The sequence below is a fragment of the Temnothorax americanus genome, unplaced genomic scaffold (assembly GCF_048541705.1).
Source record: "Temnothorax americanus isolate GAGA-0224 unplaced genomic scaffold, ASM4854170v1 Scaffold53, whole genome shotgun sequence".
Lineage (NCBI taxonomy): Eukaryota > Metazoa > Arthropoda > Insecta > Hymenoptera > Formicidae > Temnothorax > Temnothorax americanus.
Window position 1 is genome coordinate 1 of NW_027509688.1, and position 257,500 is coordinate 257,500.

General features: G+C 38.4%; 15 protein-coding genes and 1 long non-coding RNA gene across 37 annotated transcripts; 11 read left to right on the top strand and 5 right to left on the bottom strand.

The window, feature by feature from the left end:
- Window positions 1-10,679: 10,679 nt before the first annotated feature.
- Window positions 10,680-13,382, top strand: Rcc1 (Regulator of chromosome condensation 1). 2 transcript variants are annotated; one of them, XM_077419219.1, is made up of 6 exons: window positions 10,680-10,814; window positions 10,925-11,008; window positions 11,271-11,650; window positions 11,747-12,113; window positions 12,191-12,463; window positions 12,554-13,298. In XM_077419219.1, coding segments are annotated over exons 1-6 (1,296 nt in total). In that variant the 5' UTR covers window positions 10,680-10,813; the 3' UTR covers window positions 12,745-13,298. The 2 variants fall into 2 exon arrangements, with proteins under 2 accessions (XP_077275345.1, XP_077275346.1); XM_077419220.1 differs by having other exon boundaries at window positions 10,728-10,814; window positions 12,191-12,475; window positions 12,554-13,382.
- Window positions 13,383-13,807: 425 nt separating this feature from the next.
- Tim10 (translocase of inner membrane 10) lies at window positions 13,808-15,005 on the bottom strand. 2 transcript variants are annotated; one of them, XM_077419225.1, is made up of 2 exons: window positions 14,791-15,005; window positions 13,808-14,452 (listed from the first exon to the last, which is right to left on the bottom strand). In XM_077419225.1, exon 2 carries the CDS (start codon window positions 14,260-14,262, stop codon window positions 13,987-13,989), a length of 276 nt encoding a protein of 91 aa, XP_077275351.1. In that variant the 5' UTR covers window positions 14,263-14,452; window positions 14,791-15,005; the 3' UTR covers window positions 13,808-13,986. The 2 variants fall into 2 exon arrangements, with proteins under 2 accessions (XP_077275351.1, XP_077275352.1); XM_077419226.1 differs by having other exon boundaries at window positions 14,707-15,005.
- Window positions 15,006-15,345: 340 nt separating this feature from the next.
- LOC143904492 (p53 and DNA damage-regulated protein 1) lies at window positions 15,346-18,973 on the top strand. 4 transcript variants are annotated; one of them, XM_077419221.1, is made up of 3 exons: window positions 15,346-15,447; window positions 18,297-18,525; window positions 18,611-18,973. In XM_077419221.1, the coding sequence occupies exons 1-3, from the start codon at window positions 15,418-15,420 to the stop codon at window positions 18,778-18,780; spliced, it is 429 nt and encodes a 142-aa protein (XP_077275347.1). In that variant the 5' UTR covers window positions 15,346-15,417; the 3' UTR covers window positions 18,781-18,973. The 4 variants fall into 4 exon arrangements, 3 of the variants coding, with proteins under 3 accessions (XP_077275347.1, XP_077275348.1, XP_077275349.1); XM_077419222.1 differs by lacking the exon at window positions 15,346-15,447 and adding an exon at window positions 16,302-16,450; XM_077419223.1 differs by lacking the exon at window positions 15,346-15,447 and adding an exon at window positions 17,915-18,055.
- Window positions 18,974-20,110: 1,137 nt separating this feature from the next.
- On the bottom strand, window positions 20,111-23,081 carry LOC143904494 (decapping nuclease dom-3-like). Of its 2 annotated transcripts, XM_077419224.1 has the most exons (4): window positions 22,903-23,081; window positions 22,451-22,615; window positions 21,933-22,296; window positions 20,111-21,856 (listed from the first exon to the last, which is right to left on the bottom strand). In XM_077419224.1, the coding sequence occupies exons 1-3, from the start codon at window positions 22,913-22,915 to the stop codon at window positions 22,151-22,153; spliced, it is 324 nt and encodes a 107-aa protein (XP_077275350.1). In that variant the 5' UTR covers window positions 22,916-23,081; the 3' UTR covers window positions 20,111-21,856; window positions 21,933-22,150. The 2 variants fall into 2 exon arrangements, 1 of the variants encoding a protein (XP_077275350.1); XR_013258926.1 differs by lacking the exon at window positions 22,903-23,081 and having other exon boundaries at window positions 22,455-22,856.
- A 48,888-nt stretch (window positions 23,082-71,969) lies between these two features.
- Window positions 71,970-76,842, bottom strand: LOC143904525 (calcium and integrin-binding family member 2). 2 transcript variants are annotated; one of them, XM_077419280.1, is made up of 4 exons: window positions 76,180-76,842; window positions 75,991-76,099; window positions 75,474-75,645; window positions 71,970-75,014 (listed from the first exon to the last, which is right to left on the bottom strand). In XM_077419280.1, exons 1-4 carry the CDS (start codon window positions 76,263-76,265, stop codon window positions 74,797-74,799), a joined length of 585 nt encoding a protein of 194 aa, XP_077275406.1. In that variant the 5' UTR covers window positions 76,266-76,842; the 3' UTR covers window positions 71,970-74,796. The 2 variants fall into 2 exon arrangements, with proteins under 2 accessions (XP_077275406.1, XP_077275405.1); XM_077419279.1 differs by having other exon boundaries at window positions 71,971-75,014; window positions 75,991-76,111.
- Window positions 76,843-76,971: 129 nt separating this feature from the next.
- Mst (misato mitochondrial distribution and morphology regulator) lies at window positions 76,972-80,065 on the bottom strand. The gene is made up of 5 exons (XM_077419274.1): window positions 79,845-80,065; window positions 79,673-79,753; window positions 78,184-78,624; window positions 77,292-78,096; window positions 76,972-77,218 (listed from the first exon to the last, which is right to left on the bottom strand). The coding sequence occupies exons 1-5, from the start codon at window positions 79,920-79,922 to the stop codon at window positions 77,010-77,012; spliced, it is 1,614 nt and encodes a 537-aa protein (XP_077275400.1). The 5' UTR covers window positions 79,923-80,065; the 3' UTR covers window positions 76,972-77,009.
- Window positions 80,066-80,248: 183 nt separating this feature from the next.
- On the top strand, window positions 80,249-87,427 carry LOC143904524 (decapping and exoribonuclease protein-like). 3 transcript variants are annotated; one of them, XM_077419278.1, is made up of 5 exons: window positions 80,249-80,656; window positions 80,789-81,004; window positions 81,876-81,965; window positions 82,092-82,453; window positions 82,531-87,427. In XM_077419278.1, exons 3-5 carry the CDS (start codon window positions 81,908-81,910, stop codon window positions 82,795-82,797), a joined length of 687 nt encoding a protein of 228 aa, XP_077275404.1. In that variant the 5' UTR covers window positions 80,249-80,656; window positions 80,789-81,004; window positions 81,876-81,907; the 3' UTR covers window positions 82,798-87,427. The 3 variants fall into 3 exon arrangements, with proteins under 3 accessions (XP_077275404.1, XP_077275403.1, XP_077275402.1); XM_077419277.1 differs by having other exon boundaries at window positions 81,742-81,965; window positions 82,531-87,426; XM_077419276.1 differs by having other exon boundaries at window positions 80,249-81,004; window positions 81,742-81,965; window positions 82,531-87,416.
- Window positions 86,656-94,449, top strand: LOC143904507 (heat shock protein 83). Its single transcript, XM_077419241.1, is given in 6 exon segments — window positions 86,656-86,670; window positions 87,369-87,749; window positions 87,752-88,666; window positions 88,669-88,973; window positions 93,811-93,880; window positions 93,883-94,449. Coding segments are annotated over 6 exon segments (1,899 nt in total). The 3' UTR covers window positions 94,096-94,449.
- Window positions 94,450-96,596: 2,147 nt separating this feature from the next.
- Window positions 96,597-97,992, top strand: LOC143904526 (alpha-ketoglutarate dehydrogenase component 4). 2 transcript variants are annotated; one of them, XM_077419281.1, is made up of 4 exons: window positions 96,597-96,755; window positions 96,893-96,950; window positions 97,057-97,232; window positions 97,870-97,992. In XM_077419281.1, the coding sequence occupies exons 1-4, from the start codon at window positions 96,732-96,734 to the stop codon at window positions 97,885-97,887; spliced, it is 276 nt and encodes a 91-aa protein (XP_077275407.1). In that variant the 5' UTR covers window positions 96,597-96,731; the 3' UTR covers window positions 97,888-97,992. The 2 variants fall into 2 exon arrangements, with proteins under 2 accessions (XP_077275407.1, XP_077275408.1); XM_077419282.1 differs by having other exon boundaries at window positions 96,598-96,755; window positions 97,060-97,232.
- Window positions 97,915-107,261, top strand: Ric-3 (RIC3 acetylcholine receptor chaperone). 3 transcript variants are annotated; one of them, XM_077419263.1, is made up of 9 exons: window positions 97,915-98,053; window positions 98,527-99,043; window positions 99,320-99,673; window positions 100,313-100,581; window positions 100,655-100,841; window positions 101,162-101,301; window positions 102,467-102,627; window positions 102,724-102,910; window positions 105,477-107,261. In XM_077419263.1, exons 2-9 carry the CDS (start codon window positions 98,896-98,898, stop codon window positions 106,011-106,013), a joined length of 1,983 nt encoding a protein of 660 aa, XP_077275389.1. In that variant the 5' UTR covers window positions 97,915-98,053; window positions 98,527-98,895; the 3' UTR covers window positions 106,014-107,261. The 3 variants fall into 3 exon arrangements, with proteins under 3 accessions (XP_077275389.1, XP_077275390.1, XP_077275392.1); XM_077419264.1 differs by lacking the exons at window positions 97,915-98,053; window positions 101,162-101,301 and adding an exon at window positions 101,645-101,697 and having other exon boundaries at window positions 98,143-99,043; XM_077419266.1 differs by lacking the exons at window positions 97,915-98,053; window positions 99,320-99,673 and having other exon boundaries at window positions 98,143-99,043.
- Window positions 107,262-108,006: 745 nt separating this feature from the next.
- On the top strand, window positions 108,007-111,890 carry LOC143904521 (mitochondrial inner membrane protease subunit 2). Of its 5 annotated transcripts, none has more exons than XM_077419267.1 (7): window positions 108,969-109,168; window positions 109,238-109,325; window positions 109,397-109,622; window positions 109,695-109,993; window positions 110,440-111,197; window positions 111,273-111,507; window positions 111,589-111,890. In XM_077419267.1, the coding sequence occupies exons 1-7, from the start codon at window positions 109,110-109,112 to the stop codon at window positions 111,766-111,768; spliced, it is 1,845 nt and encodes a 614-aa protein (XP_077275393.1). In that variant the 5' UTR covers window positions 108,969-109,109; the 3' UTR covers window positions 111,769-111,890. The 5 variants fall into 5 exon arrangements, with proteins under 5 accessions (XP_077275397.1, XP_077275395.1, XP_077275396.1 ...); XM_077419268.1 differs by having other exon boundaries at window positions 109,710-109,993; XM_077419271.1 differs by lacking the exons at window positions 109,397-109,622; window positions 109,695-109,993; window positions 110,440-111,197; window positions 111,273-111,507; window positions 111,589-111,890 and adding exons at window positions 108,007-108,127; window positions 108,407-108,493; window positions 108,573-108,808 and having other exon boundaries at window positions 108,950-109,168; window positions 109,238-109,329.
- A 228-nt stretch (window positions 111,891-112,118) lies between these two features.
- Window positions 112,119-121,128, top strand: LOC143904522 (sodium-coupled monocarboxylate transporter 1). 2 transcript variants are annotated; one of them, XM_077419273.1, is made up of 9 exons: window positions 112,119-112,512; window positions 112,923-113,180; window positions 113,976-114,321; window positions 116,017-116,171; window positions 116,950-117,090; window positions 117,414-117,522; window positions 118,184-118,405; window positions 118,638-119,152; window positions 119,524-121,128. In XM_077419273.1, the coding sequence occupies exons 2-9, from the start codon at window positions 112,960-112,962 to the stop codon at window positions 119,615-119,617; spliced, it is 1,803 nt and encodes a 600-aa protein (XP_077275399.1). In that variant the 5' UTR covers window positions 112,119-112,512; window positions 112,923-112,959; the 3' UTR covers window positions 119,618-121,128. The 2 variants fall into 2 exon arrangements, with proteins under 2 accessions (XP_077275399.1, XP_077275398.1); XM_077419272.1 differs by having other exon boundaries at window positions 112,950-113,180.
- A 6,979-nt stretch (window positions 121,129-128,107) lies between these two features.
- Window positions 128,108-192,210, top strand: LOC143904517 (uncharacterized). Of its 2 annotated transcripts, none has more exons than XM_077419262.1 (4): window positions 128,108-128,306; window positions 171,594-172,041; window positions 186,351-186,505; window positions 191,279-192,210. In XM_077419262.1, the coding sequence occupies exons 2-4, from the start codon at window positions 171,819-171,821 to the stop codon at window positions 192,071-192,073; spliced, it is 1,173 nt and encodes a 390-aa protein (XP_077275388.1). In that variant the 5' UTR covers window positions 128,108-128,306; window positions 171,594-171,818; the 3' UTR covers window positions 192,074-192,210. The 2 variants fall into 2 exon arrangements, with proteins under 2 accessions (XP_077275388.1, XP_077275387.1); XM_077419261.1 differs by lacking the exon at window positions 128,108-128,306 and adding an exon at window positions 180,570-180,677 and having other exon boundaries at window positions 171,686-172,041.
- Window positions 192,211-211,632: 19,422 nt separating this feature from the next.
- Otd2 (homeotic protein ocelliless) lies at window positions 211,633-237,183 on the top strand. 4 transcript variants are annotated; one of them, XM_077419259.1, is made up of 7 exons: window positions 211,633-212,516; window positions 228,311-228,632; window positions 229,391-229,542; window positions 232,096-232,280; window positions 232,600-232,717; window positions 232,908-233,108; window positions 233,342-237,183. In XM_077419259.1, the coding sequence occupies exons 2-7, from the start codon at window positions 228,398-228,400 to the stop codon at window positions 233,441-233,443; spliced, it is 993 nt and encodes a 330-aa protein (XP_077275385.1). In that variant the 5' UTR covers window positions 211,633-212,516; window positions 228,311-228,397; the 3' UTR covers window positions 233,444-237,183. The 4 variants fall into 4 exon arrangements, with proteins under 4 accessions (XP_077275385.1, XP_077275384.1, XP_077275382.1 ...); XM_077419258.1 differs by having other exon boundaries at window positions 211,634-212,516; window positions 228,315-228,647; XM_077419256.1 differs by having other exon boundaries at window positions 211,635-212,516; window positions 228,311-228,647.
- A 12,369-nt stretch (window positions 237,184-249,552) lies between these two features.
- On the top strand, window positions 249,553-251,154 carry LOC143904501 (ciliary microtubule associated protein 1B). Its single transcript, XM_077419232.1, has 4 exons — window positions 249,553-250,075; window positions 250,311-250,505; window positions 250,571-250,724; window positions 250,800-251,154. The coding sequence occupies exons 1-4, from the start codon at window positions 249,988-249,990 to the stop codon at window positions 251,044-251,046; spliced, it is 684 nt and encodes a 227-aa protein (XP_077275358.1). The 5' UTR covers window positions 249,553-249,987; the 3' UTR covers window positions 251,047-251,154.
- Window positions 251,155-251,356: 202 nt separating this feature from the next.
- Window positions 251,357-254,168, bottom strand: LOC143904500 (uncharacterized). The gene is made up of 5 exons (XR_013258929.1): window positions 252,865-254,168; window positions 252,246-252,411; window positions 251,912-252,030; window positions 251,689-251,797; window positions 251,357-251,495 (listed from the first exon to the last, which is right to left on the bottom strand). It is a non-coding gene; the product is annotated as an uncharacterized LOC143904500 (long non-coding RNA).
- Window positions 254,169-257,500: the final 3,332 nt, after the last annotated feature.

A 257,500-nucleotide genomic window follows, 5' to 3' on the forward strand; every position in this document is an offset into this window, starting at 1 on the left:
GGACCGTGGACCCCTCTTCCACTTGCGCGAATATTTCCGCGGGAGACGCTCGCGCCCGTGAAACTGATCGATCGGCCGATACTCGATTTCACGCGATTACGATCGCGATGGAAAAATCGCACGAGGACGATGTACGGACCAGTCGGCTGGATGGCGAGAGGGAAAAACAAACGGAGGAAGCTGCGCGGCGATAGTCTCGCCGTCGACTGGCGCGCGCTTCCGCGTATGGCGCGTATTCCGACCCCTCTGATAACCGGCAACTCTCGGGCAACCCTACCGCACGCCCGGCCTCCGTGCCTCTCCCCTCCCCTCCCGCCGTATCGTGGCTGGAGCCGAACCCTCCTCGCGGTCATCCTCCTCCACGCGCGCTAATTCGCGCTTCGCTTCCGCGAATCGCGACCGCCGCGCGCGCGCCCGTTTTGCCGAACGATAACAAATTTTCCGAGAACTCAGCTAGATTTTCCGCTTTTCCGTGAGCACACTCTCTTTGGCGCGGGAAATGACCTGAAATGAGCATCAATGGAATTTTTTACCGACGAAGAGAGTAAAGTTTATCAAACAATCGGGCAACGTTACGCGCAGCTTCTCTCGCTGTCGGATTTTTTCTCGTATTTTAGCGCGTTATACGTTGTTCCTACACTAAATATTCGTATAATTTTTGAATATCTGTTTAATATGTTTCTTTGTCGTTCACATATATCATAGCGGATTGAGTCGAAATATATGTTAATACATGAGTGAGTTTTCGGAAGATTTATCCAAAAATTTAACCCGTTTTGATTTCGATGCTTATGCAAGTGACGAAACAACAGAAAATTGCGCTTATTCCCGATAATGGAAAATTGCGCGAGAAAATTAGTAAAACATATTATTCCTCTTATATTCGCCGCATTAAATGTAACCGTAATTGATATATGAAACGTTAATAAATTAATTTTTAAATTTTTTAATTTTAATAAGTAAAATATATTAAACTGAAATATAATTAGCAAAATTTACGTCATAGAACTAATTATTGTTTGTAGAAACAATACAAAATCTCTGAGATTTTTATGAAAAAACGTCAAAAGGCATTTAACGGTTATTTTTACGACGTAAATTTTGCTAATTACATTTCAGTTTCAGCTTGATGTTCTATTTATTAAAATTAAAAATTAAAAGAATTAATTAGAAAAGAAAATCTTGTTATTTGTATTCCCGTTCGTGAAAAATCTTACTTGATAATAATTTAAAAAATCATAGATGCTTCGACATTATATATATAATATAATAACAATATTCTCATCTTCACAGCTATAAATGAGCAATCTAACGGAAATCTAATATCTTAATTAAACGGTGAATTAATTACCTAATCATAATTGCACATCTACCCATAAAAAGATCACACTCACTAAAGGTACATAGTACATATGTATATACATACGTTGCGACGCGCGTAAGCGTGCGCGGTTTTCAATCGTTGAAACTTTCCGTCGTGAATCTTGGCAACTTCACGCGACTCTTCGCGTTGAGTCGCCTGAGCGGCCTGAGTCGCGAGTGGGAAATGAGCTACCCGAGAAAACGTCGTATATTCGCCATTCGGTAGAATGAGGCACGATCGACAACTCGCGTCCTCGCGTTGTTCAATTCGCGATTGTGACGAGCAATTACGCGGTCGGTTGCATAAATTCTGAGCTGTTTTTACCTGAAAAGGAGAGCCGCCCGCACGCCGTTACGTGGTCGTCTGCCATATTCACTATTCGCTCCGTGCGTTTCAGCGCCATCTACCGCTACCGCTATGCAATAAAAGTGGAAACAACGATGAGATATGATATATGTTTATTATTATATGTTGATTATTACCAAAGCTTCTTGTGCAATAGATGCAGTGTATTTTTGCTTCTTCATAAAAAAAACTTTTTCGTAAAAAAAAAATTTTTTTTGTTTTTTTGAATGTGTTTAGAGTGTTCTAAAACGTCAAAAAATTACAGTTTTAAAAAATGTCTGTATGTATGTATGTGTCATGTGTGTGTGTGTGTATGTGCCAAATTTACCGAAATTTCTATACTCCAGAACTAATCAACCAAATCTTAACGAATTATATATGAAATAGGGGTAGAAAAAACTGAAGAATATAATAGAATTAATAAAAATTGCTAATATAATTAAGGGGTTCTTTTTTAATAAAATTTTGAATTTGCAGAAATGTTTGTTTATGCTTTAATTTCCGCAAATTTGGAGATATCGATCTATTTCTAATTTTATTATATTTTTCAGTCTTTTCTACCCCTATTTCATATATAATTCTTTAAGATTTGGTTGATTAGTTCTGGAGTTATAGAAATTTCGGTAAATTTTCTCTAACTTCCGCAAATATTGAGATATCGGGCTTCTTTATAGTTTTTAAGAGTGCAAGTAGAACCCTTTGCTCACAAAGCTTCCTCTATGAGGAAGCCAAAAAAATAAATACTAATAATTATACATTAAATAAAATAAGCTTCCTGTAATAATAAGGAAGCAATGTGCAAGTTTGTAACTTGCACTCTTTTTTACATTTTACTGTTAATAATTTCGGTAAGTAAAATTGCTATACGCGCATAATCTATGATTGTTACTATATAATTGGAGGTTGACTGCACAGCGGTACTTATGTCACTTTAATTACTGGAACTCCTATTTTTTATATCAGAAGACAATAAATAATAACTACTGCTAATTAAATATTGCTTTAAAAAATGTCAGTAATAAAAAGTAAAAATGACGCAACAACTACGACGACCCATTTTTAATAATAATACGTCTCGTTGAATAGGAAAATATTCCACCCTGAGTTCACTATTCTCACCCGAGCGCTTTCGTAGCTCGCGCTATCCCCTCCAACCAAACGCACAGAGCGAATAACTGACGCTAAATTTGCAACAATCACGTGACGTTCTCTTGCCGCCAAAATGCGTGTGTCCAAAGAACGTAATAATTAAATAGCGTAATTGGGAAAAATTATGTACAAATGACAAAATCAGCGAGATAACGATGAAAATAACGAAAATGAAAGATTACGGCAATTAAATTTGCGATCGAATGGAATGAATAAACATTTGTCTCGAAATTTTCGGATATCCCGCCAGATTCCATTGACTCTCTACGTATTTGAAATTTCTTTATCCGAAATTTCTTAATCTCTCGAGTCCTGTAAAAATATATGAAAATAACATTTATTCGAAAGCATATTTTGACGAAAATATGTTTGAAAGCGTTGCTTAATCGAATGGCACGCACAAATGTTGGTCCACGTACGCGACCGCTTATTTAGTGAAAAATGTATGCCAGCGTAAATTACGACATGATTCTTAGGGCTGCGTTCCGATATTCACTGCAAAGTGCATATAAACATACACTATAGATTTTCAGTACTGACAGTGAATATCGGAACGCATCAACTTTTGTCGTTTTAGACTGATATTTATATAATGTGTCATATGACAAATTTTTTAAGCGTATCAAGAGACACGGTAGTGTCTCGCGCCAAGTACACGCGGAGCGAGACCGACCCGTGACTCTTTTACGCGACGCGACGAGTTGCGAGTACCCGAGATGTTGAGATCTCGATAACGAGTGAACGAATCAAGTTCTAAGTAGGCTTGATCGATAGCTTGGGGTCCAATTAGGGGGGGGTTTCTCTCATAATATTCCGCTACGTGCCCTACGAGCGGAGATATTGCGACGCAAAGTCCAAATGCGAAAATTTATTTTTAAGATACTCCTCCTAACGCCGACGTTATATGATGACGTCATAATCAGAAACGTTACTTTCACTTTTTCGACGCTGGCGGCGCAGGTATCGCCAGTTTCGATATCGCGCGCGTATTTCGAAATTAGGTCGATAGACTTATCGGTCAGGAGGAAGATTTCTATTTAGGTAAATTAGGTATATATATAATAAATATTGAGTCAATGGAAAAGAAGGTTCTCTACGCTTGGCAGAAAGTGCCGTTAGGGAATTTTTAAGTCGATTCTTATGAATCAAACTTGAATTTGATGTCATGTATCCCAGGTTGCCGATGACGAGGTCCAGATAGTGCGCTTTATAGTTTTCGGTGTCCAGGTGTAATAATACGTTGAATTCGATGTCTACGTGTCCCAGGTTGCCGATGACGAGGTCCACATAGTGCGCTCCGTAGTTTTCGGTGTCTACGTGTATTAATACCTTGAATTCGATGTCCACGTGTCCCAGGTTGCCGATAACGAGGTCCACATAGTGCGCTTCATAGTTTTCGGTGTCCAGGTGTAATAATACGTTGAATGCGATGTCTACGTGTCCCAGGTTGCCGATGACGAGGTCCACACAGTGCGCTCCGTAGTTTTCGGTGTCTACGTGTATTAATACCTTGAATTCGATGTTCACGTATCCCAGGTTGCCGATGACAAGGTCCAGATAGTACGCTTCATAGTTTTCGGTGTCCAGGTGTAATAATACGTTGAATTCGATGTCTACGTGTCTCAGGTTGCCGATGACAAGGTCCACACAGTGCGCTCCGTAGTTTTCGGTGTCTACGTGTATTAATACCTTGAATTTGATGTCTAGGTGTCCTAGGTTGCCAAAGACGAGGTCCACATAGTGCGCTTCGTAGTTTTTGGTGTCTAGGTGTATTAATAACTATAAATCTGAATGGGTGCGTTCAGCCGATACTCCGCTAGCCTAGCAATCGTGAGCAGTCGCTCGTTTCTGCCCGTTTCCTCTCTTTTTAATCCAGTAGGTTAAAAGAGAGGAAACGAGCGAAAACGAGCGACTGTTCACAATTGCTAGGCTAGCAAAGTATCGGCTGAACGTACCTAATGTAGGACACGTAGATATCGAATTCAAAGTATTAATACATGTAGACACCGAAAACTACGAAGCGCACTATGTGGACCTCGTCATCGGCAACTTGGAACACGTGGCCATCGAATTCAAGGTATTAATACACCTGGACACCGAAAGCTATAGAGCGCGCTATGTGGACCTCGTCATCGGCAACCTGGGACACCTAAATATTAAATTCAAGCTTGATTCATAACAATCGACTTAAAATTTCCCTAGCGGCAGAATGAAAATTATGTCATGACATAATAAAAATCGCTCAATTAAAATTATGTATAGACATAATAAAAGTTGGACAAAAATTATGTCTAGACATAATAAAATTTGGATGAATTAAAATTATGTCTGACGTAAAAATAACCTCGAAAAAAACAAAGTGGTAGTATTATACCTCCAAATAGCTTTATCCTGTACATACTGTTTATACAATGCGTAATATACTACAAAAGGCGTGATATCCGCACAAAATTACCTTTTTAAAAAAAGGTAAAAAAAGGCGCCAAGTACACGTATAGTAGTGTATATGTTGTTACCTAACAAAAAAAGAAAGTGGTAGTATTATACTTCGAAAAAATCTAAGTAACAAGTGGTAGATCTTTATATCTCGAAAAATCTCGAAAAAATCTAAGCAGTAGTATCTTTATTTCCGAAAAATTATAACCCAAGTGATACACGTCACAAAATTATGTTACCTTATCAAAAAGAAGAGTCGCGCTTCAAGTGATCTATTACAATTACAAAAAAGAAATGATATCTCTTTAAATTAGAGCGCCAATTACAGAAGAACATGTATATTGCCTCAAAAAATAATTGTTGCACTACTTTGAAAAATCTTTACATTGTGTAAATTAGAAAAGAATGTATAATAACAATTTTATAAGATTAAAAAATTTTATTTAAATTTAACAAGGGAATACAAGATATTTAAATACAAAGTTATTTACATGTGTATTTTTTAATGGCCACAAATAATTACAGAGGTAACAGTACAAAATAAAAATATTTTATTAAAATACATAAATTTTTCTTGTAAAAAAACTTGGCGCTGCTAGACCTCGAAATTTTAAATAAATAAGGACAACAATAAATAAAAATAATTCAGAGAAGAATGCGATGGGAGTAATATTAAATGATTATCAGCGTGGATGTGGGAGTGAGTGATATGGGTGTGCGTGACTACGCGGACGGCGGATAATGCGGCTTATAATTAAGTATAGAATAAGTTTATTTATTTATTTAAAATTTCGAGGTCTAGCAGCGCCAAGTTTTTTTACAAGAAAAATTTATGTATTTTAATAAAATATTTTTATTTTGTACTGTTACCTCTGTAATTATTTGTGGCCATTAAAAAATACACATGTAAATAACTTTGTATTTAAATATCTTGTATTCCCTTGTTAAATTTAAATAAAATTTTTTAATCTTATAAAATTGTTATTATACATTCTTTTCTAATTTACACAATGTAAAGATTTTTCAAAGTAGTGCAACAATTATTTTTTGAGGCAATATACATGTTCTTTCTGTAATTGGCGCTCTAATTTAAAGAGATATCATTTCTTTTTTGTAATTGTAATAGATCACTTGAAGCGCGACTCTTCTTTTTGATAAGGTAACATAATTTTGTGACGTGTATCACTTGGGTTATAATTTTTCGGAAATAAAATACTACTGCTTAGATTTTTTCGAGATTTTTCGAAATAGAAAGATGTACCACTTGTTACTTAGATTTTTTCGAGGTATAATACTACCACTTTCTTTTTTTTTAGTATTGATTAACTACAAAATAGAAAATTTCTATAGAGACTCGATCGAGACTTTTTCTGTTTTGTAACCCATCAACACGCTTGAAAAATTTGTCGTATGACAAATGAAATATTAGCCTAGCAGGCCAGTATTCATAGTTGGATCTTATTTCAAGACCGTCTTAAGTAATATCTTAAGATGCTAAAATAGTCATTTCATGGGCTGGTTGGAGTCTTAAGACTGCCTTTGACCAAACTTAAGACAATCTTAAATATAAGAACGGAGTATAAAATCATATTTACTTCGCCAATCAAATAATAACAAGTAGAAATAATACTAATCGACTCTATTGGCCATTAATCGTCAAGACAATACGACCATGATTTGGTTCGATTATCGTCAGGACGCACTTTTAACCAAGGATTTGGTTCTTATAAATTGATGTAATCTTTGATACTTAATTTATATATAAGCATCTTATTTAAATAATTAAATTTATTGCGAAAAATATTACGTCAACCAGGATTCGAACCTGGAACTTCCCTCATTCCGTGAAGGGTGTCGTACCAATTCGACCACTGAGGCATGTGCATATGGTAATATTTAGTATTTATTAAATATAAGATCTGACTATATGAATACCGGCCCTAGACATTTACGATAATCGAATCGCGAATAAGGTCTAGCGAATGCGAAAATATGTTCACTCCAGCAAGAAATGACCCGTCAAATCGACGTCTATATCGACGTCTGTAAACGTCTAATTAGACGTCGGGTCATTTCTCGCTGGGACAGCTGTGAAATCGAATGAATTTTTGGTAAATATCCCGTTTATAGGGAACCCACTTCCGATGACCTTGAATTTGACATATATTGTCAAGGACACTCTCCCGAGTAACATGCAAGTGATTTTAGTTGGGGGTCGCTTTTTATTAGAAAGTTATAAACAAAAAAAGTTTGGAAAATATAGCAGCTATTTATTTGAGTATTAGAAGGCATAAACGACTAATATTACGTTTTTTTTTCTAAAGCAAAGAATACTTTATTTTGCGAGAAAGTCGCTGCTTTACCAAAACACAACATTTAAAGCAGTAAATTGTTGATAAATTGAAGTCTTTTTGTTAAAGCAGAGAATACTTAAAGCGCGTCATATCTAACTTCTTTTTGTTAATAACTTTTTAAGGTTGTTCATGCAGTACTTGCAAGTCAAATAGGCAACTATTCTTATTAGTGATAAATAAGTGTGATTTTTGTCCGTAGAAATGAGCATATAATTAGATTTATTATTTATGACATCTTTAATGTTATATTACGACCTCTACGTAATTAAAATATTGAGACAAAAGTCACATCTTTTACTAGAGTTGTGAGCTGTGTGAATATATGTAGAACAGCAGCGCGGCAACGAATAAATGATGCTTGTTAAAATTATTTGGACATTTTATAACCTCATTGTATTGAAACTTGTATTTATTCAGTATTGAAGAGCTTGTGATGCAACCTAATTTTTTAATTCTTTTCAGAAATGGACGAATATTTTTATTTCACCCTTTGCTTTATTCAGCGTCCAGAACATATATGGTAAACGAATGTTTTGAGATATGCGCTATACTTACTCATCAGCTGACACATGCGACGTTGCGAAGCTGCCGCTAAATGCCGCTCGAGTCCAGCCGTCATCAGTTATCAGTTCCGTGTTGTCGATTTAGTCAATCGAAAATTACGTTTTATTAATATATATATGGTACGGTCAATGAACTCGGGCTTTCATCCAGTATCTTGCAAAATGTTTATTGCATCGTTTCGTCATCAGTTTTTGGTTCGTTTATCTAATTTTGAAGTATTGCAATTTTTGCAGCATTAAGCGCTTTAACCTCGTTTTTCGGATAAGGGGTCCCCGCACCGCGTTAAATTGGTAAAGTTTACGGACATATATCTCCGGAACCAAACGGTGAAAAAATCCGAAATTTTACAGACACACGCGAAAAACGTTAATCTTTCATTTCATATTCAATTTTCCGGGCTAAGTATATGTATGTACATATGACCTAAATGCATGAACCACCTGCTTAATCAAAAGCGACCCCCGACTAAAATCACTTACATGTTACTCGGGAGGGTGTGTCCTTGACAATATATGTCAAATTCAAGGTAATCGGAAGTGAGTCCCCTAAACGGGATATTTACTAAATTTTTTATTTGCTTGTCGTTGTTGATCGTCAATCACCGTCATGACAGCACGCATGTCCAAAATCAGGACTTAAAGACATTTTTACGTCTTTAAGATGTCTTATGTCCCAATTTTGAACATGGTGCTGTCTAGACGTAAACATGAGAAGAGAGAAAAAACGGCGGTCCGCATCTTAAAAATCCTCCTAAGATTCACGATATTAAGTTATTAATCCGTCTGCCGGAAAACGTTAGTCCGGCAACCGTCAGGGATATTAAACCGCGGAATTCAAAAGTTTCCTAACGCACGCAGTCGGTTTTATGAAACCGCGTTGTAGTATTTGCGGAAACGGGCGGCCGCCTTCGTTTATTAATTTACCGCGCGGGAAGTTATAAAATATTATAATCATTATCCCGGGAATGTAACACGTTTCTTTACGAGCAAACTTATATACAAGCTCGTGTAAAACACAATCATCGAAGGACTGCTGTTAAGCTCGATTTAGAGCCAGCTCCGATAAAATATACAAGTCCGTAAAAGTTGTAAAGAATCAGAGAATGTGCGAATTTTATTTCTCTCCGACAGAAATAACGGAAGAGATAATTAAGTAGCTGTAAACAAACGTACCTAGACAACACGCATGTCCAAAATCGAATCTTCCCAGGTAGCAAACACAAGTCATTTTGACGTCAAATTTTGGTCCTTTACTGACCACTCCTGACGTTACTAACTAGCGGCATAATGACGTTAAAATGACGCTCTAATGTCACAGACAATTGACGTCATCGCGGATACGTTATTTTGACGTCATTTTCTGACGTCTTATTGACGGCAAAAATAGGTCCATTACGACATATATACCGGTTTCTAGAAATGTTTTTTATGAAATTAAAATTTTAAAATGTCTACTTGATAAACGTTTATAAAAAAATATTCTTTTTTTATCTAAGAAAAAAAATTTTTTTAACTGATGTTTCGTTACAAGCCATGTGCGTATAGCCGCTCTCAAAGCGGTCACCCCCATCCTAGTACAGTACCGCGCCCGAGTCGCTTGACTTCGATGATCCAGTGGACAGTGACGATCTTCTCACCCTAATGCTTCTTTATTAACTGTATTTGTCTATAACAAATACGTACATCTTTAAAGTGTTCAAAAATCTTGTAATGATAATCTTCTTGATAGCTATAACACTGCATGAAATATTTATCATAAAACTATAATCACACGCAACTACACCCACTTATACCATAAATTCGCCACTTCAATCATAAAGTTGCGAAACAAACATATTGTAGTTAATTTTGTGGTTTTTATTTTATTATTACTTTATTATACAATATTAAGAAGTAAAAATAGTTATATTACAAAAAGACCTTATTTGGACGACTTTAAGACGTCTTTAAAATGACGTCTTTTCCTGATTTGAGACATTGTGTTCACACACACTGGGTACATATTGCACGAGAAATCTGCTTTTCAATCTCTTTTTAGGCTGCGGTCCACTTGACGCTACAAATGCTTTGGAGCGTCCTTCTCCTTCTTTCTTCATTGAAAGAAAAGAAAAGAGGAATTCTTCGAAGCATTTGTAGCGTCAAGTGGACCGCAGCCTAAATGCGTTATACTTTCATAAAATTTTTAATTTTCAATTTTATTTTCTTCTCATTTGTGATAAAAAATCGTTTGGATTAATCTCAAGTGCGCTATGAGAGGTGTCGCGCTTTTTGGCGCGCTGAACGCAGCTACAAGAGGCGATCGAGCGGCAAAACCAATCGGTTTCTCAATAGAAGGGGTTGATCGCCGCGCGGTTTTGCCGTTTTCCATAGCGTGTCCGTCCGGTTCTCCATGCGCGCGAGCCGTATTCAAATCCACCAATGAAAATCGGCCGCAACGATTGAACGGCCAGCTGTTGGCGCCGTGCGCGCCGCTCCTTGCTCCTTGTCGTACTTGGTAACTTGGCGAGTTGCGCAACAGTCGCGAGGCTTGGAGCACCGTAACTTTTGGCGCCAACGCAACGAGAAACGGCATATATTCGCGATCCACGAGAAATAGCAGCAGGAGTGAGTACGCGGATAGACGCCGACGTTAAATGCACTCGCCGTGACGCGGGTGATAGTCATGATAAGCGTTTTACGAGCACGATTGCGAACCTAACCTGAAAATGTTGCAGTGCCACCACGGAGATCCAGGAAGCGGACAGCCGAGGACCCCACGCAAGCGGATAAGGCGCCGAAGCAGATCAAGAAGAAGCAAGGTACGACCTGGCGATTTTTCTATTCCGAAAATACTCCTTTTTTTCCCCGAGCGTCGGGTCGGTATTTAATATCGTAACCCTCGCGGTCTCGAACGTTTCATGCGAATATGAAGATATAGCTTTTCTCAATCTGCCTTGCATTCGAATGTCAAATTAAGAACGTACTCGAAAAGTCTTTTTCAAAACAGATGAATTGATATATAAGTCGCTCCTATCAGGAGTCCATCGGTACAGTTCAATTTTATATAAATTTCTCTTACAGGATTGAGCGTAAAACCCGATTTGCGGTCGCTTTCGATTGGCGGCGTTATGCTCGTATTCGGACAAGGCGATTTTGGACAGCTTGGCCTGGGAGAAGATGTCACTGAGAAAATGCGTCCAGCAGCCATATCTGATTATACAGACATTGTAGCTGTAGCTGCTGGTGCTATGCATAATGTATGCTTGAGAAAAACGGGAGAGGTACTGACTTTTGGATGCAATGACGAAGGAGCGCTAGGACGAGACACTACCAAGGAAGGATCTGAGACGGTACCAGGTGTGGTTGAATTACCCGGTAAAGCCATTCAGGTGACGGCAGGAGATTCACATACCGCCGCATTGTTAGAAGGTGGCCGAGTATTCGCATGGGGCACATTTAGGGTATATCTCTTCTATCTCCACTTATCTATATAATCGTCACTTGTTTACAAATATAAGAGAAAATTTCATTTATATGATAAATTGATTTGTAAATAGGATACGCACGGTTCTATGGGACTAACGTTGAAAGGAAATGAGCGATTCCCCATAGAAATGTTACCTAACGTAAAAATCGTCAAAATAGCATCGGGTAATGACCATTTAGTGTTACTTAGTGAAATCGGACGTGTATATACCTGCGGACGCGGTGAACAAGGACAATTAGGACGAGTAGCTGCACGCACAGCAAGTAGAAATACACGACAAGGAATAGGTCTGCTACTGACTCCCGGCGTAGTTGAATTCAAAATCAGGAAGAAGTTATATTTTGACGATATATGGGCGGGAAATTTCTGCACTTTTGCTAAGGAACACGAGAAGGGAGACATATATGTGTTTGGTCTAAACAATTTCTATCAAATTGGTAAGAGATATTTATAAAGATCGCATGCTTTTCAATTTTAAGTTCTTTTTTTACATATTTGTTGGAAAATGTTTTAGGTTTGAAGGGCAACGATATTCATTTTCATCCACAAATATCGAAAACCTTTAGCGGCAAAGTATGGAGACATATCAGCAGTGGAGAACATCATACCATAGCCCTGGATAATGCAGGCCAAGTCTTTGTGATGGGTCGCAAGGAATACGGTCGCCTCGGGCTTGGACCTAATTGCCCAGACGCGGAAGAACTTACGTTAGTTCCTGCTCTAAGTTCTACTAAATGCATTGATATAGGCGCGGGTAGCAGAGAATCTTTTGCAGTCACAGATTCTGGTAACGTAAAATGTGAATGTAGTATAACGTTAACTATGCCTGAAAATAATTAATCGATCGATATATAAGAATCTATTTTTTATATAATAGGTGATTTGTATTCGTGGGGTGCGGGAACGAATGGTAATCTTGGAACGGGAGATGTAATAGATGTCGAGGAACCAGTATTAGTTAAGGGAAAGCAGTTGGAGGGTAAGACAGTGGTGCGAGTCAGCGGTGGTGGCCAGCACACTTTGGCTTTGGCAACAATTCGTCCAGTGAAAGATAAAACTGCTGGTTAATATTAAATATTATATTTCAAGACATTCTATATGTTATATGAATTTAGACAAGACCGAGAAAAATTATTATTTCTTAACATTCATGATGTTACCTTGCCAAACTGAATTGTGAAAAATCTTCCATTAAGTTTTCAATTTTGTTCAGGATCCATTTCCTTCAAATTTGTACATACTCTATCACATTGTCATAAATTCATTCATTATGCTTACAATAATTAATATATTGTGTTCTTATTGTGTTGTTAGCATTACTACTTATTATTATATATGTATCGCCAGAACAGACATTTTTCTACTTACAAAGGTTTGTGTATAAAAGTATACATGGAAAAAATACTTTACACGGACAAAAAATTATATTTTGAATAATCACAATAAAAATTGTTGAATGTGAAATAAGTATGATACTTTAGCCTAATTCTTGTGCCATTTAAATTTAATAATTTAGGTAATGTACACATCATTATTTGCATTTGAAGTTGTATAAAATCTTGAAGGATAAATTATGTACATGTGTTAATCCCATATAAAAGCTGTATATATAAACAAGCATCTATTTCTTCAAAAGCTTTATAAATAAACATCTCTTTCTTCAAGATAAGTTTTTAACTAGCTTATAAACTAAACTTTGATAAAACTCAACATAATAATATTTAATATGTCAAGGAAAGGCTATGTTAGGCTACGGTCACATGGACTGATATTTTCCGCGTAACGCGTATCGCGTAACTAATCAGACATTCCGCGTTTTCTATTACGCGGAATTGAATGTCCTTACTTCGCATGGGCCATTTTTTTCCGCGTAACGCGTATCGCGTAACCAATAAATTACGACGTTTGACATTTCTGTTGGAACATTCTAAAAGAATCAATGATATGATTGGTTACGCGATACGCGTTACGCGGAAAAAATGGCTCATGTGAACTAAGGACATTCAATTCCGCTTAACAGAAAACGCAGAATGTCTCTGATTGGTTACGCGATACGTGTTTTGCGGAAAATATCAGTCCATGTGACCGCAGCCTTACAATTAAATGTTTGAGAAAATAAAAAATAAAAATGAACATGTCATAACATTCAGTTTATTCACCAATTTTAATACAGAATGATACTACGGCTTATCATTAATTTTAATTCAGGTTACAAGGCCTTGGTAAACTGTGTCGTAACTGAAGAGAAATTGAAGACATTTTGTAACAGATAAGTCGAGATCTTATCAAATGCAACTAATGGTAATAGATTTAACTCATCTTTGGTTGCTCTGCGATTTTTGCTTCTTGCATCGAAATCTGTGTGAGTTTCTTACCGATACGTTCATGAATATCTAAGTATTTAGCGATACAACGATCTAGACATATTGATTCTCCTTTGCCTAGTTCAGCCTCAGTATATTTTGGTGCTATGCACTTCCTGTGGCACGCGGATGTCATGCGGTTATACATATCCGACATCATTTCTATTTCCAAGTCCTGCACCAACTTCAATTTATCGTCGTCCAATTGTGGTAACGCCGTCATTCTTCCAACTTTTTGTACTCTACAGTTGCGTTTTCCTCTCTTAAGAACCTTTTAATCCTTAATAACAAGTTAATCTACAACATTGGTGTCGCGCAATCGTTGTCTGGCTTTCATAATCTCATATCTCCTGGCATTGATGCTTCTCTTGGACAGCACAAATGCGTAAATTCCTACGACAGTGGCTACGGACCTGTAAAACGTAAATTTATCATTCTACACTAAAACGCATATAAAAATGATTTTTTTTTTTAGAGCAGCAAGCGCGAAATCTGAAATCTTCAAACTATATGAATGTAAAAAATATAAATGTTCGAAATCGTATCCTCGACACGATAATCATTGCAGTTTAATTTTTAGGTTAATGTGATGTGCGAAAATCAGATGCGAGAAAATCTGCGGAAATTCTTTTCAAGATACTATGCACACCTACCATCCAATTCCTACCTTCGCCCAAATCGGCAAAGCCATGTTTTTATTTAATCGATACGATATCCCATTTATACAAGGTAAAAAGATTCATGTAAGTACCTGAACGTGTACGCACACCATGCGACTGATGCGACCGCCGGCAATAATTTCTAACCTCTCTCGACAAATCTCATGTCACAATATCGCGCTATATTTATCTTATTTATGGCAAATACTTGTTCGCGACACCCTTTGAGTTTATTGTCAAAATGTGTCAAAAAATAAGCTATCTTGACAAAAATTGTCAGATTTGTATACAGATGTCTATAGACATCTCAGACATCTGTGGTTTTTAGCGACCTTTCTTGTTTCAAGCTCACGAATATTTCAAAAAACGCGCTTTGGACGATTTAGGCTGCATCCCCATGAGAAAGCAATAGCTATGGCAATATGGATGCGTTCAGCCGATACTCCGCTAGCCTAGCAATCGTGAGCAGTCGCTCGTTTTCGCTCGTTTCCTCTCCTTTTAATCCATTGGAACAAAGGAGAGAAAACGAGCGAAAACGAGCGACTGCTCACGATTGCTAGGCTAGCGGAGTATCGGCTGAACGCAGCCATTAGCAGCCACGGATAGCAAAGGCGATTTTTGGCGATCGTTTGGTATGGTTTGGTTCATATACCAAAGTTGCTATCCGTGGCTGCTATTGGTTCTGGTGCAGTTTGGTACCCTTTGGTTGTACCAGAATCATGCCAAAAATTGCCTCGAGGGCACTCAAGGTATGTATTAAGGTGCGAATTCATGGGACGCTCGTTTCAGCGTATCGCGAAATCACATGATTTCGCGCTGATGCTAGCGTCAAGCAAAGAAAGCTGGATTTTCTCAGCTAAGGCCGGTTTTCACACGCAATGATTGGTGGCGCCAGGTCGCGCCAGTCGACTAATGCCAGTAAAAATGCAAGTGTAAACACTTGATGCAAACTGGCGCTAGTAATGTGGCGTTTACTGGCGGTTATTGGCCAAAGCATATAACCTCAAAATTTGAGGTTATATGGTTGTTGTCATTTACTGTGTGTTTAATAAATGTAAAATATTTTCCATATTATACGCCAATCACTGTGTAAACACTTGTGAGTTTGCCAGTTGATTCTGGCGCCAATGAATGCCAGTCAGTTGGCGCCACTAATCATTGCGTGTGAAAACCGGCCTTTAGCGTCAAAGCCAAAGCAGCGCGAAGACGCCGAAATTTTGACGCTGTTTTCCTTTTCATGAATTTCAATTGACGCCGACGTCACGTGTGGTCATGCGACCTTCTTGCCGCTGAAAATGAGCGTCGAGCGTCAGCATGAAAAGGCACCTTTATGTATGTAGAGCTAGCGGCACACGGGGTCCGTTCCGTTTCACGCATGATGCGCGCATTGTCTATAGTAAACGTTACGTATGCTATAGATAAATCCGCGCATATGCGTGAAACGGAACGGACCCACGGACTACACGGAGTATGTATGTTTTCCAGGTTTTCCTGCTTTTCACTGCCCATATATTCCAAAACTCACTCTAGGTAACTTAAAATCTATAGTTTACGTATAGCATTTTAGTTAACTAGAGTGAGTTTTGGAACATGACCCTGAATTCCCTATATACTGCGTACGCAGACGCACTCTGATTGCTCCTGGAAAACCCAAATATAACCTAATTGTAAATTGACGCGCGACTCGCGAGTCGCGAGTGAGAAAATCGCAGCAGATCGCAACGATAACGCGTCGAAGAGAGATAAGCAAAGGTAAATTTTGCTGTCGACGTATTATCTCGATAATATAAAATTTCGAGCGTCTGCGAGTAATACGCGTCGGATCTGCATACTGTTTTGAGGCACATTATTTTGTCTTTTCTTGTGCTCTTACAAAACTTTTTATCGGCAATACAAAGTACAGAGCAACGCGCGTGTTGCTCATCGCTCGCAGTGTCATTCCAGACGTTTCAAAACGCAATGTTACGTGTGACCTAAAAAGGCGAAATATGGACTGGGAAGGCAGGACATTGTAAGGATTCCGTACAGATTTCGACGCGAGAGCGAGTGAAGAGAAGAACGTGTGCCAATAATACAAGACAACGCGACGTTTAACGTAGGAAAAGATGTTTCTACAACAGTGGATGCATATACGACATAACATCGACATACCATGGAAGACCTTTGTCAGGGAGTCACCTGGTATACAGGACAAATCTCCAGAGAGGTGCATTCATCAGTTGGCTTTCCAGGGAAACGAAGCAAAGGCTGCCTACGAAGAAATTGTTCACCAAATTAGTAATAGCAATACTCCACCGGCAAGACTGAGGCATTTAAGATCAAGAATCACTGGTAGCCAAGGTAACTCGGGCACGAATTCTGTTTCTATTGTACAATCAAAGATGATTACACTTTCTGATGACATTCTGGCAAAAGTCACGATCAACACGTTATTAAAAGCAGTGGAGCAAAAAGACTTGAAGTTCTTGCAAAAACATATAACGACAGAAAATGTGAATGTGTCGGATGACTTTGGTTGGACTCCATTAATGTCCGCCGCTTATTGCGGTCATTTGGAGATTGTGCAATTCTTGTTGAATCTCGGGGCTAACAAAAGAACTAGGGATAAGTCTGGTCTCACCGCAGCCCAGTTAGCTTTAAAAAGAAATTATTTGAGTATAGTCGCCTTGCTGAAGAAGAAGTCTGACTCGATAAGCTGTATCGATCGGTTGTCCGCAAATATAAATCCAAATGCAAATAATATAAATGCTTTATCAGCGAGATCAATGCCTATAGAATCTTCGATGGAGCACAATAAAGACAATGTTATAGAAGAGAAAACACGACTTAAGCAGAATGCGGCGTTTTACTGCGAAATCTGTAAGACAACTTTTCAAGAAACGACGCTGCAGAAACACGAAAGTTCTACCCTACACATCTTCAACACAAAGCCGAAACTAAAAAACGCAATGTATGGAATATCGAGACAAAATAAAGGATACAGGATGCTTTTGAATACAGGATGGGATGAAGAGGCTGGTCTCGGTCCTTCTGGGAAAGGAATAAAATATCCAATTAAAACGTGTTTGAAAATGGATCGCAAAGGATTGGGACAGTTGCCTGAAAATGAATATAAGATTATTCATTTTAAATCGGGCGATACAACTGCCGTTAACAACTCTAAAGTACCCAAGCAGAAACCTTTGAAAAAAAGAGACAGAGAAAGGTTACTTCACAGAGAGGCCAGGAAAGAAAGAGCACTGCGTATAGCGTTATCCTAAAATAAATATAAAATAATTCTAGAAATTCAAATGTGATATTTATTTCAAAATTGAACGCAATGAAAATAACTTTTACTGTTTTTATATACTTACGCTTGTAAGTTTATACTCTATCTTTCTTTATTATAAAACAACGTATATATTAATACCGTTTTCTATATTTTTCAATAATGTTACTAATGCAATTTTTTATCTCTAATTATGTTAATAAAATTCTGAAAAATACACAGTTTATTTCACTAAAATACAACAGAAAAATGCGAGCCTTTTGTGAACCATATATAAGGTATATGTATCTATAAATAAGAAATAATACATAAATTTTTACTTTGTTACAGATGGCAAATGAGCATCAAAAGTTATTGCAACATTTAGAAACAGTTGAAAATAAAGCTAGCGAAATTCTCACTGATCGTGAGGCAATAATCGCTCTAGATAAGAGAAGAAACGATAATCGTGTTGGAATGAGAACACTTCAAAAACAGGGGCATCAAAAAATATGGATAACAGTGGGACCATTGCTCTTAAAGATGCCATCTAAAGCAGCTGAAGAACTGCTTGAAAAAGGTAATTTGAAACAAGAGCAGGACGAGATATTCATAAAGTATTCTATAATTTTTGTGTTCTATATTACGGTTGTATTATGTTACAGATCAGAGAGAATGTGATACTGCCATTAATAAGCTAAGGAGCGACTTAAGGATAAAAGTTAATGAATTACGTGATTTAGAGTTGACTCCACCAGTACCTGGATTAATGTTAAAACCTATGTCTCACAAAGAGATGGATGCAATCGGACAAATTTTAGGTCGAACTGTCTAATATTTAATAAAGTTTCTTTATTCAGAAGTATCAAGTAGAATGAGAGTAAATATATGAACGTCATGAACTTAAAATATTTAAATATTTAAGTTTAATTACTTAAGTTTAATTCTAAACTTTTGAATATAATGCAAAATAATTACCATTATATCTAAAAAAATTATTATTCTTTTATTTATTATCCTATATAAATTTATTTTCAAACTAATAAGTTATTCGTCATTTCAGAAAATGAGTAAAATAATTTTTTTTTCCAAGATTTTCAATTTTATGATTCACTTATTATTAGATCAACATATATTATATTAATCTACGTTGATGTGATATAATATTACTTAATATTAATTAATTAATATTAATATTAATATTTTAATAAATGTCACAGTTATAAACAAAAAATTAAAAAGCTTAAAAAAAGTCATAATATATCAAATACGTTGTGCGTTAATGTCTAACGCATTGTCTAACATTTCTCTTACACTTGTATATGTGTGATATCTTTTTCTATATGAAAAATATTTAAAATTCTCTGTTCACTGGGCACGCCTGAGTTCCTCTGCTTTATCAACAAACCACGGCTTTAAGAAGACATACATTTTGTTATCGGGAGCTTCATCGTAAATTATAAAATTCTTTGCTTTTTGAACAGTAATCCTAGCGATTTTGAGTGATTGCAACAATGATTCAACCTAGAACGCATCAAATTTTATTGCACCCATGAATGAGGTGATATATGTTTATAGAAACTTATTTGAAAATTTTCCTTATGACATAACATCTCCCGACGGCAAACTGTTAACGGTCGATTCCTAAAACTAAATTTGATCAGATTCGATGTTGCTGAACAATAATAATTTTGTTACCTTAACAAAATCAATATATAATCTTCTTTAAAATTACTATATTAATATTTGGATCAAATTGTTCTGCAGTAATTTTTAACGCTATTGGCGATGGTACAAATTTGTTTATTTTTGCATAGTTATTATGTTATTCGCAAAATTCATTAAATTTATTTTATTGATATATTCTAATTTCCGTTTGAAGATCATTAGCTCTCTCGGGGGGACTCTTAAAATAAATTTTATGACTGACTAACATACAATTAATCGGTAATTAAGCTATCAAGTAATAGCTATTATTATTTTGGCAATCTGAATAGAATTATTAATTCTACATAATTAAAAAAAAAGATTAAATTAGGAACAATTAAGAGATTAGTTAAGAAATAACAAATAAAGATAGTAAAATTCTTATTGATCGCAAGGAAATAATCGCTCTAAATAAGAGAAGAAACGATAATCGTGTTAAAAACAGGTGCATTAAAAAATATGGATAACAGTGTGAAATCGCCGTCTATAAAAGATGCCATCTAAAGCTGAAGAACTGCTTGAAAAAGGTAATTTCACAAGTCTGGACAAGAAATTTATTTATATTCCGTAATTTCTATATATATATTCTGTAATTTTATATTCTGTAATTTTCTATATTATTGTTGTTACATCATAGTTGTGTTCTGTGTTGTTGTTATTATTGTTATGTTACAGATCAGAGAGAATGTAATATTGCCATTAATAAGCTAAAGAGCGACTTACAGATAAAAATAAATGCATTACGTGATTTAATTAGAGTTAACTCCACCAGTACCTGGATTATAATGTTCTAATCCATGTCGCGCAAAGAAATGGATGTAATCGGACAATATTTAGGTCAAAGTGTCTAATATTTAATAAAACTCCTTCGTTCAGAAATATAATTAGAATGAGAGTAAATATATATAAGCTTAAAATATTTAAGTTTAATTACAATTAAGTTTAAAATTCTATACAAAACTTTTGAATATAATGTAAAATTATTACATTTCTCAACAAAAAAATGTACAAGACTGAGAATAATCGTTCACCTATTTTTTTTGGACGCTGAATATGCGATTCTGTTCACCACTTACTGTTTATTACTGCTCTATCACGTCACAATTTTGAGAAATTTGCAGTTAAGTTGCAAAAAAAGGGCAATTTTATTATAAGATTTGATATCCGCCAAAAGACTACGATTATTGTCGGTCTTGTGCTCGAAACAAAGTAACTTTTTGTTGAACAGTGTTATCAGTATATCTAAAAAATTATTATCTCTTCTTTCATCATTCCACATGCATCTATCTCAAAATAACCAATAAGTCCTATTCGTCATTTCAAAAAATGAAAACTAAAAATAATTTGTTTTTCTTTTTAAGGTTTTCAATTTTGCAATTCACTTACAATTAGATCAACGTATACTATATTAATCTACGTTGATATGATTATATTATAAATGCCAGTTACAAACAAATTAAAAACTTAAAAGAAAAAGTTATAATTTGTGCGTTAATGTACGCATCGTCTAACACGTCCCTACCGGAAATTTCCATCAAAAACAATCAAATGCGAATCATTTTATCCATATTTTTGCGATTTAATAAGCATGTATCTGATGATATATCCCAGAAATTCAGATCAAAATGTCATATGTTTATATACGCAATATATCCGCTTATGCAAGTTAAAAACTTATCAAACTTTATCGTAATTTATTAGCATATATACGCTTGTCTGTATATACGGATATCAAATTTGTACGTATTTAAAAGCACAGAAAATATATTGTACGTATGTATTTGCAATTTCCAATAAAATTTGTATCCGCATTTGTACGCGTCTACATTTCATATTCGCTTAAATCTGTAGATACGAATAGATACGGACAAGTTTTTTTTATACGCATTTGTTAGAAATTTCCGGTAGGCATCTCTTACACTTGTATATGTGTACTCTTTCTATTATATGAAAAATATCTAAAAGTCTGTTTGGTGGTCACGCCTGTATTTCTCTGATTCAGCAATACTAAACCACCGCTTTAAAAAGAGATACATTTCGTTATTAGGATGAGTTATTATACTTTAGTAAACTTTAGCTTTCCCTTGGGTGGCTGCCGCAATTTATATATTAATGCATTTATTATAATCTTCAGTAACATAGTTTTTGATGGACTTAAGCACCGTAGTCAAGTACGCTTTGCATAGTTCCACCTCACAGGGAGGCTGCAATAATTTCACATTAATACTACGTCCTTAAACTTTGTTATACAAGTTTTTTAACATAATTATTTATTTATACCTTTGAGAGCCTTAACAGATCAGCCATAGAATGTTCCTTTATCTCTTTCACTGTGTTAGTTGCGTCCCTAAATCCAACTACAATTCTGTTTGTATTCGCCAAGAAATTCGTACTCCAACATTTTATTACAGTGGAACGTGTGCAACCCAAGTGTTTCCTTGGCATAAAAAGCGTCTTCAATCCGAACGATTCAAAAGGTTTGCCAATAAGTGTATCCGTTATAGGTTGTTGTGAAGAAATATAGCATCTATTTTTGCACCGTATAATAATGAAACATTGCTAAAGTTTGCTTTAAACATACAGTGAAATTCTCCACGTTCATTAAGCGGTACTGATGATGAACCTGGTTCATGTAACGGATGATCTAATAAAAAAAAAAAAAATATGTATAATTTAAATAAATTAATTATATGAATACAACAAGTAATCTATTATTTTGTTTGCTAAATATATACATATATATCTAAAGTAAAAAACAAATGATCAAATTTTCATATACGTATTTTAATATGAAATACTTGCTACTATGTATTGCTGAAATTTATTTGTTCCTGTAGAAATTTGTTTGTCTGACACTGTTGCATTGTCTTGACCACGTTCTCTTTCATCTGGACGAAATTCCCATAAATATATTGTACCACGATATTTACTAGCACAAATAATCCATTCGTCATTTTTTGCATCTGGCCAACACATCAGTTTTGTTATTACCCCACGAGAACAAATAAAATCGATGTCCAATTTAATTAATGTTATCTCTGATTATATAAAAATAATTACGAATATATTTATGAATTATTATTACGAGTATATTTTATATATTGATAATATAAATTAAAATAGCAAAAATAACTTTTTTGTGTATAACGTGTATAAAATATATGCTATCTACATATAGAAAATTTTGCAGAATACATTATATATTTAAATAATATATATACATAAATAAATAATTGATTTATCAACGTACCAACGTTCTTCATCCTGTTCTGATAATGGCCTCGCAATTCGATGAAAATTAACGCTAATCCACTTTAATATATTTTCTAATATGATATATAGAGGTTATATGTTCGCAATGTAAGATTAAAGGCTGCGGTCCACTTGACGTTAAGTACAAATGCTTTGAAGCGTTCTTCTTCTCCTTCTTTCTTCATTAAAAGAAAGGAGAGGAGAAATACTTGGAAGCATTTGTAGCGTCAAGTGGACCGCAGACTAAGTAAAGCGTAATCTGTTTATAATATATATGTATAAATTATATATATACACATATGATATACATTAATGTATATCATAATATAATGTGTCAATGTTTGTACATATAAATTATAATGAATAGATATTCTAAGAAAATATTCTGGTCTGCTCTCTTTGCCTTTCCATCAATGCTCCAATAATTTGACTTGCGAGCGTATTATTTATATCTGTTTTGTTGACATGAAACTGATGGGTTCGCGCGTTTGAATACACGTGTTCATAAACATGCCCGGAAATTGTAATCGCTCGTTCGCTGCTTCAACACCTATTCTATACATAGTATTACATATAATCGTATTTCACCGACAATGATACTTCCAACTTGGAACAGCATTTCAGTTTCCTCGAAAATGTGTGATTTTTATTTTGTTTTCTACGAATGGAATCGATTTCCTCGACCTTACGGAAAATGAAAAAGAAAGAGACGAACGATTCAGAGATAGATTTAGTCATTTATTAATTACGAAAATTAATATTAATTATTAAATTTAAACGAAAAATTATGTATATTTTTGTGGTATTTTTTATTATCCATTATATGATTATAGGAATATATGATATATCATTAAAAGACATGTCTCATGTCAAATATGAAAAATGTATTTCTCTTAAATCGCTTGTATTGATTTAAGCAGCAAGCATTATTAAATCACGAAAGAAGAAAATTAAGTATTATTTGCACCGATCTTTCTGAATATTTATTGAGACATTTCAAGTTCGTGAAAACTTGTTAAAAAAAATAATGACGACGATTACGTATTTATTAAAATTACCAACAATCCAGCAACTGTAGATTTTTTTGGAACGAGATATTAATAATATATATAACAGAATATATACAATATATAACAAAATAGCCGATCTTTGGTAATATGATTTTTTGATAAAATAACGAGTGTGAACGAATATAGAATCTGCAATTACTGACAAAGTGATATCGAAAATTTTCTGAACTCAGTCTATAAAAAATTTTAGATTTATTCTCTATTACAACTGGAGAGTCTCTCCATCCCCTTGGAAATAGGGTCCCCCCTTAAGATTTCATACAGCGACCCCAGCCATGCTTCAGCACGCATGGCTGGAGGGCTTCAGCCAAGCTTCAAACGTTCTCTATATTTCTTTTTTGTAGCGTGTCAACCACTGCGATTCGACCTCGATCTATCTATTATACCGCGTCCCGAAACCGCCATGCCCTGATAAAACTCGGCAAATCGGCCACCGAGATTCTCAAAATGCTTTGTCAACTTTTTGGTGACGAATTAAGCTGTAGACCGTACACGGTATTTTGAAAGGTAATCGCGTTTAAAAAAGGCTAAATATCGATCGAAGACGACGAGCACACCGAGTGGTCGCGCATCAGTACAAATCCCCGAAAATTGTTGGAAAAATTCGAGGTTTAAAGTATGACTAAAGCGTTAGAATCGTTGTATCAAAATACAAGAGGACTACTTCGAAGAAAATGGATATCAATTGTAAATAAGGCAAATCCCAAATTTTCGATACTACCTTATATAGCGAATAGCTTTCTAAATTACGGCAAAAATACAAGAAGAGGAAGGCTAGGCAGATATAAAAGTATAATTTATGTCTTTCCGAGCGAAAGATAAATGCCTCTGAATCAATATTGATACAGTAAAAAGTAAGATGAGGATTTTACATTAACATTAAGTGAATGCGTTTTATAAATAAAAACTCCCATCAGCAAACTTGTTCTAGCACCATAATATGCTGCCCTCTGTAGTTGGTACAATGGTTCGAAACTTTCACTGATACAGTAGAGAGGCAGAGAATGAGAGAATTACATATACATTTTCATATGCAAATGATTATTCTTATTTGATTCAAAATTATTGTATTCCTATAAATGTTTATTAGCTTTATAATACCTATAATAATACATTTTTCGAATTTGACTTTGAGAAATTTTTCAGAATGATAAAAATCACAAAAATGAAAAATCTTCCGAATAAATTAACCAGAGATAGCTATTTAACTGTTAATATTAATTTTTGCTGCAATTTATTATTTTATTTTAATCTGTCAGATCTATCTGCAAAATTTTAATCCCATTTCAGGAAAGAGAAAAGAAAGGAACATTATATATTTTATTTGATTAAACGCATTACAGAATTAATGTAATAAAAGACCTTTCTGCGGCGAATAATTATCAGCATTAATTATCGCGTAAAAATAGGGGTGATCAGAAAGAGGAAAAATCGATTGCCGGCGTTTTTCGCGCTTTTGGACATTCTGTATTTTGCAGAGAATCAAGAGGTTTTTTCGCGGTATTGTTTCAATTTCTATATACAATTTAAACAAAGCCAGTAGTTTTTCCTGCAACATCACGCCGGACGTGTTCGTTCCTGTGGTCGCATATACATATGTATAATTGGTAAACATATCCTGGCTTCTTTATTGTGGGAACCATCGTCGTCACGCACCGTGTCGGCACACAAATGTAACGTTTCATAGGCACAGCGTGTGTTTAATGAAACAACTCGTTCCTTTCTCGAGTCGTGCCTTCGTTGCGTTAGTGCTGTACATGAATCTTTGCACTTTGGCAAAAAGTTTAACGGCGTTGTAATAAATCATCAATCTGTCTATATCACGAGACTGCCACAGAAATCGCGCTCATATATCTACAATAATAATAATAATAATACAATAAGAAATAGAAATAATATTAATAATGCTATATTTGCAGTTACGAGAAAATATAATATTTAAGAAAAATGCTTTGAAGCTAATAAAATTGTATCAAAAATAAAACTTGACTTACGCAGCAAAATCGAAAAGCGTCCGAAAATCGCCGCGGCGTTCGTCGTTATAATTTTAATCGCGGGTCGTTCGGCGAATTTAAAATCGTTTCCCTCCAGCAAAAAAATATCGCTTTACTTTAAGTCTCGAAAGACTCAAAATTGGGACAGCCCCGTCTCGTTTGCGAGACGGTTCTGGCGTGATATCGTAAACTTTCTCCAAAGCGATTATCATAACTGCAGAAATTGTCTTCGGCCCGCGCGTGATGACCGCGTGATGTAGGTGCGTCTCTGAAAAGAGAGCCCTCCTCCGCTTCTCCTCCTCCTTTCGACAGGCCGGTCACGAGCAGGCCGACACTAACAACAATTACAAATGCCCAGCTCGTAGTTGCGCGAGAGCGCGCGAGGGGAATACAGAGAGCCGTATACAAGCTAGACGACATTCGCATTCGCGCGTCGCGATTTGCGGGACCACGGCGAAGTGTCGCTTACCTCTTTATGGATCCGTGTTTGCCCGGGTAAACTCCTTCATATCCAGAACACTCGGCCCATTGTTAGAGGGGCCCAACCGGCTGCTAAAAGTTGCCCGACAATACCCGTGGCCGTGAGTCCTTTCCCTATTCGAGAACGTGGGAGAGGAGAATGAATTTCGGGGATGTACGTACGCTGCTTTATTCGTCGTCGCAACCATGATTATATCGACGTACAAATTACCATCGAATCACATCGCCCGCTGAAGACTCTGTTAACGTTTATCGCAAACTAAAATCTTCCCTTTTTTCCCGACTGCCATGCACCTTTGTTGCCCCCGATAGGTCGATGTATCCGCGACGACGGACGTCCAGGACACGTCGCGTCGGGTGTAACAGTCGACCGGCGCTTCATTTTCGCTGAAGCGTAGAAACATATAAAGGGAAGATAGCCGGAGTTGATATGGCGAGGAGCTTAACTCCGGTAACCTAGCTTTATGATGTCGAATAAAACTCATACAGCTAGATAACCAAAGAGAATGTCCGCGCCAAGATCCTCTTGAGCACCAGGACGAGATCCAGGACTATCGCGATGACTCGGGGACATGATGACTTGACCCTTTGATAAGAAAGATACCGGAATAAGTCTGTTACTATATCTTCAGACTTAAAGTATTGCGCTGAATTCAGGTAGATAACCAAAGGGAATGTCCGCGCCAAGATCCTCTTGAGCACTTAGGATGAGGTCTTCGATCTGATGATTTGAGGACGTGATGACTTGACCCTTTGATAAGAAAAATACCAGAAAAAGTCTGATTGTTAATATATTTTCAGACTTTTAAGTTTGTTTAGTATTTTATTATTGCGCTGAATTCCCTTGCATTCCCACAAAATGCTCCAAACATTAATTTTTGGACTATAATTTTAAACTAAAGAAAGATAAATACAATTCGCAATATTCTCGCAGTACAAGTATTACGATAAAAAAATTTTCTGCTTCGCTAAGAAGTATATAACTCCACAAATCGTTCCTTTCTCTGATAATTTTTTAATAATACTACATGATAAGAATATCAATATAAATCACGTATATAAGACGCGAGCCGGGTCGAGAGTTTCTCCTTTCCCAGTCGGAGGGGGTTCGCGGTGATACCCCCCGCTTTCCTCCGTGATCCAACGCGGCTGTCGTATCTGCCACCTGAAACAGATACAGAGAGAAATCGTAAATCGCTTTACAACAGTCGTCCCTTTGTTGTGCGTAATCGGATTGATCGATAGCCGCACGGTGGGGGGCTGAAAAGTGAAACAGCAGTTGACATTTCAGAGTGAAAGTCGCGTAACTCGGGCCCGCGGATACATACATAATGTCGATGACTGAACATATACACCTGAAAACTCTTGTAAAAGGCACCCGGCGTCGAGAGAGAAAGAGAGAGAGAGAGAGAGAGAGAGAGAGAAAGAGAGAAAAAGAGAGAGAGAGAGAGAGAGAGAGAGAGAGAGAGAGAGAGAGAGAGAGAGAACCGACCTTTTCTCGGCGTGAGACGCCTAACAAAAAAAAAGAGAGAAAAACGAACGTTACGTGCGATGAAAGCGACTCGTTAAAGCTCGATTCGATATCCGCCCGCGGTGGAAACTTATCGCCCAACCGCTATAATTATCGCGCGCCGATCTCGAGTCCTTTTCAGACAATCCTGATTGTGAGACTATCCGATTAGAACAGCATTAAGCGCGTTAATCAGTTATTTTATCAATGAAGATACCATTATTGCGCCATGTGCTAGGCCGCGTTACGCGTTCCGTTGCGTCATAATCGCTCACGCGACCGCGCCACCGCGCCGACACGTCACTGAGACTTCGCGGATTTAATGAGATTCCTCATATTCTCCTCCGGCAATTGATTCGCGGAACGACGTAAGACGCGTCTTTCCGCGTTTTATATGGACACGGGATCGCCGATGTATCTTTAAAGATCGTGAACACACCGTAACCGATTCCATCCGCGTTCGCTTCCTAACCGATCCCAGACAGCACCATGTCCAAAATCTAAACATAAGACGTCTTAAAGATGTCTTAAAGAGGTCTTATGTCTCGAATTTGGACATGCGTGCTGTCTGGGATTATCACTTAAACGGACGATTTGCAAGCACGTGTTGCGAAGCGTAATTACAAATAGCAGGCGCGATTTATGCGCGATATTATGCGCGTAGTGTCCGTTCGAGAACTATATCGCGATATATCGGCTTTTTATTCTCTCTCCGCGGCGCGGAGATATTATCCGCATGCTCTTTCCGTTACGCACGTTGCCGATATTAAAGGCCTCGCACGCTTTTCATTCGGAGACCCCGAGAACCGGCGTGGCGCGGCGGTCGTGTGCAGACCGGTACGAAGTTTCGTAAGAACCTCGGAGAACTGTGTTCGGAGAAAGTTATGATCTTACCATATCGCCCGGGTGTCTGGATTCGATTTTATTTTCAAACCGCTCCCTCGCCTCTCCACCTTCTCGTTCTCTTCCTCTCTTTCTCCTTTCCTCGATCTTTATCTCGGCAGAAACTTTCTGCTCTTAAAATAAATCTCTGCTTTCAAAAAGAAACCGGAGCCGGTCGCCGCTTTATCACGAAGTCATTCGTGGCCCTCTTTTTTTTATATAAATTATACGTCGCCCCGGTTATCGTTAACAAACGCGCTTATCACAGTCGCGATATTACGTGCAATCTCGTGCGCTCGGTGACTAAAATGGATGAAAGCGCGATCACCACGAGGGGTATTATAGATCGCCCAGATACATCCTGAGGACGTCTCTGGATGTACTGAGGATGACCTGAGGGCTAAGTACGTTCGCAGTTGCGATGTAACTCGCGAACGAGGCAAGACAAGTTCTCGAGAACTCTGACTGAGGAGAAATTACGGTGACACCGTAAACCGTCGCTCTCGCGGCAGAATCGGAACCGTACACGTGTCGAGTCAGGTTCAGTGACACACACCGGTGCCGGTGCGGTGGCTCGACGAAGTGTCCGACGAGATTCACCCGGACCCTCCGCGCCTCGGGTGCGGCGGTACTTTGCGCTCGGTTGAGAACAGCTTAATTTCATTATCACGCAATCACAACGCCACAAAATGTCAAGGCCGATCCCGAATGGTCGCGACGAATCGGCGCTCTCCCGCCGCTGGATCTCGGACGCGAATAAATTCGACGATTTCGGCTGCCTTCCCCCCGAACGTGATTTTCGATTCTGTCGCGAATTCCCTTATCCGACTTCTTCGTCAAATCAGACGTCGCGCGTAGCTTACGGCGAACACATATTGCATGTATCTAGCCGATGATAACCGAGCGGTCTTCGATTTTTTGCCCACACCGTTGTTGCAACTCCACTATTCGCCGCCTCTATTATCGCACCTTTCGAGAGTATTATTCTCGCGACGATAAATAACCGGCAGTATGGCACACGCGCCGAGACGAAGACACGCGCGTTTGCTGATAAGACCGCGGCCAAGTTGTTTGCGAGATCAATGAACGACCGCGGGATTGTCGCTAATTTGATATGCGATCGAAGCGTGTCGATCCGCGGAATTCAAGGACAAGTTTCCCGATATCGGTAACAAGGACTTTAGAATTTTTTTTCCCGATCGACGAGCGATCCCTACCGCTATCACGACGTGTATAATTCTATAAACTGGGGCTAATCTCCGATATCAATGATATCGTGGCCGAATTAGATAAAAAAATTCACGGTACATCCGTGAATGTCGAAGAATACCGGCGTCGCAGATCGGAGGCAACGATTGAAACCGGAAAGTTTGAAACGCATTAAATGCCAAATTAAATGCCTTTTTTTAAACTGAATTATTTATGCGACAGTATTAGCATATGTTAATAATTAACATGTTGAAAGAAGCAAGCGTAATAAATGACAGATCGATTATTGAAACTCTATAAGTTATAAAATACTTGCGAGACACTCTTATGAATATTTAGGTACATATTTGAGGTGAATTATACATAAGTTTCGTATAAATAAATATAAACAATCCTTTTTCCACCTGAACACGTGACTTTTTAAATCATCCGATCTCAACTAAAATAAAAAAAATCAAGAACTACCGCTTATCGAAATAAATTTATAATATTATCTAATATTTGCTTCGATAATTTGATCTCGTTACGTGATTTCGATCTTCGCAATGACTTTCCGACTCGAGATGGCTTTAGAGTCCTCGCAGTGACGTCCTCGCTTTGCCGATCTAATTAACGGCTACGCCGTTCGGCTCAGCAGTTATAAAGTCTCCAGGCAATACGGCCTGTTGACCGTACCTGTTATCTCGTTTCGTAATGTAGCGGTTTCGCGCGACGCAAGTATCCGAAAAATCGCATGATCTCCTCGATCGAGGTTCTTCTGGCGATCGGTATATCCTCGGTGTTTCGTGACGGCCGATAAATTTCAATTCTATAACGAGCCCGGTTTTTCAATGTGATTTTCAATCGTTTACGTAAACACACTGTGCGAATACTCGAGAGAGCCGTCGCTTCGCTACGTAGGGACTATCATTATCACTGCGACTACACGCTTATCGAGCTCTCGATTTAATTTCCCCGCCGCCTCGCGCAGACTCGTGCGCGCGATGTAAAGTGTAAGAAAGAAAAGCAAAAAACGCACCCAAGTGTAAGAAAAATTATTCTTCTGTGAAAATTCTATCTATGTACCTTCTATGAAAATGATTTTGAAAGATAATTTTAAACATTTAAATAATTAAGTAAAATAATTAAATGAAATGTTCTTAAATAAAGAAATTATAAAGCTAACTAAATAATATAAATTTTGCTTAAAACTGTAAAATGTAATCCAAATTTATATCCAAATTTGCATATCTTCTTAGAGTTATAATTAAAATAAAAATTTTAAATTAATTTATATAACATAAATAATAATTTATAGATTGATTAAATTACAATTTCTATATAAATATAAACATTTAAAAAAAAAACTTTATTCCAAACTTTGTTTGTTATTAGCTAACAGATTTTTTTAAAATTATTTAATCATTAAATGTAAAAAAATGTGAAACAATTAAAATGGAAAATCGGACATGTTCGAAATAGATTTGTATTCTTGTATTCTTATCGATGTTTCGCGAAGAGTCTCGAAACTGATTAAAAAATAATCTTTCGATGCATAAATATTTACACGTCATCGATTGAGCCGAGACGGGAACATTTGCGATAAATTATTCGTAATTCTCGCTATGTTTTTGTAAAGCGATAATAAAACCGACAAGACATTTTTAACGTTTGAATTATCGCTGAATGCTGCGATATTTTTAATTTCAAATTGCATGAAATGAGACCGCCTCCTAACGAGATAAAGTGCATGTATATCAATTAAATGATAATAGATACATAAATAGACAAGACTGCTATTATGACAATTTGCAAAATCCAAATGAATAAATATCGATTTTCTACTAAAAAATTTCTCAAATTGACTGAAACCCCGCGGATTTTGCGGCAGGCATTCTCGAAATAATTTTGCGTTAATTGGCTTTGGTCTAGATCCGTTTCCGCCGGTGCGTCGATCTTTGAACGAAAATTTGCGGAACGCCGTACATATACGTATGCAGAATACCGGGCAGATGCGGCGTGTTTGCATTTTGCTTCTCGGACGCTCGGTTCGCTCTACCGTGCCGATCTCGGACGTGTTCGCCGACGCAATGAAGATCGCACGCGATATAGGCTTCCGGCGCGTGGCAATGATACCGGTTGCGGTGTTCGGCAAACGTGCATGGCCACGCAGAAGCGACTTCTCGTCCGATGTCGGGCTGGCTATCGCCAGGCAAGAATGCCCAAAAACCCAATTTCAGAAATGAAAAAACAAAGGAAAGTTACCATTATCAATAAATACGCCTACAATAAATCCCAGATAGCACCATGTCCAAAATCGGGACTTAAGACGTCATTAAGACGTCTTTTAGACATCATATTATAAGACGTCTTAAAGATATCTTTAAGATATCTCTTTGGACATGCGTGCTGTCTGGAATGTAAGACAATTAAATTATACACCTAAAAGGGGAAAAGTATATATATATATCTCTTTGAAGACTAAGTGATCCAAAGGAAGGAAATCTGACGGGGCTTTTGTGCCGATGTCGGTCGAGAACGGTCCGTCGTTGATGTTGCGTGCAAATTTGTGCATAATACGCACGTGTACCTCAACGCGGACCGGTGGCGCGCGTTACACGGTGTAAACGGATAATCAATGATGTTGAAGCTCTTCCAACGTGAGATACAACGCTGTGAATTATCGTAGATACTCGATACTCCTAATACGGTTGTGTCTTATCGATGCGAGCAAACGTGCTGTACTTACTTTCAGATAGTACGCAAGGTTCGTAAGAGATATTTAAAATTGCACGTTAAAATTCGTACAGGACATATTTATCTTCAAGGAGAAATTCACTTTCAGAATTGATGAAGGGACGAACGTTGCAGAAAGTTTTACAGAACTTTTTTTGTCCGTAATAGCTGATATCACAAATAACAGTTCTGCATGCTTTTATTTATGAACATATTACTGAATCGGAGATAATTTAGTTTCTTTAAAGAATTACGTGCTTGGGTGACTGTGTGTGGAAGGTATTTGCTATATTTATATTTTATCAGACAAGTTAAATAAATTATATATAATAAAATATACTAGATATGTAATATGTATGGATGATTTATCGTGCGCGTCAGTGCGTGGCGAATTTTTGCAAAATGTATATTGAAATAAAGCCACGTCGTTCGCGAGAAGGTATTATATACTTATTAATTCAAATAAGCAATTTCTTTCCTTTCTGATCTTGTTTAAGAAGTGAGCAAATTATGTTACAGATTCAGACTAACAAATAAGATCGAGCCGAGCGAAATATAACAACAAGAAATTTATTTCATCGTTTAATTAATGTTGTTTAATTATATTTGACCAAAAAATGGGACCAAAATATTCTATTTATAAAGAAAGGTCACATTTTGGTCTCTGTGTCAAATCTTTAGCACGAGATTTCACTTTGAGAGGAAATACAGATAGTCAAGCGAGGATCTTGTTACGAGTTTCCAAATTCTTGAAAATTCAAAATTTGCATATCGTGCAGTTTTTCTCATATACACTCGTCGCGTGGAAAAGAATCCAGTTGAACGAAATATCAACGATCTCGTGCGAAATAGCTAAACTTGATTACGAGCCAGACGAGGCGGACGAAAAATAATGTGACGGAGATCGTCGAGCGACAAGGAGGAGACTTGCTTGAGTTACACCGGCGCGCGGCGCAGCAACGAGAACGCTCACGCGGCTCCGGCTTTTCCACGGCAGGTGTGTGTGCGTAACTTGTTGCTAAGAGGCCCGCGGAAATTCGCACGCGAAACGGTGCGAATCGCCGACGATGAGGATGTGCGCACGGACGATGCGAATGCGGAACCAGCGATCAGTCTTTGGGAAAGATAAAATAAAACGTACGAAAATTAAAGAAATTATAAAGAACGCGTTGCCCCCCAAAAAATTGCGAAAGCTCGGATTAGTAATATTAGACGTTACGTTAATGATAATTAACGGTAGATAATAAAAAGGTTCTTTTGAGATAATGCGAGCAGATTTTTCGCAATGCCAACTTCTCATTAATATCTAACGCGAGAACGTAAGTTGATTAATAAAGCTTCCTTGACTGTCGCATAATCGATTACGTCATTAGAAATTAATGGTTTCGATATTACGCACTTGACATCGCGTTATTCTCTACCTTCGTTGAAAAGACTTCTTCAACGTTTCTTTGCTAAAATAATACGTAAAATTATTTCACCCACCGATAACCGTGTCAAGCTCGGATGCCTGTTGTTTCTTTTATAGATTCCTTTTGTAAGCGGAAGCTATTTCTCTTTCGTAATTTATTCTAAACATTTATTAAACGATAATTCGAATTCACTCGAAAGTGCATGAATGCGAAAAAATAATTATTTAGTATAGAAAACGAAAATTGAAATGGTGTTTCTTTAATAGAATCTAAAGATTAGGAAGAGGATTAGAAATTTTTCTCGATCTTAGCCACGTAAAGCGTTCTCGTAATAATTGACCTATTCGAATTCATCGAGATAATTAGACGACCAAAGTGTCTGAGACGATTCAACCTTGAAGAAGTTCTCTGATATCTTGTCGCATCGGAGGTACGCGAACTTATATCCTCGTGCTTTCTCATTTCTTATCTCATTTCCGTTCCATTACGTCCGTTGCGTCATTATTTGACGCATCCTCTTTAAACATGGATGCTAATTTTTAATGCGAATATCATCATCTCCTGACTGGATGTAAACCGAGAATTTCAAGTTCAGCGTATTCCATAAATAATTCTTAATAAATATCGAGTATGCATGTTCACGAAAAAAAAATGCTAGTAATTCAGAAGGAAATTTTAGAGAGTATTATATATTTAAACAAAGAATGTATTTTTAAGTAAAGAAAATAATATGCTCCAATAATGAGCTTTAATTTTAAATTACGCACATAATTACCGATTTATGAATGTATATGTAATATATGAACACAAAAATCCTCGTGTTAATGCTGATTAATCGTGTGTATAATTTGATAATTCGACGAGTAGAAAACAAATGTGCTGTGCTCGCGACGTTGATTGTAAAACTGTTGGAAAGTTCGAGATTTGTCTCGATAAAAGCAATGTAACGTTATAAATTTGTTATATGATTTGAAAATTTTGAAGAAAGCGAGTCCTGCTTGGGTTTAGAACATTGTATTTAATACGACGTCGATTGTTCGACGGTTAAATCTTGAATGTAAATAAAGTTCTTGGCAAGAGGTCAGCTATTAGGCACGAAATCAAGGCATTCCACGCTTCGGTACCCTCAAAACTATTTATTTCAACTAATGTATCTCTCGTGTCGACCGGTATGTGAGCCGCTTACATCGAGAATGATATATAAGTCCGGTTCTGAAACACTACGAATCTCCATAAAACGATGCGGGTAGAAGAACGCGCGTGCATTTATATCGATTCTCAGGTAGGACGAAAATTGGAGAGACATTAGCTCTATATCGTTCTTAAAATAAGCGGCTAGTAAAAAAAAAAGGCTAAATATTAATAAAACTAATCTTTTACTGCTTTGTAATCTTGAAAAAAGATCTATCAGGCATTACTGATTATCTCAGGTCATTGAAATAAGTAATCAGAGAATTCTTATCTACGGACGAGTGTATCAACAGCGTTTCAAATTGCAATCCCAAAATGTGCTTGGTTACGTATTCATCGTACGATCATCGACGGAAGATATAGCTCTATGCAAAAGTCGCGTTCGGAGAAACCTGAAATTTTTAATTGTGGAAATCGTTTCTAATTTCTTTATTCTCTCATTCGTAATTTTTTTCTTCGGTACTAGAACATCATCGTTTCTGACGCGCAACGTATCAATGAGTTTTTGCATTTACAGTAGATATGGGTTATCATAATTACGACACTTGGCCACGGAAAATTTGTTAATTTATTACTACTTGATTTTCTGATTCTTAGTTAATTATTGGGAGCGCTGAAAAATTATTAGAGCAGTTGCCGGGTTCGATTTTCAGACTTGCCGTTTCTCATATAGGACACTAAGAATTTCGAATATGAAAATATTTCACTCTGGTACGAACAAAGCGTACAAGGACGTTATAATCTCAATGTAATAGAGGTAAACAAGTCGTGATACTGTATTATATCCAATCGTCCTTTGGGGAGAAAAGAAATCTATATATAAATTATAATAACTATAAATAATTTTAAACAGCTGAGTATTCCTTCAGAATAGATATTGGCTAACGGTCATTTCTCTCCATCAAAATTGCAATTCTCATGAAATCAGTTTGAAATCTTTGACCCACGTGGTTCTGATGCAATAAAACAAAGTTAATTATCATAATTTAATATAAATTTTGCAAAAATTCGCTATGCATGATAATAGTTTAATCACCTATTGTACATATAATGTATATTTTATTATTTCTCATTTTTCTTTAACTCATTTTGATATGGAACTCGATTCTTGAATTCAATTGTAAGAAAAACGTATGCGCAAATTCCGTTCTTACAGAAAAATTGCAACTTAAGATTGGCTATCGCATGGTTAATTAATTTGTAGATTTTTCATAAGAACGAAATTTGCGCACATTTATCTTGCGAATGAATTCAAGAATCGAGTCCCTGGTAGGTACTTTTCACGTACAGTCATCCGAGCACGCAATTTTTTAAACAAACTGATTAATCCTCGCTTCAGTAATATACGCTTCAGTGCGTATTTTTATTAACAGTCTAAGATATCATGAGCAAAAATGCTTCTTTTAAATACCTGATTCTTTCTTAATACCGGCGCAGCCGTTAGATTATTAATAATAATAAATGTTGAATATTTCTTTTCTATATCCTGCAATTTTAAAAGTTTCTAAAATTATATATATTTTCGCTCGCATATATTATATATCGAAATGACTTTGCGGTTTCGCGCTATGAGAATGTTCCCTCGACCTTGGAAAACTAATTGGCTTTGTAATCTCCAAACATTCGAAAATCCTTTCCCTTCTGAAGAACAAAGAAGAACAGATCGATAATTTGTAATTTAAATTCATATTTATTTCAACTAACCCTACTCCCGATCGATCTGCATCCCCGCGCGGACTTTTTACTCGAGTATATATACGAAATAAAATCGATGATTTTTTCAAGTTGGAGCGTTGAGTTTCGAGCGGAGTTTCTACACCGCGCGTTCTCCAAACTGCGCATTATTACCGCGAGTCTACTACTCTCACGTGGAGAACTATACCTATTTTCGGAAATAGTTTACCTGGTTTCGAAAACGGAGAATTTCCCAAAATTTAGTCCTTCACTGTCTCCGTCGTACCAAGGACACACAGAGACCGAGAAAGAGAGAAAGAGAGAGGGAAAACACCTGGCACGATACCAGATGAGACAACTACCGCACTCACTGTACAACTGACGATGGACTGTCTGGCATCTTAGCCGACGCACCTTTTGCGCCCCACCATCATTTTGATCCCCCTACGTCGTAGTGTTCCTCGGCTCTCTGCAATTCCCCCAACATATGTGTAACCGGCGAGCAAGACCGAGAGTGCCGATTGGCCCGTTCAAATCCATATTGTGACGTCAGCGAGTCAAACCGTCGCAACGTTACGCCGAGACGAACAAGAGAGAGAGAGAGAGAAAGAGTAGAGTGGTGAGGAGAGAGGTAGGGGCAGGGAGAGGGAGGGAGAGAAAGAGAGAGAGAGAGAGAGAGAGAGAGAGAGAGAGAGAAAGAGAGAGAGAGAGAGAGAGAGAGAGAGAGAGAGAGAGAGAGAAAGAGAGGACCGGTTCGCCATCCTCATTTCCCTCGGTGAACCACGTCTCATACCCTGTCTTTCTACCTACATTTTCTACCGGTCGTCCGTCCGTTCGCCGTTCATCGGTCCGTCTCGGTTCCATTCGGATCTGCCTTGGGATCCCATTGCGAGTTTCCCTTCCATCACCCGGTAGATCCGTTCTTAAACGAAGCGTCGGAAGTCTCCCCTTCCTTACTCTTCGTTTCTCTCTCTCTCTCTCTCCCTCTCCTTCTTTTTCCCGCCTGCGCGTCGATCTCTCGTTCTCGCATCTACTACAACTTCTCGCCGGTTTCCGTGCCGGTCTCCCGGTCCCGCTCTTCGACGTCCTTCGCTTTATTCTCGCGTCTTGCTCTTTGAGGATAATCGGTCCGATCTTCCTCTTCTTTTTCTTTTTTTGGTTTTTAATTGAACCACGATTCGCAAGTTCATCCGCGGCGAGTGCCGATGGACGGCGACGTCGACGAACGTCCCCGCGGTCGAGCTCCTTCGCGAGCCTGCGAGGCCTTCTTCTTGTCCTCGGGCTTGTTCTTTGCGGTGCCTTCGGACACCGTTCGCTTCCTCCGCTATCTTGACGCTATTTTGAACCTGCGATCCAATCCCTTTTACTCCTGCAATCTAATCCCGCGAATGTTTATCTTTATATTGCACCGACGTGTCTCCCGAATGATCTTTTTTTTCGATGATGTATAATTCTCATATAAACAGGTTTTAATGCGACCTGATGCCAATTTTAAGTGCCTTTTTGGTCGAGGTGGATCTTTGTAATCTGAAACATAGTTTGTTGTAATAGTAAATTTATATGATTAAATCGATAATTGATTTAACAATAATGCTAATAAACATCTTTTAATAAATCTTTGCAAATAATTTATTGTCACTCCTGGCTCTCTCTCTCTCTCTCTCTCTCTCTCTCTCTCTCTCTCTCTGGAATAGGTAAATATTTAATAAATAAGAAAGTATTTCATATAAACTTTAATAAAATTTTTTAAATAACTCAAAATCTTATTTTTGTCTCTCTCTCTCTCTCTCTCTCTCTCTCTCGCTCTCTCTCTCTTGTCTCTTTTTTTATTCATTATATTATGTAGATGAAAATATTCTTTAAATTTTAAAACGAATCCTGTTGAATTTTTTTTAACTATAGATTGCACAAATCTTACTTTACAATTTGAAGATGCATTATTTCACTTAATATATCAATTATAAATTGGTAATGTGTATAACCAAGTATTTAGTTATTTTATATCCATTTTTAAACAATAATTTTGAGATAGACTTTTTAGAGATAGTTTTTTATAAAATTGGGGGGAAAGCATGTCGTTTAAAATCGATAAACGGTTTTTTAATTTTTATTGTATATATTTTTTTGAACTTTTGTTGCATACACTTTAAACTGTTAAATTTTTATTGTGTAAACTTTTAAATTTACATTTTATATTTACATAACGTATTTTTTTACTTTATAAGTATTTATGGAATTTTATCCTTTCAGAATCGACAAATATTGTAAATGTGTAACGGCATTAGGCAATTAATGTGTATTCTTTTTACAAAGAATATATATTTCTTCTTTAGTTCGTCCTCAATATTTTTCATACAAATTTCATACAAATTTATACTTGCTTTGCGATAAATATATATGTATATGCAGTCTTAGCATTTCGAGGCCAACTATTATTCATGATTTAAGTTACATTCAAGATACTATGGCGTTTACTGTTACCAACAATTAAAATGCGTTTTCAGGGACAAACTCTTAGTACATGTGCCAATTTTGATCCAAATTATCTTTCATAAATGAGCGGATGAAGTATCTCGTTCTCAATTTTATCTAATCGGCTGGTCTAATATAAATCAAACAATTTTTACAACTTGAAAGAATTTATCCTAAAAATATAGTTTGCTGATTACAATATATAATTACAGATTCAAATGTTTGAAGAATTTTACGTTAGACGATTGTAACGTATTATACCGAGTCTATAATAATTTGATACAGGACCGCAAAGGGTTAACATTCGTACGTGAGTGTTGCGAATGCGCTATAAAAGACACAAACTCGTTTTGTGTGTATGTACATGAGGACTGAATTAAAAAATTGACTGACGAGAAAAACTATCACTTTTTGAATAGAGTTTAAAATCTTGGTTATTTGATTAATTACTTTTTTTTTAATTAATTACAATTATATTAGGACTAATTGTAATTGAAAATTTATATCGATATTATATCAGAAAAGATTTTTTGTTAGACTTTTTATATCTTTGAAGATACTCAATATGATATTTTTATGAAACATCCTGTTTGACCATGTTGCAATCACTCATTGAAGCTATTCAGCTATTCAGAAGGTCCTGTGTTGAATTAATCATTTACGATGTGGACAATCGGATGCCAATTCTATTCTTTATATATTATTTGTCTCTCATTTCCTCTTAAACATAAAGTTATTTAATTCATAACATTTTTTATAGCTTTTGTTTTTCGAAAACTGACATTGCATTGTGTCTCTCATTAGAGCCAGTTATAAAATTCTGAACTTTGTTATACATTTTCTCAAAAACTGATCAATAAAAAAATCTAAAAAAATTTATATATTAATATTTGGAAATAAGTTTATGTTTTAAATTTGATGCAATTCTTAATATAATTTATTTTCGTTTAATTTTCTTAAATATAGGTCAACATTTTTTCATTTTATGCCTATCTCGATGCCTATTTAATAAAATAGTGACGTTAATTTTAAATATTAAATTTTCTTAAAAACTTTTACTTATTTTTGTAGATATAAAAAATGTAAGGTCTAATAAGAGAAAAACATTACGTAGGAAAATTAGTAAAAACATTTGTGAACATCATATTAAAATTTTTAGCAAAATTAGATGAATGGTTTTTGAGATCTAATGGCATTGTCTTTAAAATAGATTATTAAAAACAGATTAGAGAAAAATGCGATTAAAATTTAAGTAGTAGCAGGTGTAGTATAAATAACGAACCAGTCCCTAAAGTTACCTAGTATAATTGTAAGTTTTTCTGTGATTCCCTGCTGGTTCTCATTGTTAAATTTTCAGTCCCAACCTTGTTTAGCACTTGTACATACTTGCTTCGGCAGAACATATACTAAAATTTAAGTTATTAAAAAAATTTTTAAATTTTTCTTTACCCTTAGTCAGCCTTTTGTAAGCCATAAACTTTTTTTCCAGTATAATCATCCTTCAAAGCCGCTTTTTCTTTCTTAAGACGAATTCTTTCATGACAAGCTGTGCACGTTCGGTTTTTGAAACGCAGATATAGTTATCTTGCTACAGAAATAGTTGGCATTTCTATCAACTTATTCCCAAAATGTCCATTATCTGCAAATAAGATTTGTTATCTTAATTGAAAATACATGTTGCTACGTACCTAAGCAGAGCAAGGGGTCATGATGACGTTAAAATTACGTTAAACTGGCTTTAAAATTTTGATAATTATTTTGGAGGCATTTTAATGTTATTTTGACGTCATCATGACCTCTTGTTTTGCTTGATAAGCTGCAGTTTCAACAATGCGTGGCGTCGCTATAGAATATTTTCGGCGCTGTTTTCCAATTCAAATTTTTATTCGTATTTTGTATAAAACTTGCGAAAGAGACGCAGCGTTCTAGCAATTCTTCCGTGCTTAAGTTCTTATTAATTCAATTTTGCTAAAGCAACTTCAGTATATTTTTTATAGCAGCAGTGATTTATAATGATATTGCTTCATTCTGGAGCATTCGTTCGTTGCTAAAAACATCAAGAGTCAAATTCTTATGCACCAATAATACTGTGGAATTTATATGATAAAAAGTGGTTAAAACACATTCTAATTACAAGATCTTAATAAAAGGTTTGCTTATCAATTATTGCCGCTGTAAATCTATCTTTGCCGTCAATACTTTTCTTAATTTTTTTTTGCAATCATGGAGTCTTTTATGGATATGTCTTATGCATTCTTTTTTCATTATTGTATATAACTGTAAAGTGCACTATTGATTAAGTATATCTCTGAACGTTTTATAATCACTAATGTAATTAAGATATTTAACGTGTTGCTTAAATTGCTATAATCGTGAATTTTTATCAGATTAATATACAATTTTATACATGTATAGAAATGTTACACTTTTTCAAAAAAATGCGAAAAAAATTTTGTAACATTTTAATTTTTGTTAATATACCTAATGAAAAATTAGCAAAGAATCTTTCTTGCGATATTACCTTCATTATTCGTATTTTATTGAAGCTTAGGAACATCGACAAGAAGGCTCATTTTCTTGCGAAATTTATCTTGTGTTAATTTTGCTTCCTCATAGAAGAAGCTTTGTTTTCGTAAAAAAAAATTTTTTTTTGTTTTTCTGAATGTGTTTAGACTGTTCTAAAACGTCGAAAAATTGCAGTTTTAAAAAATGTCTGTATGTATGTATGTGTGTGTGTGTATGTATGTATGAATGTGCCAAATTTACCGAAATTTCTATAACTCCAGAACTAATCAACCAAATCTTAACGAATTATATATGAAATAGGGGTAGAAAAAACTGAAGAATATAATAAAATTAATAAAAATTGCTAATAATCAAGGGGTTCTTTTTTAATAAAATTTTTGAATTTGCAGAAATGTTTGTTTATGCTTTAATTTCCGCAAATTTGGAGATATCGATCTATTTCTAATTTTATTATATTTTTCAGTCTTTTCTACCCTTATTTCATATATAATTCGTTAAGATTTGGTTGATTAATTCTGGAGTTATAGAAATTTCGGTAAATTTGCTCTAACTTCCGCAAATATTGAGAAATTGCACATTGCTTCTTTACAGTTTTTAAGTGTGCAAGTAGAACCCTTTGCTCACAAAGCTTCCTCTATGAGGAAGCCAAAAATATAAATACTAATAATTATACATTAATAAATAAAATAAAAGCTTCCTCAAGAACCTTTATAAGCGAAATAAAATAGGAGCAATGGTAGCGAGCTGTAATAATGAGGAAGCAATGTGCAAGTTTGTAATTTGCACCCTTTTTTTTCGATTTTCGGTAACTATAGTCTATTATTTTTCATTACTTTCTACTGTACTTTTAGTCGATATGAAATATGCAAAGAGCACTTGAAAAAGACGAATATAAGCATAAAAAAACTAACAAATCGAATCTGTATGTTTCTGAACTCCTTATCTTTTCCTGTACATATTTTATATTATTTTCATTCGTGAAATTGTTACACAGATGTAACAACGCATTTCAAAAGCATTTGTTCTTCATAAATTGTATATTTTTTCGTCTATAATATCATAGCTAAGAGTAGCAAAAAATTGATCACTCCTAATTCTGAATTTGTAATTGTAGATTATATTTAATTTATTATACAAGGTTTTTCGTACAAACTTCAGTAGAATGTTCTATAAGCAGAAATAAGAAAAAAATGTTATATAAACATTATTATATAAACACAAGTCCCAAAATGTTTTATTAGAAAGTTATTGCAAAAGTTTGAATTTCATATCGAAGAAATATAATGGTCTTGCCATAGATAAGTGACACGCCGATGATGTTTATCTTATTCGCTTCTTCTAGTCGTGTTTACAATTTGAAATGTTTAAAGGTGATCATAAAAACTTTGTATGTATACTATTAACAAGCAGTAGGTACCTTGTAAAACTTATTTCAAAATGCTGCGAGTTTTCACAAACGAAAAATATACGAATATTCATTATGCCTATACGATTTGTGTGCAGAGAATAATGCAACGGCTTCTGTTAGAGAATATTAACGATTCTCTAATAGAAGAGTGCCGCATCACACAATCTTTAGTCCTTTATCAATGTTTATTTGCCATTACGCTTAACGAGTTCAAAAATTCCTAAGGTGCATAGCTTGTATTGAGAGCAAGCGGCAGTTTGAAATGTAAACTTAAGTGAAATTGTATTTCATATTTTTTCTATAACTGTCTAATAAAGCATTTTCAGACCTATGTTTCTTCTTATTTCTGATCATAGAACAAACTACTAAAGTTTGTACGGAAAACCTGGGATACACCCTGTATAATTTATACATATAAATTCAAGATTGGAAGATTAATGCTTGACCTCGCTACTATATATATATTCAATATGAATATATTATTCTTGTCCAAAACCTTCCGCTCTAACTCTCGAATCATCAGTAGCGTTTTTTCTCTTATCCGTCTTTATTTTTCCTCTTTCATCGGCTCTTCACTGTTATTTTATCAGTCCTTGATGCCTCGTCGCGCGCGCCTTCCTCTTCCTCAGAGAGAAGAGAGGAGAGAGAGCTCGAACTTTCACAATTTTCTTACGTTAGGCGACTCTTCTCTCTCCCGATCTATCGCTCGTCCATCGATGATCATCGATTTACCTCCTGATCGCCTTTTTTATCTCGCAGTCCCATTATTTCTCCTTCTGCCGGCTGTCTCTCCCGATTCTCCCGGCTCCTCGGCCCCTTACACCCTCGCCACCCCGTTAGCCCAATCTCTCTCCTCGTACTCTTTTCTCCTCTCTACGGCGATCGATCTGAGTTTTTCTCTCCTTCCAATACGTCGTCCGTATCCATTCTTTCCTCCTCGTTTGCTTACACAGGTCGCCCACCCCCTCCCCCCTCTGTCTCTCTCACTTTCGCTCTCGCTCTTGCTCTCTTTCTCTTCAGATCGAACTTGATCCTCCTCCGGTTGCCGGTTGCCGGCCAGGAGGATTGCCCACAAGAGGTTCACCGCCGTTGCTGCCGCCGTTGCCGGCGCGGCCACCGCCGCCACCGCCGCCGCCGCCGCTATACGGAGGGAGAGTGGTTCGCCAGGTATATACGAGGGAGACACAAAAAGGAAAAAAAGAACACATTCCAACGGCTATAGCTGGTCCATAACGATTCCCATGCGTTGAGCGTGCAACGAACAACCAATGACCCCTCTTACCGATCTCTCGCGCCTTCGCTCTCTCCCTCGTTTCACTCTCCTTTCTCCTCTCTCGTCAGCGCGCTCTCGCTCTCCACCGAATCTCTCTCCCCGACTCTCTCCGTCGCGCTCGCTCTTACGCGGGCTCTCGCACGGGCTCCACAGTGTATCCGCACAGCCTCTCCGCGCGCCTTCTCTCGCCCGCTCCTTTTCTCCTTCTCCCTCTCGTGTCTCGCCCGCCTCGCCCCGTCTCGCTCTCGCACACGAGTCTCATATGTATATACTGGGTGATCGAGGTGAAGACTCGACCTCGTATGTACCTAGATAGACACGACTCTCTCGACGAAGATCTACCGACGTCACGATCCCGTCGACGGATCTCGGCGCTCGGCGTTCTCTCAAGACGCTTTCAAGACGCGTCGATACATCGAGATGAATCTCTCTCTGTCTTTCTCGATGGGGAATCCCGGGGTGAATGAATTTTCGACATGGCTCTCGCATCATGATCGAAGGTACGAGAAGCATGCGCGCGCGCGCGCACGCGCGCACGCGTACGTATTAAGAAATGCAAATTTCTCTCTGCTGCTGAATGATCTCTCTGCAGACGCGCGCGCCATTGCGGCGCTCTGGTTCCTCGAAAAGGACATCGTTGCAGCGAGAGGTTCGGGATCTTCGCGCGTTCCCCCCCTCCCTCTTTATGTCCGCGACCCTTGCCAAATGCACCAAGCCGTTCAACCCGTCCGTCGTTCCGGCGTACCTTGCGTGGGAATTTCTGCCGTGTATTCAACGGCCGCGAGAGAGAGAAACTTTTACCTCCTTTGGCGAACGAAATTCCGCGCGATTGTATCGCGCTCGAACATTGATTTCTGGATTTCTCTCTCCTCTGCCCGCGCGCGCGGCAGAGAATTCGGAACGCGAAATGAATTCGCTCGCGCATGCAGCTCTGCCGGACTCTCTGCTCGTCGGATAATAATCAGCCGCGGTGCAATATGTTGCGGAATGTAATTGCGACTCGGCGAGCGCGATACTTTGACCCGGATGCATCGCTCTGACCGCAGAGAAAGAGAGAGAGAGAAAGAGAGAGAAAAATTGCGACACGCGACTCTCCACGTCCGCACGCTTCTCGCTCATTAATCGGCGGACTGTGCGTGACGCGGAAAGCAATCTGCGTTACTAAACTCGGAACGGCTCGTTGAAAACCGCGGGGTCTCACACCCGGCTTTCCGGACTACTCCTCCGCGAAGGAGTCTCCGGCAGAGAAATTCCTATCCTCTATCTCTCGCAGCGAGAGAGTACGCGGGGTACGAATGGTAAAAGCCGTGTCGTATCTTCCATTACAACGGCGTTCCCTCCCCGGGCGATTACATATTCCGCGGATATCGCGGTAGTCACTATATTACCGTTCGCGGCAAAAAATATAAGCATCCGCCGTGGCCTCTCGACTGGCGTTTAACGTAAATTTTCGCCGTATGCGGCTTCTATCGCGCTGCGGGCTTCGTTAATTTCGTCGGTGGGACACCTCCGCCGTGCGAATACGCTGCCTATACGTTGGCAGCATGGAAATTGACGGCGTTGCTTTGAATACGAATGGTTTTTCGAACAAAGCGACGCCGTAATAATGTTTGAGCGACCGCTTTCCTCCGACGGGATGGATTCGAGAGAAAAAGGAAACCCCTCGGGTTGGGAAGCTCGGGCTCTACTCTTCTCTCCGGCCGTCAGGTGCATCTCGCCGCGTATATTATCCTGATTTATTTTCATATTTACCTTGACATCCAGACGTTTTTTCCTCAGACTTTGTGGGAAAGGCGGTGCCGCATGATGGAAGGCACGCCGCAGAGTCGGCAGAGTGCACAAGCATAATTTCAACGTGGGTAGAGTTCACGATGAAAGTGCAATCTGCGCGCGATGATCGACGCGCCACGAGCTCTCGTCCGGCGATCTGAATCGAGTTGTTGGGACAGATTCTTGATCTTCTGAAATATCATCGGTGGATAGATTTTGTGCGGACAGAACACGTTCTTCAGCTCTGGAACAAAAACGAATTTTCATTTATATTACAATCATAAATATATGTATAATCTCTAAATCTTATGGAGTGGTTTCGCTATACTAATATATTCGAGTGATTGCGATAGTCACTCCAAAAAAGAGGGATTATTGCTTTAATTTGAACAAATGCGGGCACTTACAAGGTATAGGAATGAATTTTTCGAACGCTCAAATTAGAGTGGCTACTCTATAATACCGGGGTGATATGATCTCGCTCTAAAACTATAGTAAATCACAATTTAATAAATATCGACACAATTTAATAAATATCGGAAATCACAATTTGATAAATGGCTCTAATAGAATAAAATTTTTTATTTGAAATTGTAGAGTGACATATATATAAAATTCTCATATGGACTCATATGGACACTGATCTATTGCACTCGAAAAGAGTGCGATAAATCCTAAAATAGAGTGCGATTTCACTCCAACTTATAGAGCGCGATTTTACTCTTTCTTAGAGCGGCGAATCACTCGAAGTGCACAGGCTCAATTTTCACTTTTCGTTACACTTGCATTTCACTCTTTTTGAGTGATATTTCATTCTTCAACTTTTAGAGAATAATTAAATTCATAATCAATTTAATAATATATATATAATGATGCTTTTAAGTACCTTTAGAAAAAAAAACTAAAAGATTTATTGCGAAAAGTATCATTCCAGCTAGAATTCGAACCTGGACTCGGAATTTGGATCTCGAATCCTTACTATTCAGATCGAGCGTTTTTACGAAAGTAGCGTTAAAACAATAAAAGTAAAAAATAAAAATCAGAATTTACTTTTTCATTGCAGATAATGTTTGATTTCTGCACTGGAAATACGAAAGCGATTTTTTAGCGGCGAAGCCGCGAGGTGTGAAAATACACAACTGTGTTGCATACTTCGAGGTATTGCCCGTTCTTCCCCATGTAGTATCCGATTTCCTTTCTGCACACGATAATTAATTTTAACGATTTAAGATTATATCCACCCGGTAATCTTATACGTCGTCGGGACCATAGGATACGTTTCGTGACCTTGCGCATCAGGCACGCTATTCTGTTTCTTCAGTCCTGAAAATCACCGAACAAAAATTATATTATTATTAATCTTTCGCCATTAAACACAATCGCGCTGCTGCAGGTGAGTTCTTCTATATAAAGAAGAAAGATTATCGCGGGATGATAAACTTACTACCTCTCTAGGATAGGCGCGAACACAATGAATCTCTCAGATGTAATCGAGAAGTTATACGAATTGCACGCGGTAGTTTCGGCGAAATAGGAACGTGAGAAAATAGAATATATCGCGGTCGCGCGACTTCGATCTATTCGCAGGCGCGGTCTTTAATTCGATTCGATTGCTCCTTCGAGAGGAATCGCGGCGCCGCGGCGGGATCCAAGTTTGGCGCTGTTTGCGCAAGATTACGTCTTCGATACGCAACGTAATTTTGTTCTTCCGTTGTCCGACTCAATGGCCGTAAACGATGATTAAGTATCGACGATTCGCCTTACGCGGCGTGTAATCCGCCTTCGTCTTGCGCCGATGTGAACAGAAGACAGATTTCGCCGAGAGCCTGCCCGATTAGAGCCGCAACATGCACGGTCAAATATTGTAAAAATAAAACGTAACAAATGAGAAATAAAACATAATGCGTTATTAATATAAAATTAGATATTAAAATATAAAAATAGATAAACAACGAAGACTTCTCTCTCTCTCTCTTTTTCAGATAATCTTGAAGCAAAAAATTAAATGAGCTGAAAAGTATTGTTTCACGTGATTCGATTTATTATAAATTATAATTAAAGAATTATCGGCACCTCGGATATTTTAATTAAAAAGAGAGCGAATTTAGATTAGTCAAGGAAATCATCGTGGAGCCTAAGTGGGGAATTCCGAGAGATACCGAAGTGTCCGATTCCTGTTTTGTTTTTTAATTTCAATATATCGTCGTGCTTCTCAGTCTTCGGGCCGAGCGAGGAACCGCGGACGGAGCCGCGTCGCCGTCCGAACCTTGCGAAACAAAGTCTCGATCGCGCGACCTGTTCCCGGAATGTTATTGCTAACGTTCAGGCGGTACGTGACACTTACGTGAATGAAATTTCGCATGCGTATCGGGGGCTCTCCTGGCGCGGCGGGAGAACGAGGCAGGACCCCGAAGGTCGCGCAGCCGACGTCGCTGCCTTCATGAGTCACGCGAAAAATTTGCTCGCGCGGAATATACACGCGGGCCGTCGCGTCGTTCCACCTTCTTTCTCTCATTTCTTCTCTTTTTCTCGTCGTTCGCTTTTCACACGATGACGGCGATCGTGTGCGCGAAGAGCATGTCGCTAAAACATTCGGAGTTTTGAGGAGTTTGCGCAATGTCGCGACGCGGCGACGTGGCCAAGTAACGAAGACAGAGTCCGAAGTTTCGAGGCGCCATAATCGAATTGCGCCTGTCATAATTAAATTAATTGATTCTCGGCCTCGGACACACGGACGGCGTTAAAATTTTCTCAATTTGTAATTAGCGATTTAATCCTCCTTGACCGTTTCATCCCGCGAGGATGAATGTTAAGGTCGTCTCTCTCGCGTGTCTCGATAGCGAAAACGCTGCCCCTGTATTATTAATTTCGCGTTCGTGAACCTCCGCCGTGTTATTCCGCTAATTCGTCCGAATTGCCAATTACACGTGCCCGCGTAATACGTGCGTTATACGGCGCGCGAGAGATTGCACTAATAGCCGGGTGAGATTAATTTGGCGTAGATTATCGGCCGAATTGCCCGGCTTTGTTGAACTGGGCGTCTCGAGAAAATTCCGCGTTTCACCGCGTAGATTCACACACACGCACATATACTTGAATTTCGTTCAAAAACGTTTTCGATTAGCTGTCAAAGATGATATACTTTTGGTCTTTATTCTATTTCGGTTTTAATGCTTCTCCAATAATTCAGTGTCCATCATAAAAAAAAATTCTTTTGAAGAGATTTTCTATTTTCTCAAAGAATATTTCTTCTATAGATTTTCTTGACTAGCTTATTTGAGCAATTTGCTACAGGTATTGAATTTAGCCGGCACAGTCAGAGAGCGTGAACCGACGCCCTTCTACTTCCGCCGGATGTACGTCGTCCTTGCTTCGCAGTTCTCCCGTTTTCCTTGTACGTATCTAATTTTTTTTTCATTATTATTTCATGTAGCCTTCTGCTCGATCAACACACACTATCTATCTCGCGTCTTGTACCTTGCGTCTGCGCGTGTATAACAAGTATATATGGCACACGAGACACTCGTCGACCTCGTTCTGTTTTTGATATTTCAGGAATATTCGAGAAAAATTTCACTGGGTCAGATTTGATTCTGCGAAACCTGTGCTCTTCTTAAAAACTCTCCTCACCCCCCCCCCCCAAAAATAACACTATCATTAAACATTTATGACTATCACAGACACATAGATATACATTCACACCGATTATAAAAATAATATTTATGACAATAAAAACAAACAAAGTTTTCCTTTTAATCGAATTGTCCACTGATTTGGTCAATCTTGTATGATGGATTTGTATTCCGTGGTAAAATTGCATAAACTCGAAAATATAGAAGAGATAACTGAAATATAAAAACTGTAGTAACTTGGAATTAATGTGAATTATATATATGCACAATATATATCCATCATCTGAATTATTATGTTAATTATACAGGATGTGCCATTTTAAATGCTCCAGGCAAATATCTCGAAAAATATGGAAGATACGGAAAAACGTTTCAGACAAAAGTTGTTTGCTTTGAAGGGGGACACGTGATTTCGATGTGAGTCATGTCGTAGATGACGTACTTAGATATTTTGTTTTCAAGAAATTTTAAAGGCGACTAATTTCAATCAAGATTATCGAAAAGTGAATATTTTACTAGATATTTTATATTTTACATAAAAAATAGCTGACAAAATTTTAAATATCAGGAAATTCATAAAAAAGAACTTTATTATAGTATTTTGAAAACTTCTCAATAAGATCTATAACTTATTTTATCTTAAGGAAAAAATCGAATTTTATTTAAGAAATTAGTCGCTTTTAAAATTTCTTGAAAACGACATCTACAACATGACTCACATCGGAATTATGTATCCCCCTTCAAACCAAACAACTTTTGTCTGAAAAGTTTTTCCGCATATCTTTCATATATTTTTCGAGATATTTACCTGTGGGACATTTAAAATGGCACACCCTGTATGTTAAACATGTTATTATTTATGTTAAATACGTGCATTATATTTGAGTATATATATATCTATAAGTTTTTAAATTAAAAATGACAGAGATTAAGAAATCTCACCTATGCACGAAAATTATTCGCGTTAAATTGATATTTTACGTTCGATATCATTTTTCATATATTCATTCGATATTCATACGATATATTCGAACCGAATTACGCTGAAGGCGATGCCGTGATTTGCGCAGTAGAAACGCGTAGCGCGGAAGAAAGTAACTTGCGTAGATGTGACGATGTGAATCGATTAAGCGCACAATTTGCTAATGTAGAAATAATAGCAGAAAGCGCTAAGTCCCATCGTGGATAAATGGATATAATGTAATACCTTCCATTTCGCGATAAGTTTGCAGTTTCTTTTCCTCAGCGCCTTCAAGAACCAAAATCAAGAAATATGTCGCCATTTTTTCTGCTTAATTGGTAAGTTCGATGTATTCTATAAATACAAACGTAATATCTGTAATCACTGATAAAAATTATCTTTGTAAAAATAATTAGTGATGGGATTAAGTAACGTACAAGTCAGTTCAAATATGTTTCGACGTAGTTTCGAACTCTCTATAATTGAAAAATAAAAGCAGTATTTTCAAATAGACTATCTGTGAGTCCTTTTTTTTTCTAAAAAAAAAGGAATGTTAAATCGATACTCGCATCTCTCGAAGTCTTCTCGAAAGTCTCGAATTGCTTTGTTGGCTCTTTTCCGCGATGCTGATTGATTCTGTTGCTGCGCTATAGCATATTTTGACAGTTGTGTGTAATATTAAAGCTAAATAGCGCGCGCGAAACGCGCGTCTGTGATGTCTAGTACTTCAAAAAACAAGCGTATTACTGTCAAGCGTGAGCTCGAACCTGGATCAAATAGATTTGAATCTTTTATGAATATTTTACTAGAAATTTTACGTTCCTTCAAATTAAAACGTTTGTACAAAGTGATAATTATCTTAATATATTATTTTCTAATAATTATAAATATTAGAGCATTATATATATATATATATATATATATATATATAATAGTTGAAATATATTAAATATAACAAATATTATTTACATACATTACATTTTTTAAACAAATAACTTTATTTTTTAGAGTTTGAGTACTACTTGTAAAAGATTCAATTTTTTACGATAGAAACTACTTACAAGTACACTTCAAATCCTGCAGATACTCATTCTAAAATTCAAAACTATCTAGTCGGGATCGATTATTTCGCAAATACATTGTATGAAATATTATTTCTTATGAATATTACTCGAATCGTAGAAAATGAAACTTGATTATTGGATTTAAAACAGATTTTTAAATACACATTGAACTTCATCCCATTCCTAGAAATAGTACATTTGTAATTATACTGCGCACAGATATAATTATTATGTTCTGTAATATCAAAATGCTGATGTAAGTTTAGATAGACAAGCATAGAGATTCGCGGAAATTTATTTTACAACAAAAAATTGTATTTATCCTACTAATCAATTATGCGATAATAAGTGATTCAGAAAGATCATTAATCCCGATAAAATTAACTGTGTCTCACTTCGTCGATCGTCGATCGATCTGGCGCGTTAATTATGCGTTTTGATATGGATTTCTCTTTGTTTCGCGCGGGTGGTTTGATCCCTCTCGTTTAGATACGGAAAAACGGTTATATTTCTAACGGTTAGTTAAACGTTACGGACTATACGTTGAGAACTATACAGAAGTATTCGCACCTGCCGGGCCAGGTAGAAGAAAAACTTTCCCTTAGAATCTTGAACCAAGCTTGAGTTCTTTGCCCTTTATCCCTGAAGGCCACATCCTGCGTTCTTTGTGAACCCAGGTAGCACAGGGGTTAACATTGAGGGGTAGTGTCGTGTCCCGAAATGTGGCTTGATTCCATTGTCAATCATCTTGCCTTGCAAAAGATTCACCTAAAATTTTCCATTAGTTTTTGCACTCTGCGCAGTTAAATAAATAAATGGTCTACTTGTAAATGTAGAGTAATATGCATTTCCCGATAAGTAAACAACGCCAACTAAATCTTATCTTTAATATCATATGTCAGAATATGATAGAGGTAAACTAGTGATCTGTGCTAATCTGTATAGAAAGCCGCAAAAGAGAAACTTTACATTTATTGTACAAAATTTTCAGTATCAATCATATCCTGATGATTCACAGTGTTCTTCGTGAGGTATTCTTAGAAAATTTCACAAGTAAATCTAGAAAATATGCTGGAAAAAAAATAAGGAAATAAAGAAAGTTTTTGTCTCATATCAGGTATAAGAACGATTGTTAAGGATATTTCAATCCAGAAATTTTTCCAGAAAAGCTTCTATTTATACTATTCAAGAACTTATACTATTGTGTGTTTAATAACCAACTCAAATCTATACTTTGCCAAATCTATACTTCTCTTTGTAGACCTTTGCAGATACCACATATTTTCCACCATTATTCTACAAGGGTAATAATTGACCACCTTTTCAGGTAAAATTCACTTTCAGAAATTTCTGAGACCTTTTTTGGTTTCTGCATAAGGGGTGTCGCGTCCAGGTAAATTTTTAGTCATCAGATCATCTCAGGTGAGTTCGAGGAACTCTGTTCAGATTTGCGGCGCCGTACTTTGAAGGTGACCTTATTGTATATTAACAATGGTAATAAATAAATTCGCCAGTAAATAAATAAAATAATAAAATTCAAAATTAAACGACCCGACTGGCCAGTTCACATTTATCCTGATGACTCACAACGTTTCGACCATAATCTGGTCCTTCTCAATTGGGATATTATAATTTATTACGATGATCACATCATTGTGACTTTGACTATGGCTCGCAGTGGAGAAAATGTCCAATTTAATATTCTTTACATTTTTAAAATTTTTACAATTTCACATTTTCATTCTTTTGACGCACCAAACATTTCGACGTTCGCACGATGTAGTTAGGATACAACGTCTGGTGACGCATGATGTCTAATGTTGCATAATAAATTATAATATCTCACTTGATAAGGACCAAATTATGGTCGAAACGTTGTGAGTCAGAATATATGTCAACTGGTCAGTCGGGTCGCTTAATTTCGGATTTTATTATCTTATTGTATATTGTTTCCAATATTTTTTCTTTATTTTCATGAAATGTAAAACCTGTTTAATATATTTCCTCTAAAACTGTTGTTTTAGTAAATCTCAAATACCTTTTTTGTAATCTCCGCCGCTGCTTTCTCGTATTATTTATATGCGTCTCTTAATTATGAGTGGAAGAATGAAAGAGAAATGGAAAAGAGAAATGGAAATGAGCGTGAAAATCAGATTTACATACGATTTCATATCTGCAAACTAGTTGAAAGCGTCCCAACGCATGAACACGTCTCATGAAGAGGCGTAAAAACTCTTTGAAGCATCAATTTATGGACAAGCACGCTTTCTCTTGGACGACACTCTTTGAAATTGCTGTATCTAGGGTTGAAAATTTCCGCGAAGAAGATTCCAATTAAGCCCGATGACAACTTATGGAAAAAAACAAACATTACACACAAGAAAAATAATATACAATAGATAAGTAATAATAATTAACCGCTGGCAAAAAATTGTACTGATGAACTAAATTAGATAATTATTTAGTAATTTACTGTTCATTCTTTCAAACAATATATAATCGAGGAATAAAAGTATTTAATATTATACTTATCAAGTGACTTGAAAAAAGAAGAATGTTATATCTACTAATTGTATTGTATTAAGAATTTTACAATAACTCTATCGTACGTTTCCTTTTTTCCTTTCAGTTTCAAATTGCAAATTTAATTAGTTTTTCTATAGTGTCAAAATTTCTCAATTTTTAAAATGATTAATAAGAAAAATTAAAGCCATTTAAATTAAATTCTCATATTTGTTCTCGTGTTTCTTCGTCTTGCCTTTTTTGTCCTAACGTTTCTTGTCTTAACCAGTTGATACGATTTATCGCAGTGGTTAGCGGTATCGGAGATGTTGCGTGGATTCACCGAGAATGCGACATTGCGGCTGCGGTTGCGCGGGCATTGAAGTCTCCGCGCGAATAGATAACAATGATCGACCAGCAGCGAGGACGTTGCTCGAGCGCAATCACAATGCGGTTTCGCCAACGCGCTTGCACTTGGTTAGACTTGTAGCATTGAGATGAAGAGCACTGATATTTCTGCCATAACTTCCGCGCTAAAAAATAGCTTAACCATTTATAAAGCAGAGCACCGTACCTTACGTTTTAAAATGCTGGCAAGCGAGCTTATTAATAAAGTGCTTAATTTCTACCGAAATTCTTAGAACTTTACAATTGAAGTATTTCTTTTAGCTTATTAAAAAAGAATAAAAAATTGTACATACAGTAATCTTTATTTTTATTTATTATGATACATATGATGGCACTTTCCAACATGGAACAGAAAAAACGTATTTTTTGCATAGAGATCTTTACGATCATTTTTATGTATTTTTACAATACTCAAATGGCTAATCAATCATTAAATTCACAAAACACAATATTGTTTTGATTCCGTAATTACCCTATTAAGAAATAAGATCCAAGCTGCGTTCCGATATTTACTGCCAGTACTAAAAATCTATAGTATATATGACGTAAACTACGTAGCAGCCCCAGACTCCATAGACTGATTTTTTAATTTCCTTCTGCAACGCCATCTCTTGAATGGTTGCGTTACAAAGCTAGACATTTCAGCTATTACCACCCAAAGTTTCAAGGTTTCACCCCCAGCATTTCACCTCAAAATTTCAAGTTAGCAGTCTGCGTCATAATTTTGTAGTAAACTATATGTACTATATTGAAATGTAAACTCCCATGCTAGCTTGCAATAAAAAAGAACGGGCTAGTTCTTCATTTCACTCGTTTTTTTCTAGAATAGAGTTTACATTCTAGTATAGTATATAAATAATTTATTAGTTAAATGTGACTACCTTATTGACTCATCAAAAAAACATTATGGAACAAAGAGTCAATATTAAATTTTGTTTTAAAATAGTTGTTTTGCGACAGTACAATCCAAAATTTTATACTCTAAGTCGACATTAAAAGGTACAGGCTAAAAACTTTTGGATTGTTCTGTCCCTCACACACAGAATAAAAGATTATTCTTTTATTCATCCCCTCCAGTCGCTCCTTGACTCGAATAATCGTGAAAATCGAGATTTATTTATTACGGTATTTCTACAACTAAACGGTCAATATTTTCAATATTTTCGGTTTTTTTCTACTAGTAGATCTACTATATATTCATTTTTCATCACTTTCTTGGTGTTTGTTCTAATTATTAAAATTCAAAATACGAGATTTTTATACGCTTTGTGTATGCAACGCATGGAAAAAATACAATTTTTTATAACAATTATCTCGCATTCGGAACGGTCAATTACTTTTATAAATTGTACAAACGTGTAGATACTATACATTTATTAACGTACAATTAAATTTTCAAATTTTTCTTGTTAATTGCGATTCGCGAGACAACTATATCTTAAGCTGGCAAAACAGCTGGCGAGATGTACGAAATTATGTAAAGTATTTTACTTTTGTAGGGCGCATGGACGCACGAAAATCTGGACGGAGCGTAAAGTACTCCTATGGACGAGGGGAATGAAGCCTGAGGGTTGAAGGAAAAATTTGTCACGGCTATCTCGGTTAAAAGCTGCGATTTAAGGCTATTCTGTAATTAAAAGTAGTGCTTGGAATAAAGTAAAATTTTATTTTGCAATATGTCGGATTGTTATACGAAATGCTGCAGGAGCAGAATAATTCAAAGTAGAAAAAATAAGAATCAATAGAGATTCTCAATCTCCTTTCTCCTCGAGTTTCAACCTTGCAAAAATATACTTCCGTCCAGATATTTGTATCATCATTAGATGGCTTATATATAATAGACTATCTAGTTCTCTTTAGAAAGAAAAAGAAAGAGCGAAAGAACGCACGCAAGGAAGCGCGAGCGAGAGAGCACGAGCGCGGAAGCGCGAAGCAAAGAGGCAAGTGTGTGAGAGAAAGAGAAAGAGAGACAGAGAGAGAGAGAGAGAGAGAGAGAGAGAGAGAGAGAAAGAAATATAATATAGTGACCAATACTAATCGCCGATAAGTGCATTTCAAATAATAAAGAAACTTCAAATTTTTATTTTATTTTCTGCTTTAATATTACTTTATTTATGAAGATGCGAAGTTATGACATTTTTTTAAATGAGGTATATGTATATATTTTACATTCTCTATTACTATACGTTTGTTTTTTACTGTTACCTTATTGTGTTATTATTTTTATCCAGATATCCTCTAGCTTTTCTTTGGTTCTATTCTCTTTCCTTATTTTAATAATTTTCTTCACCCAACTGGTTTCTTTTCCCTTCTCCGCCAATAATTGTTCCATGTTGCTTCTTATCTCTGCAATACAACTCGTTGCAAGGTGTTATTCTAGAATCTCAACTCTGCTCCGATATATTTTGCTAAAATTTTTCTGCTGACCTTTGTTTGTGTCCTATCTATTAAAACAGTGTTGATAGTTTCTTCGTAAATTTCTTCTATTCTTTTTACTAATTGTAAGTAACTAGTTTATTCCTTTTTTTCTAATCATTGTCCGTAATTTCTTTCTATTTATTATGTCAAACGCCGCTTTTAAATATGCGAAGAATGCATATACTTTTCCTCTTTTCTTCTGTGTTTCTTTTTCTATTGCATAATTTAATATATATAGATGTTATCCATTGTGCTTCGGCCTCTTCTGAATCCTGCCTATGTTTCCGGTCAAAAAATTTTTTTTTCTACTTTTTTTCTTAATTCTTCTTCTATTGACATAGCGTCCCTTTCTCAGAGACATAGAAATTCACAATTTATTAGAATACAAAACTCTAGATATGGGAAAAGATATAAAGGATAACCTCGTTTAATATGCGTTCTATAGAATATTTAAAAAAGACTATCAAAAAATTATCACGAGATTTAGGTGTGGGAAGAGTTTAGTAAGTTCTGGCGAGGTCAAGGGAAAAATCTTTGCAGGATATGTAAGGTGAAGCTGAGATTCTAGCTAGAACACGTTGCAACGAGTTGTATTGCAGAGATAAGAAACAACACGCGGAAATTGGTGCAATTATGCGGAGAAGGGAAAAGGAATCAATTAGATATAAAGAAAATTATTAAAATAAAATGAGGAAAGAGAAAAGAGAGAGAACCAAAGAAAGATAAAGAATCTCTTTAGAATAAAAATAACAGTAAGAGATAAGCGTAGTAATAAAAAATGTAAAAAGATATGCTAGTTAAAATTATATAGTTTAGAATGATATTGTTATTCCTTTTGTTAAACTTGTGATACATTATTATCGATAAATAATGTTATATTGTACTGATGGAATTGTAAACCCTTTCAAAGCCGAAAGGCACGAAATAAATAAATATATATCTATCTATTTATCTTATATACTCCCTTTTCTTTTCTCCAACTTCTTAGAAAACCTTCTTCTGTCTATAATATATCCTCTGAATGATTTTTAATAATATTAGTTTTGGCTGCTCTGTGCAATATAACTATGCCTCATTTTTTTTATTTCGTCTTCTCCTGCTGTCTTTTTCTTCTTTAGCCTTCTTATCTAGCTTTTCATCTTCGCTAATGTGATATCCTCTTCCGTGCCGTTCGCCATTCATGGACTATCTTTTAATGTTATTCTCCTATTTTCTGTTCCGTGAAGAAATACTTAAATTAAAGAAATATTTAAATTATGTACTAGTTTATTGTTAATAAATTTGTTTATAGAAAAAAGACATTATAATGTTTATCAAAATACAAAGTTAAGTTGATATAAATTGGCATAAATGACTTGTTAAAAAAATTTCCAATTAAAGAGCAATATAATTATCATTATAATATTATTCTTTGTTAATACATACTTAACTATTTTGATTTGAAAATTTCCATACATAGGCAAGGTGATATTCTGTTTTATTTTATTGCATGTAACTTATTATTATATTTACAATTTATTAAGTGAGTAACAATAATTAAATTGTTTTCCCATCGTTGTATCAAGTAACAATAATTCTTTATTTATAAATTATATACTCATATTTCCCTTTCATAATATTTCAGTGTTTCGTTATTTCAATGTTCGAACAAGATTTTAAAGACTGTTTTTACATTTTAATTGCTTTCTAGAATCAAAACACTATTTCTCTCTTTATATTTCATATTAGTATAATTATATGTATAACATTAATTGTTTACAATCAGATCTTATATCACAAAAAATGCATTTATACTGTTTTAGAATTTTAACACTACAAAATGCATAATGTAAAATAAAATTACCTTTTCAAAAGAAGATGAAAAGAAAGAGCCAATTGTGTGTGTATACGCCCTCCTAGGAAAAAATAACTATTGCACAATTAAAACTATAGTGAAAAAGTTTATAGTACAAGATGTATATTTTGGCATATATGTTTTTATAAAGAATTTTTAAGAATATATACATATATAATCAAATATATCTTAATGGAATGAAAGACTCAATCGAAAAGAATAAAAGAGGTACCAGTATGAAATAAAAAAAATTTAATTGCAATAAAGAAATATATATTGCAAAAAACTTGGCGTCAACCCAGTGCGGCTGAAATTAACAAATAAATATGATGAGCGTATATACGATAAGTGTATCAAGTTAAAACATTTTTTATTACATTAAGTACTTTATTATATTTCGAGGTCTAGTAGCGTCAAGTTTTAACCCGGAAAGTTTAAAGAGAGATTATTTATTGCTCCTAAATTATCTTACTCCTAATAAAATTTTTATCATGGAAGTAGGACGTTGGCCGTTAACCATACAAGCTGTAAATGCAAAAAGAATGAAGATTGATCTCTCAAGCTAGCTGTCGCCCGCAGCAGAATATCTCCTAAATACCGATGTGCAGTATTCGCTTACATCTCTCTCTCTCTCTCTCAAGATCATTTTTTTTTATTCTACTTAGAAGACCACGAGATATCCTCGCTATTTCTGAACGGATCCTCGGAATTTTCAACCAAGTCCTCAAGTTTTATTTGTTCGGATGAAATTTAAAATATAGAGCCGATTTCACAAAACATCGCTCCATCTCGCTCGCTCTCATTCTTGTTACATTCTCGTTTTCGGCGAATTGTCGGAGCAGTTCCTAAATAAACAGATCCGCGCCCTATGGCTACAAGATCACGCTCGAGTAGCGATTCTGTAACCGGGGAATATGCACCTACCCGTTCGGCCGAACATATCCGGTTTTCCTGGATCCTAGATCCCGCGCGAGTCTGATATAGCGCAGACAGAAGCTCGAAAAAAATCTAACTCGGCCCGAAGAGAGAAGAGAGTGAGGAGAGAGAGATGAGACGAACTTCTTCTTGAGAGGAGAAGAGAAAGAGCGGTGAGAGAGAGAGAGAGAGAGAGAGAGAGAGAGAGAGAGAGAGAAGAAGAAATAGATGCAAAGAAAGGGAGAGAAAGAGAGAACGCGAGATTTCTGCCGGGAGAATGACTCGAGAGAGGCAAAGAGCTCCGATGATGTCATCGGTCGTCGAGTACTCGCGCCTACGCTTTTCTCTCTTCTCGCCAGGTTTCTTCGGGCACCGCGTGCGCTTCTTCCTCGCTACGTACGCAGCGTAGAGAGAGCACGGCGCAGCCCGGCGCAGCCTCCTCCTGCCGCGAACCTTCGTTTCTCTCCGTCTCTTTCCGTATCTTCCACCGTTCCTCCCCCTTGCCCTCCCTGCCATCCCTTCCCCGAGAGATCTCTAGAGTCTGCCATCGCGCGAGGACGAGTCGAGCGATATAAGTAACGTACCGAGGACACGCTCGATTCTGCCTCCACGCCGGTCCACGCTGCCGGTATATACCGGTTATGCAGATGGAGGCCCGGTCTGGACCTCCTCGGCAATCCCGCCGCGAGAGAACGCGCGCCATCTTCTTCTTCCTTCCTTCTACATTCTTCTCGCCTCCTGCTCCCTCCCTCGTGCATCGCCTCCTCCTCTTCTTCTTCCACATCTCGTTTTCTTCTTTTTCTTCCACCTATCATCCTCCGCCCTCTCCTCTTCTCCTCTCTTTCTCTCTTTCTCTTCTTCTTCTTTTTCTTCTTCTTTTTCGCGGTCGCCGTCGTGGCTACTCCTGTCTCCGGCTCTCCGCGGCCAGCAATCGCCGCTGCTTCAGTTTTACGCGCTGTTATCCGGATATTCGTACGTGAACTCGTCTCTCTTTCCACGTCATCCTCTCGTCGTCTCCTTCACCTTCTCCCGCTTGTTTTTTATTTTTTTTTGCCTCCTTTTCCTCTTCGTCGTCGTGTGGCGTTTCTCGTGGCCGTTAGAACGGTTAGGAGCTCCTCCATCGTGCGCGACTCGCCAAGACAGAGCTATTTGCGGAGGAGATGCCTTTTTGCGGACCCTTTGCCGCCATTGGTTCGCTCTAGCGGAGTCGCCACCACCGATTCGGGGCTGATGAAGGGCGGTGAAACGACTCGACGTCTTGTTATACGACATCGTGATTTGGAACTTCCGTTTTACTCTGAGATCACGTGCTATTAGACTTCAATCTCTTTTTTATTTTGCTAGGACATGTATTTTTCTTACTCTATAGAGTTTTTTAATTTTTAACGACTGAACACGCATAGACTCCTTATTTATCTGTCTATGAAATCAATAATGTTTCCCAGACAGCACGTGTGTCTAAAAGTGGTCATAATGACGTCTATAAGATGTTTTTTAGATACGTATGTCTAAAGATGTCTTAAAGATGTCTTTTAGACTGTCTGGGTTATTTAAAGACATTTTACAGATATTATTTTGATAAAAATAACGATTACGAAACTGCGCTTTTGAGGCACGATGCATCGTACGGATTTTTTCGGGAAACATTTTTCGCGGGAGCCTTCATTGAAGGCGAACCGCCTAATAAAGTACACCGAGAGCCAGATTGGAAGGCATTGTGGCGATCGAGGCGAAACGATAAACGCGAGGTGGCGAACAACGGGCGTAAATGTGACGCGGCAGCCGAGCATAATCGGCAGATTTACTCTCGCCGAACGGAATGCGACTCGAATTTAATCACGCCGATCGGCAGGCGCGTCGTCATCGATAACGTCGATCGGGAATGCGACTCGGCTAACGGTAGCGTTCTCGTCCTGCTCGCGATACGTTTGCGCGATCGCCGCTTGTAGAAAGAGGATATGTAACTTGGACGATCACGCGAGCCCGAGAAACGTAACTCACGACCGGAGCAGCCGCGCGGTTCGATTAAATCGCCGCCATCAACCGTCACTCGACGAGTCTTCAAAGTGTCTCGTTAAATCGGCGCGAATGTCCCATTTCTCTTGTAGATCCTGACGCTCCTCAATTACCGTATACCCGCGATTGCGCGGAATAATTAGCGATAAAATTGCGTCAAAGTTTTCGGCGCAACTATTTCGCGACTCGTTGTCCCCGTTTAGAGAGATCGCGCGTCGGACTTGAGAAATAATCGGCAATCGGCATTCGACTCCCGCGATTCGAATCCTAACGTGACTCATGCAGACAGATCGAATGATGATTTTACGCGGACGTAACGTCACGTCGGGTCGATCGATAAATTGCCGGCAATTTATTCGTCCGGTAACGTTTCTAACAAAGTTTTCTCCCATTCTGATGAAAAATGTTTTTTACGTGTAAGAATAATAAAATAAATCTTTGTACCATTTGTACAGTTTAGCAAATTTCGCAAGAAAAGCGGAAAAAAAAGAACTTTCCGAGAAAATCTGGCCGCTGTTAAAGATTCAGTCTGCACTGTTAAATTCGCAGTGCCAAATTATACTCAGTTTGAGTCATTTTAAACCATTCCTATATAGAGGTCGCCACTGCTCCTACTCAATATATCGTTAATTTAACTAAAATATTGGAGTCAAAATAATACTGTTTTATGTTAAAATAATAAATTTCGACACTCATCCCAGACAGCATCCGTGTCCAAAATCGGGACATTAAAGACATTTTTAAGACATCTTATAATGTGATGTCTAAAAAATGGAATGATAGTTAAAAATAATAAAGTGCTATCTATAACTTAAGGGTATTGGTTTAAATTTCGTCCTTTAATATTTTGCAGTGTGGTACAATTTTTTCTGAGTTTGCCTCGAACGCTACAAGAACGGAAAAAATGTATCTTACGCGACTCGCATTGTCACGTAAACACGTATAGATGTCTTTTTCGCGCGTCTACGTCGTACAGAAATCCATGCTGTCCGAGATTATATCGATTTCAATCTGCGCTACAACTGGACGATCGTGATAACCGCGTGTATCACGTCCGCTCTCGACATCGAGATTGACATCGCGACAAATCGACGTAGCCCGGGTTGCAGTGCTCACTCGTACGGCTCGTGAGAGGACAATTATGCATATCGTTCGATAACTGGTTTTTGCAATCCGGTAATAATAGCGCCACGCCGTATTCGGGCGCGCATTAATCAGCTTCTCTGCCTACGGCGCGGCAGCATCCACTTCTGCAACAATATTGCGGCCCGTAAGTGCCACGATGGTAGTCACGATGGAGAATACCGCGGTTAAGTAGATCCCTCGCCTAAGTAGCCACGCCGGTAATTCATTGCCTTCCATTTTACTGCCACGGAAAGAAATACACCAGCTCGCGAGCCACGACAAACAGCGTCTCGTTCCCATTTTCCGCCCGAGGACCTTTGATTTACATCGTCGTCGTCGTCGTCGTCGTTGTCTTGAGCGAACCAGAAATTTTCCAGATCATCGATTTCTACCGGTTCTCGATTTCGAGATAAAGCAAGTGCTGCTCTTGGGGGAAGCGCCAAGTGCAGGAAATGTTACATCAACGTAGGAGAACGTAGACGACGATGCGTAAAAGTCAAAGTTCGTTGCAATTTTGTACATTATTATTGCTTAAAAAAAAAGACCATTAATTCGTCATTCGATCGTTGTCCACTGATTATTAAAAGATCTAGATAGTTTCCGAGACCGGGTTATTCGCTTCGATATTTCGCGTCGACGAGAACCGTCAAAGAGTAAGAAAAGAAACGATAACGTCTGCGCGCGTGGTGCACGTGGGCCATTTGTTGACCATGGGAACGTGAGTTGTTGTGCAAATAATTGGCACGGCTGTCCGCGTTTGTCACGCTTGCTTATGAGGCTCGCTGTTCGCCGAGCCGCGAGACGATAGCTCGTGTTCGCAAAAACCAGCGAAACGAATGTGTCGAAGGTGACAAACGAAAATATTGTTTTCTAAATCGGCAGCGCGCTATGAGCATCTCGCTTCTTCATCGGAATACATATATCGAGCCGCTTGTCCAACCGCTTCGTGCTCGCCACGTTCGCAAATTTTATGTACCTCTTATTGTTAAATGTAATTTATGCAATTAGTAATTCGATTTTCAGATTAAACTGAATACTTTCGAGAACTTTTTCGCCTTTTATTAATATAATATGTTTAAAAGAAACACGGAAAATTAAAATATGGAAATATTAAAATATATAAAAATTAAAGCTGCGACATATATTATTTTTAGACATACCTGTTGGTACAGCTGCAGACGCGACGAATGAGATTATTTTTATCTTTAGACAAGAGGAAATTTTATGCATGTGAGAAACAATATTGAAAAGACTTAAGAAAACATATTGAATACTGGAGATCTTGCGTACCGATGTGACAAAAAATTCCCACCAGTCCTGGGAAATAAGTTTAATTAAAAGAAGATATATATTAGAATATTACTTTTCATAATACATTATATAAAATTGAATACGTATTATATATCTTTTATTACAGTTTTATCCTTGTTGCTTCTAATAGCCTTGACATCTCATCGTACACGAGCACATGTATGTTGTACACGTGATATATTTTGAATACTGATATAAGCCAGCAGTTATTGTTATCATTCTGCCTGTACGCTGCTGCATTATCATACTAGAGGAACTAGTCTTGCGTTTGTTAACTGCAAATGCCTGCCGAAAACGTGGAAATCACGTAATATTCCGCGGACGACATGGTGCCTTTCGAATGCACAGAACGCTTGCGGAATAATTTTAGGCGGTGCTCGAGCAGAAAGCTGATCCGCCAGCCGCGACCAGTTGCGAAACTTGTTTGAATACCGACGAAGTTGTATTCAAAGTACTTATGTCAGTAATAGGCGAATAGTTTCATTCGCTATAAAAAAAAGTGAGAGAGAGAGAGACATCGTAGAATCGAAAATTAAAGCTAGTTTCTATTTAATTTACGAGATCGTATTATAATCAGAGCAAACTTTCAAATCCATTTTATGCAAATCGATCGCTTATAATAATCGGCCGCTAATTGTCATTCTTATCGAGAAACAGTCAAGATTAATATCTTTATCGTGCAGACGGGCAAATTCTCGATAAACATCTGAAGATTATTATGCAAATCGCCCGATTTCCTCGGACGATCCGTAGCCTTGCATATTCCATATCGTTCTCGGCGAGGCACTAACTCGCGAGCGAGTCGCGAGCACTTGGAACGAAGACGAACGGCGAACCGGTCGTACTAACTGTTGACATAATTCCGGGCGCGAGTACATCTTCGCTATGCATCCGCGGTTTCCTAGAATTATAGCGATCTCACGATTTTCTTTGAGCAATCCCGACGGCGCGGCGACGTGCGTGAGTGCGTGCGAGAAAACGTACGGTTGATGTAGAAAGCGCGCGCGCAGACATACGCGCGTCCATTGTGAAAGTGTCAGTCGTGCATCTCCTTTGATTAAGTCTCTCGCGTCATCGACGGACAGCCTCATAGGTCACTGCCATTTTCGTTCTTGTCTCGTCCGTATCGAGAGGTAATGCGTCTACGAAGACGCTCCGCGGGGTACTTACAACGCGCCGCGTGGAGAATCTTCTCACGATAATATATTTTTGCATCGGGGTTGCGCGTACTCGATGGACACTCACAATTAAACGTCCCGCTCGTTTGCACGCGCAAAAATTCTTATTAACGCCCGCGTATCGCAGAAATTCTTCGACGCTGCTAAATCACAATCGCCGTTCCCCCGATACCACGGGCAGATAAAAGCGATATAAAATTATCGTCGTGGAATCTGCGTAGGAGACACAAGGAACATGTGCCTTTTATCAATACCAAACTTCTTCGGGTACATCGCTCTGTGCGATCGTTATCTCGCTGAATTTACATTCGATAGTATTCTCACAGCTAGTGTCGAGATTTGCGAAAAGGAAAAAGGATTTTATTGATTTGCAAAGGTATATAGAGTTCTTTTTAAATTATTTGCTATAGTTTTTTTTTTGCTTTATATATAAAACAGAGATCTTTTAAATAATTTAAATGAGATATGTGTACGTTTTTAAAATCTGCCTCTTACGTTGAACTTTTATATAAAATAAGTCCAAAGTCCATAGTATATATAATATTTTTAGAGCTAAGGAATCATAATGTCGACAATTTTTTTGCGCTGCGGATCTCGAGATTTTCTAGTTGTCGGCTTTCTACATATCTTGGTAAATCTCGCGCAAAACAATTCGAGAGTAACAGGTACCTCGGTGAACATTTAAAAAAAGGGGCGTCTCGTGGCATGGCGGATTACGAATCTTCCCGAGAAGATGTCCGCGATAGTAAAAGAATATTCGTGCACCCCAATGGAGCCCATTAGGATCCAAAGGCGGTTGGTCCAGTCTTCTTCTCTCTCTCTCTCTCTCTCTCTCTCTCTCTCTCTCTCTCTCTCTCTCTCTCTCTCTCTCTCTCTCTCTCTCTCTCTTTCTCTCCTCTCCCGTTTCTCTCTCGATGGATTCACGATGCTGGAGGAGAGGCAGGAGATGGCCGGGTGGTCAAGCAACATTCCGTCGCTCCGAGAGACCCTTCCTCCCCCTCTTTGGTAGATGGTTCCCTATATACAAGCTCTCGCTTCTTTATGAGCCACAGCCACAACGATATGTATGCCCACGAAAGCGCCAATATTATTTCGACTACGCGCGCTCTACGTAACCTTGCTGAAGTACGAACGTCGCCTCGCCTCACCTCGCCTCGCCTCGTTGCGATTGTCTGCTCGATTCTCGTGGCACCTCATCTTCATCTTCGCCTGTCGAACCGGACACATGCTGCGTCGCGTCGCGAATCTCGCCGATCACGCGGCAATAACATCGAATGCTCTGTAAGCGTAAACTTCACACCTCACATATAAAATATTCTCGACCTTTCCGTAACGTATGAAATTATTGACAAGTCAATATCGTATAAAGTTATATTATTAGTCCAGGCAACGTAGGCGAAAAACATGCGTTATTTGGAAATTTGTTCTCAAAAAATGAATTCACTTGAAACCTTTTGGAAAGTGTTTTTCTACCCTTAAATGGAAAAGTTTACCTATTTATTTCATGTGCTCTTACCTATTTTTAGAAAAAAACGAAAAAAACCGATTTTTTTTAAAGAAAATTGTGAAAAAGTGATTATAATTAAAAAAAATGTTAAATGTATAATCATGAAATTCATAGGTAATGTGTTTTCAAGGTTGCTAAATACGAATCTGAAGTAAAATTTTCAACATTATGAAATGGCGACTCAAAAGGGCGGGTAAAAAGCACTTCCAACAGTTACGGAAACTGTTCTGTGGCGGAGGCGCTTCGCAAACTGATTTCCTTTTGTTAAACCTCAAAAATATATGTGAACGATTCTTAAAACAAAAAATGTTAGAAAAAGGATGGAGACAGCGTAACATTTGTTTGCAGCGAGCACCCGCTTATACTCGCACGCTGCGGTTCTCGGCGCGCGAGCCGAGAAATCCTATACAGTTTATAGCACTCCCCGGGAAATTTTACCTCTGTTTCATATACAATTCTTTAAAATTCGGTCAATTATTTCCCGAAAAGTTGGAAAAATTTCGGATACCGGTTCCAAAAAAGATCGGTAACCAAAAATTATACACTTTATATCACTCCCCGGAAAATTCTACCCCTGTTTCATATATAATTCTTTGAGATTCCGTCAATTATTTCCCCAAAAATTGAAGAAATTAGAAAAACCGGTTTCCAGAAGATCGGTAACAAAAAACTATACACCATATAGCACTCCCCGGGAAATTCTACCCCTATTTCATATACAATACTTTCAAAATCGGTCCAATAGTTTCTAAGATTACCCCGAACAACAGTACAAACGACAGTAAATACGACTTTTTTTACTAAATTGCGTGTAGCCACTAAAATAAAAGTTCAAAAAAATATTTTCGATATACAGTCTTAAAGTTTAAAACCCAAGCTACAACATCCCATAAGTTATTTTCTTAAAAAAAATTTTTTTCTATTACTTTTTCGACTTTGAAAATAGAGAAATTTTCATATTTTCTAGTTGGACATTTATTTTTATATATTTTTTTGAAAAATACACTTGCTTAATATTTTGTTTTTCAAATAAAACATGTATCATCTTAAAGTACATATTTTCAGCTTTAAAAAACCCTATTATTAAATTTCAATATCTATTTCCTAAGCAATAATATCTGCAGTCAAACTTATTGATCAATTTTGAAATAACGAAATTTCAAGAAAACTATCAATTTTGAGGTCCCAACTTTTAAAAAATAAATTTTTGTAATTTTTTTCACTTATTGCATGTTATCAGCACATATTTTAAGAATATAATGCTTTAATTTAGAAGTGAAAATCTGCAAATTTAAATAAATGGCAATGATATTAGTAAAATAAGTCATAAATTTCACATCGCCTCTCTTCAAATTCGATTTAAATATACTCAAAATGCTTTCTCGATTTTTCTAAATCACTTGAAAATGAGTAAATTACGTCTACTTTCGAATGCTTTTTGTAAAATTTGATTCTATCGATCCAATCAAAAGTTACAACTCTTTTTAAAAAGTGCGCGCGCGCCCGCGTACTCTGCAGGCGGCTTCACACGGGACGGCATCGACGCACTTTGAAGCGTTAATTAAAAAATTATTACTCCTATTATACACATATTAATATTAAGAAAACTTTAGATATGTTTCTTTGGTAAAATTTTCTCCTCTTTCGATTGGCATGGTTTATTTTTTCATAAAATTAATGTTTTTTTAGTTATACTCAAAAAACCGATTTTTTTGGTCTTTTTTGTTAAATAAAACATTTAGCACAGGGTTTACGTTGGTAAACTTTTGGGACATGTTTTCTGAAACCCAAAAGAACACATTCCAAAAAAGTTTACTCTTCGACGAGAAATTTCCAAGTGTTTTCCTACATTGACGGTAATTTTTTTCAAATTAATAAGATATAAATATAAGGCACTAATGTGATTCCCTATATTGTTCTCGCACGAACTATAGACGAGGGAACAGACAATCGTATTATATGAAGTAACGAATTATCATCACGTTACAACTTGCGTGATCGCTCGCGCGTTTCCTTCATTTCCGCGCGAGACACATTCGTGATTTTTCTCTCATCTTCTCTTTCTCCATAGGTTTTTCCCGCCTACCTAGAGTGCCTTTCGCAACAGCTGAGATTAAAGCAACGGATATGTATCCGACTTTTCCACACGGTACGTGTCTGACTTATTCTGAATGTGAAGACCGGCTCCACGAATAGCAGACCGGTATGAATAAGGAGAAGGTGAAGCGAGCGAGAAGGAGAGGCGAGGAGGAGGAGAAGAATGAGGGAGAGCAACAGAAGATATCTAGGTCCGGTTTCGAGAGGTTCAAGATCCTCGGATACGTCTTTAAAAATTTAAGAATCGTCATGAACAATTTTTACATTAAACGAAGCGTCGCTTAACGGCCGCGTCATGCCGTCGATTTTTCGGCCGTAATTTGCGGCGCGTCTAATGGCAAATCGAGCGTAATTAACATCGAAAACGCCGTTACCGTGCGTGGTACCCGCACGACGGTGTGACTAATGCGAGCGCTTACGTAATTATCGCCAGGCAGTCGATCGCGATGAACTCGCGCGCTATACAATCTACAATGTCGGCTGACGCGTGGTAAAAATTCGCACTCGAGTACAAGTTTCCCTTAACGGCACGTGAATGATAATACATTCGGCGTAAAGCGATTGCGACTAATGTGCGACTACGTGGCAATACAGTTAACGTAATTAGCAGATACCATCGAGAGATCTGACTGTATACATCTCACGCTTAGTTCGCGCGCGCGCGCGTGCGCGCGAGAGAGAGAGAGAGAGAGAGAGAGAGAGAGAGAGAGAGAGAAAGTGAGAGCGCCATTATTTCCGAGCATTTAATATTATCTCTGAATAATATTACCACGAAACGGTAGTCCGCGATGACTACACACACAGGACGTCTTTCAAGGCCGTGGAATCACATACAACTTATTCCAGTTATAGGCAACTAGATAAATATACAATATTTTACGAGTCTCTTCTCCAATAAGCAAGTTAAATTATATAAACTTGAAAAAAATGTCATCATGATTTCACGCATTGCTGGCTTTGAATAATGTACGCATCTACTGCCTGCTAATAAAGCCTTCCGGCATCAACGAAAACACAAAGGGGATTAGACATTCCTCGCAGAATTGACTATTCTAAACTATCTAGCGTCCCATAATTGATTTATCTACTTCCAAGATGAGCTCGGGGTCTAATAACTTAGCTATTCGCTTGTCTGATGTATTCACTTATATTCATTTTCATATTCGCTTTATTTTCACCGATGGAAAATTTCAGGAATGTTGTAGAATTTATTGCTGTTGTAAAAGATTAATTCTTATTTTTTCTAAAGGACGCAATTAATATCGCGATTTGTTTATTTCCCAGTTACTTTTGAATTAAGTTCATGTTTGGAGTACTTTGTGGTACACATCAGATTCTCCCTAACATTAGTAATTATTCTAAAGAGAATGTTCTTTTGTTCTGTGATTATATGTGCTTGCCTATCAAAGGGTTGCTAGGGATTAAAGACCGGAATTATGGTTGGTTTCCAAATAATGTATACGATATAGCGATTGAACAAAATTTCTCGGGCTCAGAGTATTGCACCCGGCAACGGATTCGATACACCTACCGAGCCACCCACGCGTAGCTCGGAAATCTTCTCGCGACCGCCACCGAAAAATCTCCATCCGAATAATGTCACTGCTAGACGTTCGGGTTAAGGCATCGAAGAAAGTTCCCGAGATCCTGCGTGCACGCGCGCGCGCAAAATCTCGCCCACGCCAGGGCGCCATAAAAGTTGAGTTCGAATCTGCCCTCCTCAAACCGCCTCCACCATCGCACCACCACCGGCTTCACCACCGGTGCATTCTCCTCCCTCCCTTTACCTGTATGTATGTATGTACACTGCCCGACACTGCTCATTTCTTCTGCTTCATCTCCTCTTCCTCCTCTCCTCCTCGTCGCCGTCCACCCGCGATCTTTGCCTTCTCATTCCCCTCTTCTCCGACTTCTCGTCTCGCCTCTACTCGAGGGGAAAAGAGAGAGGGAGAGGAGAGAGGCTATGCGAAGTCCCTCCGCGCGGACCCGTCGCGACAAGCCGCGTCGAGGAGGTCCAAGAATGCACGGACATCACGGCATGGAAGGCGGTTGGCTATGAGCCCCGCGAAGGGGAAGCCTCTCGAGAGAGCCGGCGGGTTTCCTCGACGAGAGCGGAGACGGAGGACCTGCGTCGAGGGGGAGGCGGGGAGGGGGAGAGAGAGAAAGAGAGAGAGAGAGAGAGAGAGAGAGAGAGAGAGAGAGAGAGAGAGAGAGAGAGAGAGAGAGAGAGAGCGCCTTCACGGGGCCTCGAGGGCCACTTCGCGACCCGCCGGGAGGACGAGGAGAGACGGTGGAACGGCGGGGGCCCGAAGTAGGGGCCGGGAAGTGACCGGATGGCCTTGGTCCCGAGACTTGGTTAGTTACCGCGCGGCCGACTATGCTGGCCACAGGGCGGTATCTCCGATTTCGACCGCTTTTTAAGACGACCGGACCAGGACCCGGCCGGCCAGCCGGCAGAAAGCAGAAAGGGGGGGCCCGCCTGGTCCGACAGGGGAAGTCCGAAGGGGCGACACGACGTGCCGACGAATGCGCGAGACATGCGCACACATCGTTCGAGAAGGCTGAGAAAGAAGCGGCTTGAAGAAACGATGGGATTTTGCGAAAATCTTCTCGCTGCTCACAATTCTGATTTATATCGCGATATGGCGATAGAACACGATCTTTACGATCTTTTCTCGTTCTTTTCTCAGGAACTTTATTATTAATTCTTATCCGAACGAGAATAGATTTCATACGTGTGTTCTTTTTTTACGTGCGTTGCGAAAAAAGCAATTGTATTGAAGCGATGCACAACCATTACCAATATACATTAGCTCAAAAAGAGAGAGCGTTTACAATATAATACCAATATGAGAAATTAGTTTAATTACTCGGCTCTATACCCAACATAAAAATTGGATATATATTGTTAGCCAATATTGTTAGCCAATATTGTTGCAATAAAGTTGTGCTAAAGAGGGTAGGCTTGCAACTTAATTGTATTACGCGCATTGTTGCCTGAAACGAAATCTTTTGTGCGGGCTACAACTCACGCTTGTAAGGCGTAACGCAAAAACCGATTTAACAGCTTAATCGCAATTAACCGAAAAAGATCGGCATGCTTCTCACGCGCGGTATTCCATTATTCGTGCGCCGGAGCATCGCCGCGCAAGAATCGCGCGGTATTCCACGCGCGATCCATTCGAATAGTTCCGAGTAAAACTTTGTGGAAATCGGCAGGTATACGATTGCGTAAATTGCGCCGATACGGTTTGTCGGCCACAGAAATAATGGGGAACGAAACGCAACGTGTTACACACGCGCGCTCTTCCGCCCTCCGCGGCCTCCACACTCGTCGTCGATCTCGCGGAGGACGGAGGACGCCCACGTCTCGTCCCGTATAAATTAACGCAGTCGTGAAATCGCACTCGCGAGTCCTCCCCCCCCCCCCCGTGTCGCCGGGAGGGACTCTTGTCTGAGGCAAGAATGAATAGCCCGGTTACTTATTGCTCACCATCGCTCATTATTGTTCAACAGGGGCAACTTATGTGTGAGAGCGCGAAAAGGTATATCTGCAACGCGTACAAAGCGATATACAGGGTATCCCAAAGGTCGCGTGCCTTTATTCGAACCGCAGGTGGTCGAAAACGGATCGCAAGTGGAACAATGGCTCTCTCAAGGTCGATGACTGAGGGGAAATGCAACGGAAAACGAGATTCCATCGGTATTTTCTCCGGGAAAGAAATCGATTAGGGAGCGTCGTGGAAAAATGTGTGACTTTTGATACGCCCGATACATCGGCGCCCCAGCCGAACGTCTCTCTATCGAGCTAATAATTACCTCGGTGAGTTTGCGAAAATCTCATCCGCGGTATTTCACGAGAAGGATCCCCGGGCGATTTTCGTCTATATATCGTTAGCGTGTCTCACGGATCCAGGACGTCGGTAGAAAACATCGTCATTAAGAGCTTCGGATGCTGACGGCGCTTGTGTCACAGATGCGCTGCCAATTTGCGGTGGCCGAGTATAGGGGTTTGCATTAATTACAATTTCATCCAACTTCCGCGCGTCTCCAAGGCGCGGCAATCCGCGGACAACCCGGTCCAGACAGCATTTTTGACATAATGTCTAAAAGACGTCTTAATGATATCCCGATTTTTTTATATAGTGCTGTTTGGAAAAGATTTTTCGGCTTGCGCATTGTCAACGCATCGAGAATACTTCGCAAGACCCAACCACAGTATATAGTATATAACCACATTATATACTGTGACCCAACGATGCTTAGGCAGCGATACTTTTTCCGCAATCGGTGGGCAACTAATGGTGGAGGATAATTAACTCCGTCACTTATGCGGTCCATAGGCGCGTCGCCGCGATCCGCAGACGCGTTTATGCAGATTACCTCCTCTCGATTTACCTCGCACTATGACGATAAATTAACGTGGTGCGGAACACATCACGGGTCAAGAAACTGTTATAGGCTCCGTTTGTTCGCGATGCGTTATTATTGAGGCGTTACTGTTCATTTCCGCCTCGGGCAACCTTTCGTGCGTACCTTCTTCGTCTCCTAATCTCTACGACTATGGACGTATTGAAACGCGACGTATTGAAAGGCTCAGCTAAAGAGCCGGCAATCTTCATTAAAGTAGAGCAAAAATGAGCAAATGGGCATTAATTACGTTGCATGAAGCGCGAACTGAAATGAAACGGAAGAGAGATCATTTTCGAGCTCATAATTTCTCAGGTATTTGTTAATCCTCTGTTGCGCAGTGCAATTTTCAAATCACACGCCAGTCTTCTCTTTTTATTACCCCGACTCCTTTTTATACTTCACTTCACTTGTCGACTATTATAATTTTGAAGCTATATTATGAAAGTTTATCTCTCCTTCGTTCTTAAAGAAGTAATTATTCGTTATTTTGTTCTAATTTAATTTCCCCATCACACGTCGAACAAGTCTCTTGATCAAGCCAACAAATAATTTAGCTGATTAATCCTACTTTACTAAGATTCGGTTACCTTAATAGCACAACTTTATTGCAACAATATTGGCTAATAATATATGTATATACCCAATTTTTATGTTAGGTATTAAACTAATTTTTTATATTGGTATTATATTGTAAAGTAGACGTTCTCTCTTTTTGAGCTAATATTGGCAGTGCATTTACATTTTATTAATAACCAATATTAGCTTTACATTGGGAAATATTGGCCAAGACATTCCCAATATTCAGCCAATATGTTGCCAATGTATTGTGCTACCAGGTTATTGACAATTGTATGTACGTGTAACCGTTTAAGATATTATATATTACGGTACATGTATCTTTTGTACGTGACTTGGATCGTGCAATTTATATTCTTATGTGGAAAGTCGCCATGAAGTCGGAGGATCTGGTCACAACGTGCTCGAACTCGAGATAAGACAGAGCTCCGTCGCCGTCTATGTCGCTCTCCTCCAGAACTTTTCGACACACGGTAGCCACCTCTTCGGCACTTAGCCCACCTTGAGTCAGCTGCCGACAGGTGCGCTCCAAATCACCCAGACCCAACACCCCGTCCTCGTCGAAATCTGTTCGCGGAAGATTACAAATTGATAGATGCAATAGATGAGCGATCGTCGAAATATTGTCCGAGCGAGAGGCTGAATGGACCTCGCGGTGATTCGATACCATCACATCGGAGAACGTTCTCTTTCACTTAAGCCTAATCATTAAATATTTATGAGAGGTAGGGGGGCAACGGGTAACGTGACAAAAACGCGTAATCTACGGTGAAAGAAAAAAACACCCCGCTCGCACGAGGGTACTATATAATTATGACATTGCGCCGCGGCAAAATCGATCGGTTGTTCCGTGCAAATATTCTCGTGCATCGTGGATGTCGTGTCTGGATGCCGTATGTACTTCTCATTCCATGGAACAACTATAGGTACAGCCGAGGTCGACCTCCAGGCTCTCTCACGATCCGCTCGTCCGCCCGTCCGTCCGTCCGTCTGTCCGTCCGTCTGGGTTCACCTGGTGGTCCGTACCGTAAATTTTGAAGGCGTAAAAGACTTTCAAATCCCGCGGTGCTTGTTCAGAGAACACGGACAACATCTCGAGAAATTCCTCGAAACAGATTCCTTCGGAGAGGGACGTTGATTGTCCTGAATCCTGACGTTGCGTAAAAACTTCCGAGATCCGTTCTCTAAATGGATTCTCCTAAAAAGAAAAAAAATTCCTCCTTAACAAAAGCACGAGAAAATGGAAAAATATATATATTTATTTTTAGCTAAAACAAAGATAAGTTTAAGTATTATTATAATATTGAATACTCGTTAAAATATAATTTAAGTTTAAAAAAATCTATAATATCCAGTATAATGTCATCTATAGTAGGCAGAATACGTGAAATATATACTCTAATAAAAGCGTAAAAATATTCGTATAATTATGTAAAAGTCTATTTTTCTAAAGAATAGAAATGTATATACTTTTTACAACACGTATGAAACTTATTATATCGAATTTTTATTGTTCAAAATTACTTAAAAATTTGAAATAGACCTTTAATTCAGGAATACGCGCCAAATACGACAAAGGCAAACGAAGAGACGATGCCTCTTGCGGCGTCATGGTACGTGGTATCATTCCAGGATCTCCTATTTCTCGAAATCTTTTAAATATTCTAGAAAAAAATGGAAGTTTTGAACGAAATAAGAATAAAATAAAACAATACAATCAAAAGGATATTACCTCAAGATTTCTTTGCGTGTGAAAAAGGTGCAATCCTGATAATCTTCGAGTTGTTCTTCGGTGAATGTCGCCACTTTATTTCCCATCACTCTTTTATTATATAATTCCTTCTTTTATATGTATATCGTTACGAATGTTGGATTCTGGAATATTATTATCACTTTAGAGATAATTTTTCCATTATTTTTCCGTAGAAAGAAACAGGCAAAGATAATTAATTGTCATAGAAATTGAAGATCTGTTTAAACCGGATTAAGAAAGACTGTTACATTTACGAGAGAACAGCGAGAACTGAGTTCTCACATCACTGATGTTCGATACGAAATCGTGCAATCTAATAACCAGGGTGTGTCTCGCCACTCCCATCAGCAAGGACGTTTTAATCTTAAATTTACGAGCAACTATGACCTATTTATATACCTTGTTATATAATTGTACAGCAAAAATTATTTTCTCTTAATTTCAACATGCGAGCTGTTTGATAATAATCCTCTATAATCAGGTCTTATATGTAAAGAAAATTATACAATCGGTAAATGGAAATTATTGTTAAGTCACTAAGACTTAAAAAATGCCGATATATAGGTGTACAACTTTCAAGTATAGTACTAGATGATTAATTAAATTAATTGTATTTATACAAATGCACAAAAGAATGTTATATTTTAATCTTAATCGTACATATTAAACTTATAAGCGTTTCTATAAATCTACTACAAAAGATTTTATTGTACAAAATGAAAATATTGCAAATGTAATCGTAAATTGCAATAAATATTAGAATTATGAAAATTACAAGCAATGTGTTTTATTTACAATATAGTAACACTTTAGACATAATGATCTTCATACGCTTCTTTACAATCAGCTAAATTATGAATACATTCCATAAATTCGTCTTCCTCAAGTCCGGAATCCGTAAAAGCATGGAATTTCTTGATATTTCTTATCCTTTTGGTTTGCTCAAGTAAAGATTCGTACATTGCTGCAACATTACTGCCGCTGTGCATCCCAGCCATCACCGCAACAGATTTTACATCTGAAAGAGAAAGCAAATGCTGTTATTTATTATTACTTAATTTGTGTTTCGTACTAATAAAAAAAAGACGCACTGGTTCCTACGGGCAAACCGGCGATATTTCCATCCTTGGTTACGTTATTATTGAAGATCTTTGGATATGGTAAGGAAATTTTCAGTGGTGCTTCAATGTTGCATAAATACGTGGCCGACGCGTGACACGTACACGCCAGATACAGCGTCATCATTTCGTGCACGCTGGAGCACTTGTATGCAGGTTTGGATATTTGTTTGCTGGCTTCATGAACGGGTCGCTTTATTCTGTCTTCGGGTATTCCTCGTAACGCTATACTTTGCATATTATTATCCATCGGTATATCGCAGCTCGGTGTCAGGCTTGTCCATAGAGATCCCTCGAATTCATCCAGTACGTCTATTAAATCCATTTTCATCTTCATAGGAAACGGCAGACTCAGACTAGTTGCCGCGGCTTTACGACCCAGCTTGTTCAGATCGGCACATAAATCGGATAAGCTGGCGCCCAAATACTTCTTGGTTCTATATCTCAAGCTCACGGTGTCTAGAGCGGTTGCCAATATCGCGCTGCTGTGATATCTTAGTTCCGGACTGTACGTTATGTTCTCGAATTTACGTGAATCAGCCGCGAATGGCCAACCGACTTGTCCACAGGAAAGGGGACTGTAAAGCGACGAATGCTCTCCGATATGTTGCCAACATAATGCTGTATTGACAACTTTAACCAAATCCGACGCGCTGGGCTCGGCATTGTTAAAGTCAAGACATGGAAATGCCAAGATACTTTTGCCGTATTCGTCGCGTAGATGCTGAACGCAAGATGCTCCAAGACCAGCAAAGCCATCTGCAGAATCCATAAGCACCTATTTTTGGAAATATTACATTAGCAATATAATTATTTTAATAATTAATAAAAAGATTAGGTATACAATACTGTATAAATTTTTTACCTGAAATCCTTGCATTAAATCACACTCCTCTACGTATGATCGTATTCTGTCCGCAAAATTGTCGGAGAATTGTTCCGTAGCCCATAAATCGCGGCCATACGTGAATATATTGAATGGTCGCTGCGTACAATTGTGTAAATACTGTTTGATACTATGTACTGTTCTCGGATGGAACAGAGGTAAAAGATAGTCGACCCATGACTTCACGTCGCTTTCAAAGTTGTAGGTTTCTGCATCTACATCTTCATCGAGTTCATTTAAATTTTGAATAAAAGGTGATTTAGGACTAGGCTCGGCGCTAGTAATTTCCAATTTTGTACTATCCCATAGCAGCTGATTATTTGAAGGTTTCGTATCATATAAAGAACCTTGCTCATTTAAGTAGCCTAGAGTCCCTTTTAAATCTGCTACTAATAATCTCGGGGTGAACGTAACTTGTTTCTGAAACACAACTGTGCAGTAGTAATTACCAATTTATAATATCAAAACACGTATATATACATATTTATAATATAACTTTTCAAACATTCAATTATATATTTCAATTCAAACAATTCAAACAATTTATTTATAATTATATATAAAGCAAAATTTATTAAAAAATATGAATATAGTAAAATCTGAATAGCTTTCATCACTGATTTCTTTTACATTTACATATGTTATACATAAAATGCTTTTATTTTTATTATATTTACTGCAATAATGTTTTTGAGAAAAATGTTTCGGCATTGTTTTACTTTTTAATTAAATTGTATACGTAAAAAATAACTCTTTGGGAAAAAAATATATATATATTATATAAAAGGGTTTTTTATACTTTATATGGGCGTCACTTCCAATTGGAGTTAGCGCCAATGACTTTCTGACATATGTTGTTGATATAATGGTACTATTCATATACAATTCGTTTCATTTCGTATACAATTCATTACATTAAAATTATTCCACATGGATCTCCAACTTTTCAGCAAAGTGAGTCCATTCCATACCGCCTTGTGCTTGCAGTGCAAAACAAGGTTTATTATTGTACATTTTTAACTTTTCACACAAACCGTACAACGATAGACTTTTGTTTCGCACTGCAAGCACTGGGCAATGTGGAGTAGACCTTACTTGATATGGAAAGTTGGAAATCCATGTGGAATCTTGCAATAATAGACCACGTTTCACACTACAAGTATAGAGCGGTATGGGATGAATTTCGCTTTACATAGAAATTTGGAAACTTATGTGAAACATATTAAGAGTAATCTGTACTTTCAATTTGAAGAAAATTGAAAGTGACACCTGTGTAATGAATAAGACCTGATATAAAATTTCTGACCACATATTAATTGAAATATAATCCAGAATTCTTGCAATTCTAGCTTGGGGAAAAAATTGCTACACAAATTATGTCTCTTAGATAGTTGCAATATTTTTGCTGCCTATCTGTAGAAGCAGCAACACATATCAAAACAAACTTCATTTTCACAATTACACTTACTCGCGAGTTTTCACCTTCTTTGTACAGTACATTATGGTTCACCTCGGACGGATTCTTCGGGTCATATGTGAAGTTAGACTCCTGCGAAACAAGATTATCTTGTGATGTATTACAATGATCATTAGATACAGAGACACGTCAAGACTTATCAACAAAATATAGCCATCGATACCTGTAGATTCCACCAATGTGCACCAATAAAATTTGAATAATGGCCTAATTGAATGGTCAAAATCTCTCGTGTTGTCATATTTGTCGAATTTATATTTTGCTCTCTGCAGAACGATATATGACTCGACCAAGCGTGAACATGAACGGATCCTTGTTTACCTGTTTTCGATTGATTGGAAGAGGACGTAGAGGTTAAGGCACAGTTGGGCTTTGGGCATATATCAGTTGGGCACAGTATAAAATCTAACGGCGTGATCCCATGGTACGGAACGTATGGGGAGCGTCCCGTTTGACCACAGCCACTTACAGCCCCTGGTGCCTGGAGTTTTTCCACTGGACCAGCCAATCAGATATTTTTACTTCAAATCAGCCAATTGATGATGTGGTCAATTGAGTCCCCACTCAAATCGATCTCCTGTTCGTTTTAAAACCGAACTTCTTGCACAGTTTATCTTTTCTCTTTTTCTTAAGAGAAAAGATGACCTGTGCCTGTGCAAGAAGTTCAGCTACAAACAGATTCCTAGATTTGCGCGATGCGCGGCAAGAGTGGTGGAAAGTACCAAACGCCAAAATGGCGTTCGGGATTGTCCCATTCTCTCTGTTCGTGTTGATTAGAATTCCCAAAAATGCCTGCACTTAAAAGAACGAGAAGTACATTGAGCGTTGGAGCAGAAAGAGAAAGCGAAGATTCGTATAAAAAATACAGGCACCTTGTGATTTGTAATATCCGCGAGTGGCTATATATCAGCGGAAATCGCGGAAATTAAGCAGTATATCGTGAATCGTCATGTGAACGAGTGAACATTCGTTCTTGTATGTACAGACAAAATTTTGTACTTTTTACCGTAAAGATAATTAAGGAGTCACGATGTTTAAGATTGATTTTGCAAATTTTTCGAGCCACACGGTTCCAACTTTAAGCACGGAATTAATCGGATATTTTAGTATCGATGGTGATTCGCAATATCATGCCGATTTATCGCAACTAAAGTATTATATTCCTCCTTCGGATCCTGACAACGTGAATTTCGATCTCAACATAAATTATATGTCTACACGTCACAAGCCTACTTCGCATATTAAACTGGATAATATTTTAAGATGGATTGCCGATAATTTTCATCGAATTGAAAAGCCATTATCAGCACAGGAAGAACGTTGGTATGTTCATAAAAATTGTTATCATTTATTAAGTATAAAACTTTTAATGTCACACGCAGTGACATTAAAATATATATAATATTCTATTTATATTCTACGTAGAAAATTCGGGTAGACTTCCACGCGAACCGAGATTCACGCACACCCCCCCCCCCATGCTTTCGGGGGAGGTGCGGTAGTCCCGAAATAGTTCACGCATATACTTTCCACGCACACCCCCCCCCCCATGCTTTCGGGGGAGGTGCGGTAGTCCCGAAATAGTTCATACACTTTCCACGCGAACCGAGATGTCACATGGGTTCGTGGCGCGCTTTACAAGCTTGTTTATATATATACATACTAGCTTCTGACCTTGATTATTTACATTCTGTAGTATTCGGTCTATTTGGCGTGTTTGTGCTCATATTCTATCAGTCAACATCCTGTAGAATTATGAAGATTTTCCTATATTTTTTATCATTTTATTTAAAAAAATGACTTTATCATAGGAGTCGCCAAAATTCCTTTTAAGGGTTTTCATTTTGACCCAAAACGAAGCTTTTCACAAAGTTTCATCGAAATCGGAGGGGGGCCGTTTTCGGAAGTTTATCCGAAAATTCTATGATAATAGCATGTACATTTTGTACACATTATGTTTAATCAATTTATTTTTGCAAATTTATTATTTATTTTATTATTAACAATATCTATATACTTTAAGTACTCATTTTTACCTAATCAGAGATAACATTAATTAGGTTGGATATCGATTTTATTAGTTCTCGAGGGACAATAAAAACAATATTATGTAGCCCATATAAAACATTTGATGAATGGATTATTTGTGCCAGTAAATACCGCGGTACAATATATTTATGCGAATTTTATACAGATGAAAAAGAACATCGTCGAGTCAATGAAACAATGTCAGAAAAACAAGTTACTTCATGGGGATTTAAATTTGAGCAATATATGGTAGCAGGTATATTATTAAAATATATATATGAAATTTTAATATATATCATCTTTTACTTCAGATATATATACAGTAGACAAAATTGATTGCTTGTTGAATTTATATAATTAAATTATACACATTTTTTATTAGATCATCCATCACATAAACCAGATCTATCAGTACCTCTCAATGAGTGCGAAGAATTTCACTGTATGTTTAAAGCAAACTTTGGCAATCATTCGTTATTATATGGAGCAGAAATAGATGGTATTTCTTCGCAACAGCCTATAACTGATACGCTTATTGGCAAAACTTTTGAAATAATCGAATTGAAAACGTTTCCAATGGGTAATATAATAAATGGAAAAATTTATCGGCATGTAGTATCACAATGGTGGAGTCAGAACTACTTGGTGGAAATAAATAGAGTTATATGTGGATTAAAAGGTGAAAGAAGCACAGTGAGAATGATAAAGGAATATCCTACGCATGATCTGCCAAAGCTTTCAAAGGTAAATAAATCTGTTTAAAAAATTATACGACATGAGAAACTTAAGATATATTAATGTGAAATTATATTATACTGCAGCTGTCTTGTGATATGAACAAGTGCAAAATATTCTGCAACATATTTTTAGACAATATAAAAAGAATTGTCACTAAGGATCATAATGAATGCATGTACAAATTTCACTGGAAGACATCTGCTAAGAATGTTATAAATTATAGTGAAGAAGCTCCTGATAACGAAATTTATTTCTTCTTAAAACCGTGGTTTGTTGATAAAGCAGAGAAATACAGGCATGTAAATACAGCAAATACCAGGCGTGTAAATTCAGTAAATACAAAAATCTGAGAAATATGTTCCCCATACACCAAAGATATTATAGAAATATAAATACAAATGTAAAACATATGTTAAATATGCACAACGCGTAAAATGCATCAAGTATTTTATAGTTTATGTAACTTTTTCTTTTAAGCTTTTTAATCTTTTTAATTTGTTTGAGTCACCATTTATAGGTATTTGTGGCATTTATAGTACAATATTAATGTATTCTGATATAATTAATATATATGATATAATATATTTTAGTGTGTACATTGATCTTACTGTGTGTAAGTAACCAGCGAAATTAAAAAGTTTTAAAAGAAAAACATATTATTTTACTTGTTATTCTCTTAAGTAACGAACATGATTTATTAGTTTTTTGAAATAGATTCACATGTGAGAAATATTTTAATAATAATTTTTACATAAAGAAAAGTGTGACATAAGTTTTTACGTATAAGGATGATTAATTTATCTATAAAAACTTACTTTTAAAAAAATGATACAAAAAGTGCCATGTACACGCATCTGTTTACAAAGAGTATTCTATATAAATATTTGTATTTATATAGAAATGTTTAATACTCTGTTTGTGAAGTGTAACAATAACATACAATTCCATTATTTTACTTTATATTATTAAGTTTATATATAAGATAAAAGTTAGAGCGTAAGCACGTTAGCTAAGAATTAACTGTACAATAATACATTTATACATATATTTGGTAATTTTAATAATTCCTATTTGCCAGAAAGCAAATCTTTTGTGCAATTTTTTGAATTTTACTAATTATACTAATAACTGTCAATCTATTGACCATAGGCTATAGTATCAATAAGAAACAACAGTACGTGATGCTTAGCTTTACATACTTCCACATTACATACTTTTCGCGAAATATTTATATCTAATTAGATAGATTTATTTAATTTCAGCTATACAAAGCCATGAAATGGACTTGGTTTACAATATACCTTAAACACACTCATACCAATAACTTTTTTAACTTAATGCGTGACACTGTTAATTCCTTATTCCATACTTTTTTAATTTCTTCTAGAAAAACCACCCCTTAAACCCTACACGCTTAAACCCATTATTTGCACGTTAAACTCACAATCTAAACTCATGCCACAGTATATACTGTGCTCATGCAGTAATACTTGATCTAATCCGCTTCGGCAGTATCAAGCCAAGAAACGAACATTATTCACCTATACACAGTACACACACACATACCTTCTTACCGCAACGCGCAACAACTATATAATATTCCCTATATTTCTTTTATTTCTAAATTCTTCCCAAATCTCCTTTAGACTCATATCTCGCTTTGTCTCTAAAATAACATTCCTTACATCCTAAAACTTATAAAATTTGAATTCTAAATCAATGCATATTCTCTATAAACTTTATAATCCAAAACCTAATTCTCTCTTTTTCTTTATCCCTACCTTTACCTTAATATTACAACTATTTTCCTGTTTTTCAATCACATCTTAATATATTAATAATTATTTACCTTTACCTTCAAATATTAACGTAACTCTCTCATCTTACAATACATATAATAAACTTGACTAATAACAAATCTCTTGCTACCTAACTAATGCTATCCTATGTCCCCAGCTTTTCCAAACTTATCACACCTCCCTATATGCACCTACCCCTCCTCTTCTTTTTCTTCCAATATATTATCTTCTTAATCTTCCTGATCTTTTGAATTCATTCCTAATTTAACTCGAATCACTTCTGTGCCCTCGGATCGCTCCATTCCTTTTCCTTATTTGCCAAATTCCTCGACACTGCTCCTCCTTCACTCCTAGTAAATTGCCTCCCAGCTCTTCTTCTCTCGTTCCCACCGAAGCAACATTTATTTCCTCCTCGCATGCGCGTTCTCTAGTTATCTTCCCATGCCTACTATCTACCGTTGCATAATTAATATACCTGGATTCGCCTCCATCTAAAGATTCTAATATTTCCAGAAAACTGCTGCGTCCTTTAAACTGTAACGTTTATACCTCCTAATTTTTTCTTCTTCCGCATTTCCTCTTCTTCTTCTTCTTCCTTTCCATATCTCACCAAGCCTTGCGTGTCCTTTTAACTAATTTTCCTATTTCCATCTTCTTTTACCTTTCTTTTCCTACAACGCAGACAAGTTTCGCCAATCCTTGTTCCAGGAATACGCCAATAGCTTTCCTATACATTTCTTCTTTTTATCTCATCTCTTCTTAACCTTTCCTCAGCTATATGCTTATCTTCTTTTACTTTCCATTTCTTAGAACACCTCTAGGCCCGCCCATCCTTGTGTCCTAGCTTTATTTCACCTTTCTTCTTTCCATCTCCATTGACCCGGAACTCGAGATTTTTGACTGTTTTTTCTTCTTCCTTCTTCGATAATCCTCTTCACATTTATCAAATATTTTTTAGTTCTATTCTTCTCTTGACTCTAAAAGATATTTTATTTTTCGAAAGAATACTGCTCGACGATCGCCTAATGTCTTCTACCTTAAGTTTATATACTTATTCTAATTATAATCATGTTGCTGAATAAAATCTTTGTTAAATATCAGACACTTCAACCTAGAATTTATCTGATTGCATCTATCACTTTCCGACATAAGTTCTAATATTAATCCCAGATGCTGCGCGGTAAAGTCAACTTTAAATCATAATTTATTTACCTTTACCTTTACATTTTAATATAATAATAATGTAGAGCACTAAAGTTGTAGAAGGTATAAGAATTTCTTACTCCGTCAATTTTTTTGTTTGAAATTATTCAAGCTGTTCTTCAGCTGCTTTAAGTAAATGGCATATTTTAGAGCAATATGGCATCCCACTGTTATCCATATGTTATCCATATTTCACAATTAATCAGAATTTTGTTCAAGTCATACTGAGCTGATAGTGATAATCTTCCAACGGAAATTAGAATAGGTATATCAATGAAGTAAATTTAATAAATTTTGCGAATAACATATAATATAACAACGCAAAAATAAACACTTTGATACCATCACCAATCTCAAAGTGAATCGTTCAAATAGAAAGCGAAGTCCAGTCAGTCAATTTTATTGAGAAGGTATATGGATATATCTTTTTTTTTTTAATATGTACGGCGATAAAGTTATTCTTATTATTGGATTTATTAATCATTTCTGTCTCTTTATTTGCGATAAAATAGTTATCCGTTAATTTCAATCTCAAAAAATGTGAAAAATCGTCTTTATCAGCGGTGGGCCTAAGTTTCTGGCAGCTTGAAATTAGTATCCCTATTAGGTATTATGAGAACTCTTCTCGACGAAAATTTAATTTATAAATGTACAACAAATTTGTTTTTAATTAAAATTACATTTCAAAAAATAATATAAAGCAATATATAAATACAAATAACAAGTGACGGTTTTTGATGTGGTTGATTGAAGAGATTGAAGATTAAGCTTTATTATTTTCTTGTTAAATTAGATCCGCCACTGTTTTTTGTTTCGGCGGGTATGCACATAGTACAGTTATACTTACGAAATTAAACGAACTTCAAAAAATTCTTAAAATTTTCGAACAACGGAAAGGAGAAATAAGAAAAGAAGATAAAATATAAAAATAAACATTTATGTTTCTGTTGCGTACTAAACACAAAACATAAACACAAAAATAATAATGTCTCTTTCTGTAAAATAATGTTCCTACATATGTTTTTTTGCAAAACAGGATTGATTTTAAATTATAGGATAAATTACTTACGCACGTTATAGCTAAATCAAACCACACGCTTTATTTCGTGTGCAGCCCTTTTCTGTAATTTCTATATTCTTCCCATTATTTTTTGCAATATTAAATTATATATTTTATATTCTTTGACGTAATATATATGGATCATAATGGAAATCTTATCGGTTCGAGAGATCTTTTGAATATCTTTGTAGTATCATCACGGAGATGTAACTTTCACATACATACACTATGTCATCCATATGTCACTGTATTAACCCTTCAGTGGACGCATAGGGTATTTTACCCCACAACAGGTTGTAAAAAAATGAGTGTTTTGGACTCATTTCAATATACACAGAACCGATTATATTTATTATCAAAAAAACATTAAAATTAAAGTTTCAACCTGTTAATGTACTTTAAGATATGTGCAACAATAAATATTATAATATTAAACAAAAAATAATGTAGGGTGTAATTTACACCCCACGTCCCACGAGCTCTTTTCAAATTTTCACGCGTTCATTGGAGGGTTAATATGTTAGATAAAAAAATTAATAAATTAATAAAAAGCAAGAGGTAATCCGTTATATTTATTAGCCTGTCTGTAAATTTTGTAAATAAATTCTATTTTATCAAATTTGTAAATATAATTTATATTAACATTTATATAATTATAAAATAAATTGACAAAAATGCGGGAATATTGTTTATCTGTCTTTGCATATTATCTATAATCTAACTAATCTAGCTATAATAAAGTAAGATTATACACAATAACTGATGTAAATTAGCGTTTAATCTCTCCACAATAATATATCCATCTGATAATTTTTTCTAGCAAATTAATGCTGAAAAGTAATTTTTTAGATGACTTAAGAAACAAACTTCGCCCCTAAAACTTCGCCCCTTTGGTATAGACGTTCATAAATTTATACCACGGATTATCATAAATATCTACTCAAATCAGGAAATTTTTCTCCGAGAATTAATTTCAAACTTCAACGATGCTTTGGACAAGGTCCGTTACAACTCTTCCATTAATATTGATGACGGAGAGGAATTGTGCATTTATATCATTCTAAACAAGAAGAATCGTACTCTAGCCGCCATGGATAATGGTATCGGTATGACAGAAACTGAAATGATTAACAATCTCGGAACAATCGCAAAATCTGGAACTAAAATTTTCAAGAGTACAATGGATTGCGATTCTATAATCGGTAAATTCGGCATAGGCTTCTACTCCGTGTATCTTGTGATACTGATAAAATAGTTGTTACATCCAAGCGTTATGGTGATGATCTATACGAGTGGGAGTCCAATTCGCATCAACGTTACAGTATTAGGTGTGACCGCACTAACAATTCAATGGTGCGTGGCACAAAGATTGTCCTTTACATAAAAGACAGTCAGTCTAAATATCTAGAAGGGAGTAATATCAAAGAAATCGTTGAAAAGTACTTTCAATTTAATAAATACGCGATCAAACTGCTCGTGGAGAAAGATTGTGAAAACCAACTGGACAAAAATGAGGCTGAGAAGCAGGAAAAGACGAAGAGAACAATTAAAAGCGTAATACAAGATCAATAGAGCAAAGCCTGTCTTTCTCACAAGTGTATTAAGCAAACTGTGTATATTACCCCCGAGAGCTTCGAAAAAATTATGAAATTAAACAGTGATCAGAATAGAAGTATGTATACGATATATTTCTGTGAAAAAGAGTTCAACGCTATTCTCTATATTCCCAATGTCAATCGCATGTCATTCAATCAAATGAAGAAAAAGAATGAGATAAAATTATACGTTAGACATGTTTTCATTATGGACTGCGAAAAATTAATGCCGAATTACTTGAGTTCCATAAAAGGCATGATTCACAGCAAAAATCTTCCCCTCAATATATCTCTCGCGAGAAAGTAAATAGCAGTATCTTGAATATCATCCGTAACAGTATCGTTAGAAAATTGCGTCAAGTTCTTCGAGGACGTATCAAGGGACCAACGCTACGAGGAATTCTACAAACAATGTGACAGGAACATTAAACGGGGCATTTGCGAGGACAGACCCAATCGCGATAAACTGGCGCGGCTTCTGAAGTATCGCACTTCCGCATCCGGTGACGAGGCGTGTTCGCTGCAGGATTATATCAATAGGATGAAAAAGAACCAGCGATTTACGACATTTACTTCATCGCCGGCGAGAGTATGAAGCACGTAGAAGATAGCGTGTTCATCGAGGCGTTGAAGATGCGCGATATCGAAGTGATTTACATGACTGATCCCATCGACGAATTCATGGTGGAAAGGATGAGGAGCTTCGATGGAAAACCTCTTATGTCTGTTGCTGGAGGCGAGCTGGTGCTTCCCGAGGATAAGGCCCAGAAAAAGACCCGCATGCTGAAAATGAACAATCTTTGGGCGTTGTGTAGAGCCATGGAGAACGTTCTGTGCGATAAGGTGGAAAGCATCGTGGTCTTTAATAGATCAAGAGACACGGTAGTGTCTCGCGCCAAGTACACGCGGAGCGAGACCGACCGTGACTCTTTTACGCGACGCGACGGGTTGCGAGTACCCGAGATGTTGAGATCTCGATAACGAGTGAACGGATCAAGTTCTAAGTAGGCTTGATCGATAGCTTGGGGTCCAATTAGGGGGGGGGTTTCTCTCATAATATTCCGCTACGTGCCTTACGAGCGGAGATATTGCGACGCAAAGTCCAAATGTGAAAATTTATTTTTAAGATACTCCTCCTAACGCTGCGATCTATCAGAGAAACGTCACTTTCACTTTTTCGACGCTGGCGGCGCAGGTATCGCCAGTTTCGATATCGCGCGCGTATTTCAAAATTAGGTCGATAAACTTATCGGTCAGGAGGAAGATTTCTATTTAAGTAAAAATTAGGTATATATATAAAATAAATATTGAGTCAACGGAAAAGTAGGTTCTCTATGCTTGGCAGAAAGTGCCGCTAGGGAATTTTTAAGTCGATTCTTATGAATCAAGCTTGAATTTGATGTCTATGTATCCCAGGTTGCCGATGACAAGGTCCAGATAGTGCGCTTTATAGTTTTCGGTGTCCAGGTGTAATAATACGTTGAATTCGATGTCTACGTGTCCCAGGTTGCCGATGACGAGGTCCACATAGTGCGCTCCGTAGTTTTTGGTGTCTACGTGTATTAATATCTTGAATTCGATGTCCACGTGTCCCAGGTTGCCGATGACGGGATCCAGATAATGCGCTTCATAGATTTCGGTGTCCAGGTGTAATAATACGTTGAATTCGATGTCTACGTGTCCCAGGTTGCCGATGACGAGGTCCACATAGTGCGCTCCGTAGTTTTTGATGTCCACGTGTATTAATATCTTGAATTCGATGTCCACGTGTTCCAGGTTGCCGATGACGGGATCCAGATAATGCGCTTCATAGTTTTCGGTGTCCAGGTGTAATCGTACGTTGAATTCGATGTCTAGGTGTCCCAGGTTGCCGATGACGAGGTCCACATAGTGCGCTCCGTAGTTTTCGGTGTCTACGTGTATTAATACCTTGAATTCGATGTCCACGTGTCCCAGGTTGCCGATGACGAGGTCCACACAGTGCGCTTCATAGTTTTCGGTGTCCAGGTGTAATAATACGTTGAATTCGATGTCTACGTGTCCCAGGTTGCCGATGACGAGGTCCACACAGTGCGCTCCGTAGTTTTTGGTGTCTACGTGTATTAATATCTTGAATTCGATGTCCACGTGTCTCAGGTTGCCGATGACGGGATCCAGATAATGCGCTTCATAGATTTCGGTGTCCAGGTGTAATAATACGTTGAATTCGATGTCTACGTGTCCCAGGTTGCCGATGACGAGGTCCACATAGTGCGCTCCGTAGTTTTTGGTGTCCACGTGTATTAATATCTTGAATTCGATGTCCACGTGTTCCAGGTTGCCGATGACGGGATCCAGATAATGCGCTTCATAGTTTTCGGTGTCCAGGTGTAATAATACGTTGAATTCGATGTCTACGTGTCCCAGGTTGCCGATGACGAGGTCCACACAGTGCGCTCCGTAGTTTTTGGTGTCTACGTGTATTAATATCTTGAATTCGATGTCCACGTGTCTCAGGTTGCCGATGACGGGATCCAGATAATGCGCTTCATAGATTTCGGTGTCCAGGTGTAATAATACGTTGAATTCGATGTCTACGTGTCCCAGGTTGCCGATGACGAGGTCCACATAGTGCGCTCCGTAGTTTTTGGTGTCCACGTGTATTAATATCTTGAATTCGATGTCCACGTGTTCCAGGTTGCCGATGACGGGATCCAGATAATGCGCTTCATAGTTTTCGGTGTCCAGGTGTAATAATACGTTGAATTCGATGTCTACGTGTCCCAGGTTGCCGATGACGAGGTCCACACAGTGCGCTCCGTAGTTTTTGGTGTCTACGTGTATTAATATCTTGAATTCGATGTCCACGTGTCTCAGGTTGCCGATGACGGGATCCAGATAATGCGCTTCATAGATTTCGGTGTCCAGGTGTAATAATACGTTGAATTCGATGTCTACGTGTCCCAGGTTGCCGATGACGAGGTCCACATAGTGCGCTCCGTAGTTTTTGGTGTCTACGTGTATTAATATCTTGAATTCGATGTCCACGTGTTCCAGGTTGCCGATGACGGGATCCAGATAGTGCGCTTCATAGTTTCCGGTGTCCAGGTGTAATCGTACGTTGAATTTGATGTCTACGTGTCCCAGGTTGCCGATGACAAGGTCCACATATTGCGCTCCGTAGTTTTCGGTGTCTACGTGTATTAATACCTTGAAATTGATGTCTAGGTGTTTTAGGTTGCTGATGACGAGGTCCACATAATGCGCTTCATAGTTTTTGGTGTCTAGGTGTATTAATAACTTTAAATCTGAATGGGTGCGTTCAGCCGATACTCCGCTAGCCTAGCAATCGTGAGCAGTTGCTCGTTTTTGCTCGTTTCTTCTCTTTTTAATCCAGTAAGTCAAAAAAGAGGAAACGAGCGAAAACGAGCGACTGCTCACGATTGCTAGGCTAGCAAAGTATCGGCTTAACGCACCCAATGTAGGACACGTAGATATCGAATTCGAGGTATTAATACATGTAGACACCGAAAACTACGAAGCGCACTATGTGGACCTCGTCATTGGCAACTTGGAACACGTGGCCATCAAATTCAAGGTATTAATACACCTGGACACCGAAAACTATAGAGCGCGCTATGTGGACCTCGTCATCGGCAACCTGGGACACCTAAACATTGAATTCAAGCTTGATTCATAAAAATCGACTTAAAATTTCCCTAGCGGCAGAATTAAAATTATGTCATGACATAATAAAAATCGCTGAATTAAAATTATGTCTAGACATAATAAAAATTGGACAAAAATTATGTTTAGACATAATAAAAATTGGATGAATTAAAATTATGTCTGACGTAAAAATAATTATCAAAAATATCGATACCTGAAGATATCGGTACATATACAGTGGCGAACAACATTCAGTAAGACACGCAAATAAAAATAAATAAAGAATTTTACAGTTAACGACTTATTAACATTAATCATGCTTTATTGCGATTATGTTTTATGTTGAAATTGAAAAATATATACAAGGTGTACAACTAAAAGGGTTACAGATTATTATTTTTAAAAAATTGAGCAAAATATTAAATTGTTGTTTTCTTTAGAAATAATAGTTCGTAACACTTTTAGCTTCATACCTTGTATTATATACGGTTTATGAAATTATAAGATATATTGTTTATAAGATTAAGTTGCGTAACACTACAAAAAGGCGTGATATCCGTACAAAATTACCTTTTTAAAAAAAAGGTAAAATGAGCGCCAAGTACACGCATAATAGTGTATATGTATTATGTTGTTACCCTGTTATGTTGTTACCTCGAAAAAAACAAAGTGGTAGTATTATACCTCCAAATAGCTTTATCCTGTACATACTGTTTATACAATGCGTAATATACTACAAAAAGGCGTGATATCCGCACAAAATTACCTTTTTTAAAAAAAGGTAAAAAAAGGCGCCAAGTACACGTATAGTAGTGTATATGTTGTTACCTAAAAAAAAAAGAAAGTGGTAGTATTATACCTCGAAAAAACCTAAGTAACAAGTGGTAGATCTTTATATCTCGAAAAATCTCGAAAAAATCTAAGCAGTAGTATCTTTATTTCCGAAAAATTATAACCCAAGTGATACACGTCACAAAATTATGTTACCTTATCAAAAAGAAGAGTCGCGCTTCAAGTGATCTATTACAATTACAAAAAAGAAATGATATCTCTTTAAGTTAGAGCGCCAATTACAGAGAGAACATGTTGCCTCAAAAAATAATTGTTGCACTGCATTGAAAAATCTTTACATTGTGTCAATTAGAAAAGAATGTATAATAACAATTTTATAAGATTAAAAAATTTTATTTAAATTTAACAAGGGAATACAAGATATTTAAATACAAAGTTATTTACATGTGTATTTTTTAATGGCCACAAAGAATTACAGAAGTAACAGTACAAAATAAAAATATTTTATTAAAATACATAAATTTTTCTTGTAAAAAAACTTGGCGCTGCTAGACCTCGAAATTTTAAATAAATAAATAAACTTATTCTATACTTAATTATAAGCCGCATTATCCGCCGTCCGCGTAGTCACGCACACCCATATCACTCACTCCCACATCCACGCTGATAATCATTTAATATTACTCCCATTGTATTCTTCTCTGAATTATTTTTATTTATTGTTGTTTTTATTTATTTAAAAGGTCTAGCAGCGCCAAGTTTTTTTACAAGAAAAATTTATGTATTTTAATAAAATATTTTTATTTTGTACTGTTACTTCTGTAATTCTTTGTGGCCATTAAAAAATACACATGTAAATAACTTTGTATTTAAATATCTTGTATTCCCTTGTTAAATTTAAATAAAATTTTTTAATCTTATAAAATTGTTATTATACATTCTTTTCTAATTGACACAATGTAAAGATTTTTCAATGCAGTGCAACAATTATTTTTTGAGGCAACATGTTCTCTCTGTAATTGGCGCTCTAACTTAAAGAGATATCATTTCTTTTTTGTAATTGTAATAGATCACTTGAAGCGCGACTCTTCTTTTTGATAAGGTAACATAATTTTGTGACGTGTATCACTTGGGTTATAATTTTTCGGAAATAAAGATACTACTGCTTAGATTTTTTCGAGATTTTTCGAGATATAAAAATCTACCACTTGTTACTTAGGTTTTTTCGAGGTATAATACTACCACTTTCTTTTTTTTTTAGGTAACATTAGTTAAATCACCTTGCTGCGTCGTAAGCTTGAAACGCGAAAAGACCGCCAACATGGAGAGGATTGTATAAAAACGCAAATTCTCTACAAAATGCCGATGGAACGCAAATTCTGTATACAACTCCTATGGCGTTTAACGGCGAAAAAACAATTTGAGATCAATCCCGATCATGTCATCGTGCAGAATCTTGCAACAAGAGTTACTATTAGCAGTGATCTCGATGCAAGCATTAAGAATCTCATAATCCTACTGTTTGAGACTGCTCTGTCTTATTTCATCTGATTTTATTCCGGAGAAACCCGAGTTGCATATTAATAGTTATAATTACCAGCTGATCAAGAACGAATTTGGCATCAAGAAAAGGTGAAGACATAAAATATAACGAATCCGCAGATACATTGTTTGTGGAGGATAATTTACAGAATGACTTTATAATGGACCAAATAATGGTTGACCAAATAAAGGAGGAAATAAATTAAATTCTGTACATGACGCTACTTTATATTGCTGTATAGTATTTATGACATCGCACTTTGTGGTATTTATAAAACTTATAGCTCCAAAGTATACGTGATTTATGGTTCGAGGTCCACAATTCGAATCGCTATTCATATGAGAATCGTGAAATAGTGTAAACGGTTATAAATTCATTATTATATATATTATACATATTATTTACAATAAAATAATTATTTACAATATAATATCATTTTGTTACTTCGTCATTATTCTGCAAATTTTTCCTTTTTAATCATCATTATTTTATTATTAATTATTATTCTTTTATTATATATCATATTATGATATATCATTACTGCATAAAATTGTATATACTGCAAAGTAGAAGCTACGTCAACGAAGTGAAGTAATTCAAAGATTCTATCTTTTAGTATTCTTATTCTTTTATAATAATTATTTATTATTATAATTAGTCTAATTCATTTTCGAGCAAAATTTATTTCTTTTATTATATATAATTGTATCGTACACGTATATCTAGCATCATGGAAACATCAAAATAATACTGCTTACAGGAAAATTAATTAGTAGTAATAGAAATAGAGACAGAATCTAATCGAATCAATATATGATTAAATGTCAAAAATAAATTATAAAAAAATTTCTTTTAGATTCTGAATCATAACCCAGATAACAAAACATATGAGTGTGCAAAATCATGCAAATTATTACTGGAAACAAACATTGAATCGTAGCTCTGTTTAGAATTCATATTTATGGTATTTTTGCAGCAAAGCTGTGTAAATTATTACTGCAAACTGTTTGCAGCAACAATATCTAAATTATTCCCATTAATAATATGTAAACCACACATATCCAATAAAGCCTCCGGGCGTAAACTGTTGCTGCAAAAATGTAATAAATATTTTAAATAAACCTTTGTTTGAAACAAATTTAATATTGGTGATGAGCATTTGCGGACGCAGCTTTACATGTTATTTGCGCAAATTCTCGTCACGAGTTTACGCGCACATTTCGTACTTAAATATGACAGGCGTTTTGTTATCTGTGGGTATATGTATAGTATCGAATTTTTCCATCATTTACAATATCCAAAAAATTTATATTTTGACTAATAAGATTTCAATGAATTCTTTCTTATAACAGTAAAGTATAAGTGAATGGAATTCAGAAATATTGTCTTCAGAATCTGTTTGAAGAAATCTCGATTAAAATTCGGTGACACACACACAAAATCTCATCTAATGCGTTTATTTCTACATTAATTAGGTAACTTTTAATCTCCGTTTAACTTACTTATCTTTTTAGGAATTAAAAAAAAGATAAAAAGTAAATTAAACCAAGATTAATTTACATTAGTAGAAATTGTGTGTGTGTGTGCGTGCGTGCGTGCGTGTGTGTGTGTGTGTGTGTGTGTGTGTGTGTGTGTGTGTGTGTGTGTGTGTGTGTGTGTGTGTGTGTGTGTGTGTGTGTGTGTGTGTGTGTGTGTGTGTGTGTGTGTGTGTGTGTGTGTGTGTGTGTGTGTGTGTGTGTGTGTGTGTGTGTGTGTGTGTGAACATAACTTTACGTAAAACGTTCTTGTCTCATAATAATAAGAGAAATAGGATCGTAACAATATACAAACAATTAGAATCAAAAGCCATGCCATCCAAGCTTAGGTCTTTGAAAGCCTTATATTAGTTTCTGTATACATATATGTCTATATATATACATATAATTTTTCCAACAAACTGCGCGCCGATTATTTGTCGGACTTAAAACACAGTAATTGTTAGAATTAAAAACCCTTCCCTCCCCGGAATTAAATCGACTCGATTTAATTATCTAAAAACTGTAAAGAAATTTATTGCGAAAAATATTACCTCAGCCAGGGTTCGAACCTGGAACCTGGAACCTCCCTCATTCCGTGTAGAGCGTCGTACCAATTCGACTACCGAGGCATGTGGTAATATTTATCGCAATAACCGGTTAATAATAGTTTGAAACGTCTTTCTCAGGCGACGTGAATAAATAATAATAAGCTTGGATCGCATGGCTTTTGATTCTTATTGTTTGTTCTTGTCTCATATTCCTCTCTCTCTGCCTATGCCTCTTCATCTAGGCCTGTTCTTTTTAACTGAACTTCTTGCACGGTTCATCTTTTTCTCTTCACATTGGAGAAAAAAAGAGAAAAGATGAATTGTGCAAGAAATTCAGCTAAAAAGAACAGGTCCTCTGTTTTACCTCTGTTTGAGGTTGATGAGGTTCCTAATAATTCCTATTGTTACGTGTATTTGTCAGTGTCAGAGAGGTGTGCCAAAACGCCATCTACATGCCGCTGCGATGCGTCGACTGTCGAGAGTCGAGAGTTCGAGAGGAGCCCTTCCACTGCAGACGAAATTAGTCGTGGGCAGTGGGCGTGGGCTATCGCGCGGCTGTTCCTTACAGAAAAAAAAATTATGATGGCAAGCAAGGCTTGGAAGGTCAGTACTGCGGATCCCCGCTGGAACGTGCTGTCATGAGCCGAGTCGTCCCTACGGCCTGACAACGCGCGGCAAGCGACGATCGTGTTCCCGCGGTATGCGCCTCGGCCACAGGTACTGACGCCGTCTTTTCGCAGGTGGTCCAGCCGCACGTGCCGATGATCAAGTTCCGCAAGGGCGGCATCGATCGCGCAGGTAACGCGGACGAAATCAGCATAAGCGATCGTCGATCGTTCCCTTCGCGGGGAAGTGGGAACACCACCCTCTCGCCGATAGATTTTTGATTCGCATTGTTGGTTAGCAGTTGCGGGCACGATGGCCGCGCCATCTGGACGATCAGGATCGGCGCAGATGCAGCGGAGCGCGGGCGGCGCAACGGGCCCCCAGGTAATGGTACTCCCGACGATAGAAGATATTCACTTGCCGCCGCGGTATCAAAGACGACCGATAGATCAAAAGGAAATCGAATATATCAATGTAAGTTTCGACGGTTATTCAACAGATATTTTTATTAACAGACGTAGCACTATAATGGACGTTGGGTTTTTACTTGTGATAGCATGTGACATATGTAAAAAGTCTTTTATATTATTTCATATTTTATAAATTCTGTTATTAATATTAATAATGCTGTTATTATATAAAAGAATATATAATTATATATATAATTAATATAGTTATGTTATTAATATTATTAATATTAACAGAATATTAATAACATATAAAATTAATAGTTCTGTTAAGCCCTGCGCACAATAGAGCACATACTAGGAATAAGAATAAATATTAAATATTAGGATATATAAATATAGGAACATTTCTGTAATATTATTAATATTAAATATTTAATCTTAGGATATATGTAAATGTAGGAATATTCCTACATTTATATCTTATATTTTTTTCTTTTTCATTGTGCGTTACGTTTAGTTATTATTTCTAATTCCGATTTCTAATATTTAATATTTATTCTTATTCCCCTAAAATATGCGCTCTATTTTGCGCAGGGCCTTAGTAACTAAGTAATTAATATTATAATAATTCTCTATGTAATATTATTTTACGTTCAATGTGTCTTGTGTACGTATAATACTTTCTTGTTTGTGTGTTTCAGCGTGGCGGGCCAGAGTGAATTTGCAGTGCGAGCATTTAGGAAACTCCGTATTTAATTAACTTTGTTATTGACCGACTTGGTGCAATGTGTGTTGTTAAAATAAACGAACCTGACAGAGAGCAAGCCGCCGCCCTGCGCGCCGCGAGTATTATTTCATATTTACTTCAGCGATCTATCGGGCAAGGTCTCTTGTGACATTGCCAGGGCCTGCTATTTCTGGAAACAGCTTTCAGCTCGCTCCAATAACTGCCGATACTTGTTAATTCTGGATTTACAACAATGAGACTTTAACAAAATACTTTGCTATATCATGACGACTGTTTACTTGCGTTTCTCGTAGCTGAGACGAGACGAGAAGAGATTATTTCTCAATTCTCTGTAATTACGCGCACTACCGAGATATAAATACTGTGAACCCAAAATAAGTCACTATTCTCGATTGTCTTTGATTCATCGCTGTTGACGCGACAGGAGCGTGCGATAGCAGTCCATAAATCCGTAACTTACGAGTCGAATTAAAATCGTGCTCTTTTGCATCGAATCTTGGACACAATACTATCTAATAGAAAGCCTTTTGTAGATATATACTTGGTCTCAATTTGTTGAAAAACCTTTTAAAAAAGTTCACTTGCCTAACAATTTGTGTAATCTTTTTAGGAATACAGAACTCGAGATTTGTAGCAATTGTCTCTAAACGTTCGATTTCTCTCTTGTTGCAATAATTTTGGAACAAGATGGGCCGCTTTTTGAAGCTCGAGGAAAAGTGACGTTTCTCGGGGCGACGGCGCGCTTTGGTACGGCTCTGCCGCGGCACGACGAAAATAGCAGACGACAGTGCGCTGCGACTCGACTGCGGCGGCCGCCGCCGCGCCGTCCCGCGGTCCCGCTCCCGCCTCTTCGTATACCTACCACTGTATACGTGAACGCGGAGGAGGCCGAGGAGAGGCGATCCGTTCATACTTTTATCGAAAGTTTTCTCGAAGCGCGAAAATTTTTTACGAACGACCGGACCCATCCGCTGCGAAAATGGCCGAGATAACGGACTTCGGACCGAGGAAAACGTTTTTTGTACTCGCTATCGTGTTCGGCTGCTTCACGGTGCTGTGGCCGAAAATTCTGCATCCCATGTTCATAGGATTTGTCACTCCACATCACTCCGCATCGGACAGCTCGGGTAAGACTCCGAAGGTTCTACGCCCAAGGCGATGTTGACTACGCGAGAAAAATCGCTAGGAATATCGCTTTATCGTAGAAATATACTTTCCACATATATAAACAACTTAGAGTTTTACGCCACAAAATTGGCTAGATATAAGAATTATTTAGGTGAAATACTTTAGCAAGGAGTAGTTTTTATAATGCCTTGTAAAATCGTTGTTCGTTGATTGATTTGAATCATTCGAATGATAAGACCCACTGAAGGACTACTTTACTGTTCGTATTTGCGCAGTGTGCTGCGAAATGATATTTGAAAGCGATGTCACCGCAGTGGACATCATGCAGGAAATGTGTCAAAACATATTGAGGCACCATCCGATTGATCCACGCGTGAGAGACGCGTTAAAGCTTAGCAAGCTGACCCCGCAAACCGCGAGCTTGTGTAGGGAGGAGGTCCTAGCTAGATGTGGCATAGACCTGTCATCCTTTCTCGCCGAGAGAGAAAGCTTGGGGAAGACCTACAAGCAGGTGTTGGAGGAGATTAGATCGTTCAATAGCTCCCTTTGCCTTAAAATGAACTTTGGCGTGCCACTGTCACAATTAGGGATACCTCATCTTATCAGATATCATATCCTGATGCCGCACAGTAAGAATTGCAAGGATATATAAGAATTGCGCGCCAATAGTTGCGATTTACTTGAATTTTATGCCACTCAAATATTCACTAATAACTAATTAACTCTCTGCGATTGCTTACCTAATATATTCTTGAGATAGGTTTGTCATTTTTATAACAGTTTGACGTAAAGCTTTGTTATTCAGATTAGTTGATTCCGTATTAATATACTTTGACGGTACATGATGACCACATGGCTTGTAAATCGCTTATATAATAAGATAAACTTGGAGAATTGTGCCTTTAATGCATCGCATCATCAAGTATATATGGAAGACGGATTTGAGTTGTTCATTTTGCTTTGGCTGCGTGCCAAAAAAGTAAGCGTGATGTTTGGCATACAAGTCTGGCCTATAGTCAGTTTCAAACACATCCATACTAATGTGACCCATTATATTCTCCTCATTTTAGTTTTCAACCTAGTTTTATCCCAAATTTTACAATATTAAGGTCACCTGGCTCAATACATTTATAACAGTTTTTTTTACTTCTGAATAAAATGCAAAATCCTACTAATCTCTGGGACATTAATATAGAGTAAAAATACATTTTTGTGAATTGAGATAAGCAGACGTATATTTTACAGACAAGTCTTTTCTATGTATACAGGTACTATACCACAGGAGCGTCGTACTCCTCCTCATGCAGGTGGAATGCATCCCGCGCTGAGGGAGAGGGGAAGGGCCATACCAACCTCTCATATTGTACCAAAAGTAACGGACAGACAAAAATCTAACCACGTTGTACCAAAAATGAGGCCACCTCTCGGTAGTGCTGGTCACGGTGTTCAAGCACCCAAAGGAAGCGTTACAATGGGAATTGTCATGCCACTGTATACGATAGGAATAGTCTTATTTTTTTTGTACACCATTGTTAAGGTAATATATAAATCTGCAGAACAATTCTAACAAAAATTTGAACGCAATTGAGCCTTAAGGTTTACATTAATAGGTCCTGAAGAAAAATTCCGATAGCGAGATTATATCGGAATACCCGGGAGCAGCTGCTGAAAAGGAATTTCGGAAAATGGTATTCAGTCCAGAAGCTCTTGCTACTGCAATGACTGGAGGTACTCTGCATTATCCGAGAGAAAAGTCACCGCGCAGGACTGCTCCAACTATCGAGGAATTAAACGATCGTAAGTGCGTCTACAAATATATTTACTATTACAAACCACATTTCATTTACATCGTCATCAGCGCAATGTTTTTATGAGGAGCTATTTCTTTCTATTTACGAGGAGATAAATTTAGAATTAAGATATATGTTTTCTTGAGTATCTCTGAACAGATTTTTAAGTGGTGTTGCATGATGCAAGGTTTGCACAATTAGAACACACACGTATTTATACACGCGGATATACATTCCAAGATTTCTAAATAAAAATGTGCATATTGCAAGTATTCGTACTTATATTCTGAACACGTTTGGTAATGTTCTACATGCTGGAACACGTAGAAGCGGCAGGAGACATAGAGATAGATCAACTGAGACAACGTTTGGTCGAGACGGAAGCAGCCATGGAAAGAATCGTTGCCCAGATGGGCAACATATCACGTTCAGTAATGCATAAATCGAGCTCACAGCCAGAAATCAAGGTTTATCAGATTAATTTTGATGCCATTTCACAGTTTCAGTTTATTTAGTCGTTAGAAATGTGCACGTCGCTGTGTTCTGATTGCGTTACAAGCTTGACCCATCCAATGTACATTAAACATGTTGTACATTTAGTATAAGACCTTATCTTCAATATTTGGCTTCTTCAAATGTCGATGCTTGCGGATAACTGTTGCGAAAAAAATTACAAATTGTTGGTTTAAACGTTTATAGTTTATATGAGATTCATACTAGTCGAGTGCGATATTCGGATACACGACACATTTAGGTCAGAATATGCGTTCAGTAATAGAATTCACGTTGTATATTTTACATTTTGAGTAGTAGATGGGTCTCCAAAGTCCAATGGTCTGGCAGGGGTCGATCGCGGCTCTAAGGTATATCCCTTGCCTCAGAAAATATTTCTAACAAGAGTAACCAAGAGTTTGTGGAACACCTATTTCCAGTGCACTAGTTTCACGAATAATGAGTTTATCACAATAAATGTTTTCTCAGGCTTATATACATATATACGATAGTTTCATTATGACATGATTCTACAATAGTAACAATATTTCAGTGTTTTAAGTGCAGAATGCTATTATCATTTTATCTTTTACATAAGACATACATGATGTTTCTCAATGCTAAATATTGTTGAGATATAAGTGAAACGATAGTTGCTCCTCCTATAGCTTCTCACAATTACAAATGCTAATTGTGTGCCTTGCATGATATCCGCTTATTTTATATCTTGCTGATATAATATATTAGGAAATGTACAAGAAAATTACATACATACACATATATGGATTTGTATGACATCTTTTTTGTGACTCGTATATATAATTATATAATTATAATTATGTTGTGTTTTTTAAATAGACGTAGAATCTTTAACATAGCATATTTTTTTATTCTGAATGGTTTTTGTTTTTCTCCCGACTGCTGTCAATCTTCGGTTGGCGAAGACAAGGGAGTATGCGTTTTTGTTATATTAAGATTGTATATACATATAAAATAGCTCTTATCGAATTAATCCGCAAAATGGCTTTGATATTATTACTACATATGTGTTATTATATTTTTTATTTAAAAGATATGTACAAAATCAGCATATAAGAAACAAGTAATAAATGAGCAGCATATTAAGAATTTAATTTATAGGAGGACACTGCAGACCAGGAATCACATAGTAGGGAAGGTGAAGAATTAGATGTAGCAGAACAGTCACCAACAGTTAAAGTCATGGGTATGGAAATGACAGCAAGTTGTGAAAGTGGACAAAAATGTAGCAGACCCACCACTCCCATTATTCCTCCACCAAGGTACTTGTTTTTCTCTCGTTTATTTTGCCTATTATTTTATTGTATATTATTATTAATTTCCGAATGACTTATTAAATATTATTATATTTGTTTCAGTAATGTTGAAAGGGAAAAAACGCCGCCAACATCCATATATTTAGAGGGTGCACTTCCGCCGCAATGTGAATTACTCGTAACCGATTCAGAAACTCAAGCCGAAAAGTCAGAGGACGACGACGACGCTCCAGTTGTTCTCTCAGGCAAAATGACTCTCTCTCTCATCAGCCTCGACCAGATTCCAGCTGTAAGGAAATATTAGAATTACCAACAGAATCAAATGAATCTGCGGAGCCTTGTTTTATTTGGTGATTCTTTCATTCATTTAATTGTTTGCCTAACTTCTGTATAGGTTACTTAATATAGAGATCACAAATCACAGGAACTAAATGCAGAACTAAGTGCAAAGAATGGTTTCTTGGCTATTACATGTATGGGTATGAATAATGCGCTGATTTCATCGCTTATTATTTCTATTCCCATTATTCTCTGTGATTTGTTCGAAATATTAATAACTGGTGCCTTGTATTTCTTATGTTTCGCTAATATCTCTTATTTTAATATAAGATACACTGGCTTGTTAATACAAATTTAAATTCTGTCAAGAATACCCCCAATGCTTCTGAAATAGATTGCCAAACTTGAAGAGTACTTTGCACTTTGCAACTTGGCGATTTATTTCAGAGACAATTTACATTTTGTTTAAGAGACCATGTAATTTATATTTATTTAATATTGTTTATGTCCGCGTGTACACAAATTATATATGACTAAACAGAGTGAATTTGTTTTTAATTTTATTTTTATCATTTTGATAAGTTTATGAATTCTTATACACTTAATGCTAATGAGATATGTTATGCAAATTGCCTTTTACAAGAAACAACACTATAGCATTAATTATACCTATATTCACATTAACATATTAACCACTACAACTATACAAATAGTGATATATTTTGATATTTAGTGAAATATATTTGATATGATGTTTGAAGAAGTCTTATACCGTTATTTTTATGCCATTTAATATTGACGTTAAAAATTTATTGATTACATAAAATGAGTCACAATTTAATCAAATCTTTTTTTTTTTGCAATTGATAGCAGAAAAAGGATAGAAGAAAATGTTAATCCAATAATAGCCTTTTATGACTTTTTTTTACAGATGCAACAATATAAAATACATGTATAAAATACGACTGCATTTTCAAAAATAGATTTATAGAAGTTTATTATAATATACAAGATGAACAAAATAAAGCGTGATAAATTTTTATCTCTCCAAAAATATTGTTTTTAGAGAAAAATGTTTCCAACAAAAGTTGTTTAGTTTGAAGGAGGACACATGGTTTCGATGCGAGTCATGTCATAAGTAGATGCTATCATTTTCAAGAAATTTTAAAGGCGACTAATTTCTTAAATGGAACTTGATTTTTTCCTTTCAGATAAAAGTTGTAGATCTCGTCGAGACGTGTTTAAAACACTAAAAAAAACTATTTCATTAAGAATTTTCAGAGATATTTAAAAAAATTTTGTCATAATATTTTTATTATAAAATATGAAATATCTTGAAGTATTCACTTTTCGATGACTTTACCTTCATATTTTTATGAAAGAAAGCGAATAATATTAATTTTTACATTTGCAATTTTGCAAAATTGAATGCGTCTACAAAATGCAATCGAATTTTTTACAATAATTTTTTTTTCTTTTACAACAATTGATTTCTTTCATTATTCTACGTATAAAAGTATGAAGGTAAAATTGAAAAGTGAATACTTCAAAAATATTATAACAAAATTTTAAATATCTTAGAAAATTCTTAACGAAAGAGAGGTTCATCTTATAGTGTTTTAAACACGTCTCGACGAGATCTACAACTTTGATCTTAAAGAAAAAATCAAGTTCCATTTAAGAAATTAGTTGCTTTTAAAATTTCTTGAAAACGACATCTATGACATGACTCACATCGGAATCATGTGTCCCATGATTATTATTATCCCCCTTCAAACCAAAATAACTTTTGTTTGAAACATTTTTCTCTAGAAACAATATCTTTGGGGCTAAAAATTCGTTTTATTTTGTCTGCCCTATATAAATTATTCTCAGTACTTAATATACAAAAGTATTTAAAAATAAAACTCTCACTCAGAAAAGAAATATTTTGCAAAACATTTTAGTTGGTATCTATATATGTTTGCAAAACTGTTCAAGTATTTAAACCTCATATAATGAAATGTTTACTAATAACGTAGACTCAGTACTGTGTTTCTAAATATTTGAGAACCTGCGTACATTTTGCGTACATCTGCGCACATTTTATATCTTATAAGATCGATATTTGATCAGTTAATAACATATAATGGCTTCGAAAAGTACAAAAATAAAACTCTTGCAATGCATAATCGAGGAGAACAATCAGAAAACTCGGAAACGTAGAAGAATGGTATTGTATTTCACAAATACTTAATAAAGAAGTGACTTGTCCAATGTTATTATTTTGATTAAATAATTGATCATAAAGACTTCTCGTAGTTAATTTGTAGCATCATAATTTTATTGTATGCTCATTAACGTGAAAATTATGACAAAAAAATGTTTCGTACCCAAAACTTTTTTGTACTCAAAAATTGAATAATTAAAACGTTTGATTATTTTGTATCATCAAGTTTAAAATAGATTCAACTCGGTTAAAAACTGTGTGACTCATCCTTTATTTTATTTAATAAATAATCTGTTTCTTCTTATGTTGAATTATTTTGTTTTCTAATTTAAAATGCAATTTTATAACAATCATATTTAACGTATAGGATTCGGAGGCTGAAGATCCAGATAAAAAGAGAAAAAAGGTTTCAGACACTCAAGCGGAAATTCGAGATGTAAAAGATAAGAAAAACAAAATATTGCAAAAGAAAGAGGAAGATAAGGAAAATAGAGAAGTAGAGGAAGATGAAAATGAAGAAGTAGAGGAACAGGAAAATGGAGAAGTTGAGAAACAGGAAAATGGAGAAGTAGAAGAGGAAAATGAAGAAGTAGAGGAAGAAGGAAGTGAAGAAGAAGAGGAAGAAGAAAGTGAAGAAGAAGAGGAAGAAGAGGAAAGTGAAGAAGAAGAAAAGGGGGGAGAAGAGGAAAGTGAAGAAGAAGAAAAGGGGGGAGAAGAGGAGAAAGAAGAAAAAAAGAAAAAAGAAAAAGAGCTAGAAGAGGAGGAGGACGAGGAATGGGAGGAGGATGAGGAGGACGAGGAAGACGAGGATGAAGATGAAGATGAAGATGATGAAGATGAAGATGAAGATGAAGATTACAGAAAAGTGACTTACAACCTTGGAAAAAATATAGGAAAAGAATAAAAATAAAAGAACCCAGTTAAGAGTGAAAAGACTTAAAAGTAATTCTGTTTCTTCAGATGTGGATCAGTGTTTACCAATCTTTAATAAGTCCTCTTATTATAATGAAAATAATTATGATTACCATAATATGTAATATGTAGGAAAGCTGGTGTAATACTCTCACAATATGAAGATGCATAAACTCGTTGGTTAAGCACTGCCAGATAACCTAAAATGTTATATGCATCACGTTTCCGTTTTCTTTTTTTTTAATCGACATATATTTCACATTTTGTAGAATCCTAAATTTATTAATCACAGGGGCCAAAAGAAAGAGAGGCAGTGCTGTCTATGCCACGTTACAATGCCATGATGGCATAGATACGTCGAGCTATAACACATCTACTACTCGTAGTTAGAAATTCATGAAATGGTGTTTTAGGAATGCCCGATAAATAAAAATAACAGAGAGTCATTAATTTGTCCAAGTGTAGCATAATATGATATGCATGTTAAATTCGTGGTGATTGGCAAGCACTGATACAACTTTCACGAAAGTCAAAGATCTTTTCTTTTTTGTACTGCAGCTAGGGTTCACTCTCGTAAACTTTTTCTTCATGTACTAATCATTGTTCGATAAATGTTTAATTTTATATCATATTATATTACAGCATTTTTGTGTTTCATATTTTTAATTTTCATATTAAATTCTGTAATTTACGCGCGCTTTCCGATTTTTCTGTATTTATTGTGAAACATAAAATGCTTTATTATTTCTATAATTCTAGTCTCAGTTTGTAAATGTAAATTAAAATATATTTGTTTAAAGTATATAAAAATTTTATTTTATTATTAAAAATAAATTTCATTTACAGATTATTTTATTATATATAATTATTGATATTTTTTATAGAATATAATTTAAAGAACAGGATAGATAGATATATTCGTTGTATTTTAGAATAATTTATAGTATCAAATATAAGTTGTAATTTTAATTGCTTTTACATAAAAGTCAGTACAGCAAAAAATAGCGAAAAAAAAACAGGATGTAATTGGTTGAATAATAAAAATGCGAGAATCTTTATAAAATCATGTAATGGTAGTTGATCTATATTAGGATATAGCATCAACAACATTCTTGATATAACTATATTTTATATTGCATGAAAATGTTACTGTTTCCGTAATAATATTACATGTTATGAGCATGATTGAATAATATTAGAACGCAACTTAATTAAACAAAGCAGGATATTGTTTAATGTTCTTCGGTCTTTAATGTGTAAACCTGTCGCATTTTTTTAAATTTAACGTTACTTGGAAACATATACAATTAGATCCCTTTGGCTTATACCCAAATAAGCTCTCTTGTGGAAGTATTTATACAAGATGATGATGAGACTAATAATATTTACATTTATTATATTAGAAAACGCTACGTAGATAAGTTCTAGTGACAAAGCAATCTGTACGAAGGATAAAGTTTTGGGTGCAAATAAGGTATTAGTATTATATAACTTATTAGACAATATTAGTAGTTACTGATTTTTATTAAAAATTAGAAGTACTTGTTCGTGTAATAAAGACAGCCGTTTAAATACAAGTGCTTATTAATCATCCTTATGTAGTGATCAAATATTGTTATTTAAAAAAATGAATATGTAATCTTAATAATATATTTGAAAATCTTACTTACCGTATTATTGCTATCATATTTGCATACAAGATACTATCATGTTTTATCACACATTATATATGCAGTAAAAAGTTTCATATTTCTCTTATGCCACACTGTCAATTATTTCAATAAAATTTTTTAAAATACTTCTTAGAACATAAGTTTTAAATTCTCTCATTGATTTGTTTTAAAAATTATGTAACTACTTAACTATTATTATTAAAAAAGGAAAATAAAAATGAGTTTTTTTTCAAGAATTGCATGAACGTAGCAACTTTACTATTGTCAAAGAAAAGATTGTATAAATCTTTATATTTTTTAAACCGTAGATTAAATTACGAATTTTATTCTATTATATCAAATCAAATGCAGATTTCTTAAATACTTGTTGAGATTTGACATTTGACTCTGTTGGTCTTGATCTCGCAGGTGCTCCGCACGCAGGCAAAACGGCGTATATACATTTTAAATGTTTCACCTGTCTCATCTTACCTTTCTTCCTCCTCATTTTGCTTCCAATTTAACAGAAAAAGGAAACAATCTTTCCCACGCATATAAAATATTTCGGTTTAAATTCCTGAACGTTCTTTTCACAAAATACTGACTCGATTGTGAAATTTCGTACACATAACCTATACGAAAGGTTCTTCATACCCTTCATACATTATCATTAACTTCTGTTGTGATAATTATGGTGAGATTTGAGATATTTAAAATCAAATCAATTGCACAGGCAACGTAAGTGATGGTCGATCCTTCGTGCTGCCGGACCGAGCGCATTGAGGACGGAAGAGCGCTCCGCATGTTCTCCCCTTCGAAGGTTTGATAAATGAGAATCCCACGTTTTTTACGTAATGTCTTAATCGGCATCCCGATCGGGATTGCTTTCTGCGACACAGTCGGGTATGTCGCGAGGGTGGAAGGGATCTCCATGCAACCCGCGCTGAATCCGGATCTACGGTATCCCGATTACGTGTTCCTGAATCGCTGGGCCATACGGAATCGAGACATCCAGCGCGGCGACATAGTCTGCATCGTGTCCCCCAAGGTGCCGAATCAGACGCTCATCAAGCGAGTCGTGGGACTCGCCGGGGATATTATAGGCACTCACGGATACAAGATCGGTGCCCTTCAAGTATGGATACGATATGTAGAAATAATTATTGGGTACATAACAGCGAATAAACACATGCCTGGGCTCGTAACACACTATCGCTATCGACTTGGTATATCGTCATTCTTTGTCTGTAAATTGATTTCAATCTTGTGATTACAGGTGCCGGAAGGCCACTGCTGGCTGGAGGGAGATCACGTTGGACATTCTATGGACTCTAATACCTTTGGGCCGATATCTTTGGGTCTGGTAACGGCGAAAGCTACTCATATAGTTTGGCCGCCAAATCGATGGCAACATTTACAACCTGCGAAACCTAATCATGAGGGCTGTTAGCTTTGTAAAGAGATTGCAGTGGGAATTACCCGGTACTGTATGCAGGTAAGTTCAATCATTGCTATTTTAGCCTGATAAATAGTCTAGAATAAAAATTACTGTTACTGTACGCAGGCATGGCTTAACTATAGGAGATGTTGATAACGATGGTGATAATGAACTAGTTGTTGGCACTGTTGAAGGAGAACTTTATATCTTTAAGGTAAATATGTTAGTGACTACTTAAATTCATGTCTTTTCAAACTATAGATAACATTTGTTCTTGTGTAACAGGGATCAGAATTGTGGCAGAAGATAACTGGCCTCGGTCTTATAACTAGTGTAGCAATTGGAGATATTTTTAATTACGGGCGCAATGCGCTTGTGGTCATCTGTGGCGATGGATGGACGCATATATTTTACAGCCCCAGATCTGTCAATCCCAACAATCCTAACTTGCTTGTGGGCCAACATATTGGTAAAGATACAAACGAGCAAGACAACTTCAAAACAAGTACTGGTAAGTCTGAGTTTCAGAAGGTACACTTTATAAAATAACTCAAATAACAAAAAATTTAGATAACTCTCATAGGATATATTTGTGCAGACGTAGGAAATTCCCAAAGCACGGAACACGTTGACAATACTAATGAAATAAATGAACTCTCTGGGAAAATGGAATGTGTGCATGTACAAAGAATTCCAACTAATACAAAGACAGTGCTGATAGCTGATGTCGATAAAGATGGTGCTAATGAGATGATACTTGGTCTGACAGATCGTGTTGTGAGATCTTACAGATGGTCAAGTAACGCTGACTTAGAAACAGGAAAGTTAGTTGGCCTAAATAAATGGGAGTGCACTAATCAAATAGGCACGGTTACGTTGCAAGTATGTCGACTGAAACACATAGACTCCACTATATGTTATATAAAAGTATTTGAAGGGTACAGGGGTACAGGGGAAAAACGATCAAAGTCCACTCTTTGTCGAAATTGATCCCGATCATGCTATCTTGTGGCATTTTCAAAGAACTTTCATAATTCTTATCTGTTTTGATTAAGAACAGTTACATTCATTGGAAATGAGGCTGAAAGATGTACTATGCTGGGGAAAAACGTTATGCATTCCGATATTTACTGCCAGTACTATTTTCAATAGCTTTTCAAGATATCTGATGTCCTAAAATTAAAATTTAAAAATTCTCGAAATTACTCCAGATGAACATTGATTGTTTTTTCGGTTTTCCCTATACTCTTTATTTAATATAATAGTTATATAAAAGTAGACATTAAAACGATGTTGATACAACTCATACAACATAAATTATTGTTTAGCATACTGGTGATGGTACGCCAACTCTACTGGTTGCACAACCTGGCGGTACGTTCATGCGGATTAAGTGCAATCCTGAAGATTGTCAATCAAAGAATAGTTCCTGCGAGGCTGTAGATTATCAGACATTAGGGATATCTAGGATGCGCAATCAAAATATTTCAACGGAGATTATCGGAGATTTAGAGCCGGGAGTAACGCCGTTTATCTCGACGATCGAACCTAAAATGTCTAGTTACATACTCAAAGATAAGTTGCCGAAGCAAAGTTTCACTGACGATAGTCAACTAGACGTGAAAACCTTCAAACCTGCATCGCTCGAGTTCAAAAGGAACTACTCGCAACCGGCATTTCGAAAGAATAGTCTGGATATGGCCGGCGAGTATGGTAGAGATTTTACAGCAGAAAATCCGGGACCAGTTAGATTTTATAGTCCCGTCGAGTCTTCAAGCACTGATGAAATGGATGGCAACTTTATCGGTGGCAATGTTATTCTCGGACAATACGATAGTAAACCTATAAAAGATACATTGTTACCATCTCTTAAAAATTTCTCCCACAATAATAATAATAATGGAAATAATAGTAATAATAACAACAGCAGCAATATCAATAAATCGAATCAACAGGATGAAATCATAAAGGAAGACATGGATTCAAATAATGAAGTCATTAGTAAAAATGCTCCAAAAGGGAAACCTTATGCCTTGGCAACGCTTGATGGAACTATTATGTTGGTACAAGATGAGGTAATTTTATGGTAAGCAATCACGCGTAGCGACGTTTAGATACATCTGTATGTTTGCCAATATATCGCATTGTTCTCTTCTTACAGGGCTATGCAAGTAGATCATCAGATATTCGCTCTGTGTCGACTGGACGTCACAGGCGATAGTTCCGACGAGATAATTGCCTGTGCCTGGGATGGTCAGACCTACATCTTGGATCAACAACGACATAGCGTGCGTTTTCAATTTGAAGAACCGGTCAGAGCTTTTTGCACAGGAAATTATAACGTGATTCCGGGAACGTCTAGTCCCAGCCTGGTGTATAATACCTTCAGTAACAAGGTTTTTATTCATAACAAGCGAATTAATTAATGTCATTTACAATTGTGACAATGATAATTACATGTATTTTCTATCTTTTAGATTTTTCTTTATTATGACGTCACTCTGCCAAGCATGACGATCACTCCTTTGAATCCCATGAAGGACTTTGAGTCTGATGAAACGCACGCCTTAGAGAAATTACTGGGCGAGTGTAATATAAATGACAAACAGCAAAAGATACAACAGTTAACTGAATGGTTGCTGTATGGCGTACAGTAACATATGGCAGGCAAACGTTATTACAATTATATATAAAGCGTGATTCTTATGTATCATTACATCTGTTTTAAAAATCGGCTTATATAGGCAAAAATGTGTAATAAAACAAACATATTCTGGTACATGTGTTAAATCACTATTCTTAAATCTTTATATCTTTAAGTATAAAAATTAATCGAAAAATATTTGTATCCAATTAAAAAATGTTCGATTCTGATCGTGATAACAAAACATGTTTCTACCTCGGTATCTCTCATATTCGACAGGAATCGCATGTGCGATCGTTCTTATGGGACACGTCACTGCGCGTTATCGCGAAGGATATACGACCGAAAGTTCGTGCAAATTTTTGACAAACAAGCCAGCGACGATATCGGTGATGAAATTAATTTTGGCGCAGAGTGCAGCATAAAGACGCCTGCCTATTTAAGGATTCTCGTCTATTTACGAGCTACAGGGTTTTATCTGCGGTGCCGTAAATCAAGCTGATACAGCTGAATATCGGCCTAACATATAGCATCGCATTTCACGTCATCATTGCCAGTGGGTATGCAGATTTCGTTCGGTACTTTTCCAAATTCCAGCGAGGTTGTTTTATTATTAGATACATACATGATTAGATCGTGGACGCGTAAACGACACTTTTCCGAAATTCAGTCGCTTTGTTCCCGGCGCAGTACGTTACTCCAGACACTAATGCGGAACTCAGATCGCTCTACAGTAAGAAGAAAGTAATCGAAATATGTATGTATAATTGGCAATAGCATTCGCAACAAAATTTAGGATAAGATCATCTTAGGTTCGTACTTCCATTCGAATATAAAATAACGACATAATTTATTTCAACAAACGAAAAATAAATTAAGATTACTTTTAAACTAAGTAATTAAAGTAGCAGCACTTAAGCTAAAGTAATTAAAAATAATATTACTAAATATTATTAAAATACGTAAAGTACACTATTGGGAATACTCCCAATATTTCTCAGTCTAATAACTCAGTTTAATTAGCGTTCATGTACTTAGCGGAAGATTAATGAGCTTCACCCTCTATCTTTGAAACGAGTTTCCCACGTAAAACGCGAGATAATCTAGCGACTATACCTTTTGCGCGTGTAACTGTAATATACATGTCGTTATTTTTCTCTGAAATAGTCCCTTAACGCGAATCTTTTGAGCTAGTGAATTCAGGATGAACGTCAATGGCACGGATCCGTTTTTCGCGGGCCACGAGCTGAAAGAACTCACTTTCGGATGGACCGATTATACCCTGTTCGGCGGTCTGCTGGGCATCAGCGTTCTCATCGGCATCTACTTCGGTTTCTTCAGCACGAAGCAGGACAACACCACCGAGTACCTACTCGGCGGAAAAACTATGTCCTTTCTTCCAATTAGCATGAGCCTGATAGCGAGGTGACTTAACACGTCTTGCGTATCTTATCGCCGTTCTCAAATAAAAAAATGCAATTTCTTCTTAATCATTTATTTGAAAGTTTACTTTTGATATAAGCAATCTCTGATCGAGTAATTTTTTTTATTTATTGTTAGTTTAAAATTTATTTTAAAATTGTGCTATATGTGTAAAACTTTATTTTAATTCATTAATGTATGTTCGTAACTTTTGTTACAATTTATAACTTTTATAAGGTTTCAAAAAGTCATTGAATATGTTTTTAACAACAAAATCTTTTGATTTAAATCGATTATTATTAGCGCGGACGAATATTATAATTACACAAAGACATCTTTCTGTAAAAAATAGAGAGTATAATACGGTAAGTGTTGTTTTATTTTTATTTTCTGATGTTTTTCGAAAAAAGCTAGATTATGATTAGAAAAAGTTTATGAAATATATATTTTGGAGATAAAAGAAGAAAGCGAATATTAAAATTGAAGAATGTCTCTATAATTTTTTTCTAATTAGGTTTTTAATTAATTCTATTAAAATTGATTAAAGAATAAGACCTTTCAATTAAAGCTCAGCTCGCAAGAAGCCTTTTTATTTTTAATCGCTAATTATTTACAGAAATTATTTTCTCACGACGGAAACTCTACCGACGAAAAATTAATTTCAAATTGATAAGAAAAATCTTAATTTAAACAAATTGATGGAACACTTCGAATATATTAAAGCAATTCCTATAATATTTAATCGTTAATAATATCAAGAAAGAAATCCATTTCTAATGGAAACAAAATATATTTCAGTCACATATCAGGCGTGTCTTTGCTCGGCGTCCCTTCCGAGGTGTACCAATATGGAACTCAATATGCGGTGTGCATTTTCACATCCTTCATCAGCTGTTTCATAATCGTAAGCGTATACCTGCCGGTGTTTTACAAGCTGCAGCTGACGAGCACTTTCGAATATCTGGAAATGAGATTCGCCAGGCCGGTCCGGCAATTAGCGTCTTTTCTCTACACCCTCGCGCTGGTCATATACGTGCCGTTAATAATCTACGTGCCGGCGTTAGCCTTCTCGCAAGCGACCGGGATGAATCTGCATTACGTCGCGCCGGTGATATGCATGGTGTGCATCTTCTACACGACCATCGTAAGTGATATGCCTAGACATTTCGATTATAATTATCATTTTAAGAATTTTTGAATTTTTATAATGGATGTCTGTTGGTCTAATTGGAGATCGCAAAATCTGTATTGCTTCTTGAATTCTTTGAGAAAGAGAGCGCTCAATATTTGTGCAAGTTTACGTGTTTTTTGGGACATTCAAATTATATTCTGCGTTCAAACGAGGGCTGTTACTTTTGATAGCTTCGAAGATTCGAAACTTAACTTCAAAGTTAACTTCGGAGCTTGGAAATATATTTGCGACATAATTAAGCGACATAATTGCAACATTAGAAATTTTATTTGGATTTTGTTATTTAATTTTATAAATGTATGTCTAGCTCTCTCTCTCTCGCGGTACTATTATATTAAATTAATAATTGTATATAATTTTGATTCTTCGGAGCTTGGAAATATATTTGCGACATAATTAAGCGACATAATTGCAACATTAGAAATTTTATTTGGATTTTGTTATTTAATTTTATAAATGTATGTTTATCGCGGTACTATTATATATTAAATTAACAATTGTATAATTTTGATTCTTCGAAGCTTCGAAGGTTGAAGTATTGAAGTTTCGAAGATTCGAAACTTCGAAAGTTCGAACATTGAAGCTTTCGAAATAAATCACCAATCCTTTTCAAACGGAGAATACTGGTCACCGTTATCGTCTATTAACATTCGCACGTGCTGCATATTGAAACAGAGAATCACGCCTAGGTAATTGGAAGGCCGCGAAATCACGAGATGATAGAACACGTGTTTCACGCGCGTCATCTTGAAGCCGTGACGCGTTATCGAATAAGAATATCACGAGGCCTGTTTGTTTTAGCTCAACTTCTTGCACAGTTCATCTTTTCTTTTTTTCTCAAGAAATTCAGTTAAAACAAACAGGCCTACGGTTTACTTAGACGAAACGTACAGCCGCGACGACCATCGAATAAACGGTTATTTAAAAAAGATTTTGCTGAACATGACTGGCGGTCTTATCAGTTTAGCATCAGGTTGCTGGATTATTTACGATGTGATGTCGCGTCAACAAACTAACGACTGCATCGCCGCGCCACTTGAATAAAATACACAAAAACGATGACGAAATTGATCGTAATTTGTCTTCGTCTTGGGCTTGTTTGAATAATAGTACGCTGGATAATGATGTGTGCGAAATGTGCATAGATATAGATCATGCATCGCTTTGCTTCGTAAAAGATAACTCTGATATTTCTGGAGATAAAGAACAACAAGCGCTTCTTCAAGGCTTATTATATGCAATAATATTAATATTTGCTGACGATTACTCTTTTATAGAATATACACAAGCTTAACACGAATAGCTATGCGTTATAATCGTTTATGCAATTTGCATACCACGCTGTAACATCAACATTGTTATTAAAATATGATGATAATTACGCCGGTTGCGTAGGTTTCTTGATATATGATAAAAAATTTGTATCGATAACGATTTATAAAATACAAATATCGTCCCGTTGCATTGTAAGTATATTGTAACATCGTTATGCAATTGTGTTGCGATCTCTCCCCCGGGTTTACGTTTCACCGACTCCCCGACCGTTTGATTCTGTGCACGTCGCGCCGTGACTGACACTGATACCTTTATTGTACGAGTAATCTCTCTTTGAAAAAAAAAAAATATATATATATATATCTTATATAGGGAGGTCTGAAGGCTGTCGTATGGGCGGATACGGTTCAGATGACGGTGACTGTCGGAAGTCTCATTGCCGTTTTGATACTGGGAACGATCGCCGTGGGCGGCGTCGGTGAGACCTGGAGGATAGCCGAGAAGGGCGGTAGAATTGTGTTTTGGAAGTAAGAGAACAGGTGTATTTTTTTACAACTTATTTACAACTTGTTACAATTTAGTTACAATTTATTAATGAGAGAGAGAAAGAGGAAAGGGCATTGTTCGTTAATTAAAACACATTCATTGCTATGACAGTCACTTTTGTTAATCAATGACTGTCAAGTAAATATCACATATCATATATATTTTTGTGCAACTCAATATTATAAATTGAACATTTTAAAAATTAAGTATTTTATTACTTGTTTTAATAAAAAATCATTTAATCCAGCATGAATGGAAAATCAGCTAAAACATGTTTGATGATGAATGTATTAAAAATGAGCAAACCAAGGAATATTGTGCGAACTTACTCGTATCTCTGGATATAGCATTACTTCATCAAGAATTATTTAACCAAGATGTATCGATTGCAAACCGATCTCGAGAAATGCAAAAATGCGCGCTATTTCTAATGCATGCGTTTCCGTTTTTGTAGATATTAAATTGCATTGTATTTTAACCACTTATTGTTAGATATCAAACATTACTCGCACGATGTTGGATTTAACACGGTAGCTCTTTTCGCAATTGCGATGTCATTGTGTTCTTCTCCGTTAAATTTTTGATACAGCAGCGTATATTGACAATAAAACTTAACACGTTTATTCGTTAATATCGTTGTATATATTCTCGCAGTTAATTACGATCTAATATCGTTATTCTGACTATAAATTGATAATCTAATTATTGATATCTTATTAAGTAAATTGACTAATATATTCTCAATTCTCTTTCATATAGTATGGATCCCAGTCCTTTCACCAGAAATTCGTTCTGGGGCATGTCAGTGGGAATGGTAATGACATGGCTGGCAGGGTTGGGCATCAGCCAGGTTTCTATGCAAAGATTTCTGGCAGTACCTACCATCAAAGAAGCGCAAAAGTAAGTGCAAAATATTTGCTTTTTGAAATCACTTATGATATAAGTAGCATCATTCAAATGTTGAGCAATTTCGTGGTAAAATAATCGCTTGTCAAACGAAAAAACTCAAGAAAAAGTCCTGCTATGCCGCGAATATAAAAATATATAAAAAATTTTGAACAAAAAATATTCTACCGTGATAAAAGTAAGACAAAAGTTAATCCCAAGGAGTCAAATAAGTAAATAAATTGCGATATTATTATGTTCTTTGAAGAAAGAAAAATCTAAAAAAAAAAAAAAAAAAAAAATAGTAACCAGCGTTGTTTTACGCATCATTTTCGCAGGTCGATATGGGTCCTGGCTGTGGGCCTAATATTTGTAAAACTGATTTCCGTTTTCACCGGCCTCACTATGTACGCCAGATATCACAAATGCGATCCCATAACTGCACACGTAAGTTTCGACTTCGTTGTTTATTAGCCTTTATCGCGTTCTAAGCCGCGTATACGCTAAGTGCGTAAATAAGACTTGCGAAGACATCAAACCAAGTTTTGAAAAGATGGTATAAGTATATACTTTACTGAAGTTAAAGAAATATAAGCAGATGACTATACCAGAACCGAGTTACCGAAAGATTGCACATGCAATTTTACTGTAAGTTTAGTTAGAGACAGTTTCTAAAGTATCCTATTTAACTCAAGCATCACAAATACCTTCGCTACTTTTGATAATGTAAGAAAATAGAAGGAATTGTTCACTTCGAAAGAACAGTTCGCTATAGTTAACAATATATCTGTTTCAAAATTACTCTTTGTATAGATTTTAATATCATTGATGTCTTCTTTAACTTTTGAACAGCGCAAGAGATCAATGCCGTGGTAGAATTTTTTCCAAATTTATTTAAAAGTAAACTTTTTTAGATTTATCATATTATTAAACTCTTTTCTGAGATTCTCTTTATATACATCACTCTTATCTCCTTCAACGATACTCACGTCTTAAAAATGCGATAAACCCTGATGTAATTAAAGTAAGATTAAAAAGTTGAGCAATGAAGGATTAAACGAATCGCCTCTCGTGAAGATTCCAGTGAAGAGAATTAGCTTGTTTTCAGGTGGTAGCAAGGAGCGACAAGATATTGCCGTATTACGTGCTGGACGTAGCCGCGAACGTTCCGGGACTTCCTGGCCTCTTTCTCGCCGGTCTGGTTAGCGCCGGTCTCTCGACGATGAGCGCCGGGTTGAACACAGTCACCGGGACGATTTACGAGGATTTCATCGATCCCTGGATGCCAGAGAGCAACGACAAAGAGACTAGAGCCGCCAACATTATGAAGGTACAAAGGCGTAACATATTGCGGTCCGTAACCGCAAGGAAAATGAGAGACTCGCGGTCTTCCTTTCTCCTCCATTTTTCCAGAAAGAAATGTTAAGCGAGAAATATTCGCTAAAACAAATAAGAGTAAAAACAATTCGGGGATGTATATCTCTTACAGTTCAATTCTGAAATTATAAACACGTCCGCGACGGTCCCGGCGACGATTCCAGAACGGTTTATGTCATCCCCAGATCACGGTGGTACTCCTGGGCATCCTGTGCGTGGGCATGGTGTTCCTCGTGGACCGTCTCGGCGACATCTTCCAGCTGTCACTGACCGTGACCGGTATCACGGCCGGCGCGATGCTGGGTCTGTTCTCGCTGGGGATGTTGATGCCCTGGGCGACGACCAAGGGAGCGGTGGCCGGCGGACTGGTCTCGATGGTGACGATGATCTGGATCATCGTCGGCGCACAATGGCACATGGCCAATCGCCGTCTCTATTACCAGCCGCTTCCCTCCACGACGGAGGGCTGCCTGAACGGGCCCGGTCTGTTTAATCGTACGACCGTAACGACGACCACGCAGAATCCGACGCAAGTCGAGTCTGTAGACGCACCTTTCTTCATGTACAGGATATCCTTCATGTACTATACGCTGCTGGGGGCCCTAATCGTGATGGTGATCGGCACGGTAGTCAGCTTCCTCTGCGGCGCTCCTGATTTAAGCGACATTAACCCAGATCATTTTCCACCGTTCATGACCAGGTATGTCTGAGGATACTTTGTTACGAAGTATAGATTTTTGTTTAAAACGTTTTGAAATTTAAAAAAAAATAAAGATATTTTTTTTTAATTTTATAATTAAAGTTTATAAGTAAATTTATTCATATATATATAGATATACCACACATATTGTATTTAAAATTGGTGGAAAGAATATATTATATAGACTATTTATAGATACTAGAGATGTGTGAACTATTAAAATTTATATCATAAATCGTTGCATTAAATATTTAAGTTTGACTGTTGGATTCAACTTATTTCGAGATTTTAGTCGCGTTTGATTATTTATGCATGTATAAATATCTAATTTTTTTCGCTATATCTTATCCATATATTCTCGTCATTTTCAGATTTTTCCCACCGAAAAAGTACATGGAAGTGTCGTTACATACGGTGCCAACAGCGTTGGTAACTAATCCAGAGAAAGAAGAACTGAAATCTTGAAACGTGTATATTTGATTCCATCCTTACTTGTTCTCCGTGACTTTACAAGACTTCATTAAAACACACATACATGCACGCACACAATATAAATGTCCTTAAACGTTTGGAAAATCGTTCGATTACAAATTCTATGATCTCTCTGTAACAATATTACGTATTCTCTATATCAAATACATTAGTACGTAAAGAAAAAAAACTTCTATCGAAATCTAGTGTCCACCGATCATAAATTTATAGGCCAGTCCACAAGCTTTCAATATATCAACATATTGATAATAAGATGTTTAGAGAGAGATTTCCGTAAACCGTCCGAGGAAGAAAGGCTCCAATCAATAAATTCTTAACGACATAAATTGTACGGGAGACAGCGATCGACAGACAAGCGGACGCATTTGTCCGGGAGAGATAACTGCATATCTAACCGGCCTCGTCCTCGGAGTTGAAAGCACCCATTAGAACGTCGATGAGGGTGTCAAATTGACTAGATTATATATCTGCCCCACGCATCTCAATACAAACAAGTCCCCGGCTCCATCTGAAACATCTGGAGGAACGATGCCTATCGGATTAGAGAATGTAAATGCTGCGGGAGTTTTTGTCGAGTCATTCGTCGAGTCTCTCTCTTTAAAATCCGCGATGGATCGATCGGTGTGTGTGTGCCAGAGCGTGCCGTCGCACAGCGGACTCGTGACAAATTTCCAAGACTTTTCTCGTCTCTCGAGAGAGACGCGCGAGGCCACCAACTTGACGAGAGAGGGGACGGATGGGGGGACTTATCACTTCGAATTTGGGACGACGAAAGGGAGGACCCTTATCAGCGATCGCCAACTCGCAGAAGACGTAGGAAACCCCCGATCGACTGTTCCTCGCGCGGGAGAACATTCCACGTCTCCAGCGGAGAAACGACGCTTCTGTCTCGAAGCGGGCGACCACATTCCACCGCGGAACGGTTTTATTTTATTGGACTGAAAGGTGTCAAATATAAGCGGCAGAGACCCATCTACTTACATACCGATGCGCGAGTTTCGGGGAACTTCCCCCCGTCTAGCTCTCCTCGCCGCGTTCCCCCTTTCTATCCGGTCTGATTTCAACGTGTGGGTAAAATCCCGAACTGAGAGGGACCCGGCCTCGCATTGTGGGCCGGGTGACAGATTTTTGACAGATTCTGTCTGATTTGGTGTCGAGTGACAGACCTGAGAGGCCCGATCGCACAGCCTCCTCGTGGTTGACGTTGTCGTATATCGCCCCTCTTTATATACACCAAGTATCTCGATCTTGAAAGCGGCGCTTGGTTATGCCCCGCCCTCGGTAATCCTTTGTGCCAATTATTATTTTTTTATTTATTAAGATAGAGATTGGAGAGTGAACCCGATGAAAAAATAAGCCTATCGAAAGCAAAAAATAATGCGTCAAACCTAATAGGAGTCGCGTAATAAAGTGACGAAAATTAAGAATATTGTGCGCAGAAAATAGCCACCAATCTATTGTTGGAAAAATTATTCGAAGATGCTTCACGTTAAAATTCTATATATACTATATTACAGATATTATATATATAGGATATATATATATATATATATATATATATACTATATAAAATATAGATATTATTATAGACATATATAATCTATTCCATAATTTTCTTTTTCTTATTCTATCTTTTTTTTTTATATAATTTTTATTTTAATTTTTCTTTTGTCCTGTCTTAATTTCTGGCACGCGCGCGTGTTGTGCGTTATGTGTGTTTATAGCCTAGCTGTCATATTTCAAAATTCAGCTACGATTTGTATATAGCTTCTAAAAATATTATTACATGACGTTGATGACTTTTTATTTTACAACTCTTATATTTTTAAGAGCCGACTTTAAAGAGCCTTTCGTCTGGAGTTCTGCGCCCCTGGCCCGCAGACTTTCCGCTGCGGGCCTGCGGCATAGGTCGAAGACAAATTTCCAGCTTTGGGTCGTAGCTACTACTATACGGTCAAGGTTTCTGATGGGGGAGAGAGTCGCTGTATATACATGCGAAACGAGCATAAAAGACCAGGGAGCTGTCGTGGCGGGATACGGCTTATTTCGGCGACAATGCGCACGGTCAGGCGCTAGCATAAAGACGCATAATGCATCCCGCTAACGTGAAAATTATTCTGTCAAACATTCGGCCGTCGGATTTATATCGGGACACGCTTTTTCAGGAAGGACACGCCGATCGCGATTCTCTTTGGCAGATGCCGAAAGGATTTCTCTCGGTCAATGAGATGCACGCCGATCCGCCCCGTCGTCGCCGATATTATTAGACAAGCTTGCTGTATGTCACGGGATGTTCGATTCTTAAATAGTCAATTTAACATATATTTTCTAGAATATTTCTTTGGACTTTAAAATAATATCTAACATTTAAATGCGTGACAATTATGTGAAAATCAGTTAAAATGCAAGATAGAAAGGAGACATTTTTATTAAACTTATAAACTTACATTAATTATTTAAAATTATTTTAATTTAAATTTATATTATTTAAGCAGATAAGTTAATTCTTTTTCTTAATATGACGTTCAAATATTAACAAGCGCAATCGTCGATATACACGATCGCGAGTGCGCAAAAATAAAATTGCAAAATCCAATCGGCTTACTCGAAAGGATCTGGAAACTTTTCGTCTTCGATCGCTATTACTGTTTTCGTTGTAAAAACTGTCGCGTGACGAAGCGCGGCACAATAGCTTTTCGAGAAGCGAAACGAGAAACGAGACGAGAGAAGCTACAAAACAGCTCTCCCGCCAGCAGACACGCGGAATATTGTGACGTTTCTTTTCCGAGTGACATTCAATTTCCCCAGGCTGGTAACGTCTCGTGCCCCCAACCGCACGCACTCTATACGCGACAGAATGGAGAATACGATATGCGCCCGTGCATCCCCAAACCTCCCCCTTTTCATAGCGTCGACGCAGCTTCTCCAGGCGCAGCCGGGGTGCTCTCTCGTAGTAAATACAAACAAACAACAATTGACCTCCGTTTCTGCCCACGAGACCGACGCCGCGACGCGACGGGTGAAGAGAAGGCATGTCGCATGTAATACAAGGACGATCGCAACCGGCAGCTTTAACGTGATCCTTCGGGTTCGTGCTTTGGAAGTTTGTGTCGAAAAGTCAACCTTTTATTATATCTTGATGATTCAACATCGGAAATCATATCGTATCATTTATCTCAAATAACGTGCATATAACCGACGAATGTTATTAAATAAAACTATTTTAGAAAATTTTTTGCTTAATAACCGATACCTTTTTTTTTCAAGTATCATGCATTTTCAAGTTTAATTGCAAAGCAGGAATCTTTCTTTTGGAGAATTATTATAGAGACCCCTCCTTCGCAGCATTTTCAATTAAAATCTTTTCATAGATTAAATTTCAATTCTCTCAGAAGAAAAAGTTTACATTTATTGCGTTATACTTCTTTGTTGTATTATCACTTTCTTCGTTTACGTTTTCGAATTCACAAGAAAAATATGTTTGATCATAAAGAAAGAGCTCTGACTGTCCCTCTCTACTCGAACGTATTGTACGACCTTAGAAGTTTATGGACTATATACTAGGGAAATGTCTAAACACCCCTTTAAGAAAAAATATGTCTAAACCGATGCAAATCGCACAAAGAAAACAGCTCAAATAAGCGAGATTTGTCGAGGAGATAGTGAAATATCCATTTCTAAAATATCATATTAAACAGTAATCTCGGACTTTTCAGTACGTCTTGTGATCCCTGTTTTTTGCCTTTTTGCATATATGAAAACAAATCAAGTGTCTATGTACTACATTGAACAAAAAATTAAAGTTTAACATTCTTATCGTCGTATTTCTATAGAATATCTTACGAGACAAAGTTTTTCAGGTCTAGCAAGTTATTTTGAACTGAAAGGCTTTTATTTTATGAGCCTGTTCCCGCGCATCCCTTATTGTCACAAATTTATAACAAGAAGAAGATATTGCTCACTTTTAGAAAAAAACTTTCTATCTTATGTGTTTTTTTGCTGATGGTTTTCGTCTTATGTCACAAGTGGAAGTAAAATAAAAAAAGCAGTAAACTGAATAAACCTGTTTCAAGTACATGCGGTATTGTATTTCTAGCAGAATTCAATAACGAATGTAGAGAAAAAGTATCATTTAATCTCTAAGAGTTTTAAAAATGGTCTGCTAGAAATGCTAGAAATATTTTTTATTTACCTCGCAGGACATCTTGCACACACATGTACATACACTGTTTCTTTTTCAAATTTGGTTAATTTTTGCATTAACGTAAAAAATATCTTCAATTTTGTCAGATAGGATGCATACGTAAAAAATAGGGTGGAGATATTCTATTTGCGATTTTAAATAATTCTATGTCTGAATTTTCGCATGAATATTCGTTTATATGTCTCTCTCTCTCTCTCTCTCTCTCTCTCTCTCTCTCTCTCTCTCTCTTTCTCTCTGTCATTTTCTACCATTTTCTAATTAGCCGGTTGAAAACCCGAGGAAAACGTAATATCAGACTGGATGAGAAGTGAGTTCCCCGTTTCTCTAACGCGTGCAAATACATATATATCCTGTCGACATAGAGTTATATGTGTACATTCGGTGAAAGAGAAGGAATACATGTATTCCAGTAGCGAGATCGTGTAAAGAAAGTTACGATATACACTGCCTGGCTCCAGACCGTCGCGTCGCGAAAGGGTCACGTTTATTCTCGTGTAAAACATGCTTGCATATTAGATTGTCTCGATAACATGACGTACTTTTCCGAGTACAGCTATTAGAAGACAAGCTAAGAAAAATGGTTTCTTTCAACGTTGGTTGGCTTCTCACAGTTTCTCACACGATGGAAAATTGAATATTTTCGAAGAAAATAAAGAATAAAGTATTACGGCTTAATCAACGGCTTTGAATACATTTTATTTTAACAAAAGAGTAATATAGAATTTAAATGAGCAATTGCAAGAGAGATTGATTATATTTTAAACATTTTTCCGTAATATTATATTCCGTATTTATCAAATAATTTTTACCCGTAGAAATGGGAGAAAATTTCGTATCATCCGCTGTATGTATCTTCACAATGAATAAAATTTTGATAAGAATAAAGGAACTAGCGGTTTTTAGAGAAAAAAAAGTTTACTAAAAACAGCATCTTCTAGAATCAACATCCTTGAAAAATAGAACAAATGTTTGATTCATTTATTGTATGAAATGAATGAATAAAATTTGGAAAAAATAAGACAGAAAGAGATTACATTATTTCTCTTTATCGTAGCACTGGAAAATGATATACATGACTTAAAATATATGGGAATAAAGAAATTACAATTAAATTTCTTAAAGTATAAAAAATAATGCTGAGATAAAAATATAAAAGAGAAAAAGTTAATTAAATTTGATAATTCACTTTTTCATCTTCGTGATTTATTCGCTCTAATATATTGCTTATATCTTTGGAACATCTCTGACAAACTCTCGTACGTATTCTCTCTCGCTCCACGAGCCCCAACTATTCTGCCTCTCAACCGTCGATGCTCAATAGTGGATGCGCAAAATCAAGCGTTCGCGAGATCTGGAATTTCCGGGACTTCCGCCACAAACACAGTCGCGCGCGCGCGCGGGCGCGCACACACATCGGGAGAGACAGAGAGAAAGAGAGAAAGAGCGGAACAAAAACACGCAAAGTCCCTGGACACGGTGCGCGGGGTTTTTGGCCTGACCTCGCTTTGCCACCAATTAGCATCTCCCTTAATGACGATCGTCGAGCGTGCACGCGCGCTCGCGTGACACTCGCCTGGCGATGTATGTAACGTATCGCGCGTATACGCACACGTACGCGCGCGAGACGGAGACAACGTGAGATCCATAAAAAAGTCCTTTGCCCCCACCGATCGCGGTTTGGCCCCTTCCCCTATCGCGATCTCGCCCTACCAAAAGCGCATATACGGGCGCAACGTGCGCAACCCGCAACCCCGCGGATCCCCCACTCCCGGCGCTACGCCGTTTTCTCCGCCAGCCGCTCGCCACGACGAGAGATCTTTATTTTGATCGTCGACCGATTAACGGCCGCCGAGCGCGCGTTCTCCACGCCTCCGCCGTCTCCGCTCGGCCAATCGGCACGTGTGCCGCCAGCCATTTTGGTCCATACGGATGCTGCGCGCACGTGCACCGTCCTTCTCCCTCCCCTCCACCTTTGCGGCGAGCCGCGAAGGGTGTAGCCTTGCGAATGTGTGTGCGCTTGTCAACCGTGCATGTGTGTGTGTCTGTGTGTATGAGCGTGTGCGCGTCGTAGGCGCGCTTGTTCATCGAGGCAGAGTATTTCCATTAGAGAACAGGAGAAACCCGCCGCATCCCTCACTCGCGGACACAAGCGCACCGCTGATGTTTCGTATGGTTTTCAAGAACCCGGAATAGGCGATACAATCGTTGAAATCGCGCGTGGTTTCGTGATCGAGATTTTGATACAACCGAGAGAGGGGGAGCTTGCGCCCGAATAAAAAACAATGGCGGCAAAATATATTGGCCTCATCGATTTTTCCATGGTAAACGTGAAAAATTATGAGCAAACCGCCCGAGTTCGGTCTCATTCTCGTCACGTGCGTTGCATTGCGCGTAAATAGTTACAACTACCGGCGTTAAATCTCCGACAACGGAGTTGGCAGGGGGAGGGGGGGGGAGAGGAGAGAGAGCAAGAGGGCAAGTTAAGAGCTCGCGCGCGCGAGCTCGCTGTCCGCTTCTATCAGTGCGCTCTTCTTTTCCTCCCCGTACCCCGTACATACACGTCGAACACGTTTCTTCGTTCACGTGTGGAGGATATTGTTCGCGCGTTCACGAGGAGGACGCGGATGTGCCCCGCCGAGACACCGAGCCCAGGGTGGACGGGGGGTGGGAGATAGGAGAACCGAGAGAGTGAATCGGGAGAGATTGCGCAGTGCCGCGCTCTCCTCTCGCGCGTCGCGCGTATATGTATCATCGGAGCCAGAGCTCGTTTATAACGATAGCAGAGGGAAAGAGGAAGAACGAGAGGGAGGACGGAGGACATCCCGAACTACCATCGTGAACCCTCCCGCCACACACTCGTATTCCGGCGCGCGGCGATGCGCTAGTGGGGGGGGGGACGTTCTCTCGGAGAGGTGGCTGGTAATCGAGGAGTGCATCAAATAGGCAGGGACGAGCTCCACTCTCTCTCTCTCTCTCTCTCTCTCTCTCTCTCTCTCTCTCTCTCTCTCTCTCTCTCTCTCTCTCTCTCTCTCTCTCTCTCTCTCTCTCTCTCTCTCTCTCTCTCTCTCGTGGTGTGTGTGTTGTGTGGAGCGTGTGCGTATATGTGTGTGGAGCGCGTACTCGCACGGGCTGTGAATTCCCCGTCCACCCGAGCGGTACCTCGCCGTGGTGTTGGTGGACCCGTCCCCCTGCCCCCTAACTCGTCGTCCAACGGTACACACACATACCCAGTCCGCACACACGAGTCCGTCCCCCGCGTATCGTGCTGCGCGAATGAAGGCTGGCGGTTTTCGACGACGAAGAGGGAGGGGAGTATCGAAGGCAGGACGATCCGCGATCAACACACGTATTAGGTACTCGACTGCGTGCGCGTGTGTGGCCCTCCCCTTCCTCCGTGGCTCTCGCGCCCACATATTCACGCGTATACGAGTATCCCACCGGGGCCCATCCTCCATATACCGCGCGCATTCTCGCTCTCGCTCCAGCTGCCTCTCCCCCTTCCCTTCGTCGCCCCCGCTATCCCTCCTACCCCTGCGGCTGGTCCGCGACACCGTGTCGTGTATCTCCCCGGCGTCACACGGACACAGGCAGACGCGCCACGGCAGCCGTCCCCGGAACGGAGCGTGTGCGGGTTCCACGGGGGAGACGTGCAGGTTCAGTTCGGTGGGCTCGCGGATGACAGCGGGGAACGTGGTGAAACGGGGTTGATCGAGGGTGGAGGGAGGGGGGTGGTGGTGGTTGTGCGATTCCGGGGGGCACACGCCGTTTTCAGCACCGCCAAACGGCGGTAACGCGAAGCGTGCGCGCGCGCGCGACGTCGCGTCGCCCAGGTCGCCCTGCCACCGTCGAATCGTCGTCGCCGATCGACGCCGTCGCCGGCGTTGAGGGAACAACACCCGGGAGGTAACGCTCGCACGCTCGCTCGCTCTCGCGCGCGCGACAATATGAGTCCAAAGTGAGTAAAGCTCGGAGCGCCCACATTTCGACGGCGACGTCGTTACCCCGCGGCCCGCGCGTTTTCTCTTCGCCGTCGCGAGGAGCGCCGCAGCAGACGCCGGAAAAACGCGAGAAACAGGGCCCCTCTGACACAACGGAGTGAGTGGTCATCCGCTGGTTCTTCGGCGTCCTAGGGGAACGCGGATTCCCCGCTTCCGATCATCCGCGTTGGACGATCGGACGAACGTACGCCGCGTGAGTATACTCCGACTCTTGACGTTTTACCGGTGTGACGCGCTCCGTTCGACGAGATTGAGATGATCGACAAGATTCGCGAGTGAGAGGACGTACGAAGAGGAGCAGCGAACCGGGAAGCGGCGGCGAGACCGAGGACAAGCCGAAGAGTATAGACACGTGCGTGAGAGTACTATATTCCCGAAACATTACTGGCATCCACAAGGATATCGTCTTCGGTCGGTACGGAGAAACGGCGGAGAACACGCCGAGAACACGTTGGAAAAGGTAAGCGACAGAGTATAAACTTGTTAGAGGATTCGAGTGGATGCACGAGATGTTATGTAAACACGGGGGGGGGGCAGGGGGGGCTTAGAGCGCCCGAGCGTCGCTACCCCGTGGCGAGAGGGCTGCGAATCTTCCAGCTTAGGCATCTCTTGTGTTTTTTTTTTCGCATCGTGATTGCGTGATGAGAGGACAGTGCGACGTGACTGTCAATTTAAGAGGAGCACGAGAGAGACGGAGACGCTCCATTCGATTCCTTATATGTCACTTTGCGCTTCACATTCTTCGTCTCTTGTCGAACACGTTCCCTACATCCTTTATATGTGCGATTCGAAACGAGCAAATTGCTCTGAAAGTCCACTCGAGCAAATCGAGTATCGGCGCGTCATATATTTGTCATATCGTTATCTCGAGATAGTGTGTTTTCACCTTAGTTTTTTCATTGTTGCTGAATATTTGTGACGGGTATCCATTTCCAGTGCGAATCCGTGACATTGACTGCGACTATTTGTTGTATCTCGCTTTAAGGTAGAAACATTGTGAAAGCATCAATCCTATCGAGATATCGAGATGGTAAAATATAATATAAATTCCAACATAACTTATAAATATAAATTGAAGCTGCATTGCCTGAAAAATCTTATGATTCGTATATAGGCCCCAAAAACGACGCGGTTGTATCGTTTAATTACACATAAATAAATCAATATAGACATAAATTTTAATGAAATTTTTAAATTTCATAAACTGTTATTTTTTAAAACACGCATTCTGTGCTTCGATGTATGCTCTCTGTCTCGATCGAAAAAGAATCACGCATCAGTCTTTAGATTTACTCCAATTGTTTCTCACGCATATTAGATACCAGGGGGAGCTCTTTAGATGTTTTTCGGCAGAATTTCGCTAGCGACTCAGGAATCTCGCAAACATCCATAACACAAATAACGAAAGTTGGAGGCTGCTGTTTAATATCAGCGTCACACGTTTTTGAATCCGATCCTATACGCGTATTTTGAGATTCAGAGATCTGGTGCAATATACTCTAAAATATATCAGAAAATATACTCTAAAATAAATTACATGTATAAGTAAAACATAAAAAAAGACCTGCGTCGCGTTTTGAGAGGACCTGCTATCTATTCTTATTGGCAGAACCGTCGCATTATAAATTCCCGCAATTCTCTCGGAAATTGCGACATCTCTTAATTCTTAATGCACCAGAGTGATTATGCGGTGATCGATATAGCACAGTTGCGCGTCTTCTATAGCGTATTCTATAATCGCGTTTTGTTCGGGTGGCTAAATACGCATATTCGGGAAACTGCAATGGCCAAACATCGTCTGCTTGTCACACGATTCGCCGCACTAATTTAATTAGGTACCAAAAGCCTTCGATTTGTCGAGACTTCCCGTAAACTGTCATTGTCCTGCTCTCTGAGATATGCTTTCGATTAATATATATTTCTATAAACTGTTTGCAACGATGTTTCCAATAACACGATGACACTAAGCATCCTGCGATAATTGCAATCCTGGTGTTAACGACGTCTTAAATTAAGGCGTGTCTGGAAGACAAGGATACAGAAATTATTGCCGCGGTAGAGAATAACTGGAAAAACCACTGTGAAAATTAGTGGGCCGTTCTCAGATTAGATTTTGGCCGAAACACGATGATGACGATTATCTCGACACGCCCTCCGGTCGTTCGAATCACCGCGGAGAAGGAAGCCTCCTTCGTTGAAGCGAGACGGAAATCCTGATTCCTGACACTTATCTAGAGGCTATAAATCTTTCCCCGTGAGGTCAACATACGTATTCGTGACAGCTCCCGGCTTCTCGTGTTACGTCGCATTGTAATAAAAAATTCAAGATATAGAAATCGGGAAATATTGCAATTACATTCTTTGAGCTCTCGTTGTCTCGGCAGTTACCAACGCGTTTATTTTTCCATTTGTACATATATTTACATATCTGTTACTATTTACATTATTGATTTACGTTGATAGATATAGTATAGCATCAGCGCGTAAATTGATATAAAAGAAAAAGAGAAATCTTTCTCGCTTGGAATAACAAAGATGAAATAATTCTGTCGATAATGTCAAACGAGCGACCGTATGGATAAATAGATCGGCTTAAAATCTCAACCGCGACTTCGTCAAATCACGAAAGAAAACCGCCGAGTGTATGCGTATATACCGAATGTCGCGATCGTTACTCGCGCGACTTGAAATTGGCGTAACGGTCGGTGGATGCGCGGAGTTCTTTTCCGCGTCGCGCTTATGAATCCCTCGATCGAATCCCGCGCGCGCGCGCGGGGCTTCTGATAAATGAAGTCGCGGAAATCGCGGCCGTGCCATGCCGAAAGAAAGCGGCGGACGGGACGGAGCGCGGCTTCTTGCGTAAGAACCGCGCGAATAAAAGATCGGCGCGGCGCCTTTTCGCGCGTATCACGCGCGTGAGTGGCACCGGTAGCCAGTCGCATGCTCGTCCTGTTAATTGTCGCCAATTAACGAGGTACACCTCTCGCCGGTGCGGCGTCTCACCTTGCCTTCGCCGAAGCCACCTCCTTATCGGCACTATTCAGGATCGCCGCCGTGCTCTTTTCTCTCCGCCGGCTCGTACACCCCGACGAGCAGCGGTAAACCATCGTTCGCGCTTTTGTCGGTATAAACGCCACGTCATCCCCGCTAATCGTCACGAAAACGTATGCCGCGTTTATACGACGTCCACTCGATAAAGACCGCTACCGGCCGCGCGAGAGTGAAACGCGCCGCGCCGAGCCATCAATCTTTGTACCGATTTCTTTGGCCGAGCGCGCGGTTGTCCTAGCCGCGGTAAGATCGGTAATACGAGTTTAGTTACCTATCGCGTCGGGGTTCCGGCACCGAAATCGCCGCTCGTTAGCGAGGCACATTCGCGTTTTCCTTTGCCTCCGGTGAGAAGTGCCTAGACGAAAGAGCGCGTCTCTCGTGAGAAGATGATTTCCTGAACATTCGCCAGCTTATTCTCCAGTTTTTTGCGCGAGTAAAATTATCGTCCCTTCAAGAACGATTGTTACTAAAAGAATTTTGGTAATCTTCATCACAATGCTTTGAATGAACTCTAAATCTCCTAGAGCGATTTTGCCATTAATATATTTGAGTGATTGCGATAGTCACTCCGAAAGAGAGGGCTATCGCACTCTAATTTGAGTAAATGCGGCACTCTTTAGGAGTGAATTTTTCACTCAAATTTTTAGAGCGGCTAATCTACCGGAGTGATACGAGATTTCACTCTAAAGCTGATTTCATCAAATCATCAAATCACGACTCACCAAAGATCAACTGATAAATGACTCTAACAGAGTGAAATTTTCCACTCAAAATTGACATAATTCACTCTTATGGACACTGATCTACTTCACTCGAAAAAAATGTCCGTTACTCAAATGGAGTGCGATTTCATTCCAAACTTATATAGGCTCAATTTTCACTTTTCGTTACACTTGATGCATTTCACTCGTTTCGAGTGATATATTTCACTCTTCGATTTTTAGAGAGAATGTACTCTGAGTAAGGCAGTTATTTTAATTGCTGATTGATATATTCGAATCGAGAAATTAATTATATAAAAGTTATTATGATAGAAAAATTTTTGTTCGGATTAGATATTCTATGTCGAGATTTATGACGTTGCTAATGAAACTTTTATTGAAATCAAACGGAACGATAAATATCAATTAGAAACTGAGATACGATTTAATATATTATATAAATGATGTTTAATGGGGTTCTAATCACTGCTTTAACTGTTTATAGCCTAATCACAGTTATAGTCGATTCGCGAGAGGTCCAATTGATCAACCTGTTTCTCTAGATGTTTACAGCAAGGTCTATAAAGCATCGTGTTGTTTCTGTGTTTTAACCAGGTAGTTAAGAATATATATGTATACGACTGTGTAAGGATCAAAGATACACGTGAAGGAATTTTTAAACGTTATTTAACAAACTTTTTAGAGAATTATTTTTTAGGCAAATTAGATTGAAATTTTACCAGGCACGTGATATTTTAACAACATTAAATTTTATAGAATGTCTGTGACGTGTGAAATAGAATTACACGTGCCAGAAACGCGAATTCTTTTTTCAAGTTGTCATCCAAAGATAATTTTTCCAATGAACGAAAGTAATTAACGCATTTGGCTAATACAGTTAATCACGGTAATCTATATTCGACTCAGGATTCAATTTGGACAATCAAAATAACGAAAACTTAATCGATTTCGATTGTTGTACATCTCTCAACGTCGCGACAACGGGGATCGTCGCCTACGCTTCACTTTCACTCGATTCACTCGCGTCGCGTCGCGTTGCACGTTCCCGCAAGGTTCCCGTATACCGTGGTGGCTCGTGGTGCCCTTTTTTTTCACGAGTCATCTCCGTAGGTGCCGCGCAGTTTTCACGGGCGAGAAGTGGCCGACGACGGGGGGTTGGCGGGTTGTGTACGTCTCGTGGTGTCCGGGGCCCGACCGAACGAGCTGACGGACAAACGCACAATGAGAACGAGGAATGCCCCGCAGAGCCAGACATGAAGACGTCACTCAGAAACGGTAACGGTCAGGACACGGGGTCAGGCCCGATCTGACCGTTCCGGGCTGGGCTTCGCCATCAGCTGCGCTCTCTCGAGTGAGTCAGCGTCGGCTCGGCCAGTCCGCGCCGTCGCTTCGGAGCACCTTCCTCGAGACGAAATTCCGAGGAAGCCCTCGATATCGTCGGCTTCACACGTTTATACGCTTCGAGAGCCACACGTTTTATGATAGATAGGCATGCAGAGAGAGATGTATTTTTAACATTCTGGAATCTGGTCCTCTTAAGTGCTTGAGATAAAATATATGTATCGATAATGAACGTTTGTGTGTATTCAGTGTATTGGTAATGCATTGAAGCAAAGAAGAAAAATATGAACATTTTGAGCAATAGATAATAAATAGAAGAAGCCGGGAGGAGAGAGAGCCTGGACGATGAGTAACTAAAGAAGAAATAATTCTGAATAATGTAAGTGAAAAGGATATATTTGTCAAAGACAGGACGAGAACTAAATTTTTCTTATAAACATAGTGTAAGTCATGAATGATTAAAAACTACAAATTATAAGAAGGAATATTATTTCGTCGTATTCCTTAAATACAATCATGCAATTAAATCACCTAAACAAAACAATAATAAAGTTTACGAGGACTCTCTGCTGATTTAAAACATCCATCACAAGATTTCCGAGGTACGTCGTGCCGTTTGTAATCGGCCGTAACAAATTTTCATTGAACAATGTGCATATTCGTGTTTAACTATCAGTTAGCGATTCCGGGAACGTCTGTCTCGGAAATATGAAGCAGGAGCTGTCAAATTTTTTCGAAAATTCGACGGCGACCTCGACGGAACGCGACGATTAACGCCAGTGGGGGGGGAGGAGGGGAGGGGGCGAGGTATAAATCTTACGCAATTTAAGCTCGAGCTTCGCGCGGCGGACAATGAATGGCGTAGCGCCATTTCAGCGCTTCGTTGGCTCGTAATGCGGCCGTAAATTAAGTCCCGCGCCGATTGGTGCACGCGTCCATGTCTTCGTGATTTACAAGCGTACGACGCGTCCCCGTCGTACACACCCAGAAAACCCGAGATCACTCGCGTTTATCGTCCTCGTCGTTCCCGTGACGTAACCCTCGCTGCGCTTAGAAAGAATAAGCTTATTCGCGCGAAACCTACATTACTCATCATTCATGTCCATCCGCGAGGCACGCTTGTGTTCGCGAAATATGCTTGCTTTCTGCAGTCGTAATAATTTACTTAGCGATAAAAGCTTGTCGATATTTTCACAAAATATATCATTGATTAATCATCAATGCGGCTCGGGACTTAATCGGACTTTTCGTCGCGTATCGCATTGAAGCGAAAATTTTCATCAGCATCAGGTACCTATATATTATTGAAAATATCTCTTAATGCCTTCGCGTTGGCATTAAATATAACGTCACGCAGTTTAACTTAGGAACTAATACTGAGACCATCTGTTTGGAGTTCGGTTGTAATTTAACGTAAGTTGATATAATACTCTCTAAATCTCGTAGAGTATAATTTCGCCACTAATATATTAGAGTGATTGCGATAGTCACTCCAAAAGAGAGGGTTGTCACTCTAATTTGAATAAATGCGGGCACTTATAAGGTAGGAGTGAATTTTTCACTCAAATTCTTAGAGCGGCTACTCTACCGAAGTAATACGATATCACGCCAAAGCTATATAGTGAATCACAATTCACTTAGGAACGACTGATAAATGACTCTAAATGACTCAGAGTGAAATTTTTCATTCAAAATTATAGAGTGACATAATTCATTCCTATGGACACTGATCTACTGCACTCGAAAAGAATGTCCGTTCACTCAAATGGAGTATTTTACTCTTTCTTAGAGTGGCGAATCACTCGAAGTACACAGGTTCAATTTTTACTTTTCGTTACACTTGCATTTCACTCGTGACTGATATTTCATTCTTCGACTTTTAGAGAGAATATTAACTTTAGTAAAGTTAATATTCTCTCGACTACTTAGATCAGATTATTCTGTATAAACGTTGAAACATTAATAATGCTTAATGCAAACTTTGAAATGCGCGACTATAAGTGTATACCTACGTGTCGATGAATGCTGCATGATTAGAAGCACACCGCGTTAGTGCGTAAAAAGAAAATCGTGTCGAATTTTCCGTACCAGTCGACTCGCTCCTTCACTGAAAATCCTCGACTGAACCTGTTTCGAGAAGTGAACACCTGATCGTCCGGTCGAAAGGTGTGGAAATACCTAGCTGCGAATTGAGGAGGAGCCGTCGCTATACGGGCAAGACGAAACGACGATTATTTTTGGTTTTGGCATCTGGCGTGCGGCTCAGGCTACAATCTCTATATTTACAAGTCATTCATGCATATAGCACGCCTTTTGCGTAACCACAACAGAGGCCCCCTGGGGGCTGCAATAATAACTCACCTTAGTGTCCTTTAAAACAGCCATTATTTTATATGGAATTTTTCGATAACCGACCTTTCAACAACTCTCGGTTTTTCACGTTTCATGGCATGACCTTTCCCTTTTTCTCCTTTTCTCTCTAGCGCCACTAATTATCTTTTCTGGAACAGTTTCGACAGTTTAGGCAAGCTGTCCAACAGGGAACTGTCAAAATTGTGAATTGTAAACCCAGTTGTCAGATAATAAATATCTCAATTCCAGATGGTTTTCAGTTTCTCTCGGACACTAAAGTTTCCTTCTGTCAATTTTTGTTCGAAGAGATATTAATTTTTGAACAGGAAATAACAGTAAATAAGCCTTTAATAACATTTGTCTGTTACTAAAGAGAGACACTTTGCCGTTTGACGAAGCAAAGAACAGAATATTTGCTATAAATATATTGGCATATACCGCGGATCCATTCAATATAATTAAAAGTTTCCGATACAGTTATTTTCATCTATAGTTATTTACTCCTTTAAATATGGTGTTAAAATATTTTAGAACTTAGTGCTTTAACCCTTACTTGCCACACTTCTGTATAGACGTCACGTACTTGCCACATTGGGGTAGAATCTACCCCAGCGACAAAGATTGTTATAACAAATAAGCTATTCAATATTTTAACCTGCCAATTTTTTTAGAACTTCTTAAAAGCTTACTTTTAAAAGTTATGTAGGTTATATAGCCAAAAATTAAAATTATGTATGATACAAAAATTAAAATAGCAAAAGAAAAATGAAAAAATGGCTGTTTTTACAAAATAGTGGCATGCTCGAACTATTGACAGATGTCGCTATAGACCCGCTCCCCATAGGTTTCGGTACTTAAAATTAAGGGAATATGGTCGTGGGGTTGATTTGATCCCAGTGTGGCAAATAAATAAGGTTAATAATGAGATACACACATAAATTGTGTAATTATATAATCCAAACTCAACCAATTATTGACTTTAAAAACTATATTAGAACGCGGCGGGTGAAATGCATTTCGCGAATCTAATAGTGTGAGAAAGATATCGAACTCATTTGAAAGTCATTTACACTAATCTGAACAGCGATGACGGCTACTTAATATCTCGCGTTTTCGTAGCTGCCTGGAATAGAAGAATCGGTAGGTATAACTAAAAAAAAAGAAGAGAAAGAATAAAAAAAAAGATCGTTCTATTCCTGGACAAATCGAAAGTGGGACTACCGACGTTTCTGCGGATCGGGGGACACGATGAGCACAAATCATTATTAACGACTGCCACGGCGCGACAGCCGTTGTACGTTTCGTGAAATATCGCAAGCGGCGGAGCTTTATTAAGCTGCTTTGATCTAACCTGCGGTCTGTGCTCTACTCGCCATGATTCGCGCGAATCACAATATTACTTTCACAGCAGCATACTGCAGATATTATTATATTCCGGTAGCCGTGTTTTACTCTCGCACATTCTGCTACGGTGCTACGCGATAAACTTATCATATCGGTAAAATGTCATTAGCCGGATAATTATGAAATGTGAAATGCAAACGTTTTTAAATGTAAATTTCAGGTTTTAAATTATCCTTGAGATCATGCCTTAATAAACAGATGCTATTGCGTTTAATCAATGCACCGTTCTCTCATGCACGTATATAAATCTTTCGGATAGCTTCGCGTCATGAAATAAAATTCGAAATATTACCGCGACCTCAAGAATGGATTTTTTGACGATTTATTCGCGTGCTTGGAAAGAACCAATGGTGCGTATCAAAATAGCGAAAGGACTTTAATAATAATCACGTGTTTATTTTCATCTATATACGTAATAATCAAAAGTCACGCGTCTGCATAATCGTTTACTTGATGCAGCAGACTAATCGCGAGTTAGTCACGACGTTATCATTCTTTGATATTCAACCGTCGGAATCCTCACATCTACCTATCTTTAATATATAAAACAATATTTACCCTATATATTATACCAGAACATGAAAGAAGCGTCTATTCACGCGCGCGCGGGGAAAAGAAAAAGATAGGGTAGACGGAGTCGTTCGAGGAAGGTATGGAGGAGAGGCGCGAGAGAACTCTGAATTTCACGGAACCGCCGCGACCGCCTCGCAGTCTCGCGCGGCAGCGAGAATAATTCAAGGTGGAAGGCCGCATCGATTTCGTGGATAGGCGTCCCATCCGTGGCGAGATGCTGAGGCTGCCGCGCCGGCTTGGTTTATAATAAGGCGCTATAACACGCCGAGGTCTCTCTCTCTCTCTCTCTCTCTCTCTCTCTCTCTCTCTCTTTCTCTCGCGCGCGCGCAGGTGTAAGGAGGTGTCCGGCACCTTAAGGCTTCCAGTAGGGTCGAACGGAGCGGCATATTTCATCCATTGTCGCCCCTCAACTCCGGCGGCGGCACTTTTCAACTTTTTATAGAGATTTTTATACCGCTATATCTATACCGTCTCTCTACGCGCGGCTGCGTGAGGGAGAGAGAAAGAGAGAAAGAGAGAATCTCTCCGGGAGAAGCCGGGAGCAAGCGAGAGAGGTGGGCGCAGGACGCGAAACGAGGGGGAGGGTTCGCCCCATCGTGCCTGAATATGAATATAATAATGAGAACGGGTTTCGTCGTCGTTCCGCTTCTCCGCTTCTCGTCCTTCGGCTTCGCTCACGGGATTTCTTCTCTCGGCTCTCGCAGCGACGAGTCGCCTCTCCTTTCTTCACTCCTCTCTCCTCCCCGGATCCCTTTTTCTGCTCTCCGCTTCTACCCCCTTCGTCCTCGCCCGCGCAATCATGCGGACGCGTATATACGCGCGCTTATATACACATATATAGGTACGCGCCGCTTGGCGGTGACAACAAAACCGGACGCGTGTCATTGCGCCTGCTAAATTGCCTCCTCGCGTTGCCCTGCCGCCGGATCCCGCGGTCGCGGGATCCCTCTGACGCGAATCGATCCGCCGCCGGTTATTGAACATCCGCGTGGACGTCGCACCTCCTTGCGCTGCCGCGGGAACCGTATCGCGAGACCAGCGTCTGTGCGGTAAGAGTCAAATGTAGAAGCACAGCGAGATCTCTCTCCGCGGACGGGTTTCCGACGGTATAGCGATTTCCCTCCTTGCTTTCTTTTTCGTTATTATAGCGTCGCTCATGCAGGCCGGCCGCGCAGTGACCGTTCATTTCTCTCTAATACCTTGAGCTTTCCATTAAATAAAAAGACGATGAAGGAAGATTGAAATTTAAACAAACTCGGGTTTTTCTTCAAGGAAAATGGAAAATCGTACTCTCTTTTCATAGAGGTTTTGCCACTGATATATTAGAGTGATTGCGATAGTCACTCCAAAAGAGAGGGGATGTAGTCACTCTAATTTGCATCAGGCACTAGTAAGATAGGAGTAAATTTTTTACTCAAATTTTTAGAGCGGCTACTCTACCGCAGTGATGATATCACTTCAAGGGCCGGTTGTTCCAATTTATTAGTAAACTAACTAATAGTTAAATTATATGCCTATCCTTGTTTAATTTGAAGGAAAAACAAAGACACATATATGATTTAACTATTAGTTATAGTTTACCAACTGGTTGGAACAGGTTGGAACCGGCCCTAAAGCTATAGTGAATCACGATTCACTAAAAGATCGACTGATAAATGACTTTAATAGAGTGAAATTTTTGACTCAAAATTGTAGAGTAATATAATTCACTCCTAACTGATCTGCTGCACTCGGAAAGAGTGCTCTTTCACTTAAATGAAGTGCGATTTCACTCCAATTTCTAGAACGCAATTTTACTCTTTAGAGTGGCGAATCACTCGAAGTGCACAGGCTGCTCAATTTTCACTTTTCGTTACACTTGCATTTCACTCTTCGACTTTTAGAGAGTACTATATCAAGTGCTGTGCTGGTGCTGTGTTTTTGACGCTATCTTACGCGACTGCATTTAATTCGGCCCAGACAAGAATTTCCCGTGCGTCTATTTTACAATCCATTTCTGCGTATTCTGCCGTCCCCCTCCGTAACTGTGGGAATATTACGAGGTCGACATACTGGAAGTGTTTATATGTACGGACAATTGTTTATTCAACAAACATCTTAATCTTCATAACATTAAAGAAATATGTGTTTGCACGTATAGCGCACGTGCGAGAGGTACAAGGATTAGAAGCGATTAGCTTCTAGTCGGCTAAAAGAAAAAGTGCATGTGTTTCGGATTGTGTTTTGGCAGTCCCCGAAAGTCGGATGTCGCGTTTGGTGTTAGAACGGTGTTGAGCTAATTCCTTTTAATTAGACACAGCTGTCTATCTGTACATCGATACGTTTATACTATACAGTTGTAAGCTTAATACTTCATTTGTCATATGTGATGAGATTGTCGGATGTATATGTACCGATTAGCTATCGGACAGGACATTTTTCATGTACTGGGAAAATTCTCCTCAGGACTCTAGAAATTCTCTGTCCGATAGACAATCGATACTTTCGCGGCAGACGAATGAAGTATTAGTCCGTGAGATTAGCCTTAGTGTAATTAAATTTCCTCGCGAGCGCAGGATCTTATGTCGCATCCCGTATGCATTCATCTGCTGCAATTCAATATAATGCTGAGAATGAAAAATACTACGTTTCTCAAGTCTATCGCGCAGTTTATCCTATACTGTTTCTTTTGTTTGCGCAACGTTATATACAGCGGACGTTGCGTCAATTATACTTAATATCGTCGTATAAGCAAAAGGCGAAGTGGATTTTAAAGAAAATAGTCGTTCATTTCTGTTCCTTTCGAAACTAGTTTAAATTACTCGTTAGGTTACTTCCATGTTCAATTAATGTACTTTCTTTAAACTGCAAACGTTTTAGTTTTATCTGCGCCTCGATCTCATTAATGTGGCATGTTATTGACATGTTATTAGTTCCAATAATATTCTATCACGTCGTCGTTTCCGAACAATCTGCGCTGGTTAAAAACCTAAATGCTGAAATCACTGACTTATTTGCAGAAGTTTGCATCACAGCTTTGCGTTTTGAAAAACTGCGGACTTGCCACAAACGCGAAATAATGGATAGTCTCATTAAGTTTCGCACGCGCGACATTCTCGATAGAATGGAGAACCAGTTCGGACCGTTCTCCTTTTTATCTGCGCCGTCTCAGGAGAAGCAGCGGCTTCTCAGGAGCTCCCCATCAATTAATTACTCGATTAATCAATGTCGAAGGCGACGTCGTATGCACGTACGGAGGCGTGCGCAGCTTCCCACAATCGGCGAGCGTTCGCAAAAGCACAGAGACTTCCGAGAGAGAGAGGGAGAGAGAGAGAGAGAGAGAGAGAGAGAGAGAGAGAGAGAGAGAGAGAGAGAGAGAGAGAGAGAGAGAGAGAGAGAGAGAGAGAGAGAGAGAGAGAGAGAGAGAGGAGGGTGCTGTACTCTTCTCCCTCTTATTTTTCCTCTCTCTTTCTCTTTCCTCAGGTATCGTCAACTGCAAGCGATATAATAATGGCAAGCGAAAAAGGGAAAAGATACGTCCTCTTTTCTACGAAGATAACGAGAATCAGAAGGAGTCGGCGGAATCAGTGAAAGAGAGAGAGTAAGAGAATGACAGAGAAAGAGAGACGGTGAGAAAATGGAGAAACGAGGGAGAGGCGAGGGTACGGAGCGAGAGTGAGAAGAAAGAAGGAGCAAGGAATGTCGTACACAAAGGTGTTGAGGCCGGATAGCAGCGAGAGAGCAAGAGAGCCGAAGTAAAAGCCGCTGGAAAAAAGGTACAGCCGCGCACGGGAGAGAACGAGCGCGATAGGACGGAACGAGAGAGAGAGAGAGAGAGAGAGAGAGCAAGCGGGAAAGGGTCGGAGCGCGAGGAGCTTTCGCCTCATCGGCGGAGAGATGCGTGTGTACGGTTATCGATATATTACGGGAGGGGAGGAGAGAGAGAACAGGGAGCAGGGGGACGGGGGCGCGTCGGTGTGCGTGCAAAAGGGTGAAAAGGAGGGACATATTTTATATTTATGGGTATTTGCCGCTACTGTGCTTTTGCGCCGGCGGCGGCTTGCGGCAGAGAGCTAACCGATCTCCCTCTTTTCCCTCCTCCCGTTCCCTCCTCTTCACTTCTTCTTTCTCTTTCGGCACGTCGGATCGGACCGCGCTCCGTCCTGTTCCCGCCGCCGCGCTGTTCTCCCGGCGGTATCTCTCCGTTCCCGTCGCGTCGCGGAGTCCTCAGCGCGGGACGCGCAAGCCGGCGGCCGGACCATGTGTCATCTCCGGTGTGCCATCCCATATTCCGTTCCTACCATGATATGCTCAAAGCTCGTTCCACGCTCACGTTGGATATCCTTTATAGGTGTGCGCGTTTGTCCCACATCTATATATAGATGCGGGGTGCCGTGCACGGGGTACAGCCAATACCATAAGGAAGGCTCCCGAAGAACGTCGTCGTGGTATACGGTGCCTATCTCGCGTTTATGTCGAGAGTTTTTCGCGTAGCCTCGGCTGGAAAATCCTCGGTTATAGATACGAGATACCCAAGCGCGGTTCCCTCGCTCGGGATAGAATTGTGGGCGTTGAATCGTGCAATTGGAAAAAATCGGAGGTGTAAAACCTCTTGATTTCCGACTACGAGAGATTTTACGTAGACCGTTTACGTAGATTTCTCACTCTCGGCGGTCTAATCCCTTCCTTACGACGCAAATATAAATATACAATGTCGCGACAAACGCACGGGAGGGCGAGCTCATTTTGAATTATTCCGGGAGGCCGATCAATTTTCCGCGTTACGACACGTAAATCTAAAAACACGCAGCAATCGAAATGAGTAAAATTCGTAGAATATTTTACGCAGATGCGGTTCGGCACGCAGTCTATAACTCATTATAAATGCGACGCAATAAATATACAGGATTAATTAGGTGCAAATAGCTATCACTTAAAGATCTGTTGGCAGTACGTTAGTTTCGAATAGTGCGTGTTTATTTTCGGCATGCCGGAGTCAATCAGCCTGGGAACGATTATGTAATCGCATTACTATGTAAGCCGAGAAACAGCACGGATCAGAGAACTAGTCAGACATGCTAATCAGTATACCGGGCAAGGTTAATTTCAACAGTTAGGTATTATACCTTCCGAGTCCGTGTTTACTGTTGCTACTTTTCTCCCTCTCTATATTGACAAGTTCTACAACAAATAATTCGGAAATTTGAATGTAAAGTCAAAAGTACGTGACGTTAATACATTTAATTACGTTAATACAAAACGTTAATACATTTAATTCGCCTAACTAAGCTTCGGTATCATATTTCAGCAATTAGAATCGAATCGAAGACTCACATATCTATTCGTCCTATTTAGCGGTAAACTACCAAGTTTCATTAATATCATGCAAGATCGCATTGAATGCTATATGTCAAGCGGAACGTATAATCGCATAAGGAATGCCAGTACGCCTCTAAATGTAGAATAGGGCGAACACTTGTCAAAGAGAGACAACATCACGTTAACAGATATGGCTGTGCAACAATCTTCTCGGCGAAGAGTGGACGCGATTTCCTACGAAGACTGTACGTTTGTTGGAGTCATCGCCGGCAGCGGCACCTTCGTCCTCTCCCCATCTTCATCGTCTTCCTTTCTATTTCGATTGCTCTTCTTCCCCGAGCGCTCTTTCGGACTTTTACCTTTTGCATGCGTTTGCCGAAGAATTTACGAGCGTAGTTTGTGACCCGAGCCACCGGGTGCCTCATCCTTTAATTAAGGATTGTGCCACCGATGTGTGCCGTCCCCCTATGATACGTGGATACGTCTCTTCTTCGCGTCGCGATGGCGCTGGCAACCTTGACCTTCCTCCGACCTGTATACGACGAAGTCGCAGAATAGTCTATTCCAATCTTTACTTTTTTAGGCAAACAAAGATTTACACTTACGTTGCTTACTTAGGATCACTTGGAAAATCGCTGAAGCTTAAAGAATTGTTTGTTGGAAACTTTATATTAGTGCGGTACATTTTTGAATTTGGAAACGCTATGAAAGTTAAGAAGGCGTAAATTGTTTAAACGCAAAACTATACATTCTCGTGTCATGATGTTACATTGTTGTCGCGCAAAGAGGTAGAGAGTAAAAGAGAAACATTTGTGTACAGTTTTCTAACAAAACAGCACTATTTGTATTTGGAAGATAAACTGGGCGGATTAATAGCGCGCCTGGCTAGGATGCATATCTTTTCGACGCTCCGGGGCGCGTTCCTCCGTCAACGAGTGTCTACTCGCGTGATTCGAATCATCGAATTATATCAGCATGCGAATCGCTTACCCATCGCCCACGCATCAGCCAGTCAGGCAGTCTCTTCGGTACTCGCTCGAGAGGATCGAGCGAGAAGGGAAGATCGTGTCGAGCACACCGAACGTGGATTCTTAATGCGGAGCGACTACGGGCGACGAACCGTGAGCGCCCCGTCTAATGCCTTCTAAAAGCATCCTCCGACGCGCAGGCACGCGGGGGTGAAGTAAGGGTGGCTCGGACGAGAGAAAATACGAGAAGCATTAGCGCGCGCGCGGTTTCGGGGAGCGAAGTGAAAGCGGAATTCGAAGAAACGAGAAGGTATGGCGGTCGGTGAGCAGGGGCAGGGGGGCAGGGGAGAGAGATCGGGGAAGTAGCGTGCGGAAGCATTGTAAAGTAATTTGCCGAGGCGTGTCCAAGGAGAATCGAGAAGTCCTCACCTTCCTCGTTCCCTTCTCGTTCTCGCGACGCGGTCTCGGCGGGAGAGCATAAGAGAGGAGAGGAGAGAAAGCGGCACCGACGACGCTCTCCGACCATTACCGTTCGCGCGACGCCGCCGCCCTGCATGGCTGTCGGACAGACGGATGAATGGATGGGCGGATATGCCCGCGTAGTGATGGTTTACCGAAGGGGTGGCTTTATTACGCTCGTCGGTTTTCGGCTCGGCCGGGCGTGAAACGTTCAAAGATCGCACCCGCGGTGACGATTTTGAAGAGGGTTGGCTGCGGCACGAAAGAGCGGTGAAAAATTGCGGCGTGTGCCCGGATGCTTTGCGGTGTGCCGTGAACAAGAATCGTTTTATAAGACAATATTTTCTGGATTTAACAATTTGAATTAAATATTTATACATAGACACTTTTTCGATTTTGAAGATTTCTAGTTTATATTTTATTTGTCGAGTATATTTTATTAACTCTCTCTGTATTATATATTAAAATAAAATCTATATGTGCATAAAACTAGTGGGTCTTGATAGAAAAGAACTACGCGAATATTAAATTAGAAAGAAATAACTCTCAATTAAAAATTTATGTCATTACGTCTCCGATATTTTAGTTTATAATACAAATTATTGTTATAAAGCGCGATTCTGCTATAGACGATTTTTAAATTCATGTTGCCGAATTACTTCTTCTTTCGAACTCCGATATTTACAACAAAGCAGAGTTGAAACGCAAAATTGTATCTCAGAGATCTTATCCTCGACAAAATGTCCGAAATTCACCCTCTCTTAGAGAGCCTCATGCCCGCAGCACGCCCTATTTTCGCCAGTCGTCCTTTTGGCTACCGCTACATTTTCGCCGAAAGTATCTACGGGCCTATGAAAGCGCTTGCCGAACCGTTAAGTGATGCAAGGCACAAAAAGGTTCATTCAGGAAACGAGAGCTAGAACAGCATGCCCTTCAAAAGGGCGGGAGGACTTGGACGAGACATGTTAAGTAGCTGCCTCGCACCGCAGGCGTCGGTCGTCAAGGGTCGTCAGTCCGCCAGAGATTGGATCGCCTTTGAAGAGTTTACATCGTTTTCCCGAAACGAAACCGCAAAAATGTCAATAATCTCAGCTGGGTTCCAGCGATTGCTCCGCCCGGGAGAATGTATTTTTTTTCCTGGGCGCTAACCGGGTTTCCGGTTGCGGTGAACGTGGAAAACTGCTAATAACGGAAAAATTAATGTGTCATTATAACTTTATGAAAAAAATATTATTACCATTGCAGCATTAAAAATCCACAAAAAGCCGTAACAGAAGTTTAGGCTTGAATTAATGAAGAAATGCATCACATATGTGTAACACGTCAATTCTTATGAGAACCCAACGTGTATCAGACGTGTATGACAATTTCAATTATTTTGTCTTCCTTTCTTTGTTGCTGAGAATTCTGAATGAAGAAAGACTTTTTTAAAATTATTTCCAACAGTTTGTTATACAGGTTTGCAACTATCGACAAGATTACAGCGAATCAATCTTGTTTCTCTTTGATATTTATTTATAATAAGATACACTCTTACTACATCCGCATTAATAGTCTGTTATTGAACATTATAGCTATAATAAAGAAAGCATTCAAAGCATCTACTATTAATACTACGAGATGCTGCAAAACGCGCGGATGCAGATTCATACTTTACATTCCGGCAGATGTTTGATGTTTTGCACATTATTTATCACTAAACGTTCTTCATTAGCTCCAACCAGTTTTTCGACGTGACAAGGAAATATGTTAAAAAATCCATGCAAATCGACGACCGCTTCATGGCCGATCGCAAATCGCAAGCCGATTCGTCGCCGTTGCTGACAACAACGACAACGACGACGACGACGACGACGACGATGACGGCGTCGCGGTTGTCCAGATGGAAACCGGTTTGATTTCGAGCTCGCCGTTGTAAGACGCGTGTAAGACGCCCGCTCAATTATTCCACCGTAAATCTGAGCGGCAACGAACCCCGCCGGCCGGGCTGAAGCGATCCTGGATCCAGAAGTCGGCGCGAATCATTCCGGCTGATTTAACGCGAGGGCCGCCGGTAATTGAATATCTGGATATAAGAGCTAGATAACGGGCTATCATTGCACGTGCACGCGTTTACTTTGACGATACCCTTACCCCGCGGGATACGTTGTCTCCAATATGCGACAGATGTGGAATGCGATCACGAGCGAGCGTCTTCATTCGCGTTGCTGCATATATGCTCTTTGTTCTTAATCGTGTGCCAAACACACTCGAATTCTCAAAATGTTTGGTCAGAAAACATGAACCGAGCATTTTAATTCAGTGTTAATAGCATGTTTTCATAGCAAAAATGTCCTATGCCTCTGACACGGCCCACGTCATTGCCTATTCAAGGAATTCTTCTACCTGCCAAAACCCGCAGAAATACCGTTACTTCGCATAGCTCTTTTGAAAGAGAGATGCACTTAATGAGGAGGTCTGAATATGTATGAGAAAAACTTCAACAGTAAATGAGTTAACAGTATAAATAAACACATATACAATATATATGAATAAATAATATATATGTATTATAGATGAATATTTTTAAATAATTTCCTTGAGAATTATTGCCTGTAATATTTCTTTTTCTGCGAATGCTATAGCTATTATTAATGTCGCTTTATGAATTTTTTAGAGCGTATATATTTTCTTTTTTATCTACATTTCTAATAATATAAACGTTGAAGATAGAAATGTACCTTATATTTATATTATTAATAGATAAAAAAAATTAGTAGATGAAATTATGTCTCGAATAAAACAATTTTTAAACATTTCTTTGTTTTTATTCTTAGTAAATCAAATCAACCGAGGAGACATCAATCTCCATCTTTCCAAATCGATTAGGGAGATCTCTCTAAGGCCCAGTTTCACAAGTGTCGGTTAACTTTTAATCTTAGATTAACTCACTCTTTGTCTCTTTCTAAGGGGGACGTTAGAAGGAGACGAAGAGTGAGTTAATCTAAGATTAAAAGTTAACCGACACTTGTGAAACTGGACCTAAACTGGATCTCTCGCTTAGAGCTAGTCACGAGTCACGTTTATAGCCTATGAATGAAATTCAGGACTACGAGCGAATCCACACTGGGTGATCCCCGAGATAAGTGACTTAGATTCTCCCGCATCTCTCGATAACGCCTTTTAACGAAATCTCTTAGCGCGACTTAGTTGAATCACCTGATCGTGAAGGGCACTCTCCGGCACCTCCGAGCAGGAAATATAAATTAATTCGGGGCCGTTTTGAGGGGCGAAAGTCGTGACGTAGTAGAGGGTGGGCATCCATTCAGGGCTCCATTCATTCGTTTTAGCTATACAGGACTATAAATCCTACGTTCTCAGATTCATTGTCCAGTTCGACGATCCCTTCGTGAGAACCGGACGTATGGGCACTTTTTCTCGCGTATCTATTTAATCCTTCGCGCACTTGTTTCAACGATAAAATATAACGTATTTGATCTACCAACAAATATAACAATAATGCGGACCACGCGATCATATTCATAGTCTGAAGAAAATAACGCAAGTTGATGTTTTGACATCTATAAGAGAATAACGCCAGTACAAAATGTCTTTTAAAGTTAAACATTTTTAAGAGTACGAAAGAAAAGGCTTAGCTATATATATATGTAATTAAAATATTTGGTTACATATTTTTTAATAACATAATTAAAATTTCCTATCGCGTTTGTCCAATTGTGTGCGTGTCGCTTCAGTTTCAATTTAAAAAAAAAGGTGGAAAACGAATTGCATAAGTTTTTCAGAATTATTATCGCGTCAAGGGAATCTCTTTCCCGCTCCAATTCGCAGATAAAAATCTCGGCATTCTATTAGCGGTTCGTGCGCAGAGCGATCTTAGTCATCTCCGTACCAATAAACGAGTCGTTTGTCGATAATTAACTACGCCGGGAGATAATAGAAGTCCCTAGAGACGCAGTCATGGGGAACATCCGTGAAGACTCCACCGCAGTCTGGCAGCAGAACGGAGGAGTCGTTTCCTGTCGATACTCTCGCTGTTCTCCTCGCACGTTGTGATGCACACGTGGCGCAATACGCGTCACAGAGAAAAGGGCGATTTAATCCTATTGGGAGTGCTAATCTTTGCGCGCAGGAGAAATTCCCCTCCCACTCTGCCAAAACCTCATAAACCCCATGACGTACTGTAATAATAGTCGGATCGCGCTACCGACCGTGAAAATAGGCCGGACGATATGTCAGGCCTCCGGCTCGCCCTATCTCCATTTTTCACAGCCGTCAATTTGTCATCATCGAAAGAATAAGTGGCTTCTATGGCACAATTTCTGTGGGACATTTTTTATAATTTTCTTTTTCTTTTTTGCACGAGATTACTTTCGCCGATATAAATTTTTTCCGAGACAATGGCTGCGACAAAAGGAGTAATGTAAAATGTTTGTTTTATTAGTTGCTATATGTACTTAAATAATATGAAACCGAGTATGAAACTAATACCTATTTTTATGAGATAATCTTTAAAGCGTTGTTTTAATTGACATTTTAGTTACGAATCTGAATTTTGAGTTTAAATATATATATATACGTTTGTGGGTATAGTCACAAACAAGATGAAACACGCCCGTGAACGAAAGAAGTTGAGAGAAGTCCTCTGAACGCGCGATTGGCTCTCTGGCATTTCTCCTGTTGGATACATCAGATGGAGAAACCGTCTTCTCGATTCAACCACGATGTTCGTGTTCACGGCCTTGTCTCCGGTCTTCTTTTCAGAGGATGTCGGAGACAGGTTGGACAGGAGACGCGTGAGATGGAATCTAATCTAGAAATATAAGAAGCCATTTCTACATTTGAACATTTCGAATTCCTTCTAACATAACATTTTGATGATTTTATACTGTTCATCTCATAAAAGAATAGTCCATCTACAAAGGATAAGGTATATAGATATATTTGATTGAGAAACGTTAGAGAATCCAGCTGAGAGTTTGGAATTTAGACCTTTCAAATTTTACACTTTGCTACTGTGACTTGAAACGCTAGGAAAAATTGAAATCTGAGTAGATTGTGATTTCGATTGGGACGACCGTAGTGTCAAAAGTGCCAAACATTTTGAATACCGTGCTTGCACGGATATGACAGGCGGGAAAATGCAACCTGTTGTGGGAAGACTCAAGTCAGCACTCGAGGCCGCGATCGATTTCAGAGGAATACGACGTATCTGTTGCGCGCCGTTGTATCTTCATTCTCATTTTGACTGAATATATATATATATATATATATATATATATATATATAGAGAGAGAGAGAGAGAGAGAGAGAACGTTTCCCCGTCGGCGGATCGAGCAGCAGTTCAAAAGAGATCGTCCGCCCGCCTTGAATATTCGAGCACGTCCGCGTGGCTCTCGTCCCGGTCAGCTTTCGAGAAACGAGGCGAGACCGGACAGGTTGACGCGCGAGATGGAATCTGCACCTTACGAGGGACGCCCGCAGAATGTATTCTATGTGTCGCCGATGTCAAACGGTTAAAAGGCCCCGAGACACGCCCGACTCGTGTATCGCGACGTCTATAGCGCGTCCTATACGTCCGGCCCGGCGTCATCCGAAGACTTCTCCGAGGACTTTGTACGGGAGGAGAATCCTCCCTCTCAATGCACTTGCGACCGTTAGTTATCACGACTCTCTCTGCAATCGCTACCTCTTTCTATTATCGTGGCGGTTGTTGAAGAAATATTTTTCATATAGTTTTCCTTAGTTTTGATAGAGGCGACAGAATCCTATAATATACCTATATGTATTAGCCTCCAACGCTGCGAGACTGTAATGAAAGATGAAGATCCATTCAAATGTCGAACCTGTCCATCGAGACGTAAATTTCTTGAAGTCGGGTTATTTTTCTATTTTTGGGATTTATACCTGAATTTTTCTATCTTTTTCCCGTGTGTGAATCGGTTCTCCTGACAGGTGAATTCTCGACACATTGTGTCGAACTAGAATAATATATCTGTCGCGTCTCGACCGGTGTCTCACGTCAGCACTGTGTCGCCACGATTCTTAGGACGTTTCCCCCCTTTATTTATCGTTCTCTCGTCACTTCCTCGGCTGCTGATGATTCTGGATCCGCGTAAACACGTAACTTGATAGGAAATTGCCGGAAAAGTCGCCTCGAGAAAATATCTAGTTTTAGCATTTTTCCGATTTCCGAAAAGGCGGAGATGAATCGTGTTCTTCGAATGTCGCGTAATATGGATATTTTCATATTAAACGGTTAATGGTTATTCACATTATTATCTTTTTTTGTGTATCGAATACGCTTGTGAAAAAATCAATTGGAACTAAATAATAATTTCGAATGTTACAACACAAAAGTTTCTTCAAGAAAATAATTGTACGTGAGAATATTTCTTCTATGGCTAAAAATAATTAATAATGAATGCCGAATAGATAGCTTAGATCTATTAACTATAGAAACAGGTAGATTCAATGTCCTAAAAAGAGAAGATCGTCAAACTGTTATTATTTTAATTTTTATTATTCCAAGTGTCTCTCTTGAGATTTATGTTATTTCTATTGAGTTTGTATGCATCATCCAATATGTCACCAGACCTAAGATCTCTTTTTCTTTTTTTTTCTGCATATTGCATTTCATAATGTACTGGGATTTCAAATCCCCGAAGGTTGGACATAATAAAATAGACATTTTCTGCAAAATAAATAATCTGAAGATGATTCGCAAACTGAACTGTGAACCGTGGTGTCGTCAATTCCATTCTTTTATGGAAATTGGATATCTGTCAAAACGTGAAAAAGGCTATATATAGAAGAAAATCAATATTAATTATATATGTCCCATCGATGTCCCAATGGGATGTTTTGGAAAAGCTGTTTGTGAAAGTGTTGATCCTATCATTCCACCACGGTTTGAGAACCGTGTGAAAACTAACACGAGAGACTGGTATAAAAGGGTTTCCTGTCGACAAATATTAATTATTATTTGCATTATTAGATTATTATTAATTAAATATTTTTGAAACTGCAACGTTTTAGAACGTACTTTATAACAATATTTTGTGCGATGTAATTGGTTACAAGCATTTACATATATTTTGAAATAAACACAATTATATTACCTAGTTATCGGCATGTTAACATTTAATTTTCTTATAAATTTTAATATAATAAGATTTTAAATAATAAGATTTTTAAGAAATAGGAATGTTATTGAAAGATGATTCTTTGGCAGCGGGCGGGCTCCAATTAAGTTTCAAAGATTTAAATGTTTTTCGTATTTTACTGAAGTGTAATGCTTCAGAGTCACTGTTTTGTAATCTCTCTACGGATTTTCATATAAAGGAATAAGATGATACATCAATATGATGATCGTCGATTATCCGGATAAATTGAGAGATAAGAACTTGCTATATGGATTATCCGCAAAAATATACAAATAAAGAAACAATGAATAAAGAAACAACTTAAGGTTATTGGGCTAGTACCATATGAGTCAATATATAAGGCTTAAATTTTATTTTAAGAAAAACCATTTTTATGGATATATTCTAGACACTTGTATAATTACTGGTTTTATAATGTATATATAACTTTTTATTTGATTATGTATCAATTTATTTACTGATAAATGTAAACAGTTCAAGATTTGACTTCAGTTGACATTCGTACAAGAGAAATGTCGCGACATTTGCATCTCTTCGCTGTAGGCAGCTATCATGCCAGTGCCATGTGTTTGAGTGAGGTTATGTATTGTGTTTATGTTGAAAAATAATGGAAGGTAACAAACAATTTCGACAACGGGAGATTTGCTTGCAAAAGAATAGTGCTGTGGAAAGAAAACACTACACACGGCGCGGCGTTGCCACATGTTCACGTCGCGTACAACTGATCGAAAGGCCGACAAGAAACGCGACAATTCATCAACTTTTGATTGAATTTTTGGCTTTATTACACGTTACACGTCAACGTCGTTTTGTCTTATACTTAACAAGTGCTAGAAGAATCAAATAATGTTATTTTCAGTTTTTTGAACTTGTTTCTTTACAGACAGTGAGTGAAATCCTCGAAAAATGTATGTTTTCGGTACAACTTCCCGCGTAAAACCTATAAAAATGCCAACTTTGAGATTTAATATCTCAAAAACTAGACGTCAGATCTTCTCAAAATTGCAAATTTAAGTGTGTGTGTGCAGTGTGTGTGTGTGCAGTGTGTGTGTGTGTGTGTGTGTGTGTGTGTGTGTGTATTTAGGTTTTCTTTATAATATATTTTTAATTCAGATTTTTTTCTTTGACATGCTCTGATGGCTTAATAACCTTAAAATGATAATATAAGCCATGAAAATATTATCGTAATTCAACTTCAAAATTTATTAAAAATTGGTAGCATATATTTTAGCATTTATTATAAACAAGAGATGTCTCAACCATTCTAACGCCGATTATACATTTCAAATTGCACGAACTTTCCGGGGGAGGAATATTTCTTTTTCGACACGCGTGCATCTTTGAAGAAAAAAAAATTCGTGGTATAATATAGAATAGAAGAAAAAGAGGACGAAAAGGGGAAGGGAGACCAGGCCGTGACGGGGCCCGTTTGCGTCAGTCTCTAAACAGACCGCGTTTATACTCGTCGATCATCAGGAGCCTGGGTAAACAGCGTTTACAGGGCCGACACAAACGAAACGCCAAATTGTAACAAACTGATCTATAACTAAATTACACGCTGTACCCGTCCCGTTTCGTCGCCCTCCGCGCGCAGCTATATAAACACGTCAGCACGCCGCATTGTGCGCGACTCCCGAATACGGATATCGAAGCCGCCTATTGTCAGGTCCTCGCAGCGTTGAGAACGCGATCGCGTCCCGTACTCCCATTCTCTGGACGTGCGTCCCGCGTGCTTGTATGCGTGCGAACAGCGTTCCTGACGGCGGAAACTCGGCAAAATCGGTTCTCGAGCATGCACTGTGTTGTCGACGGTCCCAGAAGAAACGTCGTTTTCTTCGCCTGCCTCCTTTTCCACCTTTTCGTTCAGTTTTCTTTTTGTCTCTTCTACAAACACGGGTGTTGCCGTGAGACTAAAGATTTTTCTGCAATGTAACGTTGAGGCCTTTTCAACGCAATTATCCTACAATAGATAATAGGGGTAGACTCTTTTTAATTTATACATATAATCGTTGGAAATTTAATATACAATGTTCTATTTCAGAATCTCCTAACTTCTCGAATACCATAATATATAACGACATCTTTTTCTGATGTGAAAATGCATAAGAGATAAAATCTTTCCAAGTTTACATATATGAGATAAGTCGCGGGAAGATGTCACAGCAGTAAGAATTATTATATAGAAACATGAACAAACCAATATTAGTCACAATAACGCTTCGGAATTTTTGCAAGATGATATATAAGCTTTCACATAACAGTGCTGAAAATAACTAAGCTATCGTAAACATGTTGTAATTCGATTATGTTTATTTATACAAAACTGACATCTTGCCCTTATACCTGGGAGACGATGCAAGATACTGAGGAACATGCAATACTCAATAAATGAAGTGTAATACAAAAATTGCACGTCAGTATTCGTGTATAAATAAAATAGTTTTTCACGCTAATGGTGTTTTTCCTGAAGTGGCATCTTACACCAAAATGACGAGAGGAGAAGATCCCACTTCTGACTCTTCGCACACACACGGACACGTGCGCGCGCGCGCGCGCACGCACGCACGCACGCACACACACACACCCGGCACACACACACACACACACACACACACACACACACACACAGTGTGACTTATCTACACCTTAAGTGCAATTTTTTTACCTGATTTTATGGAACCTTTTGTACACGTTTGTTTGCTGTGTGGTGGAGTCAAAATGGCGGATAACTGCAGTACTTTGCCTAACTAGTAACTTTATTAACGACTAGAAAGCATTATTATCTATCGTATAATGAACGAAATATTAACAAAGTAGCATCTTCTCCCGACTTTACTTTATAAGTTACAAGTTTTCTTGGGAGTTTTCTGAAGGGAGGATCCTTTTTATATCTGTTATATATACGGAAATATACACAACCGTTTGGAAGCACTATTTTCTTAAGAAAAACAACAGTGGTGCCAATACTTTTAAAGAAAAATGTTATATATGAGAAACTTTACCTTGTGTTTTAACTATTGAACACAGTATTATTTGTTCCTAATAATTTTTCAAGGAAAAATTTTATTTGAAGAATTTTATTGGCACCACTGTTGTTCTTCTTAAAAAAGAAGGTAGTACACTTTCAAACTTTTGAACGGTAGTGTATATGTTCGCGAAAGCCCCGAAACAAAACTTTTGTACACGTGCAAATATTTATGTGACAATTAAATTCATTGGTCATGAAAATACGCTAATATGAAGATCGGTAATGGCATTCTATTACGCACGTGTCAATGGATGACAATTGTGGATCGAGGGATTCTTTTAAGAGCCGATTTTTATTCTCGAAATCATATGACCTTACACTGCGGTAGGATTAAACGGAAGCCCGCTAATCGGTATACGTATAATCTCAGTTTTAGCTCCCAGCGAAGCACGTGTCCGCGCGATACTTATTCGCGAGTGCCAATCGATCCCTTCACAAGGAATAAGCTATCAATGCGCAAAATCTTGTTACACATGAATAAACAATCACCTTATTGTTTCGAATAGTTCTCGAGCGATTACACAAATTGACATTGGCATTTTCGCGGAGGAATTTCTGGAAACGCGTTCGCGTATTTCTATAATGCAGATCTGACAATAAAAGAAGACAGTAACATAACAGAAATGTTATTTTCCAAGTAGATTATAATAGAAATGGCATTTTTGCTCCAAAATAATTTTCATCAATAAATCGATTTTGAATACCGATGAGTGAATGGATATAATACGAAGTGAGTGGTTGGAGAAACATGCGGAAAACGGCTACATAGGTATAGGAAACATTATATTCATCCTGTAGCGACACAATCGTTCGACAAATAATGAGATTACTTGCGCGTCTCTGGCCGAGTCGGAGGCTCGTTATTCGAGCGCAGCATCCGGTCGAAGCCGGGAGTTTGGTAACGAGCTTTACATAGAAATGTGGGCGCGCGGCATACCTGGGCGATCAAAGCGGTCACCGCGCGCTATTCACCGACTCCCGATACTTAAAGAATCGTCAACGGGTCCTTTAACCCTTACCGAGGAGAGGTGCGGCTTTCGATCGAACAATATTTTTAGCCCTGCATTCGGAAGCAAATAGGTGTGTCTATATATAGATACATAGCTATCGATGATAATCCGGGCGAGATCTCGGGAAATTTTTCGGTTTCGCCAATTAGGCTTTTCTCTCTCTCTCTCTCTCTCTCTCTCTCTCTCTCTCTCTCTCTCTCTCTCTCTGAGAAAGCGCCAGGGGAGAGAATCCGAAAGAAACGAAGGACGAGAGATCGTTATGAAGGGACGAAGGTATGTAATGCCTAAAGGGAGAAAGAGCCGCGGCGCTTCTTCCCGCCGGTGACACGGGGAGAGCCCAGTTAACGCGACCTTCAACCAATTCATAGGCTCGGGTTAAGCCGAGGATTTGCGGCTTACACTGATGGTGTTTACCACCACTACGGGAGATTTAGCAGTTTCTGCGGCGAACCGGCCGCGACCATGGACCACGCCGTACCCCTCCGGGCCAGGTAGAGGCACCTCTGCGCTTTGGCGCTTTGCGGAAGCACGACGGACGTGATGCCGCTTTTCCGTCGCCCGGCCAAACTGCGCTGGCCGCCGCTAACCGCCGCTTCATATATCATCCGGTGGACCGTATATATATATTGTGGTCGAGCACTTGAAATACTCTTGAGAAAATTAGGTGCATGGAAGCGTGGATGTATAGCTGCGTTAACAACATTTGGCGATCACATTGAAATATTTATTTTTGGCTACCCAGTTTATATACTTATGTTTAATTTTGAAGATTGAAGAAATATGCATAATATACGTTTTTTTTTAATACACTGGGCAACAAAATTATCGCAACAAAAATTTTTGTCAAAATTTTGCCCAACTTCAAATAAGCACAACTCCGCGAAAAATTGTCATATCTGAAAGTTTTTTTTTCATTTTAAAGGGTGAAGTCTGTACTTTAAGGAACCATTGTTTGATTTTGAATTTAGCCTCCCCCTCCTCCCGCTGTTCTTCTAAAAGTAAGGACGTGTTTTTTCTCCGAAAAATTGCATATTTTGACACATTCTACGAAGTAGAATGAATTTTTTTCGTAACTATCATAGCCACCATTGTAAAATATAGACTTTTTCCTGCAAATTAAAAAAAAATAAGCCCGTACGATTTTTTTTGCCGAGTTATAGCTTATCAAAGTTACCTATGCATTTTTGAGCATTCAATCACCGCCAACATTAGCATTACCTGATGGACACCACGGGGAGGTTGCTGGTCGGATTTTGCCCATCGTGTGTGTGTGTGTGTGTGTGTGTGTGGGTGTGGGTGGGTGTGGGTGTGTGGATGTGGGTGTGTGTGTGCGCGCGCGCGCGCGCGCGCGTGTGTGTTAGCAGAGATTTGCACAATTCAAACGAGGCATTGTTACGATTTTGTCTTTTGTTTTCCGAATGAACGATACAATACAGTGATTGCAATACTGTGAAGTTACTTAGAGAAGTAATGTACTGTGAAGTTATTTACTTCAGTATTACAAAACTTTACAGTATTGCAGTCACTGTATTGTATTGCTCATTCGGAAAACAAAAGACAAAATTGTCAGAATGCCTCGTTTCAATAAAAATTAGTTTGTGCAAATCTCTGTTAACACGACGCACGCACGCACGCACGCACGCACGCACGCACACACACACGCGATGGGCAAAATCCGACCAGCAACCTCCCCGTATAGTGTCCATCGGGTAATGCTAATGTTAGCGGTGATTGAATGCACAAAAATGCATAGGTAATTGATAAGCCATAACTCGGCGAAAAAAAATTGTACAAACTTATTTTTTTTTTAATTTGCAAGGAAAAGTCTATATTTTACGATAGTTGCTATGATAGGAAAAAAATTCATTCTACTCCGTAGAATGTGTCAAAGTATGCAATTTTTCGGAGAAAAAACACGTCCTTACTTTTGGAAGAACGGCGGGAGGGGGGGAGGCTAAATTCAAAATCGAACAACGGTTCCTTAAAGTACAGACTTCACCCTTTAAAATGGAAAAAAAAAACACTTTCAGATATGACAATTTTTCGCGGAGTTATGCTTATTATTATGGACGACATCGATATGTCTCATACTAAATTTCCATATTTTTTTAGAACCCATTGTAAGCATGCGGATTGTGACGGAGCCAAATATTTTAGGGTTTGTGGGCGTGGTGCCGCCATTAGCCCGAAGTATGTTTCTCGAGTCCTCGAGAGCTCGCGACCGCTAACATGACTACAATACTCCTACCGTTTTTCTCGCACAACAAAGAATCTCGCATGTTTTATCAACAACTAATGAGAGCTGTCAAACAAGTTGTATTTCAAAGTTGCCCGTTTCCGGATCGTCGAGAGTTACGATCAAATAAATCCGCGCGCGTATGTACAGATGCATTCCGTAATAGCGAGTGATAACGGAATACATCAATGGCCGGCCATTTGATGAAAGGCATCGAGGAGGTTAATTGGAAGCCTGATGGGAAGAATTATAATGGCGACGATGACGCACGGACGGGCACCGATAATTCGTTATGTTACGATCATTTTGTAATGGTGCCGGGCCGCGTCTAATGGCCGGGAATCCGTAGGTTCCCGCGTGCGCGTCGTCCTTTCACTTCTTTCCGGCGCGTGATTCTTCTCTCCCGACCAGGCAAGGGTATACGTTACGTGGCCGTAAAAATATACCGCTATTCCGTGAAAGACCTACCGATTGCCCTTTATTGCCAATTGTTAGCCTCGCACCGTTACGCGCGAGTCATACTTTGAATATTCACACATTGCACGTACGGGGTTGGGAGATCTCGGAACTTTTTAACGTCACGAATTACAACATTTTGATTAAGTGCTCGTAGACGTTTTTCACGCGCGAGGAAGCGTGGCCTCATGCGCGATGAACGCGCGGATAACGTTAATCGCAGCAAGTGCGAGGGATAATGCTAGATCTCGTAATTATTTAATTTATCGGCTCAACTGACTAATAAATCAATGTTCACTTCAGAATTAAATAATTTGCGGACTTTGTCAAATTAAAGTGCGCCTCTTACAATTACTCAAATGTAATAAATCATGGGATAAGTCGTGTGCGTTGTGTTATTATCGACTCGTATGTGAGATTGGATAATAATTGATGGCGCTTTGTGCTCTCTCTCCCGTATCGTACAACCGTGATATTTTATAATCTTTACGGTATTTTAGCAAAGCCGCCATGTGCTTAAGCGACATTATAACAGAGCGAAATTTCCGGCGAAATTTCCGCGTGCCAGATATAGCGCTAAGGCGATGGAGATACGCGATGGAGTGCAATATCTTTCGTCGACGTCATTACCCTAGCGTCCATTAGGGCTCTCACAAAGCAGTCTCGCTGCCGTGCCCAGAGAGCCTTTGTGCATTCTATATACACCCAACCACCCACCCACGTGCAGTAAGTTTTCTCGAAATTCACGGAACTGAAAGCTCCCACCTACCCCCTCTCACGATTTCTCTTCTTCCTCATCGCGCGCCTTTCCGGGGAGAGCTCGCGCAACGTACGCCGTTAATAACTATATACCTTCATATATGTGCTTTGTACATGCACAAGCATTTATTTCGCGTCCGTAACGACAGTGGCACGCAACGAAGAAAAATATACGACAGGCGCTCGCGCTCGCGTTCTCGCTCACAAAGACGAGCTCGTTGGGTATCGCGCGGATAAATATCGCGCATCGTATATAATTTACACTGAGCGTCTTAAAAAGGGGAAAAATTACCTCGCTCGCATTTAATGTGAGTTTCACTTCTGCCCTAATTAAACAGTAGAGTAAAGCTGCTTCTCTCGTAGCTTTCCATGCTCTGAAATTGAACTCGATCTTTAACGTCGAACGGTATATGCATACACACCGGGTGATTCAGAGCACCCGTTTTTTTTTTCAAACATGTGACATGACAGGGAATTAGAAAAAAATTTTCACTACTAAAAATTTTCACTACTTATACCCAAAGTAATCATTGATGACGGTTCTGTTTTTCGGGACAAACCGGAAGTAGGTGCAACTATGATTAGTTTTGAAATTTTAAATAGAAATATGGGTCGAATAGGATATTTGAATAGAGCTTTGAAAAAGAAACAACTTTTATATATATATATATATATATATATATATATATATATATATATACTAAAACTTAAGAGGGTATTCTCTGGTTTGAAAAGTCTCAAAAAGGTATCTTTCAGGAATTTCCTGTAGGGAAACGAAAAAAGATAATAAACTTCGCATGTTTTTTTAGCCTTAATTTTATTTTCTAAGTAACAAAAATGCTTTTCTTTTTTATTTTATAGTGACTAGGACCTCACAAAGAAAAACGCATATGAAAATAATTCTAGCTGTTCCAGGTATCTGTGGAAACGCAAAAACCAAAATTTTTCTTATTCAAGAGAAGTGTGGCTATCGTCTGAACTAAAATAAACATTATACGTTTATTACACGGAAAAAAATGAGTTTGCAATAGTAGCTAAATTCCAGTAGCTGAATCAAGCTTAGCTGTTCCTGCAGCAAAAAATGAATTAGCTAGGAATAAAGTAGCTAATTCAGCTAAGCGACATTTGATCTGTTGTAGCAAAAATTTGTTGCTATAGTAGCTAAGTTTAAATAGCGAATAAATTTAGCTGGAACAGCAACAACATTAGCTGTCCCTAGAATAGTGACACATCTTAGCTGTCACAGCTAAGTTTTAGCTCCAGTTGCTAATCCTTTTTCAGCGTGATACTTTTTTCTTTTAAAATACTAACAACATTTTGAGGAAAAACTAACATTTTTAATAAAAAGGCCTCCATTTTATCTAGAATGGAAATATTGGTTTAGTTCTAGTTCAGACGAGATAGCACATATAGAGCCATCTTCTATAAGAGCACATATTTATTTTTGGATCTTTGCTTATCTATATTAGAGGTTTTTTTTCGTTATTTTGATAAATATTGTCTATCGCCAAAACTTGTAATTCTTTTTAATACCCTGTGTATATATATATGCAAATATATCAACACATTTATTTGTCGAACTTTGACGTCAAGTTCTTGTCGTCGACGTAAATAATAAGAGTCCCCGAAAATATCCTATTTATCTATGATTTATCTTGAAATTTCCCATCGAGGGATATTCTCACATTTAAAGAATAATATTTATATTATATTTTTCTTCAAGTCTCTAATTGGGTCGGCAATTTTTCGATACCGGTTATAATTTATCGGAATCTTCCTTCGCGGGTTTATATCCAGGCGGCAACGGCGACGTAAACGCGTCGGAGAAAAATATTCTCGCGCCCGTGGAAGTCTCGAACGCATATGAGGCACACGCACGAAGAGGGCCGCGCCTCTAACACGCGTGTGCTCTTCTCGCCGCATCGCATCGGCATACCTGTCGGTCGCCGTGGCCATGTAAATATGTGGCCGGGCCCGCGGCACATATATGTATCCGCACATAGCAGCCCAGTTGGGCCCTCTAATGATGATCTACGGTTAGCTACCGCGCACAGCTTCTATAAACCTCCTAATTTCTCCTCTATAAATTCGTCGACCAGGGGGGGGGGAACCACCCGCTTCCTTCGCACGCTCGCCGTTTCTTTCTCTGTCCGCTCGCGTTCTTCTTGATCTTTTTCCCCCCCACTGGGCCTCCCCAAGGGCCCCAACGATCGGAGGTCTCACCGGGCCTCTCTTTCCCACCGGAGCCGTCATAAATGCGCGACTGTATTTAATACTTCGCGAGCCTGTGTGACGCGTATCGTTTATTATCGACCGCCGCTCCCGTGCCATGGGCCCCGCGAAGACAGTGGGAGCGGGAGGATGAGAAGAGAATGATCCTGTGCGAGAGAACGAAAGGTGAAACGAAAAAAAGAGAGAGAAAAAAAGAAGAAAAGAGGATCGCTCTTAGGACGAATCCGATGGTTCTGCGCGAACCGAGGAACCGAGGAGATACGACAAAGGCGACCGTGAGACTCGCGCGTTTTTTTATACCGGCCAGCTGAGAAAACACTGTTCGAAATGTCTATCGACGTTTTCTCCTTCGATTTTTGCTCCTTCGAACCGCGCTGCTCGATCGTCGATCGATCGAGCGGATCGCGAGAACGTCATTGGAAACGTCGCGAGGCGAAACACGTGATGTCGGCAGATGGTCGTAAAACGACGCGTTCGCGAAGACGCGAACGCGGCTCGAAGATTTTAACACGAGGAATGAAGAGGGAAACGCATTGCGCGCGTATCCGCGGCGTTAGAATTTAACGAGCACTCACGCGAATCGTGAATTACATCGGAATGTCTAGTAGATCCATGGTCAGCCGAGTGTATAAAAATGCCAGCGTTATGATTCACCACGTATTCCCATTTGCGATAGTATTCCCGTGAAATCGTCGCCCGCCGACGCACGCGATGCGACGATGTCCATTCGATGGCGGTGGGCGAGCTATATATAGCGGGTATTTTCGATAAATAACCGCGCACCTCTCGCGCATTTACGTGTTTGCACGAAGGTACGAAGTTATGCGACGAGCAATGTCGTGCTACTTGTAGCTAAATGCGGATGCTGCTGTCGGAAGATATATAACTCGCGTAGCGAAGCAATGCATTCCATCGGGGGAACGAGATGTTGTTGCCTCCGTTGTACCTCACGATGCAAACATCAGCGAGGAATTCCCGTTCGCGAATACCTAACTCGCGAAGTAGTTCGACCGATATCTCCGGAATTTGGAATTGAAGTGTGCGACGCAGAGGTGCTGGATGACGAGAAAATGTAGTGTGCGCCCGCGTAAACCGGTTGAGCGAATATGCCATTGGAATTCGAGTGAAAGTAATGAAGCCGATGGGATAAATAATGCGAGAATGATTGTGGAACGAGTCGCAAAAAGATACGTTATTGTTAAATTTTTTATAATTTTATATTATACGTTTACATCTCGATTCATTGAAATTTCTAAGTTTGACAAATCACCAATAATTGTCATTTTAGTCCATCTATATAAGGCTAAATCTCATAAATTACAAATGCTAGCATGAATATTAACATCGCACATTCTCAAGCATTCCGTTTACGCTTTATCGGTCATCGATGACCGTTAAATAAATATGTCACGTATTATATTTTTATGATTCAATACTATAAATTTACTACTATACAAATTTAATGCTTCATTGTTCTTTTTAATATTAAATAATTCGATTGGTGTGAATGAAAAATCACGTATAAAATACGCTCGGCGGTAAATGTGTTAATATGCATATTGGATTCTAAACATTACTGAGAGAGTAAGATTAATTTACTCATTAATTAATTGTCGAAATTTTCAGCAAATTATTAGATGAATTCCTATAAAATATTTCATGAGTCATTTCCATACTAATAATTTTGCATTCGTGCCAAAGATCCGTTAGCTTGATATTGTTAATACCTAATCAAACTCTTGGCATTGTTATCGATCCACTGCGCAGAAATACAGTAGTAAAGTGAAAGCGTTTATCTTGGCAGTGATGCTAGTTAACTAATTGTAAGAAACGACAATATAATTTTATTGCCGTTTGAATCAATGACTTGAAAAACGATTTTCGCCGGTTAGTGTCATCGACATATTTCTTAGCAATGGAAGGTTTATCAATTTATTATTTTGCGATGTAAATAGTTAAGAATGTGAAGATCTTTCGTCACGTGGTTTAAACTACGTAATACTTTGCGCGCGATAAGTCAAGACAATATGTATTATAATACACCCGTGTAATTTTCTATTTTCTCTCAATATACACAGTGCGCGAGTTTCGCTGTGTCTGTTGTTTAGACGGGCAGGATTGCGAGTCGAGATGCTGACAAAGTACGACGGTACAGGAGAAATCGAAGGGCGGATAGGAAAGCCCCGGAGGAGGGAAAACATCAGGGCGGAGCTTGAACACGCCGGGAGGAGGAATAAAACGCGCAAACTCGCAACGAGCGCTCCTCTCTTTCTCTCTCGCCGCCCCGTCCTTCTTCCTCTTGTCTTTCCTCCCCTTCCCTTTTCCGCCGTCTTTCCCCCTTCGTGCGAGTCACCCCATCCGGTTTTCCTCTTTTCACTTTTATATGGATTTTTTTAGCCGCGCGCGGCCCTTCTTCCTCTCATTCGTCGAGAGCCCTGCGCAAACTTGATGCACGAGCCCTCCTCATTTCTCTTCGCTCTCTTTTTCTCTCTCGCAATCTCCGTCCTTTTTCTCTCTTTATTTTTTCTTCCCCTCATGAGTGCTACAATTCAGTGGTTTTAATATCTCGTTTATTTCTACTCCGTTAAAAGTGGTCATCATCAAGGTTCTTACCGTTGCTCCGCTTTTCTTGAATTGTTCCTTGTTATTGTATCGCGCTTCTCTTCAAAATTCGCTCCGTGAATCATATTCCGTACGTCATCTGCTCCTGAGAGATATTACTTCTTTATTATCGTAAAACCGCGTTCATATTTCGTTGTAAAATATTTCGAATGTTAAGTGTTATTGGCATTATTGGGTCATTATTAGAAATATATTAGATGGAATACTTATAAATTTCTAGGTATTCTGTAGCTTTAAAAGAGATAAATCAATCTCAGATTCGTCGGAGAATATAATGTATATGTATATAAATGTGTTATTGTTTTACTTTATATCCAATTTTTTTTTCTTTGCGCAATTATATATTTGCACGTATATATTTACTATAATGTTGAGATTGGGTGGTTAGATTATACACGCATAAGGTTGCGCCGAGAGATATTCCACAAACCCGAGGGCAGCAGCGGAAGCGCGGAGGACGCTTTAATAATAATGGCGATTTACGGTGTGCAAATCGAAGTCCGTGCGATTTTCCGCGGTCGTTTTGCTGCCCCCGTTCCGTCTTGACTTCCCTCGAACCGGTTGTCGCCCGTAGGAAGTTTCGCTTTGTTAACTTTTCTTTCCTCTCAATTTATCGGGGCCCTCCCGAGCTTCCAGCTCGGTAACGAGTCACGCTCGTGCCACGCAATGGCGACCGCGACGGCTAAAGTACTCGTGTATGAAACAGAGACTGCTCGCCGAGTCACACGCGGTCCCTCTCTCTGCCCCCCCCTCTCTCTCTCTCTCCCCTAGGTGCAAGCTTGTTATAATCCGAGAATTAATTAACTTTCGATGCGTTTAGAAGAGTCAAAATGTACACACGTGCACATAAATAGCGTGCATTTACACTTTATTTGGGGTAATCAAACCTGGAACACTATTTCAGAGGCATATTTTCTTATTGTGTGATTATAATTGCAAAGTTCAAATTTGCAGAGAACGTACAGAATCAATTAAAAGAATTCCAGTACAGTCACTTAAAATTTAGAAGCCTGAGGATTATAAAGGGTTTCATTAATTATCACATAGGGTTCTTCTCGGTATTAATGTGACATTGTCATATCAAAATTTTTTAAATCAGCAATTTGATTAAAAAAATATATCATATGTGTCTAATGTTTATATAAAATAATTAAACAGACTGTATAAATGTGGATTAATTCTAGAATATATATATATATATATATATATATATATATATATGTATATAGACTTTCCAGAATTTATACTAGAAATGCTGTCTAATCTTCTTCTCGCTAATGCACGCTAACGAATAGTTAATTTTTGCTCGAAAAGTAAAAGTGATTTAACATTCGTCAACGGCCGCTGCGTTGAAATAAAAAAAAGAGTTACGAGCCGTCAGAGATTAATGTTACATCTACCTTGAGGAAGGTTGCTGAAATCACAGCCGTCAGCTCTTTTCAATCCAATTAACGTGAGAGGATTATTTTGGAAACACCGGCTGTGGCGACATATTAGAGTACCACGATCGTCCTTTGCAGCGAAAAGGATTAACCCATAAACGAGCGTAACGACTCGAAGCGCTTTTAAAGAATGCGAAATCGCGTCCTCGATGTCGTTTAATCGCTCGGACAATCGTGGCTCGTACTTCTATCCCTCCTTTCGTAGAGGGGGTATGTCAAAGTTTTTCCGGTAGTATATTCGCGTTTCACCGAAATCGTCCCGACGGCGACGACGCTAATCGGCTTTCGCGAGCTTTGAGGTGTTTAACGTCGCCGGCGCGATTTTCGCGGAAGTAACACCGATAAACCAGCGAAATCGAATATCGATCGTACCGTCTAATCATAAGATCGTGTACACGGAAGCTATCGATTTCGAGTTTTTGCGCGCGATCGAAACCTCATTCCAAAGAATGACGTCGCACAAATGAGAAAGCATGAAATTTAAGCATACCGAATGTAGTGACTTTTTGCTGGAAAAAAAGATTTATTTCGTCGTAAAAATATCGCTGCGAAGTATCTTAATGAATGATATGTTGCTTTCATTTGTTGCTTCCTAATAATGTTGACTGAAATATTTCCTGGTGACCTACTTCTTCTTTTTCGTAAAAATTTTTAAAAGAATGGCTACCAGAGACAGCCCAGCTTATTCCCAGCTGGAAATTGTGCGGTCCCTCAGGGTACCGTTATGTTGGGTTTTGAAGACTTGAGGATTTTCCACGATCTTTATAACCATATATTCAAAGAGAAGAATGGACGAAGGTATATGTATAGAACGGGTTTTGACAGCATTCTGTCCTTTTCATTAGACATGGTAGGTAAACATAATGATCGTAAAAATTATTACGAGACGCGCACCTTATACGGTTCTTGGGATTTTAATTATTAGGACAATAAAAGGTCACATAATGATCCTCATAATATAATCTGTAAACAAAGATTCATCAAATTTACTTTGCGGTATGTGTATGTGTGTGATCAGGTTAATGTTTATTTACTGAATATTTAGATATATGTATATGCGCGGCCAATTGCGTGTGTAGATTGTCACGAGAGCGATCGGGAACTTGCGTAATCGCGCGCGATAAGCACCGCGTGCAAGACAGAATTCGCGCGCGCATACGTTTACATATTTTAGAACGGAAATCGAACCGCGATTCTCTTTATGATCTCCTTCATGGCGATTTTATTGCCCGCTGCAACACTTTAGCATTAGAAACTACTTATGCTTACTATTTAACTCCGCTCCAGACACGACCTAGGATTAACGAAGAATAACGTAGAATAAATTATTCTATAATACGCATACAGGATGTTAAGAAACGAATACTGGATTTAAATGGCATGTATTATAGTATTCATGAGATTAAATAAAAAGTCAACGCAAGTCGAGTAATTCATTGTATTCGCAAATAGAAGCTAGTGATTGATTTTGGTGACGCAAGCTTTTGGTAACCGATAAAAATAATATACAGTCGAGTGCATTAACGTTTTAAGCATTGCTCTGCATGCAAATAATTATCGTTCCTTTAACTGACTTAAATGGTTTTGCTTACAATCGCATGCACTTAAATTTTGCTAGTATATTTATCTACTAAAACCGCGCTATAATAAATCGAAACAGCAGCATTATAACTATATCTTTCACCCCGATTTACAATTAGAGTTGCCACTTCTCTGGGTTGCGTGAAATGTAAAACATCTTACTTAATTTTTAATAAAAGAATAAAAATGAATTTGGACAATTCTCTAAGTGAATAAAAAGTTTAAAAAGTGAAAAGTTTATTTCTGATTTTTGACATGCTTTGTATTGTGACCTTATCAAGTTGTAAGTATAAGTTTGAATATATGCGTGAAAAATAGTAAGCTATGAGTACTAAAAATAAAATAAACTATATAATTTTGTTTTAATTTCCATCTATGCAATTGGACAATATCAATGAATAATGGATATTACATTAGAGTATTTAAATAATTTATCTATATGGTTTTTTGTCTAATTGTTTCAGTTGCTGTGCGACATTAAATAAAATATATTTTATTTGTTTTCTATTAAATATTTAAATATGTTTTTTGCTTTAAAAGGATTTATGTTATATAATCAATATAACTTTTTTTGTTTTGGCAATTTTTATAATGAAACACTTGATACTTATTAACTTGTTTCTTTTTATATCTCCGGTCAAACGATCGTCCAGGTATCCTATTTACAACTCGTAGAAGATTGAGACAACGGGCACGAAGCCCGTTGCAAGTTATATTTTCACTCGCACCACCCCGGGGAGATGTATATACCTATATATACGCGGCAGAAATGCCAATGCCATGCCGGGGGGTATGACTCCGAACGAGGTTTCCTTATCGTACGTTGCAACACTCTGTTGTTTAGCGTAACGCGAGTATCCGCGGAATTATCGCGGGGCTGTCGCTTATTGTTAGATTACGAACGAGTACACGATGCGCGCAGCGCGCACGGGTGTGCGACAACAGGCCGCGTCGGGGTATAGGACGGTAGGAGACGCACGCGCGCCATTCGCGCGTCCTACTCGTTGCACACGGGAGTTCACTATCTCTCACTCAATTTAAGCCTCATCCGCCGTAAGCGGATCGGCCAAGCTGGCCTTTTAACGTCGGATAGTCTCGCCTCTCGCGGCTGCGCGCGGCATAGACGCCTATAACAAACATTATCCTCCATAATGCCCCCGTGTAAACATACCTTGCCTATGTGCCGCGCGTCTGCCACTTGCTTCCTTTCCCCCGTCTCATCCCTCTTTCCCGACGGGATAAAAACGTACCTCGAAGTTTATTTAAGCATTTAGCGCCGAGTTAAGTTTCACGCGGCTAAGCCGATTTTTCGGCACGCTTTCCTCTTCACTTCATTCGATACTTCCGGTTTAGCACGTGCGGCGCGACGTTGACCGTCGATTCCGCAGCAGACCTCGACTCCGACGCGCGTACTTTTCACGCGCCACAACGTGGATAGACGATCGAACCACTCAAGTTCGGACCAACAGTTGTATTTTCACGTGTCAATCATGATATTAATGCGTATCGATCAATGTCGATTAACGCGTTTTTGTTTTTCGAGCTTCTTACAAGGGAGGTCCACCTGAATGTTTTAATTTGTTTTTCAATTTCGTTGGTCTTACCTAAATGCAGCACCTTTCAAAGTATAATACGCTAAGGCCATAGGCCAATGTAATGCTTAATAACCAAGAAATAGGCCTATGACATTTTCAACAAAAAATCACTTTTTTCGAGCACAAGAACGAAACTTGTTGTTTTCGGTTTCTTTTGGACGCTGAATACGTCCAAATAGAGAAATTTGGCAAAAACGATCGATCGCGTATTCAGCATCCAAAAGACTATCGAAGTTTCGGTTGGACGCACTGTCAACACTTTATTATATCTAATATGATAATATAAATGTAGAGTAAAATGCAAATATCTCGAATGACAAAATATATATTTTTCCAAATAGTACAATAAAGTATATTAAGGGATTTCGTACTTTAACTCGTTTGTATTTATATTATAAACATCACACATCTTTACGTCGATTTGTGCACATGGCTTTAATGTGCACTGACAAGTGCGTCTAATCGAATTCGTTATAAGTAAAGGTTTAATAATGGTCGTTTTTCGACGAAGAATTGCAGATTTGACCCTTTCGCATGATGTTCTCACGTAGGTTTGGAAAAAGAATGCGACTACCCACCTATTCGTTTCCTACCACTGGTCAGTTTTTCTTTAGGCGTTTTTCAAGAAGCTCGTCTTGTATTGGTGCCAGGTAGAAAAAGCTGACAGTGTAGAGACAGTAGGATAAAAGAGAATGATTCACGGATGTGAGGAAGAATTCAAGAGTGCATGGCATCAGTAACCGCAGTGCAGTGTTTCTGTGAAGATCGGCTGTGATGTGCATTTTCGTATACGGTGATCGAGATATTAAATATCATGTGAGAACTATAATAAATATTAATTGTGAACTTGTCAGAGAGAACGATGGTACGATTTACCAATAACGGTATTTGATTTTATTCTCTTTAAACGACAACTTATACGAAATCATTGTGCTATTAAGACCGATACTAATTTTTCACAGCGGTTGAACTACCTGAAATCGTTATAGCTCTTTATTTCCTTTTATTGTTGGCCGTATCTCTTTCTTGTATCTCAAAAGACATTTTTAGTACATACTTTGGATGGTCTAGCGAAAAAGGAAATTAGCGGCGAGATCTGACGAGTCGGGGACGTAGCTGAGAAATAATAAATTTTTCGCTGAATTAATATTGTCACCACTTTTGTCATATTAATATATCATCTATCATCATGCGAGTCACAATGTTGCGTGACTAAATGGGCATAGAATGTAATTCGTTTCTCTTCAGCAAATCATGCGCTTCGGATAAATAAACGATTGGTTGAAACAGTGCAATGCTGGGATAATCGAAATTCTGCTGTAGGTATTTAAAGATCTAGGACTGAATTACAGTTCCAACGAATGTGTTACATTGATCATTTTTATTGTTTCTTTTTTTATATAGTGCATTCCTCTAAAAATAAACGGAGTAAATGAATAACGAAAAATTATTTAAAACTTAATGTTTTAAATAATTAAAAAAGTGTTTTTTAAAAAAATACACGTTTTTAGGCCCTGTGCACAATACAGTACACATATTAGGGGAATAAGAATAAATATTAAATATTAGGATATATATATAGGAATATTCCTGTAATAAATATTAAATATTAGGATATATATATAGGAATATTCCTGTAATAAATATTAATAATTAGAACGTGTAAATGTAGTATTTCTATATTTACATCTTATATTTTACTAGCTGGTTACCCGGGCTTCGCCCCGGTAACGAAAAACTATACACTCTATAGTTTCTTTCGGAAAATTCTACCCCTATTTTATATGGTCTTAATACAAAATCTGTCCAGCCGTTCTTGAGTTATAAATGGTGTAACTAACCCGACTTTGTTTTATATATATAGATTTTTCTCCATTGTGCGTTACATTTAATTATTATTTCTAATTCCGATTCCTAATATTTAATATTTATTCTTATTCTCTTAATATGTGCTCTATATTGTACGCTTTACTTTTCACATTCACTGTTTATTTATTATTCGTTCACTCAGGGTGTCCCAAAACTCTCTCATACGAAGTATACAGGGAAATTTTCGATATCAAATCAACGTATCGTTTACCAAAACTCCGTTCAAATAATAATTTTTAAACGAGAGCTATTTGAAGTTGTCGAATTAGCATACTCTAGATTGCGCGCCGCTTGCGAGAGTTTTAGGACACCCTGTATATATTCCAGAATATTTGTAAATTTGAACTTCTTATAAAATGTCTATAATCTTTTTGTGAAACGTCTTTTTGTAGAAAAGTCGGGTAATTCTTTAGAAAAACTCACATCTTTAGAAAAACACAGCTTGGATGACCTTGACCTTGACATATGTTTATAGAGGGTACACTCCTGAGTAACTTTGCTTTAACATTTTAACAATTATGTGGCGGTGTCAAGGCTATTGCACGTAACATAATGTTTTGGTCGTAATCGTAAGGCCGTAAGAAAATAGACCAATCACGGTCGACTGTTTTCTTTGCGCTTGAAGAATAATCGAGTGTGATTGGTCTATTTTCTTACGGCTTCACGATTACGACTAAAACATTGTCACGTGTAATGGCCTTTATATGTATATAGTTTCTGAGATATTCGCGAAAAACTAAAATTCTTTTTTTTTCGAGATATTGAAACAAGACTTGGGGATCTTCCTCAGATCTCGACGAGCTCTACAATTTTCGTTCTATTCGTGATTTATTCGTGAAAAAAAATTTTTTTTTTCGAGATATCAGTTATTTATTTTGTATAACAGACCTTTATGCGATATATGGTTTCAATACATATCCGTTCCTAAATACTTCTCACTATTACGATGTTTACATTATAAGTTTATATCAATATGTTTATGACAGTTAATGCAAAAGCGAGGTTTACCCCTTCAATTATTGTTCTGTAGAAATATTCTACAGAATCTTCTGATAGATAGTAGAATATTTCTGTGCTATCTGAAGGTTACTCTACTATCTACCTCCCCAAATTTGGGGAAAAAAAAGCTTAAAAAGTTTCCAATTCCTTTCTCCCACACACAGAGTTTCAAGATATTAAATCAATTTAAAAAAAGAATTCTCTTTTTTTTGTACTTTAAAGTAATGAAACACGATATGCAAAAGTATAAGATCACTCGATGGACGATTATATTTTGAAAATTGAAATTTTCTTTAGAGTTTGGGAATTTTGAATAGTTTTGGTAATTTTTGATAAGTTTTCTGTTCAGAGTTTACTTTATGAAAACTTAGAAAATTTTCAACCAAAATCTCGTTGGATTCTTTTACTTTTATTTTTATTCCCAAGAGTTAAGAATAATTATTAGAACTCATCTTCATCCATAATTTTTACGAAAACATTAATAAATTAATTACTATTTATGAATAAAGAAATTAGAAGTTGCGGATAAATTATTGCAGAAGTAATATAATCACTGAAAATTTATCAAACGCTTGATACTTTCGCAGGTAGAAGAGCGCCACTACGGCAGTGCACTGCCGGAGGAATTCACATCAAGACTGACGGAGGACAGCGTGAGGCGGCCATTATACGGCGCGAGCGGCGCTGCTCATCGGGTGGAGAACAGCTGGTGGCCGGGCGACCAGAGCGGAGGGAGTCACGCGATAAGGGAGCGTGATAACAACGCCGCGGTGGCGGGTGAACTGGTTTCTCGTATCGCGGGCTGCCTGAATATGGCGGGTTACCTGAAGGCGGCGGGCGCGACCTGCGCCTCGACCGGAAACCCTCATCAATACCACCCACACGGACACCCGATGGGGGTTGGCACCCATCCGCATCCTCACTCACATCCGCATCCCGGCGCGCATCCCGGTTTGCCGTCGCACTTCGCCCTCACCCCGCACGCCCATACGCATCATGCGCTGGAACACGGTCTGGCAGCCGCGTTTCCGCAAGGTAAATCCTCCTCGTTTCTTCCAAGACGAGTTCAAATTTCGCTGCTTAGACACGAATCTATTTGCTTTCAGTAAGACCCTGACTGTTAACTTTTACCATAATCCTGAACTTAACTCTCTAATGCCAAGGTGATTTTTTAGGACATACAATTTGTTCAATGTACAAAATGGATAAAAGAAGTAAATGATAACATGAAGCTTCTTCTTTTGTTTATTTATATGAAGAAGAAAATAACGCGGGTAGCTTTTAATCGACCTAACCGGCCAAATTTATTTTTCTACTTGCAAAGAAAATTCAATGTTTTCTGTTTTGGATATAATGAAGTTTATTAACTGACTTTAAATAATTGCAGTAAAACAAAGAACTGTAAGTAAAATATGTGAAACCGTGAGTCGCATCTGACCCCACCTTACCATTAGAGGATTAAACGGTTAAAATTGTCAACAAAACGTTAAATTTTAGTGAAAAGTCAACGATGTAGTCCATATTTCTTTGCGATGATTTGGAAAATAAGATATACCATTTTGGTATGTCTATTCAATAACATCGAAAATTGAACTCACTAATACTGATTATTGCATAAAAGTCTGCAGCACGAGATTTTAGGCGGGCGATTAAAGAATTATACTGCATGCTACATTATTTAGAATCAGGATTGATATCGAGATAATCACAAATCATATAGACGCTCGAATAATGGCTAACTAAAATTTTTGAATCGGAGTTAAGAGCGAATAAAGCGAATTGGGTTTTTAACAAGTCGATCGTAGTAATTAATTTAAATACAATGTCCTATACTTGCGGGATATCATATTTGAAAAATGAAAAATGAAATTGCTTGCACATTCCTGCTCGAGAATAACGGTAGATCCAGTTATTGGCAATAATGAGACTTAATACCGAATGTACGTATTCGGGACGGTCGTAATAGCAAGGGATTCGCACGGTTCGATATTGATGTGCATGCACGGAAAAGTTTTCACGTAATCGTGAGGTGGCGACAGCAGTACCGTTCTCCGTGTCCATGTTTATTAGCCGCATCGCTTAATACACTTTTCAAAACGCTTCTCTTTTGCGGAAACATTTATATGAACCGTGAAATGCCGCGAAATGGAGAAAAGATGAGCGAGATTTCCGAAGGTGATCGATCTAGCCGGCTAATCCACTGAAATAAAAGACGAGTGTTTAATCTGCGCGTCTCGGCGTTACAGCAGTGTGACAGATTTTACGCCGTATTCATATCATTCAACAAACACCGTCGGATAATCTCTCCGCGCTTAAGGGAGAGCATTGAAAATTGTAACTTTTCCGCATGCCTAATAATAGAATAATTTAATTCTTCGATCATTTTTACGTATAAATTGCTACGTTAAATTTCAATTATTTGTAAGTAGATTTTAAACTAAAAAGCATTTTAAATCAGTTAATAAAAAGACTTTCGCAATCAATTTCGAATATTAAATTTTTGATGTGTGTTTGTCATACACTGCAACTGCTTAATAAATACAGAAATTATACATTTTTACTTTTGAACGTTAAAGTTCAATTATTTATAATGTTATAGATTCTAAACTAAAAGCATTTTAAATCGGTTGATAACAAGAATTTTGCAATCAATGATGTGTGTTTTTATACTGCTTTTAATAAATATAGAAATTATACATGTTTATTTTTAGAGAATTTAAGAGAAATTTTTCTATTTTCTCGAGTCTATCAGATCTTGACACTATCGATTTTATTATTCTTTCTTTTTTTAGTCTGATATTTAATATTGGAAGTAAATATTTTAAAGTATGTAATATTTTAAAGTAAGTATGTGATATTCAAAGTACATTTACCGCAGAAAAAGCTTTCAAAATCTATTGTATATACACATACAAAATAAATCCCCCTTTTTTATCTTGTGCCTCTCTTACATTCTATCACGCCCCTAGCATTGCTCCATTTGCTATGCTTTTTTCTTTCTTCTCTGTATTGCGAACGGATAAAAAACTATTATTATTATGGCTCTCACATATAATGAATATTTAATTTATTATATACCGAGTTAATTTAGGGTTTTAACACACGTTGCTAGCCGTCGTAAGAGCTGTAAGAGTATTTCACGTGGACGCCATATCCGCCGTTATTGATTGCCATGCAAATCGATGCATCGACTGAAGCCATACGAATGTCGAGCAATCTCGGGGCTTCTCAGCTATAGCTCTCATTGCAAGTTGGCGAAAAACACGCGCCACGAGAGTGCACTTCTCTCTCGCAAGTTTTAGGTTTCCAAATGAATATATAAAAAAGTTTTAAATATTATACAGACAATTGCGTACATCCGTTCAAACTTCAAACGCGCGTTACGGAGCATGGCACACGCAACGTTTTGAACGTTGGAGATGTGCTTTTTCGATCGCTTATTCGGGACTGCGAAACGTTCTCGCGACATCGGCACGAGCTTCGAGGGAACCTCGATAAACAGAACATTCGCGAACCGTCCATTATGCCTTTCGTGGTCGAGCGAAGCCATCAGGAATGTCCTCCCTGTAGAGAGCCGATGTTTTCCAAGCACCTGGGCGAACGGAAAACCCCGGAGGATCGGCCGCGGTACATCAAACAGAAAGATAAAGAAGCGCGGCGGTTTCGGAGTGAATTTCCTTCGTGTGCCCGCGATTCCACTCTCGAAGGTCGTGTTGCCGGGTCGGTAATTGACTGCATAAATTTTCCAGTGTGCCACAGAACGCGCGTAGACGAAAAGAGATCGCGGAAGGAGGATATGGGGAGGGTGCGCTACTGAGAGAGAAAGGGTATAAGAGCGAGAGTAGAGTATAGTATAGAGGGTATAGAGTAGAGCGGGACAAAGTAAAGAGAGGAGAGAGAGCGTGCCATGCTTTCACGTCGCTTTTCTTTAGCGGCACGATTCGGCGGAAAGCAGCATCATCGCTCTCCTCTCTTTCCCGTCCGTCTTTCGCCGTTTCGCTCTCTTTCACCCACCGCTCGAAAGAGGGCTCGGCGGCGGGAGACACGGGGGTGCCGGGGGCAGAGTGTCGAGGAGATGGAGTGGTTGGGAGCGGGGGCAGGGAGAGGAGGAGGGGGAGGGGGTCGGGGGATGCTTCGGCGAAGAAGAGTGGAGAGAACCATGAGAGTAAGCCGCTTATCAGGGTGGCAGCAGGCAGTATAGGTCCAACCGACGCAGATAGGTGGGTTTCCATGGAAACACGGATCTGTCCGTTAGGTCCCTACGTACCTACGTCCAGCGGCTGCCTCTATCCGGTGTAGGCGTGTATCCGCGCTACACGAAAAGCCGCCGAACGCGAGAGGGACAACGATTCGAGAATGCGGCGCGGCACGGTCTAGGTATATATAGACGGAAATAGAAACAAAGGACGCGGAACGGAGGGAACGGAGAGCGACAGTGCGCGGCGGCTCGTGCCGAGTCGTACTTAGACTTCGCTTTTATAGTCCGCATGCGAAGCAAACGCCTCGCTTATTAGCCACGGTCACGAGGCCGCGAGATTCACTTGTCTCCTAATCTCACCGCTTCTCGCGGATAATTCCGCGAGGTTTATATTCTGCTCATTGATATCCTTACTCTCCAAATCTGATAGAGTGATTTCGCCACTAATATATTAGAGTGATTGCGATTCCAAATGAGAGAGTTGTTACTTTAATTTGAGTAAATGCGGCACTCATAAGGTAGGAGTTTTTCACTCAAATTTTTAGAGTGGTTACTCTACTGGAATGACGATCTCATTCTAAAGCTATAGTGAATCACAATTCACTAAAGATCGACTGATAAATGACTCTAGCAGAGTGAAATTTCCCACACTGATAGAAAAAATAGTTGCAATTTTACTACCACAATTTCACTATAATTTTTAGTTATTTTTTGTGCCAACTATATTTTTATAGTTATTTTTACAATGCGAATTATAGCTGATCATATCACATTATTGTTGTCATAGCTTTAGCATGTATTCATTCAACCATATAACATGGTTTTATACACTATAACCTATAATTTATGTATAGTAGGGTAGAGCGGGGTCAAAAGTAACAATTTGACTTTAGAACTTGATTGTGGAAGAATTATTATAGTAAAAGAAAAACTCTTGATACCCTAAGTTAATGTAATCATTTCACTTTATGGAAATTCTCTTATTTAAATCTTGTGATAAACCAAATAAGAATTATAATCAAAAACATAAACGAGGGAAAATATTACAATCGCCCCCGACTCCGGGTCGGTTGCAACACTATATAGGGGGTCGATAGTAATAGTTTTAAATAATCAAAATAAAAAAGGTTTATTTAATGAAAAATAATAATTTTTTTTATATTAACAAAAACAAATTAAAATATTCATATTCTCATACAAAAAAAGTAAAATAAAGTCTTATTCTATATTAAAACATAACTTTTTTTATATCAATTATAAAAAACATTAACTTTGTCCAATTAATTATAAACATTTTTTGTTTTTATATTTTTAAATGATAGGAACACAATCTCGACCCCACTCAAAGATGTTACAATCGTCCCGAATATGTTTTTGAACTTTGACTTAAAATTTTTAATAATAAAATGCCAAAAATGAATAAGTAATAATTATTATAATAAGCAAAAATAACGAAACTCAAATATAACCTAAAAGAAAAAGTACTTACTTGCAGTGGATATATTATATTAAAAGTTTAAGATTGTCGGAAGAAACTACTTTACGGCCTCAAAAACATATTTTATTTATTGCACACGTCCATTCAATACCCAGGTCGCAGGCGTTCTGAGACACGTTATATAACTTGTTCAGCTTCATCCGTTAACCAACAGACACATGCGCATCTATGCCTATAACTATAGATATTTGAGTTGTTACTTTCGTCCCCCGTTACTTTTGACCCCGCTCTACCCTAAGTCTATTATAAATATGATGAAAATGACCATACTCGAAAAATCTATACATATTGTATAGACTTTACTAATATTTATAGCAGTAATAACTATATAAAAATAAGAACCTCAACCATAATTATTTTTCTATGCAATTATAGTCGAAAATATCAAATACTTTTCTCTTAGTGCACTCAAAATTGTAAAGTGACATAATTCACTCCTATAGACACTGATCTACTGCAGTCGAAAAAGTGTCCTTTCGCTCAAATAGAGTGCGATTTCACTCCAACTTATAGAGCACAATTTAACTTTTTTTAGAGTGAATCACTCGAAATGCACAGGCTCAATTTTTACTTTTCGTTACACGTTACACTTGCCTTTCACTCACTTTGAGTGATATTTCACTCTTTGACTTTTAGAGAGTATATAGGTATCTGCAGACATTGAGGTGTCTTAATCTTCTTCACACTCCATTTTTCGCGTGTAAAAAAATGATAATTAGGTTGTGGAGTTATTGTGTGGCAGACATTTCTCGCGTATTAATTCACGTGACGTCCGTCAACGACAACGCGTGGACGGAAAAGGGCTATTCCATGTCGCTCGACACGACGTTAATTTCAGTCGCGCGTCGGTGTTTATTTTGTTATGCAATCGCGCGCAGGCAGGCGGAGGTATGATCGCACCCTGATCGACGAAAGAACGATAGCTTCGGGCGAAAGGTTTTGCCCGAGGAGGCGTGAAGGGGATGTGCAAACGTAGGACTCCTCTCCCCAGGACTCGTGGCATGCAGCGAGATACGTGGGAATCGCGTCATGTGGCTACCGCCCTTTCCCATCCGAGCTACTATTTGTTGTTACAGAGAAATTGCCCGTCCACTTAACTTCCTCCCGCTCGTCGTATAAGCGACAGCGGCGGTGGCAGCGGCGGTGGCGGCGTTGCGGCGTATGAATAAAGACACCGTTGTCGACAATTTCCTCCCGTCGATTGTCAATCGAAGGGGAGCGACGGAACAAGTGATTTTGATCCCAGGCTTTCGTGTACGCGACATGCGCCTCTCGGAGTCGCGAGACGTAATGTATCTGTCGTGTAACGTTAAGAGATACGTTGTCGTTGAAAGATACTCAACGACGGAATAATTTCCGCCCTAAATATTTGACTGTGCGAAAGATATCGCGATTTATATTTGCGATTGTTACGAGTCTTTGTTGAAACTATTTTTGAAAAATTAGTGACAAACGGGGCACATTTGATCCGATATTAACTCTCTAGTGGACGCGTGAAAATTTGAAACGTAAAAGGATGCGTATGGGGTGTAAATTACACCCTTACATTATTTATGGAGCAGAGTTGGGAAGTAACGTGTAACCGTTACTTTTACTTTTTTTTGTAACGGTAACATTGTTATATTTTTACAGTAACGGTAACGAATTTAACAGTTTTACTTTTATCGTTACTTCAGTTATCTCTGTTTAATGGATCGCGCGCTATAGCGCACTGATAGCGCATAGATATTAGATATTCTTGATTGGATAGAAATATTCCCTTCTAGCATCTTTTCTCGCATTACGCAGTTAATGAAGTTTGGTATTGTATACGTAATATGAAACTAAAGACTAATTTAGCGAGTTTGAATATTGATTATTAAGTAATTTAATTTTAATGTCAAATATTTTATTTTAATACCTATTATAAAATAATAGCGAAAAAGTAACAATAACGGTTACTAAAGATAGCGTTACTTTTTAAAATTAGTAACGATAACGGATTACTTTTTACAAAAGTAACGGTAACGTTACTTTTACGAAGTAACGTTCTTAACTCTGTCTTAAAGTATATTAACAATTTGAAACTTTCAATATTTTTTCCGAGATTTTTTCGATAATCGGTTCTATATTGAAATGAGTCTAGAACACTCATTTTTGCCAACTGCTGTGGGATGTAAAATACATGCCACGTGCCCACTGGAGGGTTAAAAACTTTTCGTGATTATTGCAACGTACAATATATTTGTTAATTCAGTCATTATGAAGCAAACGTCGCGATTATCGCTGCTGGTAAAGGCCAGCTCGTTCCTCGCTTGTCAATTCGGTACGATTTCAATCACTCAATTAGGCGTCAGGTTAAGGGCGGCACGTGGCGCGGGCACGTGCTACACACGCTCGCTGCCGTTACCAAGTGGCCGCGAAACGGCGAAACGCGACGAAAGAGCCGCTTCCGTGGCGGGCGCGTGTCACGGCTAAATTGAGTAGGCGGACGTGGAGAGGCCAAACACAAATCCAAACCTAATTGCAAGACAAACACTTGAGGCTGAGTGAAATGTCACGTACGGCAGGACATCGACACTCGCTCTCGGAAATCTCGCTTCTTCTTCCGTCGCGTCGTTTCTTTCGCATTTTATTACCGCGCGACGGTTCTATCGGAATTATGTCTTCTGTTATTGATACGGCGCGAGAGATCCGGGCTGCGTTTACCCAGGTTTCTCTCGTACGCGTCTGGAATTCCCTTACGCAAACATCGCAAACACTTGGAAATTTTGCTGACGATAACGAACACGCGGTCCTCACGTTGCTACGTGGGAAATCGATGCATAAAATATATAAAGTCTTCATCTCACGATTTCTCGTGCTTCCCGAAATTAGTAATTCATGCTCGCCATCGTTACTTAATAAGTGCCAAATAACTTTTTGAGAGAGTGGACGTCGCGAGGAGAACAGCTCGGAACGTTGCAACGCGAAACTTATCCGCTTACACGCCCGTCCCTGACGCATGTTGGTATTCTGTTACGTCCTTACCGTTCATATCCGTTAGATTATCGCATGGGAACGGTTATCCGCCACGGCTGCACTTTGCATCTCTTCCTGCTGGAACTTCCTTGTGAATGATGGCTTCTTTGGATTTCTTTTAATGTCGATGCAGTATGAATAATTACTTGGCAGCTGAAACAGTTTAACAAAAGTGTTTTAGCTTAACAAAGAAAGAATCTATTTTGTATTTGCTTTAGACTATCTTTAATTTGGGACAGATTTTGGAACGTAATTTTATTTACAGTTTTGTAATCTAGTTCATAAAGTTTTTATGATTAATTTCTAATGTATATTTTTTATGGTGTTACATGCGCGATGTTTATATATTTCAGACGGCACTTGATAAGGGCTCTAAACGTGAGCCGAAACGTTGTGCACTTAGTTATAATTTTAGCCAGGTAGTCGAGTAATAAATAATTGAATTTGTTTTTAATCGCTGGCGGATAAAGGTTTCTTTATATTAATAAAATTTGTTTGAAAAATCAGGATCCCTAACAGCAAATGTATATTCTGAGAATGTTCAGAGGATATCGTAAAGTATAAAATATTATAAGGATGTTCTTAGTATATTAGGTATACATTGATCCTTAGTATATTCTATAGATATACAGAATATTATTGTTGTTAGGGATACATGTACAAAATACACACACATGATACATTATACATTACACATAACATATATGTCGGGATATAATATGTTATAAAATGGTAACTATTATTTGTTCTGTATTCTGTCGTAAATTATAGATGTCTAAAGTGGTTCTTGAAATATCTTTGCACTTTTTGGAACAACCGAAGAATTTTTAACAAAAATTTTCCATTACTTGCAATATTGATTCACAGCAAATCAACAAATTTCTTACGTACCAAACCAACAAACGAATTACCATCAATTTGGCAACGGGTTTAAACACAGGATACCGAGATACCATCCGTACTACATTCGCGAAGGTATGATTTTGAAGAAAATATATATAATGATAATGGTGGTGGTGTCTATGACTGAGAGAAATAAAGGTTTTTTAAAAATCTCAGAGCTTTCTTAAATTTCTACATAGAAATAAGATGCACAAAAGTAATACGCGATGGACATTAAAGTCGATCAAAAATGAATATTTTTATGCTATCTATAACTTGCGACAAAGTTCAAAACAGAAGCCTGTTTACAATTTTATGCACTATGTGATCTGCAAATGATTTGAAGAATCAGAATATTTATATACAGAATGAAGTTTTTACTTTGCCTCTATTTCAAATATGTCTATTATTTTTTACGATAATACAAAAAACATGCAAAGAAAAAATTTGATGGAAAAAACTATGATCAGAATAAAACTTTTTTGCTAAGAAATATGAAATTTTTTGTTGTCTCTAAAGTAGCGAATTATATACTTGAAATTTTTATCTAATCTAAAGGTTTTTTTTGGAAATAAAAGCAAATATAAAATCATTCAAGATACAATGTATTTCAATTTGTTCGACTTAACTGGCAAACGGGTTTCGTACAATCACGACGTTTTGGCCCTTGGTTTGGGCCCTTATCAAGTGAAAAACTGTCATCTGTAAGACTCGTCGGTTGACATCACAAGACATCCGTATATGAAGTTGTTTTATGATTTTTCTAACAACTTCAATACATTGAAAAAATTGAAATACATTGTTATTCATCACTGGCGAGTTACGAAATTGTTTATTTTCATTAAAGATACGTTATTAAAATCATTATGTTTAAAGAATGAGCTGAATGCTCATAATTGGAATGTATATGTTGACGAAAAGGTTGACGAAACTAACGCGTCACTTCAGTTTCTTGTCTCGAATCTTCGATTCATTGCGATCACACGGTGGTCACGTTGTAAACGCAAAGTTGGCCAAATGTTTTCGTAGCTGATGGCCTTTTAGAATTCCCTCTTCTGTCACCGCCCGCCACGTGCTATCATCCCACGGTGCCCCCCAATAATCCAGCCGTCCGCCCCTGGCACCGCCATGTAGCAGCCTATTCGCGTTTTAGCTTTTAATTAATTTTCGATTCTGTGTGCCCGAGCGTGCCCCGCCTTCCACTGTCTTCTCCATCCACGTTTCGCCTCTATGAATATCAAAGTAGTCATCCGGTTCTCCGGCGAACCCCGCCATTTTACGGTTCTTCGATACTCTCCGTTCTCTTTGTTTACGATTTTTATCAGTCCATCGTTTTAAGGATTCCTAGCGTTTCATTATATCGTTAATGATTAAAATTCCATTCACAGTTGCAAAATTGCTATTTTAAGTATAGATACTTTTTTCATTTTATCAATAATCTGCTAGGACAGTTACAGTAAAGGCCATATTGTACGTAACAATGTTTTAGTTGTAATCGTAAGGCCGTAAGAAAATAGACCGATCACAGTCGATTATTCTCCTCGCACTTGAAGAATAATTGAGTGTGATTGGTCTATTTTCTTACGGGCTTACAATTACAATTAAAACTTTGTTACGTGCAATGACCTTTAAGTTTATTAAAATCGAGATATGATCGCGCACTTTTTTCATCCATGGAGGTATATGGCAAAAACCAGCGGCTCGCGGTTTAAGGGTCAACCTGCGCAAAACCACGAGGGAAAATAGTCTCGAGTTACACAATGCGTCTGCCTGAAATAAAATTTTTTTTAAACCGGGAATGACGCGCCAGAAAAAACCGCGATTAAACGATGGTGGAAACTTTACTGGTGCGCGTATTATTCAGTCGACTGTACCTACATGTAATTGCGATTAATTACCGCTTCAATTCTCTGGCGTATCAGTAATATGTTGCACTCGAGATAAATTTCTGACGCCGCATTTCAGCAGTACCGGGGATTTTCGACGTTATCTAAATCGGACATGCATATTTATTTGTATTAAATTACGGCGCGTAAGTCTAGATACATCGAGGAACAATAAGTAATAACGTGTCAACGAACGCCGTTAATTATTTCCACGTCGCTGCGTACTTCGTCGTGCAGTTGGTGTTAATTATACACCTCACTGACGCCAATTAAATCTAACTATAGTTTAATAAATCCACTCTTTTCTCAGATATTTCATCAGATATTTTATCAGATCTCTGCATATGATTTAGATACACGAAGAAAGGATATTTATTTAATTAGCTTCGAATGACGTTGGTGAAATCAATTAAGATTAACTCCTACATATGTTACGTTATTCTTGATATTCTATTCTATGCTTTAACGTGTAAGTTGCAAAATACACAATTATGAGCGTTAAATATTGCAGTTATCACATATAAATAATTGGCGAGATTACCACAGCAAATATTTCTGTTTTCGGTCGCGATGAGATTTATCCAACGCGTTTCGAATTTCGGACACACACGCGAAGAGTACCGGCAGATCGCACCGTCGCGTCGGACTGTTGCGCGAAAGAGATTACGGTGAAATTTTGTTAGCGGTCCATTGACTTACGACGAAACGGCGAAACGTGACGAGCGCGGAAGAATCCTATAAACGCAAAACGAATTTGCTATTAGGGTCGCGTCTGATCTCGTTGCAGGCCAATGAGGCGGAGCAACCCTTATATCAACCCTCCCGGTATCGCGTCTCACTGACGATAATAAATCGAATCATACTCCGGGAGTCAGCGGGTGTTTGCCAATCCATTAGGGTCGCTTAGCTGACTGTCTCTCTTTAAAACACGATACGGTTGTCAAGAGTTTTTTGTTCGCGCATTTAAATCAGTTGAAACGAATTCTAAAATGCTCTCGTTCGTCATTAAATAATATGTAACTTTTACCAATTTTTCAGAATTATTAGATTAGATTTGAAAAAATGGTAACGTGGTTAGCATCTTCGTTGAAAACATATATTTCAACGTTATCGTGTTAAACATAGCGAGCGATGGAAAACATATTTCTTCCCGGTCGCGGGAATTTTAGGCTCGTTTTTTCATCGCGATTTAGAATCACAATGTAGTGCTTGGAATATTCAGGCGTCGGATAAAGTGCACAAAATACGGCTTTGGAGAACTTGTTTGGTGGCGCCTTGCGTGTCAAGGAAGCGAGCGGAGGACCATAATCGGGGAGCCATTGTCTTGGCTGTGTAGAAGTGCCCGGCTCTCTCACCGGACCGATGCGATGGTAAAGGCCGTCGTTAACAGTAGCACCGACGCCCACTCGACAATCAGAGCGTCCTCTCTGAGCTATTCTCCATGCCCACCGCCACGGCGCGGCGGCGAGATCCAGTGACTATGGACACAAAAAGATTCCCAATCAAATGGGATTTGTTCAACGAATAATTCAGTGTGCGTAAGACCCTAAGACCGTTATATGCAACCGCTGTAAGCTAGAATATAGACGAACACATGTAACAAATATTGAGTCAGAGTTAAGTAAGTCACTAGCAAAAGTAAATGGAAGTTGTTTATGACTATTGCGATTGTGCAATGCTCAGGAAATTTTAACAAAATGTATAGACATTTTCTTGATACGCTGCACGTTATCTCGGGAGTGACGGCCCGAGATTGTTTCACTCCACAATGTCCATAATCAATGGCAGATCCGTGCCGGAGGTGGCGGCGAGATACGTATCATAGATCAAACGATCGCGGGTGTGTCGCGTCTGTCACACGAATAAGCAATGGCGGTGATACCGACCACCATTGGCGTTTGTACATTGTGAGTTCGACGCAATCTGTTCCGAGGATCTACTCCGGTGCCATACTGGTAGCCCACTCGACCAGTTCGTTAGCCAATCACGCAGGTACCGTCGTTCGTCGTCATCCTCCTCATCCCGGGCTCTCTTCGAACCCGAGAAAAGCACCCACAAGAGATGCGATTGATACGACGTTGTTTTCCTTCTTCTGGACCGCTCCTTCCTTCAGGGCTTCGGTTACCTCGCTTTTGTCGTCGTTGCTCCTATTGATAAACTATCGTCTCATGTCGAAATGCTTTCGATTGAGTCCCAAGTTGTATAATTTTAGGTATATTTATTGGACGATTCGTTTTTCTCGTGAAATAACTTTTTTGTGATAATTATTTGAACACTGTATCATATTATATGTACTAGATATAGAGTACATATTAGAGTTAATTTAATTTCTCCAATTATTATATAGCCATTTAATTAAATTTCTTGCTGTCATGGTACTCAATCAGTTTTATTTCAGTCATTCTTCGTTATTCTTTGTTTTTGCCACGGTTCACCACGTTTATACGCAGTTTTTAGGAGTTACTTCGGGAGTCACTTTTTTCTGCTATTCGCGTCTTTAAATCGCTGTCCCGCTTTTTGTTCTGCATCATATCTTTCCCCGCTGACGCGAACTTTCTCCTTTTTTGCATCGCGACGATGCGTATATCTTTTTCTTTATTGTGTTACGGTGAGCGGTGAACCTTCAAGTATGGCGGATAAGAGGAATATGGAAGAGGAGAAAGAGAAAGCATCGATCGTCTCGTAAACAGCTGCCTCGCGTGTCTCCCAAGTCTTAACGGGACGATTACAGACGTATACCTACTTTACGAGGCGGGGCTTCGCCAATCTTCCGTGAATGACCCTATTCTCTCAATTATTCAACTCGTATGACCGTCGGTCATTCGCGGGCTGTAAAATTGGATGAAACTTTTGCTTTGAAAAAAATCCCGACAGGTTCGAGACCCGTGCAGATTAGAACGCATCTTGATCGAGTACTTCTGCTTTCTTCTTTTCTTCCTCTTCTTCCTTTTCTTCCCTCATTAACACCGCGAGTTCTCTGCACGGAACGACGAGCATGAAAATTCGGCGCATAAAAATACTTCACGACCCGGTCTCCGGATTCCACCATTCCGCCTGCGACTTTACGATCCGGCTTCCAACCCGAAGACACTGGCGAGGCGCAGTTTTCCAGTCGGTCTTTTTTATTGGTTCGCGACGAGGACGCGCCGGGTACACTCACCGGCGTGGCGTGCCCGCCGAGGGCCCAGCGTCGTCGTTTTCAACGGCAGCTGGGAGCGTACCGCGACTTCGTCCTCTGGATGCTCGTGTATTCCGGGGTGTATTCCCTCCCTCCGTTCCCCTCACCGGCACCCCCGTGACCCCCTCATAAGCGGATTACGTGGGTCCCGAAACGAGCCAAGCGAGGCTCGATGGCACGAGGAAGGTAGCATGGGGTGAGCCGAAGGGGGGGAAGAGGAGCTGTTCAAAATTACGCTATCGCGACCTCGCAACGCTCACACCCCTCCTCGTCAAACCCCCCTTTGCCGCCCTGTGCGCGCGGGGCAGCAACCCCCGTCTTCGTACAAGACATTGATGTCGCAAGCGTTCCATATTTGAAGACGTCGTATCGATGGTCGTTCCACGTGAATGTATTGAAGTCCTAATATCGAAGCCTCTCTCACGATAACGGTGTACAATTCTCTGGCGGTTACAACCTTCGTTTCTTTTGATTCCCCGCGCATTTTATGAAAAGCATCTAAAACCGTATTACGAAATCATCGATAATTGATTTAACGGATTAAAATGCTCAGATTAGATATAAATCTTTCATTGCTTTTTTTGAACGCTGTGAAGAACAATTTTGAGATCGCAACGGGGATCAGTGCGCGATGAAAGAAAATTTCTGAGATTTATGAAACGCCACAATTAATAACGAGCGCTCCCTTCGCTCATGTTGCAGGAATGAATCAACGCAAACAACGTCGCGAGAGGACGACCTTCACTAGAGCTCAACTGGATGTGCTGGAGGGGCTATTCTCGAAAACGAGATATCCGGACATCTTTATGCGAGAGGAGGTTGCCCTCAAGATCAACCTGCCGGAGTCGCGAGTCCAGGTAATTATTTTTTTCTTCTTTTTTCCTTCTCCCTCGTCCTGCCCGCAGAGAGAGATTTCACAGCTTCTAAAATATCGCTGTCAACAATATATAGAAATAATCGTGGAGGCAGACGGAAAATTAAGTCTCCTGAACTTTCGGCGAATAAATCGTGCTTTTTGGAGAGTAATCCGAGATTGCTATCGTCAGTTTCGCCTACGGTATATTAACTTGACATTTAAAGTCATTACATTCTTTGCGCGTTACGTTGCGGTACGCGACGAAAACGAGAAGACGGGGAAGAGAGGCACGAGAGAGGGAGCGAGAGGGAGAGAGAGAGAGAGAGAGAGAGAGAGAGAGAGAGAGAGAGAGAGAGAGAGAGAGAGAGAGAGAGAGAGAGAGAGAGAGAGAGAGAGAGAGACGGACGGGAGCGCGTTTCGTGCTTCGGCAATCGCGAGCGAGATTTAAGATATTTACACAGCGCGACGTTCGCGCCCTACGTCGTTCCATTTCGCCATTGTCCCAACCCCGCGTCTCGTACATTGATAGATGTGCCGACGAGCTCGTTGACGCTTTTATTGCGGTTCCCGTGACATCTTTATTTCACGACGGGGCGTTACCGAGTCACGATCGCGCGCGGATCTCGAGCTCGTGTCTCGAATACCGAGCCTCGACTGCGCCCGACCTCCGCTATTTACATGCAATTTTCAAGAAAAGTCTCGCGATACGCGAGTTGAAAGATGAACATTTATTTAGACTTGTGTTATGTTACATTTCCATATTAATAAACTCATGGCATTAGACTCCTATGATTGTGTGATCTTTATAATTAGGAATGGGAGGCGGTCCCGAATTGTCAAGTAAAATATCGAACGTGGACTTAATGAGAGATATTTATCAAGATTATTAGACTGTTTCTTTGTCCAGTCCTCGTTAAAATAAATTTCTTCTGTAGATACATTCGTCATGCTAATACATTCGTCAATATCACGCAAATTCGTTAGTTTTTAATTTAGAGATACCAATTGGTTAACATTTCTTTAATGTATATAGGTATATATACGTGGATTTTTACATATCTCTTTTAAAGCTCTCTCTAAAGCTTTCTTCCTCAATAGATCTTGTTCGTAAGTCCAGCGCGTTTGCCTGTTATCTGAGTCCGTTTGAGTCACTGCGCGGATATCGCAGCATCGTAACTGGCGTTCTACCGGGAATCGTGAAATATATAGGACAGAAGCGTGGAAATTTAGCCCGGGGAAGTGAAGTTTCCACGTGAAGTTAAGCCGCCGTGAATGGCGACGCAACTGCAAAAGGGTGTACCGCACACACACATACACACTCACACGAAACTCGCGTATGTGTATGTATCTAGGTATACATGTACATACGCACGCTGGCGCACAGTGAAGGGTATGCAATCGGCGTATATGCGGTATAGATACATGCCGTATATACGTAGAACGGCGTAATACGGCGTATGTATGTAGCCATATCTGTGCGAGCGAATAATATCTGGGAGGAGGGATGCTATCTGAAAATTTTAAAGGCAGGGTTGGAAGACGGCTAGGGGGCAGAGGTCTGATGTGCCGGGCCATAAGTGTGTGTACGGATGGAAAGCTACACATGGTAGCGCGGCGTGCGAGGTACAACATATCGTTGATTTGTTCCTGGATTATAGCCCCCGGTTCTGTCTCGCTCGCGAGAGCTCTATACGCGGCTCCTCTCTCGTCGAGAGAACCACGCAGCTGCGTGCGATGCAACGCGCTGAATGAATTCCGCGTTCGTCGCCGTTCATCGCCGTTCGTTCGTCACTTACGACCTCGCTTGCGACCATCGGAAAATGTTGGTCTCGTCGATGGGAAAAAAAGCGAGGATAGAGAATCCGGCCGCACACGACGCGGACAGTGCCGTGCGAATGGAACTGTTGCGAAACTCTCCGACCGTTTACTGCGCGAAACGTTTTGTCTAACAAAATTCCATGGTCGGAAATCTGCGATATATATAGAATATACGAGTAGAGAGCACTAATCCTAAAACGAGAAATTTATATATTAGAAATCTCTTGTTGTATTTCGGCTCCTGTTCGCTCACTGCAGCCATCTTGGATTAAAGACATTAGAAGCGAGAAGAATATCATGAAAATTCTTGCGACGTACATTAAAATAAAAATTTTTTTCAATAAGATAATATTTGTAATCGATAGAATAAACTTGTAAAACATATCGAAAACTCCCTTTTTGCTCTTGGATAATCCGCATATGTCGAATTGAATTGTGCCTAACCAAGCCCTCTGACAGCTGCCGAATTGAAATAAATATTTGCTTTCACATATTAAATTATAACAAAATGGAAGTTTTTGGTATATTTTGACACAGTACGACAATTATTTTAAATATAAAAACGTTACACTAAAACGAAAAATAACGCTGTACGTTGCAAGAATAATTCAGCTTTTTAACGTCATTTTTCACGCCTGTTAGTTCACAATTTTGCCAGGTGCGACGCTGTGTGTATGTGTACTGTCAATGCGGACTTGCGGCAATCGAGCCAGCAGGAACTTTAGAATAATTTATACATTTATCATTATTTTTTTATTGCGTTTGAATAATTTATCGTATTATCATGTTTTAAAAATAAATATAAAAAATGTAAAGGAATATATATTAAATATAAAATTTTTTTCAATATTATCTCTTTCTCTCGTATTTTTAATTTGAATATTTAAAAGTTTATTGATAATTTCACAGTGTTGCGAAATGCGTAAACATTATAATGATACAGCGCGAGCAGAACGTTCATCACGTTCGCATTAGCAAACAACGCCCGCGGTTCTCTGCTCGCGTGCTGTTTTCTCCATCAATCCTTCGTGCTGGACGATGACACGTTCCCGGACGGGTATCGTCAGTGCGGGGTCGTATTAATAGTACAAATAAGAAAATATATTTGTCATAACAGAGTGTCAACGCAGCTGCGCCGCCTCCCCCCGGCTATTGGGGTGGTTTTCCGTTCGCTGGATGTAAACCAGATGGTGGCGCAATTTGCACCTCGGCCTCGCCGACGGTCCTCTCGTGTGTACGGGCGTGAAACCGTCGGTGGTTGCCCCCGGGGGTCCCCGGATGCCATCGCGGCCTGTTTGGTTGATTTTTGGGGGTAGCGCTCTCTCTCTCTCCCTCTCCTTGTCGCTTCTGAAGGGGGTGTCGTTGTGCAAACATGCCGCTATAATGGGATCGTTCTCTGTCTGCCGCGCCAACCTCAACGTAAACCCGTCTTTCTCGCCCTCCCGGGGGCTCGTTTCGCCCGCGCTGATACGCAATATCCGCATACGTCGCGTCCAACAGATTTCAACGCCCTAGATTGCGCGGCGTGGAGGATGACTTCTGCGAAATGAGGATCTGCCTATCGCGGCACCACGGTGAAGCAGAAGCCAAACAAACGAGAGAACGACTTGTAGGGACGAGCGATTATAGTTTTAGAATTAGCTCGCATACACTTTCCGACTTGAGATTGGAAAGATGTGAAAATTTTCATTCTGTCTAATTGCTTGAGATTAAGCACGACGCGTAAAAAATAATTTAAACTTCACGAATAATACTTTCAAAAATTATAAGTCCATCTCTTTAAAAATCTTTCTATTCAATACATTTTGGTACTAATATCTCAATAAATCGATGTCGCCAGAATATTTTTCTAATACAAACAGTAGCTGTGACGCGCGACGGCTCGATGAACGATTAAAGTTCCCGTCTATTCTTTCGACGCGTTTCGAAACAAAAGACGAAGGGATTGCGCGTGGCTTCTGTCTCGGCTGCCGAATGTGCATGCAGCTCGAAATCCCTCATACGCTTCGGCGATTCGCGCTCTCCGTAACAACTGTTACAATGCCGCCGATAATAACAACAACGACGACGGGTCCCGCTTTTAAAGGCGCGGACATAGATTCATAGGATCGCACCCCTGGCCACATTGTGCCCCAGCGGGGATTATAAGGGGATGCGTGAGGGGGAGTATTACGGGGGACGAGAAGAAGGTGGAGGGAAGGAGGGGCGATCACAACGCACTCGCGGAGCTTGCGGCCTACGAGGGGTTGCTTTTTGTCCCTTGTCCCTCCTCCCTTGCCCCATCCTTTTTCCCGAAAAGAAAAACCCCACATAGGTGTGCACATCTTTCGGATAGTCGTGCGTGTATGTGCGCGTTTGTAGCCTTAACGTGTGGCCAGGGAAAGCTTACGTGTGTGTGCGTTACTCTGCACGAGACACGCACACGTACATACAAGCGAAACCAACTATTCGATCTCAGGGGTGAAAACAACCCTACGACGAGCTTTGATTCGCGCATGCGTGCCGACGAACGGTGCCGTAGCCACCGAGAATCCCAGGGGATGGCTCCAATACACGCGTGTCGGGACGTCGCGCTCGTATACGCGCTCCGCCGCGCCGTACACGGGCTCCTCCCTTCAGGTCCTTGTTATTGTTGCGATTTAATGAAATGTTACGCCCGCTCGCCCGCGATTACTTTCCCATTGCACCGATTAACTCCCCATTCGATCGGCCTCGTCTCTCGTGGCGGGACACTGGGACATCTTTCCTCCCTGACGATCCCTGGGGCTACGGCTTCTATATCGGCGACTTTTGTACCTTGTTGAAAGGTATACCAATATCGTATATACGATATATATCGGGAGAGATTAATTGATTTCTAGGCCAGCCACGTTGTTTTTTAATATCTGTGAAATAACATATAATAAAGATACTATCGTAAAAATCTCACGGCATCTCCGCCGTTTCTCTGCTCCAGGTCTGGTTCAAGAATCGCCGAGCCAAATGCAGACAGCAATTGCAGCAGCATCAACAACAGCAGCAGCAGCAACAACAACAACAACAGCAGACCCCACCGTCGAAGGGCTCGCCCAGATCGAATCAGAATCACAGCAACAGCAGTACCGGCAGCAGAATATCGACGAGCTCGTCGACGACGCCGAGCAGGCGATCCTCGCCGGATTCTCCGGCGCAGGGTCGGGAGGCACCGGTAGCCGGCAACTCACCCTTGTCGACCCCGCTCCTGTCGACGCAGTCGACGTATCCTCGGGTCGGAACGACGCCAACCGGTGGCAGCGGCGCCAACAGCAATCTGACAACCCCGTCGCCGCCATTGACACCGAGCTCCAATCAACTGCAGCCGTCGTCCTATCCGAGCGCGATGAATCAGATTCATCACGGCGAGACTTACAGCTTCGGCTGGAGCTCGGCGGGGTCCGCTTCTGTGAACCACAGCCAGTACGCCGGCCAGGGTTACAACGCTTACGCTCAGACCCCGGGCGTGTACGGTGGCGACTATTATCAGGCTCAAATCCCCCACATGCACCATAGCCCGCAGGCCAACTACCATCATCCGCAGTATCATCCCAACATGACGCTGACCCCGTCCATGTCACATCTGACCAGTCATCACCTGAATCCGGTGACCAGCCAGACGCAAGCCACCAGCAACGATTTAGCGGCCGCCGCCGCCGTCGCCGCTGCCGCCGCCGCGTCGAGCGACGAGGCCGCCGGTTACGTGCTGCCCGATCAGAAGTATTCGCCATTGGTATAGCGGTCCGGTAGGTCCTCCGGGATCTTTCAGCGGGGCCAGGAGACAACGAGCACGGCCGGCACCTCGATGCCCTATCACTGGCGATTGAACACAGCGATTTGTCACGAGATCAACGGTAATCTCGACTCCGACGACAATTGATCGTACGAAAAAGGGACTTCGCCGAAGCAACTCTAATATTATAGATGTGCTCCAGACTTGATGGGTATGGTAATTGAAATCAGTGTGCGCGAATCAGTTACACGAACGTTCTCCATCTGGAATGTCTGTGACGACAAAATTTGCGATATGAATATCGCAACATACGCGTTCGAATTAAACTTAACGAGAAAACAATAATATCTGTGGCGACCTTATTTTAATTCAATACCATTTTACATTTATTACAAAGCATCTTTTCAGATAACGCGCATGCACGCGCGAATAAAAATTGAAAACTAAAAAAATATACAAGATGAATCAGTTTAAGCAGGCAATATGTATCTCTATGATGCACCAAAGCGCAATTGTATATTTTCTAAATGAAACTATGTGTTGTTTTTACATAAATTGATTTCTGCAATAATTCTTTCTATATAGGAGAGCGATCTCCACATATCGTTCTATATATAAAAATTGTGGAGATTATAGAGAATAATTTACAAAACATTTTGTCTTTAATTCCGCGTAATTTTGTTACATACTCCATATGTAATTTTGTTTTTCAACATCATTACGCATGTAGAAAAAATAACTTTGCAGAAAGTTAAACATAATTTTTAAACTTTTTCTCCTATTATTTCGTGAATTTATTAATGAAAAACGTTTTTTTAATTAATTCACAAGATGTTTCGTATTTAATCCCAAGTGTGCGTAATTTCGTCTTGTAACATCATTGCGCACGTGGAGGTGAAAGTTTTTACAGAAAGTTAAATGCTATTTAAACTCTGTAACTTTTACCCCTATCATTTTGTGCATTTATTAATAAAAACATTACTTTTTTATTAATAAATTCTTTCACTGATGATTAATTAAATTTGTTTTGGAAGAGAGAAAATGCGAAATTTACTCTTTAGCCGATTTTAATTATATTCCAGGAAATATTTCATATTCCACAAATATGTTGATATATCGAACATGTTTTTGACTTTCTTTAATGTAATGTTTATAGTTCACAAAATGTAGGTATTAATCATTGACATGCAAATGTTTAGTAATTTAGCAACAACAGTATTCATTTATTTGCTTCTTTCCTTTTTGGAATTTTTTATTATAAAATAGCTAATTTTTATCTTGTGTTTTTTACTTCTTTAAATAAAATCAACGCCAAATATCTAAAATATATCTTTTGAGATATTAAAAACGTTGTGTAATAAATTGTTCTTACAAATATCTTTAATGTAACATTTTATTGACATTACTGAATAAAAGCTACATCATAAAAGTTTATTATTTTTAATTAATATTACCAATAATATAAAACAAGATTTATTATTAATCTTAGGAATCGGTCCTAAGAATCGAATCACAGACAATCCACAAAATGCTAATTCGCAATTATCGATAGGCGATTTTTAACAAAGCGCATATCTATAAATCGCAAAAATTATTATTTTCCTTTTCACATTTTCGCAACAATTCCGTCGAAAATAAAATCCACACTCGTAGCTCATGTTTAATACTGAACTCTACATTGTCTGAATTTGAGTTTTAACTAAATAACATATAGGTACTGTGAGGACAAATATTTTATATATTTTGAATGAAGATAAGCGGATTTAGCAATAAATGTGAATTACGAATGTGCAACTTGATAAACGACCGATGTTAGTCCGTTAAGGGAAGAATTTTATTTTTGAGCCGAGACGAAAAGGAACAAGAAAGTAAGCTTTTATCCTTGTAATTAAAAATAAAAGGCTATATTCGTGAGGAATTGTCATAAAATTTCTTGTAAACAGCTTGTACGCGTCACACGTCGGAATTTGTTTTAAGATCTAATCTATGATTACATCCTTTCCATTTTTAAGATTAAAAGACGAGTATTTATCACTGCCGTCTTTATCATTGGTATTATCCTTATTATTACGATTAACATAGATAATTATCCATATCAAATACGGCTATAGTAGCCAAGAAAATCTTGTAAATATATAGTAATAATAAATATGATTACGCGCGAATGAGATAGAGAGAGAGAGAGAGAGAGAGAGAGAGAGAGAGAGAGAGAGAGAATGATGAAGTGAGAATTGCCTCGTTCTACAGAGTCTTGTTATGTAGTCATTTCTTTCTATGACACTGTTTGTTCGAGGTACTTAAACTTTGTAAAAGTTCACATTGTACTTTTCCGCGCGTGGTAATTTAATTATCATAATGTGTCCGCTAAGACAGGTATATGCGAGAATGCCTACTTAATCGTGAGTGTATATTTCGTGTATACAACCTAATGTATATTATCCTGCAACATTAAATTAGAAAATGTATAATTAAAGAATAAAAAAAATATATCATTAAGATTAATGATAGGAAAGGCGATAAAATCGTAAAATCGTAAATATATTATGGACACGCGTAGATCTAAGCTACTTTGTAATAATACGATGCAAATGTACATAAAAACATATATCTCTTGTAAGATACATGATTGTTCTATCATGTGCGAAGGAATCTTCCTACATCAGAAAAAAAACATCGCATATTATTAATAAGTGGTGTCAATTACTTTTCCCCTCCACTCTTCGCATCTCTTCCTACTTCCGCTAGATACCTACTTATCGGAAGCACTGCCCCGATTGTTTTTAAATCGAAATTCTGTCGGTTCCCGCATATGCGGCCTGGCGTGCGGATTACGTTTTTGAATTGTATTATCTGTGTGACAGAGTTGCCAGCATGCGATACGCAATCCCTCTTTTCATTTTGGCCTGGCAGCTTTATAGATCGCAAGCGCGGTTCTTATTAATCACACTGATGTTCGCAAGACCCTATCGCCGCGGGCTGCAATTCTGCTAATGCACTTGAAATTAATTAACGTCAAAGCGACCGCGTTTCGTTATTTGAGCGGCCGCGCGTATATCGATCTTGAACCATTAAGCCTATATTAATTACAAACTCGCGGTTGCGCGAGGTAATCGCGATGCAACATCACGCGCTGCCAGCAGCGTTCCCCAGCGTCTAATTTTTCTACCACGCGAAATACCTACATACGCCGATCGAATGCATCGCCGAGCAGATAAAGGCAATTAAAAAACTTTCTCCCGTCCACTTAATTTCTGAAATTAAAAGATCTACGCGGCTACGTGACACATCTCCCTGAATCTAAAATACATATAGATCTGCCACGTAGTTAATTTAATTATTTACATATATATATATATATATATATATAAACGTAAGTATTAATAATTAGCTGATAGAAAGATTACGGACTATTCAGTGAACGCACATAAGCGTGATCTCACAAACAAGATGGAGAGAAATGTGCAATCTTGATTGCGAGACTCATCCTTCGTACTCGGTTCATTAGGAAATCACTGCAGGTGTTACGGATTCTGTGGTAGAATACGTACGCAAACACAACGATAGAAGGGTGTGTCTAAGCAGTAGCGTATTTCTAAATGGCCTAAACATCACGGCACAAAGGACCCCATGCGAGCACCAGAAGGAGAGCGAGAGCCGCCCCTATGCCCGGCTAATTGGACAGATCGCGTACCTGTCTACCTTTTGACGACGTAATCCGGCATCCTTTCTAACTCATCAAATTAACGAGCTATAACGAATCGTTCGTTGCCCGCTCGGTGCGCGCTTTGATGACCCTTTCGCATAATCGAGGCGCAAATCCTCCGCGACTTTCTCTTTAAAGAGGATATCTACCTCGAGTGAAAGACACTCGAGATTATAATCGATTCAATCTCCGCGCTGGATTTGCGTCATTCGTTTTAAGCAGGCTTGATGCGATAGCCAAATCCCATCTTACGTCATAACAGCGAACAATATATACTTTCGCAGAAATAATCGTACGGGAACTCTTTGATTTATTAATTCTCGAAGGTGAAAGACAACTATAAATTAGCTGTTCTAATGATGCCAGCTCAAAAGTTTCAGAAACAGATTGAAGCACGAAAGAAAGAAGGTAAAACAAATCAAATAAATATTGGAGATACGTCAAAAGGTTGTTTCATGTCGAATCTCGGGACAGATCGAAACTGTCGCAGTGTATTGTTATAGAGAAAAATAAAAGGCGCCTCTGGAAGGAAAGAAGTGGTGCAACGCTTTGCGGGGGGTGGTGTCGTTGATTCTCTCACTGTGATGCCGCGTCGCAAGAGCCGCCGGCCGACGACGTTTCATTCTTGCGGCGAAGACAATGGCCTTGAACTTGGCCGAGTGTCGTAGCGAAGAGTTAAAATCGGCTTGCGTTTAGCCGGATCCCATTATAACAACTACGGGAGAGTCGCCGGTAAGCTTCATGCCACGGTTCCGCTTACTGTGTCACCGGGCTAAGCCCCGACTTACCTACCTATATCCTCGCAAACGGTTCTCTTACCCCTTTTCCTGTAGCGGGTCTCCCTGTCTATTCCGGGTTAATACTTGCATTATCTACCTTTCCTTCCCACCTACCTAAAACTTTGTCTCGCTATGGATGTCGGTATGGACAGCTAGTGACCTGAGAAGAAGGCGGCTCGTACAAAAGACGCCCAAAATGTTCATCGTCGATGAATAATTTGGAGTCTTCCACAAATCAACCAGTTTCTGTCAGGTTACCGAAAAGCGACTCCGATCTCGAAAAGAAACCCGATTCTCTCCCCTCGACAAGTAAACATCTTTTTAGCTTTTTTCCATGACTTTCTTAGATGCGAAAATAATTCAATTCAAAAATTCATTTAGTAGAAGACCAGCAAATTTAGATTATTACAAAATACATGAAATGTAATTTTATATAATCAATTAAAAATTATTTCTCTTTGTGTAAAGATATATATAAGGTCCTTTGGGAGAAAGTTGAAAGTGAATTTTTTAATTAAATTGCTCTTGCATCTAAAAAGCTAAAAAGATTCTTACCTACTTATTTATTACACATCTTTTTACAAAGTATCGGAGAGAGACGTTAACGTTTCCATATATTTAAAACATATCGTATAAGAGGATTGATTGTAAAATGCGATTTACCGACGATATATCTCCGGCATTCGTTTAACCTATATTTTATGTTTTTTTCTCCCGTTACTGGATCACAGGTGAAAATTTCGCAGAACAGGCCAGTCCGCATCCAACTCTGTTTATGTACATGATATTTTTCACCTGTGTCCTCCCTCCCGTTCCGTTCGAACGCGCCGGAGAGTGCGAGACATAAATTATGTATAATACGCGTTTGTGAAAAGTCTCTACGCTGAATCGTCGTTGAACTCGATTCGCCGCAGATTCCTAATATTTCGCTCAATCGCGCAAACAATTTCCATGAGCAAACAGTATAAATAATGAAACCCCGCAGCGCGCCGGTTTGATAATTCGGCCGACGGTTAAATAATTAAATCGCGCCACAAAGGGGAGGAGGGGCGGAGCGCGGGCGCATGATTATTCCGCGACTTTATATATTTCCGCGCGCGGAAAATTAACGACGGCTGCCATATGGAAGATTAATTTATGCCGGAAGAGATGGAAAATAGAAGAGGAAGACACGGAAAAATGGAAAAGGGAGGACAAAGTGCGAATCGCGGAAGCGGGACGAAAAGGATAAAGAGCGAATGAAATTTTCACGCAATCTCGGAGGTCCGCGTAAAGTCCAGAAGGGAATTCTTTCTCGATTGGCAATATGGTTGAGTCGCGAAGGGGGACTGGAAGGAGCAAAGAATGAGTTTGGACTCGAAGGGTGGACGGGCGGGGGGGGTAGCAAATCGGCAGGATCAAAGAGGCCAGAGCCTCGTGCAGCCGTAACTAGATTTCCCGTTTCCACTTTGAGGATCGCTTAATGCTCTATAAGCGGCCGTTTTAAACTCGAGAAAATCGAATCAGGAAGGAATCGGAGAATCGCGCCCCCGTGCCGCAAATTCAATTGAAAAAGTCGCTAGTCAGTGCGCATCGAGACGCCGGGCGAGGACACGTCCTTGCCTCCGCGTTGACATCGTACCCTTTGATCTTCCTCATATTACTCATATACCTCTTTGTCCCTCGCGTTCTCTCGTATTTCCGCACGATCGGCCCGAGCAGCAATTTTTGCGGCAAACTCGATCATAAATCTATATCGTCGTTAACTAATTAGGAACGAACGCTGACGATAGGAAATGACGATATGGGCAGACAAGCTGCGCGAAATAACGATAGTTAACAATTAGGTGCGCGTAGCTGGCGGCCGAGACTTGACTTTTAAATTGATAAAATTACAATAGTTTGAAAATTTTAGTGCAAAAACGACGTGATTACGCTTTAAAATAATTCCAGCGGTATTAATAATTTCTCACTTTAACGGTGAATTTCTAAAGTCTGGAATAGATCGAAGTATAAAATAGTTACTCGCGTAACGCGCAAACGGGAAGTAGGGATTCGAGTTATTAAAAATTCAACATCACCGCGCTTGAAAAGACCTCCGTTCGTCCGTATTGAATCGCTCGATAATCGACGGGGCTTCGCCGAGGAAGAGAAAGCGTAGGTATATACGGTGCGTCGTTCGCTTCAGCAGTCGTCGCGCGCAAAAAAATACATTCGATTCTTCGGGATATAGACGCGCGCCGCGCCGCCTCATTTAATCAGCACAATATTATCGACAGCTCTCATCCCGGTGGATTAGCCGTCCTCGCGAGGCTTCGGGGCCTCGGGAGGATCGCAACTCGCTTCGCCGAGGATGCCTTCGTCGCGCTCGTTTATACGGTGCTCCGACGGAGCGGGGGCGGCGGGGGGATACGGAGCACCTGTGCAACGGCGAAAAACCGATCGCGCACTCGATCGAGAAATCGCTCTCGGGAGCGATTTTTTGCTCCCAGCCTCCCACGTTCGACCCAATTTCGACCTCAACCGGCGCGGCGTGACGGCCAGGAAGATCAGACGCTCCGCCAGGAAGTCAAGGGGGACGTGAGCGCATTGTTGAGCTCCCTCTGTCCAAACATTCGACTCGCCCTGCAAGCGATCAACGCACCTATCCTCCGCGCGTCCCCCCTCCCGCCCTGTCGGCCTCCGCCGTTCGTTTTCATCGCCCCCTTCGATCCTTCCGCTAGCTACGGGAAAAGCAGGTAATCCTAAAAAATGGATCGTCGGCTTCCGCTGTCGGGGGGCCGCGCATACGCGGAGAAATTCCTTCGTCGGCATTACATCCGCGCGACGCGTTATACGCGCGCATCATCGATGCGCTGGGTCGGAAGGCCAATTGCGTAACTCGCTCCTGGATGGATGAAAAAGCGAAAAAGTTCATTGAAAATAATCATGCGAACGAGGGAACTAGCGAGTAGCAATTTTCGCGGCGTGCGACCGATTAACCGTGCGTAATATGCGCGCAATCACGGGGCTCTTGATCAATGGTGGACAATTGCATCGCATATCGTGATTACCCGATACTGTCAAATGTTATTATTGTTGTTGCGCTGCCGTTGTTCGGATTTTTACGCGATTTTTCCTCTGCGCGTTACGAGTTTGCGGTTAATGGAATCATCATATCGAGCCTATTCGTCGTCTGTGATATTTGCACTATAATCGCACATTTACGAGTAACGTGTAACAGTATAAAACTGAAAAATTTTGTATTAAATATAACGCATTTCACATGTCCCAATTTATCCACTCTAATTTTGTGTTAATTTAACAAGTAAATAAATATCACATAATGTGTAAAAAATTACACAAAATTGTAATACATGGACGCTATCTGGAAGCAAAGTTTATGTTAAATTAACATATTTATAATGTTAAGTTTAATTAAAAATAAAATGTTATTCTTTCCTCTCTTTTTCTTACAGAAAACAGAAGACAGCGATATCTTCTTATAATATATAACATAATAAACATGTCGATTTAACTTAGATGTTCATTTTAACATATAAAACGTGTCACCAAGAATTCGTGCATTTACATATAAATTGTGTTAGTTTAACTCCTAGAAACCGTGAATATAAACTTAACGCAGAAAAGTCAAAATAACACAACGACAATATGTTACATTAACATAAGTGTATATTAAAAATTTAACACAAAGTTTCTACACGCGGATGGAAATCCACTTAAATACGAAATGTTTTTTACCGTGTAGAAAAAATTTCATACGATATATTAAATATATTATAAAATTATGTTCCAACTTTATATATATATATATATATATATATATATATATATATATATCAATTATACTTTTTATCGCCGTAACATTACATTTTAACGAGCTATTTGTAAAAGTTTGGGTACGTTCCTCAAAAACGCCCTTTAAGGCCCCTTCGGGGCAAATAAAGTAATGATTTTATTCTATTACATTTTAACGAAAATTGTCACATATATACAATGTGTTTTTTATCACGTCGTATAGCTGATTATTATATGTAGTATCATGTTTGTATGTAATATAAGATAATATCTGATAAAAAAACACATGTAGTATAAATTATCTATTGTAGAGCTGGCTACTGATCTCATCAAATAAACATAATTTCACTGACATATTAGCGTCGTCAATATCGAATATCACTTTGCAAATCCCAAATTGCATCCTTATCGTTCTTAGAGCCGCGTTTCGAGTTAAGCTATGCACTTCGTCCCGCCTCTATATCAACCTGCCTGAGGTTCCATACTCTCCGCTCTTACGACTCCAAAACCTTTCCCATTTTAGGGAACACTCACTGTCGCGGTAAAAGAGTACCGTGCAGTTATAAGTTCTGCACACAGAATAAAAGTATATAGCGGACCGGTCGGATGGCGGGGGGGGAGGGGACAAGAGACCGCGGTCGTAAGAGTAAAAAGAGAAACGGAAAAGAGGACGTTGAACGAGGTTGGTAGCAGACGATAGAAAGAGAGAGAGAGAGAGAGAGAGAGAGAAGAGAGGGAAGATGGGTCGGGGAGGTGGGAGGAGAAGAGGGGCAAAAAGGGAAGCGAGCTCGTCTCCACGAAGGATCTCTCGTGCAAGAAGAGAGAGCCGAGAGAGGGTCCTATAAATAATTAGCGAGGAGTCGCTCTCCGCTCGGCGGGCGTAAGCGGCTTACAACCCCCGCTTCCACTCTCCTCCACCTCCCGCCGCTTTCCGCTCGTTCCTCCACGAGCGCCACCCGCCCGCGCCATTTCCCCGATCCTGCACCGCCCGCGATTGCTGCCCCTCGCGACCAGCAACTACCCTCGCCGCGCTACACCCTCTCTCTCGTCCGGCTCCTCTGCCTTCTCTCTGCTGGCGGAACTCGCCAGCCACGATCGCTCTTTAGCTCTCCCTATACGAGCGATCCCTACGCACACTACCGAGCAGGGCTCCTGGCACCAGAGATAGGAAAGAACTCGCCGTTACACGCTACCATAAAGACGTGGATGTATCTACGGAAGCATTGGACATGGGGGAATGAAAAGGACGACAGAGGGGATGGTTTATTGCGTTGAGGTGCAGCTATCAGTCCGAGAAGATCGGTTCATTAATTGACGATAATGAGTGGGTCACGTGTCGTGCTTCGATATAAGCCTTTGATCGCGACGATAGGTGAAAAAGATTTTTCATCCGGGAAAAGTTTTATCTAGTCTCTCTATATTTTTATAAAGAAAACGAAATACATATTAGTTTGTATAGTTGCAATGTATATATGTTTTTACTAATTTTCAATATTCGTTATTTCCTCACATATTCGTGATATTTTGCAAAATGTTATCTCTACGAACATAATATTAGAATTTTTACCGTAATCTGAATATGTCGACATTGTTGGCATCCGTTAAGAGTAATGACTTCAATATTACTCAAAATATTACCTCATAATTTCACGTGTTATTTTCGTCTACCGCAGAATTATCGACATAATCTTAAATTAAAGCATTCTAATTATTTTAAATAAAAGAATTTTATAAAAAAAAAAGATTTCAATATGCGCGGCTGTAATCAATTTTGCGAGTTAATATCTGATAGCGAAACTTCGAATTCCGGCAGTTTCATGAAACACCGTTTAATTAATTATCCAAAGCGTGCTTGACGCCAACAACATTTGTCAAAAGCCTTTTAAAAGTGAATCAAAAGTTAAGAGCGCTACTTGGGCGGTTAAACTGGATTAACGTTCCCGATTGTTAAGCCCGTGGATAACTGCTAGAGTTTGTTGCGACCAAAAGTCCCTAATCGTCCGAGGTGGCCCGTTCGGTCACCGAGATCCGCGATCGATAGCACGTACGTCAAAAGTCCGGCCGATCTACCGCACACACGAGATTAACGAGCGGAAAATGTTAAGCCGGAGATGAATGACATTATTCGTTGCGGGCTGTGGAGCTTGCGGCTGGGAAAAACTAGCTCGTTATCGAGATTGGAAATCGATGAGAAATTAAACGGCCGACGTGACTTGACCCGGGGATGTAGGTATATTTCCCGGAGGGATGTAAGCGTTGTGTTGCCTTTATGCGAAAAGTATTACATTTCCGATTATGATACGATAGTACGTCAGGACAACTTAACAGAACTGTATACATGAGTATTTACGGCGTTGTACATATAAACAATCTTTATTAATTAATATGTTCAAAAAAAAAAATTATTACCTAACATGTTATATTTATATTTTAATTAATAGATGCAAATAATTGAAAGATTTGATTTAAAAGTAACAGTAACAAACTCGTATGATTTTCATTACATAAATGTTAATTAATTTATATTAATATTAAAATTTTTTAAAATATAACAGAAAATATTTAGCACCTATATGTTATTACTCTGTTTAGTCTGTTTCAATTTTATCGTAAGCAAGATAGTTATTTAAGTTTTCATTCTGTTATCTTTGGACGGGAAACAATTGGCGACGTACCACCGGACGGGTGATCCGTGTGCACGATCGACAGGAAAAGGGGATGGCAGGGGTGGGTTAGTCACTGTTACAACGGGTCGGCTTAACATCCGAGGCGCCGATGTTGACTAACTGGGCTAACAACGCACGCAGTGGTATTTGCCACCGGCGTTGCGTCGCGTCGGTCGGCACGTGGCTCCAGTTGCTCTGCCTATTCGATTAGCCAAGCTTATGCTTATTTACGAGCAACGATCGTACTCGTTGCTCGTTTCGAAGTCATCTTTCCTACTGCCCTTTTGAGATTTCAATACAAGACGAGTACTTTTTACTTAATAATATATAATTTTATGTAGCATCCCGTTATTATTCTCTGCATGACAGATTATTTATTTATTTAAGAGATTATTGAAATATTTAAATAGGCAATATTATTCCATATCAAAGAGTTCAAAGTGATACGATATATAAAACTCTTTGTCTTTGAATAACTTCATAATAAATAATCCATATAATAGGGTGTCTGGTAATTACCTCTCTGATGCTACCTCTCGTGAGCAGGTAGAGCGGATTACCCCAGACACCCTGCAGTATATACTATGCATATGTATTGTTTGCTAAATATACATATAAAATTCAGCTAAAGCTGTTTGGCTAGAGAAAGTTTAGGCTGTGATTTGTAATCTGAGATGTGATCCTCATCGGAAGGAACGCGAAAGATAGCGACCCAATGCGGCACCGAAATCGAAGCGGTACGTGCGCTCGAAGTCGCATCGGCACCGGCCGGCGACCCGTTGCGGATTCGATCCGAATGCAGTGCGTAGCGAGCGCACGTCACTGACGTAACGCGTACATCATGGAACGGCCGCGTGTTCTACGGGTCCTTATATGCACAAAGTGAATCTCGGATTACCGGTCCCTGGGGCTCCCGGAAACCCTACACCGTCGCTCATAGCTAAAGCGAGACGTGACGTAGACGAGGACGAGGGAGACCGAGGAAGAAAACGCGGGAGAGAGAGAAAGAGAGAGAGAGAGAGAGAGAGAGAGAGAGAGAGAGAGAGAGAGAGAGAGAGAGAGAGAGAGAGAGAGAGAGAGAGAGAGAGAAAGAGAGGAGAGAGGAAGATAGAGAGATGGGGAAGGTGAGGGGGGAGAGGAGGGCGGTGGAAGAAAACGTGGTCGGGCTTGATGGATGTCTGGTACTGGTACCCGCGATTCCCGTGTCGGTCGGCGCACGTCTCGTGGCCGCGCTCTATTAATGGGTTCGTAATAGCCTATTTGTGATCGCTAATAGCCGAAGCCCTGTCTTCTTCACCCTCCGAGCGCGTCACGGCCCGTGTCTCCTTCTCTTTCATCCCTTCGCCGCGAGAGATTCCCTCGGGAAATCTGGATGGTACCCTGCAAAATGGATCCGATCTATCGCGTTCGACCCTCTCTCGGTGATCCCGCTCTTTTTCTCCTTACTCTTTCGCGACGACCTCGAAATTACCACGGAGAGACCATGAAAATTACCGCCGTTGGTAATCTTCCGTAATGTCGATCTCATGGAATATCGGCATATATATATATATATATATATATATATATATATATATATATACATACTTTACGTTAGATTACATATACAAATACGTAACGTTTAATCAATAACAAGACTGTTATGGACGCAACGTGATATTCGGAGAACTTGACAGACTTTTCGTTTGTTAGTTTCGACATCACACAGTTGAAATTATAGCGCACGAAAAATTGACAATTCTATCAAAAGGGTCGGCGTGCTACGTGCAACGAAAGCGTCTTCTAAGAGATGTGTTGGTAACCGGCTTATCCGTCAAGTCTTATTGTAAAATTTCGTCAGCCGCTCTATTTTCAGATAATGTAAAAGCTTGTGCTTTTTATGTCATTTAATCTTGTCGAACTGGCAAGAAAGAGAGAGAGATTTTTCGGTTATATCAAACCGTTTATATAAAAACTTCTAAAAAATAATGCAATAATTAAATGCAAATTGAAGTAATCACATAGATAGTGATTTAGTAATAATAGTAACGATATTTTTACATAATTTGTAGAAATAATTAAAAATAGGGAAATTGTAGTATTTGTTATAAAAGACATGTTATGTCAAACAGAATTCGCTTCACGGATAAAGAATCGTTTCACTCCATGTATTGATCGCTTCCGGAAGCTGGCTTTATATACCTCGCATTGCGACATTTTAACGAATCGCAGTGTAGGTTCACTTTAGCCACGTGTGTCGCTCACGCCGCGGATGCGTTACCTTAAAAATGATTCACGCTGTAGGAAGGAGGAGAAAGAAAGAGCAGCGAAGGAGCCCCGATTTCCTTCCTTCGCACAAGGAAATCTTTTACGTCCGGCGCAACGCCGGATTCCTCCTCGTACAATGCTGGGCGGTGAATAAGAGGGGCCAGAAGGAGTCGATGTAGCAGGTAGCCCCCGAATGGCCGATCGGTGCAAAGAGGAACCGATCTGAATGGACCACGCACCGACGCGAATGATCAAAAACTCGTTAGTCTCGGCCCGACTTCCAGGATAATAAATGTGGGAACACGAAATGGCATTATCAAAGACACCCCATTCCCGCTGCCCGAGATTCTGTCGTCCATCGCGCTACTCGTGTTACTCGACTTATGGATCTCGATTGTATAACAGAATCGCTATTATTGAGATCGATGACGGCATTGACTTTCTGCCCCACAAAAGTTTTATGTTCTAACCGTTTTCCTCGATCTATAAACCTAATGGAGAGAAAATATATCTATCTATTTTGTATAGACCAACAATTGAAATACCAGCACAGTTTGATGTTTATTATGTAACTAAATTATAGGAACTGCAAGAATTAAAATATGCATTTTTTATTTTAAAAAGTCATGTGACCGTTTTAAATCGTGACTTACGAAAAACATCGTGGTTGCTGGGTACTGGCTGTACCTATATTTTGACACCGGGCAGAAATTCGTGGTAAGGCGATGACGCTGAGGTTGGTGACTGTGTGGAATCAATTTCTTATTGGTCGTACGCGATCGGTATCTCGCGTCCCGCGAGTATTACGCTGCAGAATTACGTGAATGGGCCGTGGGATTGGGCCCTCCGCGGGGTACCCGCTTAGAAACTCATGGCACTATTGGCTGGCACAATCAAATTATCTGCGAGCGTATCGGGACTCGGTGCTCGACGATCTCAACTTGACGCGAGAAACTTTGTTCATCTAATTCTTTTGATCCGTTTAAACCTTATTCTCGTAAAAACATCGCTGTTTTATTGCGTGTTTTGTACACAAAATTATGGTAATGTATGTAAAGGTAGCAACTCTATCTCTTTACTTATCAACTGATCAACAATTAGTAGTTCTGCAATGTATCGACGATATTATCTATCTTATATTAGAAATTCTTCATTCTTTGTACATCTATTTTATTACAATCAATTGAATATCATGTTTATCGGAATTATTAGTAATGTAAAAACAGGTTTCGAGGGACGCAATAAAAAACGATATAGGTTCCATCAGTTTACATCTCAAGATGTAAACAATTTTTTAAAATATCACTCTTTTTTATTTTCTGAAAAATATATTCGTGTAAAAGTCGTATAGTTCCGTGAAACACCTGTAAAGCTAGAATCATGACGCTGGAAAACGCATGCAGGGACGACCGAGATGACCAGCAAAACTGTCTTAGAAAAGAATAGACCGATGCATCTGCAACGAAATGCACTCGAAACCTGTGGAGCATCTAAAGTCCACTTTTCTCCCGTGATTATATCTGAACTCGCGTGATCAATCACTATCAATGGCGTTCGTTGTCACTCCGGAAAATGTTCGCGGTACGAGACGGTGGGTGGAGATTCCGAGCACAATGCTTGCAATGGAATCTACCGTGTCGATGGAGTCAATCGAATTTACATTACGGTGCTGGACCGAACGGTAGTCGTATGACGAAAGTAAATTTCGCGAGATGTACGATTGGAAGATTATCGAATGAGAGTCGACATTCGAATCGATTGATATTGAGTTGGTCGAAATGCGCGCTCAATCTTTTGACAGAATATTATTTTTAAACTAAGAATTATTTTTATTTGTATATAAATTTGAAACATAAAATTTAGTAAATCAGTAAATGTATACATTGACTATAGTAACATTTACTGAATTTCACACTTTTATTTATATAATACGAAATAAAAATTACTATTTTTAATTATATGATTATACGTATATTATTATCGCGTGTGATATATATATATTCAATATTATTTTTATGCTATTTATAATTATTATCAACCGACCAAGAAAAAATATTTGAAAAATTTACATAAATTCCATTGCGTGTTCTAATTAGAAAATTTTTTAACGATGATACGAAGTTAAATGATCATATAATCAATGTCAGGTAGTTAATGCGGGGCGAGGTATATGTATCCTATTAAAACCGGAAGACACTTATCATTCTCACTAACCCCAAGGCGCGCGTGACCCCGTCGGGTATGGCGAGGTGGGTAATTCATTGACTTGATGGTAACTCGGTGACTTTCACCGGTGATTTACGCGAAAGCTTCATAAGCGGCTTGCCTCAGTTTCAAATTCCGTTCTCTCCTCGCCAATGAGCCCTGCATCGCGCGCGAGCGCAACAAGGAAAGTCCTTGTCGCGGCGAAGGGAGCCTTCGCCGGGGCCGGGACGGAAAAGAGAGACGGGCAAATCCTGGGCAAAAGGACATAACGCTTGCCGGGGCAAAAGAGAAAGGAAGACGAGAAGAAGCGAGATGGGAGACGCGCGCGGGATAAAGGGGAGAAACGATGGGGCGGAACGTATAGCAAAGGTTATTTGCACCGAGTTGTCTTTTTTCAGTGCTTTTTGTTCGAACAGTTTGTCGAACGGCTCAGCCGGCTGATCTTCGGGATGATGAGCACGAACTACATTCTATATAAAATCCGTGAGCGTTTCAAGCGCCAAAGCACGAATGCGCTTTCGCGCGCATCGATCGTTTAACGAGAGTCGTCCTTAAGCGTCTCTGCAAGAAGAGATTTCGGGAACGACTTTGGCGCCCGCAGAAAAGGGATGACCTTCCGAATATCCGGGGCTGATCTCCTCTGTCGAGGTTCTTGGGAAGATTGTGTGTTGAGCGCACCGAGGTCATAATTCGCGATTTAATTTTGTGTCGAAAAATCCTCTCTCTCTGTCGTCACTTTGTTTAATTCACAATACTCCGATTTGCATATATATAAGCTTCTTTGGATACGTATATGTTTCCACTTGTTTCCACCCTATTACTTCAAATTAGACACATAAATCTGATTTATCTATTTATCTTTACACATACAAAATATAATTATTTAAATATTTAAGAAGCAAATTTTGATCTAATGCATAAAATGTATTTTGAAATATGTTTGTTCGAAAAGTTTGTTCTGTAAATCTACCGACAGATTTCACGACAGCAGTCACGGAATGGAATTCAATGGAAATAATCCTCAGCTTTGGGCATTTGTCTCGTTCAGTGACGAGGATAATAATCTTTAAGTGCCGTCTTACATTAATTGAAATCGGCGTAGCGAGTGCACAATAAGATAACAGAGGTGCGAACGCCTGTCTGTTTTGGCGTTACGAGCGGGATAAGCAATATACACTGAATATAAATAGATAACGAACCAATTTTAGATACTGACAAATGGCGATAGCACTCGCTAAAACTAATAACGCGCGATATCTGTGGAAGAAAATTTTATGACAGGTCACGTGAATCTTAATGTTGCGCCGCAAATATTACAGTTATACAAAATTTCACGGATAAAAAGCGGTAGAATTGCCGTCGGTTAATTAATTAATCGTGTCAAACTGGGATCGGTGGTTCTTACTTTAATGCCGTGTAATACCTGTAATACCACTATCGATTTGATGCAGATCTCTTAATGCCACGAGAGTAGATTACGGTTCAAAAACTGCGAGCGTTTTATGCGCCTTATCGCGCAATTTGAGCTAAAACCGGCAATAAATCTGTAATCTTTCTATCCATATTATCCCGTTGTTTGCAAATACTATAGCGTTTTATTCCAAAATAAATAATTTTGACAAAAAATTCTTCTTTCTTTTGCTCATACTTTTAGTTTAAGAAAGTTAACATGCTTGTATATATTTATTGTTAACATAACTAAACAAATTGAACATTAATTGTTTATTTCAGATAAATAAATGGACTATAAATGCTTCATTTTCTAATAGGTACATAAAATAGAATGAAAATACTAAATGGTAAGACATATTTCTTTTATCAATTTTCGACTATCATCCGCTGATAGCATAATAAAAACATGAATACTTGATTTATGTACATACACATTATCAATAAATAAATAATACCGTTTATGTGACAATTAATAAAAAAGCTATACCAAAACTAAATTATACAACAGCTATGTAACTTTTCTTAAACTAACAATGAAACTCATCTGTAAATAATGTGTATTCATGAAACTTGTTAGCCCAAATCCTGTATAAGAATGATGATACGGAACGATCGAAGCCAAGAAGTGCGCATTTATAGAAAAATGTCACATTCGCGGTATTGTTTATTTACAGAGGATCTGTCGTTTCACTCCTCGTCACTCGCATATTTCCGGAGAAACTCAACAGAACAGGCCAAACGCATTCCGCGCTGAATTACTGCCTGCACACGACATTATTTACATTAGCCGATCGGCGCCACGTGCGTCCAGAATCGTTAATTCCCACGAACTGCGAGCGAGAGATAGAGAGCGTGAGTGAGACGGCGGTGTCTCGCCGATGTTTCACCTGTCCGTCAAAACGGACGTGCCGTACCGTGAGAGAGATTCCCATCCGTGTCCCATCCGTCGTCGTCGCCGTAAAATCGGTGGCACGCGCAGATGCGGAATCGGCGGCGGCGATCGCGGCGCCTAATCGCGATGTCTCGTACGGCGCGACGGTATAGTCGGGTAGTCCCGATCCGTCAATGAGGAAAATTGGCGTAAGAGCGCATGAATGGGCCCCGGCGGTGAATAAAGTGGCCTGCGCGTTAGTATAGGTTTATGGAAGCAAGCCGGTTTTAGCTACGCTAATAGCATAGTAATGCTGGCTGATCTTTTCGAAATCCCGTAAGAGCATTAACCGCTCGCACGTGAGCAAGTTAAATTGCTATGTTGCGGGTATACCGCGGGTATGTAGCTATCACCTGGCTACAGAGCGCGTCAAAAGAAAGGGTGGAGAATCGCCGACGGATCAAGGGGGGCGAGACCCATCGTCGGGCGGAAAAAAAATTATTCGCACTAGGCGTCTTGAAGCCGGTAACGAGATTAGGCATTGAGATCTAGCGTGCGAGAGGATCTGACGATCCGAGTCGAGGATCCCAATCACGTATAACCGGGATTATTATCGCGCGTGCTATCAGGTTTTGAGATGGGCTGTAATGTGATTTTCGTTAACGTGCTAATAAGGCGTGATCTGTACTCCGTCGGTGCGTTTAATATTACGGTGGACGATCGCGGAAATTATTGCGTGTGATTACCATAGCCTTACAAACATAAAGTAACGTATATGTACAAGTTTACGATATGACACGTAATGACACGGTGTATTTTATTTAGTTTACTAAATCCTTATCTATTTTGATAAGGACTTTAACACAGCTTTCTTGCTGATTGCTGAAATTTATAAGTGAAATTTATATGTATAAGTGAGATAGATGGCGCGAGTAAATAAATTAGTAAAGCTTGTTGTGATTACAGTATAATAATACTCAAGTTTGTGCTTGCCAAACGCGAAAGAGAGTAAAAGAATAATTAATTCTTCCGATATTAATATTTTAATTATGCTATCGAGAGACTTTTTTTTCAATATAATTGTTTCCCTCGTTAGAGCTCGGATATAACTTACGAATATAAATGTAATATACAAAATTCGCTCGTTAACCCTAGCTTGACTTTGTACCAAATGTGTTAATCCTTCCTCCATCTTAGAAACTTTAAGCCCTCACGCGGATAACCATACAAATAAGAGTCAATTGCTCTCTCGCATCCACTCTGTATATGGAGTGCCAAAACATGCTCGCTCTTAACATCGCAAAGTAATGGCCAGCGACTCTCTCTTACCTATTTTCTCGTAATCTATTCGTACACCTTCGAGCGGGAAAGATATATTGCGGATGAGGACGAGAGAGGACTGCGTTGCGATTGTTGCGAAGCGGAAAAAGAGACGGGTCAGACGGGACGAAGCCGAGAGAAGAGGGACTTCGGGTTTGAGTATATTTTTAGAGACGGACTGTACCTAACGCCGTTGTCACACGACGTTGCCATTGCGGTTGGTGAGATTGGCGTATCCCAGGCTGCGATTGGTGCCCCACCACGCGGCAGGAACGACGTTGGTACAGCCCCTGCCACGCCAATTCCGGAACGAGTCGACGCCGGTTCGACGGCGCATGTTGTTCCTTCTCGCTTCGTACCGTGGCGGAGAATCGATCCCCGTCTCTTTTTCTTACGTCTCTTTCGCTTCCCTCTCTCTCGCACCCATTCCTTCCGCTCCCTCCCCATCTTCCTTATCCCCTCCTCGCCGCGAGATGCACGTCTCTCCCTCTTTTTGGAACACCTTCTCTCAGTTCGGTCCCGCACCTTCTCTCACTTCCACATTTGCCTTTCTCGTATACCGTTGTGACTATTTCTCTGTCGGCTCGCGACCGCGTTGCGCACCCCAGCGCACCCCAGCGCACCCCATTCCCTCTCCATGCGCTCTCAACGTCGAGCGTCCCTCCCCCGCCAGAGACCGGCGAGCGAACATCCCCCTCGCGCATAACCCCTCGACCAAGAGAGCGATCTGTAACAACTAAAGTTCTCGTGAAAAGTTGAGCCGGGCGCTCTCCTACGCCCTCCTGCTATAATAGCCGCTCGCACTGGTCTCTCTACCGACCATCGTCGCTGTCTCTCGCACTGTCTCTCCCGTCTCTGTCCATCTGTCCCACATTCCGTGAGGCAAAGAGAGAGAAGGAGCGGGACAGACGTACGTGGATAAAGGGAGGGAACGGGAGAGAGTGTGAGAGAAAAAGAGAGATAGAGATAGTGAAAGAGAGAGAGGACGAGAGAAAGAAAGAGAGAGAGAGGGGGGAGAGAGAGAGAGAGAGGAAGAAAGGGCAAGCACGAGAGAACGAGACGGAGGGAGAAAGAGAAGAGCCACGCCGGTGGACGACTCCGGTGGATTAGGGAATAGAATAGTCATTATCGTGTATACATCCGTATTCTACGAGCTATCGGTCGCGCTCGTTCGGTGAGTCGGTCGTCGGTGGAGTGGCGAAACGCCGTGGCGAAGCGCCGGTTTTCAGTGGTGTGCGCGGTGCCGAGAGATCGAACGACCTAGCCCGTCTCTTTTCTGACATTGGGAGGCGCGCCGACGAGTATTACGCGCCGGGCCACGGTGTGTGTTGGAGTGCGAATTCGGGGGCTACCCGCCTGGGATTATCGGGCTCAAGACGTGGAATATCGACGCGGGAGCAACGGTGCCGGTAATTACAAGTACTCGCGGGTGAGTAGCGTTCTCTCCGCTATTTCCGAGACGACGTTTCATCGAAAATGTCGTGTGTCGTGGCATTTTCCGCCAGTTGTTCCCGGCGCCGGGAAGTGGTGTGGTCTCTGAGGGTCAAAGGGTGCACCGATTCGAGGATCGATTCGCCGGGGACGAACTGCATTCGCCGAGTTCGCTCATTTTTCTGGTTGTCATTTTCGTCTCTCTTGGTGTTCTCGTGGTGTTCCTCGGATTTCCCATTGTCTGGCGATTTGCTGACCTACATAACGTCCACGTGTTCGTAGATAGACGCGAGGAGAGATTGTTCATCTATTCGTGCAGCCTAATGTTCCGTTTACTTGAGGCTAATCAATAGGACCGCGTCTTCTAGTTGGAGTCTACCAAGAGGTTGACCTAATTCTGTTGTCGCGAGTTTTGATAAGCGTGCGTTCAGTAAGACGTGTGATAACATCGGTAGTATTTTTAGATTGTCATTAGCTTCTCTCCAATGAAATAGATCTTGAGAGCAAAACCTTGATTCTCCGAGTTCATTGCCATTTATTTAATTCCTATTTCTGCCTTTTTTAATATCGTCTTTTGCGTATTGTCAGAGTTGTAGTGGATTATGTGATTATTATAGGTTACAGCGTTAAAAACGGCTGTATAATGAAATAACTGCGTATGTATCTTTTCTAAATAATCGTCAGATAATAAGTTTGTATATCCAGATAACAATCGAGTAACTGACTCGAGTATGTCGTTTATCGCTGCTGATGTCCATGTTCATCGCGAATCACGACGATATTTCTGTCGAACCAACGACTCGTTTCGTAACAGCCATAAAGCTTCCTCTATACGTTTCTACAAATGTCAGAAATCTTGACAACAATTTTAATTATTTGTTACTTGATTGCAAGCGTCACGATGGCCGAATCCTGCCTCTAAATATCCGAAATGGTGTGATATTTTATTCGAGAAAAGTGCGCTCTGAAAATCTTGTATATACTGACAGTGCAATACGTATTTATAACGAATATAACGATAAATGAATTCACATGAACACGATAATAACACGATAAATTTAGTTAAAAAATGTCATCGTGCTTAGTAAACTAATTATTAATAACCATATCCTCTTTCTCTCTCTCCCCCCCCCTTCCTCACAACTACGTAGATTCCCTTCTGGAACAGAATTCGACTGCGTACGCCACGGTTTTTATGATTTCTGCGGATTGCGGATATCCTCTGCGATTACTCCCCGCGGTAAACGAGAAAAAAAAGAGACAGAGAGAATCCCGGCCGAGCGAATCAACCGAATTCGGGCGCTGCGGTGCGCGAATACCTCGAAAACGCCGACATTTAATCGGCGAGGCGTACATGGAAGCTTTCATCCGGCCAAAGAGAGAATGTATAAATTTGTGGGCGAACTTGTTTCGAAATAACCGTGCGAAATTCCGCAGAGCGAGGGAAATTTCGCGAGTGACGGCCGGGGAAAGAGAGTGCGTGGCCCCAGAAAATATGCGGGTGTTAACATTTATGCGCTGAAAGAAGTATACCGTATTTGCCGGGGGGCTATTAATTGAGCCCGCGCGCGCGCCCGGAATTATTAGACAATATATAATACGCGAAAAAGATTCACAGTTGTCGGCAAAATTCCACTATCTCGCGTTGCACGATTAATAATTCTATACCAATCACAATGCTGCATTTTTCGTGAAAAAAATTGAGAAATATCTGTTGCTCCGGAAACGGCCAAGCCGATAAAAATCCGAAATTTTTTCAAAATACAATATGTATCACCATAGCGAGAGGTTGAAAAAAAATCCACGTTCTTCTTCACCTACGAGAATTTGTTGCGTACTTCGTATACATAAATAATTGATGATTTTATCAACAGATTATCACGTTAAAACGTATCAAACACAAAATTATGGCGCACGTTCACGGAGAATTGAAGCATTGTGCAAAAATAAAATGTTATATTTACCTCGAGACCTCACTATTAATGCCATACATATATATCAGTTAAACATATATAATCGACAAAATCTTAGTTTTAATAATTAACACTGTTAACCATTAAAATTATAGTAATTAAATGAGAATTCACCAACGACCTTGTACGAGTTTTGCAAAGTTTAGAAAAGCAGCTCCGAAGCAAATTGTTCTATACGACGCTGCGCGACAGAGCTCGTCAGGATCTATTTTACATCGTACGATGTTTGATCCTTCCAATAATGTTATCTGCGATGTCCGACGGCTGCTGTCAGAGCAGATCTTGTAACGCGCTGCGCCGAGCTTCGACTACTTCCGTTCGCGCCTGCAGTTTCGCGGGAAGTTTCGATCCCGAAATGCCCCGGCGTGGTAGCGTGCCGAGAGAGTTGGCCAGCGGGATTTCCACGGAAATAATCTGCTTACGGTAATCTTCTTGGCTTGCCTCCCTCTCGGTTAAGGTCCGCCTTCCACGAGGAGGTCCTTCGTCTCCTCGTCGTCGTCGCCGTCATCAGTCTATATACACGCTAGAGCGCGTCCTCCGCAGGACATTTCGGATATCCTAGTCGGCGCTCGATCTTCGTATCCGATGCGGCAACTTGGTCGCGAACGGCTCCGAAACGAAAGAGCACGTGTTTTTTAAGTGAAGAATAAAGAGTGCTGCTACCTATGTGACTCGAAATCGTGCGCATTGCGTTAGATTTTCGTGTATATTGTGGCAAAAAAAATGTGATGCAATGACGACTGTTTATTACCAGAGTATAAGACTTATCGTTAGTATACAAGATCGATCGAGGAGATCGAAAAAAAGATGATGTCATATCGTATTCGTGTCGAAAAAATTCTGATCTAGTCTACATTGGAGAGTGAAAAAATGATGCTTTGTGAGAATTCCAAATGAAGAGGCATCGGGGAATATTGCAGAAATGATTGGTTTTCGTTTAAAAAGAATTTTATTTGTTTACCGTCTGTATAAATCGTGTCGTATAAAAAAGCGTCTGCCATCTGGTATATATGTGAATAGAATATTGCTTTCTGGATATGCAGCTGTTTGAGAGATTGAAAATGTCGCGTTGACCGTTTGATGAGCAAAAAAAGTTATGATTATCGTGAATTTCAAAATTCACACATAAATTGCACCACATCGAGATGAAGTAGACATTGAAATCACGTGAATGCGAGAACCTCGGCGAGAACGATATTTATGAAGATATCCGAATGCATCGTTATAACAACGAATTAACTCGAATGAAGATAATTCTAAGATCAGAGAATTTAAAAAAATTTTAATGACTTGTGAAGTCACTCGAAATAATTCATTCGCAGCTAATTTCTAATAAATAGTCTTGTAACAAAATGTTAAAAAATTAGATTTATATTTATTTTCTATTAATGCTCTACACGACCAAAAATAACTTCGCGAAGTGACGTATATAGTTTATAATCCGCATACATTTGAATCATATGATCATTTCAATGCTGAAGAAGATACGGAAGCCGAACAACGAAGTTGACAAGTTTTTCCAAGGCTTCTATACGATGGATGGTTTGCATGCAAAGGACAAAGTTTATCTTCTAACAAGAATTTATTCTTTCCGCAATGAGATTTTACGTCATGGCGTTAAAATGCAATATCGGGTGATAGATTTTATTATAAAAATGCAAACTAATTTAATCTTAATAGACTTGTAATATATACGTGTAAACTTCCACAAGAAAGAAATATGAACTAAAATTAATTCTTTAACCGTGAAGATCTTAAAGAAACCATAATTCCCGTTCTCGGTTTACTGTCACAAATTGAATCTCGTCTTCGGCATCGAAGCATCAAGTCTCTCGGAACCCCTGGTCGATGTTATCACGTGCGAACGGGTCCCAATGTCGTGCCGTGCGCCTTCGACGGTAGGATTGACGTGGCCACCGTAGAACCGTGGATGTCGGCCCGAGGGAACAAAACCTCCTCGAAATTGGCTCGGAGAAATCAGTAACTTCCACCGTCCGTCAGGGCGGAATATAAAGGAGCATGAAGCGGAATGGAGGCAGGTGGAGGCGAGAGAGGGAGGCGAAGGACAACGAAACGAAGGAAGCTCATCCCCGTCGGTGGCGGGCTGCAGCCCCCATTGGCATCTCCTTTTTTGCAGGCCGAAAATAAAGACTAACTATATACCGGAGAACAAGCCCCCGGCGTGGCGCGGGGCGGAGCGGAGGTATATCCCGCCGTCGTGTATACCTCGTGGAATTTCTACGGGAATTAAGTTTTACGCTCAATGAACGCGCAACAAAACGCCGTATACCCGGGGCTAAGATTGCATTCAATGCGATTCCTTTCCTCGTAGAGAGAGAGACGCTTCCCCGTGCACGACTCGGTGCGCATGGTTACGTGCATGCGGCCCCTTGACAGAGGTATCCGAATACAATCCAGGGTACATAAAGTGTGTGCGACTCCGCGACATAAAACCGCCTCTCTGAGGAAAAAGTTCAAACTCGATGCCGAAATAATTATTTCACAAGGCGCTACAGTCTGATTTGAATTCGATTTCGAGCTTGGCGCAGCTGCCAGCGTCTATAAGTATTATTATCATTAGGTAATTGAATTATGATTCTATTAATCAATAGATAATGAGAAAGTTTTTCGTGTTTTTTTGTGTTTGCTACACAATGTGTAATATTGAGACTATATATTATATATATGTATATTTTTATTACGGCTGACGTCGAGGACATTAAGTTACGTATTTGGGAATAAGAACAGAGATGTACTTGACGCGTAAAGATTTTGCAAACTTATCACGACGAGAGCACACGTACGCGCATTTACGCCGAAGTCTTGGAGCACCACACCGCACCGGCGTAATCTCGAAAAATCGTCCATGGAATCAGTTAATGCCTCGCTCGTTTCACAAGTACCTTCTGGCTTTCCTCGCGATACTCGCGCACGGCTGTACTTCACGCAACGTACATACGTATACGAATTCATTGTGGAACTATACTATTGTGAAGGGGTGGGGGGGAGGGGCGGGCTCTTCAGGAACAATGCGGTTGTGTGCAAATACTCCTGGAAACAATGCGGCCGCGACTTAACTTTCTGGGATAGCTACGGCAGTGTGTCGTTCTTCGTGTACCGTCGGATGTACCGAAGCCGCAAACCGCGCTACCTAATGCAGAAACGACGTTGCATCTCCCGCGATGAATCCCCGGTTGCTGCGAGTTGTTCCCGATGTGTGCGATCTTGTCGCGAGTGTTCACCTTCGCGTTATGATTTCCCCGCCCCCGCGAATTATTTTATTTTGGAAGATACGTATTTTGAATTAGTCATGTAGACATTTTTCCGCATGAGACTTGTAACTATACGATATTGAAAATTCTGACTTTAGTTTACCTAGATTTACTGTAAACTCCGGTTTGTGCCGTTGTATAAAATTCTGCTATTATTTAATTATGTTTAATTTATATTTATTTATATTTAATTTATTTAATTTATGTGTCAAGACGTTTTTTTTAAGGGCAACTACTTACAATTAGACAGGTCAAAACGAGGTCTAACTTTACAAAATTTTTTGTGGAAAAACGAAAAGAGCTAGATAGAAAGGTTGTGTTCCAATTACAAAGATCATTTTCCTTTATTTAAAAATTTAAGTTTTATTTAAAAAATATTATTGCCGCGCGAGCCGAGAACAAACTGCTGAAAAATATTCAACTGTCTCTGAAACTTACGAAGTAATCGGAATATCGCTTCGTGTTTACAGATAAGAAAAATTCCACTCTAAAAGTAGCGTTGCGATGACAGGAAGAATTTAGAATCGCTGCCAGGCTATAGGCTCCGCAGAAATTTGTTGCCGATTTAATAATGTAACGGCGAAGCGCATATCCGCGCACGTGCGCCTTGTTGATGGTTTAACTTTAACTGATCCGCACATCAGATACGATCTGTCGGACGTATCCGCAAATCGTATTTTTTGGCGACGCGCAAGAGGGTGAACTTCCATCTCTCTCCCTCTCGCGCGGCACACACGCCGGAACGTAATAATGGGAATTTACTTAACAGTCATTAGGGATGGCATGCCGGTATATCTCTCGATTGGTAACGCAAAGTGTTTGCACTAGGGCCGAACTGCCGAAGGACTGGGGAGGGGGGGGGGGTAAAACTCGTTGCAGCGGGAGATGGATTTTCGGAAAGGAGGGTCGGAAAAGTGCGCGCGGGTGTAAAAGGTACCCTAACTATCTTTCTCTAAGTTTGATCGTTTCTCTCTCGGGCTCTCTGCAGAGTCGTAGACTACTCGAGTGCCCTCAAGGGCCAATCGAGTGGCCCGGCCTGGGCATTTTGTCCACACTTGGCGGTCTGTAACAAGTGCATTGTCCCGTGCACCAAAGTGCACAAAAATAAAGAGACTTCTGGCTATTGCAATAAGAGGGACCATCGAGTGCCCGTTCTCGCTCTCTCCCTCGCATTCTATTTCTATCTTTGTTTTTCTCCCGTAACGCCGTTTTAATATGACGAAAGTGCAAATAAATCTGCCGCTTTGTCGACAATAAACTTCAGTAGTGCTCTTATCTTTGACGCAATAATCAGAATTTTAAGATAAAAAAATTTAATTAGGCTTAATGATAAAAATATTATTATATTTGAATTTTGTCAAAGCGGCAGATTTATTTGCACTTTCGTCATATTAAAACGGCGTCACGAGGGAAAAACGAAGATAAAAATAGAACACGAGGGAGAGAGCGAGAACGGGCACTCAAAGGTAAAATCATATTAAGAGAAAAAACTCTATAGGTGCGTATTTGTTATTGGAAAAAAAACAACAACAAACAGATAGAGAGGAGAGAGAGAAATAACATTTACTTCGTGCACAACAATACGCGAGGGTGCAGACGTTAAAAATTTCACGAAAGTGACAGTTGTTTTCAGCATTTTTCGCCCATGCTGGGTAGTATGTATGTAACAAGTGCTTTGTGGCCAGCGCGAGGCACACAAGAGTACAAAAGTGGAGATTCGCGCTTGACTGATTTCAGGAGAATACTCGGGAGAATATTCCGCCTTTCTTCGTCCTTCGTCCTCTTCCTTTTATAGCGAGCAAAATTTTAATATAACCAGGACGAGAGAGGCGGCGTCCCGGGGTAGTGTATATACTCTATGGATTTTTTTTCAACGAGCAACTTTATTCCGGTCCCGGGGAGAGATCGGAGGAAATTCGCACGCGAGCGTAATGAGACGTAATATTAGAAACGCAATACGGCGCGAGCTCACCTTTTACATCCACGATATTAAGTATTCGTAATTTCATCGAGCGATGTAACGTCCATGCGCTCGTCGTTCTATCTATACTCTAAAAAAAAGAAGCGTTATTTTATCGGCGTAAAACATCCCTTTCAGAGTGTAAATTACTACACGGATCATATTCAATTGCATGAAGTAAATAATTTTAATTTTCTATAACGATAAATTTTACGTTCTAATTTGCGAGATAAAAATTTCTTTTCTCACGTAAGGTAAACGTCCCGATTGCCGGACATGACCCTATATCCGGACATTTACATGAGAATTTGTCGTTATTAATCTCAAATGGTTTTTTTTATTATAACAAAATAAGAAGCTTCCTTCGCCAGTAAATGAAAACAAAACAAAAGTCGTTTTTGTTTGACCCAACTGGCCAAATAATTAATATATTTAAAATTTACAACGTTTTAACCGCAATTTCGGGCCTTTTCAAGTGATTCATCAAGCTATGCATTCTCAAAAACCGCGTACAAAATATCGATTACGTCGCTGACATCGTGCCCTAACCACATCATGCATATAAAGCTAAAAAAGTGAAATAAACTCACGATAGTCAAAAAGATAAAAACGCTCAGAAGTCATAAAATAAAAAGTAAGAATAGAATTGAATTGTTAAGTTATAAATAATGTACAAAGTAAAATGAAAGGCTTACATATTCTGTGCGTCAAAACGGAAAATGAGGATGCATAGCTTGATGAATCACTTGAGAAGGGCCGAAATTGCGGTTGGAGAAACGTTGTGAATTTTAAATATATTAATTATTTGGCCAGTTGGGTCAAACAAAAACGACTTTTGTTTTTTTTTATTATAATTTCAAAATTTTATCGAAATCTATAAATATTTAAGAATATTTATACATATAATAAGACATTTTAAATATTATAAAAATTAACGTCCAGTAAGAGATAAATTTGTTACGCATTTAGGCGAAAGGCATATTTTGACAGTGTTCTTAACATTTTCTTAAGAAAACACGTCTTACTTGTTAAGATGATTTTTATTTTATTTTGCGTTTTTATTGTATAAACAAAGTTTTATTGAAGTCAAGAAAGGTGTAGAATAATTACAAACATATATGCTGATATACCTCTAATTGATATAAACAATATTTTTGGGCAAATTTTGTGAATTTAGTTACTGGTATAGTAATTTACGTCACTGCCTAGTAACTGATCGTGTGCTAGTTACCGATACAACTCGCTTCGATGACACGTAGTTGGCAAGTACCACTAACTGAATCGGAATAAATAAATGCTGTTAAGATTAATTATATGTAAGTATTTTTATAAATAATGTTGTTTAATAATATTATCAATATTAGTTTAACATCTACAAATATATATATTTCAATATATATATTCAATTTAGACAAGAATGCCGTACATAACCCCTTGTGCAATGTATCTGCATTGACACTGAGTAAATAAATATTTTGTGTTCTTTAGAATCACAAACATGCCGAAAGTAATAAAAAAGAAATATACACAAGAAAATATGGTAAATCTGAAGGAGAGCTCCCTCCTCACCGATTTCGCTGAATTTAGGCTTAATCGCGCGACGCGTTTTTGCATGTGTGCAGGGCACACATGTGTATGCCCTGCTTTATAGAAGTTGTGATTTTCGTTATTTATGTTACAGATATTGGAGTGTTGACATGTTCGTGGTCGCTACCAGTCGCTACATCGCGTCGGTATGACCAGGTCTCATAACCTGATAGTCGTCAACTTTAACAGTTAATATCTCGCTTCGCGGGGAAGAGCGGGGCTTTTTTCTGCCAGATTCATTCGTTTTGTGCAAAAACGCGTCGATTGAGCCTAAATTCAGCGAAATCGGTGAGGAGGGAGCTCTCCTTCAGATTTACCAAAAATATAAATGCTACTTTGAAGAACATAAAAAATGGCATGTCATTGAGAGAGGCAACACAAATGTATAATGTAGTACCGAGAAGCACGCTTTACTGCAAATCCAAAAATATTTATCCTGTGAAGTGTTCTAAAGGATCACCGACTATTTTAACGAAAGAAGAGGATAACGAAAGAAGAATAACAGAATGGATAATCTACTGCTGTGATAGAGGTTTTCCAGTTAGTAGAAATCAACTGCTCGATAGTGTGCATTCGTTAGTGTCAAATAACAAGCCCGGTAGACATTGGTATATGAAGGTTTCTGTAGACGTTATCCAGAATTGTGCCTCAGAGTAGCTCAAAATTTGACACGTACTCGTGCTTCAGCTACAGAGGATGTGTTAAAATCGTTAATTATTTCATTTTATTTGGATGATTATCGTGTCCGGATATTTTGGGTCGAAGAAGTTTAGTAATCGGGACAAGCATTTCCTCGCGTCCGGATACTGGTACATTTGTACGCTTTACAATTTTTATTATTATTATAATAATTTAAATACTTTTCATGTCTTTTATGGGTTAATAGTAAGCTCTTATATCCCACCTTTCATTTGGATACATAATTAGACTATTAAAACTCATGAGCACTTATGAAAATTAAACAAAATCGAACTAGCATCGTTAGACGTCCGGCTATTGGGACGTTTACCTTAAGGTTGTAACATTTGTTTATGAAAAATCGTTATTATATTTAAATCGTTAGAGAATGACGACTCGATAGGTATGTCATAAAGCCACTTATCATACGCATTACGCGTCCGGTAGTTAAATTGCAGCGGAACAAATTTCAACGGTAGTCGGGCACAAATTTCAATTGCGGACGCAACAGGATGCAATGCAGTACATACGCTACGGGGGTGAATGTGGATGTTTCATCTATATTTGCGCGAAAAGACTCACGCAACTCTATTAATACTTTGAAGAGGCCTTTTGTATATATGACGCGGTTCTATTCAACGAAATTCTGGTTTTAATAGCGCGCGAGGCGCGGGTTAAGAGAGGAAATGGATGCAATACGTTATATTAAAGATTTTATTTCGGAAGTACATATTTCGAATCCGTGTAGAAATTTTTCCGCGTGAGATTTGTAACTACGGTATTGAAAATTGCAACTTAAGTTTACTTAAATTTAACTGTAAACCCCATAGATTGTGTCGTTGTATAAAATTCTTTGCGTCGAAAAATATTTAATTATTGCTTCCTCATAGAGGAAGCTTTGTGATGGTGGAAAAAAATCTTTTCTAGATTTTGATGGAAATAGGTTTAGAATGTTCCAAAATGTCGAGAAATCACATTAGTATAAGAAAATGTCCGGAAGTATATGTATGTGTGTGTGTGCGTGTGTGTGTGCGTGCGTGCGTGCGTGCGATCGTGCGTGCGTGCGAGCGTGCGTGCGTGTGTGTGTACGGATTTTTGTATGCATTTACTTCTACAATTTTTTAAATACCGGGCTGAATATTTGCTCACAAATAGAGTATCATAGAAAATATGTTCTCCACTAATTTTCTTAAAATCCATCAAACGGTATGGATTTTAGGGGGGTTTTCATTTTTCAGAAAAATGTGTTTTACACTGTGATTTTCTCAATATTTGAGATATCGGTCTATTTTTAATTCTATTATGTTCTTCAGTCTTTTCTACTCCTATTTCATATATAATTTTTTAACATTTAGCTAATCAATTCTTGAGTTACAGACGTTTGAAATTTTGGAGAATCCGTACATACATAGAAGCCTTATAAAGTTTGGTCTAATCAATTAAATTTTAAAGAATTATATATATATGAAAGGGCGGCAGTGTGGTCTAGTGGTAGAGCGCCAGACTCGTAATCTGAGGAACCAGGTTCGAGTCCACTCGAGCCATGTAAGCAAGGAATGTTTTTCCGATAGCTGCGCCCGTCCGTGCAAGATAGGCTCTTGAGCGGAGAAAACTGGGCTCCGTCTTTCGGAAAGAGACGTTAAGCCGTTGGTCCAAAGGGTTAAAGTGAGAGAAGAAGGATAGTATTGGTAGTAGATTGCGAACCCTACGGGGATATGCAATAAATTACGAATTTTACAGGGTAGAAAGGACTGAAAGATATAACAGAATTAAAAATAGACCGATATCTCAAATATTGAGAAAATCCAGACAATTAAGCCAATTAAGTAAATTTATTATTTTCTAATTTTATTAATAAAAGCAATTTTTATATATTTAAAAAATTATTTTAAAGTAAAAATAAAAAAATTATTGTAATAGTATAACAAATATTAGTCGCGCAATAAAGATTATCACAATAAAAAAGTGTGCAAGTAGAAACTTGCACATTGCTTCCTCATAGTTTTTAAGTGTGCAAGTAGAAACTTGCACATTGCTTCCTTATAATTTTTAAGTGTACAAATTATAAATTTGAACATTACTTTCTCACAATTTTCAAGTATACAAATATAAAGTATGCAATAATAAAAAGTTAAGTTTAACTTTATAAATATACTTTTTTCATAAATAATATTTACGAACACAAAATTTCATAATGAGCCGGCACTGGTTTCTGACATTCACCCGACATATGTCTTATTAAGATATAATATAAGATATAATATAAGATATAATATTATTAAGATACGACATAATATTAAGAAATATTATATCATATATCTCCAATTCAAAATTTTATTACTCTTTTTAAACTGAATTTGTTTCTTAAGATGATTTTTGGAAAATTATATATTTGCGCTGGTTATGACATATGTAGACTATATTACAACACTTACATCAAATTAAGAAGTAATCTACCACGTAAGGCAGTTAGCTCACGATCCAAAGGTCTCGAGGTCCCGAGTTCGAATCCCACCAAGGTAAATTTGTTTTTCAAATTGTTTTTCAAATACGAGAAAATATTTATAATCATAGACTGCATCTTAAGAAACAAATTTAGTTATAAAATAGCAATAAAATTTTGAAATAAATATTTTTTTTTATTTAGATTTGCACCTTGGGCAAACGTTGGGTAGAAAAAGTGGAATCTGTTTGGGTGTCTCCACGTAGAATCGTACTTTTGAAACATTACATTTCTAATCCGAATCTTCATAGATTACCCAATCAGAATCCATTATTTTCTTGGGAAATCGGGATAGATTCCAGTCAGATCCCAGAAATTTTTTATGCGGGTAATTCTCAAGCTGAAGAACATTAATACGATATTTTTAAACGTTCGAAAATTTACTTGCCACCTCTTGAATTAGAGTTTTCTCTTTTTCTACACTGTTGGAAAATTTGTGTTAAATATAACATAAATCACATGTCCAAAACGGACACTCAAATTTTTGTGTTAATTTAACATAATATGGGTGTGTTAAGTGGTAACACTGATATTATGTTAAAATATTTCAAAAGAAAGGAAATGTAATTCTGATCGTTATTTGAAGTTAATTATGTGTACAATTAACATAACTTTTATGTTGAAGTTGAGATTGTAAGATAAAATCAACACTCTATTTTTGTAAATTTTTATTCCTTATACTTCTTTTATAGAGTAAAATCAACGTTCTTTTTCTGTACATTTTAACACATTTAATAAATACGTTCAAACTGTGTTACTTTAACATATTTTTTAAGTTATTTTAATTATTTTACATTTTGAATTTGAAAAATTTAATTAACATAGCAGGCATATGTTAAATCTACACATGTATATGTGTTGATTTTACACAAAAATTTTAACAAGGACTTTTTTTAACACACAGGACCTCTGTTTTCAACAGTGTATTGTAATACTTGTTTGATTAAAATAAAGCTTTGGGAAAAGTACCTACGTCATATAAGAGATATTTTGTGATAACTTTTCTATTGTTTTTTTTGCTATAAATACATAAACGGAACGCATTGCCAACTTGCCTCTTGTGCCAACGAGCCCCGCTCTCTCTTACGCGGTGTTCGTCTTCTGCAGCAATGTTTTTACATGTGCATTTGGGCCTATATCTTGCATAGCTTGAGGAATTTATAGTAATGCTCTTGCATCTATATTAAATGTATCCGTGGCAATATATGCAGCTAATTCCACTGCCATAACGCCACTGTGCATAGTATAGTGCTCGAGTGTTGTCTGCTTTAAAGTGATTGGGCCATCAGAGCATGTCAAAGAAAAAAATCCGAATTAAAAATATGTTATAAAGAAAACCTAAATACGCGCGCGCGCTTAAATTTGCAATTTTGGGAAGATCTGACGTCTAGTTTTTGAGATATTAAATCTCAAAGTTGGCATTTTTAACATAGATTTTATGGGAAATTGTACCGAAAACATACATTTTTCGAGAATTTCACTCACTGTCTGTAAAGAAACAAGTTCAAAAAACTGAAAATAACATTATTTAATTCTTCTAGCACTTATTAAGTATAAGACAAAACGACGTTGACGTGTAATAAGGCCAAAAATTCAATCAAAAGTTGATGAATGTCGCGTTTCTTGTCGGCCTTTCGATCAGCTGTATGCGACGTGAACATGTGGCAACGCCGCGCCGTGTAGTGTTTTCTTTCCACAGCACTATTCTTTTGCAAGCAAATCTCTCGTTGTCGAAATTGTTTGTTACTTTCCATTATTTTTCAACATAAACACAATACATAACCTCACTCAAACACATGGCACTGGCGTGATAGCTGCCTACAGCGAAGAGATGCAAATGTCGCGACATTTATTCTCTTGTACGAATGTCAACTGAAGTCAAATCTTGAACTGTTTACATTTATCAGTAGATAAATTAATACATAATCGAATGAAAAGTTACATTATAAAACCAGTAATTATACAAGTGTCTAGAATATATCCATAAAAATGGTTTTTCTTAAAATAAAATTTAGGCCTTATATTGACTCATATGGTACTAGCCCAATCACCTTAAAGTATATTTTTCCATCACAAGTTGCATATTTTGCACAAAATGTATTGCGAATACTGTTATAAAATTTAAAATACGATATTGGATTGTACTTTCTTTCGGGACAAGAATATCGTCCATCAATTTTAATTTTTTAGCAGAGGCACTATAGCTGTCCTCTTTCTGTTCCATCTATAATATCGATTTTTAGAAGGTGTATATGCTTCTTGGATTTTGATTTTCGAACATTTTCAAATATTCAAAGATATCTATAGAATCTCCTCGGCTGTTTATTGCTGATTATTGCTGTTTACTATTCAACTCTAATCAACGCTATTCAACACAATATTGTTTGCTTGTCCGAACAAGAACTGCTGACAAACCGACCATTTGTGTTTTTAAGTAAGCTCTGATGATTAGTATTAGTATAAATGAAGACGAAAGGGATCCTTCACAATAAAGAAAAGACGAGAGAGACTTTTCTTTAGACCTGTGAAAATCGGCACAATCCTGGCCGCAGGCCATTTGTCTAGCGAGTATTCAAACATATTAGGCGATAGTTTCGTGTAAATTTTATGTTATTTGCCAGATCGAGTTTAGCTTCACAAAAATATTTTTAAGACGTACTTTAAAAATATGTAAAAAAGAAAGTCAATTTTTTGACCCATCTAGGTATATATAGATGTCTCCTCTTAATTAAATCGCTGGACATAGATAATCAGCACTGTGATATAATTGGTAATGTGGCAAAGAATATTTAAAACCGGCCGACAACTCGGGGCTGTTCTGCATCTTGTATTCAACATTTGCATCGTGACGCTTGCAATGCTGTCGTCATTCGATTGTTTCTTACCGTGCATTAATTACTTACCGATTAGTGTCCCTTAATCCAAAACATATGGACAGCGACGTCCGGGAGACAGGAAACAATACGTGTTTCGTCGTCATTCGGCATATCGCAGATGTGCACAGACGTAATAAACGTGGCGGCAAATAAATTAACAAGTCGCCACCACCGGAGAAGGTGGATCGTCCGCGATGGTGCGAGCGAAGGAAGGGAGCGATAGTCGTTTCTGACTTTGTAATCGGAGAGGATAAAACGGCGACTTAAGTCAACGGCTATAAGAGCGCGACGGAAAGAGCTGCGAAGCGTGTTGCGCGTTATTCAGGGTCGAGCCTCTCGACGTTCCTTTTCGCCGTTCTCAGGTTATCGGGCCGCCGACACATTTTCGGAATTAGGTTGCGAGCCGTGGCTCCTCCGAGAATACTACGGAGTTCTGTTGCACCTTCGTTGGATTATCCCATCCAGCTGCCAACCGCGTCATTCTTATTTCCATGCCGGACAACACGATCGGCTTGTGTTTGTCTAAAAGCACCAACTATTCTCTCTTTGACGATGCGAGACAGTCTACCTGATAACCGACTCGGTTTTTGTTTACTTTTTTGTAAAAGAAAATAGTCGAAATAGGTAAAATTATTGGTAAAAAAGATAGATAGATAGATAGAGAGAGAGAGAGAGAGAGAGAGAGAGAGAGAGAAACTAACTTTTGTTTGTTTTTCTCTTACTTCTAATAAATAATGTTTGCAATTTTCTAATAGAAAGAATTATGATTCAAAATTTTGTATTTTATATTAGTCATGATTTTTAAACATTCTATTATTTATTCTGAAGACAAACGTATTATTTTTTGTATGAAGCAAACATGTATATATTTTTTAATAAGACAGATTGTCGACTTGAATAATTCTTGAATATAATTTCAGTTTTATTTCTGTCGTTTTTTCAGACAGAACGTATAATTTGGACGTTGAGGACGTCTCTTTAAGGAGACCGCGGCGGGAGGGTGGTCGTGCTGGGGGCCGAGGGGGTGGTGATGTGGCCGAACAGCCTTGGAGGTACTTCCGGCTGCAGCGGGGGCGCCGGCGCCGCCGATCTCGGTGGCCTCGCCGCCTCCACCACCTCGGCCTCCGAACTCTTTGGGCCCGCGGCGTTCGGCGCGTCCGCCGCGGGGCCCTATGGCGCTCTCAAGACCGGGCCCTACATGGGTCTAAGCATGCCGATCGATGCGTTACACTCCACCATCGGTTATCCCGGTTGTACACCCGCCGGTGAGTCCGTCTACTGTGAGTGCCCATCATTTTTTATTAATTTTAACTCAACTGATTTGAAAGAATTTCTTATCTTTAAATTGTACTGCTTATCAACATATAAACAAAGTGCGAAATATTTGACTGCTGTTGTATCTGTCAATTTTTATAAGTATTAATATAATTGTACTAAAAATTGCGGGAAAATTGTTGTAATGAATTATAATGTTGTACTGTAATTGGAGAAAGCACGTTGGTAAATCGCAGAAATGCTAATAATGATACAATACAAGATTATTCATTAATCGTGTTAATGTAAAAGCTTTTGCATTATGTACCGAAGTTGCTTCCAACTCGTGAAAATATTATTACTGCTATTATATATATAATTTAGTTTTTAATAAATGGTTCATTTATTCTATTTATTTTATTAATCGTTATCGATTAGTTATTAAATGTAGTTGACCTGTACACCGTAACGTATAGATAACGCAGTGAAATTTATTAATTTGCTATTGTTGAGATCATGCCGCGCGAAATAATGCAATCGTAAATTAGAGATTTAAAAAAAGAATTTTTTCTCGAATATCAATTACTTATTATTTTCGAAAAAAGCGATTTTTTAATTTTTTTTTAAATCTGTAGAAACACATTACGATACATGAATTAAGTATCGATATTGATGTCGTTCATAAATATTTGAGAGAAAAATCATAAATAAAAAATTAATCAGAAAAAATCTCATAATATTTACTGACATTAGGAATTCTGTATTAAAGGCAATCCAAGAAAGCAACGGCGGGAAAGAACGACATTCACACGATCGCAATTGGATGTATTGGAAGGGCTTTTTTCAAGAACAAAATACCCTGACATTTTTATGCGTGAGGAAGTGGCTATGAAAATCAATTTACCGGAATCGAGAGTGCAGGTAAGTCATTGACAACAATCCGATAATATTTCTCACAAATTGTTTTTATAACTATCGCACATATATCGTAAAAACCATAAAAAATCGTGTAATAATTCATCAGTATTATTCGTAATATTTAAATTACTACATCAAGAAAAATACATAGGAAAGTACGGAACTTTAAGCGCGTAAAATATCTCCGCAAATATTTTCGTATTGCAGTAAAAAAATTCGACGTGTCTCTCCCCACGAAGGGCGCGAGGGTGTCTGATTACCGAGGGGGTTCGCACTATCGGCACGCAGACAGTGCGGACAACATCATCGATTCTTTCTCATATGTCCTTTGTTGAAGTTAACTAAATTAATCGTTCGCCTTATACAAATACCCGCATATTCTTCGGACAAACATCTTAGTATCGCAATTACGATGAAAGAGAAATTTAATAGGATATTCAATTGGAAATTTCACACGCACGTTTATGACGCGAAGTTCCGTTCGATACAGGTTGCGAATGTAACATATGTTGTGAAGTGTTAACAAAACACGAAGCGCGTTATAACGTTATCCAATATATAACCACATAAAATCCTAGTAACAAAGGGAAATCGAACAAAAATTGCAATTGTGCAATTAAAGCGCAATTGAAATTTTGCGCGCAACGCGCAATTATTTATGACGGGTACAAATAAAAAGAAACATAAAAAAGTATTAAAAGCACCAAAAGTTTCGGTTCTCTCGGATTCTTTTTGATGATTCAAAAAGGATGAAATTCATTCACCCTGGCCATATGAAATCGTAAACGACGCTCCCCTCACCACTGATATTCTTGCTCAATAGCAGAAAATTGAAAGAATTTTTCTGTGCCACAATACCGCGAAAACCTACATGAAGGATGACATTTTCGGAATCAACATTTTGGCATTGCTCGGCTGACACCGTGCCATTTGCTCGTGCCGAGTTCGATGTCCACGGGGCCCCGAAAAACGTGTTCGCGCATATTCCATTCTCATCAAGACCGGAAAGGACGCATCGCATCCGCAATTGCCGTTCAACACACCTGGCTACGGCCGTGTAAACGGGATGAATGGGCCCGGCATGGGCCATAGTCTTCCGCACGTTCGTCGGACGACTGCAAAACCGGAGATTGCTCTGTTCATCGACGTTCTCTGACCCTCGCATGACTTCTCGAACACAGACGGTTTTCGTTCTATTGTAGCTTCGCTACAGCTAGTTTCCTCCATGATCAATACGATTATAATGTCACTTCAGATTGTATAGTTTAAAATTATTTTTTTATAAGAGACCATTATATTTAGCAAAACAAATCAATCTCATACTAGGTTCTTTAATATCACCAATTAATCAATGAATCAGTGATTGATAAATTACACCGAATCAAGGAAAAAGGGTGAATCGGATTATATACTAATCTTATCATTTACAATTGCCACTGAAATAAAGAAAAATTAACATCTAATGTAAGTGTGCTATTATGGAATAATTCTTATGATAGACGATTGGTGTGTCTTGTCAGTCGAGTCGCATAAAATACTTTCGCGACGTTCTATCAAAAGCAAAAGACTCGTGTTATGGTGGTGCGTACACTAGACTTCTTCGGCGGAAGAACGCGAGTTGTTAGTATCGCCCCTTCAGAAAATCCGTAGAAACCCAAGCTTACCTCTCCGCTTCTAACATCGATCCGTGAGAGGCTTCTCCATAGTTCTACTCTCTCCTCCTGTCGCATTTCTCCCTCTACTTCTTTCCACTCGCTTCGTCCCTCCCTACATCCCCTTATCGTCCCAATGTACCACTTCTAAGGGCAAACAAGAGGCATCGCACCATTCTTCACGTATCCATACGTCGTACAACAATTAAATCGAATTCGCGAATTATATTTCCGAGTCTTAATTCAAAGACATCTTTTTTGACTGGCAACGAGCAAATATTGCAACAGTAACATAAACGTGTTTGACGATGTCCGCCAATGTAATCAATATCATTCGTGCGCCGGCGAAGAGAAGAACGCTTTTTAGTCCGCATAAGTATAATTAGCAGCTTCATTACAAGGTGTTCGCGCAAAACCAGTGGACACTTTGAACGCAAACCGGAACGCGAGCCCGTTGGTACGCGAAATCGGCTTATTCTATATATTCAGAGAAGTTGCTCGGTGTGTGGGACGACCTATATTCCGATCGGTTTTCGTAATTCTGTTGCATTAACGGCAGCCTGGTAGCGAGCGTGTCCGATATATGCGTGACGCGTTTTCGTTCGCGCTTCTGCAGTCAGCTTGATTGGTAATTGATAGTCGTGCCAGTCCGGCATTCCCTTATAATTGGCTATTACGTCAGCTTTGCGAGAGCTCCCGCGCGGCTCTTTGGATTCGTTCTGAATCACATTTGTGTTACGCATCGTTGGAACGTTGAAAAATATCAACTTGATTCATTTTGCGCGACAGATGCGCGACTTACTATTTCCCCCCCCCCCCATGATAATACAGCCGCGGTAGGGACGTCTGATTAATCGCGTCTGTAATCGCGTAATACCGCGGATAATTTCACGTGTGTTTACAGGTATGGTTTAAAAATCGGAGAGCCAAATGTCGACAGCAACAGAAGCAGCAACAGCAGCAACAAGATAAGGCGCCGAGATCGAAAAAGCCCTCGGGGAGCCCGGCTAATAATCCACCCTCTGGAAAAAGTCCTTCAATTACCACCCCGCCTACACCCGCCGCCGCGGTACCTGCTACTACGCCCTTGTAAGTATCACTTATCTTAATGAGCTCTTATCTTTAGCGCACGCCCGTAATCGCGCTAACGACTTTTATCTCGAACGGTGACGTCTCAGTCTTTTAACGTGTCTGTGCGAGATAATCAGCAACTTAATTAGCTTGATAATTTGTATTCTAATTGCGACTACACGCGATAAATGTTATCGAGATATCTATATACGTATACATTGCGCGAGATACGCTTCCTTACGTTCGGAGTTTGAATGCATAAAGTCTAATTGCGGCGCAATTGCTGCAAAAATTAGGTGTTTGTATATGTTTGCTATAATTGCATTTCTGTATTCAGGAGTGGCGGTACGGGCGGCTCAGCGGCAAGTTCGCCGGCGCTTTTAAGGGACTCGCCGCAATATAAGCCCGCGGGAAACGCTAGTTTGCTGTTAGCAGCTAGCACGACTCCACCGAGCGTAAGTGGATGGATTATAGCAGTATTTTCGACACATAATATTTACTCGCATATAATAGGTCGGTTTATATTCTAACATTTTACGTTCTTTTGCGAGAAATTATATTTTAAAGAAATATTAGTTACCTTTTGTATGGAATATTTATTATTATCGTTATTATATGCTCATAAAATTATATGTTCTTCAATAGTTAGGTGGCACAGTGTACAGCAGCGGTGGTGGTAGCAGTAGCATCTGGAGTCCAGCAGTAACGGAAAGCGGTGGTGCATTTCCGGGTGATCATCAAAGATTAACGTGGACGACAACCCCTTCCCAGCAGCAGTGCTATCAAAATTATTCTTACTATACCAATATGGATTACCTCTCGCCCGCCTCGCATCAGTTAAACATGGTAGGTAAAATAACGTTCTCTTTCTCTAAGTCTTTTGCATAAACATATGTAACAATATCAATTGTATCCCAGACAGTATCATGTCCAAAATCGAGACATAAGATGTCTTAAAGATGTCCCCATTTTAAACATGCGTGCTGTCTGGGATGTCACTAAAATGCGTGCGCATTAAAAAAATAAAGAACAGCAACTAGAACTAAAAATAAGTAAAAGCACTATTATCGGATTGTCAGGATAATGGAGGTAGCAGCCTTGATAATTCTTGGAGCAAAACGAGAGACGAAGGTACTTCATCTTGGTTTTACAATAGCGCCGGATGGGGCGATCGTAAGTGAACTTACAAGGATCGAAGAACGAAGCCTGAGTACATATCATCGACAATAGTGAAGTTATACGGCTTGAATCGAAGTTTATTGTAACGCGATGCCAAATAAAACGAGCAAGTTCTTCTCGTTTTGTCGATAAATGTCGATACAGACTAAACATATCTTTAATAAACTCGGCCAGCATTCGAACACTGTGGAACGTACAGGCCGATCGAGAGTGCCATACGTATCTTTCTGCATTTATTGATACAGCATAGTTTAAATATTTTAAATAAAACGGGATGTCCTATACATATCTAATATTATTATCTAAGTAGAATATTTTCTTTACTATTAAAGTCTTTAGAAAATTTTCTACAAAAAATTATGTTATTTTGCAGGAAGCATTATTATTTGCATCCTTACTATTGCGTTGTTTAGCATTAATGTCTACAGAAGATACTTTATATTTTACATGAAAAAAAATATATAAAGTAACTCTGGTATTTACGCCGCGCGGGGATTAACGCCGCAGAAATCAGAAAAAATAAAAGGAATAGAGATACTTGCTCGCAATCACACTGTTTTGTGCCTTTATGCCATATTAGTATTGTGTTGTAATTTCAGTTCTTTACTGTTAATATTAACGAAACCGTCGTGAGTTAAATCGATTTCCGTAGTAAGTAGCGCGATCATATATTACGACCTACGTAAAATGATTACTGTAGAGAATGTAAAAGGTTTAATGGTTATTTCATGATACATAAGTATAGAGGGATAGTGTAGAAAGGATGGAATACAGCAAGTGCATAGCTCTTATATTCTTTGTATAGCTTGATATCTTGTATATCCTTTCTGTTTAGGATATACGGCATTTTAGCATGCGGGATTTATACCATAGTACAGACGCTCTGTAAAAATCGAAATCTCCTATGTGTTCTTTTCCTTGGGTCGTACACCAATAACCTTTAATGTATCTATCGTTCTTCTATTTTCTTTTAAAAATTAGTTTTATAATTTGTTTATCATTCTTACATCTTAATAAACTTTTTACACACATTTTATAACTTAAAATGATAATGTTCCGCTAATATAGATTAACAATAATAAGAGGTTTTATTTCGACTCAATTAGCTATTATATTAATATATATGGCGAAACAAACCATTCTATTTCTGTTATATTATTTTATATATGTATATATATATTTTAATATATATATATATATATATATATATATATATATATATAAAGTTGACACAAACGTTACGACGTTTCGATCCTTGGTTTGGATCCTTATCAAGCAATCTACAAAGCAATTTGGTTTAACGTCATAATTTTATAACTTATTATGACATTTTACTGCCTATTTATAAACATCATTTGTAATTTTTTATAAGGCATATATTTCATCCATGAATGTCATATATCCCACCTCTATGGGATATATGGAAAAAATGCAAGGGTTTCTATAAAAGTTTTTTTATATTAAATACAAAGAATGAATATTTCATATTTCTATTTTTTTTATAGTAGTAGACAGTATAAAGTTTTTATTGGTATAATTCATTTGCCTTAAACATAGTAAATAGTACTCGATAAATTAAGTTTTCCTTAGCTGCGACGTATATACCGGAGTTACCCTATCTACTATTAAATATATTCCGAATAAAATACTTGATAAAGTAAAGAATATCTTATATATTACTTTTTAATAGTTTTACCATGATATTTTTATACACAAAATGACAAAACAAATCAACTTATGTTTAAAAAACTTATTTCCATCTCTTTAAAGAGCCTTTATATATTTTTTAAGCGTCTTCATTTATAAAAATTATATTCATATTACGCAACGTTGCCTTTTATGCCATAAAATTTTCATTAGATTTGTTTTATTCTAACGTGCATTACATTTTAGAAACATTTCAGATAGTAAAGTTTAGATAGGACATCTTGTGGTGTAATTGTTTTTCTGTTGTCGGCACATGCGTTCATGTAATATTCTTTGAGATATTTTGACCCGCGCGAGGTTTGTGAAATGTGTTGCGATGTACACGAAGTAATTTTAACTACTATTATAATCTGTTTTATTTCTTATCTCTCTCGGAACCCAAATTATTAAATAATATAATTGTTTAATATTAGAAATACGTAAAGATCTCAAATCGATGGAAATAGTGGTATTTTAAAAAGATGTTTCGTATTTTGATAGTTGTTTCAAAATTTTTTGATAGAGCAAAATTAATTAATATATCAACTAGTCATGTTAATAAAATAAAGATTGAGAAATTAACACAATTAAATAAAGAATCGCCATAAAGATCGAGTGTAATATAATTATGCCCTTTCTTTTTTCACAAATCATTACTTTATTCATTATAATGATCTTATAATAATCTTAATATCATATAATGATGTTAATAAGTTATATTTGAGAGTAATGATTTTAATAGTTTAAGTAAATCTTTTATTGTCGCGAATGACGACTTTTTAACGGTATATTATAATCGTTTCATGTGATCTCCGGGACAAATAACTATATTGTGTACATAATATAAATACTTTTACGATATTCAAAAAAATTATCTTAGATTCACACACGTTAAAAAAGATAATGGAATACATTCAAACAATTTAGTTTGACTCAGTATAACAAAAAAATTTTTAAGAAAAAGTATGCGTATGTCTAGGTATATATACCGCATATGTACCATGTACATAAATTATATATAAAAGCATATATATATAGTGCAAGTTTCTCTATGTACATATGTATATCATTCTTTCGTGTAGAAATACACTACCTGAATATCGAAATAAACTCGCGTTATGACATCGAAGTTGTTGATCATCTTCTTTTTAGAGACTTATTTCGTATAAAAAAAATATTTTACCTTTTATAAATTTAATAAATAGCACACACCGTCCCGCTGTCAGAAAATTCGCATTGAATTGTCTCTCATACAATATTATCTTTGTATACAAAAAGGATAAGAATATAAAAAAAAGACGTTTAAAGTGATACTCATTGTTAATTTCTCGATTATAAACAAATTTTATCGCAAAAACTCATTAACAAAATCTCATTTTACGTGTTTAAATTTATTATTTTGCGCCCGGCTTTGCATCACGAATCCCGCCATATTTTGTATTTGTTATCTCTGAACAATCAAGTATTGTAATGTATAAGCAATTTTTTCCAAATTAATATTACATTGAAAATATATCATTCTTTATTACGATTATCCTTCTTTTTAACACGCAATGTATGTACAATAAGTTACAAGCGATTTCTGTCATATCTTATATGCTATTCAAACTTTTGGGTCAATCGGTTAAATTTTTGTAAATTTTATATGGATAAATCTACCCATATTATCTGCGCGTGCGAAAAATGTTTCAAATTCAACCGGACGATTTGCGTATCACTTTTGGTAAAAAAAACTTTTATTATCAATCAATATTGTCAACATTTTGGAAAAAGAGATCATCGACAACGGAACTTTACAAAAAGAAACAAAAAATCTAAACTAAATGTCGATTGTTCTCTATACAGACGTGGTAAACGATCATTGATTGATTATAAAAAAAAAAAATAAAGATCTATATGTAAAGTAAAAAAAATGGTTTAAGATCTATAGGAATAAGTATGTGACTGTTTAGATTGTTATTATAAATATTATCAGTACTTATAAAATGATCGACACGAAAAACAACGACGTACATGTCTCAAGATGTATGATGAAGATAATATAACAAATTTGAATTGTATGTTCTCATTTTCTCCCATCTACAACTTTCAGTTTAAAATTTTCGTTATTCTATCAAAGTTTTTAAATGTTAAACATTATCTATATTTATATAAAATTTTTTATTTTAGTATGACTATAATATATCCTGTTCTTATTGCAAAAGTTACGTTTATATTGGATCATGTAAATTATTGTAGATATAAAATGCAATTTATATTATCATTTATACCTAATAATTTAGGTTTTTCAGAGTTTTATAGAGAATTATCAGTTTTAAAATTATTACATTATTTACGTCTCAAGAGATTCAAGATTTTCAAAACGTTTAAACAATTGTGTCAGTGGTTTTGTATTTATGAGACTGCATGTCTGTCTAACGCTAAATATTTTTAAAAATTTTGTATTTTTATTAGTTTCATATTTATATGGATATCTACTGTTAAATTAAATTTTATGTATATGTAGTGTACACTTAAAGCTATAAAATTTCTAAGTCTTTTTTTCATATAAACCATCTCGCAACTTTCTCGTCTTGAAGCCCAGGCAATCACTAATATTTGTAATAATAAAAATAAACTAGGTACAAAAATAAAAGATACATATAGAAAGTCATTTTCTAAAATATACATTTCATTTGCGATTTTTCTATTTATATTAACTTTTTTATTTTTACATTTTAATATTGATGAACCTTACAATTGCACAATATCGAAATAATGTTGTGTAAATAATATTATTTTTTCTTAAAAAGAAAAATATATTATTTAATTTCAGGAATTATTTGATATTCAAACAATATGAAATATTATATCACAATTAATCCATTTCGAGCTCAATTTTTCGTGCAATTATATTCCTGATAATTTGAAACCTCGAAAAAACCTAAGTAACAAGTGGTAGATTTTTATATCTCGAAAAATCTCGAAAAAATCTAAGCAGTAGTATCTTTATTTCCCAAAAATTATAACCCAAGTGATACACGTCACAAAATTATGTTACCTTATCAAAAAGAAGGGTCGCGCTTCAAGTGATCTATTACAATTACAAAAAAGAAATGATATCTCTTTAAATTAGAGCGCCAATTACAGAGAGAACATGTATATTGCCTCAAAAAAATAATTATTGCACTACTTTGAAAAACCTTTACATTGTGTCAATTAGAAAAGAATGTATAATAACAATTTTATAAGATTAAAAAATTTTATTTAAATTTAACAAGGGAATACAAGATATTTAAATACAAAGTTATTTACATGTGTATTTTTTAATGGCCACAAAGAATTACAGAAGTAACAGTACAAAATAAAAATATTTTATTAAAATACATAAATTTTTCTTGTAAAAAAACTTGGCGCTGCTAGACCTTTTAAATAAATAAGGACAACAATAAATAAAAATAATTCAGAAAAGAATACAATGGGAGTAATATTAAATGATTATCAGCGTGGATGTGGGAGTGAGTGATATGGGTGTGCGTGACTACGCGGACGGCGGATAATGCGGCTTATAATTAAGTATAGAATAAGTTTATTTATTTATTTAAAATTTCGAGGTCTAGCAGCGCCAAGTTTTTTTACAAGAAAAATTTATGTATTTTAATAAAATATTTTTATTTTGTACTGTTACTTCTGTAATTCTTTGTGGCCATTAAAAAATACACATGTAAATAACTTTGTATTTAAATATCTTGTATTCCCTTGTTAAATTTAAATAAAATTTTTTAATCTTATAAAATTGTTATTATACATTCTTTTCTAATTGACACAATGTAAAGGTTTTTCAAAGTAGTGCAATAATATTTTTTTGAGGCAATATACATGTTCTCTCTGTAATTGGCGCTCTAATTTAAAGAGATATCATTTCTTTTTTGTAATTGTAATAGATCACTTGAAGCGCGACCCTTCTTTTTGATAAGGTAACATAATTTTGTGACGTGTATCACTTGGGTTATAATTTTTGGGAAATAAAGATACTACTGCTTAGATTTTTTCGAGATTTTTCGAGATATAAAAATCTACCACTTGTTACTTAGGTTTTTTCGAGGTATAATACTACCACTTTCATTTTTTTTTAGGTAACAACATATACACTACTATACGTGTACTTGGCGCCTTTTTTTACCTTTTTTTAAAAAAGGTAATTTTGTGCGGATATCACGCCTTTTTGTAGTATATTACGCATTTTATAAACAGTATGTACAGGATAAAGCTATTTGGAGGTATAATACTACCACTTTGTTTTTTTCGAGGTAACAACATAACAGGGTAACAACATAATACATATACACTACTATGCGTGTACTTGGCGCTCTTTTTTACCTTTTTTTTAAAAAGGTAATTTTGTACGGATATCACGCCTTTTTGTAGTGTTACGCATCTTAATCTTATAAACAATATATCTTATAATTTTATAAACAGTATATAATACAAGGTATGAAGCTAAAAGTGTTACCGACTATTATTTCTAAAGAAAACAACAATTTAATATTTTGCTTAGTTTTTTTTTAAATAATAATCTGTAACCCTTTTTAGTTGTACACCTTGTATATATTTTTCAATTTCAACATAAAACATAATCGCAATAAAACATGATTAATGTTAATAAGTCGTTAACTGTAAAATTCTTTATTTATTTTTATTTGCGTGTCTTACTGAATGTTGTTCGCAACTGTATATGTACCGATATCTTCAGGTATCGATATTTTTGATAATTATTTTTACGTCAGACATAATTTTAATTCATCCAATTTTATTATGTCTAGACATAATTTTTGTCCAATTTTTATTATGTCTATAAACATAATTTTAATTTAGCGATTTTTATTATGTCATGACATAATTCTAATTCTGCCGCTAGGGAAATTTTAAGTCGATTCTTATGAATCAAGCTTGAATTCAATGTCTAGGTGTCCCAGGTTGCCGATGACGAGGTCCACATAGTGCGCTCTATAGTTTTCGGTGTACAGGTGTATTAATACCTTGAATTCGATGGCCACGTGTTCCAAGTTGCCGATGACGAGGTCCACATAGTGCGCTTCGTAGTTTTCAGTGTCTACATGTATTAATACCTCGAATTCGATATCTACGTGTCCTACATTGGGTGCGTTCAGCCGATACTCCGCTAGCCTAGCAATCGTGAGCAGACGCTCGTTTTCGCTCGTTTCCCTTCTTTTGACCTAATGGATTAAAAGGAGAGGAAACGAGCGAAAACGAGCGACTGCTCACAATTACTAGGCTAGCGGAGTATCGGCTGAACGCACCCATTCAGATTTAAAGTTATTAATACACCTAGACACCAAAAACTATGAAGCGCATTATGTGGACCTCGTCATCGGCAACCTGGAACACGTAGACATCGAATTCGAGGTATTATTACACCTAGACACCAAAAACTACCGAGCGCGCTATCTGGACCTCGTCATCAGCAACCTGGGACACCTAAACATCGAATTCAAGGTATTAATACACGTAGACACCGAAAACTACGGAGCTCACTATCTAGACATTGTCATCGGCAACCTGGAACCTGGAACACTTAGACATCGCATTCAACGTATTATTACACCTGGACACCGAAAACTACGAAACGTACTATGTGGACCTCGTCATCGGCAACCTGAGACACGTAGACATCGAATTCAACGTATTCTTACACCTGGACACCGAAAACTATGAAGCGCACTATGTGGACTTTGTCATCTTCAACCTGGAACACTTAGACATCGCATTCAACGTATTATTACACCTGGACACCGAAAACTACAAAGCGCACTATGTGGACCTCGTCATTGGCAACCTGGGACACCTATACATCGAATTCAACGCACGATTACACCTGGACACCGAAAACTATGAAGCGCACTATCTGGATCCCGTCATCGGCAACCTGGGACACGTGGACATCGAATCCAAGGTATTAATACACGTAGACACCGAAAACTACGGAGCGCACTATGTGGACCTTGTCATCGGCAACCTGGGACACCTATACATCGAATTCAACGTACGATTACACCTGGACCCCGAAAACTATGAAGCGCACTATCTGGATCTCGTCATCGGCAACCTGGGACACGTGAACATCGAATTCGAAGTATTATTACACCTAGACACCGAAAACTACGGAGCGCGATATCTGGAACTCGTCATCAGCAACCTGGGACACCTAAACATCGAATTCAAGGTATAAATACACGTAGACACCGAAAACTACGGAACTCACTATCTAGACATCATCATCGGCAACCTGGAACACCTAGATATCGCATTCAACGTATTATTACACCTGGACACCGAAAACTACGAAGCGCACTATGTGGACCTCGTCATTGGCAACCTGGGACACCTAGACATCGAATTTAACGTACGATTACACCTGGACACCAAAAACTATGAAGCGCACTATTTAGATCCCGTCATCGGCAACCTGGAACACGTGGACATCGAATTCAAGATATTAATACACGTAGACACCGAAAACTACGGAGCGCACTATGTGGACCTCGTCATCGGCAACCTGGGACACCTAGACATCGAATTCAACGTACGATTACACATGGACACCGAAAACTCTGAAGCGCACTATCTGGATCCCGTCATCGGCAACCTGGGACACGTGGACATCGAATTCAAGGTATTAATACACGTAGACACCGAAAACTACGGAGCGCACTATGAGGACCTCGTCATCGGCAACCTGGGACACGTAGACATCGAATTCAACGTGTTATTACACCTGGACACCGAAAACTATGAAGCGCACTATCTGGATCCCGTCATCGGCAACCTGGGACACGTGGACATCGAATCCAAGGTATTAATACACGTAGACACCGAAAACTACGGAGCGCACTATGTGGACCTTGTCATCGGCAACCTGGGACACCTATACATCGAATTCAACGTACGATTACACCTGGACCCCGAAAACTATGAAGCGCACTATCTGGATCTCGTCATCGGCAACCTGGGACACGTAAACATCGAATTCGAAGTATTATTACACCTAGACACCGAAAACTACGGAGCGCGATATCTGGACCTCGTCATCAGCAACCTGGGACACCTAAACATAGAATTCAAGGTATAAATACACGTAGACACCTAAAACTACGGAACTCACTATCTAAATTTCATCATCGGCAACCTGGAACACCTAGACATCGCATTCAACGTATTATTACACCTGGACACCGAAAACTACGAAGCGCACTATGTGGACCTTGTCATCGGCAACCTGGGACACCTAGACATCGAATTCAACGTACGATTACACCTGGACACCGAAAACTATGAAGCGCACTATCTGGGTCCCGTCATCGGCAACCTGGGACACGTGGACATCGAATTCAAGGTATTAATACACGTAGACACCGAAAACTACGGAGCGCACTATGTGGACCTTGTCATCGGCAACCTGGGACACCTAGACATCGAATTCAACGTACGATTACACCTGGACACCGAAAACTATGAAGCGCACTATCTGGATCCCGTCATCGGCAACCTGGGACACGTGGACATCGAATCCAAGGTATTAATACACGTAGACACCGAAAACTACGGAGCGCACTATGTGGACCTTGTCATCGGCAACCTGGGACACCTATACATCGAATTCAACGTACGATTACACCTGGACCCCGAAAACTATGAAGCGCACTATCTGGATCTCGTCATCGGCAACCTGGGACACGTAAACATCGAATTCGAAGTATTATTACACCTAGACACCGAAAACTACGGAGCGCGATATCTGGACCTCGTCATCAGCAACCTGGGACACCTAAACATAGAATTCAAGGTATAAATACACGTAGACACCTAAAACTACGGAACTCACTATCTAAATTTCATCATCGGCAACCTGGAACACCTAGACATCGCATTCAACGTATTATTACACCTGGACACCGAAAACTACGAAGCGCACTATGTAGACCTTGTCATCGGCAACCTGGGACACCTAGACATCGAATTCAACGTACGATTACACCTGGACACCAAAAACTATGAAGCGCACTATCTGGATCTCGTCATCGGCAACCTGGGACACGTGAACATCGAATTCGAAGTATTATTACACCTAGACACCGAAAACTACGGAGCGCGATATCTGGAACTCGTCATCAGCAACCTGGGACACCTAAACATCGAATTCAAGGTATAAATACACGTAGACACCGAAAACTACGGAACTCACTATCTAGACATCATCATCGGCAACCTGGAACACCTAGATATCGCATTCAACGTATTATTACACCTGGACACCAAAAACTACGAAGCGCACTATGTGGACCTCGTCATTGGCAACCTGGGACACCTAGACATCGAATTCAACGTACGATTACACCTGGACACCAAAAACTATGAAGCGCACTATTTAGATCCCGTCATCGGCAACCTGGAACACGTGGACATCGAATTCAAGATATTAATACACGTAGACACCGAAAACTACGGAGCGCACTATGTGGACCTCGTCATCGGCAACCTGGGACACCTAGACATCGAATTCAACGTACGATTACACATGGACACCGAAAACTCTGAAGCGCACTATCTGGATCCCGTCATCGGCAACCTGGGACACGTGGACATCGAATTCAAGGTATTAATACACGTAGACACCGAAAACTACGGAGCGCACTATGAGGACCTCGTCATCGGCAACCTGGGACACGTAGACATCGAATTCAACGTGTTATTACACCTAGACACCGAAAACTATGAAGCGCACTATCTGGACCTCGTCATCGGCAACCTGGGATACCTAGACATCGCATTCAAGCTTAATTCATAAGAATCGACTTAAAAATTCCCTAGCGGCATTTTCTGCCAAGCGTAGAGAATCTTCTTTTCCGTTAACTCAATATATATTATTTATATATATACCTAATTTACCTAAATAGAAATCTTCCTTCTGACCGATAAGTCTATCGACCTAATTTCGAAATACGCGCGCGATATCGAAACTAGCGATATCTGCCCCGCCAGCGTCGAAAAAGTGAAAGTAACGTTTCTGATTATGACGTCATCATATCAGACGTCGGCGTTAGTAGTATCTTAAAAATAAATTTTCACATTTGGACTTTGCGTCGCAATATCTCCGCTCGTAGGGCACGTAGCGGAATATTATGAGAGAAACCCCCCCCTAATTGGACCCCAAGCTATCGATCAAGCCTACTTAGAACTTGATCCGTTCACTCGTTATCGAGATCTCAACATCTCGGGTACTCGCAACCCGTCGCGTCGCGTAAAAGAGTCACGGTCGGTCTCGCTCCGCGTGTACTTGGCGCGAGACACTACCGTGTCTCTTGATATATCAAAAAATTATAATATAGTTTAGCATTACAAATGTAAAATACGGAGTAATATGCGAGAATATTTTAATTATAGTTTTTGCAAGTTACATTCATTGTTAGCCTGATATTTCGTAGGTAGGTAGAGGAGACTACGGCTATCTGTCCACAATTTACGCTTTTTTAAAGTTTATTGAAAAACTAATAAAAATCTTTGACTGAACATTTTAAAGAGATAAATTTTTTAAGTAAGAGAAAGTCGAGCGTAGACAGATGGCCCCATATGCGGGGCTATATACCTGACAGTGGCCACATTCCAAGGGCTATCTGGTAACAATGGTAACATAATAAAAAAACATATTATTTATATTAATTTCTATACTTATTTATAATATTTATTAATAATAATATTGAAAAAACTGCTTAGTCGAAAGAGTCAGAGCTGTAATAAATGTTTTGAACTTTTTGATTCCTGCGTGGAGCTGACTTTTCTTATTTATATCCGGTAGCATCAAACTGATTTTAAGTCCGTTGCAAAATCAATATGGTGAGTTTCTTTGGTCCCCTCAATTCTTTAATCCTTTCGATTGCATTAAGGCCTTTAGTTTTTCTTCAGTAGCGCTTGAAATAGAAAATACTAAATAATTTCACACCTCTGCACAACGCATAATGTGCGGTAAGCATAAGAAAATTGATTGGTCCATACACATGCATGTGCATAAGGAAATAGACTAATCAGTTTTCTTATGCTTACGTATTATGCGTTATGCAAAAGTCTGTGTTCCCCGCTTAAATGTTTTCCAAGGGACATTTAGTAAAATTAAAAAAAATCTGAAACTTTGCATAGTAATTTGCATAGTAAAAAAAATAGAGTAATAAGTTCTAATAATAAAATAATTTTTTGTTTGGGCTAAAAAACGGTTTTAGGGGTGAAAATACCCCCTTAAAAAAACAAAACAATTTTCACATTTCTTGCTGTTTAATGACGGCTTATTTTTTCTCTTCTTCGAAAGTTCTCTGCAAAACATTACATAATATAATTTTATGTGTTGTTTTCTATAAATTGTTTATTTTTACAATTAAATTAATTCTAAAATAAAATAAAATTATTAAAATATTATTTATTCTATGTAATTGTGTTACAATAATAATATATTGTTCAAAGAAATATTCAAAACAAAAAAATTGTTTGCGTGTAATATTGATGCAAAGAATAACATGTGTCAATTATAGTACTTAGTATAAGTATTTGTTATATGTCGAGAAAAATAAATCGTTTCACATATTCGATAATATATAAAATAATTCATTTAAATGTTAATTAATGAAAAAAAATGTTACGTACATAGTATTTTATTTGTTATCGTAAGTAATTATACTTACACAGCGTTATGAAGAATAAAGAAGCAGTAAATTCAAGAGCAAAGTTGTTTTTTAATAAACGCTTTAATAAAACGGCTTTTTAAAGAGTATATAGACTAGAACAAATACAGACGCGCGCGTAGCGCGCACCATTTATTTAATTATATATACTACCATTTATATTTAATTATATATAATAATTATATATATTAAAATATTTTTCCGCACCAGAGGTGTGCGTATTTCAGTTTTGTACTTTAACTCGAAAGCGGTTCATCGTTTAAACAAAAAACGCAAGAGGAAGTCTTTATAGTTTTAGTTCCTGATTAAAACAATTGTTAAACAAAAAAAAACCCAGTGGCGTATTATTTTCTCATTTTCTTCATTAAAAAACTTAATATATATGATTACCCATTCGCACGCCCCTGATGGATCTAAAAATGTTTCATCGGTTCACTGAAAAATGGTTTTTAATTTTAATACAACATGTATACGCGTACTAATATTGAATAGAATATCTCTAAATGTTTTCCAGATTTTCGAAATTTTCATATTTTTTTCACAATTTTGACACTGTATTTTAAAAACGAAGCAGTTTAGGGCATGTGTTTAAAGAAACCTTTTCTTCCTAAAATAAACCAGCACGGAAAGTGAATAATTGAAACACAATTGTGAATAAATAAGAAAAATAAAAAATTAAAAGAAGTGAAGATTAAAATTGATATAGTTGATTATATAGGTCCGTTAATAGTATAATAATAAATGATATCAGTAATAGGTATGGCGCCGCGATAATCGGGAACCTGTTCGCTTGCCAAATCGGCGATTCGCGGATATGAGCTTTATCGTTATCGTGCCGCTGGATAAGAAGAAAACAGACGCGCGTTACAGTTTTATTCGTATTACCGATTGTTCGTGCTGTATTTGGGATTCCCATGTGGTACCTGTGGCACACGCGAGCGTAATAATTCGCTTGAAGAAATAGGTAACGCGTTGCGATATGTCTCATAATTAACGTAGTATAGTCTCGATCAACGCTTGTAAGAAGTCGAATGAGCAATCGATATAGATAGAGCGCAAATCTAAAAAAAAGATATCCGAAAAGAGATGTTCGATTTTAATCACGATATAGTGTTTTTATTTTTATTATTTATAAAATAAAAAAGTGTGCAAATTAGAAACTTGCACATTGCTTCTTCATCATTACAGACCGCTAACATTGCTCCTATTTTATTTCGCTCACAAAGCTCCTCTTATGAGGAAGCTTGTATTTTATTTGATGCATAATTATTAGTATTTATTAGTTTAGCTTCCTCATAGAGGAAGCTTCATGAGCGAAATAAAACAGGAGCAACGGTATAGCAATCTGTAATGATGAGGAAGCAATGTACAAGTTTCTAATTTGCACACTTTTTTTAATTTTAAATTTAACCTTTTTATTAATTAAAAAAGGGTCAGCTTAGTAGCACAAATGGGGTTTTAAAATTGACGCAATGTCAAATCAATATTGACTTTGGGAGTTCAGGATACATGGTTCATATATGGACTTTCGCATATAGACCTTTGATAGCGTATAAAGCTGGATCTAATCAACCAAATCTTACAGAATTATATATGAAATAGGGGTAGAAAAGACTGAAAAATGTAATAAAATTAGAAACAGCCCAATATCTTAAAATTTGCGGAAGTTAGAGCTATTACAAGCATTTCTAAAAAAATTATGGACCTGTGATTGCGTACACAGCTGGGTCTAATCAACCAAATCTTAAAGAATTATATATGAAATAGGGGTAGAAAAAAGACTGAAGAATATAATAAAATTAGAAATAGCCCGATATCTCAAAATTTGCAGAAGTTATAGCTACCACTAACATTTTTCAAAAAATTGAAACTTTTATAAAAAATGAACTCCTTTACCGATCTTCGCCAAATTCAATACCAACATTTTTTAAATGATACTCTACATTAAAAAAAAATCGAGACAAATATCTCCAAATTTACGGAAATTAACACCCATTTACAAGGTGTACACACACACACGCACACGCGCGCACACGCACACGCACACGCACACGCTCACGCACACGCACACGCACACACACACACACACGCACACGCGCGCACACGCACACGCACACGCACACGCTCACGCACACGCACACGCACACACACACACACACGGACACACACACACACGGACACACACACACACGGACATTTTGTACACAAGTTTTTCGACGTTTTAGAACATCTAACTTAACTCAAGTGACATGTATCTAACCTATAAGTGGTAGCTTTATATCTTTTTCACAAATTTATATTACCTAACTTAACTCAAGTGACATGTATTTAAAAAAAAAGATGTGAAATTTTTATTTTCTTTTTCACAAAATTTTATTACCTAACTTAACTCAAGTGACATGTATTTCAAAAAAAGATGTGAAATCTTTAAATTAAATTGCGCCAATTGTAAAGAGAATATGTATATTGCTTTGAAAGATAATTGTTATGCAACTTCTTTAAAGAAATAAAACCCAAGTGGTATCTTCGTATTCCTATTCAAGGGTCTTCCTATTCTAACCCAAGTGGTAATAGCTTCTTAATTCTCTTTAACAAATTTTTAATATTACAAAAAATCATTTTAATTACAAAGAATTAAAGAAGTAACAGTACAAAATAAAAATATTTAATTAAAACAAAATAAAGTTTTTGAAAAAAAACTTGGCGTTGCTTTTATTATCCCCTTAAACCTAGAAACATGAAATTCGGAGAGTATATAATCCTTTTATGATGTAAGCACTCACTAAAAAAGAATTTTTAGAAATTCGACCCCTAATAAGGTAAAAAGAGGTAAAATATGTGTTTTCACGGATTCCTCGACGGGCAACGCCGTCAAGCTTAAGCTAGTTTGCTATAAATATAATTTAAAAATGTTGAAAAACTAAGACTGGTTTTTCTATATTATGTAGATAAAATACTTGACTTGTAGATTAAAATACATTATTATACTAGGTATTATACTAGCAAAAATTAAAACAACCGTAGCATACCTACGTCAAATGACGTATAAAACTAGTGATTACTGGTTTAATGACGTCAAGATGACCAAATAATATCTAATTTGAAACGTTTTTTTACAAAAACGTCATAATCTCGTGATTTTTAAGTTATTTTTATAAATAAATTTTATGTAATACAATTGAAAATGTAAGATTGTTAACAGTTGTTACAGAACATTACAAACAAAGTATTATAAAATTAACTCTTCATAAATATCTATATATGTATTATATATAGGACATTATTCTATATCAAATCGACCTGGATGACTCTCGACCTCTTAGATTTGGGACCGTATTCTCGAGCCTGCCTTAATGATGTTCGTATGCGACTTTCTATTTGAAAAGCATTGAATTTCGCATGCAAGTTTCATGAAAACGATTCGAGAATAGGGCCCTTGGTCCGCGATTTTTTGTTATTTTTCCAACTCTAAAATGCACTCATTGTCAGATTTTTTTAGATTTTTTAAATAATATTTTTAAAACAAACATATCGTTGGCCACAATTTAAAAATCTAAAAAAATTCTCAAAAATTTTAGGTATTTTTTTTCAGGCTTTTTTGAAAAAATATTGAAAAAAATTAGAAGCAAAAGTCAGTCCACTTGTAGATTATTGCTTGAACATTTTTATATATAACACAGGATATTTGAGAATTTTTTCAGATTTTTCCAATGCAATTTTTTTCATTTTGCAAAATTTTTAAAATCTTTTAAAATAAAAAAAATCGTGTAGAACAAAAAATATAAACACATAAATTGAACCCAAGCTATCGATTGAGCCTACTCAGAACTTGATCCGTTCAGCCGTTCTCCCGGCTTACGTAAAGATATACACAGGGCGGTCTCGCGCTGCGCGTGTACTTGACGCAAGACACCGTGTGTGTCTCTTGATATAATATAATATAAATAACTAGCTCTTTCGTAAAGTCGAGTATTGCATGGAGGTCGCGCTATTGGATCTACATCTTTTGACATCAAAATGATTTATGACAAGCAATTGTTTTCTTGTCGAAATGGAGTCAAAATTATGGTAATGTGACATGTGCAAATACATTTTGTACGTTAAGTAAAAATTCCAAATTTACAAGAGAAAAAATGCCACTAAAAAAAGATAAAGGCAAGGATGCCGAAAGTGGAAAGAAAACGTTAGAGACAAAGGGCGCCGTTATATGCCGCTTTATCAGTACGCATTCGTCAAATCTAATTTAAATAAAAATTATGTGTGGAAGTGAAGACAAACATAAATTTTATATAATATTTCAATGAAGCAGTAAGTCCCATGATAAAAATGTGAATACTATTACATAAACGATTAGTAATTGATTGCTTCTTGGCGTATTCACATTTGAAAGAGAAAATTCCGTAAAAAATTATTAAATATATATATATATATAAGTTTATTATCATCTATTTTGTAGCTCCGGGACCTAAATATCAGCTTAAGACACTCGTCGGCTACACGGATCATTGTATTTCAAGATATCGAAATCCAGCGTATACATTTGGCGGTCGTCGTGCCATCTTTGAAGTGGCGGAAAGTCCAGGGCCGAAGTACATGATCGAGGAACGCAGACCCAAGGGATTTACTTTCGGACATGCCGCAAAACGTCGCGGTAAAACGATTCTCCTTACCCGAACGATATCATTGTTACAAATTCTTTTCTCTTGCGCTTGACAGATATCGTATTCGGACCTGGTGCAAAGTATAAGTTACCGGATGTCCCTCGCGGCCCTTTCTTTTCAATCAAATGGAGAACCAAATTGAGAAAAACTGGTGAAACGCCAGGACCTTACTACATCAAGCCCATAGCTGATGCGCCAGCTTTTTCTATGTATATTCAAACATTTTCTTCTGAGTTTTGTTTGTTTTATAGTAATTTGCACATGAATTGTTTTATCGTTTGTAGGGGATTGCGTACAGCTGCGGAGAAGCCCGTAATTAGCACAGGTCCCTATTCATACAGCTTGGACGCGGTAAAACCAAGAGCACCGATGTATACTATTGCTAGTAGGCGAGCATTACAATTGATTTCCGAAGGCCCAGGTCCGATATATGCCGTCCCACCAGCCAAACCGACTCCCGCCTTTTCGTTCGGTGTAAAACACAGCGAATGTGCACCACCCTATATTACTAAATGCGACGAACAGTGCTAACGATAAAAAAGGAGTTGTTTTTATCAAGTTATTGGACTCGTTAATGTCCATTAACGTCATTGAGTTGTCACTAATAACGGTTTGCAAATTAAATTTTTCTATTTACCATGTATTTTTGATACTGACGTGCATTCTTTATTGTTTTAATAATGGATTCAATAACAAATTGGACGAGTCCAATTGTTCTTTGCGAAAAGCACCGGTTATTTCTTCCCAGAGTGGAGTGGCTGATCATGCAACTTCCGGTATTCTTACAGGTTCCACTGCATTTGTTGTCACTCTCACAATACCTGCATCTTTTTTTACTTTTTCTGTAATTTGCGTTGCGGTAGGTTGATTTGTTACAACGGAGTAGAAAATTCGTATAATTAAGTTGTATAATATTTCGACGTATATCACGTTTATAATGCTGACTCCGAGAAATAGACTGCATACGCCTTCATAATTACCTATAAAGTAAAAGGATGAAGTAACGAGAGAATAATTTTGTGTTCGAATAATACGTTATTTTAGGCAAATATATATGGTACATACATAAATTGTCACTGTATCAATTTTTTGTAAAAGATAACAATCTTTTTCTAATATTGCATTGATATTATATATTCGTATTACTTTTTTATATGTTGAATGGCAACTTACTCATGAGGTCGTATACCAATAGTAGACCACATCCTATCGCAATCTTATCGCCTCCATCTTTCCAAAGTAAATATGTAATATGCTATGATTTTTTATCGAGTACTTCTCTCTAAAAAATATATACGATGATTATGATTAATGATTACGAGGATTGTACCCATGTGCAGATTTATTTCCCCCATAATAACTCGAAAAGGCTTAAAGAGATGCTGCTCGATTGTACAGTGTACGTAACATCAGTGCAAGATGGGAAACAGTCGCAAGTCAAATAACCGGATAATTCTTCAAATTTGAATGGCGTCATGTCATCTTTAAATCGAGGCTTCACATTTTGCCATCTCTCTAAAGCAAGGAAACCGAAAGATAAATCGGTTATTTGTTTTTGTAGAAATATAAAGCATTTTGAAAATTTAACAATTTTTTTTGCGGTACAGTAACCAGGATAGATCCTTTAAATTACAGATTCGCCAAAACGCTAAGTAAATAACGTTAACATATACGTTAATATTCGATGAACGTTTTAATCAATATAAATATGTAAGTAACTTCGACGTTACCATGTTTTGTTGAATAAAAAAACGGCACGCAGTCGCATAATCGGAAGATATCCTGCATCCGGCAATGTACTATTCAGTCGCTGAACGAGTAGTAACCGTGAAATATTTTGGACTGTTCCGTTTGGAATAAGCAATCACGTTCTTGTACATCGTATCCTTCAACGTCCTACAGCAATAAAATCATATATTTAAAAATTAAGATATTAAGGGGGATCCTATAGCCGTGTCTGTAATACCGACATTTGTTTTAACCTTAACTTGCAAAAACATTCGCTTTATATAAAAATTCTACAATGTATTGTTACAAAAAGACTGTAGCGTGGCCAGCGGATTACATCTAAAAATACGATACCGTTGTCAGAATTAGGTTTAGACTCTAAACAAAAAAGTTATCTGTGCAAAATGATTATTGCAATTGTACACTAAAAGTGGGGCGCGTTTACTAGTACCATAAACAGTTAAGAATAAAATTTTTTTAAAATTATATATATATATATTATTATTAAAAAAAAATTTTTTTCTTTACTGTTTATGGTACTAGTAAACATTACCTAAAAGTACTAGTCACAATTTGTATTCATTTTCTTGTAATTAATTACCAAAAAGGTTAAATTTTTACCATATATATCTGACTGCCCTTAATGAAAAACACAACAATTACTACGGTACGTTTACGCGAGCGTTACTTCTGTATAGTAACTTACGATAATTCCTTCGCGTAAATGGGATTTTGTAGATAATTTACTCCGCGTAAACGAGTAATATATCGTAAGTTACTACAGAAGTAACGCTCGCGTAAACGTAGTAACAGTATATATACTGTGGTCTTAAGCGTCGTCTACAATGGCAGCAGGATTATACAGTAATACGTAAGCAGTAAGTTATTGACTAATGGGATTTTTACAATTCAAGAATAATCGACTGTGGTTGGTCAGTAGCTTACTGCTTACGTCTTACTGCATGTCCCTGCTGCTATTGTATAGACGACGCTTTAAGGCCGTGGCACATAGAAAAACTTAAGCAGTAAAACTCAAGCAGTAAGCAAATCAGCCAATCACAGTCAAGAACTTAAGGCACGGCCCTAAGCGGTAGCGAATCCATACCGTTGATTTTTTACTGCTTAAGTTTAACTGCTTAAGTTTTTCTATGTGCCAAGGCCCTTAAGGCCATTGCACGTAACAAAGATTAATTTTATCAACAGACTCAGAGCCAATCATTATAACCTGGGAGCTTCCCTTAAGGAGGCTCTTACCCGACTGCTCTAATCAATGTAGCAACCGAAAAATTATCATTAATAATTAGTTATAAAATTATCGGAAAATTAAATTAAAAAATAAATAATGATTTTTACATAGTGTAAGAGTAAGTTATATGTTCTATTAGTGTAAATATTAAAATTTATACAATAAGTCAGTTGACTACGTCAGTGCTAAAAAGCAGAATAATAACATGCGCCGATGCGCGTGTTACAACGTCGTCTGCAGCAGTCTGCAGCTAAGTGAGGTGTAGCCGTGTAGCGTTGTAGCGATTGATGCGATGAAGAGATGGAGCTAAAAGAAAGATATAACGTGAGAATGCTGAGAGGGAAAATGAAAGGAAAATTCTCGAAAATAAAGGTTGTCAATGCGCGAGAGAATAATTATACCGCTACCATACAGCGCAGAGAAAAGACATGTGCAAGTGAAGTTAGAAACTTCGCGCGATTTTGACACTCGGAAGATCATTCGCCTAACCTGTCGTACGTCATATTAAAACTACAATATCTTTTATAACTCATCGTCAACACCAAGTTTTCTTCTTATCATTAGAAAGATTATTATTTTAACTACAATTCCTTAGTTTTTTGTTTACCTGGCTCGCAAACTTGCCAAGAAAATACATCACTTCCGGTAAAAATTTTAGTGTTTACCATATGCCCTGTGTTAAAAATGCGAATTTCAATACTGATATTTTTAAAATTTTTATCGTCAACCTATGCTAAAGTTTTGGGCATCGGTTCGTTGTGGTTCACTTTACAACATAATTTAATTTCATAAAGATCTGTCGTTTTATGATCGAGGTAAGAGCCTCCTTAAGAGAAAAGGTTATGTTGACAGTGAGAGATGCGAGTGTGGCTGTGAATGCGAAGATATCCATCATTTACTTAATATTGAGATGCCATAAAAATACGACGAGCGAAGAGCTGCTTTGGACCTTGAACTGAGAGAGGCTGGTTTTACCGAAGAAATCGACATTTACCGTCTCATACAAACAAAAAACTGGGACATTTTGTATAAGATTTTCAAATTCGTCAGATCTACAGGCAAAGTTATATAACACTAGATACAAATAATCTTTTCAGTAGTATATAGTTTTTAATTATTCAGGCTTATGGACTAAGTGAGTGCTAGAGTCACAAAATATTTTAGGTTTAGATTATATGTGCCAATTTCCATGAGTGTATAAGGCACCTAACCGTCCTCACCCGAGGACACCAAAGAAAAAACCCCCGGAGTTTATATATATAACCTAATAAATAAATAAATAAATAAAAATTTACGTCGGCCATGTTCGTTTTGCCAATCGAGAATAGCTATGAGATTATAAAAAATACTTTTCCAAACTAAAACGTCACATAATTTTTGCGATTTTCGATACGTCAATAGAGTTCTTAGATGCTTGGATTTAAAACGAAATTTTGTCATATTGATATAATATTGCGGCGATTGCACGGCAATTGTATAATATTAAAGCACTAATTGTAAAATGTCTATCACAACGTTTACAGAAATTCTGCGGAATAGAATTGTATTCGTAGATATTCTGAATCGTTGAAATATGCCGCACGTAAAACGCACATTAGGTATCTTAGATACCCATGCCAAAACCACGCCTGATAATCGATTAAACGTGTAAACATTAATAATTTAAATTGATTCGAATATATCGAATATCAGTAGATTGAGCCATACATCACGTCATGCGTTTTATAACTTGAATCATAATTGTTTCTAAAAAATATATATGTATATACTGCAATCTAAATTATTACGATACTATGATTAAATTATTGTAATAATGTTATACAATATTGGAGAATATAAAACTCAGTTCTGAAATAATACATGTATTATATATTTCTTTGGATAAATTCATTTTCATGTCGAAGTACAACGTCGCATATAAGACGCAGTGATTACAATTTTTATAATAATTATCGATGATATTTACGAATATAAAGCGAAAAGAAGATGAGTTGAAGAAACTTGAATTTTCTTAGACGTATATGCTAAGCGAGCGCTTCGCACACAAGGAAGAAAGAGTACATAATATTAAATACAAACGACGAGAAACGCTGTGAGGAAAAATTACAGTTAGAATTCGAGACCTAACTATACAGTGATGCGCTTTGCGTGCGCTAAGGGCCACTTCGACCAAACTCCGATTAACTTAATCGTTGATTAGTCCATTGGAAATGCGATTGGTCATTTCCAATGGACTAATCAATGATTAAGTTAATCGGAGCTTGGTCGAAGTGGCCCTGAGAATTGCAGAATCAACATCTGGAATTCAATATAATAAAATTGGATACATATATATGTGTTTCCTATATTGTAAAAAAACAGACAGTACGACGAGAAGGCACATATTTTACGATTATTAACTGCACGAATGGTGGGCAATTACATAGCATACTCGATCTGAAATATCGCAATCAACAATTCTGTTCGATCACTTAAACTGGTTGCGTTATTATAATTGGTTATCAATAACAAGTGTAACATCATACAATATATACAGTATCATATACTGTATATCAAGTAATAGCTGAAATATATTTAAATGTGCTTATTTTTTAAAGCACGCTAAAACGTTATTATTCCTGCTGATTTCCTCCTTGTTTTAGTGTGATAAACACGGATTATTGAATTTTTAATGAATATTAGCTAATAAAACACGTAACAAGTAACGTTCTCAATAACGTTGATATACAATTTACGTGATGATAACACGCGCTAAGAAACAATTTGATAGTATAGTATTGATCGATTTACAAATATAATTATATGCTATTTCTTATACTTCGTGCCTGATTCATTGGTATTTTTTATTCACATTTTTACAATCGACAAAATAGCGCATGTAAATTCGTAGACGCATGCATTTCTGAAACAGGCATTGCGAAATAATTGCCAATATTTAGACGGAAGATTCTGACAATAAAAGGTATATGATACCTGGTTTACCTAGTCGTAATGCTCGTTTGATTTCTACCACTTTTATTCGTCATTAAAGTTAAGTACTTTGCGAGACTCGAGACAATTTGTTACAATTGTGATATGATTAATGCGCTTTTTTAATATTTAATTTATATATGGTACTCACTATGACACTAGCATTTAAATTTTACACAAAATGTTTGAGAAAAGACGAATGTAATTAAATATACACATCAAAAATACGGATAGAAACACACAATTATATATAATATCTATGTAGTAAAGTACAAACGTAAGTATATACATCGTGCGTTGTGTATACATATATATACATGTAAGTATGTACATACGCATAAGTACTTTTGCTATTATTATTGTTGCTGTATTACACCAATATTATTATCATTATTATTTGACATTCCACGAATATGATTAAAAATTTGTATATTTATATATACCGTGTACGTATATATGTGTGTAATTACATTAGCTCGTTGAAATTTAAAACGTTCTTGGAACGGTTTTTTTTTAATAATTGGTCCCATTTCTTCTTTGGCACAGAAGTACATCCAAGTGTCAAACGAAATACATATAAGACCGATCCGATACACCCTGTGGAAGACCCTTACACTCAAAAAATCTACCCCCGGAACACTTTAAATAATCTTGCTACGTTGAAAATGATTTGTCCCATTTCTTCTTTGGCATAGAGGTACTTCTGAGTGTCAGACACGAAATACACAAGAGACCGATCCGATACATCCTGCGGAAGACACCCTTACACTAAAAAAAACCTACCCCCGTATCACTTTAAATATTCTGGCTACACTGAAAATGATTTTTCCCATTTCTCCTTTGGCACAGAGCAACCTCTGAATGCCACACACGAAATACATAAGAGACCGCTCCGATACCCATGGAAGACATCCTTATACTCAAAAAACCTACCCTCGGACTTTAAATATTCTTGCTATTCTGAAAATGAGATTTGTCCCATTTCTTCTTTGTCTCATTTCAGCGTAGCAAGAATATTTAAAGTGGTTTTTTTTTTTAGTG

What these genes read in the sequence shown, in the direction of transcription:
- Rcc1 (XM_077419220.1), top strand. An exon ending in GCAGATCAAGAAGAAGCAAG is followed by an intron (nt 11,009 to 11,270) that starts GTACGACCTGGC and finishes TTTCTCTTACAG; the next exon opens with GATTGAGCGTAAAACCCGAT. An exon ending in TCGCATGGGGCACATTTAGG is followed by an intron (nt 11,651 to 11,746) that starts GTATATCTCTTC and finishes ATTTGTAAATAG; the next exon opens with GATACGCACGGTTCTATGGG.
- Tim10 (XM_077419225.1), bottom strand. Translation starts at nt 14,262, where the DNA reads ATGACGGCGTTACCACAATTGGACGACGATAAATTGAAGTTGGTGCAG.
- LOC143904492 (XM_077419221.1), top strand. Translation starts at nt 15,418, where the DNA reads ATGCCAAAAATTGCCTCGAGGGCACTCAAG. An exon ending in TTGCCTCGAGGGCACTCAAG is followed by an intron (nt 15,448 to 18,296) that starts GTATGTATTAAG and finishes ACTTTGTTACAG; the next exon opens with ATGGCAAATGAGCATCAAAA. An exon ending in TGAAGAACTGCTTGAAAAAG is followed by an intron (nt 18,526 to 18,610) that starts GTAATTTGAAAC and finishes ATTATGTTACAG; the next exon opens with ATCAGAGAGAATGTGATACT.
- LOC143904494 (XM_077419224.1), bottom strand. An exon ending in TCAGCAATACATAGTAGCAA is followed by an intron (nt 22,297 to 22,450) that starts GTATTTCATATT and finishes TTTTTTTATTAG; the next exon opens with ATCATCCGTTACATGAACCA.
- LOC143904525 (XM_077419279.1), bottom strand. Translation starts at nt 76,265, where the DNA reads ATGGGAAATAAAGTGGCGACATTCACCGAAGAACAACTCGAAGATTAT. An exon ending in ACACGCAAAGAAATCTTGAG is followed by an intron (nt 76,112 to 76,179) that starts GTAATATCCTTT and finishes ATTTTTTTCTAG; the next exon opens with AATATTTAAAAGATTTCGAG. An exon ending in TTACGCCTTCAAAATTTACG is followed by an intron (nt 75,015 to 75,473) that starts GTACGGACCACC and finishes TTCCGCGAACAG; the next exon opens with ATTTCGACGAGGACGGGGTG.
- Mst (XM_077419274.1), bottom strand. Translation starts at nt 79,922, where the DNA reads ATGACAACACGAGAGATTTTGACCATTCAATTAGGCCATTATTCAAAT. An exon ending in CACATTGGTGGAATCTACAG is followed by an intron (nt 79,754 to 79,844) that starts GTATCGATGGCT and finishes CTTGTTTCGCAG; the next exon opens with GAGTCTAACTTCACATATGA. An exon ending in CGGTTTGCCCGTAGGAACCA is followed by an intron (nt 77,219 to 77,291) that starts GTGCGTCTTTTT and finishes TTTCTCTTTCAG; the next exon opens with ATGTAAAATCTGTTGCGGTG.
- LOC143904524 (XM_077419276.1), top strand. Translation starts at nt 80,712, where the DNA reads ATGTTTAAGATTGATTTTGCAAATTTTTCGAGCCACACGGTTCCAACT. An exon ending in TCAGCACAGGAAGAACGTTG is followed by an intron (nt 81,005 to 81,741) that starts GTATGTTCATAA and finishes AACATTAATTAG; the next exon opens with GTTGGATATCGATTTTATTA. An exon ending in TGAGCAATATATGGTAGCAG is followed by an intron (nt 81,966 to 82,091) that starts GTATATTATTAA and finishes ATTTTTTATTAG; the next exon opens with ATCATCCATCACATAAACCA.
- LOC143904526 (XM_077419281.1), top strand. Translation starts at nt 96,732, where the DNA reads ATGATGGCAAGCAAGGCTTGGAAG. An exon ending in TGGCAAGCAAGGCTTGGAAG is followed by an intron (nt 96,756 to 96,892) that starts GTCAGTACTGCG and finishes GTCTTTTCGCAG; the next exon opens with GTGGTCCAGCCGCACGTGCC. An exon ending in GGGCGGCATCGATCGCGCAG is followed by an intron (nt 96,951 to 97,056) that starts GTAACGCGGACG and finishes ATTGTTGGTTAG; the next exon opens with CAGTTGCGGGCACGATGGCC.
- Ric-3 (XM_077419263.1), top strand. Translation starts at nt 98,896, where the DNA reads ATGGCCGAGATAACGGACTTCGGACCGAGGAAAACGTTTTTTGTACTC. An exon ending in TATCGAGGAATTAAACGATC is followed by an intron (nt 100,842 to 101,161) that starts GTAAGTGCGTCT and finishes TGGAACACGTAG; the next exon opens with AAGCGGCAGGAGACATAGAG. An exon ending in GCCTCGACCAGATTCCAGCT is followed by an intron (nt 102,911 to 105,476) that starts GTAAGGAAATAT and finishes TTTAACGTATAG; the next exon opens with GATTCGGAGGCTGAAGATCC.
- LOC143904521 (XM_077419267.1), top strand. Translation starts at nt 109,110, where the DNA reads ATGAGGGCTGTTAGCTTTGTAAAGAGATTGCAGTGGGAATTACCCGGT. An exon ending in CAACTTCAAAACAAGTACTG is followed by an intron (nt 109,623 to 109,694) that starts GTAAGTCTGAGT and finishes TAACTCTCATAG; the next exon opens with GATATATTTGTGCAGACGTA. An exon ending in CAAGATGAGGTAATTTTATG is followed by an intron (nt 111,198 to 111,272) that starts GTAAGCAATCAC and finishes CTCTTCTTACAG; the next exon opens with GGCTATGCAAGTAGATCATC.
- LOC143904522 (XM_077419273.1), top strand. Translation starts at nt 112,960, where the DNA reads ATGAACGTCAATGGCACGGATCCGTTTTTCGCGGGCCACGAGCTGAAA. An exon ending in GGTAGAATTGTGTTTTGGAA is followed by an intron (nt 116,172 to 116,949) that starts GTAAGAGAACAG and finishes TCTTTCATATAG; the next exon opens with TATGGATCCCAGTCCTTTCA. An exon ending in TTTCCACCGTTCATGACCAG is followed by an intron (nt 119,153 to 119,523) that starts GTATGTCTGAGG and finishes CGTCATTTTCAG; the next exon opens with ATTTTTCCCACCGAAAAAGT.
- LOC143904517 (XM_077419261.1), top strand. Translation starts at nt 171,819, where the DNA reads ATGGCGGGTTACCTGAAGGCGGCGGGCGCGACCTGCGCCTCGACCGGA. An exon ending in GGCAGCCGCGTTTCCGCAAG is followed by an intron (nt 172,042 to 180,569) that starts GTAAATCCTCCT and finishes ATTGATTCACAG; the next exon opens with CAAATCAACAAATTTCTTAC. An exon ending in TCCGTACTACATTCGCGAAG is followed by an intron (nt 180,678 to 186,350) that starts GTATGATTTTGA and finishes CTCATGTTGCAG; the next exon opens with GAATGAATCAACGCAAACAA.
- Otd2 (XM_077419258.1), top strand. Translation starts at nt 228,398, where the DNA reads ATGTGGCCGAACAGCCTTGGAGGTACTTCCGGCTGCAGCGGGGGCGCC. An exon ending in CGCCGGTGAGTCCGTCTACT is followed by an intron (nt 228,648 to 229,390) that starts GTGAGTGCCCAT and finishes TCTGTATTAAAG; the next exon opens with GCAATCCAAGAAAGCAACGG. An exon ending in GTACCTGCTACTACGCCCTT is followed by an intron (nt 232,281 to 232,599) that starts GTAAGTATCACT and finishes TTCTGTATTCAG; the next exon opens with GAGTGGCGGTACGGGCGGCT.
- LOC143904501 (XM_077419232.1), top strand. Translation starts at nt 249,988, where the DNA reads ATGCCACTAAAAAAAGATAAAGGCAAGGATGCCGAAAGTGGAAAGAAA. An exon ending in CGTTATATGCCGCTTTATCA is followed by an intron (nt 250,076 to 250,310) that starts GTACGCATTCGT and finishes TCTATTTTGTAG; the next exon opens with CTCCGGGACCTAAATATCAG. An exon ending in GATGCGCCAGCTTTTTCTAT is followed by an intron (nt 250,725 to 250,799) that starts GTATATTCAAAC and finishes TATCGTTTGTAG; the next exon opens with GGGATTGCGTACAGCTGCGG.